This window comes from Vidua macroura, chromosome 2, assembly GCF_024509145.1.
Source record: "Vidua macroura isolate BioBank_ID:100142 chromosome 2, ASM2450914v1, whole genome shotgun sequence".
Classification (NCBI taxonomy): domain Eukaryota; kingdom Metazoa; phylum Chordata; class Aves; order Passeriformes; family Viduidae; genus Vidua; species Vidua macroura.
In genome coordinates, this window is record NC_071572.1 from 7262166 (window position 1) to 7507775 (window position 245610).

At 39.3% G+C, this 245610-nt stretch overlaps 4 protein-coding genes across 15 annotated transcripts; 1 reads left to right on the forward strand and 3 right to left on the reverse strand.

Annotated features, from left to right (window-relative positions):
- Nucleotides 1-33326: 33326 nt before the first annotated feature.
- CASK (calcium/calmodulin dependent serine protein kinase) lies at nt 33327-220367 on the forward strand. Of its 10 annotated transcripts, none has more exons than XM_053969729.1 (27): nt 33327-33576; nt 80302-80414; nt 110436-110541; nt 117061-117138; nt 118463-118535; nt 136440-136542; nt 146693-146868; nt 149003-149125; nt 151458-151541; nt 153085-153184; nt 158341-158358; nt 166130-166251; nt 181864-181941; nt 183259-183339; nt 186982-187170; nt 187671-187749; nt 189966-190051; nt 191088-191156; nt 196647-196715; nt 198105-198140; nt 200884-201080; nt 202330-202445; nt 207251-207316; nt 207413-207493; nt 208949-209151; nt 210999-211082; nt 216684-220367. In XM_053969729.1, exons 1-27 carry the CDS (start codon nt 33518-33520, stop codon nt 216858-216860), a joined length of 2766 nt encoding a protein of 921 aa, XP_053825704.1. In that variant the 5' UTR covers nt 33327-33517; the 3' UTR covers nt 216861-220367. The 10 variants fall into 10 exon arrangements, with proteins under 10 accessions (XP_053825704.1, XP_053825707.1, XP_053825709.1 ...); XM_053969728.1 differs by having other exon boundaries at nt 33328-33576; nt 207236-207316; XM_053969732.1 differs by lacking the exon at nt 198105-198140.
- On the reverse strand, nt 123851-127213 carry GPR82 (G protein-coupled receptor 82). The gene is made up of 2 exons (XM_053969740.1): nt 126172-127213; nt 123851-124991 (listed from the first exon to the last, which is right to left on the reverse strand). The coding sequence occupies exon 2, from the start codon at nt 124960-124962 to the stop codon at nt 123919-123921; it is 1044 nt and encodes a 347-aa protein (XP_053825715.1). The 5' UTR covers nt 124963-124991; nt 126172-127213; the 3' UTR covers nt 123851-123918.
- Nucleotides 130057-133052, reverse strand: GPR34 (G protein-coupled receptor 34). The gene has a single exon (XM_053969739.1). It carries the CDS (start codon nt 133050-133052, stop codon nt 131907-131909), a length of 1146 nt encoding a protein of 381 aa, XP_053825714.1. The 3' UTR covers nt 130057-131906.
- Nucleotides 220368-230753: 10386 nt separating the features above from the next.
- NYX (nyctalopin) lies at nt 230754-238788 on the reverse strand. 3 transcript variants are annotated; one of them, XM_053971091.1, is made up of 3 exons: nt 237268-238788; nt 236776-237125; nt 230754-233290 (listed from the first exon to the last, which is right to left on the reverse strand). In XM_053971091.1, the coding sequence occupies exons 2-3, from the start codon at nt 236795-236797 to the stop codon at nt 231891-231893; spliced, it is 1422 nt and encodes a 473-aa protein (XP_053827066.1). In that variant the 5' UTR covers nt 236798-237125; nt 237268-238788; the 3' UTR covers nt 230754-231890. The 3 variants fall into 3 exon arrangements, with proteins under 3 accessions (XP_053827066.1, XP_053827068.1, XP_053827067.1); XM_053971093.1 differs by lacking the exon at nt 237268-238788 and having other exon boundaries at nt 236776-236851; nt 237033-237234; XM_053971092.1 differs by lacking the exon at nt 237268-238788 and having other exon boundaries at nt 236776-236851; nt 236974-237234.
- Between the last annotated feature and the right edge of the window lie 6822 nt (nt 238789-245610).

Below are 245610 nucleotides of genomic sequence, written 5' to 3' on the forward strand. Positions count from 1 at the left end.
TCTGAGTCACTTCCACAGGGCCAGTTCCCCTTATCTTTTCCAAATAATCTGTTTTCAGCTTTCAAGAAGGGCTTGGCTGTGGAGACTGAAAAGTAGCATGGGCCACAGGGCAAAGAATGGTGCATGAATGTTTGTAAGTGTGCCTACTTAAAAGTAAAAATTCACTTTCATTGTATGTGCAGGTTCATTTCTCACTCCAGCTATGTGTGAAGAATAGATCATTAAGAGCACAGGCATGAGAGATGAAAATATTTGACTGTAACTAATAAGATGTTAAACTGAATGAGATGTGATAGGGAACACATCTCTGGGCATGGCATGGATTTCACCACTGCTCCATCTGGGTTGAAGGAAGCAAATACCAGCTTAAAATAAATTGTTTCAGTCCAGGAAAAAGGAAAAACTGCTGTGGCCTTATTCATTATGTTCAATTGTCCTTCTCTTCACAAATCACAGACAGCTCCTTCTCCATGAGCGGAGAGAAGAGCCAAATGCCCTCTGTCAATTGAATGATACTTGATTTTTACCAAATACAAGTTCCAATATGCTCTTCCAGACAATTCTGATGCAGAAATAGCTCTAAATATAATCCGCTTCTCTCAGCTCCCCTTTCCAAAGTCTTCCCACTAGCCCCATTAGCAATCAGTAAAACTAATATGAAACATTACCACATCCAAATTCATTCTGAGATTATATCCTGAGGGTCTGCTGCTACCCTAGATAGTTTCCCAGAGTTCTCATTTCCAAACCAAACCTTTATCATGTGCCTTGGATATGTGATACCTTCCAGGTGAATGGGATTAGGAACATTTACATTTTATTAATGGCAATGAAACAGCAGGAGTAGAAAAGGCTTAAGTTGTTCAAAAATGAAATATTTACTAAGAGTAAATAAAAAGAAAAAAGTGGGAAAAAAAACTCCTCACTATCACTTGATGAGGTGATACTGCTCTAATCAGCAAATTGCAATCTTGTTTCAGACTGAAGATTGTTTCCATGCAGAGCATAAGAACAAACTAAATCATCTAACACTTATTTAAAATGCTGCAACACCAGCAAGCTTATTGCAATATAATACAGTAGTAAAGCAATTACACACTGAGATTAATATTTATAGAACATAATCAGGTTTTCCTTATTTAAAATTTTATTCAATAATTTGTGCTCCTTAAAAGCATTTTCAAAGTCAAAGTGGGGTTTGAAATAAGTCTTTAAGGAAAGGTATCAAAACCCTGGCAGGAGTCTGGAACAATGTTCACTGCCCCTGGGAGGCCACGTGCAGTGTGGGCCCTGCAAGTCTTGCACTTCAGGACTGAGGATGTCCCTTTGTGACTTGAAGGAATAATCAGAAGAGAAATCAGGGGAAAGGGTTGGAAAATGGCATTAATTAGGTGATGTGAAAGGAATTTGCAACACAGGACAGTGGCCATTCCATGACAAGAAACACAAAAAACCCAACAGAAGTCAGATGCAGAACCTCACCAGGTGGAGGGAAAGAAGGATATCTTTTGAATCCAAAAGACTGTGACAGTGACACACCAGCCAGGGCCTTAGAAAATTAAGTGTGGACCTCCAGCATGACTGGCCAGTAACACAAGGACACAGTGACACAGTTCTCCAGCTTTCTTTCCTCCTGGCTGGTTCCTTTCTCGAGCAGGAGCTGTTGGTCACTGGGTACACAGTGCACAAAGCTGTGACTAGCCTGGGCAGAAGTCTCTGTGGGCTATTGCAACACAAACTTTGTGCAATAATGGCTATTATTTCTGGAATACAGTTAAAACTAACATCAGAGCACTAAAACTATTCACTTTCAGTGTGAGAAAGGTGTATGCTGTGATGTCCTCATCTGAGTCAGAGCAAGAACAGAGCCAAGATTAGAAAAAGGGAGATGGAGCTACCAGGTAGCAAATCCCTTACACCCACAGCACAGGGGATCAGGGTTTGCTTTCTGTCAGCAGGAACTGACAGTATTTTAAGGTTCTAATTGTCACTGCTGCCAATTCTGAGCTAAATGTCTTCTGCTGCAACAAGCCCTACTTCAAATTCCAAAATGCACATACACTTTATAACAGGGTGTGGGAGGGCTGTTAATTGCTTAACTGCACTCTTCATGAAAGCATTTCTTACAGTTGAGTGTGTATAAATCCTGTTCATTTTAATTTTTATCTTGTAATTCTCACTTCTTTTTACTGTATAGTAAATTCCCAAAGCACCTTATAAACTTGGTATGTAATGGAACTGATCAAGATACGATCTTGCTTTACAAGCATGTGGGAAGAGTCCTTCAGTTTCCTTGTCTTAAGGCAAGTCCTGCTACAGACAGGACAAAATATCACCTGGTTCTGGGGTGCTCAGCATCCAGTTCATCTGGTATTAATAGAGATTCCCAAATCCCACCCCTGGGACATCTCAGTCACACTCAGCACCCAAGTGCTGCTTGACACTGCCCAGTGAAACACGAGTTCAGCCCAGCACCCCCTCAGATGAGCCTGCTGAAAAGCCCCTCCTCTTGTCTCTGGAAATGTGGCAGCAGAGGAGCAGAAGACAGACAGAGGAGCAGAAAGTGCAACCAAGCATCTTCATTGGGTATAATGATAGGTCACAGCAGACACAGAAATTGAGAAAACAGAACACTTGAGATTAAATGAATTAACTTCATTGCTGACACAGCTTCTGGCTTCAGCAATCTTGTGTTTTCACATCTCACCAAACACACAGCTCCCGAGCCTCCCTTTCTTGTCTTCAGATTGTAAAAAGGCACAATTTCTTGTTTGTATTATCTGCTCAGCTTCCTGGCAGTGGCTGTCAGCAGTGGGCATCTCTTGACACCAAGTGACTAATGGAGACAACTTGCAAAGTATCAGTGCAATTCAGAGCAAAAGGAATAGAATGCAGCACCCACCACGTAATTCCCCTGTACAGTCCCTGTTAACTGCTCAGAGGTTCTCAGTACTTTGGAAACCATTGGAATGAAAGGGCATTTCCCTCCTGTGACTTGATCCAGACAGGCCCAGGCTGACTGGGGTTGTTGGTACAACTGAAAACAGTTTTGCCCTCTGTCTTTTTTAAAACAGCAGCCAACTCTCTCAGTCCAGCATTGTTTGTGACATGAGCAGAAGCTACAACCAAGCCACTTCTATTGTTTGGGGTTTTTTTAATTTCCCTCTATCAAAGAGTACTTTATTTCCTTTCACCTTCATATCTTGCCCAGCAATCCAGTGATTCACAAATGTATCTTTTTCATATCTTTATCAAAGACATTCTAGTAAAAATATTAGCTTAACTTGGGTGAACAATGCCAAAGTGTACTTCCAAGTGTTATGTCTGGATTGAAATTCAGGAATTTGCTTTGATATTGACAGCACCTTTTGCCCCTGTAAATATTCCTAAAAAGGTTTTATTTCAAAAAAGGCAAAGGCAACCAATATGTTTGCAAGTTCACATGAAGATATATAGTTATAAACAATAACTACAGAACAAAACTAATGGCAGAGGACTTAAGTGGCTATTCCAGCACTGGAAAGAGTAAGGTACAAATGGATGACAATATGAATATTAACACATGCAGGAGAATAAGGTTGTGACTTCTTCTCACCTCTGTCAATATATGAATACATATCTCACATATATGGGTGAAACTAGAGATGGAAACCAGACTCTGCTGGATCATTGATTCTGCACCAGAGCTCACATTTCATACAACCACAGAATATCTCAAGTTGGAGGAGGCCCATAAGAATCACCAAGCCATTCTCCCTGTTCCTTTCAGAACTGCCTAGAATTAAACTATATGGCTAAGGATGTCATCCAGATGCTCCTTGTACTCTGATACTCTGGTAGGCTTGGTGCTGTGATTATTTCCCTGGGAGCCTGCTTCTGTGACCAACCACCCTCTCCTAATGTCCAGTCTGAAGTTCCCTGACAATATTTAGTTCCAGGTGTCTGCAAGCTTTCTTTTTAACTTTTAATTTTAATTGTTTCTCCTTTTTCTCCTTCTTTTTTTTTTTTCTTTCCCTGTCTGAAATAATCACTTGTGTTTTGTGTGTGAACCTGGAGGGCTCACACACATATGCCAGAGCATATTTATTTAGCAGTTTGACTGGAAAAGTGCATTCCTGAACGTAGACTCATTCCAGAATGTCAACTCCTGGTGCCTTGTGGAAGGTAGGGAGAACACTTCATGGTTTGTGACTTGCATCCTGAAGGGAGAGCCTTCACAGCACCTGATGCTTGTGCACTCCCAAGAAAATCATACCAGGCTGCAGACCCAGCAAGGGGCTAAACTCGAGTTCTTCACTTGAGGGGCATGAAGCAGGCAAGCAGAACAAAGCTGCACATGGCAGTGCCACTGCAGCCTGCTCCCGGTGTCTGTCCCCTTTTCCTTCCCCCTTCCTTCCCACTGCTCAGTGATGAGCAGGCTGCTTCAACAGTGAGGATGATAGGACTGATTTGTGACATTTTTTTGCTGCCTATGAAATGCTTTCCATAAAGTCTTTTTGACAGGCAGAAACTCCTGTGAATCCAAAACGTTCTTTCCTGCTTTCTTTTTTTTTTTTTTTTTTTTTAGGAATTCTTGATTTTAACAGGAGGATATTGAATGTTGCAACCAGGAGAAAGGTTACATGGTGTCAATCTCAGATACGATGTAGAAGGAATTTGCACAGAAAAGGCTGAAGGCAAATTAATGCACGCTGTCAATCTAAACTCACTGTTGCCAGGCATTTATAGCCTGTATCTAAATTATATTAATTTTTGACTGTCCATACTGCGAGCTTGACAGACGACTGGTTCATGTAATTGTTGTGTTTTCTCCTCATTAAAAGATACTTGCAAAAGCACCTCTAAGCAAATACATAAGCAGCACAAGAAGAAAGCAATGTTTTTCCAGCAACCTTTGCACTGCACATTTCTGACAGTTTTTTTGCACCACATTCCACATCAATAATGCTACAGCAACCAAAAGGCCATGTAGGCATTTAATCTCTGAGTGCTGAGGGCACACAGTTACTGGCCCAATACTCTGCAAACATTCTTTAAAATGTGCTTCCGCTCCAGGGAGTTGCCATTGGAGACTCCTCAAAGTCTAAGTTAGACTCATTTTAAAATAAAGCGCTTTTTGACACTAAGTAAAACAAACTCCTAGCTTTATTGAATTACAGGCAGTGCTAGTGAAAGAAGAAGAAAAATTATACCTTTAAACCATATTCTTGTGTAATCTGAGAACAGCTACCAGAAGCAGAACTAAAACTTCCAAGTGATGGCAGGTAAAACACCCTTTGTCCAATTTATAATTTGTACATATCTAAATAAATGCAAATATCAACTTTCTCACTGCACCCAACAGAGCCACATAGCACAGGTCAGCAGGGGAGAACAAGAGACAGTGGAGAAAGGGAGCAGGGCTATGGAATGAAGAGAATAAGGGACAGATAGATCCTCTCTCATCTAAGGAGACTGAAGCAATATAAATTATTTTCTCCAATGGTGTCTCCCCAACACAGCTGAAGATGCTTTGTTTGACCTTGCCCTATGCTTTGAGATTGTTCATTTCATTAGACCAATACACAAATACAAAAAGCAATTATTTTTGTGAAACGTGCCTCAAAGAGTGAAATATTATTGACTATAGCTCGTATCCATTCTATACACATTGCCAAAGTGCAATTAATCATAGGCAGACATTGTAAACATTATAGTTGTCAACATTTGAAATATATATAAATGCTTTTCCAGGTAATTAATATAAGGAACGCATTCCCTCAGTTAAGGAAAGAAAATACCTAAGGAATAGTATGGTAATCTTATGTTCTCTCAAAGGCAAAATTGTAAAGATTTTAATGGTGACACTGTCTGAGTAATAAATGTAGGCTGCCTGAGCTGAACACAGGAGAATACATACATATACATATACAAACACACACACACACACACACATATATATATAATGTTATTATATATAATGTTATAAAGATATATATATATATAATGAAATTTTAAATAAAATTAGATTGTTGCCCTCAGAAAAATAAGGAGGTTTTCTGCTTTTTCTGTTTCTTTTGGTACTTTCTGACTCCTGAATACCATGAAGTTGAAAAAGCAATTAATAGTAAAAAATTGCTGTGATTACATAAGTGAATAATATAATATACAATGTCTCTGACACTAAATCTTAGATAAAAATCCAGTACACTCAGAGGCCCTCATTGGAAATGGTATTGTGCAACTGCAAAGAGGGACAAACAACCCTTGGTTTTTCTTTCCAGTCCCAGGAGCAGAAATAAAAATAGAAACTCCAGGGGGAACAGGGCCAAGACAGCTCAGAGGGCGAGGAACTGGGCAGCCTTCGCCTCTTCCCTCTCACAATGTCACAGTCTTCTGCTCCTGCTGTGATCCTAAGGATATTGCCACTGGAAGGTCCTTTAGAAAAAAACACTGTGGTTTACCAGAGGGAAAAGATACTGAGAGTAATGAAGTGAAAGGATGGTCCTTCCTTCCCATGTATACACTTACTATAATTTATGTGTGGTGTTTCTAGAACACCCAAGAACTCGGTCTTTGCACATTCTTTGAAAAGAGAAGTGCACATAAACATATGGCAAACGTGCTCCCAGAAAGAAAGGCAGCTGCTAATAAACAAGCACTGAATGAGGTGACAAATAAACGAATTAGGTGAATTTGTCACTGAATTAGGTGACAAGCCCGCTGCAGGGGGAAGCAGTGGAAAGATCAAGTTGCAGCCCCACTGCAGCCCTGGCTGAGGGGGCTGGAATTGCTCCTGGCAGCGCAGCAGTGCAGGACTGGCTCTGTGCTGGGGTGGCCTTGGCAGCCCCAGGTGTGCTCAGAGCTGGTGGCATCGAGCTGCAGCAGCAGCTGTGAGAGTTGGTTTGAAACTGACTTGAGCATCCTTCCAGCACAGTGCTGCAAGAGCACTGACTTCAGATACTATTAAAAGGTATAATAGCATTATACATAAAATAATGATTCATGTACAGCAGGTAGATGGATGTTCCTTAATTACTTTTTCACATAAGCCAGCACTAGGACAGTGTCAGTAAAATAGAAAACAAACATATTCAGACTCACACACGAGGCATAGTTATTGATAGAGTTCACATTGCTAGGCATAAAAAAAATGAAATCATTCAGAAAAGGGTAGAAGTTTGTATAAGTTGAAAGAATAGTGTGAGAGAGACAGATCACAAAGCATTGAAAAACACTAATGCAAAGCAAACAGCAAAAACTCCCTTTTAACTCTGAGGATTTAGGAAGACTACACATGATATATTTCATTGTTGTTTTCTACACCATTTCTTAAATTGTTTGGTGTGGACTGGTCTCAGAAACTGCCAGTGTACTGGAATAGGGGAGTTTCCACCAAGGGATTCCATGAAGGAAGTGCTAATGATGCTGGGAATGAACACAACAGTTGCTCAGTGAGAATTCCTGATGCAAAGCGAATCCACGGATGCTGCTGGTGAGCACAGTTCTCCTGCTGTGCACTGATACACTCAACAGCCCACTCTTTTCCTGTGCTGTTTTTATAGTCTTTAAAGGCCTGAATATGACTTTCCATCTTTCCAGCAGTGCTTTTTCTTTATTGCTTGCATGAGTTGTTCCATTTCATTATCCAGTGGCATAGTAGATCTTCCTTGTTTTGACAGGGACTGCTCTGTTACAATTACCTGCTGTCGTTGCGGTTCAAGTGAAGGTGCTGCCAGCTGGACAGAGCTGTAAAGCAACATGAGAGAATTTCCCAATGTTAAAGATTTTTTTTTTTTTTAAATCCAGGAAGCAATTAGCCACTGCTATATTTAGAAGCCTGCTTGCATTGTAACGAGATGCTGCCAGCCAGAGGTTGGGGGCAGACAGAGCCTTGATGCCTCCCAAACTTCAGAGATGCTTGACACTTACCTCACATTTAAAAACTCTTCCTCTCATCTGGAAAATGTTTAGCATGCAGGAACGTGTGACACTTTGCCACAAAACCATATGGGGATAAACTGCACCAAATCTTTCAAGAAGGATATTCCACACAAGTGGAAACAAGTCCATGGCAGGCAGCAGAACTGGCAGAAAGTTCATCTGAAGGGCTCAGCACCTCTTTTCTCAGCTAATCAGAGCAGGAACTGGCAGGGAACAGACTCTAGAAATTACCAGCATTACAGGTCTGCAGTGAAAAACATGGAAAGAAAAGGAAGAGGAGGTGGGATATGGCAATGTGGGCTCATACAGGTCACCTGCTCCTCTACCAGTGGAAATTCCTCATGGCCCAGTGCACTCTCCAGGAGGGACACTGCCTCAGGAGATACATGACCTCTATCATCTCTTTAAAGGTTTGTTCACACATTGGAATCATGAAAGAAAAAATTAATACAGCCTCATTTTAAGAAATGAACAAACACAGCACAATATTTCAAAGCTACTTTTCTAAAAGATGACTAGAAGATATTTGGAGGCCAGGACAGCCCCAAAGCCTTCTACCATTAAACCAAATGAATTTACAAACAAAACACACAGCTAAAGAATCTGCAAAAAGAATTTGCAACAAAAAGAATTTGCAACAAAACATGCAGCTTCAGCAATAGATGAGTACAGAAGGCTGAAGCCACACATGAGAGGCCATGTGGGAGAGCAGTCTTGAAGAAAAGGAGGAATTTCAGCTCTAATGTGGTAACTAAAGCTAATCAAAATCTGGTACAATTATCTCAGTACTTTTTGCCAAATGAACCTCAATTATATAAATTATCTTTATTTTCCTCAATAAGGCATAAGAATGTTTTTGACATTTTTGCAACTAGTTTCTATTGAGCTACTAAGTATAGAAAAAATCATTATTACCTGAAAAATGAAAATTAACCCAACTTACTAGTTCCCTCTAAAAGTTCATCTGTTAATCATAATTACAATATTTTCCTTTTGGCAGAATATACTAGGAAATGTTTTCCTTCTCCAAAGCAGCTTTGGTTTCATGGAAACCTAGAGAGATTTCTGTAATTTTCCAACTATTACAATCCCCAAACACTTTACTGTTGAACATGGTTATTAGATCCACCAGTTTTGTCTTTTATCGGTGTGTTCCTAACAGATGAGCTGGTTCTGTGCCCCATCATAAGCTTACAAATTAAACTCCTACATGCTCTCCTGCTTCCTAATTTGGTGCTTTGGGACAGCACTGCTGTTAGCTCTCTTAAGAACAAAACCATTATTCAGATGAGCTACAGCAACTCATCTTCAAACACTAAACTGCAACTTACAAAACAAAATTGGATTGCACTCAGTATTTAGCTTCAACATTCAGCACCACACAATACAAGGTTTAGAACATTCAATTTAACAATACATGGAAGAAATTCTTGCCAGAGAAGAAAAGTGAAATTTCCAGCACAAGTCTGGGGTAATCTTGTGTTAGTGAAAATGTTTTTGATGAGTCTTTTACATTCAGGTTCATCACTGGTGCTCCTTGCAGGCAAGTGAATATAGGCAACTGTTCTCAGGAGCAGCCTACAATTGCCACTTCATACAGCATAAATAATTGCTTAGGCAGCAATAAAAAATACAGCCAACTGTGTTTTCCCTAGACTTTAAACTGGACTATTAGTTTTTTCAACCTACAGAGACATACTGCAGACTCTCATTGGAGTGTGATGTAGTAATGAGGTATAAGGAGACAAGTTAATCCATAACTCCTAAAGGCAATTAGGGTACCTAAAAGTGCCAACTGCCAGGATGCTCCCAGTGGTGTGCCAGTGATGCTCAGTAAATAAAAAATTCCGGGATAGCAAGAGCTGTGTCTTCACAAGCTCCTGTATGCTCCAGGCCCAAAGGCACCAGCCGTTTTAGGGGAAAATACAGTGATATTGGTGTCCTTGGTTACATGAGAACAGGAGTGTGCAGGGTCAGGCTGAATCTTGCTCTTTCCCTCACCTTGCACTCTTGTTACCTGTGGTCAGTAACTGCTTGGAAATATTTGGCTCCATTTTCTAACACTTGCACAATTGCAAAAAGCAGTAATTATTGACACTGCAGCACCTGCTGTGCATCCAGGGGGGTTTGTGTGCCATGGAGAGGAAAGCTGTGCTGGAAAAGGTTTGGTCCCTCAATTTTCTTCCCAGAAATAAGACCAGGTATGCAACAGTCCAGCGTGGGTCTACAAACTCAGAGGCAGAAGTAAATTTGATCTCCTGCTGGTGAGGTTCAGAGATTAAACTAAGGACCCTGATACCAATGGCAGCCAGGATGGGAATGTGATGTTCCCTGAATAAAGCCTCCATTTCTTCAATTAAGAGTTGTCTTCCTTTCAGGAGAGACCTGGGATCCACAAACCTGAATACCCAAGCTCAGGTCCTGGCTGAGTGGAGAAGAACCTTCACCCTTCTGATGAACAAACGCATCTGTCCTGCGTCCTACCGGGATGGCTTCTGGGCAAATCCCAAGGCACAGGAGCCAGAACAGCACTAAGCTGCTGAAAAAAGTACAGTCATGAAGGAAATAAAAAAAAAAAAAAAAACAACAAAACAACCCACTAACAAACAGAAAAACACACCAAAAAAATCACCCAACCCTCCCACAAAAAAACCAAAACCAAACAAACAAAAAACCCCAAAAACCAAACACCGAAAACCAAACAACAACAACACCAACATGAAAACCAAAACAAAAAATTCAAAAACAAACTAACCCCCCCCCAAAAAAACAACCAAAAAAACCCCAAACAACAAACCTGGCATTTTTAAAAAACTCCAGGGGTAAAAAGTGGAACTTTGATTATAGAAAGTTAAAATCTTTCTGTTTCAAATTCTTCTTAGTAGGAGTATAGGGAACTACATGGAGGTTTTCGTAAACCAAACAGCGTTGCTTTTATGAGGGCTTATAATGCAGCAAAGCCATTTTAATAATAATAGTGATGATTATAATTTTGGTTTTGTAAAAATTATCTCTTAATATGATTTGTAACTCAGCAAAGAAGCCTCTTGTCTAGATTGCAATTTAATTTTTCACAATAAATTACCAACAGTGTTAGAATTTGAATCAGTTGCAATTAAAATACACACAGTGCTTTAAGCACATCATTTTTCACATGATTTAGTTTCATAGGTGTATATATATACCCTAGGGGAAAAAAATGTCAATTTTTTCTCTTTGGACTGGCAGGTGATGGGTATGGCTCTCTGCACCCTCATCCAGGCAATAAAATCACTGTACCACAGGGGGTCTGTGTAACTGGGTAGAGTGACCCTCCTGTCTCCCTGCTGTCCCCACTGTGTCTCCCCTTCCACCTCTCATCTCTGTGAATTATTTATTTAAGAATTATCATTAAAATCCACATTCATTGCACAACCTTCATGTATGTCAACAAACCCAACTAAGAAACCAACAAAAAAATTCCCCACACATAAAAACCAAAATAACATCAATGCAACAGAGAACAAAAGGGCAATTTACACAAAAACCACCCCTTGTCCTTTCAGAAGTTACAACAGAAGCTCCCTATGATCTTCCTACTCTCTAATATTGTTCAATCCATGTTTTGCCCATTATCTCTCCCAGTCACCATCCTTATTTCAAAATCCTCATGATCCTGGGTTTCAGCACCAAAAAGACTGTGGTGGCTTGACCCTGGCTGGATGCCAGACACCCACCAAAGCCACTCTGTCACTCCCCTCCTATACAGTGAATGGTTCATGAGTTAAGGACAGGGAGAAATCACTCACCAAAAACCATCACAGACAAAACAGACTCAACTTGGGGATATTAATTGAATTTATTAGTAATAAAATCAGAGCAGGATAATGAGAAGTAAATATAATTTGTAAAAACAACTTCCATCCCTCCCTCCTTCCCAGCTCTCCCTCCTCCCCCCAGTGGCACAGGGAGATGTGGATGGGGTTGTGGTCAGTTCATCACACGTTGCTCCTGCCACTGCTCAGGGAGAGGAGCCCTTCCCCTGCTCCAGTGTGGGACCTCTCCCACGGGAGACAGCTCTCCATGAGCTTCTGCAATGTGAGTCCCTCCCACAGGCAACAGTTCTCCATAAATTGCTCCAACATGGGCCACAGTTCCACAGGGTCAGTCCTTCAGGCACTGCCTGCTCCAATGTGGGTCCCCCACAGGGTCACAAGTCCTGCCAGGAAACCTGCTCCAGGGTGGGCTCCTCTCTTCCTGGGCTCCCATGGCTTCACAGCCTCCTCTCAGCATCCCCGTGCCCCATTTTGGGTCTCCTCCACGGGCTGCAGGTGATCTCTGCATCCCTGTGCCCTCCTGGGCTGCAGGGGCACAGCTGCCTCACCAGGGTCTCACCATGGGCTGCAGGGAATCCCAGCTCCAGCCCCTGGAGCAGCTCCTGCCCCTCCCTCTGCACTGCCCTTGGTGTCTGCAGGGCTCTTCCTCTCACACATTCTCACCCTGCTCTCCTCTGCCTGCAGTTACATCTGCACTATAACTTTTTTTCCTTCTTAGATTTGTTATCCCAGAGGTGTTACCACCTTTTCTAACCCGCCCAGCCCTGGCCAGCAGCAGGTCCCTCCCGGAGCTGTCAGGGATTGGATCTGCTGCACATGGGGGAAGCTTCCAGAAGCTTCTCAGAGAAGCCACCCCTGTAGCCCCCCTGCTTCCTAAAACTGGCCACACAAACCCAGTACAGTGCCCAACCAATGACATCTCACACCGATTCCAGGAAACACAGCACTGTGAATTCATTGTCCTGGAAGGCACAAGATATTTGGGAAAGAGCACTCACACAGTGACTGATGTCCATAGATGTACATCTCCTTGCCCTGGTTTAAACTCTACCACCCTTAGTTCCCACTTCTATCCATCCCTGAATTAACAAGTTGTTACATTTGATGCACCTTTCTTCCTCCCCACCTCTTTCTCTGTGTAGTTATCAGCTTCTATTTGCTGTAAACCCACTTCTTTTTTTCTGGGATGAGAATTGTGAGGTTAAAGCATTCTTTTTTTAATTTCAAGTCCTGGGAAGAGTAAACACTCCTAGACTGGATGAAGCCAGGCATATGGGTTTGAGGTTTTTTTTCTCACTCTGCTATTTTTCCTTAGGGAATAATATTTTCCCCATTGTTACATCTCCCATGTAATTTTCCTTTACTGCCCTCTTCTGATTTAGCACTTGGATATTAGGCAGGTTAATAGTGAATAGATAACCTGCAAGTTGTCCAATATTGTAAATATATTGTAAATATTACTGGCACTTGTCTCACTCTGCCCATTAGCAATGCTCACCCATTATATCTCCAATGATAGCATACACATAAAACACCACCAAGGCTTCTAGACAAAAAAAATCCCCAAGTAGAGTGGATAAATCAGAAAAATTCAAACAGTATAAACAGGAACTTCCATACCTTCTACGAAGTTCCATTACTGCCAGCAATACATTTTGAGATGATGTCATAACACATACATCACAAATACCCAGATAAGCAAGGCTTGTAGCAATCTTCCTCCCAAACAGCCAGCCAGCATGTATATTTGAATATCTTTTTGACAGTACTTAGGCTGGAGGAAAAAACAACATTTTTTCCAGCCTCATCAAAAAGCAATTGACTTTTAAGCACAGGGTTTCATCCATGGCTGTTTATTTAGGGGACTTTATTGGGTTTAGTGTTTTGCCATTTCACATTGATACAAACAACTTATTCTATGTATATTTCAATTTTTTTCTTTGCTCATTATGAAATTAAATAACCTGGTATGAAATTTGAAATTACATACTTTTATTTCTGTGTAAACAGCATCTCCCAATAAAATAACCTGTAATACAGTTATGGAAGGAAATTATTTTAGAAATTGCAATTCTCAGTTGAATTTATCTGCTTCCTTTATAGACTAAGTTACCAAATCTTTATAGACAAATGTTAGCCTTTACTACATTTTGCTTTTGGAGTACTGTGTACACTCCTGGAAGCCTAAACTGGGGTGTCTTTAGCTATTACTGGACTTCAGGAATCTCACTGAAAATCATTAACTGCGTTCCCAGTTCTGCTGGTCATGCTGCTGCTGGTCATTCACAAGCTATAGAGAAGCTCAGTCTTCACCTGCCAGATACATTTGCTGAGCTGCTGTCTCACAAACCAACACATCTGACACAGGAACAACAGGCAGGCTTCTGGAGCCCCCAGTTTTATAACCTTGTCTCAGTTTAGAGCTCCAGAGTCCTAACAGCACTTCTGGCCAGGAGCTTCTTGAGTGCACAGCACGCTGGAAGCATCCCTTGGTTTGGATGACAAGAGCCAGGCTGAACGAAGGCTAACCCACCCAGAAACAGGGAACTCAGGGCCTGACTGCTGGGAATTCTTATCAAACCAGCTGGATTTCTGGAAGGGGATTGTCTGAAGTCAGCCCAGACAGACAGACTGAAGATCCTTCCCCAGTCTGCCAGACAATCTTTAAAGCAGCTGCTTTAACCTTGCTGAACCAGATCTAATCAGAGCAGGTGAGACTCACCTTCCAATCACTCATTAAAAAAGCCTTTGTGGCACCATGTGAGAAACAATCTTGTGAACAGAGAGGAGAGGCAAGGGGGCACTGAACAGCACAGGCATGTGGACCTAAAGAAGCTGAAAGGCCCTTTCTACACCCTGGCATCAGGTGAGTGCCTCATCGTGGTGGGCTGTGACCTCCTGCTCGTGGCATTTGGCCCTGGCAGTGCCAGGCAGCTGCTCTGAGCCACAGCAAGGATCTAAGCCCAACCACAGGTAGGGATGTGACTGCACACACCCCGCTGCCACTCTGAAAAAACTCCTACACTGTGGGCTGGAGTGTTTCCAGGGCCCCAGGCAGTGTCTCACTGACAATACTTCTGGTGTTTGGAAACCACTCTCCCTTAAGAGCCAAGTTAAGATTCTGTGTATTATTCTTACAGCTTTCACTCTCTGACTTTTTAATGGCTCGGCTATTAAAACCAATGGAGTTTAAATGCAACAAAGGTAGAGCTTAAAAAAGAATCCCCAAAGCCCTACTATTGGTAGGTGGTAATGGCTGAGTTAAAAGGGGTGGTATTTCTCAGAAAAGACTGCTCAAAGGGAAATTAGGAAATTCTGGAAACCTGAACAGCCCATTAAAGAGAAGGTCCTGGCAATGGGAGTGAAGTGTGATAAGACAGATACTGGCTGAGTGAGTTTCATGCAGGCTGTGGGATAAATTGAACAGAGGGAGAAGGGATTGTAGGGAAATACGAGAAAAATGTAAGAAATTAGGTAAAAATCAGAATGAGGCACACAGACAAATATGGGAATATTCTCTAGAAAAGGTTTCAAAGTTGTACCTTTATCAGGATTGATATGGACAGAGTATCACAGACACCAGGATTAAGAGAAAAATGTTTTTATTTATAGGTAAGACTAAAGAACAAAGCTATGCATTTTTGGGCCAAAGCGAGGACAAAAGGAGCTTAGGAGTACTAAAAACCTGAAATTAACTCTGAAGTACTGTAAGTACTAGTTTTAAGTACAGAACTAAGAAAAGGCTGGGTATAACTATAAACCAAGCTCTCAGTGCAGAATCCCTTCAAATTTAAGGAGTTCAGCTGTGAACATCCCAAAATAAGGATTCACCAGTTTATGTCCAGTCAACTTCAGGTCTCTAGAGCAAGAGCTATAACATGCCATAGGGGATGAAGGTGTTTCTAAATAAGCTTTAACACCTGAGGAGGTGTGGAATGACACTTTTATGGCTCCAGGAATGCTGTTGAAATACAAACTGGTGTTTTGGCAGAGCTAGAGTGCATTCATGGAGTGCACTTCACACTGTAGAGCAGCAAATGGCTAAGCAGACACATGCCTATGTCTTCTCCTCTGCCTAACATCTCTTTCTTTCTCCATCCTGGTGGAGTCTGAGCAAACTCCACATGCACAGCAGTGGAGCATGATCAGCTCTGGCAGGAGAGCAAAGGGGTCCCAGTTCAGCTGCTGTGGTGAAGCTGTCAGCTGAGTGCTCCTGACTGGGAAGCTGTAACACTGGCACATCCTCAGCAGAAGTCCCTACTTACTGGATAATACAGCAGAAGATAGGAACCAGCTGCTTTTTAGGAGAAATTTAGAAAAAAAAAAAAAAAAAAAAAAAGGAAAAAGGATATAGGTATGGACTGAAGAGCTACAGCAAGCTACTTAAATGCAACTCTTTAAGTGCTAATTGAGCTATGTTTTAAAATCAAACTATTCCTCATTATGAGAAAAATGTAAACTCTTCAAGGTTCTGCTGAAACATAATTCATTCATGGGGGTAAGGTGACTATTTTTAATGAAGTGTTTAAGTAAGAGCAGAGTGGGGGAAAGGCTTCTGTAACACCTGGGTCAGGAAACTCTTGGTTATTTATACCCAGTTACACTCAGCCAGAGGCAGCCCCAGGCACATGGGGGTTCACAGCTTGGCAGCCAGGGCAGTCACTTCTGCCACTAACCCGAGGTGCTGCTGAGTTTTATGTCACCAGAAGAACTCAGGTCACCACATAGGTCCCCTTAGTTATGTATTCTGCCTGCCCAGCACCCATGACATGTGAATCTCTTTCTGAAGGCAATATAAGCTAAAAAATCACATCTGTGCTGCTTAGTTTTTGCCTCCATTCCAATTACATCAGAAAGTGAAAGCTGTCTTCCAGGAGATTTATGGCCTTTATTTCACATTGCATTGAGCCCATCAAAATTTAAGATCAATTGACAAGACGCAGCTCATGAGACTTCTTAGTTTGTGGACATCCACACTGTTAGGGAAATGGAAAAGACACAAACTCAGCAGTACAAAAGGGCAAGATAATGAGCTGGGACACACCTGAGGGACATTCTGCTCTCTTCTGCAGGATGGAAAACTCAGCCACTAAAACAGGAAGAAGACAAAGATGGAGACAGGAGTCTCTGTGGCTCTGTGGGATAACCTGCTATTCTGCAAATGATTGTTTATTTTAAATGGAAATATTTCTGACCTCTAGTTTGCTCAGATATCTACAGCGGTGGTCATGGTGCAACAGCAAAACCACTTTGTTTTGATCCTTGTTCTGCTGTTTATAAGACAGTTGAGGATCTCTGGTTATTAATAAATTGGCCTTAGCTGCATTTCCTTTCTTTTATGAAGTAGTTTAGTGAGGCAGATTTACCTTGGCGTAAGAGATGGGCAGATGGCAGGGCTATATAGGTCATGAGCTCCTCAACCTGATAAAGGAGCTGCTCTGTGCCTATACACTGACTGTCTCCTGCTGACTGAGACTGAAAATATCCATAAAAGCATTCCTTCTAAACAGAAATACCTGAATCTAAGTATAAACATACTGCCTAAACTAAATATTATGGTCAATTTTATGCACCCCTCATGAAAATAAACTCCCTGGTTAAAAAGAATGAAGCATCTGACTATCCCAAATATGAAAGTGGCTCAATCTGCTTTTTTTTTTTTTTTTCTATTGTTCATATTGATTCTTTTAATTAGCACCTTTGACTTCCAAATGGGTAGATTCAATGACACCAGCTCATCTAGGATCATGTCAGCAGCTGTTGACAGTCCCTGGTGCTTCAGATGAGGAAGACAAAATCCATTTTTTTTAATGCAAAGATGAAATAGCCACTCCATTTGCTTATTTTAAGGTTTGTTTTTACTATCCTTTCTCTTCAGTTCTATACATCGTTTAGTATGTTCTAATTGAGGACATAACTATCTTTTACATTCCTCCATCTGGTTCTACTCCTGACCTCAGAAGTATAGTACACTACTGCATCCATTGCTACCTATTACCCAATCTGTCTTCAGTTAAATATGTTGTTTTATCTTTTTTGTTTGATGTTTGGATTGTTTGAACATCTTTTTGCTCTTCTATCACAATTAAAAAATACAAGAACATGAAATATTGTCCTTTAACTTTTTAAATGTGCACTCTACAGCTACATATTCACTTCCTTTCTGCCACTCATTCTTTTCATGTGATATGTAGAATTTAAAGGTTCCAAATAAACATACCACAGATTTATTCCATATAAATCCATAAATTCTTCCATGCCATTCCTAGGTTTGCACCAACGTTTTCATTCAAATTTTTTTCTTTTTATTGGTTGCCATTAAGTTTGACCTCTGACAGCAGTTCAGGTAATTCTTCCAAACTGCAATACCCACATTAATTTTCATCTGATGCTCAGTGACCTAGCTTAGCTATCTCTGTAGTGCTCTTTGGTCTTCTCTTGTTTTAATTATCCCAGACAATTTTGTCATATTGCAAACGTTGCCACCTCACTGACCATTCTTTTACAGATTGCAAATTACATTAATCACCGAGTACTGGTACTCAGCCTCAGGCCATTCTGCCACTTCTTCTGACATTTCTGTATCTCATTGTTTCTATAACAACTTTCTCTTCCTCCACAACAACTAGCTTTTTTTCACAGGTTTCTATAAAGAATTTTTCACAAATTAAGTATTTTTATTATTATTAATTTCTGTAGAAAATCTTGCATCTTCCTTGATGGAAAAATGTTTGTTCCTACCACATTATATCCTCTTAGGTGCCTCGTACCTATTCATAATTGTTTAATCCAATTTACCCAGCAGTTAGCAAAGCTCACAAGGGCTGTAATCGCAAGATTGTCCAGAGCACTTACAATCTGTTCAGCTGTCTAATACCTTTGCAGTGTCTCTCATTTCCCATTTGAGCTGTAGCTCTCTGGAATAAAAGCCAGCCCAGTGATGCAGGCACAAGGCTCAGAGTCAACTCTGGATTCCTGCTCCGGCTTTGCCAGCTACTGGCAGTGTCACCTTCAGTAAGTTTCCTAACCTTTCCACATCTCTCTCCTTTCTCCAGTGCAGGTGGTGCTTAACAACGTCACAGATTTGCCAGGTCAGGATTTGCCAGGTCTCTGTTTGTCCCAGTGCTGATTCCTGGGGGTTTCTTCCATGCCTCCATCAGAGCATCACAAGCCAGGGAACGTGAGCACAGAGCAAGCAGCGTCTTGCTCCTCTGCACATCCCTGAATACTCTGACAGCTTTCCAAGGATTTCCTTTCTGGGTGGAACAGGCAGCACCAAGCAGAGGCACAGCTTCAAACCACCCACCTCCAAGAGCAGACACATCTGGAAAAGCTGCGCTTTAATTTTTTTATGAAGCCTGATTATTAATGTTTTGTAAAATGCTTGGAGGTCCTTGGTAGGAAAATTTTACCACCTGCTAAGTATTAGAATTCTGTAAATATTTCCAAGCAGGGCACAGTTGCCAAATGTCTTGGTTCAACTTTAACTCTTCTAATGCTGGGCTGGGGGGAAATTCTCATGAGAAACCAAATATTCTTGCTGAACAAATGTTTTACATCACTCATTTTTCTTGTTTCTGTCTCAATAGCCCCCACTGTTTCCTGTCCCTTAAGTTGTCCTTGTAATCATGTATTTAAACATTTTTTGTCAAATGTGTATCTTCCTTCTCAAATGCAGGATTTGATAGTATTAAAGCATTGATATGCTGCAGATATTAATTTCAAGGTCTTGACATATTTAACGTAATTAAAGAATCTGAACAGTTTGTTCCAGTATTGTCATTTTAGCACTGTATTGGTTTTTGACTACATGAAGTATTGCACAGTACTGTAACTGCAGAAGGTCTGAGATAAATTACACCATTTGAACTTTTAATATATTTACTCAGGCAGTAGCTTGAAGGAAAGTTCATAGAAGCAAATCTATTAGGTAAATTAGGGTTGTAACTTTTTGGCAGCTTCATTTAAAATATTAGTCAAAATTAGTGAAGCAATTTAGTCCTATTCAAAATTATGCAAGACCAATATGCAAATAGAAGAGAGAGAGCTTTAAAAATGTAGAACAATTACTATTTGAATACATAAGTATTTAAATAAATGCATCACAGAGAGACCAGCCAATGACAGCTGGTTATCCTACAGTGGAGGCTGGCTTTGATCTCTATGTTCCACGTATTACTTCCCTTATTTCAGCTGAACTTTTGATTTTCTCTCTGCCAAAGTATCTAAATGGCTGACTTCAGAGCAAACTTTTTCTTTTCTTTTCTTTTTCGCATGCTGATACTTGAATAAGAAAATATTATTCTGATTTTGTGTTATATTTGTGTAGGACATAATTCTTCCTTACCTCTGTATGCTGTGTTAAAAACAGATTAGTAAAATTGTTTGATCATTCATGCTGAGTTCCTGGCAACAGCCTGTCATACTGTAAAGATAACTTTTCACTGAGTATCTCTCCCAGAAGTCTTTTAGATGAACAGGAGAAAAAATTACATAGAATTGTGTTTGGGAGTAATAATTTCTTCATGTTTATGTCCAGTCTATGTGACCTGAAGGTCCACGCTAAAGGCTTGGTGTATTCAGCAGCAAGAAGAAGCAGCAAAGAAATTATCCAGGGCAGGCTATATACTGAATTTGGTGGGGGATTCCTCAGTTAATATTTCCCCTGCATTATCTCCCCCTTGCAGAAAGGTCTTTTTACTGTAGTGGTTGAAAATGAGGCAGGCATGCTTTCAGAGGGTACTTGAATTTAATTATCACCATCCAGAGGGCTGATTCAGGTAAACAGACAACACAAAGTTTTCAGATACTTAAACACACACTTAGCCCTACATATTAGAGGCCCCAAGTTTAAGGAGCAGATTACAAATGTGATCTTTCACTGTGCTACAGAATCGAACCCCAGGGGTTTGGAAGTGTGTGGGAACAAGCTTTCTCTGTGCTATTTCTCCTCAAAATGTTTTCCAGGACATTGTGCCTATCTGTCAAAGAATGACAAAGGTGCTTAAAATTGACCTTGAGTCAAACAAAGAAGAAAAAAAAAGATTTAATTTTTAGTCAAGAACCAAGTTTAATCAATTATTTTAATAAGATTAATCCAAGATAGTCTCATGAGCAATCTTCTGCTATATTTAGGGCTACCGTGTCATTTTTGTAACATGGAAAATCAAAGAATAAAGAGGAAAAGGTAAAATAAAAAGTCAGGCAAATGCATAATCTGGTATCTAAGAAATGGGGCAAACTATGTTACCAGCTTCCTCTTATTTGAAGTGAGAGGTTAAACTTACAAGAAAACAAAAATCAGAAGTTCTTTTGAAAACCTTAACTTTTTATTTCAAATGTAATTCCAATAAAAGCAGGCTATGCTGAGTAACAGCACAGTGGTCTGCTGAGGGTGACAGCTGCTGAGACCTGTGATGTTTTTGCATTGAAGGTGGAAATCCTCAAGTGTTGAAATGGAAAATGTCTAATTACTTCTAAATTGCCAGCAGTTTTTTTGCCTATCCACAGTAAATTACTTCTGCAAGCACTTTCAGCATTGGGGAGAACGTTTCAGAGATGAGTGATTAGTTATGAGTGACATCCAGAGACTTCAAAGTGCAAGACCTGAACATTTTCTGAGCCACAGCTACTATGGGCTGATAGTAGCAGCTGTGAAGCAGCCAGGGCAGGGAACCACAGCTTTCCAGAGCTCTGGAAAATGCCAAGAGCTGGTGCACAGAGCCAGGTTAAGCCAGGCAGTCAGAGAGATACCAGACAGGAATGAATCACTCAAACATCTTGGTTCTGTAGGCTTACAGAATAAAGCCCAGGACCAAAATAAAACTAAGGGTGTAACTTCACTGAAGACTGCACAGATACCTGAGGCAATTTGAAATCAGTGATCTTTCAGGGGAGCAAATTAACCCATGCACAGCTTTGTGCTTTCATATACAACTAGCTTAGCAAGTGAACACACTCTCAGAAATTTTGTCATAGCTGCTTTAGTTTGTGAGGTTTAAACTAAGGCATATAATCTTAAAACTGGGGTGTGCTGGATGCTTAGAGACTGATAGACATCCATTCTGGTTGTAGCAGTCATGGCAGAAGCTCCTGTGTTCAGTCAAAAAATGAGCCGAGTACCTTGAGCAATTTAAATAATAAGTCTTCATTAATCCATCTCATTTTCTAGAATGGTTTAGGAAATGATCACACGAGGGAGGTTGATGTTATCATTAGTATACCTAGCCTGACAGACAAGAAAGAGTTTAAAGATTCCTTGGAGAGACAAATGTTGCATGCAAATGTGTGCCTGACAGAGCTGCCAGAACCAGCTCCCTAAGCCTGGCACTCTGCAGAGCAGAGGACACAGCAAAGCACTCAAGAAACAAGTGCCACTGCCAGTGACAAAGCTCTTGAGGAGCTAAAGGAGTGAGAGTAAAAAGTAATCACAACATAAAGTTTTCTTCCACCCACTCCAAGAATGACAATGGTGCAAGTTCTCTTGCAGTGATGGTGCTGAGGCCCTGGCACAGGCTGCCCAGAGAGGCTGTGGCTGCTCATTCCACACCCACTCCATCAAGGCCAGATTGGATGGAGTTCTGACCAACCTGGCCTAGTGGAAGGCGTCCCTGCCCATGGCAGGGGAGTTGGAATGAGACGATCTTGAAGGTCCCTTCCAACCCAAGTCATTCTGTGACTCTGTGATTCTCTTTGAGTTGCATGTGGGTGTCAACAGTTGCCAGCACCACAACTAAAAAGGTTCATGCTCTCATTCCCCAGAGATAAGTTTTAGCTGAAATTGACTGTCTGCCACAGGGACCAGGGAAGTAGTACTTTGAAGAACAACATTCAGCTACAGAAACATGATTTGCAAGTTAAATGCAAACCTAGGAAAGTTTTGGTGGCTGCAGGCACACTCACCCACTTAAAAACTGGGCTGTGGTTCAAGGTCCAGAGTCAGATTTTACATGAAGCAAGCAGATAAAAAAAAAAAAACAACTAACAGTAAACACAGAATACAGACTTTGTTTGTCAAACCTGCTCTTACAAACAAGTTTTTTACAAAATGTAATTAAAACTATTTACATACTGTGCCTAGTATATTATTCTGTCTTTACTGATAATCTTTATCAAACTCAAATTAAGGAGTGCTCTAAATGTCAGATGGATGCTGAAAGAGACTGGAGTGGTCATTTTTAAGATGTCTTTGAAAAATTATAAAATGAGTGAAGGAAATTCATTTAGGGACTGAAAAAAAGTAAGAAAAGGGTATAGAGATTTGTCCTGATCCTAAACAAATGAATTCATCAAGGAAGTGGTAAGACTTGTCATATGATACAGCAAGTACTTGTTCCCAATGCAAAGGAGAAGCGAGCTTGCATGTCCTGGCTGGAAAGGAAAATCTGCAGTCAGCAGTCCCTTATCCTAGATGTGTATTGAGAGCATTCTCATTTTCCTGGGACAGTGCTGCTAGAAAAGATAACAGCTTAGGGACATCCCAAATTTGAACCTTTATGCTAGGCCTGGCATACCTGATACAGGAATGTCTGACATTTATCGGGGTCCTGTTTAACCATTCTGTTCTGAAATATAAGTTTAGTCATATAAACATAAACTCCATCATCTCCAGCTTCTACAGGCCAGCAGAAAATGTTAAAGAATACACAGGAATGGATGCCAATTCTGATCTGTACCTAGTGCTGTTAATAATGGAGTGGCACCATTGTAACATGACTTGTTACTTGCTTACATTTTATTCAACTGAAAACAAGAGTGCCTGCTCTTGAGCGCTTACCAGGAATTCATGTCAAAGTCACAGCAACCAACAGCTACAAGGGGTAAAAATATGAGGTGGGGAAAGGTAAAAGGGAAGCATAATGTGGGATACCAGGAGCTGTCACCATTTCATAAGAAACAACTGTGGGAATGAAGAGCAATGACTGCAAACAACAATGATGCTGTAAGAAATATCCTGTGGCCAGAGACAAACTTGACACACCAGGTGGACAGATGCAGAGGAATACATGACACTTTCTCCAAAGGAGAAGTCCCAGCACGGCCATTTCACCTGAGAAATTCTGACAGCCAAGAGCTGCAGCAGGCTGAGATGAATTTGTTTCAGGACGTGGCACAAGTGGAGCTAACAGCCTTGCTGCCATCTGACAGCAAGAGTATTGATACTCTGGGAGATATTTCCAACTCCATGAATCAGTGCAGAGCACCTCAGACTAATTGAACATGTGCTTGTTCATTAAGTTAGATTAAGTTAGCAACTGAACTTCCTTATTATGTTAATGTTTAATTTCAGGATGCAGAGGGAAGTTGCTGAGAACCTTGTCTTTAAGAGGTTCTGGCTTGAACCAGTTGTTAAATATGAGCTACAAATTGCATTGCTCTTGTTAGGAGCTCACATTCCAAGGCAGACAGATCCCTATCAAACTCTGTGGTGCCTGCTGGTTCCAGAACACGGAAATATTGAGGAGACATTTTTTCATTTCTGTGAAAGCCAGACAAGGAAAAAATACTTTTCTCATTACTTTTTAAAAAGCTAGTAATCTCGTTTTCTTTTAGGGCATCTATTACTATATTAACAGAAGACTCTAAAGCATCCCCCTTTGAAAGATCAAAGGAAAAAAAAAATCTCTATTTTTTGTAAGGGAAAATTGCTGGAGCTCCTTACTGCCTCCCCAGCAAATCCAGAGTGATTATGCCTCAGAAATGTCTCTATCTGCTTGCTGACTGTCTGTAAAGGAAGCCCAGACAATTAGCTCAGATGGAGACCATTGAGGTCTAAAATTAATGAGATGATTTGTATATGACTCTTTGTTAGAAACCTACAGGATGAGAAAACAGAATTGACCAGAGCTTGTCAAAATCTTGGTTTACCTGACCAGCTGGGCACTGGCTGTATCTGCACAGCAGAGGCAAACCAAGTGCCTTTCCCTGTACATAATTAATTCCTGGTCTTTGTGCCCTTCACATCCTTGAGCTGACATGCTTCTGGACAGGTACAGCTACTCTGGGCCACATCTGCTCTCTGATTATCTTCATACTTCCAACCAAAGGCACCAAAGGAGGACAACACAACCCCAATCAAGTCTCTCGGTACTATGAATCACAGCTTTTCCACTTATGGTGGGATTCACCCACTGATCTGGCAATTACTGTAAATAAGTACTTAGAAGGTTTTTAGACAACATCTCCTGTCTTCTGAAAGGAGAAAACACTTGGCCCTGTCCAACCCTTGTTTGAAATAAATCAATTATTATGACTGAACTCAAGCTTCCAGTCTAAGAGGTGCCCTTTATTGACATCTCTAATGACTGAGCTCAGGCACAGCCAAAGTCTGTGGGTGTGCAGCACAAAATGGACACCATGGCACAGAAAATCCTCAGAGAGAACTCAAACTGCAAGGGAGTCGGAGGGATCTGAATGGTGACAGCATGGGCAGGAGACCAGCGGGCATTTCTGATCTGGTTTGGCCTCAGAGATGTTTCTCTGTCCCTGTGCCTCTAACAGGACAGAGGTTTGGGTGGACTGTCAGCAATATGTGTTATGTCTGGCTATTTTCCTCACAGAAAAATTAATTATTCCTAGAGTTTTGTCCTTCTTAAGTTTTGGTAAAAATATAATCCTGACAACTTAGTTCTGCTAGATTCTTTTGTGTTCCTTGTGCTAAGGACATCACCAGCATCAGACAGAGCTTCTGATTAGGAGTCATCATGCATAAGATGAGGTTAGAGCAGGCATTTGCAGCTCTTTAGAAAGTGTTGACATATTTCCATGATCCTTGGTTTTCCTCTGCTTCTATGATAACATATTTTACATTGGTGAAGGAGCGGAGAGATGTGTTTGATGATGCTGTACACCCGGAGCTGAGAGAAAATGGAGGGCAAGTCTTGTCTCCAGATGAGCACTGATGGCCAAAAAAGCCTGAAGCTGAGCACATTGACCTGATGTAAAAACACCAGGCAAAGCATCACTGACGACCACACTTTACTACAGCATAAATAACAATTTGCTCACCTATGTGTCACTCTCCTGTCCTTAAATCAAGATTCTTCTCCCACTTCTTCTCACCTTCTGTTATATTCTCCACTGACATTCCAATAGTGAGAGCAAATAGGGCAGCAATCACAAAAATAGTTTCCTACTTAGCACACAAGTGCCTTTTCCCAAGGAAAAAAAAAATTGCCTTTGTGGAAGCAAAGGCCTTTTCCTTCCAAATGAAAAGGCCCCAAGCTACTCACAGAAGTCTCTGCTGAGATTTGGACCCTGTGCAGTGCACAGGTGGTCATCAAGGGAGAATGGCTGGAATTTCTTCAAAATAAGGGAGAGCCCATAAAGGGAGTGATCAGAGAGATGCTGTGTACTGGGTCTAGAGAGAGCTGTTATAAAGTGTGGCAGTCTTTTTCTCTCTCTGCTGTCTCCAAACTTCACTTTCACAACAGCTCTTCAGCTGCAGCCAGTGTCAGGCTCCCAGCACAACGTGAATGCTGTGGATGCTGCCAGGGATGAGGATGCCCATGGCCAGTCCCCTTGGATGGCTGTCAGAGTGCTGCTGCCAACGTAAGCCAGAGGAAAAAAGGACATTTTTCTCCCAGTTCTTCCCTCTGACAGACCTGAATAGAATTTCATGGGACATGGAAAACCTTACAACTTTGCCCTCCCAGGAGTTTTTCTTCTGCTAAATGTCAAAGATCTGTTGCAAACCATCTATGGCTTGGATTCCTGCAGGTAAAAAGTTTACAAGAATTTTCTCAGTGGTAACTTAGCCAGTCTGAATCAGGAAGTCAATACCAACTTTCCATTGCAGGTGGTTTTACTCATGAAGTATAAAACAACCTTGAAGTTTGGGTTTGAATAATCATGTAGTGCCAGCACAATACTCCAGAAAGGGAAAGCATAAGAGGGAGAAGGAAGTGGGAAGCAACTAAATGGTCAGGCAGAGGGTGTTGACTCTTCTGTGAAGAGACTCCACATCTGAAAAAAAAATAAAGGAGGCTGAGAAAACCGGGAGAAAAAGAAAAAAAGCTGGATGACAAAGAGGAAGATGAAATACTTAGTAAATAACTACTTACAGAATTAGTATTCTCTTCTAAAGTTATAAAATGTGGCAAGTTTAGCTTACCCTGAGGCTATAAGATAAGTGGTAAAGCCATAGCTGTGTCTTAGAAGCCTTCAACTGTAAACCTTGTCAGCTTTTGTATTGCATTACTGCACATAAATAGTGATCTGCGAAATGCAGTAAGGAAAATAGGTATTTTAAACCTCATAAAGAGGGTTTGGAAAATAAATTGGTGGCAGAATGGGGACAAAATAAAGGACAAAGTTTGGAATGAAAAATGAAACACAGAATAAAACTAAGAGGTTGAGAGCATAAGAAATGCCCTAATGGGTTCACCTAGCCCTCCTTACCTGAGAGGGAAGACTGAGATTGGTAACGTGGCCTTCCTGGGTAAGGAGATTATTTAAGCTCCAGGTGTGCTGACTCTGGGGATTCACCTGAATGTGGCGAAGCTGACTGTAAAATTTGTAGTGAAAACTGAATTTACACCTTTGAAAATTAAAAAAGAGCGGTGGCAGTAGGAGATAGCTTTGAAAGTGCATGAAAGCCTGGTCACAACCTGCAACCTTCCATCTCCCCAGCACCTACTGTTGTTGTACCAGGCCTGCTCCACAGCACACCCCTGCCTATCTACACAGGGCTTTTTTTATAATGATGTGTCATTCCTGAATGCTTTAATTCCTTTTTGAACCTCCTGATATTACTGGTGTCCACAGCTTCCTGTGGCAGCTAGTTCTCAAAAAGTTTGCTACCCAGTGTGTGTGTATAATATTTTTTTGAAAGTAGGTTCTGCCTTAAACTACCTTCCCACTTGCTTTATGGATCATCCCTTAGTTTCAGTAGTGCAGGGTTTGAAGAAAACTCAGTTTACACCTTCATGCTTTTGTAAACCTCAAGTATACCTTACCTCAGGTGTCTTCTCTGCAAATTGACAAGTCTAAGCCTTTTGCCCTCTCCTTGCAAGGCAGCTGGCTCATCCCTGGGTTGTTTTTGTTGCCATTCTCTCTCTGTTCCTTTGCCATCCTCCTGGAGATGGGAAAGCCTAAAACGTCCCAGCCCTCCAGCTGTGGGTGCACCAGAGTTTTACGTGGAGGCAAAATGACACTTTCTGCCTTGTTTTCATGCCTTTCCTGACACACCCAACACTGCCTTGGCTTTTTTTGACTGTCACTGCACCCTGCAGCAGTGGTTCCAGAAAACTGCCTGACTGAGTCTGAGGGATCTTTCCAGAGCTGCAACCACCAGTTCCAAGTTCAGCATCCAGCAGGGATGGTGTAGCTCAGGATTTCCTCTCAATGAAGTATTCCCTGCCATTTATCTACACTAAAGCTCCTCTGGGCATTTGCTCAGCTTTGTGGGGCCCTTCTGGAGTTTCTATTGGGCTGGCACACCTCTAGTCAAAAGAGCTTAATAATCTTGTGCAAAAGACAGGAGAGTGAGAAATGCAAGAAGGAAAGAAAGACATGAAAGGAAAATAAAAGGGTAATTAGTTTTTTCTTTTTTTTTCTTTTTTTTTTTTCTGTGGGTGTGCTAGTGCTTTGCATTTGGATGTTGTTTTTATAATGTGATTTTTAATTATTTTTCTCTATATAGTTGCATGAATGTAGCATATGGTTGCAATGATGAAAAGATAACTGGAATTTTCAGTTGGTTTTATTAACTGGTTTTAACCCCTGTAAGACATTTTTAATTTTAAAAAGTTTCAATAAAAGCATCCTGGAGAGATTTCCTCTACATTTATTATAATTTAATCCATACTCATCAATGAGGAAAAGCTGCAGCTGGGGAGAAATAAATAAACACCTCCAGTAATGCAATCAAGACACAGCTACATGGTACACAAGGAAGGGGAAAATCAGCAGAATGACAAGGAATAGCTAAAGAAACTCCATTAAATAAGGGTTTGTGTAATTTTCAAGTATTCCCCTCTCTTTTGATGTTGTCAGTTATTCTTACCTGGGAGTTTTTCACCTTTGGAAGTTGATTTTGAAAGGTGACTTGTGATACTTCTGACAGTATCAGATTGGGTCAGCTGTGGATTAGTTCAATGCCCATCTTCAGTAGCGTTACCATCATTTCTGTTTAATTATGTCGAATTCCAGATGAGGAAAGTGACTTTTTCCCTTGACCAGGACCTGTCTGGTTACTGGCCCTGGGTCAGTGTGAGCTGTGTCAGAGGAAGGGGATGTGGTCACCATGTCTCAAAGGCAGTGAAAGCAAATTCCTCATTCCAAAGAGACACCTCTCAGCCTGCTGCCCAAGGAAAAGAGGTTTTGCCATGTTCACACTACATGTAACTTTCCCAGGAACTTTTGAACCTAGCAGTCAATTCCAACAGAATTAATCGGGGGCAAGGTACAGATCGCTGAGATAAGCTCCAACTGCTTTTTGAAGAGAAGTGGCTGCAGAAGAGAGACCTGGTGGTGGCTTCAGTGAGGAAAGGTGGCAGTGAGAGTCTCCTTCTCACTGAGCAATGGAGAACTGACACTGTGAAGGAACTTAAAACCAACTCCACTGGGGGAAAAGAAATGCAGTTGGAGATTTATCTTCCCAGACAAACATCACTCACCTGTTAAGACAAGCATTTGTGGGAAACCTGGCCTCCATAATTACAGTGTGGCATAACTTGTGTGCTACACCTGAGCTCTGCAGCTGCAGCCTACCCTGCCACATGGCAGATTCTGAGCTGATTTAATTACAGACTTTTGCAAGAAGTCATCCAGACCTACTCCAGGTCAGCTGATGGCTTTTGAGGGTTCTTTTCACTAACAGTTTTTACAAGGACTGAAAATGTCTGTGCCTGTGATTAAAACACTTTTTCTTTTCAACCATTTCAACCAAAAACACATTTCTACTGCTCAAAGTATGAACAGTTTTCAGCTCATAGAACTTACCCACCTAAACAATATGGCAGCTTGTCAGAAACCTGGTAGGCCTGCAATATTCTCTCTTATAAAATACTAACAGCTCATACTCATCTTCAGTGTCATTCTCAAACTTTGTAAGAGGGAGGGAATTAATACATGGGTTACAGATCAAAGCACCCAGGACCCTGTTACAATTGGAATCTGAGAAACAGGATTTGGTGCTTCCTACATCTGTGGAATAACAGAACATTGTCAAACCACTGAAATTTCTTCTTCTTCTTCATCATATACCTTTTACACAAACTTTTAAATGAAAACACCATAAAGGCTCTTTGGATAACTGATAACTACTGCTCCAAAACCAACTTTTGAACAACTTACTTGCCCTGTGGTTCAGGTTGTGCAGACTGTATGTATAAACGCTGAGAAGACCCCAGGTGAATAAAACTTGAAAACCCCACAAAATTTTAAGAAATAAGTTTTCTAGTGCCCAAGCCCACACTCAGCTACTCCTTAGCATTTTTTGAATGCAAAACTGGTTAACCTAAACATACACAACCTTAACCAGCCTGTCCAGAATCTGGCAGACAGGCAGCTCAAACATGTGCAGTGCTTTGGGAAAGGCTACCAGGGGCTGTAGGGCATTTCCTCATGTGAACACTCAGTGTCCTTCTCTTGATCTTTCCTGATCAAAAAGTCCCTCTCCCAGCTCTGAAATAACTGATCTGTTTTCAGGCCATTACCTTGCCAGTAAATAATTTCAGGTCTCAAGTGCAAAGTCTCTTCTGCTTGTATGCCAAACATTATGGTTACACACTTTCCAACAAGATGTTAGATGTATGTATTTCAGAATTATTAATTTAATCCCACAATCTGTAAGGATCCACACTGGATAAATGGGTGAAAATCAAGAATGCTTGCTTATGAAAGGGAATAACTACTTTTGAACTTGTGGCTGGAATGTCTGATCACAAACACACCTGTAAATGCTCTGCTTGGATTATCATGCTACTGGGTCCTGGCTGCTGGCAGACCAATGCTCATATTTTCCTGAGCCCATTCAATCTGAAACAGAGTTACAGCACAGTTCCCAATTGTTCCAGTAACTGCTGATGCAGTGGTATCCCTGCTGCATTTGCTGGCTCACTATGTAACTTTTTATGATCCAGATCTACACCCAAATACTGCTTCAGACAGATTCTCCCCATGCAACTCAAAAGGGAGGCAGCACCCATGTTCACTCTCCCCCTGTACTGAGCAAGGACAACTGACAGGTTTGAGAGATCCACCTTGCTTCTTGAGAGCCTAGTGAATGCTAGGGCTGCTCTAACAAGGCCTTCTTTGCTCAATGATGGGGAAAACCAAACAAAAACAAACAAACAAACAAACAGAAGTAAGTTCAGTCCATCAGATAAAAAAAGCAGCTGCTACCCTCCTTCCTGGAAGGCAGCAGGACCCCTCCAGTAGGCCAGATGCCTACTGGCATTCCCTGCATCCCAGGGAATGGATCACCTCTCTTCAGCAAAAGCTCATTTTTGTCTGTGTCTTCCAATTTCCTTCCCAGGATCACAACTAACCCCCAACCTCTACCGCAGGATCTCGTCCTTTAGCAGAAAGCCACATTTATGTGCTGCCTATTCCCAAAAACAACACAATTGCCCAATGAAGTTCTTAAAGGGTTTGCTCTATGACAATATTTTGGCACAAAGGCCCCCATATATTATGTCTGGTAAACTTTTATTCAGTTTAAACTGTCAAACCTGGGCAATGTGGCCTGGTGTGACACCAAGCACTCGGCATCCAGAGTAAGGCAACACCTCAGGTGGTGCTGCTGGAGCAGCCAAAGCATTTGCCCCAGCTCAGGAAGAGATCCATCAACAGCAAATTTCTTCCTTGTGCCCCTTTTAATTGTTTTTTATGTTAACTTCTCACGACGGCTTTGCAGACAACGTCAGCTCAAAGCGTAAGTGAACACTCACCCATATTCTAAAAATTCTTACTGAGTGACCTGTGTGGGACTCAGCCTTGTGGGCCTGCAAAAGGAAAAAATGGGTGCCCACGTTTAGCTGTGTGAAATTTAGAGAACAGTCCAAATATATCAGCTTTTTGTTTGCAGTCCAAAGAGCAGATGGTGGTTTAAATATTTTTAAAAGGTTTGTATGGGATGGAGCACAGACCCACAGGAATGTCTCTTACCCTTAAGACAGCACTGTGCAGTGATGCAATTATTAGATATAATTAATTAGATGTAATTAATTAGATGTAATTATTTTCACTGTTTTTATTTTTTTCTTCCTTTTAAATTTTTCTGGATACAGGAACAAGGTAAAGTGTTGTCAGCTCTAGGTTTTAAAGCCAACCTTTAAACCATTTCATCAGATAATTCTGCTCTGACAGTTTTTTTTTCTCTGTCTGGGGAACAATTCCATAATTTACCTCTGTTAATGAGTTTTAAGAAGTTGCACGCGTGCTACTGTACCTTAACAGAAATAAATACCTTTTGTAAACTGCAAGAGTTCCCAACTAATTCCTTCAAGAGAGCTTTGCTTTCTTACACAAACCAGCCAAGTTTTCAAAAAACTTGGAAAAGCACACACGTGCAACATGTTAAAGACCATGGAACAATGAACCGGGTAAGCATTCGGGTGTTCTGAAATTCACCCGACGTCTCTCGCCCGTTGTTTTTACGCGGCTGCGGCGAGAAACGCCAGCCAGCGGTGACTCGCACAGCTGGAGGAGCGTCCGGAGGCGCACTCCCAAAAGGTGAATTCACCACTCTTAGGGATAAAGAGCGGCTTTCCCGACAACAAAGGCGGTTCAGTTCCTGCTGCAGAAAATACTCGCATCCCGCTGGAATACACAGAAGGAAAAATAAAGCACCGGGCAAAGCTGTACGAGCCCGGCTCGCACGGGGGTTCTCCGCTGCCACGGCCCGGTTCGTGCGAACGCGGGCGCGCGGCGGGACCGCCCCGTGCCGGCCGGGGGTGCTGCAGCCGCGGGGGCGATGGGGGCGACAATGGCGATAAGGGCGATAAGGGCCGTGGCGGCGATAAGAGCGAGCGGCACCCGCGCCCCGACCCCCTCCCCGCGCCATGACGTCACACACACCCCCCCCTCCCCGCGCCATGACGTCACCGCGCCTGCGCGAGCCCCCTCCCCTCGCGCCTCCCCGGACCCCCCGAGCGGGCGGTTGGGGGGCGTGGCCCGCCGCGCGCGTGCGCGCGCGCCCCCGGCGGCGCCCGCCCCCGTGACGGGTTTGCGTGACGGCGGCGGCACCGGGAGCGCTCGAGCGCGCGCGCGCCCGCCCGCCCGCCCTTCGGTACCGCGAGCGCCTATCGCGACCGCCCGTCGCGACCGCCGCCTCTCCGCCGCCGCCGCCTCCTCGCGCCCGGGAGCGGAATCAGCGCCCGCGCCTGGGCTCCCCCCGCCCTTCCCCCTCCCACTATTATCCTCCCTCCCGCCGCTCCCGTCCGCCCGGGAACGCGCGCCCCGCTCCCGCCCGGCGAGGGAGTGACCCGGCGCTGCCGCCCGCCCCGATCCCCTCCATGGCTCCCGCGCCGCCCCGCTGAGCCGGAGCCGCCCGCCGGGAGCCGCGGCTGAGCGCGGGAGGGAGGGGGCGGGAGGGGGGTGGGAGGCGGGGGCGCGGGGGGTGCGACACGCGCGGGGAGCGGCGGCGGCCGCGGCAGGAGGCGGAGGAGGAGCGGCAGGAGCGGGGAGTCCCGGCGCGGCCGCGGGAGCCCCGGGCGGGCGGGCGGCGCTGGGAGCGGCCGGGATTTACCGTGGTGGCGGTGGGCGCTGAGCGGCGGGGGAGCCGGGCGTCCCCGGGGCCGCCGCCTCTCGGGCTGAGCCCCCCCGCCCGGACCATGGCCGACGACGACGTGCTGTTCGAGGACGTGTACGAGCTCTGCGAGGTGATCGGCAAGTGAGTGCGGCGGGGAGCGGGCAGGGCAGGGCTGGGCGGGGGGAGCGCTGCCCCGCGCCCCCCGCCCGCACCGGGCACGGGGATGCTCCGCCCGGGACCCACCTGAGTCGCCGCCGGCGGGTCCGTGCGGGGTCCGGGTTCCCCCCGTGGCCGGTGCCCACCGTCCTCGTCACACGGGAGGCGGAAGGGGGAGAAGTGACCCCATGTTTCCTCAGCCACCATGATTAACCACCTCGCCATCGCTCAGCCTGGCTGCAGCAAGCGGCAACCACTTCCCACCCCTTTTCTTCTCCTCCCCCCCGATATCCCATTCCTGGCACACCCATCAAGGATTGCCTCTTGGGGAAGGGAAAGGGAAGACAGCTCTCTGTAGATCCACCTATTCACTGGGTGTCTGCATATTTGTGCGCCAGGTGTTGGGTTTTCCTCTTCTTTGCTGCATAATAACCAGCTTGGTAGTGGCGCTCGGGTAGCGCTCGGTTCTCGTGCAGATCCATCACTCTGGTTCGTGTGGAAATGGAGATGTACAAGGCAGGAGGAGTGCTTGGCCTTTTGAGTCTTATTATGCAACTGCTGTTAAACCGATGCTCGAGGCTTGTAAGAAACCTGGGAGTTGAGGCAGTGGCTGGCGTTCCCCAGCTGCTGTTTCTGGTTACCAGTGTTGGATGAAAATGACAATTCGAGTCACCAAGAAAATGCAGAGACTCTCCCAAATCAGATGGTGACAAAGATTTAAACCTGAAGCCCATTCTCCCCTCCCCCGTATTTCTGTGACTGCTCAATTTTAAAATGCATTCTTTATTTCTTCATCGTCTTTCATTTATTTTCTCTAGTTGTGTCTGTGTTGCAAAAAGGACAGGAAAGATACAGTGATACTGAGACTGCCTAATTTTCTGTGTGTCTGATTCTAAAGCTGAGATTGCTCTGCAAGCCTTAGTAGTGACACTGTTCAGTGTGCTTGGAGTTTTTTCTTCGTGACAATGGATTTTATGAGAATAATTGACCGTGTTTTGGTTATAAACAAAGAATGTTTCCTGCATGTATTCTCTTGCCCGCTCTCCGCCCTGATGCTTTTCAGTGTATATGGAGTGCTGTCTGCTTTCAAAGCCAGAGCTAAAAATATTCTAGAATTAATCTTTTCTCGGGATTATACTGAAATGCTGGTCTTGGACATAGCAGGTGGCTTTGTTGTCAGCAGAAGTTTCGGCACTCAGTTCTGTTGTTTCACAAGACACTACCACCTTGCTCCTACCACAACTTTTAAAAATATTAAGCTCCAAGGGCCTTGTTTGCCATCATAAATGGTATGTGATTGCTTTGACTTGATGCTGTTGAGGAGCTTCCGTAGGAGCAAAACTCTTGTTGTTAAAGTGTTTTGAATACAATTTTTGGCACGCTCCTTTCACAAGTGGTTTTATGCTAACCACTGCAGTTCACACTCGGTTTTGTTCCTGCCCGCTTGCCATTAGGAGGAAGGTGCAGTGCTTATGCATGACCGCACACCCTTTCAGAGGATGGATGATCGATTCACAGGGGGCCAGATGTTTGCACATCTCCACTGACTTTTTGTTCCGTGGCTGGAGAATTTCGAAGCCAGAGCTGAAAACCGGTGGATTAGGTGTTAGCTGCAGAAGTTCCAGACGCGATTTAGGTAGTGTAGAGTGTTGTGATGTAACTAGATCTAACAGATAAATATTGAATCACAGCAGCATGATGATGCCAAGAACACTGTAGCAAAAACAGGGTGTATCACTGAAAATAGCAGCAGTGGTGGTGTGAAGGGCTGATAGCTGGTTGTGATTACTCAGGTTTTTCCGCACAGATGTCAAGTCTGTCCTCTAAAAAACCCCAAACATTTAAAATATAAACACACAGCTTTCATGTACAATTTATGAATGGTATTCCTGTTTCTTTGCAATGCTACACAGGTAAATTCCAGGGGACCAGAGGTGTAGCATCTTTATTTAGCTTACAGATTCTCGGTACCACCTTGCCTGTCCATAAGATACTTCAGGAAAGCTGCTGTAAATCTGCTACATGAATTGCTACATATACATCTAACCAAACATCTTTCAGTGAAACATACACTAAACGTCTGCATGTCCCTGGGATTTGTTGTTGATTGGTACAGTGATTTAGTTCTTGCCACTAGCACATCTGGCTCTGATTTGCATTTCGGACACATGAAATACTAAAATGTGTAATTTTTCTTTCCTAAATAGGTAGTTACCACTGTCACTTAAGGTAGTAAAAGGTATTTTCATAAAGGGTGTGGGAAAGAGGTCTTTGCCTGTAAAATGTCTGAGTGTTTAGTCAAAGTTCCCATACAATTTGCTAGAGAAATCAGGAGATACTTTCTTCGCTGACAGTAGACAGTTTGTTGAGGCGTATTCTGATCTTTAGGATAAGCTTTAAACACTTCTAAATACAATAAACTGATAAGACTGACTTTGAGTAAATGCAGCAATAATAGCTTTTGGTGAGGAACAATTACAGGGTAATAGTATATGAATGAATTGATGGGAATGACAATGATAAACTGTTTATTATGTGACATTTAGAGTGTTTAAGTTCTGCAAGCATGCATTTTTCATTTTAAGGGGTGTGGGTGGAAAGAAAGGCCAGAAGGGATAGAGAGAGATTCTAGTTCATGTTTTTATTAGAAAAAAAATGTTAGGGGAAATCTTATTTTGCATATATTTCTAGTATACCTTTCCATTGCTGAAAGCTATATGAAAATACAAATTGGAATAACAATCCCAGTTTCTCATTGAACTTTTTAAAGTGGCATTTATGACACTAACATTAGTAATGTATTTTTACTTAACCAAATGTGTTATGTTTGAGGTTACTCTCTCTTCAACTTGGCTGACACAAACATTCTTCAACAAGAAATAAATTGGGGATTTCTTTATTAGCCTTCAAAAATGTGTTAACATACCTCAGGATAAGTGAGAGTGATGAAAAATACAAGTGTGCCATGTTTTTTCTAACTTGTTTCCAGGTGACTCTGAGGAGATTCTCCCTGTGTACTGGTGGAGAAGTACACAGTCTGAAATCTTTAAGGCTGTTCCTATGTGGATCAGATCATGTGTTTAATTGACAGCTCACAGATAGTAGTGCTAAGTGTACTTGTTTATGTTTATTTTTTATTAGAATTTTCATTCAAAATGCTTTGAGTAATTTATAAAACGTAATAGGTGTAAAATTGAAGCATCTTGGCTACTCATCCGAGGTGCAGACTGTTCTAGCTCCACATACACATAGCAGGAGTTTTCTTTATGCCAGAGAGAGAATGCCTGTCTTCAGTAGGTGTTGAATCTAGAAGAGTGAGGCAAGGGTTTTATGATAGAGCCTTGTTCTGCAAGGACTTTATTTTAAATTATCTAGTTTTACGTTTCTGTACCTCTTAAGATCCATATCAGTTTATGTTAGCATTAGAGGAGAACCATAAAGATTGTCTGACCTTTCTAACAGTAGGACTTGCTTAAAATTTCTCCAAATAAATGCAATGGGGTAAAGATGATAGACATTTATTTGTGTTTAAAAGGGCTTTGGTCACAATTCAAGTCATTAATCCTGGAGTGCATCCTGCCCCTCTGCTGAGCCCTGTGAGGATCACCTGGAGTGCTGTGCCCAGTTCTGGGCTCCTCAGGACAGCACAGACACGGAGCTGGAGTGGGTCCAGTGGAGGGTGACAAAGATGATGGAGGGACTGGAGCATCTCAGTGAGGAAAGGCTGAGGGAGCTGGGCCTGTCCAGCCTCGAGAAGAGAGGACAGAGAGGGGCCCTCATCCCTGTCTGCCAGTGTCTGCAGGGAGGGTCAGGGGATGGACCAGGCTCTGCTCCGTGGGGTCCAGCAATGGGACAGGAACTGATGGCCAGGAAGTTCCACCTGAACATGAGGAAGAATTGCTTTCCTGTGCAGTGACTGAGCACTGGAACTGATTGTCCAGAGAAGGCTTGGAGTCTCCCTCACTGGAGATATCCCAGAACCATATGGAGACAATCCTGGGCCATGTGCTGTGGGATGACCCTGCTTGAGCAGGGAGGTGGGACCAGATGACCCACAGTGGTCCCTTCCAGCCTTACCTGTTCTGTAATATTAATAGTCACTGAAATGGTACACTTCTGTATTTTTTTTTCTCCTGTTTGTGGGCCATATATGCCGTCATCAGTGTGTAGTGGTGCAGTTGTTGGCATTTCCAGTACCCAAGGATAGCATGATGTTTGGTGCTAATGCTGTCAGAGCTTCCAGGACGTTCTCTGCAAACTTGGTTAAGGCTAATCCTCTTCTGCACTGCATGTGAAAGGATTTTAGTTTGTTTTCATCCCTCTTTGCTCTGTGATGGGATGAATCTCTCTGCTTGGGCTCTTCCATCTAGTAAAGAGTAGTTAAAGGGCAAGAGCCAGCAGGCATTGCTCCCTTCTCCCTTCTCCTTTCCAGACTGCCAACACTGCTGGAACACCACTGAGCTGGGGATGCAAAGTCGTGGGACAGGGTTTGATTGGTTGTTTTTTTTTTTTCATTAAAATTTGAAGGCTTCTAGCCCACTGAAGTCAGACAATGGGTGGTAGTTGCAATTCCATCCTAAGCTCTTACCTGGAGTTACAGGTGTTTTAGATTTATGCCTCGATCTGGAGTGTTCAAGGAAGAGGATGACAGAGCTTGTGGATTCTTGACCAATAAATACTTAAAACTTTTAATAATTGTAATTATTGTGGTAACAAAACTATGTAGAGGTATTTGGATGGTTTCAGTGGTATTGTTTTTCTTTATTGCCTCCATCTTCACTCACAGGAGTTAGAATGCTGTTGACTCTCAAACATTCTTTTACTGTAGTACTGTTGAGATTTTGCATGTTCTGTAAAACCATTGCATATAACTGATGGGTGTAATTAATGACAAATCGAATGGAAATGTGAAACAACTGTTGTATGTACTCACTGTTTGTAAAGGCGGGGGAAGGGAAGGGAACTTCTTGGGAATATGGCAACTGATTTGTCAAGTTTAGCTTTTGAGGTTTTTAGTGCTGTTTGAAACTCTCTTCTAATAAGACATTCTTGGCTGTTGTCTCTGTTACAGTACCTAAGAGTAACAGGTTATGATAAATATTTGATTTAAGCATGAGGGCATAACGTGCATTTTTTCAGGAAAATAGTGGTTGATTATTTGTAAGTAAAATTGCTAGAGTATATCCTTAGCTAAATTATTCTACTATGGATTTTACCTGTAGCAGTGAACCGTTTCTACTTAAGAGACTCTTTGCCTAATTGAGAGAAGCAGCTGAACACAGAATAGAATGAACAGACCTGGTTGCAGAGTACAACATTCCAACCACTACTCTCTATTTGTATGGCTTTTTCTAATATTGATAACCAGCAGCATTCTTGTGTACATCCTTCTTGAGGAAGAATTCCTTCATGGAAAGGGTTGCTAAGCATTGGAATGACCTGCCCAGGGGGGTGGAGGAGTCACCATCCCTGGAGCTGCTCATGAGATGACTAGATGTGGCACTCAGTGCCATCCATGGTTGAGTTGACAGGGTGGTGAGAGGTTGGAGTCGATGATCTTGGGGGTGTTTTTCCAACATTAATGATTCTGTGATTCTTATGATGTGAACAAGACAGCTGTAGTGATCAGGAAGTTAAGGCTTGCTTAAGAGGGGAGTTTGAAGGAACTTGATCTGGGAAGATACAAACTGAGAAAGATTGTGCAGGGGCTTTTCAAATATGTTTATGTGTTTAAAAACCTGAGAGGAGGAAGCCTTGAAAATGAGCAAATCTGAGCAGACTAGTCCTGTGTAATTTCAGCCTGAAAGTTTGAAGATTTAGACCAGTTCACTACTGAGATTCTGGATCAGATGTCTGTGAGAAGTTGTGGGATGAAAAAACTGACCTTGACTTGAAGATTTGCTAAGTTAGGAATTTGATCTTTTTATTAAAATAGTATGAAGCTTCAGAAAAATAGGGGCCAGGCTTCAGGACTCAAGTGATTCCTGATTCAATCCTTTGAATTTCAATTCAAATACAATACTTAAGATAAAATGCTCCAGGATAAAGAAATATTAGGGTAAGAAGAGAGACACATTTTATGTCAACAACCACTCACCTACTTAACCCTCTGTCTGATACACTGTGCTTTTCTATAATCTTTTATACAGATGTCACTGCTATGAAAGGTAATCAAGCATTATTAACCTCAGTATGATGTTTCCAAAGATCACTTCTCAGAAACTTGTAGTCATATTAAATGTGTCATCTAAAGAAGGATGACTCCAGAAATGAGTGGTTGTTATAAGTAGGTATTTTGTGCCGAATTGTGGAGTTGATAAAAATAACTCTCATGAATGGAGTACTTTTTTTTTTAATATACAGTGTGACTATTGACATGGCCAGAACAATCATCCCTACCTGTTAAAAAAATTAGACTTGCCTCTTGAGATAGTGTAGTCATCAGCTATTCCCACCAAAAGAACCCCAAGAAACTTTTATTTTTCTTTGCCTACATCAGGTAAGTGTGTAAGAGGATACCTTGGTAATGCATCTAAAGCATGGGAAGAGAGTGCCTTAAGTTCAGCATAGCTGTAAACTGAACTGTGTTTTGTGTGCCACGTTAGTACCTTCTCTTCATAAACTTGTGCTGCATTCAGAATGGGTTACAGTGTTCCTTGGGAGGTGTCTGTTGGTCCAAGGAATGCTGCCCTTGTTGGAAACAGCAGTGCGCACCAAAACTGTGGCATTTCAGTTACCTTTGTGTTACTGGGTATTTAAGCTCCCTTTTACCAGTATCTTTTTTTGGAGGTGATAACAGTGAAATAAGGTTCAAATAATTTTTGGAGCTTGGCCATAAAAGACCTTTACATTGTAATAAGGGTTTATTTTTTCGCTTCAGATTATATGAGAAGCAAAGTCTTTCCAGAGATATTACTAAAAAACTTTTACAGGATAAATTTAGGACTAGAAGAACTGAGGGCTATTGCCTAATGTATTCTCACAGGACAGAATTGAATGTACCTTGGTTAACAAGTGCTTTGCTCTTTTACTTTCATCACTTTTTTCCTAGAATAGGATAAGAAGGGATAGCCAGAAATTTAGTCCATGCCTTCTGTATTTGGTTGCAGTGTTCGAGGTGCAGTGGGGCTGTGCTTTCCTTCCAGGCTTAGCATTTGTCAGAATTCTTGTGTTATCAATATTTTGCCAATTTCTGTATTGACTTAACTTTTTCAGAAGTCAGGAGTTAGAACATATTTTCAGCACCTGAAGACATTTGTAGTTGATGCATAGTTCTTACAAACTCAAAAAGTCCATTGTCTGTTTAAGAAATACTGAATATTTGCTTTCCACCAGGGATTCTAAGTAGCATTTGGTTTAATAGATTTTTACTTGGCTCCTTCACCTGTTTCTTTGGTTACCCAATGGGAGGTCACTGCTTGCAGCTACTCTGATTTCATTTTTAACTAACATCTCCATTTTCTTTTCTGGATTATGTGGACATAAGCAGTTATTCCTAGCTTTTAGTATTGAGTAAATTTCCTAGGATATGTGAACTAAGAAAGTTGTACAAAACTTTCCTCTGAACAGTTTTTTTAGAAGTAAAAGCTGGAGTGTGCAGGCATTTACAGTGGTTCAAAATGTGTTCTGTTCAGTTGTTTGGAAGCACTTTAAGGCAAGTTGCAAAACTAGTTTTATCTTATCAAAGTGTCAGTTCTGTTACAGCTGAGATTAAGAAACCCTTAGAATTTCAAAGTGTGCCTTTCCTAGGAACACATTATTCTAGGGTAACTCGTGACTTCATATAAATTCAGTTACCAGAGTTTGGAAGGTAGTTGACTTTTGGGAAAAGATCACTAGGAGTAAGGAAGGAAGTCTTAACTGTAGAGAGGTTGAGGCTTTTCAGGTCTTTCAGTCTTTAAGATACTATGAACTTCATGGAATCTTTTTCTAGGTGTCTTGTTATGTGGGTCTGTGAAGTAGATATAACAATATAACACCACCAAAAAAAAAGAAAGTTCAGCTTGTCCTGACCATCTCAGAATTTAGGTATGTTCCTCTATCTTCTTTTTTCTCCCACTTTCATTTTGGGGAGAGGGTCTACAAGTGAAACCTTTGGCTGTGTCCTTAATGTTCCAGCTTACAGAAGGCAGAGTGTGTTACTGTTTTACTTCCACCCTGCTCCAGGGAAATCCTGAGAGTCCAAATGGAGTTGTCAGCTGCCCACTTTCTCCTTTTTTTTTTTTTTTTTTGGCTCCAGATGTTGCTCCTGATACTGAACAGAGGGGAACAGTTCTGAACCGTGGGAAAGCACTCATTTACACTCAATTAGAGGGATCAATACACCTGTAAATGGAAGGGATGGTGAAGGAGCAAGCGAGGTAATCTTATCTCCCTTCTTCAAACCACTCCTCCACCCGCCTCCTTCTGGTTAGGAGAAGATGATAGAGGAGGTGAGAGTGAGGGTAGCCTGTGAAGATGACAAACAATTTAGGGAATTATGTATTAAGTGATAGGATCTTTTCTATGTCAATAGTGAGCCAATATAGTAATTTTTCCTAGAAAAGAGCTTTGTGGAGCTCTTTCTGTTTGTCATGGTTGAACTTGAGTGCAGCAGCAGCCGATAGGTTGGGTTTAGAGAAGAGACCTGTCTGCTCAGCACTTGTCTGGCTGCATGCAGAGCAGGAACCAGGGTGGGAATTGAGGTGAAATCCTGCACCTTTGTGATCCTGCAGCCTCAGTAAGTATATCATGATTGGTGAAGGAGAGCTGTGACAAGTTGTAGCTGTGCTGGAGGTTGTATAAACATGGCAGTAGTGGCCTTTCTCCTCTTTGTGCCCTGTGTGAGGAGTGTGTGAGGAGCTGAATTAAGTTTGCTGCTGCTGGAAGAAGGAGGCATTGCTCTCAGAGATCTTGCTCTCTTTAGTGCCCGAAGTGATCCACCCTTCCCCTGTGCCAACTCCATATTCACCTGACCTCTATGAGCCAGGTGCACTACAGAAATACTCACTTGCTGCAGTTTTTCTGCTGTTTTCACTGGCTTGACCAGACCTACAGTGCAGTCAGGGCTTGCTCAAGGTAGAAGACTCGGGGATGGAGAGAGATAAAGTGTGCAGGCATCTCTCCCTTCTTCTCACCTTTGGCAACAGTGAATTACTAAGATCATATCATAAAATGCTTTGTTCGGTTTTTTTTTAAAAGCATGTTTGGCTTTTTTTGTATAATCAGGAAGTTAGCTTCCAAACCCTTTTCTGCAGTAATCCAGACAATGGTAAGGAAAGGATAAGAAAAAAAGGAAACAGATTACTTTTTTGAGGGGAAAGGAAACATTCCAAATTAACATGCAATTATGAACACATACAAAAAAATGAGTTGTTTTTATGGCCTTAATTTGTTTTTTCCTTCTTCCTATACATATAGACGTTCCCTGTAATTAAAACCAAGCAGTAACTTTACATCAAGACCTCACTTCATTAAGGATTTTAATTGGTGACATAGCCAATTAAAATTAGGAAGGCAACTAAGTCTGGAATTTTTATTTGTTGAATATTTGAATTAATTCTTTGAAGAATATTAGCTTCTGACATGGTTAGATGTTCTTCAAATCTAAATGTGCATGTGCCTTGCTGGGTTCTTCAGAACTTAAAATGTTCACAGTTGAGTGTACTCTGAACAGCAAGTATGCTTTGATTTTTGGGAGTAATTCTAAGCTTTATAGAAACCAAATCTGTTACTTCTGGTTCTGGTGTGATTGTGTGCAAAAGCTCTGATAGCATATTTAGGAATGCTGAAGAAATTCAAACCCAAAGTTTTCCCAAACCACCTATTTTCAGATTTTGTTTTGCTCTAAACTTAAATGTAAAAGGTATTGCATTGACTTCTGTCTTTCTGTCTATTTGTTTTATTGGGGTTTTTTGTTTGGGGTTTTGTTTCAGGTCTTTTTAGGAAAAGTTCTGTGTTAGTGCATCAAGATCAAGTTTAGATTGAAAAGTACCAACTTTCATTTACAGAAAACTGTTTTCCTTTCTACAGCCCCACAAACTAGAAGTAACCTCTATCTTAGTGTGTTTGTGCAAGTATCTTAATTTCAGACTTTCAGCACTACAGATATGAAAGAAACAAAAGGGGCTTTCAAAACTGAAGGTCAGACAGAACTGTTTTGCTCAGTTAGAGCTATTAGATTAAGATTATTTTTCTTACTTTTTCCTTTCTGGAAAAAGCGGTTATCTGTTGGCCGAGTTTCTCGGATGTTCAGCCCTTAAGGTTCAATTATCTTTAAAAGCATAAAGTAAACAGGGTGCTTAAAATATCAGAAGTTCTTTCCCTAATCTTAGATTTCAAGTGTGTCAATTTTTTTATCAGCTGCAGGCACTTGTAATTGTAAAGTATTCAAAACCTCATAGCTGCCATTGAGAGACACTTTGAGGATACTTTCTCAGCTCTTGCAGATGAATCTTCTTACTTGGATTCTTAAAGTTGTCAAAAGTTCGAGTTGTCTGTTTGCTGTGTTGATAAGAGATGTTTTCAAATAGATTGCTGACTGTAGAGTTGTTTTGTGTTGTGTGTTTGAAATGCTTAAAACTTTATCAGAACAGAGATGGGAATCGGATTTTTGCTTTGTGAAGATGATCATCATGGATGCTTCGTTTCCCTTCCTTGTGGATCTGGTGGCTTTTAAATGATTCCATAAAACATCAGCTGAGAGTGTTAAGAGTACCTTTGATTCCCATATCTTCTAGCCTGGTGAGTGCTTTTGCAGGCACTGTGTGCTAGGGAAGGATTTTCAGTGACCTGACTTCAGGAGGATCGCTCCAAGCACTGATGAGTAGCAGCTGCCGCTGCAGTGACATGGGCTGACAAGTTCTGAGAACATGTCCCAGGGAGCAGCCAGGCAAAGTCCACAGCAGAACTGTTGGTTTGGGTATTCTCCATGCTGGTGAGTTAGAATGTCTCTTGAAATGGTGCTTTTCAATATCCAGGATCCTTTAGGTGTTGTGTTAAACAGCAAATTCAAAAGTATAACCTGAAATTATTCTCAGGGATGCAGTTAAAAGAAAGATGAGGTCACTCTGTGAAACTTCTGTGATTCTTTCCCTGAATATTGATTGCATTTCAGAATGGGACTTAGTTTCTCATATTGCTAACGTATTTTTTAAAAATTTAAAGTGTTCCAGAAAACTAATTTGGGAAATTCTCTTCTCAAAACCCACCCAGACTATGTCCAGCTTCTCAATATTTGTTAAAGTTGCAAAGACAAGGAAGAGTGTAAGAATAATACCTTCCTGAAATGTGATTTCAAATGTATGGCTGGAACATTCAGAAATCAGCGGTGACTCGTGAGAATATTGATGAATGTTAGAATTTAAACAAGTGTGAAAGCTGCTTTAAAATTCTTTTTCTCAGATGTGATAAAAATTGATCTGTGAAGTTTCTGCATTTAAAAATAGAGCCTTACAGTGGTTTGTAGCTGTTCTTACTGATAGGTTTTTCTTTTTTTGTCACTGTTTGAAAAAGGAAAAAAAAAAGAAAAAGCATCTTGAAATGTTTACAGCTTTGTTTGGACAAAGCTGTAAGAATTACTCAGAACTTTCCTTTTCATTTAACTTTTCCTCTTACACTCAGATGCTAGCTTGAGACACTGCTGCCATCTCTAGTTTCTTGATGAAATTTATCTTGAGCTGCTATTTGGTCCTGCATTTTCATCTGTATTCTTAAAAAGACAGATTTTGGCTGGATTTCATGACTGCTGTTAGAAGAATTTGTTTTCTAAAGCTTGTATCAGTGAGGAAAATAGCTGTCCCCTGTGTTTTTTTCCCCTGAGAATACATTAGGGAGTTTTTCTAAGGAGAAATATCTTGTATTCTTAATATCTTGTATTCTTCTTTGTTTCACCTTCAGATACAGCTGTAGTTAATAAGACAACCTCCTACATTTTTAGGTCTCATTTTGGCTGTTAAAATTTGTAAGTCATGCTTCTGTTACTGTCTTTACTGTACTAAAGACAGTCTATTCTGTTGGCTGGTTATTGAATATGGAACAGTTTTGGGTTTTGCTGGTCTCTTCAGTACCAGCATTTTACTTCCAGTTTGAGTGTCAATATACCTGAATGGTTCTTAAATGTTTCTTTGGCAGTTTTTATTCTTTTTGCATTTCTTTTGTAATGTGTCATTCCTCAGTAGCTCTGCCAAAGTTTCATTCCGGATTTTTTTTCCCTGCTTTGACTTACATTTCTTATCCTATCAACTAACAACTTTTCCTAACTTGTATATGAAGTTACACATGGTGTATTCTGGCTTAGACTGAGATCTCCTTCAGTGTTCTTCAGATTCACTGGGCTCTCAGCAGATTGTAGGATGGCTGTCAGTCAGAATTTTGCTCCCATGGAAACTGGCTTGCTGCAAAATCAAACTGCAGTTTCAGTGTCTGAAACCTGAGCTAACAAAAGGTTTCTCAGAGTTACAAGAACCTTTGAAAAAGTGTCATCATTTTACAGTTTTATCTTTGAATCTGCAGCCAGCTGAGACTGTAGTGTTGAGACCTGTGTTTGTTTTCTGTAGAGGGAGTGGTACAGGGTAACCTGTTCTGTTACTGTCTCAAAGTCCTGATGACAGTTCAGATATTTAATGTGACTTTTTTTTTTTCTCTTTTTTTTTTTTTTTTTTTTTGTTAGTTGGGTTGGGTTTTTTCCCCTGTAATAGCTGTAGAGGAAAGTGCTTTTCTTTTTGCAGGTTGACTTTGCCTCTGGAGCATGGAAAAAGTAAAGTTGTGTGGTTTCACTGCTTCTGCCTAGAATTCAAGGAAGAGAGGTGGTTCTCTGCAGTGGAATTGTGTTCCTGTGAGCATGTGTGGAAGAAGGAAGTTTATCTGATCTCTTCTCACCAGGGGGAAATAAGATCTTGGCCTACTTGTCTTAGCAACCATGCTTCTCTACCCAATCAGTTTCTGGGAAAATATGGGTTTTCAGCAACAACACTTATAAAACAAGTGTTTTATACTTAATAAGTACAAACCTGCTCCACTCTTTCCTGTATACTCTTAACTAGCAGAACGTGCTTTTTGTACTTTTCACATTTTCTACTTTATCTAATCTCTGTGATTTAGCAGGGAGTGGGGGGTGGTCCTCAAAAAATCATTAAAAATGCTGCTTTTTTAAATTTTTCCTTGCTGCTTTCTTTAGGCTGATGCTGTCTTACAGGATAACTCCTGAAATCTCAGGAAAAGTTACATACCTACTGCTTACATTAAAGAACTTCCAGAAATACAAATCTCCAAGAGGAAGGAGAAAATTGTATCTCCAAAGTCTGATGTCTTGTGCAGGAGTTCATGTTTTGTGGAAGATGTTACACCAATAGACTCATTTGAAGGGGTGTGTGATCCTGTCCTGTTAGTATGTCAGAGATTATATCAACACTGTATGTTGGGTTGGGCTTATTCAAATGTATCCACATGTAAATGGGCTGGTAAAATGCTTCAATTTTTTTTTTTGCCTATTCTCCTTCACTTCTAGCAAAAATAAATATGATCTTCTATCAGCTTAAATGCTCTTTGGAATTGTGTTGTTTATAAAGCTTCAGAAAATATGCTGTTCTTTAATGATGTGCAAAATCAGCATTCCTTCGAGTGGCTCAAATGCACAAAAGTGTGCTAAGTCCAAAATCACATTTGACTGAATGCTAGTTAAGTATTGCACTTGTTTCAAGTTAAGACCCTGCAAAACATGCAAAACCCATATTTTTTTTGTCTGCTTTAATGGATGGGAGCTGAGTTGTTATAGCCAGAATCAGGAGCAAATTGTTGATCCTGGCATACTTACTGCATGCAGTAGGAGTGAGAAGGAGGACAGTGTGGATTTGATGTGAAAGGAACCTCTCTTTTTGTGGTTGTTGTTTTGTTCCCCAAGTAGTTCCAGATGTTTTCACAGTCCTCCCTAGTCCCGTTTCTCAGTAGAACATGTTTTATGTTACTCCTCCTTTTTAGCAGGTAGGTTGGGAAGGGCTATTGTTCAGTGTTAGTGAGCTAGTAATCAACAAGGTAAATATGGTAGTATGGTTTGGAATGATCCAGTGTCCAAAATTCTCTGTGTGTTTATGAATGTTTGGTGATATTCAGAGTGGACTGAAAAAAGGGTTGTGTTCAGCTTCTCAGTATTATGTTGAAGGTGAGTTGCTAATTAAAAATTATTAGCATATGCTCTTTTACTGGTTAAAATGATTTCTTGATGTAAATTCTTGAGAAAAGGTGTCTAGTAGAAGGGATTCTAAGTATAGTGAGTTCCCATAAAAACAGTTTATTGAAATTGTAGTCCATGTTAGTTTATGTAAACAGTTGATAACGTTTATGCAGCATTATGAAAATCTTGCAGCTTTCTATAGGCAATTCTGTAAAATGGGAATTATCTCCTTGTGAGGATGCTGACAGCAAGTAGTACAAAATATTCACAGTATTAATGTCACAGCTCAAATTTATCTTCATCTTGTCTAGAAAGGAGTTTCTGTGCAAGTGTTAATTTTCAAAGCTTTTTATGTAGTAAAATGTATACAAAGAAGTTCTTAAAAAACCTGTAAAAATCTTATTGAACTGTGTTCCTTGAGATGTATTTCCCCCTACCTTATTTTTTCATATTTGTTCATGTTCTTGCTCTTTTGGGTGTCTAAACTAGACTGATAAAAAAAACAGATTAAAAAGTATCTCTCTCCCCTCACCCCTTTCATAAGTTTCCCACTTGGTCATTCTCTTCAGGGACTTTGGCCAGTTTTCTGGCTACAGTGCAATTACTCTTAAAACTTTAATCTTCACCTGGAGAGGAATTGGGGAGCAGTGGAAACCATGAAAACAGTTGAACCAGGACACCAGTTTATCAGAAAGAAGATTGCATGTCTGTATCTTTGGAAGGAGAGCACAGATTAGAATTTCTTTTTTTTTAATCTCCCAGAGAAATATTTTCTGCTTCTCAGTGGATTGATTACATGTGGTTGTCATGTGGTGGAAAACATTAGTGGGAGAAGGGGCCTTTCAGTGCTGCTTTAGTGGTACTTGGGATCTGGTTTGTCACAGAGGGGTATCACATAGTTAACACAATTGTCTATTCCTTGAGTGTCACATGTAGAAATTAATTTGTTGAGAACCAGACCAGCAGCTTTCATGAATGATCCAAAGGAAAAAAAAAAATACAGAGGAGGATCAGGAGTTGCAGTTGTGAATATACCTATTTTTTTAAAATGCTTTTAGTTTGGCATAGTATTCCTCCAGCTTGTATTTGAAGTCACATTTAGACTAAACCCTTGAAAATAAAGCAATTGTTTTAAAGCTTTGTTTAGGCAGATACCTGTAGGAAGGACAAGACTTGTAAAGATGGAATTTTCTAGCCATATAAAGGGAGTCCTTTCTCCTTAAGAGATTAAATGAGCAAACAGTTGGACATAGTGGATCTTGTAAGTGTGGCTCAAGCCAAGTGCTGCGGCCCTGGACATACAATTGAACTGTGACGTCTGTGAACTCTCTAAAATGATTTCTAGATACCTTATAGCACTCCTTCATGGATTGTTCTCATTCTGGTTTTGGCCATACGATCTGGTTTTGGCTATAGAAGTTGGTGTTGAGTAAGATTTCCGTAATAAATTGGGGGGTGGGAATCACCCTCTTGGTATTTGGAGAGAGCAGACCCAAGGTATACAGAAGGTTGTATTTATTTTACATTCCAAGTCTGTACCCATGGGGAAGGGAAGAAGCAAGATCTGAGTCTCAAGAGGTGTGCAGTATTGCTTTAGTCTTTTCAGTTGAACTTTAACCTAAAATGGGGAAAGGGGGCTTTCAGTCTGTAGTATGTGTTTGCATTGAGAATCAGGAATGGGATCTCCATTACTAGGGGTAGTTAAGAGGGCAGCTCTTGACCTACTCAGCTGCTTCTCACTTGAATGTGGAGAGAAAAAACAGGTAATTGTGACCATCATTCTTCCTGGTTCCAAGGTAGGATAGAATTGAAATGAATGCTTGAACAAACTGATGAAAGAAAACCTTGCTGAGCTGCTGCAAGTCCTTATTTTAATTAGTACATTCAGTTCTGAAATATGGCCTAAGCTTACCCAAGAGAGTTTTATAATAAGCTGATAAGTGTCTGTGGGGGCAAAAACAGGTTTGTTCATGTGCTTGTTTTAAAAGCACATGCCTAGCATAATTTTCAGTATATTGGGGGAAAAAAGCTGAGTTTTATACAAACTTCTTGGCCCTAAATCCTTCCTTTCAGCATTCAGCCTTACTCCAGCTGGGAAGGTTCATGTGGAACAGCCTTGAAACTTTTTGCTACTTGTTATTGCTGTACTGAAGCTGCATCTCTGCTGAAGGCTGTGTCAGATTTATCATCTCCTGCCATGTCTATAGAAGTCTTTCACCATGAGTCACAGTGTATATTTCAGTTGTCTTTTGCCAGTTTCTCATTGCCAAGACTGAGCCTTATCTGCACCCAAGTTTGAGGCAGGTAGATGCATTTACTGTAGTATCTGCAAGCCTCTTTTCTCCTGCCTTTTACTATTATTATTATTATTGTGGTAGCTGGATGTTATGTTTTGTGAGAATTTAAGTTTCTGGGACTTCTCCCCCCCTTGACTTGTTTTCAGGTCTGAAAAATGAACACTGTCAGATACTTTACATCAGAAACAGTGACATATCTACTCAGAGAAAACTACCTGCTGAAATACTTTCATGCTGCTCTGTTCAAGCTAAAGATGTCATTTTTTGCTTTTTTTGGACCTATCACTCATACTGAGCTGCCAGATTTTATCTTAATTACTATTTTGCCATTGCTGCTTTAAGATAAATAAAACTATTATGTTTTTCCAAATATCCCCAGTGCAGATGTTTTTGGAACATATTCACATCTCTTATGGGTTATTACACATAAAAGCAAATTAAAAGTTTGAGATTTTATATTGTGACAAGCTGAAGGGATACTTATCTATGGTTTAATGGCATTGAATTAGTCATAGGGCTTTTTGTCCTGGTAGCAGTAAATAGGCAGTTTCTAGGGATGAAGTTCTACATTAAAAAAAAAAAAAACAGCTTTATATGTCTAAAATGTCATTTCATTCTTTTTTCCCCTCAGAATTAGCTTTTGTCATATAATGTGCCTGCTAAAGTCATTGGTGAGTTCCAGCCACTGCTTTTGTCAAAGAAGAATCTACATCTGTGTATTAAATGGAATTGATTCAGGGCTATGTTTAGACCAAAGGTTTTGCCCAAATTCTCCTTTGAGAAGCCTGGCAGAGCCTTGGCTGCAGGCTGTGATTCACCTTGTAAGCATTCTGGTGTCATTATGTACTTACTTAAAGCTTCCTATTTACCTTAATTTCACATTGAGTTGGAAAGAATTGATAGTTACATTCTGGAGCAGTAAATCAGATGTGGAGCTATACAATCCTGTTGTTCTAGCAGGGTGATTCTGTACCCAAAAATACACAATTCACCAGGTGGTGGGGAATTTAGGTTGTAGTCTTGCCTGTGAAGGAAACTGCAGTGTACAGGTTGGAGCTTCTAACACTGTTCATTCATCTTGTTCCATGCTGCTGTAAGGAAGAGCACTTCAGTCCACTGAAGTGTGATGTGCTCCTTCTGGCTGTTTGTGTGCAGTTCATCTCAAGAATGCTGGTTTTTGGTTAGGTGTTTTGTGGTTTTAGATTTTTTTTTTTGCTTTGAAGAGTCAGTTTGTTTTATTAATTTTTCCAGGTGAACTATCTTTTGTGCAATAATAGAAAACACTGTTATAACTTGTATAAAAAAGATATAAGGTGTATCATAACAAAAGTAGTAGAGGTAAAAATTGAAGACTAATTGAGGATCATAAAGTGAGCTTTAACAAATCCAGAAAAAGGAAGAAGAATAGATGCCAATATTTAAGGAAAACTGACCTAGAGTTTTGTGAAATTGATTATAGTTGCATTTTAGATCCAACTTCAGTAAGGAGGATAAATACAAAGAAATGAAGACTGTAGAAAAGCTGAAGCAAAAATGTTCTAGAGCATAAAAATGTAAAAAGCCCTTTGTTTTCTCACTAAGAATTACTGTATTTTAATGATTTATGGAAAAGGTATGAAAAAACAGTCATTGGTACAGATAGTACGTTGGAAAAATAATAATTCTAAAAGTTCCTGCAGCAGTTTCTCCACTTTTTGAAATTCTTAGTATTTTGTTTTTCATTAACATTTCCATATGACACATGTAAGTCATTGGTTTAAAAAAAAAAACCCTGCTAGCATTGCAAACTGAAAAATTATCCAGGGCTACTTAGTAAGTGTGACTTTTAAAATTAGCAAGTGTGACACTTTCTTCATTTCCTGTGATGTGCAGTGTGAACACTGTAACCAGACTGGCTTTTTAAATCTAGTGTCTAGACTTGAATGAGTTGCACAGGAATCAGCATTGGGTGATTCCTTGTATCCTGATTTCCCGTATCCTCTCCTCACAGTGTTCCTGAGTAAGGGTGGGATTGTACAAGGTCAGCAACAGACAGAATTCGCCTTCAGCTGCTTTTGGCATCTTACAAAGAAAGAGAGTTGATTAAACGTTCTTGGAAGGATTTTGCCATGTAGAAATACTTATTTTACAAACACAAATCTGAAAATTACCTTTTGAAGCACTGCTTTTCTGTAAAAGAACCTTCTGTATAGACATAATAAAAAATAGCCCTCGCTCATATGGTATTTTTGTATAGTGGCTTACCAGAAATCAGGCATTGTAATTTTACATTTCCTTCTTAGAAATATGCCAGATACTGTGATGCCATTCAGCTTTCCATGTCTCTATAGAATTGTGTGATGCTCTTATCTGTTACTGAAAAAGAAGATTCCAGTGTATGGATGTAGTCAGAAGATGGGGTTTTGTGTCAATCAGACAGTTATTTATATTCAGTCAACAATAGAAAATGGTGCTCTGTCCCTCCTCCCTGCAGATTTTTTCTGTCTTTTATGCTGCTGGAAAGAAGCAGGTCATTGTCACCTCTGCCTCAGACTAATAAGGCTGGAGATGCTTAATGTATTGTATAGTAAAAAATGCAGTACAAACTCTCTCGCTGCTGGCCTCTTTCAGTGTCTGAAGATTTATGGGTGGGAAAAAGAAGAATATCCCTTTAAACCTTTTTTGCTGTTGCAGTTTTCTCTCCTGTATAGTGACCCATCATTCCAGAGGCAGTAGAGCGGATAAATAAGATTTGTGTTGCATTGTTGCTTGGGCAAAACAAACAAAAAAGCTTGAGGACTCAGATAAGTGAATGAAGTTTTGGAAATGAATGAGTTATGCCATGCATGATCACTGTGTGTGTGTTGTTGGACCAAAGCAAAGAGCTTGGCTGTATCTTCCTGATAACCTCTTAGCTGCTGAAAGACTAGTGCCAGCTAGTCATTTACACTTTCTCTTCTCTAGGCTACACAGGTTCGTTTTCCTCAGATTGTCCTCATGGAACAAATGTTTGAAATTTAATTGGATGGTTGATTTGTCAATTGTTTTCAAGGATCTTTGGTCCCTACTCACAGCTGGCACATCATTTTGGTTTTTTTTCCCTATGGAAAAAGAAGTTATGGTAAAGAGAGATAAAGAGAAAGCAAAGCATATTGTTTCTCTAGACTTCAGAAGGGTGTTTGAAAATGTGTCCCTTAAGATTCTTGGATAATAAAGGAGTAGGGGCTGGTTGAGCAAACAGTGAGGAGGATTGAAGAGGGTGCTTATCAGTGGCACAAAGTCCAGCTGGAGGCCAGAAGCCATCATTGTACCCTGGGGGTCAGTACTGGGTCCAGTGCTCCTCAGCACACTCGTGAATGGTCTGGGTGAGGGGACAGTCTGTCCCTCAGCAGCTCTGCTGATGACACCAAACTGGGACGAGTGGCTGGTACCTCTGAGGGTCGTGGTGCCACCCAGGGAGTCCCTGGCAGGCTGGAGCAATGGGCTGGCAGGAGCCTCATGCAGTTCCACCAGGGTAAGTGTGGAAGGTGCTGCACGTGGGGAGGAACAGCCCCAGGAACCAGAAGGGCTGCCTGGCTGCAGGGGGTGTCTGCAGGACAATCTGTGCTGGTGGCCACCAAGGTGAACACGAACCAGCCACGAGCCCTTTACCACGAGCTGGTAAAAAAGGGACAGTGGCATCCTGGGCTGCCTTAGGAGGAGTGTCACCAGGAGGTAGAGGGAGGTGAGAGGAGCAATGGGCACAAACTGAAACATGAGACTGACTGAAGGTGAGGAAACATTGGGGTTTTTACTGTGAGGATGACTGAGCACTGTCTCCTATTGCTCAGAGGGGTTGTTGAGTCTCCATCCCTGGAGATGGTTCAAAGTAGATGGTTCTTGGCAGCTCACTGTGTGTGGCCCTGCTTGATGAAGAGGGGTGGACGAGATGACCTCCAGTTTCCCTCCAACCTCAACCATTCTCTTACTCTGTGTATGATTTAGAGAAACATTGCTCAGGGTTTTTATAAGGTCTGGGACAAGTTTCTCAGCAGGAGGCTGAAGCATTGAGTTTTTAATTGGATGCAACCAAGGTTTGCATGTGGCAGCTGCTTTTGATGTTTCTGAGGTGGAATGGCCTCTGTACTTTATTCAATATCTCACAGTTTATAAAATCAATGGGAATGGGATGCACAATTCTGCATGCTCAGATTTGCTGAGATCAGAAATATGTTGAAAATCTGGCTGTAATTTTCCTTTGTCATCTTAAGTTGGATCTTTCATTTAGTACTGAAAGTTATTAGACAGCACTTCAGACCTCATATTCTTCTAAACCTGAGGGCCATACACAACTTCCAAAACATTTGGAAACATTTCTTATGATGTCTCAATCTTAATTGCTGCCTCATTCACTATGTGTATATGGCAATGCTTTCTCCCACAGTGTGGTGCTATTGTGTTTAACTCTGTAAAGCTGGTAACAACTGGAATAAATCATTCTTTAAAAGGGTACAAGGCAATAAAGCTACAGCTAACAAGGATCCTAATGTTTTCCTCCTTTTGAAAACCACATTCCAGTTAACTTTTCTTGTAGAAGCTGTGAGAATGGACAAAGTTTGCATGGAGTTATGTGCTAGTAAACCTAATTATTTTCAAAGTTCTAGTGACTTCTCAGCCTCCTCTAATTTTGCATTGTAAAGAGAAGCAAAAAATTGAATGTTTTTCAAAGCTTGTGTTTCACTGCATCCATCACAGAAACATGAATGAACCTGCATGTTCTTCTTGGTTTTCCATGTGGGCTTATCTCAGGAAGGGAGATAACAACAGTAGGTAAAACACCTGGTTACAAGGTAGCTTTTCCACTTAAACCTCTGCTAAAGTAATGTAGACATTTGACTAGGTCGTTGGACTAGCATTGCTAAACTAGAAGTAAATAGTCTTCTGCACAGGAGTGGAAAAAGATGAGCTTAACTTAAAACCATTATATAATTATGGAGTTGATTTCCCCTTTCTTCCCCTTCAAATGATAGTGAAATTTAAACTGAAATGTTAAACCAGGGGGATGTTATACAGAGATACACTTCACATTGAAAGTCAGGTGTAAAAAAAGGGTCATCATTAATTGTTTTATTTCCTGTAACAAAGTGTGCCCAGCTGCTTGCAGTTCATAGTTTGTTCTGCTTGTTCTTTTATTTTTTCTTTTTTTTTTTCTTTTCAGTTTTAATTGTGAATCAGGAATTTGTGTTTCCTAAGAGGAAGTTGTTTCTTATGACTGATTTACACTAATGCGTCCATGAATGATTCTTAGAGCTTTGTTTGCCTTTCTGGCATGCACTTCAAGTACCTTATTTTTCACTCCATTGCATAAAATGAGTTCAGATTCTTTTTATTTCTTTTTAAAAATCTGGTCATCACATTCTTCTTTTTCTGAGTTGCATCTTTCTACCTCCAGTGACATCTGTGCAGCAGTAATGTTTACTCCTCTCTGTTTTAGCCTCGTGGAGCTGTAATTTTAAGGCTCTCTCCTGTTACTGAGACCTAGTGCCAAAGACCAAAATTAGCTTATTTAAATCCAGTTAAAAAAAGGAATTAGTTCTTGAATTTGTCTTGCTGATTTAGTATGCACATATAGGCTTTTACTCGAAGGTGATGTAATGAAAGGCTTGTTTGCTGTGATTGTTCAGTTGGAGTTCAGGAGGTCCTTTAATGCAGCAATATTCTGCAGTTATTAAAGGTGTGAAAAGCTTTCAAGGGTAGTGCTGCTAACAACCTTAACAGGGTGTTGCTTCAGCTTTTAAATGTTTTGAAGAAACTGAAGCTTATGCAGTTATTTTTAAGTTATTGCATCTTAAATAAACAAATCTTCAAATAACTGTTAAATAGGCTAATGAGACTTATCTGGCCTTCACCATGTTTATGCTATAAATAGATCTAAAGCCAGTCCTTGGCAGCAGGCCCCTTAACAGGCTTGTGAGTGCTTTACAGCCTGACCTGTGTGTCTGGGGGACCCACCTGGTGAGTAAGATCACTTTTTTTCAGTGGTGAAAATAAATAAGAAAGGAAGTAAAATTTTTTAGTCATGGGAAAAGAGGGAGGGGATGGATCCATCTAGTGATTTTAGCTCTTAAAATCTTCAGGAGTTAGCAGCATGCCTCAGTAATTGGTTGGATAAATTCATTGTCAAATATTCAGGGAGCGTTCAGCTCTTCTCTGAGTATACCACACTTCACCCATCACAATTGATATCATTTATAATTTCCTCAGCAATTAAAAAAGATGTAAGTATAAACTGATATGTAATAGAGCACAAAGAATCACCTGTTCCCAACTTGCAGCTCTGGAACAGTAAATGTAAAATACCTTTTCCATAGTTAAATTATACTTAGAACTTGTGTGGTAATTGGAAGAAACGTCCTCAAAATTAGCTACACAAGAATGGGAGACTAGAGATCACCTGAACTGTTTATATATATAAATTAAATTTTTACAGAAATGTTAAGGTCATGGGGGGTTGTCAGAAATAATTTTCTCGCCAAGAGAAAGAATTTAAAAATCCTTTTCAGGAAAGCATAGTACTATTTCTCTAATTTAAATGACCTTGTAGGCATTTGATGGGTAATTAGGTCTTTGAAGAAGGACTATTTAGATTAATTTCTGAAGATGATTAAAGTGGTTAAGCACACATGTATACAAAGTGGCTGAAGTGGATCAGAATTTTTGTCTATTATGCCTTATCCATAAAAAAATACATTTGTGATGATGTGCTGTGCACCATAATTGTTTCACGCAAAGCAGCATGTCTTGGTTTCTGTACAGTACGGTGACACACAGAGGGAGGAATTTCATGATGGGCAGAGCAGTTTCTTCATTAACAGAGCCAAGATTTGTGTTTAGGTGCTAGTAGGACTGAAACCTGTAAGCTGGTTTTGCTTAATAGTGGAGTTAGTTGTGGTAGTCACTTGCTTGGAAGTCTTGAGCACATAGGAGATTAAGACACATTTCTGATTTGTAACCCAGTCACAGAGAAATTAATTTTAAAACTACTGAGACTAACAGCTGGGAAACTAATAATACCTCATTGTGTTTATGAGCTGAAAAATAGTATGGCAGCAAATTAAAATTTGGGAGAAGTTGGGGGTTTTTAATCTGTGCTCCTTTTTGCAGTGAGTATTATTAATGCGTGCTCGCGTTTCCCCCAAATGTAATTTGTTTGGGCTTTAAGTACATGGTTATAGCCTTAGTGCTAGCCATGCTATAGAAAATACTGTTATTCTGTAACAAAACTGTTTTGTAATGTAATTGTGGCAAATACTTTAAATATCAGTACGTAAGGACAATTAATTTCAGGAGCACATTCCCCCTGCCAATTCTGACAAACCCTGCTTTGGCAAGTATACAGAGAAATAAAGAAAATAATTTCACTAGTAATTGGAGAATGTATTATTTGGGCATTTTATTTAGAACTCTTAGTTTTTTTCTAGTGTAAGACAAGTGAGAAATAAAAAAAGATACCATTTTCTCAGGTCCACATTGACATCTCCAAGCATGGTATTCTAGAGCTGCGTTTGCCACGTGTACTGTATATGCAGATAAACATAATTTATAGGGTATCTAATCTGTCTCTTAGAAAAAAATATATAAATTTGTCAGAAGGTTCATCTTATAACATTATGGAGAAAAATTAACATTTGTCATTGCATTCTTACATGGTCTTGGGAGCTCTTTGTACCTCTGCATCTGAGAGATTCTTGACAAGGAGCATCACTAGCAGAGGCAAATGAGTGTTATAATTAATCAGATTCTGTTGTTTTGGAAATAGTGTAACGTATTAACATGGGTTTGTCCTGTGTGTGGTAATGCCTTACAGCATAGTCCTTGGACAGTAATTTTAGTGGTTTTATTTCTTGTGTTTAAGGTTCTCTAAACCCACAGTTGTGGCCTGAGCAGATACTACTTATGAATGGCAAGACCGTTTTCAATTAAGTGCAAACAGAAATGAAATATTTTCCAAATCAGCTACCAGTGAAAAGTGATTCTTTATTATAAACCAACACTGCTACTGTTTTTGATTGCAAGCACAATGGTGTAGACACAATGACAACTTTTGTAACAACTTCCTTAACTCTGAACTTTTCTTCTTTATAACTTTTCCTGTAACTGCTTTTCTTATATTGCTTACGGCTTTCTGTTCAAAACTGAAGAATAATTTGTGATACTGCATAAAACTAGATGCGAATATGTACCAAAGAGCTAATGATCATTAAAGTGCCTGTGGAATTCCTGTACAATTTCCAGGTAACTTTACTGCATGCCATAAACATTTCTGTACTATTACTGTTTATTAAAATAAACTGATCTCCATACATCATCTTCAATGGCTAAAATACATCTCAAAGTAATATTACAGTTTTTTTTTCTAAAAGCAAAAAGTTTGTCCTGTGCACAAACTGTGACCAAAAAAAAAAAAAGAATTTTAAAACATTACAAAACAAAAACACAACAAAAAGAATTTTAAAACACAACAAAACAAAAACACAACAAAAAGAATTTTAGAACACAACAAAAAACCCACAGCAAAACAAAACCTCACAAACACACAACATCCAACCCTCCCAAGTTAGTCTGCATTTCTTGTTGAAGAGGCACATTATGTGTTTACAGAAGCTCTGCAGTGATTCAAGTAATGAAATAACATTAAGTGAATTAGGTGACCATAAGGAATATGTGCAGAACTTAGTTCCATGTATTTAGTTTTCAGTGTGTCTCAAATTAAAATACATAGCTCTGCAAGGGGCTCTATTTTGTTGTGACTGTTGAGAGTAGCATCTTATTTTTTGTGTTAGATATGCAGATTCCTGTTCTCTAAACTCCTCTTTTGTGTGTGGCTTTTCTAGCGTGCCCATGCCACTGACAGATGGCTCAAACTGGACCAGAGGAGAGAGTGCCCCTCTTTGTGTCACTTAATGTAATTGTTCCTGTCTGTGAAATTTCATGAGTGAGAGCTACTTAATTTTGTTTCTGAGACAAAACTATTGGCATTTTTAATAGTTGGAACAAGGATTTTGGCCTTAGACTTTGTGTGTGTTTTGGGAATTGAGTATTTTTAGAATTACTGCTTGTTCATGATAAAATATTCTACCAGAATTGGAATGCAATCAGTAAAGTGTATGTTGTTATGGGATTAGAGTTACATTAAACTCTACTGTCAGAACTCATTCGAGGACGTATTGTCTACATAGTTTTTCAACCTGTATGAGTAAAACGTGCATAATTTCTTCCTGCAGACACTGTTCTTCCATAGCTATTATGGCATGGACATATTACAGTATTGCTAGAAGTATTTGTTTTATTTCTTTAATATTGGTTGCACTAAGTCTGTCATTCAACTAAGTAGTAGGACTGTAATTCAGGTATATGGACATTTCAGAGATTTCACCATTTCTGGACTATGGCTTGCTTTACACCTGCAGTTCACATTCTTTGGATAAATTGAGTTACGTCTTGCTCAAATAGAATTCTGTGTTGTCTCTTCTAAATACATAGAAGTAAATATCATCTGGCTCAAGGTTGTTTGAATATAACTTAGGGTTGACATTTTCATTATAAAAAATCCTTTCAATGAGTTGCATTGTTTTAAATAAAAATTGTGCCCTGGCAATACTAATAAATTGAGAAATGCTGTATCTAGCAAACTTGGCTTATTGATTTTACTAGCAAAACAGGTCTGTGTTTTGAATCTCTAACATCTAACATTATTCTGTTTCTCGTATTATCTGTGCATAGCTCTGCAGTTCAAAGCTGATCAAGCATTCAGTGCAATACCTTTTGTTCCAAGCACTGGTTACGACAGCTTGCTCTTTGCTTTTGAGTCTGACTCTTCAAACTGAAGAACAGAATGAACTGTGCACTGATTTTGTTGGTTTTGTGTCAGATACTGAAGTTGCTTTCTAGCTGAAGCATTTCTTGCTAGCAGATTCTTACATCCTGATGTTAACCGAGGGGGGAAAAAAGCACATCACGTCTGTAACTTGAGCAGCAGTGCCTGTGACCAAAACTTCTACAAACTTCTGTAGTGTACAGCTAAACAAATCCCACTTTCTAGAGTGTCATTTTTGGAAAACTTCTTTCTGCGTTGGTCACTGTCCTGCTTTCAGCTGGGATAATTTTCCTCCTAGTGCCCAGTACAGTACAGTGTTCTGGATTTGGGATATTGCTGTTAAGTTGTTGCTGAGCAGCACTTCCAGGGAGTGCTGGTGCTCAGCCCATCCCAGCAGGGAGAGGCTGGGGCTGCACAGGGGCTGGGAGGGGTCACAGCCAGGACAGCTGACCCAAGAGATATCCCAGACCATGTAGGGTGCTCAGTGTATAAACTAGAGGGAAGAAGGTGACCAGAGGCTGCTGCTCAGGCTGCTGGGCATCAGCCAGCAGGTGGGGAGCACTTGCATTGTGCATCACTTGTTTGGCTTGTAATAATAATAAAAAAATAATTATTATAATGTTATTATTAATAGTAATTTCCCCTTTTGCTTCTGTCCTATTCAGTTGTCTTTATCTCAACCCACAACTTTCCTTTTTACTCTCCCCCATCCCACTGGGGCTGGGGAGTGAGCAAGTGCCTGTGTTTGCTCCTTGCTGGGTTAACCCACAACAGTTACCAACATCGTGCCATTATTAACTAGTACTGAGAATATGAGCCAATGAAAGTAACTTTCTTAATATATCTGTATTTTAATACTCATGCAGTGAATGTGGCTAGTTTTCATAGAACTTGCATGCATCTTGATGCTCCAACTGTATATTACAATTTAAGGCATATACCTGTGATCCTAAAAAAAGCCTGGAAATAAGTTCAAATAATACTGGAAATGTGAAAAGGAGTGTAACTATTTCTGCCCATAGGGTACATGGTGTGTCTCCTAATAGTGTTTTTTAGGAGACTGCTGCCAAAGCATTGAAATGTTGAAGTTAATTTATCATTCAGTTTGTGAATTCAGGAAAAAAAAAGGAAAATCAAGAGATTAATTATGCAATGTAAATTTGAGAGCAAATTGAACTCTTCAGTCACTTCTTAATTTTAATTCTTCAAAGGGAAACAATTATATTTTTAATATGTTAAAATTTTTCATTTGTCTGATATTTTTTCTTTTTACTTACTGTATTTTCCAGATGATTGCCTAACAGTGGTATGACTTCATGTTTCCAAGTCACATCAGTATATACCATAGTTTAATTCTTAATGGTGTTTGAGAGGAAGATGGGTGTTAACATGGGGCTTTATCAGACCTGTGTAAACCATATGACTTCTTTAGCCTTTCTCAAAGCATTTTTAAACATTCCAAAATTTACCCATCTAGTACTTGAAAATAAGCCTATCCTTCCTCAAGAACAAATGTGCAAAAAAGAAGTAACAGTGTTAATCCCTTTCTGTTTGCAGTTTAGGTTGTTTTGAAGTACGTGATGTATTTTTCTCTATTACCAGTGAGATTTATATTTCTTTGTAACAGAGAAATATTGTTTAAAATCAATAGACCTGCAGTATGGGTGTGTCTCCATTGCTGTTTTTTTCTTTTTTCTCAGGTCACAAGTGCTCTTTTGAATTAAGTCTCTTGATCATCCAACCTTAATGTGTTTTTTGATTTGTGACAGCCTAGATGTTGGTTGTGGTGTGTGTCAAGACTCACACAAACCTGATGGAGTGACATCAGCACAGATGTGAAGAGACAATTTAATGCGTCATGTTAACAAAACATTGTGGTTTAATGTTCTGTGCATTATATTGTGTAGATATTGTGACATTACTGTAGAGCTGGGGCTGTTGAGCCTGGAGAAGGGGAGGCTCAGGAAGGGTCTCACTGCTGTACAAATACCTGAAGAGAGGGTTCAAAGGGGACAGAGCCAGGCTCTTCCCAGTGGTGCCCAGTGACAGGACCAGAGGCAGTGAGCACCAAGAAACACCTTTTAACTGTGAGGGCTCCCAAGCCCTGGCACATACTGCCAAGGGAGATTCTTGATTGTCGGAGATACTCAAAAGTCACCTGGACATGGTCCTGGGCTGTTGGCTCTAGGTGGCCCTGCTGGACCAGGGGCTTGGACCAAATGACCTCCAGAGGTCATTTCCCACCTGAGAAATGAACTTTACAGTTAAAAAACAAATGTGGAAAATGCAAGTGGTCTAAAATCTGTGGGAAATAACACTGGATTGCTTTAAATAGTTGGTTCTGTTCTAAAAGAAGGGGTTTGTGCACATAGTTTAGGAACTTGTTTATATGTACATATTGGAAAGCCTGCCAAATAATGATCACTTAAAATTATTTTCTATTTGGCTTGTGACTTGGGAGATTTTTTCAGATAGGTGTTATGCCTAAAATAACCTCTGAACCTGTATAATTATAGAAGTGCAGTGTGGGTTATCTAATTGACAGTGAAATACCTGTTTTGGAGAGCTGCTTTTTAGTGATCATCTGTGTACTAAAACATTAAAATTTTAGGATTTTTAATAGCTGTAGGAAGAGCAAAAAGGTTTTGTTGCAGCATTTTGTATCCTGTGATGCTCACCTAATTTAGATGTGTTTTTGAATAATAGGTTAGCTCTTTGAATCTAAAATGTAGGCAAAAGCAATCTAGCTTTTGATAGAAAAGTCATGGGATGTGAATTTTTCTTTCATAGGAGTAAAATCTTAGCTTTTTTCATAATTAAGATTCGGGCTGGAATAATCTTAGTGTAATTTGAATTAGTGTAAAACAGAAGAGTATCAGTTTAAAAGAGAAGCCTCTCTTCTCTATATTGTAAATAAATTTTTTCAAATTTATTTTTGTTTGTCTGTCTGATTCTGCTAACAATCTTTTGTCCTTTAACACTGGCAAGCATTCAAGTTATACTCTCCTTTTCTTGTTTCAAGCTGATTGCAGTAACATCTGTTTCTGAAGGAGGTGATCCCTTCCAGGGCCAGAAGAGGACTGAAAACCGACCCATGATAGCCCAGTTCTTTGTGATGGATTGTTTTTCACTGGGTCCATTTCTAGCCTGTCTCACCCCTGTGGCCACACCTTTGCCCAGGATAGGAGGAACCTGGCAGAAGTGGAAGGACAGGATTTCCTCCTTTCCTGATTACCTGTGTAATAGTTCTTCTCAAAGCACCCACCCAGCCATAGTCCAGGTGGCAGCTGGAGTCACTTTTGGCATTTCCCCAACTTTTCTGCTCTTGTAAAATGTCCAGAGGTGCAGCAGAGCACAGAAAAGAGTCATTGAAGTCTGGCCAAAATAATCTGCTTGCATGCAAAGGAGGTACATAAGAGTGGAAAGCTCTCTGCTTGTGCTGGAAATTCATGTTAAGTAGTAGGGGTTTTTATTGGTGGCATTTGGTTTTGACCCAAAACAGTGCCTAAATTGCATTTAAATTACTCTGAGGCATGTACGAAAATGTTTATACTTTTTTTTTAAAGTAAATTTGTGTTCTGTTTGTTATTTTAATGCATTGAGGACATCTGCTCCTACAGTCTGTCCAATGCACAACCTGCTCCTTGGGTGTTCCTGGGAAGGAAGGTTGCTAGGAAGGCAGCCAGCCTTGAAAGACTTCTGTTCAGAGGCAGTGTGAAAGTTTTTGTGCCTTTAGCTTTGTTTTCTGAATTTAACTTTGTCATTTAGCCTCATCCATAATGTTCAAGCACTTTGGTGTGGCCTGTGTTGATCTTCAGGTGCAAAGAAAGATGCTCGGTGCAGGGCAGAGGCAGCTTAAAATGGAAAGCAATGCATTTCCAGGAGCTGCAGTTGATAACCTGTGACTCATTCAGTTTTTTTAGTGTTTTAAGGATAACTTTTTAATTGTATTACAAATATGATGGAAAAACATATACTGAAACTGTAGCTCTTGCATATAGAAGTGCCTTCATTAGTAAGGCATCCTTAGTCATCTACTGAAGGAGCTTATCTCTAAAGATTTCAAGAAAATATGCTAGCTTTGAGTGCTGCAAGGGGGACAGCCAAAGAAGTGCCATGTTAAGCTTCATGAGCATGGAGAGAAGAAGAATTTTAAGAGCTTACTACAAAGTTCTAATATGAAAGAAGTCTGAGCAGGTTCTCATCTGTTGCTGTGTTGGCAGCTCTAGCTGTTTTCATAACTTTCAGCATAACTTTTTGCAAACAGCAGCAGACTAAAATGCTCTGAAAAAAGGAGCCTCATCCATTTGTGTTTTCTATGATGATAAATATGTGATATCTGTATTTCTTTGTAGTGTACACAAAAGCACAGAGGTAGCTTTCTCTCTGTTGGTATCACAGAACTGCTTGAATTCCAAATTAAAAACTTTATAAACTGCTTTTTTCTTCTCCCAAACTGGCCTTATTTGCTCTCAACAGAGCAGTTGGAAACTTTAATTTAGGCAGGACGTGATGTGGCTTTTAAGATCTTTGCAGTTTCTTAGGGAAATTTTTAAAAATTAGGGTAGGGGCTCTCATGTGTCATTTTGGTAGATGGCAAAGTCCTGTGGCTCTGCATTTCACCCACAGCTCCTGAAGAGCTGAGAGGTGAAGGAGGGATGTCCCCTGTAATTTCCTTCTGTAGCTGATACCAGGGGTTTAGCCAGGGAGAGGGACATGAATGCCAGATATCATTATATACCTGCAGTGAGCTCTTGTGAATATCTGTGCTTATCAGTGTGGACACACAACCAGTTTTTAAAGTCTTTAGCACGTCTTTTTTGTAAGAACTTTGGAAATGAGACTTTTTGTGATACTCAGATAACTTGTTTTTGTTTTTTGTTAAATTGTGCCTGTGGATTTAAGTAACTCAGCTGTTGCAAATAGTCAGCATTCTAAATGTGTCCTTCTGTTTCACTTCTATCTGTAGAGGAATTTTCTTTTAACTTAAATTCAGGGCCTGTTGTTCCTAGATAAAGATCTGATGCACAACATAAAAATATTGATTAAAATATTTGTGTAGGACTGTCTGCTGTTAGATTGTGATCTGAAGCTAAACCTTTGTCAATAGATGGAAAAGATTGATAGGCAAACAGAGAAGATGGGACATAACTATGCATTCTAACCAAAAATGCAACTCTGTGCTGGACTAAAGAAACTCTTTATTGTAGATCATGAATATAACCTTCACAAAACTGGAATGGGCTCCTTATGTTGCTCTTTAGCTTGCAGTTTGCAGTAGAGGAGCTTTCCATGTGCTGAAGATAGTGATTTCTGCAAATTACACATCAGTAATTGTCAGGAAGAACAGTGGATTTCAGCAGCGCACTGAGATTATGCTTTCATTGGGATTTGACTTTTTTAACTTTCCTGAAGAAACAATAAAAGTCTGTCCTTGTTTTCTATTTGCACTAATATGCAGATTTTAGCTAATGGGTGAAAAGAGTAGAGAACACAGAACTGTAATGAAAGAGCTTCTAGCAGCTGACAAGGGATATCAAAGTCAATCCTGCTGAATCCTGCTGTTCTGTGAAGTTAAATCTTGATATGCTTCTTGATAGAGAAGATGAGCACTTCTCTATCTTTTAGTCAGCTAAAGTCTGTGACTGCTGAATTTTGCTCAATTCTAATTTTTACAGGAAGGCTCAATTTATTGTCTGATCAGCACTACATTGTTGATAAAGGCTTCCAGACACTATCACATTTAATATAGCTTAAATTACTGGGGTTTTTTTCATTGTTGACCCATAGTGTGAGATGCTTCTGTGCTGGTGTGCTCTAATAATTAAAATATCTAAGGTAGGGGAAATTGATACCTCAGATGTGCATTTTATGCAAGAGTAAATGAAAGTGAAAACTTATTATGATTGTATTTTTTGTTTAGGCTTTTTTGTTTGATTTTTTTGTTCAGAAGGCAATAACTTGGTCTGGTATCTTGCATGCTTGGTCTTTGAAGAATAGGAACTTCAGTAAAATTAAAATATAGAAGAATGATCTGAGCTAGTTAATGATGGCCCAGTAATGTAGTCTCAGATGCATTTAATTTGCAGAAAAGAAAAGCAGATTTTAAAATGATTGCAAGAGATTTGGCAGGAACATATATTTGAATTGCTTTGCTGTATCACATTTTAATTATGTGTACATATATGAGGGAGGTTTGGGTTTGAATATATGCATCATATATATTATAAAAAATTCAACTCTTGGATAGGCTAAATCTGGCTTGGGTATCCCCTTGAAATTGCTGTTGTTTTGAATGAGTTTTGAATATTAGAGCAGTTTTACCAGGGAATTTAGTATAGGAATTTCTCGTGATTTGCAGGAACTACTGCTTTAAATATGTTGCCATGTGTTCATTTTAATTTGAAATTTACCATAGTACTATCAACCAATCAAGTTTCAACCTTCGGGGGATTGCTGAGGTTCCAGTGAAGCCATAACTTGCTGGAGGAGTTTATCAGAGTTTCACCTGCAGTGCTCTTCCAGCTCTGGGTCCCCAACGTGGGAAGGATGTGGGGCTGACACGAGGATACCCAGAGGGCTGGGTCACCTCTGCTGCCAAGAGAGCTGAGGTTGTTCATGCTGGAGAAGGCACCAGGGAGACCCTATTGTGGCCTTTCAGTACTTTAGAGGGGATTATAAAATGGAGAGAGGCTTTTTATAGGCCTATGGTGACAATAGTGTGTGCAGCAGTTGAAAACTGGAGTAGGTTAAAATTGGCCATGAGTTTGGACATTGTTTGCAGTGAGGGTGGTGAGACATTATGCTTTGGTCCTTATTTCCCTCTCAGTCCCAAAACATAGCCCCATATTAGCTACTATGAAGAAAATTAACTCTCCCTAGCCCACAACAGCACAGAAGTGTAAAGTGCTCCTTTTCCAGGGTGATAATGCTGTTGGCACAACTGCTTTGCCCTCATTTTGTGGAACCTGTCCCTTCCTAATAGGCCTTAGCTGTCAAAGTTGATCTTGTGCTCTTAAAAGCCAAATAAAGCCTTGCTGTCAACTTCAACTGCATAAACAGTTGCCCTGTTACTGACTAAAAAAGTGCTGGATGGGTGTTTGAAGGGACTAACAACCATCATAAGCTTTCTTAAAAGTTTTGGAGGTTGGTTGTGGTTGGGTTTTGGTTTTCACATGCATCACACAAAGTATTGGGTGTTGGGTATTTGTATTTTTACATCTTTACAAGCAGTGTTGTGTAGTTATTTGAAAAGCATGCCAGCAGGGAGTTGTGTTGTGTGGTTGAGCAATGCTGTGTATTCTCTGCAGTCTATAGCACTTGTCTTTCTCTTTTTTTCCCCTCTTCAAATTGTTTTGACTAGAGAAGCATAATGAAGAAAATATAGTATGATAATTTGATTTCTTCGTCCCATTTCCCTCTCCCCCGTCTTCAACTGACAGCGCATTTCTCCTCATTCACTTTTTCCTAAATGTTGCTTTTCTTAGCAGTTAACTTCTGGTTGTGTTTTGTGTAGCCTTCAATTCAACTAAAAATATGGTTAGACTTGAATTTTCAATGCAATTTCTAATATAAACCAGCAGGCTGCTATGGTAGGGTTCCATAGTGTAGGTATATACTGTTAGTCCAAACACAATTGGCGCTTCTAAATCCTGGTTTTGTTCACATTTGTAACCCTACTTTTTGATTACTTGGGATTCTTCATAGCTTCAAGAATGAGCTGTCATTCAAACCAGAGGAGTAGTTGAATTCTCTGTTTTTGCCTTTTTACTGCCAGGGAAGTTGGTGTGGATTTGTGCTTATTTTTCCATGTGTGTATAGCCTGGAACAAAGCTGGAAGCTGCATTTCTGCTGCTGGGCTCCTTTCCAGTGACAGCAGCACCACCAGCCAAGTGAGCAATGCTTGGGAATGTCTCAGATAGGCAGCAGCAAGTTTCTTAGTGAACAGTCTCCTAATTCTTCTTTAGGACTTCTACCAGTGTCTGTGGATATTTTTAATTTTGTTTTATTTTAAGAACATTGCTGCACAGGTGGTTTGGTGTAATTTAGAGAAGGAATTTGATTCTGTGGTCCAAATGAGGAACCACAGCATTTATCACTTCAGGTGAAATCACTTTTGGTTTAATTTGAGTTTGAAGTGACATGACTGAAAGAATACTTCGACTTTTTGCTTTTTGGTGTGAGAACATAAGGAAACAAACTGAGATCTGCTCATGGACCCAAGGTGTTGCTTGGCTGCCTCATTTCACTCTTCAGTCCTTGAACATAAATAAAGGGCAGCTGGAACCTGGTGAAAAGTCAGATGCTGTTCCTGACCTGGACCATGGATTCAGCTTCCTATTTTTGTCAGTGTCCCAAAGGTCAGATAATCACTTCCAGGAGTGTGGAATGTTTCAGCATGAGCACTTTATTTGGTTGTGCACTGATGGAGTCAATGCTCTGATTCCTGCCTTTTGTATTTCCAGGAGTAATTTGTTGTTTGGTCTTTTTTGAAAAGAGGTAGTAAAACCCTTGTCCTCTCCTGGCACCCTGTGCTTTCCTCACAGTGGTTCTGGCTCACACTTCAGTACAGCTGTGCTCAAAGCTCACTGGGAAATTCATCCAGACAGCTTTCCCTTTTTGTAATAGGGAAAAAAAAAAGAGAAATATTTTATGTGGCTTTAAAATAAAGGCTTTACTTAAACTAAATTAGTTTCAGTTAACAGTTCTGCTAAATGTTTAGCCATTAGAAAACATTGTGGGTTTTTTAATAAAGGAGTTGTGAAATGATCATGGAATGCATTGTGCTGCATGTGTACTAATAATTGTCATGTAGGTGGTTATAGTTCACACAGGAATCATTGTCCTGCAGCTAATATGAGAGATTCTCTATGGCTGAGTCTTCATGATGGCAAGATTTTACTAAGGAGAGACCTTAAACTTTGTACACAGAGAGAAGAGGTGAATTTAAAATTCATGAACACTTGTTTTACAGGAAGCTGGTATTTTATGTTTAAATACTTAGGGAGGGTGTTTGTTACCATCCAGATATTTAGTTAGGTAAATAGTTATTTTCGGTTTCAAAGCTTTTTCTAGTAGCTGCATTAGCTTTTCCCAAGAATTGTAGAACCATATAATAGTTTTAGTTTATTTTTTGAATTTAGTAAGAGAGATGAAATTTCCCAGAATCACAATATTCTGATTTGAAAGGGACCCATAGGGATCATTGAGTCCAACTCTAAATAAACTACTAAAAATTAACTTATTTTAATGCAGGAAAAGGCTGAACTAATACAGCTTGTGTACAGCCTAATATTTTTCTCATAGAGATTCCTAGACGGTTGAAATATAATCTATTCTTTAAAAAAATCTATAATCTGTAGTTAAAAATTAGAAAAAAACCACCCCAAACCAGAAAAAATACCATCACTTCAAACAGTGGTTTATATGCATTACATATGTAAAAGTACAAGAAACTTCTGTTCAGAAATCAGAGATCCAGATAGAGAAATTAAATTTTCCTCATCTGTGACAGGTTTTTCATTTCAGTAGACTGTTGAAAACTTCAGACCTTAAGAGGTCAGAATTCATTCATTTCTCCCGTGGAAAGAGAATTCAACAACCTTCTATAAATATCATAACCAGAAAGTTTTTTCCCAATATTCAGGTGAATGTTCTTAATAAATCCCATAATCCTTCCATAATTTAAAATGTTATGAATGACCCTAAAGGCTGATTATTTGAGTAGTAAATTCAATTTCTGAAATACTGGAAGTCTTCCAACTTTTTTTTAAAGAAAACCTCAAGTTTTTTAAAGGAAACCTCATGCTTTTCATCATTTCATACGTAATTTTGATGACAACTTATGAAATTTAATAGTTTTGAAACACACAAGACAGACTTTCTTTCCAGGATACTTTTCCTTTTCCTAGCACATGAATGTGTTTGGCAGTTCAGAGGCCACACTCCTGTACGAAGTACAGGAAATTCTGTCTGGATCAAGATGTTTCAGGTAATTTGACTTCACTGATCAGTGCTGCAATGGAGAACTTTCTTACTTAGAAACTTGGTTTCTCTTACTGGCCTCAATAATTTCTCTTTATTGCTTCCAAAGGGTCTTGTGAATTGGTATACACCTAGAAATATCCCTGAGCCTGGATTGTTAGTGACAGCCAGACTGAACTGAGTTGTTGGTTTTGGTTTGCTTTTGTGTGGTTTTTTTTTTTTTTTTTGTTTTGTTTTTTTGGTTTTTTTTGGTTTTTTTTTTGTTTTTTTTTTTTTTTTTTTTTTGGTTTTTTGGGGTTTTTTTTTTGTTTTTTGGGGTTTTTTTGTTTGGTTTTTTTTTGTTTTTTTTTAATAAGAATTAATACTGAGCTACACAGAAAGCAATTTTGATTGAACCGGCTATCAGAGTAAATTCTGTTTAGTTCTATGTGTGTGTTATGAAAATATTGTTTTGTTTGACCTTTGCTGTTTTTCAAGTTTTAGACTTTACTGTGTAGTGGTAGCAAAGGAGTTTTGTTGTTAGTCAAATACAGGGAGCAGAGAGGCCCTTAAAGAAATGCTGATTTTTTGCATATAATACAATATAAAGGTGATATATTTTCAATTTTGAGGAACTGTCATATGTTACCACAGACATAATAGCAATATTTAAATGAGGTTATTTCCATTAAAAATGTTGAGTTTCTCCTCCACTTCTGTAGTGGCCAATGCAAGTTAGATGTACCTTTGTCCCTTGTAACGAACCTGTAGGAAGCTTCTGATTTTGTACAGCAGTAGGGTTGGGGCAGCTGAATTAATGCTGGTGTATTTCAAGCAATGGAAAAAACCCTTATATGAATCAGATGTTCCAGTGCTTCTCTCTCACTTCCCTCTTGTACTTTGAGTTGCAGGCGTTTTTTAAAACAAGGATAGCAATATGATAAATCTAAATCATCTGTATTGGACTAAAGATGGAATTAACACAGGGCATTCAGAGAAGAAATAGTGTAAAAATGAAGGTTTGTCATTGGCCAGTTTTGGATTAGATGTCTGTTGGGTTATTTTAAAATTAAAAAGTGCTAAATTGAACTGTACTATTACATTAAAGTATCCTTGCAAGGCAACATTTGAGGATACTGCAGAGGAGGACCTGGACACCATCCAGGAAGGACTTTAGTAGTGGAAATCATGAACTTCTTGAGAATGGAAATAGTAGTAACAGCCTGTGGGGTGGGCTGAGGCTGGTTGAGTGTCAACAACTCAGCAGAAGAATGTATTTATACTAGATGGCTCAATAATCTGTGTGTCAACAAGGCAGGTATATGACTGTGTACCAGGCACAATATTTCCAGCAGAGAAGAAAATATTGTTAGCATTGTGCAGACTCTCGCTAAGACCTCTTCTGGAGTTCTACTCACAGTTCTGGTTACTTTTGTTAAGAAAAATTAGAAGTGGAACAGGTGCTAGGAGGAGGTTCTGAAATGAGAGAACCTGTCATTAGAAAAAAAGCATTTTGTTAGGCTTGCATAGATATGTATGAGAGAGAGAGTAGAGGAAATAGTATGTAAGCTCAGTTCTGTTAGCAGGACTAATAGATTTAAAGTGGACATTAAAAGTCATAAAGGGGAAGTCTAAAATATAACCAGAATGCAGGGGGAGAGATGGTGTAGAGAACAGTTAATGCATCTATATTCACCTGAGGGTGAAATTTCATGGAGGAGTTTTTGGCAGCAGTGGTGGCTGACATATTCCTGTTGTTATTACTCATCTTGCTGTGTGTGCTGCATGCAATCAAAACAGTTGTAGCTGCAGCGCAGATTACACAGGGAAGGCAGCTGTGTGTGGATTCACCCAAGGCTGTCTGATCAGTTCCTTTGCTTCCTTGCACGAGTGCAGGTGTGAAGGAGTGGTGCAGGTGCCACGGGGGGGCTGTAGGAGCCTCTGAAAGATCACTGGGGTCTGAAACAAGGCTTTAGCAGCAGCAGTGCTGCTGAAACACCTCCTGTGCCAGCTGTTCCTTCCTGGGTCTGACTATCTGGACAGAGCTCTTTGCACAGCAATGCTTTAAGCCAAACCAAGCATCTGCCCTGACTGAAAAACAACACAGTAAAAAAAGGGAGAATTGTTTTGTCTGGGGTCTTTTGAGTAGTTTTAGTTTCTCCTTTGATTTGGTTGAGGCTGTTCTGGGATGATGCAGTAGCCAGAGGGGCTGCTGGTTTGGCCAGTGCTCTGCTGAAGAAATACTGGTGAGGCCACAGCCTGGGATGGAACAAGGCTGCGGTACACATGAATGGGATAAAAAAGCTCTCTGAATGGAAAAAGAGAAGAATAGCAATCATCATCTCCATCTGATGAGCTGAGCCTGAAGGTGCTCTCCAACATCTCTTCTTTAGAAGGCAAAGCTGCTGTTTTTAACATACTCCCTTTTGTTCCTGTAATTGAAGTGCTGTTTCTGACACATTTGTTTGCTGCTTTTCTCCTCACTGTTGAATGATTTAATACCTAAAGTAGTTCTAAATTTTTTTTTCTCTGTTTTTGTTCACTTCCTCCTGATGTTCTGTTCTTTTCTCTGCAAGGAAAAGAAAGAGGCAAAACACTTGGTCAGGCATTAAAGGAGTCTGTTAGAACAACATCAGTTTTTCTGAACACTCTTGAACTGATGCTTTTGATTCAGCTGTTGACATCTTGTGTTTTTCTGTGAAGTGTTACAGGATGTTTGAGTGTAAAAGTAAAATTTTGAGGATTTTGATTCCATGCATTTATTCCAGTACTCCCAGTGGAAATTAATCAGTGGACAAAGCTCTCCTTATTTCTCCCCTCTCCTATTCAAGTACTAGAATCTGTGCTTTGATTACCAGTCTTCACTGGCCCAAAATCACTTCTTGTGTGAGCTATAGATTCTCATCTACCTCAAGGTGAACCAGAGATAAAGCTATATTTGTAATCAGTTTCTTGATTTCTTTATTGCTGAGGGAGCAGAATATTTCATTTCAGCTTAATGAACCAATTTTGATTCTTTCATACCAAGAGTTAAAAAAACTAGTAAAAAAAAAGTTATTGGAAAGTTCAATTTTCTGAGATCCTGATAATTATTTATTCCTCAGGGAAATGTCTCATCATTTACCTGTGTATGCTTAGTACATACATGCCTAAAAATCATTTTTGTGCCTTCTTCCATCCATCTGGTAATGAGAATCAGTCACTTCCTTGAAGATTAATTCTGGAATGATAGTTTTGGGCCTATGTGCTGTTGTAGGAAAGTGAGAAGAGTGTCCAGTGTGTAATCCTGCAGCAAATGCAAATTAGCAGTGAATCATTGGAAACATACTGTCAAGAAAGAAATTATATAAGAAAGGAATCTGGATCCAAGACCCTGAACTCCTTCTTAAGAAGTTCTACTTAGTAGTTACTTGAATTTGAGGTCTTGACCCTTTGCTAGGAAATGACCTTTAATGAGTTGGGGAGTAGGAAGGGAAGGTCTGAGGACAGGCTCCTGAAGGGCTGCTCTGTGTCAGCAGCTGTAGCTTCTGTTTGGAGCAGTCACCACACCTCAGTGCCAGCCAGACAGGACCTTGAGATGCTGTGCTGTCACCTCCTGTGTGTGCCATGTGGCCCCTGGGAAGCCACCCAGCAGCTCCTGTTGGACCTTTGTCCAAAAGGCCTTGACAAAGTGCATTTCCCAGTTCTGTACCTGCTACATCTGCAGTGTTCAGAGCAATTCTTCTAAGACCATGAAACCTCTTACTACAATATTTATTGAGAACAGATTTTGCTTGTCTGTGTGCTGAGGTAAATAATTATTTGCAAATGCTTGTTTTTGAAAAGGGAGATAGTTTGTTTTCTTTAAAAAAAACCCAAACAAACCATGGAAGTATCATTTTTGAGAGCACCAAGTACATGTTCTGATAAAATTTATTAAGCACATCCCTCCAACTTAAACCCTTTTGTGACTCTATGAATAGGATAGGAGAATTGACAGGGGTAAGGTCAATGTTAATAGGTAATTGTGGAATTCAGAGAATGAAGTATTTGTGAACAAAAAAATACTTCCTGAATCCTTTGTGTATGAAGAATGTTGTTGGTGCCTGGTATGGAAATATTTATTTCATGGTAATAGAATAGCAAATTTAGTGAGCATCTTATCTCAGTGTTCTTCCTTTTCCATCCCCTCAATATCCCAGCCAGACAGTGTAAAAGAAGAGTTGTTTCCAAACTGTAGATACATTAAAGATATTTTTACATACCAGCATTTGTTTATAACGTATGTATGCCTAAGAGATTTGGTAAATATATAGAGTGACTGATAAACTGTTTGATTTTTTTGCTTGATAAGAAGAAAAAACAGACTACAAACTTACTATTTTATTGGTGGAGGTGGCTGATCATTTAGGGATAGCTTATCCCCCTTTTTGCTTGGAGATATGAAAGACAGGACAGCAGAAGAAATCTCTTTTGGCCTGTATTTTGCTTTTATACTGACAAAACCATGGAAACACACTTCTGAACTAAATTCAGAAAATCTCTAAAATTGAGGGTAAATCTCTAAAATTGGGGGTAAATATTTTTTCTGCATTTGAATTTTTGCTGCATGAGTTCCAAGCATACCCTAAGGTTTTCTTGGGGAGTATTTTCCTTTCACAAGCACTGGAGTGCCGTTCCTTCTCTGATTTTCTTGCGGTTAAGATTTGGTGTTACGTATTCTTTTTTTTTCCCTCTTGGATTAATATTAGGAAGTATCTATGAATATGTATTCATATTGGGGTGAGATCCAGTGAATTGCTGTCTTTTGCTTTGTTCTTTGTAGGTTTCACCCTAAAGCTGAGTTCAAACCTAGGTTTGGTTTCAAAGATGTGACCTGTTGAAAAGTAGAAATAGATAGAATGGGATAGAAATATTGCTGTCTGGGAACTCAGTTGTGGCTTATACTGGGATATCTAATTTTCCAAAGTATCAGATCTTCAACCCAAATGTTCTTCTGTGCCATAGTCATCATAATACATTATTTTAAATTTTCCTTTGAGAATAAAACAAAAAGTGTCAACCCAGCATTGCCAGCGATGGCTTTCTAAATGTGGATGCCCTCTAATCTGAAGTGCTATTTCACAGAAAGGTTCAATCACTATTTTAAGCTGCAGTGCCATGTGTAAATGAGCTGATACAGTGACTAATTGGAGATTTAATTAATTTTGGGAATACTTAATTTTTGAAAGAGGTTCAATAGAAGGCAAAGGGAAAGTTGAAGAACAAATATATGTTATAAATTTTGTGGATGAGTAAAGAGGGAAAAAAGATCTGTCTCTTTGAATGTAGTAGCAAATTGTTTTCTTCCCAGTAATTGTCATCAATTTGAATACAATTGTTTTGAAAGTATTAGCCACATTAGTAGCTAATAAAGCAGTGTTTGCTGCTTAGGTAAGCAAATGTGTAGGCTTTAAATAGAAAAGAAAAAAAAAATCTGGGTATAAATATCTTTTTTATGTATATAGTGCTATGGTATCTTATTGCAACAAACTGTCAAAACCCTTTTTAGACAACACTGATCTTGATCTAAACACTTGATCTAAAATGTTGAATTAAGGTGACTTTAAGACCTGTGTTGCATGTCTCACATTCTTAACAATTAAATCTTGTTAAATAAGGAAGAGGAGTGACAGGCCTTTTACTTCTAAATGGAAGATCATTTTTAAAGGAGGAGATATTGCTCATTTTTTTTTTCTGTCAAAATCTTCAACTTGTGTTTCTTACTTTTTTTTTAACTTAATGAAAAAGAACTAGAGAGCCAAAACACCTTGTTTTATATTAAGTTCCTCAAAAAATTGGGCCTCACTTGGAAGAGATGTTGAGCAAGTTCGTGATGGTCTGATATGATCCAAAATCTCAAATTTTGAGGCTCTGAAGCAAAGGGGTTCAGGAAGTGTCTTTACAGGAATTCCATTCCCACAGGTCAGCTCAGTTCATTGAGGGACACGGGAAGGCAACAGGCTGTGGGATATTCCAACCACAACCAGTTCTCCTTCTTGCACACCACCAGGGATTGAAGGAAAGGAGACAGGAAGCAGAACAGACAGATAAACTGACAAGATTGTCGTAGAAAAAGGTTGTTTGCAATATATCGATTTATGATCGTTGTCCTTGAAGTCCCAATGACACACAAAGTAAAATAACTTAAAGTGAAGGAGATGATAAAAAAGGCTTTGATGTTATCAAAATTTTAGGGTTTTATTCTTATTCAGGTGTTGTACTCCTGAAGGAGAGAGTAATTAATAATTGATTTTCTTCAAGTTTGTGTCTAGCTGATGGAAAATGAGCTGCTCTGTGCTAGACAGTAAGTTACCATCAGAAAATAGTTTCAGTAGGGTTAAGATTACATCAGGCCTGCTCTGCTAATTTTAAATTTTGGACTAATGAAAAGACATGAGACAGCCTCTTTAACATTGCAGTCCACATTTCCTGGCCTATATGTACTCACTAACCTCCTCAGTAATGTGACATTTGGATTTCCATCTGCATACGACAGCAGAACCCATCATGCATCCCAGCTTCAGTTTAAGTTCATACATTTTGGATTTTGGCATATGTTGTAGGTAGGACTCCAAGTGTTCCAGGTGTTGGAGTGTGCTGCTACCAACCTTGATAAAATATCAGTGAAGGAATCATCTGTCCTTACTGCTTCTTTGCATGTTTTAAGGATCCTCATTTGAGCTGGTGTAGTCTCTGGTGTGCAAGCTGACTGCAGGGAAAGATTTTGCAAGCTTGGGTTATGTCTGTTAAAGGTAGCACAGAGAGAAATGAAATATACAGCACATGACATGATTACAGTTTGTATGACTTAGAAAATGAAGTCTTATACAACTCAACTCAGATAATCTTAATAAATAAGCACCCTTATCTATCTCTGACAGCTTTGATGATCTGTGTCTGGGGTTACAGTTGTTCCTTCCCCAGTCTCTGTCACCTCTGTACTTCTGTAAATTTTGAGCTGCAGGGTTGGCAAAACGAGCTTTAGAAATTGTCATTTAGCAAGGATGTGATGCACATTTCCCATCTGCAGGCACAACTGTTGAGCAGCTCCTCATCTCAGCTGAGAGATGAATTGCTGTGGTTCCTTTCCTCTCTGGGTGGTTTCAGTGCTGAGACTCAGGGTGGGCTGAAAGACTTTTGTTACTCAGCTTCTAAATAAGGCTTGAAGCTCTTGTGTTAGGAAATAGGGATTCTTGTTTTCTGACTCAGGTTATACAGCATCACCGTGGGCTATTAAGACTTAATTTGTAAACTTGTTGTGTGCCATTGCAGCTGGAGAGGACTAACTGCAACCATAATTTATTTAAAAGTTCCTTTGTGTTACTTGGCACATGGAAGTGACGGTGTCTGCTTAATTGATCAGGGCACGTCTCATGAGTGATTTAAAATTACCTAAAATTGGACTATACAAGCTTTTGTTGTGATGCTATTGTCATGGGATGCATTCATCTAATGTAGTGTTTTAACACTATTTTGAGGCTGTGTGTAGCTTGAGTATCAATAGAGGTTCAATAGAGAGAGTGTTTTTAAAAAGTTGGAAGTCTGAGGTTTGTAAATAGTTGAGTCTTTCTTCAGGTTGTGTTTTAAAGTATTTTTATTTCTGTATGAAATTGCTGTATTGTTTCAATAGAATGAGTTAATTGTAGGTGTTGCTTGAATTCACAGAATCATAAAATGGATTGGTTTGGAAGGGACTTTAGAGATCATTTGGTTCCAACCCCAGTTCTTGTATTCTGTGCTTTACAGCACATTTCATTTACTTAAGAGTCTTTGACATTCCTCAATCCAAGGAGAGAAGCCTCTGTCATAGTCACAGTGAAGTTTCAATATGGCCATAAATTCTGAGATGTAGGGGTGTCTCTGTACCTTTTCTGTTACAGAACTGAATAAAATGCTCTAAATTTTTTGTCCCAGATTTAATATGCAGGAAGGAAATTGCTCAAGTCAAGATTTTAAAATGTTAATGGACAATGGAAGGAGAAATCAGGGCATGGTTGTACAAGATAAAGGTGGGTTACACACAGATCTGATCCTCTCAGAACTGAAGTTTATAGGCTCCTTTTTGATTTATGATTCCTCCAACTCTCTTTGCCTGCTCAAAGCACATACACATACTGTGGTGGCTGGGAAAGCTCTCCTGCCCAGGCTTGGCAAAAACCAGGAGATCTAAAAGTAGCTCAGCCAATAGCCAGAAATATTGATATTCATAGAGTTTGGGTGAATTTACAGGATTTGGGGATCTGCCTGCAAGTAAAGGATATGGTCTTGTGAGGTGTCTGCACTCCAGTGATCTACACTTCTATATCAGAATATGTTAAAAGCATTATTTCATGTATCCAGAAAGGCTTTGGGGGGGGGGGGGGGGGGGGGGGACATGGTAGTGAAAAGAAAGAGGATTATTTGAATTAAATATGTTTCGTTTCTAGTGATTTATGACAATTAGGAGTGAAGGGAGGTGTTGCCAATGTTATTCCAAAGCTGCAGTTTAGGTTTTGAAATGTGTTTAGATTACTATAATCTAAATGTATTTATAGCGTTTTGAAGCAATTTTACTTTGAATGCTGAAAGAGGAAGCAGGAACTTGGAATAAGAGGGTGACACTGATTTGTATAAAGTGGATTTTTTTCATAGAAGATCACTTTTTGAAACGTGGAGGGAGGATCCTTAGTCAATAGCTGTATGATAAGTCAATAGCTTAGTCAATAGCTTCCAATGCCAGATGAAGTCAGTTGAATCTTTTTCATTTAATGATGAAAGTGCATTTATATCTATTAGAGGCTTAATTGATCATCTTTCTAAAAATATCTGTGGTCATTTTTGGTAAAAGACCAAGTACTGAATAACAGTGGGATGTGGATTCAGAAGAGAAAATAGCCATCAATATGGGGGATTTCATTGTGTGTTTGGAGCAAGGAAAGAAGAAAGAAAACAAACCTGTTCTGTCTGAGTACATCACGTGTCCATAGTTGTGCTAATAAATATCGTCCTTACTTGTGAATATTTAGACTGGGATTTGCTGACTACTTTTGGTATTAATGTTCTCTGTCAGAAATAATCCTATTTCAAGAAATCATTACAAGTATGTTATATGTTGAAAGAGTACAAAACCTGGAATTTAGCTATCTGAGTACGGGTTTGGCAGTGTGATGAATTACACACTTCAGATCATCTGGTGTGTAAAGGAATACCAAAAGCCAGTTATTAAGGTTTGTAAGTGCCCTCAGAGGGACATTTCTGCCTCCTCAGGGTACCTTTTATTTTGAGAATGGTGTTGCTTTGCAATCCCATTGCTCAGAAACATGTCAACAGACTTCCAGTTCATTGTTTGAATGGAAGAATTTTTCTTTCAAGCTATATTAAAGCATTTATTTCACTCAGCAGGTGAATGTTCACTCAATAGACAAACTTCTGAACAAAGGCTCTTTCCATCCTCAATTTTTCCCTCACATCTTTTTGAGAAGACTTCAGAATGGATTTCTTTAGAACTCACATGTCTGTGATTAAATAAGTAGCAGTAAAAAATGATTGATTTGCCAGAGCTAGTACACTCTTGAAACAATTCTATTCTGTTTTCATAACATACTAATATTTCATGTTTGAAAGCTTGACATACCATGTTTATCTGATTGTACTGGTTGTTATTAACTTTGGACAGAAGATTCCATATTAGAAGTTAAGGCACCAAAAACTTAAATCATCTCCTAAAAGGTGTTTCCAAAAATACATATTTGTGCTGGTGGTTTTTAAAAAGTTGTCATTGTTCTAAGTGATGTTTTGGCAAATGTAAATTCAATTTCGAAAAATAACTACTCTCTTTTATTTGAGTGCAATAGTGACATTTGTCTGAACTGATTATAATCTTTTCATCTGTAACTTCCAGGATTCTCTAAGTGTCATAGATGAGAGAAAAATCATGAGCTTTTGTGGAATTTCAAAGTATTGTAATGGAGGTTGGTTGTATCTAGTGATACCAAACTGGAAATAAACCTAGTTCGTGTAAAGCAAACTGGAACAGCTCACAATTCTGTTAGTCTTCGTGTTGTCTATTATCCTTTCAGATTAGGATGGAAAGAAGGAATGGCTTTCTCACCTCTTTCCCCCGCTATTTGGATTTTGCATCTAAATAAGGCCCACTTAAAATTTAATAATGATGATGTCAGTTCCATATTACATAAAGTTTCTAAGAGTATAGCCTTTCTAAAGGGGCAGGGTAAGAGAATATGTCTTTAATACAGGAAAATACAGAACTCGGTGATATTCTTCACACTAGTCTATACTCGGAATCATTAATTTTACATTTAATGGGCAGCAAGGACAAGAGGTGTATTCTGTGTAAATACTACACTCGAATGCATGAATCAAAACCTTGCTGAGAAGCAAGGGCATTGTGGCACAGTGAGGAGGAGGAGGAGGATGGTTGTTCATGGCTGGTTTCTCTCTTGCAGGGGTCCGTTCAGCGTCGTGCGGCGATGCATCAACAGGGAGACGGGGCAGCAGTTCGCTGTGAAGATCGTCGATGTAGCAAAATTCACTTCAAGTCCTGGATTAAGCACAGAAGGTAAGAATTAATAATTAAGCAAACTCCCATCAGACAGGTCTTTTTGATTTGTCAGCCTCTGTTTGCTCTCTTTACGATACTTTCTGGTTTATGTTTTCTAGAAGTTTTAAAGCAAGACTGTATATCTCAAAATTAGCTTACTGCTTGCATTACTAATCTTTAGTAGTTTCTAATACATATTTTCAGTGATGATCATAAATATTAGAAAGTTAGGTCTAAGCCATTTCTATTTCTGTTTGGATTTTTTTGTCTTAAGAATGTGAATTTTGCAAAGAAAAAAGTAGTTCTGAGTCAAAAAAGCATACACATGAATTAAACCAAGAACACATGGGTTTTGTTTTCACTAGTCTAGATTTAGCAAGTAATTTGCTATAGATAGGTGAAGACATGCTATTAAAGTGCAAAATTATATAAAAATATATTTTTCATGTAGTCAGGATTACAGGCAATGCTGCAGAACTGCTACAGCTTAAATACAAGGCTGTAACTCTCAAACGTTTCCTATTTTAGGGTAAAACAATCTATGTTCTACAAGTTGAATACACAACTTGTGTGTGCATGAAGTTTTTCTTTAACCCTACATGGAGAAGAGCGTTGGCAGTTCATTGACACTTGCTGTGTTCTCCGTGTCCTGTATATTTTTTCTGGAGATCATATTCTTTTGTACAGTAATGTGTTTGTGGGGTTCCACTGATGCCATTGAAGTCCTTGTGAACCCAGCTTCAGCAAAAAGGGTCCATGACTTCTGTTGGTATTTATAACAGTATCTTGAGCCTTAATGACTAGCTTGATTTATAAGGTAAATCACAGGCCTTGCAAGATATTTTCATTTAATAATGTCATTGCTGTTTCTTTTTTTGACCTCTATAACAAAATATAAGCCACATTTTCCACAATATTCAGCTTCTGATTAGCTCCATATGAACCATATATTCAGACACAACTTTTAAATAAGTTGTGTCCATAATCTTTTTTTTCTGAGCCTCATTTGAATTGCTGATGATAGGACACATTTCTGCCTTTGGTGGAATTACCTTCCTGGCTCCATGACAGTAAAATTCAACCTTTTGGGGCCATGAAGAATTTCTGAAAGGGAAAAGTCATAGGCAGAAGAGAAGGGACTCATCAGGAAGAAAAGAAAAGCCAACAGTAATAACTGAGAAAAGGATAAATGTGAATGGTTTGCAATTTCTGCCTGGGTCTAAAGAATAGGCTTGGGAGTGTATTAAGAAGGCTGGGGTTTTTCCAATTCCGCTTTTGTTGTATTGTTGTAATTTTAATTCAAGGTAGCAGATCATTGAGGTACAATCATAAACGTTTTGTGGGTTTAGTGGTGCTTTGTTTTGTTTTGTGGTTTTGGATTGTTGTATGAGTTTCTTTGTTGTTTTGGGGTTGGTTTTTTTAAAGATTCTGAATTGTTATACCTTAGATTTGTAGTATTAAGACACAAAGACACATAAATGTGTAAGTGAGCGTGGAACAAGTTCTTCAACATAAGAATGTGAATTTTTCACAAATCCTTTCCATCTTCTCTTTGCTTTCCCTCTGTTTTTCATTTGGCCTGGTTTTTTAGTTGGCTGGTTTTTTTGCACCGCTATCTAGGTTCTAGATCTAAAATCTAAAGATTTTTTTTTGTTTGTTTGCTTGTTTATTTCTGATGCGGCATTCCTTATGCACATTGGTGGGCAGCCACCATGGTGGTATTGGTATAAAGTACATATACCTGTGAGGAAGCTGTGTTTGTAAACTGTGTTGAAGTGTGAGCTTTAATGCAGTGATAAGATTAACCCTTGGAGATACTCTTTACCTTGAATTTTGACCTCTGCAAGTTCAATTTGCTCTTGAAGGTTATTTTTGCACTACTCTCCTCCTCCAGTCTTTCTTTGAGGCATAGGAGTGGGAGAACAGGACATTCTGCATGTGAGGGAGCTGATGCCAATTCCTTCCATTAATTCACATATATTTAGAGTGCTTACAGCTAGAGGTCCCAATATGCCTCCACACTTTCAGATAAAATCTAAAAAGTCTTTGTTCTTGAGTGCTTTTACATAAATATCCCTGTAGGGTGATGTGTTTATGGGTAAGAACTTCATTTTTGTTTGTCAGCAGTGTACTCTTGTGGTAAAGGCAGCCAACTGCAGAGCAGAGCATTGCAGAGGTGCAGCCAGCAAGGCAAAGCAAGTGATTGTTCCCTCTGTTATCCCTTGTGGGGCCACCCCTGGAGCACTGTGTGCAGTCTGGTTTCTCCAGTACAAGAAAAGCAATGGTGTGCTGGCAGGAGTCCAGCAGGGATGGACTGAGTTGGTCAAGCCTTAGTAAGAGAAGCTGAGATGAGATTTGGTGCTGTCTTCAATTACTTCATAAAAGGATATAGAGCAGATGGAGCCACACTCTTGATTTGGGCACACATTGAAATGACAAAAGGCCATGTGGACAAATTGCAACATGAAGAAATGCCAGTTAGAGACAAAGAAAAATCTGCAACTGATTGCACAGAGTGTTCGTGGAGAACATCCTCAGAGATGCTCAGAAGTGGATTGCACGAGGCTCCAAGCTGCCAGGTCTATTTTGACCTGCTTGGAGCAAGAGTTTGGACTAGATCACCTCCAGAGGGTCCTCCCAACCTAGATGGATCCTGTGATGTTTGTAACAACGTGTAATGTGTGGGCCAATATAGTTGCAATACTATATAGAGAGAAAATTTAGGCATAGCATTACTGTGCTAAAAAGGGATAATTTAAAACTAGTTTTGATACAGTTTTTAAAACCAGTTTTGATTGCTTTAACCTGTGAGACAGCTGGGCACTGAGTATGTTTTAAAGGGACTGTTTTCTGAACAATTCATTTAGAAAAATACATCCTGGTGTCTTACAATAATGGTATCTCCTTACCAGGGAAACAGAAACAAGCTTCTCTAGGCTGATGTGTTACCAGTTGGTGTTATTGTGAGCACTTGTGGCATATGATGGAGGAGCCACTAGCTCATAAGACAAACTTTTATCAGGTATGGTGTTCTTTCCATAAGGCTGCTCAATACTCACAGCATGTGTAGACACAGACATCTCAAGTGATTTTTGTGTCTCGCTGCATCTCTGCAGTGGTTTGATAATAGCAGGGAAAATTAATGCAATATAACGATGCCTGACAGCTAGCAAATCTAATCTAGGCTAAATTCTATTGGATTTATGTATTAGTATTCATGGTCTTGCATATTGTGTATCATCAATCTCTGTAGTGTTGTAATTCAGCCGTATTAATGAAGTATATTGACACCTTGTCACTGCTCAAGTGGCCGCGCGATCTGCTGGATTAATGTTGGATATTTTACATGTTGACATATTCTACAACACAGAATCATATCACAGAGATACAAAAAATCAAAAATAAGAAAATGTGAAGGCTGAATATTTTTAGACATAAGAGTCTCTTTTTTACTGTTCAGTTGAGAGAATCCATGTGGAAGAGTATCTGATGCTCTCAGAAGCCAGTAGTAGTAAACTCACTGAGTTCTAAAAAAATATATCAGTGTAAATAAACATTTTCAATTACAGCTCTTAGTTGCTATACTCAAAACTTCTGGTATAGAAAACTGTGAGGAGCATGTTCCTGTTTCTTATTTATGAGTTTGTTACAGCTCACATCTTAGTTTGACTGTCCATTTCCTCTGCTGCCCTCTTCACATCCCATGCATTTTCTCTTGTGTTTTTTCTCTGCACAGCTTGCATGTCTGATTTTTAGTTACCTGCTCTAACACCAAATATCTCTGAAGTGAAGCCACCATTTCTCAGGAACAGAATGGTGATCAGTCCTTACTACTTAGAAGCCAATGCACATTATTTATCTGCCTTTTCTTAAATCCAAATTACTTTCTTGTAACATGCTGAGTGTTTTTTAAAGCAATGTAAAGGGCAGTGTTTTGTGCTTACAGTGCATTGAAGTTTTTTTTTCAGAATTTAATTCAACATGTATTAGATTCTCTTACCTGTAGTTAATTTCTATAGAAATGTCCTTACAAAGAAAGTGGTTACCAGTTCTTCTCCAGCCTTCTAATAGTCTACACCTTATTTATTAGGTTGATGTGTGTGGTTGATATACAGGTTTGTGTGCATTCAAGCCACTGGGAAGCCGAATGAATAAGCTGATAAGGAAGGATTGAGGTTTCTTTCAGAATCCAAACTGGTTCTTCTGGAAGCAGGCTGTGAAGACAGTCTGCAAAATGCTTCTGTCTGTGACAAAGAGCAAACTTGTAGCCAAGAAAGCAGTGTTTTAAATACAGTTCTTGGACTACTAGCACAGAGAGGGGCAAGTTAATTGAATCGAAACTGTCCTTGCTATGGATCATCCACTTTTGGAGAAGAATTTCAAAATTATTTATTGGGGAATTGGAATGAAAACTGGGAAGGTTTTGTTGTATTTTAGTTCTTGTCTTGTGGGGCTTTTTTTCCCCACAAAGGGGCCCACATATCTTATCCCTGACTAACTTGCAGACTGTGCGAGATTTTCTTAAATTTGAGACCTTGTTCTTATTATTTCATTAAACAGCTTACCCTTGTCGGTTTTCTTATTTTTATTTATTTAATTTATTTAGGCTTTCATTTTTTAGAATCATTTTGTCAGGGCAGTGTTTTTAAGAGGCTTTATTTAATTCAGAATGAAGTTGCATGATGGTATCTTTAACTTTTGGTACTGGAAGGCTGTAGTGAATCATAAGTTATTTTTCACAAAAGTATCTGTATGATTCTGCACTTCCCTCCCTGTGTGGTTTCAAGGGTTTCATAGACCTGGCAGCTTGGAGCCTCGTGCAAAAAATGTACTGTCAGCATTAAGCTCATCTCTTTTGAGTAAAAAATACTACAAATCTGTATGTCATCATCTTTCATGATACTGTACCATATATAGACTGGATTTGAAGAAAGAACGAGTGACTCATTGCCTTTGATTTGGAAATACCAGCTAATCTGGAATTTCTGGTCGTTGTCGGTTCTATGTTGTACCATATTTCACAGATCAAGGGCAGTGCCTTCCTTCTGTGCGGCATTATTGGGCCCACACCTGAACTATTGTGCCCAGTTTGAGGCTTCATAATTTGAGCTGGAAAGGTCCCTGCAAAGGACAAGATAATCAGGACCCTGCAGGACATGATGGGCAAAGAGAGGTTGAAGAAGGGTTTGGGTTTGTTTGGTCTGGTTAAGAGGAGGCTGAGAGAGTGTTATAATGTGGTCTTCAACTACTTGAACAACTACAAAAATGTGAGAGCTGAGCTGTCCTTGAGTGGAAGCTGCTGGAACACAGGGAAATGTCCAGGAATTGTTGCCTGCAAGGCTCAGGTTCAGGTTGGACTTGGTTTTCAAGAGTTTGCTCAATGAAATCACAGCAATCCTGACCCAGTGTGTGCAGTAATCTCACGTTGAGTGGGGGTTGGACCCAATGTCCATGTCAGAGGTCATTTCCCACCAGCTTTTCTATGATTTAATGAAAGCAGGAGGAAGGCACTATTATAGGTTTCATTTCATTGAAGGCAGAAAATATGAGGATATTTCAGAGAGTGAAAAGCTCTGTACCAGCTTGACTTTGCTTTTGAATTACCTTTTTAACCCTATGAGAAGTCATAATCCAAGTATTTAGTGACTGTAGTGTTGCAGGTATAACTGTTGCACAGGAGTTTTCTTGAAGATTCATCTCCTGTGTGTGTCTCAGTGATGAAGAGTTTGAGGCATCTTTTTACAGACCACAAAAATCATATGGTATTAGTGACACCTCTGTTCATTAGATAATGCACAAATGTGGAATTTTGAAAAGAAACTCTCTAAAATCTTGCTGATTTAAAACTAGTCTGACTGTCACGGAGTTTATGTTGCTGGTACTTAAAATATCACTATAGTTTCTGTATGTGCTGTACAAACATAAAGCAAGTTGGGGTAAAGAAGTAGGAAGGATTTGAATTAACCATGTACCTGTGGTAATATAAAATCAAATATTAAAAATAATGCTTTTTAGGATTTTTTTTTTTTTTAAAGAATGTCTGGGTCATGATGGAAGGGACCTGTAGTAATTTATGCCTGTCAGGAGGACTTGAAGTCACTTTTGATGTTTGTAATTTCAAGAGTCTGCCTTTTTGGGGAATGCATTGTTCCTATCTCAGTTCTCCTTATTCCACGAAGGGGTAGAACTGGTCCTGTTTTGGTACACGGAATGTTACCTGAGCCTTGCTGAGGGGTTTGCTTCTTTTAACTAAATGAAGGATTTAAGGTTTCTTCTTTGTTTTTCTGGAGAAGCTGTCAGCTGGTTTGGTTATAAATATAGTTCTTTCTATGAGGAGTACAGATTTTATAAATATAATAGCTTTATTTATTATTTTATTATTTATTTATTTTCATAAATATAATAGTTTTAATAACTTCATTGTAACTTTCATAAAGCGTCATTTGAATTAAATACTTCTATGCAGAAATGTAACGTAAGAGATGGAAGCAGGCTTTTCCCCCAGCAGAGACTTCTGTAAGTTGGCAGCATGTTAACCATAGAACAGATCCATATAATGGCTCACAGGAATGCATGAACACTTAACAAGAGTTTCTTTCTAAGGACTCATTTTATCCTTGCTACTGGAAGTCAGTTCACTGCAGAAACGGTGCCCATGTTTTTTTGGTTGTAAATACAGAATTCAGTCTTGGGGCCACATTTCAATTTTTTTTAAGTGTAAAATAACAGCTTTTTTTTTTTTTTTTTTTTTTTTTTTTTAAGATTTCCTGGCTTGTGCCCAGATAAAGGCTTCCAGGAGTGATATACTAAGTTTCACTGACCAAATTATCATTGTTTTGACCTCGTTTGGAGTCACACAGGAAAATTTGATTCTTCCCAAGAAGCAAATATCATGTTCTGTAGGGAAATACGGCCTATTATCCAGGTCATAAGCCAAGAGTTATAGAGATCAACTGTATGGTATTACCTTACTTCAAGAACATAAAATTTCTGGACATACTTGATGCATATTAACAGCAGTGTTCATGAAACATTTTTCTTTTCCATCTTCAGCAGGGAATGCATAGCTTGGGAATTTATTACATCCACTTAAAGCATAAAAGCATATTTACCTAATTTTTTCATGCACGGTTGCTTGAGTTGAAGGAAAATAATAAAGTCTTTATGTGTTGCAAGCAATTAGTTCTTTCTTCCTTCTAATCAGTCTCCAGAAGAAGGACAGCTTTGTTTGCTGTGTGACTTCAGTGCCTTGCCTTTAACATGTATCTGATTTTCTGGTTTAGTACAGGACTGGACACACAATGGCTCTGCAGGAGTGCACCTCTTCCTCCCTCTCTTTCAATCTTTCCTCCTTGGCTGTGTGCTGGCGCTGACAGCTTTGTTCTTCTGCTCTTGGTGTCACTGTGGTGCCAACATTGTGAAAAATGACTGCTGTGTCCAGTGGCTGAAACCACTGGGGCCTTGTTGCCAGATGTTTACGTAACATTATCAGGAAGCTGCTTTTGAGAAAGGTGTCATGCAGCTGAGCAGCAAGTGCAGGCAACATTCCCCAGCTTTAGAAATAAAAATGGTACACTTTACAGGTTTCAAAATGCAATTACATCAAGTGTGTTTAACTGCCATTTCAATAAATATTCATTCTAAGAATAACTTATTAGAGTGCTAGTTTAAAAATTGCTGCATCTTGGAATTCTTAGAACATATATAATAATGGAAATGATTATATAATTAGCACTGAACAGAATTCATGCACCAGATAATAGATAATTTAACTGTTATTTTTGTTACATAACTGAGTATTCAGTTGGCCTAGTTTGGGTTTTTTTAAGTAATCATAATTGATTAAAAAGTGCTCCTATAGTAACATCTCTGTAATTTTTTTTCTCACTTTATATGAGAGGCACTAGAACAGGTTTCCAGGGAAATTTTGGATGCCTCATCCCTGCAAGTGTTCAAGGCCAGGTTTGATAGGGCTTTGAGCAACCTGGTCTAGTGGGAGGTGTCTCTGCCCATGGCAGGGGGTTTGGAACTACGTGGTCTTTAAGGTCCTTTCCAACCCAAACTATGCTATGGTTCTATATCACACTTCCATATATGTGAAATAAGAAAATATGTTCACATTCGTAAACAAGAAAATAAGACCACTGCCAAGAAATATTATTATGAAAACTTCCTTTAAAGTACATGTCATTTAACTCAGTGAAATAAGGTTTGCCACTTAAAGGTTAATTCTTCTTTTTACATATAATATAGGGCTTAGGACCATTTGATAAAAATCAGTACTGAAGTAACTAGTGAATCTATTCAGGTAGTGTATAATATTGAACCATTTTTCAAGGAAATAAACATAATTTATGCTCATTTTGGTCATTTCAAGTGTTACAGGGTATTTGCTAATTCAGAAAAACTTAAGTGAAAACATACATTACCTCACCTGGACAAAAACTGGTTGGTCCTTGAAACCTATTGTTTGAATCCCATCTGTTCCCAGAAGCTCACAACCATTTAGAATGCAGATTTCACTGAAAATTAAACTTAAAAATACTTTAAATTCGTAGTAGATTTGGCAGAAACATTTTCAGATAGTGCTTGTGATCCAGAGTGAATCACAGAAGTGAAAAGGTATGCTGCAGTTAATAGTACTTATTCCAAACAGGATGGTGCCTGTGGGTGTACTGAATAGCTTACAAGAGTCTTGGAGATAGCTGTCCTAGGTTTGTTCTGTGGGGGGTTTGCCAGTGGTGAGCCTGTCATTGAAATGCTCATCCCAGTCAGCTACAAGTGCATCCTCAGTCAGGCACTCTGAATGTGACTCTGCTTTGCAAATCATATCTCCCCAACCATAGTGTGAAAGATTGTGGCTGAGCAGGATTCTAAAGAGCCTAATCCTTGTTCTACCCAGAAATAAAATATCACAGGCACACTTCAGTGTCACTCAAAAAATACTTTAAAATCTCGTACTATTTCAGCCTTGTCTTCTCTTTACTGAATATTTAGTTGGATGCATAGGACAGTTTGAGAATATGATGACTTACGTATTTGCATTCGATATTTAAATAAGTGAAGTATGCAGCAAAAGTGATGTCTAAGAACTCAGTGTAGTGTCAGTCTGAAACAGGCCTGAAGCACCTGAGGATAATGAATTGTTAAAGTGTGTTTACACAGATGTGTACCCAGAAGTGCTGACAGAGCTTAGAGATATCACTGAGAGGACATTCAGGATAATCTTTGAGTAGACAAGGTGGCTGGGAGAGGTGCCCAAGGACTGGAGGAGAGCAGATGGACCCTCCTGTGCTGGTAAACAGGAGCCAGCCATGAGCCCCTGTGGTCAAGAGGAGCCAGTGGTATCCTGGGCTGCCTTAGACCAAGTATTGGCAGCAGGTGGGGAGAGGTGGTCCTGCCCCACCCCTGAGGCCACACCGGCACTGCTGGCTCCAGTGCTGGGATCATCCCCAGGATGGGAAGAACATGGAGGTACCAGAGAGCCCAGCAAAGGGCTGGCACTAAGATGAAGGGACTGGAACATCTCCTCTGTGAGGAAAAGCTGGGAGGGCTGTTTAAGCCTGGAGAAGGAAAGATTCAGGAGGGATTTGTTGATGGGTACAAAGAGGACAGAACCAGGCTCTTCTCAGTGGTGCCCAGTGACAGGACCAGAGGCAGTGGCACTAACAAACAGGAGGTTCTGCCTCAGCCAGGAAACACTTTTTAAGCTGTGAGAGTGACCAAACACTGGCACTGGTTGTCCAGGGGAGTTGTGGATTGTTGGAGATACTCAAAAGCTGCCTGGACACAGTCCTGGGCAATGGGGTCTTGGTGGCCCTGCTTGAGCAGAGGGGCTGAACCAGATGACTTCCACAGGTCCCTTCAGCCATTCTGTGATTCCACTTTGTAACTTTGCTGGGTTGGCTCTCCTGTGAGGACCTGGCAGCAGCTGAGCAGGGCAGTATTTGGGCTCATCCCTGCCCTACATGCCATTGTCTCTCTCTGCTCCTTTGTGGATGTGCAGATGAGGTTTTATCACATAACCTAATGTTTTCTTTTCTAAAACCCTGATTTAGTTACAGCGTCCTTAAGTGTTTGAGACAGAATTTGAGTAAAACAAATTTGTTTGAAAACGAAATTTAGGTTGGAGGGGTAAGGAAGGATATTCCTGCTCCAGCTATCCTAGAGCAGTAAACAATGCTTGGAGCTTTTACCAGTACAATAAGCCAAACGACAAAGGTGTGTTTCTTCACCTTCTTTGCAAAGCAAAGTCTTAATTAAATTTATTTTTAAAAATCTGGACGTACACTTTTAAAAATATTTATTTTATAAACACTCTCAAGACTTCATTCTTACACATTGTTGTCTTTAATTACTGCAGAATTCATGAGGTATATCCAACTCCTGTTCTGAAAAATTAAAATGCTTTTCAAAACACTTCTGCCTCTGTACACACTCTGTACTCGTCTAAGGAATCCTGATTCTTGCCAGTAGTCCAGAAATAGGCTCTAGCAGTGCTGCTGGAATTCAGGCTCATTACAAACACAGGGAAGGAAGATAATAAGAATCAGCTGTATTTTCAAATATTTTCTGTTTGGATATGCTAGCATGTATTCTGTTCTGGTTTGTGCAATCAACAAAATTCAAAATTCACTGCAGCTGAGCTGCAGTTTCTGTTAATTCATTGATCAAAAGAGAACCTTTTTTGACTCTTAAATGCTGGGGTTTGTTGTTTTGTGAATCTAAAAATATATGTCACTGTGGTATGATAAATAATGATCCTTGTGCAATAGCACTGTTAGAATGACAAACCTGTATCCTGTCATAGTAGTAGGACATGGGTAAAACCCCTGTCTTTTGGTTGTGTGGATTTTGGCTGGGACAGTTTCAATCCTTTGCAAATCTTGCCTAAAATATTTATTTTATTTATATATTTTATAAAAGCAAGATTCATGGTTTCTGATCCGTTTATAGTATCCAGAATTTTCTGCTAAGTTTGGTAGGTACATCACAATCTTGGGCAATTTTCCCTTTAGACAGCTACAAACGTTCCTCTTGGAGCTTTTCTACACTCACTAGTGTTTTAAAGGGATTGGAGATGAACGTGGTTTTGAGCTATAGGCAATGGAAATTTGCAAAAGTAAAGATGTGTTAGCAAATCTTAATGGACCCTCTAAATAATCAGTTGGGAGTAAGAATTACAGAGTTTAAAAGTGTGGGCATATTTCTGATCTGTAGTGTATATATGTCTGTCTGTTCATAATAAAATGAACACAAGTAGCTTAATCCTCCTATGATCCAGCTGTTCTTCCAGATGAAAAATTAAGCATGGAAAAAATGGTGAAGCTGAAGACCAGTGACAAAGTGCCACAATCTGTACTGCAGTTATGGAAACTGCACACTCATCTCCATGGAAATTTTCATTCTAGCATCTGCATCAGCAAATACTTATGAGTAATACATGAAATATGTAAAAGCTGAGAGATCTCCTTAGTGTGTCATTATGTGGGAGAGTGTTTAGTCCAGCTGTACACAGTGCCAAGCAATGGCTCTTTCCCAGGGTAAGAGTTGCTTCAGAAGGGGAAAAAAGAATAGATTTCTAATCATTTTGAGTAAAGACAATCTTTGGGAACAGACAAATATTAAGAGAAACAATTAGGTCTACTTGATAGGAAGGTGTATGGAAATAATTGTGTTTGGAAGCTATCTTGTAAAAGTATATCTTGGCTATCATGCACAGTAGAATACTGAAGCTTTTTAGCTGCTCAGTTGAGAAAAGCATGAACATTTAAATAAGTCTAAGACCTGAAAGTCCTGAGGAGATCTGTGAACTTGTTTCTTAAAGACTTTCTACATTTTATCTGATGTTTGAGTTCTACCATCCCCTACCATCAGTTTTCTTCCAGTATATTGCTTGTTTTAATGGAGTGAAAGAAGTCAGGTACAAGCAATAAATTATTGTCTATACAGTTAGGTTTTAGGTAAAAATCCAATTAATAAAACCTTGAATGAACACATTTTATATTAATTAAATTTTATCTTTAGTACTGCACTGAATTTTTTTCTGGTTCTGTGTTTTAAAACTACTGCATGTACAAGCAGTAACTTTGGGAGAGTGACCTGTGTTAACCAGCTCTGTGTGTTACAGCTCTGTGTGTTACTGTGCACTTTCTAGTATGGCATTTTCCAGCTATAAGCCATTTATTTTAATGATGACATTTACCAGGGACAGGCTCTCACACTGAATATATTGTATGTATTTGATTTCCTAATATGAATCCAACCAACAAATACACACAGTGACAGTGAGTAAATTGGCAATGCCAGTAAAATCACTGTGATCTATGGTTGGTTTACTTAAAATCTGTGACACAGATTTTCATGGGGTGTTGTTTTTTTAAGATCACTTTATATGAGTAAGATTTATGGTGTGTTTCTTGGTTGGGGGAGGGGGTTTGTTCTGTGTATTTCTTTTGCCTACACTATTCAGTGGTCAATTTTTTTTCTATTTTTTGAAGTTGCTGTAGAAGGAGAATCCCAGTTGCAAAAGAGGCTGGTGCTAAAAAGTCATGTTTTGTTGTTTCAGAGTGTCTTAGCATTTTTTAAGGCAGTTAAATGAGAACTTAATTTTTATACTTTAAATAACTAAAAAATTACTTTACAGATATAATCTAAGTTCCACTGAAAGCTCCTAGCAGTCAGCAGTCTAAACCCCAAGCTTCTTGATTTCCTCTAGAAGACTAACTAAATAAAGTTAGATTTTAAAAACATAGTTTTATCTACTTTGACAGAGCCAGTTACTGTAGATTTCTTAATGTCTGTCACTTTTAACGTTGCCTGTAATATAGTGACAATTTATAGTTACAGATCTTACTGAAAATATTGCCTTAGTTTATAGCATTATGAGTAGTGAAAATGACTTATGAAATACTACTTTGCCTGAGCAAAGTAGATTTTTTTTCCCTTTGCCAAATCAAATTAGGATTTGAATCCAAGTTGCTGCCACAAAAATGTTTGTTACAATATGTACATGTTACACATTTCTTTTCAGTTCTGTACAGGTTATCATTGCTGTATCCTCTTGTGTCCTCATCATTCTCTTTGAAAAGCTGTTCCAAACTGGAAGCCTGTGTTTCCAGCACAGGGCTGCACAAGTGGGGCTGACAGGTTTGCAAAGAAGCTTTTCAACTCTGATGTAGTTCTACAAGAGCCAATCTTGTGCTGCAGGCTGATAGGGCACCCACCATCTCCACCTCTTAATAGCTTCTCTGATAGAGGTGAAAGCCAGTGAAGGAACTAGGGTTCCCTGGAAATGTAGGATGGTAACATCTAGGACTGTTAGATGCCACTTACCATCTGTGCAGTGTGTGGGTGAGTATCAGTGCTTTGCATCCTCCCCTTCCCCCTCAGGAGGACTGAACAGATCCTGGCTGCTGAAGGGGAAGGCAAAGCCCTATTTCTTCATTCCACCTTCCTTACTCTGCACTCCTGTGGCTTTATTTGGGTTTGCTTTGGCACTTTTTTAACCTTGGGCTGATTTATTTTAATTCAAGGTGGGGGGAAAAGTGAATAGAGGACTTGCACCCTAAGTCTCCTAGTCTTTGCTGTCTTGCTGATTGGCTTGCTTCCTTTTTTAAATGCACCTTATTTAGAAACCTGTTAGGATTGAAGAGGAATTATCCTGTTAAAGGGAAAGCACAAGTTTGAGTTTATTCAGTTGAGAATTTTGATGTTCTCTTTAGGGGAAGATAATTCTGTGTGCTGTATGTTATTCTGAAATCTGAGATTAACTGGTGTGAGATGGTCTGAAAACAGAAGAGATTTTCACTGATTTTTCACCAGTTACTCTGTTGAAGACAGAAATGCAGTCTGGGGTTGGAGTAGGAACTCTAGGAGTATGTATTGTAAATAGCCATGGTTGATACCTCAGTTCTTTCCTAAATAGCTCACAGGCAAGTTCTGGGGGATTTTTTGCCTTAAACTACAAGCACCCTAGCTAGAGAAAGCGCATGCACAAGGTAACACAATGGAGGGAGAGGAGAAAGCCTCAAATCTTATCAAAGCTGCAATAAATAGTGGATTATCTGTGTTCCTGTCTACTTGGTAGGACTGGTCAGCAAAGAAATACCAATTAAAAATTTGAAAATATGCACCTCATTCTAGAAGTGGTCTGGGCTACCAGGCTTTTTGCCACCAATTTCCTTGTTCTGGTCATGTCCTGTTTAGTTGGTGTGGTCTGTCTGTGTGATTAATTCCTCTTACTCTGGATTACTGAAGGTACTCACTCAGCTCCTTTTGTGTCATCATCCTCTTTTCCCCCCATCACATACCCAAATGAAGAGTTTTGTAATTTGAATGAAATTCCAATCAATTTAATTAATGGTCAGTTAAAAGACTTTTAATTACTGATTCTGGTATTCAAACAAACACATTCAAGCTTAGGCAAAGCATCCCTCCCTCTCCCTGGTCTCCATCCCAGTGGCCACACGTTGGCTTTTTCACTCCTGTGTGAAGACTTGGTCATTTGCTGATGCAGGGCATTGTTTTGTTCATTGCTTATCTTTCTGTGTTTTATAACACAATCGAATCTTCAGCCTTGATCCGGTTGTTTTTAGTAACTACTGAGGAATTACAGGCTGTACAGTAACAATCAAAGCTATTCACAGCTTCAGGGCAGGTTAATCTGTGTTGCAAATGCTGGTCTGAGGACTGAGGGCACTTACATGTGTCAAGATCTTGGAAAGAAAATAATATTTTAAAATCTATTCTGGAAGGGTTTTTCTTTTTATAAAAATAATTTACATTTTGAAGTCCATTTCTGTCTTCCATATAGTAATAACTACTGCAAGAAAAATTGGTTTCTTTAATGTTATAAAGTCAGACGGGGAGAGAATGTCTCTTTATAAAATTGTGTCTCTTCTGTGTCAGCATTTAGACAATAAGTTGTAGAACAGAGCTTTAGAGCTGGTCATGCTGTGGTGGCAGTTTGTTTGCTGATAGGAAGGCAGGTTCATATCCTGAATGATACCAAATCTGTATCCTCATGTGGCATTGCAGTAACTTGATTCCCCCGTGCTCTCAGCACTACACTTGACTGTCATCTTTGCCTCTTGCAAACTGATGGCTGGATTTGCACAACATCCTCTGAAGAATGTTGTGTCAGGTGAAGAGGATTCTGCAGTCCTTTGTTTTGCTGAATTTGCAATTACTCTTCTGAGTAACAAGCCTTGGACTTTCAGTACCTCTGTATGCTTTGTTGCCTCCGATTGAATCTGTGTTTGTGATTGTCCTGGTTTGTCTGCTGGCCCAAAACAGAAATCAATTACAATTGGTCTGGTTCTGAGGTTGCTTGTAATGAGTAGGAACTGATAAATGTGGAGGCACTGGCTTTGCTGAGATAAGGCCAATTTCAGGATTTGCTTCGTATGTCTTTGAAGATTCTGACGTCCTGTATCAGTTGGTAGAGAGCTTTCTAAGTTATGCATCACCCCACCCTTGCTTCACTTACGTTTTGTAGGTGTATAGTTGTGCACTTGTGCATAGTTTTGTTTTGCCCTTCTTGTAATTAATGAGGAGAAGGTAAGAGTTCCTTACTCTCTGAGCAAAGGATTCTGGCTTTGTATCCCTGCAGATTGAACTTTCCACTGCAGTTCTCCGAGACTGTGAGAGCTTAAGGAATCCTGTTCCTTTCACAGTTGGATGGAGCCTGTCTGGCAGCAGACAGTCTTGCTGTGTTAGTAGTAAGTTAATTGATGTCACTTTGACATTTGCATATAGGAAAAGTCAAACCAAATGAAGAAGGGCCCAATTCCTGATGAGGTTTAGAGACTTTTAAGGACTACAGTGATGTAACCCTAATTTTCTTTGCAATGTGGTATCTGTTATTACTTGTTTGTGTAAATGGAGATCATGGTAGCTGTTGGTTTTCTGAAGCGCTCTGGGAAGGACAGAGGAGCAGTTTTGTTTGTGTTCCTAAATTACTGAGGTGTAAATTGTCATTTTCATCTGGTCTGGAGGCTTTTGCACAAAGGCTGACCCTGAAAAGTGTTCTGAGATCTGGTAGCTGGCTTTGGTGGCATCCTCTCCACCTGACCTGTTTCCAAGAAGGACTGTGTGTTTCAGGGATCAGGACTCAGGAAAGCTTGTTTAAACAAGCCAGCTCTGTCCTGGGCCTTGCCTGAGCCTCCTGTCTGGGCAGGGCTCTGGTGGATCCTGTTGCCACTCCATGGCCCCTTAGATCTTGAAAGATGATAGAAAGTCAATGGTTTTTACCCTTTAATGTGATCCTATCCTAATGAGTTATTTCAATGTCCAAGTCCATTCTTCACCAGATTTTACGCATTCAAAGAGTGATCAAACTTCAGCTCAAAGATCAGTTATTGCTGAAGGTTTTGTAACTTGTAATATCAGGTAAGTACAGTAAACATGTGTCATCATAGTGAGGAATATCTGTATACTAGAAAAAGAAGAAAATTATTTAACTTTTAAATTTAAAAAATTGAAGCTTTTGTAAATTTTCTTACAAGGTTGGAGTTTTTCGTGCTTGCTAATTATACTATATGTAAATAATAGATTTGTATCTCAAACTCCTTTTCCAAACTGGAGATGATGAATCAGATTTCATGACTACCAGCAGGCTACTGGTTTTGTGTAATTTTTATCATGTGAACCTTAGTAGTATTTTAAAGTTAAATTTGCAATTATAAAACAACAAAAGAAAGAAAATGTAGAAGAAACAGTTGCTACATTTGTGCAGTATTTATATTCTTACTTCCATTTTTACTTTCATTGACATCTGTTGTAGCTGTCCTCAAAGTTTTATTTGGTACGTGTATTTTTGCAAAAACTCTTAAAAATGGGTTATGGCAGATGTGTTGTTTGCTTTGATTCCAGTATTCATTGCTGACAGCACACAGCACTTTTGTGTCTATGATTGCTCTTAAGTTGGCACAAGTATCACTTGAATAATATTGCTTGTGGTAACAAAAGTCTTAAATGGATTCCAATTTCATGATTTGATGTGGCATTTGGGAAACAAAAAGGAGAGGAAAGCCAGTTAAATTTAATAATTTTTTAAGAATGCAGAGAAGTTCAAAGCTTTAGGCTCAAGTTCAATGCTGAAGGTTCAGTAATGTGTTGAGCTTTAATAATTATTTTTTCAGCTTAAGAATGTTATGATGCAATTAGGCTGTTTTTAAATCCTACTTACCTAGGAATTATGAATAGGCTAACCAAACTGACTGTAATATGTAGTATATATATGTATGTATATGTGTGTGTGTATATATATATATATATATATAATTTCTTTGTGCTCTGAGGCCATTTTATTTCCTTATTTAATTGTTCATGACTGAAGATTTATGGAGCAGGATGATTTAAGCAGCCAAGTCTTAATTCTCCATGGTAAATGGAGACTGAGGTGTACTGTAGCTAACAAGAAAAAATAAGTGTAATAATACAGCTATTGTTAGAAAGCATTTGGATGTGCAAAACATATGCAGTGTGTTTTTATTATCTGTTAAGATTTGTGAGCTCTACCATAGCACCAGTCCAGAACTGACCCTTTTGGAAAGTGTCAGCCCCATTTTCCTGGCACTCCATTTCAGGGGGTGTTCATTGGCATTTTCACAGCTTGTGTTTAGCTGGGCTAATAAATCCTCAAGAATCAGGGTTCCTGTGACTTTGAGGTGACCCTACATGGTGCTAACTCTAGTCCATCATGGTTTATTAATCCAGGCATTGACTGGCAGAGACTCTTCTGTATCATCGTGCCCTGAAGCAGCAGAACTGCTATGCATATACTGCATTTAAGCTCATAAATTCTGCTAGGACCTGAGCTGACTTTTAATTCTGTTGCAGATGCATATACAACCTGCATAAACAGCTCATGGGTTTGCAAATTTGAGGTTTGATGTCAAAGTAGCAGGTGCATAATTCATCTCCTTTCTGAGTGGAATGTTCTACCCCTCCCTGCCTTGGTTTCTTGTTTTCCTGCTGCAGAGTTCTGGAGAATGAGAACAGGTTGTGCAGCCTGAGACACACTGGACAGGTTGCTTCACCAAAAGAGATTTGTGAGGGGAGGGAAGTCAGGCTCTAAAATGTTTGCTTCTTCTTCAGGAAGGGGTGGGGAGAACACCTTGTGCAACTCCCTGTGCTTCAGATTATTTGCAGAATCCAGACAAGGCTGCGTTCAACCTGAGAGTTGTGTGTTGTCATGTTAAGAGATAGTTTTAATTTTTGTTGTGCAGACAGGAAAAGTGCTCTAAAAAGTCTGTGGAATGGGTCAGGGCCCTCTTTAACTCAGATGACTGATGTGTCACGTTTTACATTTCCATGTACCCTATCATGTCAGTGATATTCTTTATCCTTGACAGGCATCTAACTTGTGAGGAAAGGAAATGCGGGTTTATTTTAACAAAAGAACCCCGCTAACAGTTTCTTACAGTGCTCTTGTAAAGCTTGTATTTTGCAGAGAGGATACAGATTATTATCAGTTATTTTACTTCTGTGGACTTCTAAAATATAGTTGTGGATATATGTTTTGATAATTTTGTATATATGCAAGCTTATTGTTGCTCTTGCACCTTAGAGCAAGAAAAACAGACAAAATTTATAAAGGTTTGTTCTTAGTGTAATGGATCATCATTGGAGATTTGGACACCCATGAAAGAAATTTAAACAAATTTGAGTCAAACCTTTTAGCACCTGAGAAATGCTTATTCAATTTGAAAGAGTTTATATGCAAGTACTTAAACAATCTTTGCTCTATCTAGCAGGAGAAGCAATCCATTATTCCAAGCTGGCTACTACAAAGCTTTATATATCCATGTCAGTCCCTCAAAATACCCTGTGACAGTAAAGGAAATTGTCTATTTCAATGTGATTCTTGCTGTTGGCATCACATGAAAGTTCAGAGGCAGTGGGAAACTCTCTCAAAAGTTAGGTAAAAAGCCATGCAGGTGTACTGTTTGCAAGTCCCATCACCTACTCTGATACAGTTTCCAAGTTCACAGATTTTTTTAGCTGATCAAACTGTTTCTAACTCAACTTTTGCTACGTATGAACTTTAGATTTTTTTTTTGCTTATCACTAGATAATAAAGAAGGGATATGAAATATTATTTGCTTAATGGTTGGCTGAGATTAAAGAAGAAAAACTCTTCCTGACAGTATTGGTGAAGAGAAATTGTCCTTTAAATAACATGAGATGTGTGTGAATATAATGAAAGAAAATATTTATCTGATGACCTGTAATTGTGCTGGGACTCAATTAATAGGCAAAGTTGTCACTGGATTGGTTCTTTATAGGGGTAGGTTACCTCTGTCAGCTTAATCTGTTTTAGAAAGGAAAGCATAAGTTACAGTTTGTGAAGATTTGTGGTATTTTCAGCCTGTTGTAAAATCTGAGAAAAGTCAGCCAAGTTAAAACCTTATTCCTTGAGCTGTGACCTCAGTGTTGCTAGAAACAGATTTGAGCTCAGTTGCACTGCCTTCGTCATTAACATCTGATTTCTGTGGATTGAAAGGAGAGCGGTGTGTTTTAAGAGCATTGCTTTCAGAGGCCTGGAGGAGTATTGCAGCTGCCAAGCAGAAAAGGGACAATGTGCTTCTTAAAAGCATTACAAACTTGGTATGCAGAAGTACTTTATGGATATTTGGTAAGTAGCAGCAAGTCTAGTTAAACTATGTTGGTTTGTTGGTGTGGAATCCTGAAAGTGCTGCTAAAAAGTTCATTCTGTAGTGAATTTTTTTAATGACTGAACTAAGACATGCACACCAGTTTTACAAAACTTGCTTGATAACGTGTCAGTTAACAAAGAAAACAAAAAAAAATTCTATGACTTTGTTAATAATTGCAAAGAGAAGCATGTGCAGAAGTGGAACAAACCAAAATTAAGTTTTCTTATATCTGAGAAGAATTCTCTGGTTCCTGACATTGTTCTGTCACTGAACCAGAAAACAGGTTTTGCTAAGGTAGTTGTTCTCCAGCATTCAGATAGTATTCCACTACACAATTTCCAAGTAGAACAGAATTGGCATCATTCTTACATTTGCTAGGGAGTTGTCTATTAGTCAGGGTGCGCTGTAGGTGCTGTTTGTGCTGAGTTCATGTGCTGTGCAGGGACTTTCAGAATTCAGCTGTCCCTTACAGCAGCATTTACTGCAACTTGTACTATTTTGCCTGAGAAAAACTAAATTAACCTGAGCTGTTTGCCAGCTAAGACACTGTCAGTCACTGAGCTCTGTAGCACTGTGGAGTTGGGGTTATTTTTAGATGCTGGTGTTGCTTGGTTTGTCTACACTTGGGCAAAGAAGATGATTTCCTTTCTAGCATTAGTGTGCAACTGGCTTTGTTTTGTATTGGCTGTGCAGAGCCCAGCAGTTGAAGACCAAAGAAACTTTGATCAAAGCAAACCAGTAGATTTTGTCTGCATGAGAAGCATCTTAGGCAGTCAGTTCCCTATGCGAGTGCCTTTGGGCTGTTCCTGACTGCTAGTGTTCAGCAGCAGAAGCAGTGTAATGGATTATTTAACCCTTCCTCAAGTAGGAGTTACAGACAGTTTGTCTAGACTAGCTGAATATGTTATGAAGAGATTTCCTTTGTATCTTTACCAGAGTTTTTCCTGTAAAACTGAGATTCTTTCTTAATATCAAAAAGTAAATTTGCCTGTCATTACATTTAGGTAAAGGCTAAGTCACAGAAGAAAGGACATTTCAAACAAAGAAAACCCAAAAACCTTCAAACATTAGAATGATCAGCAAGAGAAATCACTTAATTTTTCAGGATCAGCTAACATCCTCTTCTTGAAAATGTTCCATTGCCTCCGAGGGCACTTACTTGATTTAATGTCATTACATTTTAGTACATGAGTACTAAAAACTCACTTAAAGGACTGCAGTGTCTGTAACCTTTAGTTAACCTGATCAGCCTAAGTGAATTCTGGCCAAAAGATGTCAATGTTTGGCACAAAAGTGTTGTGCCAATCTAAGCATAACATTGGTAATAATGCTTTTAGCACATTCTGAGATAAGACATTGCCTGTGTTGCCATGGCCAAAAGCTGGAGAGAAACCCTGAACACACACATACATAGACATACACACACCTGCAGCAAAAATAACCCTCCAGAAACAAACAAATATACAAAAAAATGAAACAAAGAACTCCACGCTGGGTGATTAACCTTTAAAAAAGGAGAAATTCCAGTGTTTTAAAATGAACTACTTGCAAGTTTTAGCTTATTAAAGCTTTTTGCTAGACTTTATAGCAATAAGCACACACTGTGTTATAGTTCATGGATTAAATGAAGAATTTCTGGTTTATGGAGCAAACTAAATGTATTCTAATTGTGTTATACATCTTTCAATGTGTGCAGTGCAGTAGGATACTGATGTGTGGCCATCAGCTTCAAAGGGCTCTGGTTGGAAGCAGAACAGAGACTGGTCTTGCACAGAATCTGGATAAAAACCTGCTTAGCACCGGATGTACCTTAAATATTTTTGAGTGGCATCTTTCCTCTGCTCTTAGGCCTGAGCTGTACTCGTCTTTAGTTGGATCAAGGGGTGCAGAGCTGGCCAAACTCAAAGCTGTCTGTGGCTGAATCGATGCAGGCTCCGTGTGTGATCAGCTGCCGGCTCCACGGATCAAAGCCGGAGCTGCGTTGCCACCTAGTGAGAAATCTGCAGGGACACGTGTCCACGTGGAACTGCACAAACAGGACACTACAGAGGGGGAAAAGAGATATCACCCGACTTAAAGTTCATGTCTCAAATTAATTTGAGGTGTAGTTAAACATATGAAAACATAAAGCTAAGGCAAGTTAGCATTTCCTGATGATATTGTGAAATCTGGTTTTCTGCTTCTTTACTCATTAGGAGAAGGACAGCAATGTACAAACTGTTGAGATTTGACGTATTGTCAAATGTGTTTTGCTGCTGTAATCTGGTTATTTGTTTCTATTGCCAGGCTATCAGTGCTGTTGTGCTCAAAGATGTTTATGCAGGTTCTCAGGACTAGCCAGAACCAGTCTGGTGGAAAAACAGCTCCACCAGGGAACCTCCACCAAGGGGAGAGGGAAAAGGATTGTTTGCAGTTGAGGTGTATCGTTCCTTGATTGTGTTAATAGTGCAGTTGCACAAGCATTCCACTAGTATGAAGGGAAAGATGGTGCAGGAGGGACATGCTCTTTTTGACAAAAGCGGGAACAATTGCTACATTTAATGGGGCTGCTACTTTTAAGTGTTAGTTTTCAGTACAAGAAAGCACAATCAGTGAAACTTTTATGAAATTACAGCCTTGCAATTATTTCAGTAAAGTCCACTCTGACCATAGGGGTGAGAATTTTGCCAGTTCAGTGCTCCAGCCAGCATGTAGAATTCTTTTATCAAATACACACCTTATGGCCAGTTGTTTCTCTGTTTTATTTTTGTTTGTTTTTAAAAGAAATTTCACAGCATGCTCTTGACAGATCTGCTGCTGCACTTCATTCTTTTAAGGAACTTGTATCACAAAGTGTTTAAAATTGTGGTTTGCAGTGTAAAAACTTGTGGTCTATGGTACTTGGAAAGGTGTTGGGTTTCAGGCTGTTACACAGTGCTGGGAAACAGGTGGGAACATGGGATTTAATAAATGTGGATATCAGTAGTGAACCCGTTTCCATAACTTTATTGATCACAACTTGAGAGTCAACGACTATTTGCAATTTCCTTTCATTAATTATTGAAAACAGTGCAACATTAGAAGTGTTTCAGATTTTACAGCACAGATTGCAAAATGTCTTCAGCAGCAATTTGGTTTCTGTTTGGAAGGCCAGCCTTGCAACAGAGAGAACCCTCCTTACTCCTTTTTAAATTAATTTATGGAGTTTGTAGCCCTGCTTCTGATTATTGTATTCTTTCTTGAGTTTGTGAAGTACTTCAGAAACTGCTTTACCATAGAGAAAAGACAGATTGTGCATATAATCAATAAAAAAGCAATAATAGTCCAGAAAGTAATTTTTTCCTTTCACATTCTTATGTTTCCTCTTTCCCTTTTCCCCCTACCTCTGAACCTGCTGTTGAGTATTAACCAACAGGACAAAGAATGTGGAAAGTCTTAGATGAGAGATATCTAATCTTTGTTCTTCCTTGAAAAATGTTAATTTTTTTTTCAATGTGGTGAGTGCTTTGTAAAAAGTTGCTAAGAATTAACATTTAATTAAATGAAATGGGCTTAGATTATCTTCAGTAGGCAGCTGTTAAATACTCTTTTGGGAATTCTTAAAACATTCTTATTAGTTCAAGTGGATTCATTTCTTAAAATTCACCATCTCATTTATGAAGCATTGCTTATTTTCATGTCAGTAAAAATGAGGAAGTGAATAAAAGGAGATAGAGTTGTTTTCATGGACACAATCATACAAACCCGCTTACACTGTCTGTTAGATTTTGGACAAGTCTGGTGGATGTATCAGAAGTTGAGAGAGAAGTGGGATTTTTTCACACCCAGTTTCATGTTCATCATAGCTGACAGAGTATAAATTGAGGAAAGGAAATTGTCTTTAAGTCTCCCAAGACACCCAGCTCCAGCTAAAAAGCCATTAACATGTTTATATTTGTGTCCAAACAATGAGAAAGAATAGAGTAGCAAGTGAAAGTTACTCAGAATTTAGCAAACATCTACAAAGTCTAATTCCCCAAAATGAAGATTTCTGTAGGTTTCTTCATGGAAGTCTCAGAAAGGGAAATATTAGCTGTAACTGCATTTTGCTGTTCTTGCTTCATGGCAGCATTTTGTTTGCAAACCCTACAGTAGCATGAGAACAAAAGATACTGATGGGAGGTGGATTCTCTCACATTGCCACTGTGCTTGTTGATTCCCATGGTGCTTTTATCAAGGGCCACTCACAGCCACATGCATTTGTTTATTTTTGGTGCATGTTTCGAGCGTGTTTGCTAAGGTACAGATGGATTATGCAATAAGGATTTGGTGACAGTGGAAACACTTTCAGGGAAAGGTGTTACTTGTGTTTTGTAACATCCTAAACAGCTTTAAAGGCTGCTTTTTCCAGCCTTTCTTTCTCCTTCTATCTTCCTTCTCTTTCTTTTAAGTTGAGTTCTGTAATTGAGATTGCTCATGAGCCATTTCCCGTGCTAAAACTGCAAACCAGTGAGCCAGTGGAGACAAAAATAAATTTATATTTTTCTTAACTGAGTTAGCACTGAAATGGATTTGGTGTGCGGTGTGACAAGCTGCAGGCTGCTGGAACAGAGGGCAGGAATGTGTGTGGGATGAAGGGGGAAAGAGCCAGCAGTTAAATCAGCTTGGCTACCCCGGAGCCTCAGCCACCCCAAGGTGTGTGGGAGGAGAGGCTGGAAAAGCTTTTAGTGCTTGTTGAGGCAGCGAGCCATTAACTGGTCGGGTGTATCTGTGTGATGATGCTCACATATCCCAGGAAGACAGGAAGTGCTGTTTTAATTAAGGGAAAGGGGAATACTCTCTCGTGGAATAAAAGAAAATACTTAAAAAGAACAAATCTTTGAGGCTGAAATGTTGCTGTGGCTCTGCAGCATAGGAGGTTCACTGCCAATGGCAATACAGGATGTTCCCACCTCCAGCTGCTCGTTCCTGTTGCGGTGTGTTGGCTGCACTGAGAGCTTTTATGACTTCCCTGATGTATTATTAGAATAATAGAGCCTAGAAGTAATTTTCACAGAGCGGCAAGAATGGGCGAAGAGAGAAGATAGGGAAATTTTTTCAGTCAGTATTTCCTTGGAAGTTCAGCTGGTTTTGGAAGTGTGACCTCAGGTACGGTGTGATTGGTTAAACTGGAATTTGGTGCTGTGCAGGATGTTCCATGGGGCTATTACATGAGGCAGAGGTGTGTAGTGTCTATAGCAGAAAGGGAATTAGGTCTGGATTACGTGTAAGTGGCAAGTTTTTGATAAAGGGAGGGTGCAGGGACAGCCTTTGTGGGAGGAGGTTCGGGGCTGTGGTTCCCAGTGAGCTCCAATGGGCCAGAGCTGAACCCATCAGCCTCATGTGTGGTGCTGCTGTGAAGATACATTTCAGGAGGGGTAGGAAACACTGGAGCAAGGTGCAGGGAGTGTGGAACAAGATGAAGGCATGGCAAGGTCAGGGAAGGAGGAGATTGAGGATGGCAGAGTAGATGGGGGACTCTTGCTGCAGTAGCAGAGAGGAGCTTGTGCAGTGCGCTGAGCATGGCCCTCACCCCTGCACCCCTCACAGCTGGGGCTGGAGGGGGTGAAGTGGAGGAGTGGAGGTAAGACCATGAAAGGGAGGAGGAAATTTCTTGGTTTCATGCTTATCTTCTTGATTCCCTCTACCCAAATCAATGAGCACATGTTTTACTTGACAAAAAATAAGTTAATTTTGTCAAGGCTGTTTGGCTGAAAATAGTAGCTGATAAACAATCTCCCTGTGTTTATCTCAACCCATGAGTTTTTTTGTTCTTGTTATTTGTATTTTCTTCCCCTACCCAGCTTAGCAGGAGCCTGAGTGGGAGTTTAACATCTAGCAAAGGCTAATAATCCACAGGACAAAACCCAGTGTGTGTGGGGTGAAACAGCTAGGGCTGAGATCTCAGTGTCTCCCCTGTCCATGCATCAGGCACATTTCAAGACACACAGCTCAGTTTAGCTGTTTCTGGAAGAATTCCATTTGGGTGGCCGGGAGCTTCTCCGTGATGCTCACCAAAGGATGGTTGGTGAGAATGACATAAGCAAGTGAACAAAGCATATTGATTTCCCTTTAAAATTTAGTACTACCACATCTATTTAAGTTATATATAATGGTATCTTGTTGTACAAAATATATAGAAGCATTTTAAGCAAGACGCTTGCTGTTGAAGATACTTCCTTTCAAAACACTGTCATGTCCAAGCTGTGGCTGGAAAACTAATCCTTTAAAGGACTGAACCTGGAAAATCAGAATGGTGTATGTATAAAAATGAATTGTGTATACATAAAAATGACATGTCTCTTCCATTTTGCTAAGAAACTTGGAGCTGTCTGTCCCAGAAAAAGATGGGGCTGCTACAGTCTGTGCACATCACTTTTAAAATAATGAAATGGTGCTATTATGTAGGCTGCTAGAGATCATCTAATGAACATACTTTGAAAATATGTTCAGTATATTTGAGATGTTTTAAAACCTTGGGTATCAGATTTTGAAAGGAAATTAGGTGTTTGCCAGAATTGTCAGAGATGTGTAGGATATTAGAGTTGTTAATTTCCATGGGAATTTTAAGTGATACTGATGTTTTATGTTTTTTATCAAAGACTGATATATCTTTCTGTGCAATTATATAGAGCAGCTATCTTTTTTAGTGCTTCCAGCAATTCATTTTCAGTGTTGCTACCCTCACATTCTCTGTGTGGTGATTATGGTTGGGAATTCCCTTTTCCATCTTCGAACTTTTCTTCTTTGTTACTGAAGTCTGAACTTTCCTGCTGTTTAAACAACTTCAGTGCCTCTCTAAATAAGTAACCAGGTCTAAAATGGAAACTTTAACATGTCTCCAGTTGCTAAAAAAATCCTCGAAGGTTTGTAAACAGACTGAAATTCTGGAACATTTATTGGTAACAGCTGTGTAAAAGGATAGCTTGTAAATGCTTTTTAAATTATGATGTAAAGTATGAGCCTGTGTGCTAAACAAGTTAAATGGAACACCAGGTCTTTTTCCCTGTTCCTGGTTGTGTGACAATACCTTTCATGCAGCTGGCAGAGAAACTTCTAAAACTTGTGTTTTTAAAACTTGCAGTTCTATTTATTATCGCTGTTGTCAATTATGTCTAAATTTGAAAAAGTGCTGACAGGGAAGGCTTAAAGAATGAACCAGAAAGTAATTTCTTCAGCCATATCAAGAAAGAAAAATGAATAGATGAAGAGTTCAGAAAGGATTTAAATGAAGTTAAATAGTCCAGCCAGTAAAAGATGACAGTTTAGTTTAGATTCCAAGACATGCAAGGTATGTTCTTTCAGCTAAATTTTGTTTACTAGTGGAGGAGACTGCTGTAAATATGAGACACATGACCACTACTAAATGACACATCACCTCTTGGTGCTTAAAGCCAACTTGATCCATTGGCAGATTCTAGAGTTGTCTTGAATCTTTTGTAGGTGTCTAGAATATGAAAGGCTAATTTGAATATGGGATGTGTGTCAGGACCCTTATTACTACACAGCATGGCTCAAATAGCAGAGGTTTAGGAAACCTAACAGGAGGTAGCAAATAGTTCATACAATGTGGTATTCAGAATAATGCCACAGATAATATTGTGGCTCACAAGATAATAAGGGGATTTTTCTAGGGACATCCTCAATCACCTGGTGCAAGCTAAGTTTTTGTTGGATTCAGAACATGTCTGTGGGTACTTGGGACTTTATTTACCTCTTTGACCTGCGAAGGTAAAATTTAATTCCGTCTAGGAAAAGCATTTGATAAATGATTGAGTAGATTGAGTCATTCTTTTAAGTGAAAACAATGAAACGTGTCGTCTCTGTGTTTTCTCCTCCTCCCTTTCCTTTTTACTGGTCTTAAACATGACTTATTTTGACCTTTGGGTCACAGTCCAAATGTGCTTCAGAATCCATCATCTCTTTCCTGCCCTGTGGCTTTGTTGAATCAGTGTGGTATGTGCTTGTCTGTCTCTTTATACCTCTTTTTCTTTTTCTTAATAGGCCTACTGTTGAACAAGTCCCTGCTGTGCTTAAAATAGGACTTTGTTCTGCTCTTAGCCCCAAGACCCCTTAGTCATATAAAGCCTTGTTCTGTAACTTCTATTCATTTTCCTGTTTGGAGATTTTATTTTCCACTTTGTTTCTCCTTCCTCGTGTGCTGGTGCTCAGTCTGAGCAATTGCTGCACTCATCCAATATTACACAGAGGAATGAGGGAAATGGCAGCATATACTTTCTTCCTTTCAGTTCTAATTCCTTTCAAATAAAGCCCACAAAATATTAATAAAGGGAGCAGCCAAAATAAACTATTTTGAACACAATTTTTGCCAGTATATAAAGCAGAACTTTCCTGCAATTTCATGTTGGTTATTTTCACTTGGCTTTCCATCTGAAGTAGATATCGGCTCCACGAGGAAGTGTGGTGGCATTAAAGTTGTTATAAAGTAAGAGACAAAATACAAGCAGCCTATTTTCTGAAGACCATAGTCATTCCCAGAATCACAGATTTTCATTCTCTTACACTGCTTCTCAGTGTGCTCATCTCTGATCCTGTTTAGAAAGGACTGGGTGTGTACTTGAGTGAATGTCTCTGCCTAGGAAAGGGGTGGGAACCATTTAGTGTCAAATCATTGCCTATTGTGATGGAAGGGAAGGTTACAGTGTGGCTTTAGTAGTTATTCTGCATTAAGGTGATGTAAGAACTGATAATGTGAGTATTTTCCATAGTGAAAGACATACTGCTGTTTCCTTAGGTTGTAGAATTTCACCTAAATAAATAGATGGACAACTAAAGGCCAAATTTTACATTGATTTCTTTATCAAAATTTCTTCTGTATCACTGAATGATACTTTGGTTTGCTGTTCTGCTTGCACCTCCTAAGGTGCCATCACATGATGGTTTCTAAAGGATTGCTCTGTCATTTTGCTTTTAGATTGTATGTGCAAGGTTGTGAGGGAGGGGACACATAATGCAGGTGTAATATGAAAGTTCTGGTAACAAAATCTGCACTTCGTGGATCTGAACATTTTTCTTGGATTGAAATTCAATAATTTCCAAACTCTCAGCTTTTCATTTGAATTTATAGATGGCTGAAAGATCCAGAGTCTAGCATAAATCTGAGTTACCCGTTAAATGCTTCACATAAAGGAATGTTCATCTTGCTTCTTGCATTTTTCAATATAATTGATTCGTATTAAGAATGTACGAGGGCACATGTGAAAATAGTGCATTGTAAATTTCTTTCTAGTGTAGCCCAATTATATGGTGAATATTCTCAAACCAAGAAATCATGTTTTTATTTCTCCATAAATGCATGTGTAGGTCATTCTTGAACAATGACCAATTGTATGGAAAGAGAATAGAAAAGTAAAATGTCTGCTTCAGAATTCAGACTGATATTTTCCTCACATATCAAATTATCATCAAAGCTATTCATTCAAGATTTTGCTATTCTTTCTAGAATATAAGTAGATAAGTTAAAAGTAAAAAAGTTTAAGGATGATTAAATAACAAAAATACTAAATTGTTTCAACAAAGAAGACAAAAATTAATTCAGTGTGGTTTGGTTTTTTGCATTTCTTTCTCTGCAGAAAGATTGATTTGTGATCAGAAAAAAATAAGAGTGTTATTTACAACAAAATCTTTCAAGCTTTGAGAGATTTCAGAGTGGTTTCTGCTCTTCTTTTAGCTGCAACTTTTCCTGCTTTGTTCGCTCTTCTCTAGAGCAGAGACGCAAACTAACATATGCTGATTAAAATTCGCAGTGTCATTTCATATAATGTGATTTTAAAATAAATACTATTGAAGAAGTAAACTGCAAGAAATTTAAACATAAGGAAAATACTTCTTTATTTCTGAGGATGACCAGGTACTGGTGTAGGTTTTCTGGGCAGGTTGTAGAGTTTCCACACCTGGACATGTTCAGAACCCAGCTGGGTGTGGCCCTGCACAATCTGCTCCAGTTACCTTGCTTTGAGCAGAGGATTTAGAGTAGAGACCTCCAGTTATTACTAGTTCTGTAGTGTGGTGAAAGTCTGTCTTCTGCATTTGGAGGTAATTCTGCAGTGTTGTTAAATATTTAGGATGAAAATCTCAGTGTAGTCTGCACCTGTACATTCAAGGAACATACTTCTGTAGAGTTCTTCAGATTATGACCAAGGAGATCTTCTATTAATATATGAATTCAAGAATCTGTTAAATTTTGAGAGATATGTGAGTATTTGAATTAAGCATAATTAAATATCATCTTGTCAGAGATCTTTTTAAAGATGAATGAATTTTTTAGAAATTTCAAATATGTACATCTTTCCAAACATTGTGTTCTAAACAGCTTGAATATATAGCTAACCTGTGACTACCTTCTTATCTTCCACAGATCTGAAGAGAGAAGCCAGTATTTGTCACATGCTGAAGCATCCTCACATTGTTGAACTGTTGGAGACATACAGCTCAGATGGAATGCTTTATATGGTCTTTGAGTTGTAAGTTTCTCACCTTGATTTTACCTTTCCATGTTGTCATTTGCTAAATAAAATCCTAAAAGTATGTCTGCTCATTCCTGTAGGTTTTATAGCTCAGAGGGCTTGAGTACTTTGAAAATCTTTATTTCTGGCAAGTCCAGGTTGTCCCAAATAATAAAAAAAAGTTGTACCACTGTCTAAGTGGTGAACACCGGGCCTTTCTAAAGAAAGGCATGATCTTTTTTTGATGGCTGTGGGGTAAGAAAACAAGTTGAAAATCTGCTGGTAGACATCATCTTTGGGTAACTGAGGGTTTTGTTCCAGATGTGAAATTTTATTTCTTTTTTTCCACACTGTTTCTTCTTTAGCACTGCTTTTCTATTATTAGATAAGAAAGTAAAGTTATTGGTGTTTTTAAGTGTTCTTATAAATCAATATACTTGTTCACAATATATGAAAAGAGGCTTTTTTTCTACAAGATCTGTTTTGGAAGTTTTAATTGTAAGAGTTTAGTTGTAAGAGGGAAGAAAATGTGACTTTTCAGCCATGGACAGGTATTTTTATTCAACATCAAGAAACAAAGAAGGGAGGCAGCCCCAAAATGACCACATTCTTTTCTTTGAGAGAAAAACCTTCCTGAGTTAGGTTTTATCTAAATGGGAAGGATACAACCAGACATGTGTAATGGTCTTTTGTGCATGTTCTGTATTTGATCTTCTTTCTCTCTGCCTACCAGCTCTTCTTTTTATGCTCTCTATATATTCATTCCTAGTCAGTCTGGGCACATATATTTTTACCTCCTAAATTTCTCTGATCTTCCTCCGTTACGTTTTCTGGTGGATTTGACCTGCTGATGTTGGAGTAACCACATCATACAGGTTTGTTAGGTAAAACTGGCTTGCCCACTAGAGCCAAGAATTTGATTTGAGATGTCCACATAAAAAATAATTCTCACATGTTTTACCACTGAGGTAGTAAAAAAGCCACAACAAAAACATTAGGTAAAGCAGAAAATTGTTGTTTGCAAGTCTTCGAGGTTTTTTAGATGAATTCTTAAAATTAACAATTTTGTGAAGTAATTGTTCTATGCTTTCCTCTCTGTACATTTTGATTCAATACTGACTTTGCATTTTATTTTGAAAATCCCAAAGCATTGACCAGGGACTTTAATTACCCTATTATGAAATAATTATGTACACCTTGGGTAGTCATACTCAGATAATTAACAAGATTTTGATACGGAAAAAAAAGGGGTTTCTTCTATTTTTAACATGCTGATAGCTCAGAAATAGGAGACAAAAGCAGTAATTATTTTTTAATGACAACCCTATTATAATTTATGTTTGTACACATAAAAAGCAAGTCAGAACAGTTAGAATTACTACACAAACACTGCACCTGACTTCAGGCCACGTGAAAGAAGGAATTACAAAGCTAAATTATTTGAGGGATGATGATTGTTTATCATATGTATGTCCTTGTCTCCTTTGTACACAAAAATCATCAGTCTTTCGTAGCAGTGATAGAAAACGAGGCAGTAGGAGCACCTGTGCTCGAGCTGTGGGAGGGAATGGAAGGGCTGTGGCAGGGTGTGGTGCTGTGCTGGAGGGGATGCTTTGGTAAAGGGATTCAGCAGCAGACTGGTGTTTGTGTGGAGTGAGACTGCATTGTCTGAGTCTGAGCAGGTAGGGGCACACTCTCTAGCTGTGACCAGAAAAACAAACTTGGAGTTAGCAGAAAAGCGCCTCTGTACATCTCTGTAAATTAATTATTTTTCCTCCATACTACTTTCTGTTCATTATACTGTTACTGTAACCAGCTCAACTGATTTGCAGCAAATTTCTGTCTACAGTAATAAAATATATTTCATTAGGGTCTAGTTACTCTGAAGGGACTGAAGAGGGGAAGACAACACAGATCTGCAGAGCTAAACCCAGCTGTGATGAGTGATTTGTGGGCTCACAGGTGCTTTGCATGAAAACTAAGACAGGCCCAGCACATAAAATGCCTGGAATAACCAAACCTAAAACTTGGTGCCATGACTTGCACGTAAATGATACATTGGTTCATTGCTGTTTCATAGGCTGTGAGCTGCATGGGGCAGCTGCTAGGAGGACCCTGAATATCTTGCCAAACCTACCGATACAGGAGAAGTACAAATGAAACAAGCAAATGTAGCATGTACCTGGGACCAGCTGATTGAACCACTCAGGAAAATGTACAATTTGTGCCCAGTTTTGAAAGCTTCTGTGAAAAGAAACATTTTAAAAATCAAACCGTAGTTCATAGAAACACTGATGAAGATGCACTGTAGCAGTGAGGTTTAACACCACAAAATGAGCTCTGTTTTGAACCCCTTATTCATACACAAGCTCAAGCACTCTTTAGAATGGCCCATATCTCAGATTACCAGTAGGCTGCATGGTGCTGCTGTAATAAATTGCAGTGAAGCAGATGGCCATAATAGATGAAGCGCATGTGTAGGGTAAGAAGCAGACCCTATCCCAGTAGGCCTTATTGCTAAGGTGAAAATACTATTTTAAAAGTATTTAGGTGTTACTGCATTACAAATGAGAGAGGATCTACCTGTGCAAAATTATTTCTCTTGGGCACATCCCAGCTGCCCCCCCAGAGGGACTCTGGAGACGCCTTACATCTGGGAAAGGCCAGTTCTACTCTCTATTATAGAGTTGCAATTGTCTTTCCCATTTTTGGTGTTATTTGCTGGCAGCTGTAGAGAATCATGGGGTCATTTAGGCTGGAAAAGACCTCTTAAGATGATCAAGTCCAAGCGTTAACCCAGCAGTGCCAAGTCCACCACTAAACCACGTCCCTAAACTCCCCATCTACACATCTTTTAAATAACACCAGGGATGGTGACTACACCATTAACCTGGGCATCCTGTTCTCATGCTTGACAACCCTCTCAGTGAAGAGATTTTTACTGCTATCCAGTGTAAACCTCCCCTAGCACAAATTGAGGTCATTTTGCCTTTTGTGATTGCTTTTGTTACCTGAGAGAAAAAAAAACAATCCTGACCTGGCTACAACCTCTTTCAGGCATTTGTAGAGACTGATGAGGTCCCCCATAAGTCTCCTGGTTTTATTTAGAATACAGTTTTCTCTGTGGTATACAAGTGTCACTTAATATTCTATTGCTTATTATATTTTTTCCTAATGATCATTGATTTTTATCAGTGAGAATACTTTGAGAAGGGTCAGAGCTACTTGCAGTATTTCTAAGAGAAATTAAATATTCATTTTGAAGGGTCTGAAAACTAGATTTTAGACTTATGAGTATATTATTTGCAGTTTATCCTCTATGTATGGACTGAGAGTATTTCCACGCTGAAGAGCTCAGATACAGGACTAGTTGAGGGCATTCCAAAATACCTTGGTATTTGGTAATTTGCAGAATATTGTCCTCACTATACTTAGGTGGGTTTGTTTTTCTTAGTGCATTCTAAGAGAGATATCTTGGGATGTTAGAAGAACTGATCTGTTAAGATTTAGCAGTTAGGATATATATATATATCTATATATATATAGATATATATATATAGTTGTATACATACAGCTTTGCCATTTAATGTAGCTAACATGTAAAAATGCTTCAGGTTTAAAATGTCAAATTCATAAAAGCAGTACTTAACAGGGTTGCAGTTGGCTTATTTGAGGTAAGTGAAGAAGGCAAGTCTATGAAAACTGTTCAGGTGAGGGGGAAAATGCCATTGTGCACAAGCCTTAAACATACATGGTACAAAACTCAGTAAACTCAGTAAGAGCAGTATGTCAACTCTGAATTCTTTTATCTTATTTTTATTAACTAATAATTCAGTTCCCCAAGTGAAGCAGTGCTTCTAAAGCTTTCTCATTCTTCATCAATAAATTAAATTGTAGACCACATCCTATTAGGTCTGCAAATTCAAAGCTATCATACTCCAATATGAAAACACAGATTTCTTACGGAGTATGCTGTCTGTTCTTCAGTCACTGCTGGTGTCAGAGCAGATATATAGATATAGATATATTTACTGATTGTGTATATTTATTTATTTATTTAAAACACATCGGTCCCAGTCAGTTCATGTCCCTTCCATGAGCTCCCTCTGCTGGTCTCAGGGAATTATCTCAGGTTACAACTGTGCTCTGATTTTTGCCAAATTTTTTGCCTCATCCACTTATGTCCTTAGCATGAATATATTTGTATGTTTACTTCAGTGGATTTTACCTTATCTTTTTTTGGTTTTCACATGCTTATGCTGATAGTTGCAAACCGTTGAGACTTCTTGAACTTTCATTCCATCGACATTCCAAAACTTCATTGCTCTTGTGTTATACAAGGCTTTCAATTTCTGCAAAGTCATCTTGTGGTTGAGCTATTGCTGAGTTTTAAGTCTGTTGGTTAACTGAATTTTCTGGGATTTCTTGTACCTGAGGTTGACTCTGGCTTTTTTTCAGCCTCAGCTAGACAAAAGTCTCATGATTTTTAGGTGAAATTCAATATCATGTATTGAATATATTGTATCACATGGAGTGATAAAAGCCCTCTTTACACATGAATCATAATCTTCTCTTTAAAAAAAAGGTTTTGTCTTGAAAAAATGGTCAATTGAAGTCAGAGATTAAAGTACACCTGACTCATATTTGTGCTTGGGAGGCCAACAGAGTACTCCATTTACTTAATGGAGTAAAACTTATGTGCCAAGAAGAAATTCAAACTGGCACTTACTGGTACAAAATGTCAATTAAAAATGCTGAAATCTGTAAGTGGGAGGTAGACATACATGTTAAAGACCATGCTGATTATAAACACCTTGTGTAATAGGAAAGTTAATGTAGAAACATTACACTCCTCCCTCCATGTTTCAGGAACTATTGATGCTGCTAAAAAGCTTGAGTGCCTCTGGATCTTTAATTTCTGACTTGAGAATCTTTCTGATCTTTAATAACTGACTTGTTATAAAATACAGATAATTAGTCTTCTAAAGGGTTCTGCTGCTTCATGAGAATGACATCTCCTTATTTTTGGTAGCTGATCATACATTTTGTATATTCTACATTTGAGAAAGAGTTGAGAGGTTGACATGAGGGATTTTTTCCAATGAGCCAGTAAATTCCAGATTTATGCTGCTCTCAGTGACCCTGCCCCATGGCTGCTGTATGGACTCTGTGATATCCTCTGGGTGATATTTAGCCCTGGATGGAGACCTGGTGTGAGGAGCTGTGCAAGACAGAAAAACTGCTGGGAAAAAAAAAAAACTACAGAGGAATGTTGATGCAGTGAAGAACAGACATGGTTTGGCAATATGGGGCTCTTTGCACTCTTCTAGGTGCTTTTCTTTTGGTCACCAGTCCCTCTTACAGTTGTCAGTGCTCTATCCATATGATAGTGTATTTTGCATGAAGGAGACCTTTGGGATTTATTTGGGAATTAAAGCTTCTGCACATGGCCTAAGCAGAAGTTTGGCATTTCAGGTATGTATCAAAGCAGAAGTGATGCTGATATTCTGAATAGCTTACTGAAACACCCTTGGGAATGTTGGCTGTCCAGATGACCTGGAAATTCTGCCTTTTGGGTTTTTTCCCCCCTTGATTCTTTGTGGAGAGTAAAAAGAAAAGGTGTGAAGGCTGAAGATGTCACGTTACATTCAATATTTTTGCAAGTGCCTTATTAAACATGAGTTATGTGATTTTTTTTTTTTGTTCTTGTTAACTCTCATTACTCTCTTCTTGCCCCATCAGGCTGTGAACATTTCTAGATACCAATGTTAGGTCCCTTTCAGGAGAGGGAAAAGAAGGGCAGCACCAGGCTGCTTTCATTTTAGAGAAATGGCAGCCTAATTTCAGACTAAGGTCTGTGAATATATCTGCATCCAAAGCGTAATGCTGCTCATTGTGGGAAGTTTGGTGATCAGAAAGATGAGGGAGAAGAGGAAAAAGGTATCAAATTTCAGAGCTGGGGGTACAGTATGTGTGGGTTGTCAGTATTCTCAGGTATCTATGAGCTGTAAAATCTCATCTTGGCTGCTTAATTATCCAGAGGAGAATGCCAACTGGCAAGACTGTACTGTATTTCTAGAGTATTTTTTAAAGTCTTCATTTAAAATTCAAATTGAGTAACATTTTTTTATTACTACAGTCGTTGGTATAGAGTTGCACTTGTAATGCTTACAAGAACACACTTAACCTAATATCAGGAGCTAATTGTTAAATTGCAGTGTTCTCTTTGCAGGGCATTGACTTTTCTTGCACACCTTGTTCAATGAGCAGTTTAAGCAATTAAGTAAATGTTTGGTATTGGTAACACTTTAAGAGAACTTACATGACTTCAGGGACATAAAATGGTTAACCTGTGGCAAGCTATTTTCTGTTAGATTACCCATTAAATGCCGTTTTAATTGAGTAATGCACTGTACTTGTATCTAGAGTACTTTATGTAAGATTTATGTAAGGGAAATAAATCCATTTTTTTAAGCATTTTTATGTAATTGATTGTAATGATCAGTTTTAAGCATTTTTGCCTCTTTTTACCTGCAGTATGGATGGAGCAGACCTGTGTTTTGAAATTGTGAAGAGAGCAGATGCTGGATTTGTCTACAGCGAGGCTGTAGCCAGGTATTTATTATAATTTTAATTAATCCCTCAGGATAAATTGAAAAGAATGGAATATAGTGTTGTACAATCTGTTAGCTAAAAGTTGAAAGTTGTACTATAAATAATCCTGTTTCCACACTCTAGATGTTTATTGCAATAATTAGCATAACCAAAGTAGAATTTTGGAGCATTTTGCCATTTACTAGTTACAGATTTGGACAAGATTATTGAGTAAAATTACTGTATTTAACGTCTGATACCTAATTGGCTGTGTTTGCCTTTATGGATCTCTCATATGATGGCATTAAATGGCTTGCCTGACAGGGTGAGAGTTTTACTGGTCTTGCTAGATGGAGTTGGTTTGATTTTTTCTTTCTAATGTATCACTGTATTTATGGTCACCTCACCTTTTCGCTTATGAGATTAATTAAGATGAAAGAGTCTATAAAATTGCAAAAGGGTAATGAAATCCACTGTCCTAATGGCCTGATAGTTGAGCTCAAAGCCCACAGCATTCTTTGTTTGCTTTTCTCAGCACTGTAGATTTTTTTAGCATGATAGGGACCAGGGTGGAGAAGAAATCAATGTCTGTATTTGAATCTCCTGCTCAGGGCAGGCTCAGCACAGCATTTGCATCGTGTTGCTCAAGGCTTTCTCCAGTGGGGTGTAGAATACCTCCAAGGAGGGAGATTCCACAGCCTCCCTGAGCAGCTTGATCCAGCATTGTGATGTTCCTACGGACAAAAACATTGCCTTTAACCAGCTGGAGCCTCCAGAGGACAAGGGTTGGCTCCCTTAGCCACAGTGATGCTCTGATGCAGCACAGGGTGCTGCTGCACGTGTTGGCCCTGCTGTGGGCAGTGATCTGTAAGCAGTGATCTCTTAGGGCATCCTTTGGACACAGTGGAGAACAAGGTTGCTCTCCAGTCTGTGCCAAGCAAGCCAAGACCTTGGTGCAGTCCTTTTCCAGATAAATCAGGCACTGATACTCACTTTTTCCTTTCGTTTTTCCTTTGTGTTTTGTTACTTAAAAAAAAAAAATGGAGGGCCCCTGACTTCCTTGTCATATCAAGCAGAATTATTGAACATTTGAAACCTTTACAAAAACCTGGAAAACACAGGTCTTTCTTTTCTAATTTCCCTCATCTTCAGTCAGAATAATTCTCCAGCTTTAGATTTTATTATTCACTACTATAAATCTAAACTCCATTCTACAAAACTCTGTATGTTTGAAGTTAAATTGGTTGACTAGTTTATACAGTTAGACTCTTAATACTTAGATTGTTAAATGTGTATAGTAATTTTTCCTGCAGGTTTATCATGCATAATGTGTTTGTTTTTTCAGTCATTACATGAGACAGATACTGGAAGCTCTACGTTACTGTCATGATAATAATATAATTCACAGAGATGTGAAGGTAAGGGGCTTAATTACTTTCTTTTTCTTCACCACAATAATGCAAAGTACTGATTTTCAATTTCTATAATTTAGAGAAGGGAGGAGCTGTAGGAAAGAAATCTCTATTTGCTGAGTGTGTCTTTACTCTTATTGTGTCATGTAAGATTAAAACCCACCCTAATTCCATCAATATAGAACATTTAGCAGGTCTGTATTCACAAATTACACATGCATTTGATTACAACATGCTTTGAAAGTCAGTTTAATTTCTGGTTTTTGAATATTCATATGGAATCTGCTTGCATTTTCTTCTTGTTAGGAAAATGTGTATATAAATTAATTGCATAAATTAAACTGGAATTGGTAGTTTATTGGCATCAATTTGACAGCATAATGACAGCACTCACTCACACTAAGATTTCATAGAGATGCAGAGACTTAAGTGCTACAATATTAGCAATATTACCTACTTCTTGGAGACAGTCCAATAAACATTTATTACTATGAAAACTTCTTTAATATAAATAAGTTTGGGAGGATAAATGCAGTGTTTAAGACTAGTGTATGTACATATTGGTTTTAATCTGGTGAACTTTGTACTGTTTCTATGGATATTTATGGAAGTAGTTTATCCTAAAGTACTTTAATGTAAGTAGCTGGGAGTTTTAACCCAAGTGGGCTTTACTCTCTTCAATTTGAATATGCATGTTCCTTGTTAATGTCATTGCCTAAAGTAGTTATTCCCACTTCTCCAAGAGTTTGGTCTCATCCAAAGTGAGTCAAGCACTGGAGGAATTAAGGAAAATACTAGCAAGCTCTGATGGTGCAGTTTGAGAAGTGACTCTTGGATTTTAGGGAATAGAGAGATGGAGAGAGGGTAAACTCTGCTTCAAACTTCTGCAGGTGACCTGTGAGGGGAGAGAGTACAGACACTGAACTGGTGGTTTTTATGAGAAGTCATTTGGTCTTCTGTACCCAGACATTTCAGACCATTCACAACCTCTTACTCCTTTCCTTTTAAAATCAAGAAGATTATTATGTAACAGGCTTTCTTTTTAAGTTTGTTGTTTTAATAGTAATTTTTTAAAACAGAGTCTAAAAATTAGACTTTTTGAATACCAGCTCTTAATTGCTGGTAGAATGTCTCATCTTGTTCTGTGTTGGGGGGTTCTAGGTACTTTTAATTGTTGATTTTGGCACCACATGAATTTCAGAATTAATGTCATCTTTATGTTGCTGTGTCTTCATGAAAGCTCCACTTGTGTTTTTTGGACCATATTCTTGAAAAAAACCCAAGTTTTAACTTCAATGGCCTCTCAGGGAGGCCGTTTCACTGAGGTTGAAGTGGGGATTTATTTTAGTGCTTATCCTGTCTCTTAGAAACTAAGACTCACAATTTTGTTTTGTTTTTTTAAATACCATCCTTAGAAATGAACCTGTTCACATTACATGGGTTGGGAAAAAATGTCTAAGGTATCAGTCTAAAACAGTGTAAACCCTCAATGCTTTGTTTTGGCAAAAGCAGTGCAGAGCTGTGGGGTTTGGGAGTTGGACACATTAAACTAACTGCAGTATCCAGGCTCTAGATGTCACTGTAGACATTGTTTTGAAAAGAAATAGACTAAATGACCACTTCAGAAATTACCTGAATGAGTGAAAGTGCTTTAATAAAATCTGTAAGGTTGATACAGTCAGGCTGCATTTTTCTCCCCTTTAGACTTTCTGTGAATGTTATTTTGAAATGTAAATTGCTTGGTCATTTTTTGCTGCACAGGAAAATCTGCACCGTATAGCCCATGTAAGATTTAGGTGTCTTTCAGGTGGTTTTGTGCTCCCTTAGTTCCTGGCTGATTAGGAAGTTAGACAGTTTAGAATAGATAAAATTAAAGTTTGCTGTTGTCTGGTGCCAGAAGCTTCACCTGACTTTTCCAAGTCAGCCTGGGACAAACTCCCTGTGCCCCACATCCACATCTGATGTCAGAATCAAAACGTGAAAGCTTTCACAGGATGGCCTGTAGTTGTCCTAATTGCTCTCACTGCTCTGTGAAAACAGATGTTTCTTGAGCCTGTGTACATCATTTAACCCCGTTCAGCATTGCTTAAAGGCTTTATAGTCAGTGAAAATTACAAATTTGCTTCGCCCTCAGTTAATGTGATCCTGCAGTGCTTGGAAGCTGGATCATATGGTAAGGAGAATAGAAGATGCAGGAAGATAGAAAACTCAAGACAGCTGTGCATCAGAAATGTGAATGTCAAGAACTTTTTCCCTTACCATGACATTTTTTCCTGTTCTGCCAACCCACTGATAGAGGACTCAGCAATTCCTTTTCTTCTGTCATAACCTTGCTGTGTCAGGAATACCCAGGAGGTGGCTATTGAAAGCAGCAGCATTGAAAGGAAGTCTTTTCCATTACCAAATGTTATTACAGAGCAGTTTGTGTACAGAGAAGTCTTTATATAAGAGAACAACAAAAATGAAAGGGGAGGGTTGTGGGTCTGAAATGAGATTCTTGTCTTTTCCTGTAAAACTCTTGCTGCAGTTTTAGTACCGTTTGTCACTGGCTTATTTTTGCAATAACTTTAACAGAATGGTTTTTATCAGCAAAACATCAAGAGGTTTTGCAATCTTTTGTGAGCCTTTATTGTTACATAGAATTTTCCATAGTTGCAAAAATCTTGTTATAAAAATACCTCTTAATGTAACTGAGGGGTATAAGAGTGAGAGTATATAAGGTGTAAGAGTAATTTAATCACGTCAAGAGCTGTAGTTGCTGGGGTTTTATCCTTAACTCATTCCAAGTACTCCAGCTTTGTTCCATGATTTCCATGTAGTTTGAGTACCTGTATATGTTACTGATTAGCAAAGTGGTGTGTAAGTGGGGTCAAGGTGAGCCTGTCAGCAAGATGCAGACATCCAAAATGTTCATTATGGCTTTATCTTGATAGGTGTGAATGCTTGTTTCCTACATGTGGTCATCTAAATAGATAAACCTGCTAAAGCAAAAATACACATATTCTGCCTTCTCTGTCATTAAGATTCAGTTCAATATTTCCGTGACTGGGAGTCAAAACCAGGGATTTTTTTCCAGGGAATAGGACCAAGCATTATGCTCTGCACTGCGTGTCATATCCACATCTGAGTTGGTCCAGGTGACCTGAGACTTGATCTGTGGATAGATTTGCATGGTGATTTTTGCACTATACAGAACTTAACCTGTGACATGAATTCTGAGAGCACATTCAGTTACCACTTCCGTCTTTCATTGCTTGAACTGCTTGTAGCTCAGCATTTCAGATTTTGCTGGTAGAGTTCAACATTCCTACCAATCTGCTTTTAGGCATATCTAAAAAATGAGTAAAAGTAGTATATATGTGTTTGTGTGTGTTTATCTAACTGTATATTAGACTGTTTAAAAAATTACCAAAATAGAATCTGTTCTTTAATACCATCTTCCCTTTTCCATCTTTGAATATCCAAACCAAGAAATCTGTTGCATGTTACTTTCCTTCCAGTCTTTTCACTTTGAAACTTATTTTATGCTTTCTGGGGACATTCAGTAATAATTGGTGTTTCTTCTGTATTTTCTAGAGCTTATTAGATCCTTGAGATCTAGTAGCAACTTCTTTGTGAGGATTTTGTTATATGTTAAGTTGTTAAAAAGTGATTAAGGCTGCAAAACTATCAGAGGTGCAATTGAAGTGTCCTGAGTGGCCACCTTTTTTTCTGAGGTACATTTTTTCATTCAATGTACAAGTCAGGAGACTCCAAAAACAAAACATTCAGTATTATTTCTCTGTGTTTCTTCAGGCAGTGCTCTTTTCCCCTTGTTTATTTTCATTCCTGTGCCCCTGCTTCCTATCTCAAGGTCCCCTTGCTTGTTTTGTCCAGCCCTTTTCCTGTTGACCTGTTAGTATGTTCAGAAGCAGTTTTGCTGAGAAAAGTATATTTATTCTGCTTGGCCTACCTGGAGTTGAACATTTACAAACTTTCTGGTCACTAAGTTTATATGTTTCAGTCATTTGCTGACACAATCAAAAAACTCATGTCTTCTGATCGATGAGCTGGCTTCCCATGCAGCACATTTGAATGGCTTAACCAAAAATTTGACAGACTCTTGTGGTCTCTAAACTGCTTTGCAAACCAGGTGCTGTGCCTGTTTTTCTTGTGATTTTGTGTTTGCTGTAATAGAAATGAATTGTTTATTATTTTTATTAAACAATTCACATGTCACCTGCTAACTTCTGATTTTGGCACCAGCATGTCTAAACAACGCAAGAAGTTTTCCACATGAGCTGTGTTTTGCTGTAATGTTTTTCTAACTCTCCCTCATCCCTCATGCCTTTAAGTTTTGGGGGATTTTCCTCCATGAATTCTTTGTCAAATGCTAGACCAATGCAGGACTCAATTTTTAGTTTCTCAAATTGCCTGTACTGCACAAAAGCTTTTCCACTATTTGAAGCAAGAAAAACTTCGATGCAGTTAAGAACTTTAAAGGACATCATCTTGGGCAGATTACAAAGGAAAAAAGCCAGGCATACGTAATTTTTTGGTGCTATGTAGAAGTGTCGGAGTGGGATCTTGCTAAGAGTCTGTCACAAAGTTATATTTGATTAGTAGTTCCCAAAGTTTCATTAATTTTCTTGCCTTTTTGATAAGCACTAGGAAACAAGTGGTTGTGACTAGAAAAATATAGGAAGAATGTCTTCAGCCTATGCTGCCTTCAAAAACTATGTTAAGAGAAACAAGCCCAGGCAGGCATTTTGCTCAGATAACTGCAGCTACATTCCCTATAAAGTGTATTTCAGGAAGGACAGAAGTGGTGGGGTTTGAGTTCGTGTCTGTGCAAATCAGAAGAGCACTTTGGTAGTGAACAGCTCTGCTCACCCAGACTTGCAGCTGATGATCTAAAACCAGTCCTGTCAGCAGCACTTTGCCATTTGGAAAGCTTTGACTGCTCAGTTCTGCCTTGCTGTAGTTACTTGGTCATTGGATGTGTAGCACAGTTGTGGTTCACCCATCCCAAGGAAAATGTCTGTGCTTTGTTCAACCTTATTGTAAAGGAAACCTGTGTCCAAAACTCTTGCTGATAACAACAGAGAGCTGGGTCCTCAACTTGAGCCTAGTTTTTGCCTTCTTCCTTGACTTTTTAGGTAAAAGGAACTGTCCACAGGTCAAATATGAAATGTCTTCTTTAGTATGTGGATGAATGGGTATTACACTGTTCACTCTACAAACTCCTGGGATTCATTTGGATATACACATTGGATTTATTATGGCTAATGCTGATGTAGCAAGCAAGATGATTTGAAAAGAAAATACAATATGTTGCCATTTTATTTAAATATTTGCCGTTTTATATCAAAGCCTGCCTAAAGGTAATTAAAAGTAGTTTATTTATAGTCTATGAAAATCTTTCCATATTCCTTCCCATTTCAGTGAAAATATCATCATTACGTTTTTGATGTTCTGGTGTGGATTTTGTAAACAGGTCATAAAGACTTTTCTTAAATGTTTTATCTAACAGAAGGGTTATAACTGGATCTAAACTGCTTTTAGTAGCAGCAAGACAAGTAAGGACATTTTTAATTTCCACTAGGTAGTTTAGCCTTGGACAGTCATTTTCTGTAAGCAGTACATAGAAAATTGGCCTAAAAATATGGTATGGAAGGAAACAGACAGTTAATATCATCTGGATGACAAGAATGTTTCTTTTCACTGTTCTGTAAATTAGATGTTTTTCTCCAATACAGGTGTTTTTTTGTATTCTGCTCAGATGTCTGGTCAGAGAATAGTACGACCACAAAACGGTCATAAAAGACAGAAAAAAGCACACAGTGGCAAGATAAGCTGCAATCATTGCAGGACGTTCACCAGCTTCTACCCTGATGTTGTAGCAGGTGGGGAACTCCCCTGAAACCTTCTCCTGGACGTTGTAGGCGATGGCTGTGACTGTTATGCAGAGCACAATCAGCCAGATACCGACGCACAAATATTTAGCGAACTTTGGCCGCCGGAACTTGTGCAGCAGGCGCCCCTGGAAGGTTCCTGGCAGAGCCGGGGAGTGTTGTGTGCCACAGTTCTTCTTCAGCGTGGCGTGCTGGCTGAGGGCGATGGAGCACAGGATGGTGATGGTCACGTACATGCTGACGTGCATCACCAGTGTCCCCAGGTGATGGGCGATCCTGCACGCCACCGACTCGTAGGGCCAGCGGTGCCCGTCCGCAAAGTAGGCGGCCAGGAAGGGCATGGTGCTGCAAACCAGCAGATTTGCAGTCACCAGGTTGGCCAGGTAAATGTACTGTGTCCTTCGGGTAGGCGCTTTCCGTGAAAATATCCAGGCACTCAGAATGTTCCCAAAGATTCCAGCGGGGAACAGGCAGGAATAGAGGATGGGGAGAGCTACGGTGGTAGCTGGCGATGGCTGAAGACATGATGAGCTGTTCATTTATGGCAGGATTTCTTGAGTGGTCAGAGCTGAAACACAGTTAAAATTTAATACTTCTGTAATGTGCATCTAACATCTCTTCTTTGCTCTTATCTCAGCTGTTTCTATCTCTCTGACTTTTCAGTGTTCCTTTGATGCTGCTACCTTAAGTTTGCATGAGGTTGCAGTTTGGGCATTCTCTTCCACTGAGATTTCATGAAGAAAAGTTAACCCTGAAGCTTTTATGTGCATAGAATGTAATAAAATAAATTAGGAAGCTGAAGGTTCAAGCTAGGGTCTGGCAGTAACTTCTGTGATCTTGGTTTATTTCTCAATCTTCTGGAATGTCTGTAACCTAATTTGGAAACTACTTACAGACCATTTAAAATTAAATTAGCAAATTAAGTGCAAAGAATTACTTTAATTCCAGAAATGCAGAAGAGTATCTGTACCTCCATTTAACTATAAATTAGTCTGTATGCTGCAAGAATCTCACAATATATATTTATTCTGTGCTCATGTCTGTCTGTAGTGTTACTTTATCAGAGCTCTAATGTCAGATGTACATTTAGCAACTCAGTCTAACTTTTAGCATATACAGTGGTTATTGAAAACTGCAGTATATTAATTTTTTCCAAGTTCATTTTTCAGTCTTTTCTCAATTTCCAAACTGAAAATAAGAAATGAAAGCTGTGTGCAATGACTGTGTGTAAAAACTGACATTTCAGCTTACAGCCCTGTAGTGGAGAGTTTTTACTGTTGTATGCATAGATATACATACATATTTTAGTGGAGTGTATCCTAGTTAGCTTTTTTTTTCCATATCAAGTCATATGGGAAAAAAATAACAGATTTCAGACTTACAGACTAATAATATTTTTTTAAACAGCTGTAAACAAATGGACTCAGATCCTAAAGAGAATTCTGAAGTGGCAATGATAAAAAGCCCAGACACCAGACAAGTATAAAAACTATGCTGTAGGCAGCGTTTGACAAATTTGCAAATTAAACTAACTTCTATAGCTCTTGCTTTTAGTGTACACTCAGTTCTATATGTATTGTTGAACCAAAATGTATTAACTTTTATTGTTTTTTATTTGCTTTTATTATAATGGGTTGAATTCACAAAGTAATTGTTGAATTTACTCATTTTAGAAGTCTAATGAAAATTTTTGTGCAACTGACCATATTTCATCAGGTAAAACAAAGAAGTAGTAATTTTAAGCTTACCTATACAAGCTGCAGGCACCTTCCTTTGCTGAGAGGAAATATTTCTGTCTGGTATCTGTTTAATCTCCACTGCTGCAGTGAAAATGATGGCACTGGAACCTGGAGAGTACAGTTAAAAATGTCTCTCTGACATAACTAGATTTTTAGAGTGTACACTTCCCTTTTATAATGTCAGGAGGCAGGCAGGCATTTACAGTTCAGAAAATATGATGTCTATACAAAAAAGGCTTTGAAATTAAGTCAGGATTAGCTCCATTAGGGAAAAAAAAACAAGATGGAGATAGCATTGAAGAGCAGCTGTAACAATCCTTTAGGTATGGCACAGAAACACCTTGCAATCCTTTATATACAGCTTTCCTCTTTTGTGGGGTGGAGGGGTTCTCTTTAGGACTGCCCACTTTCCTTCATGCTGCCAGTTTATGCATGAAAACTTGTCTTTTCAGTCATATTTAACAGTTCTTCAGCTCCAGAAGCTGTCACCAAGCTGTCTGTTCCCAAAGGCCACGTGCAGTAGTGCTGTGTCCATGTCTGTCCTCACATGAGTGACCAAATGGACGCATCTCGCCTGTCTGGTCAGGTGATGGATTGTGTGGAAGCAATTTACAGCTGATGCATCCAAGGGTTGTGGCAGGGAAAATGGACTCACTGTCCAAGAAATGCAGTGTTTCACACAAATCATCCAGAGGTGTACACAGGACAGTTTTCTTCCTCCACAGCATAGATGTGATCACAGAGCAAACTCTGTTTAGCTCTGTAGAAGTTGAGACTTTTGGGCTTTTTGCTTTCTGCTACATCTGTGGTTGTAAGATAACACACCACCTATAAATAAGTTCCTTTTCAACACCTAGAAATAAGTTCCTTTATGAGAACAGAAGTTAGGTAAGGTTCTTGTTTTCCTAGTTTGGCTTTATGTTTAAACATAAATTCACCTCATGATCTGTTATTATTGTTCAGTCTTAGTATTTCTTTTCTAAAATAATGTACATAAAAGCTGGCTTCCTATTCTGAAGTCATCTACATTTATTTTCTGTGGAGTATTAGTAATTGGGTTGTAAAGCTATAATTAGTTTGCATGTACTTTAATTTTTGTTCTTGTTAGATTTAATTATACCTTGTTTTCCACTTTTGAATATATATTATATTAAAAATCATTCTAAGAGAGAGAGTCTTCTATTTATTATGTGTTTAATAGTTCCCAAGTAGTGTTAGAAGTCCTTGTTGCTGTGGCATTCCACTGAGGTTTAGATACAAGAATGCATATTCTGAAAAGTTGCTGAGAGTGATGTGAACAATTCCAGTTAGCAGGTTTGGTTAAATTACTGTTATTATTATTTGGTTGGTTATTGACTGTTGCCTGTAGTATTTGTAATTTAATGATAATAACTCATGCTGTAAGAAGAGGTAATCACTACACTTTTTTTCTGAATTATTGTATGATAATAGATTATTGTAGTGAATTAAAGTCTATCAGACATTATTTTGGAATGGATTACTGAGAGCAAGTATTATAGCAAAGTAATGAGGTATTATAAGTTTTTTTTTTAAAATGCCACCTGTCCCAGGAATACAGTTGCAGTTTGTTCTAAGCTGTAGCAAACACCTTCCTTACTCTTTTAGTGGACTGTTTCCATTCACCTAACTTACAAATGGTGTGTTTTATCTAAAATGTATTTGAAGATACTCAAATGGAACACCTGCATTTTTATGCCATACACTCTTAAGTTCTTCATAATTATTTTTATGTTTATCATTCACCTCAATGATTTACATTTTCACTATTCTCAAACGATGATCACTCTTAATTTTTAACTGTTCTAGATTTTATATTGCCAATAGGCAGCATATGTTGCATCTCATCATTATATACAGACAACTTGTTTCCTGGCCCTAAAAAACACAAAACCCAGCAAGTTCCTAGTGATGAAATTCCTCAACTTCAGCAAGGCTTTGACACTGTCTCTCACAACCTTGTGTGCTGTCAGAGCATCAGACTAAAGCTTCCATACGTGAACCTCCCAGTTCTGGGAATAATGTGATTCTCAGTTGTTTTTCAGTGGTATAAGTTGCACTCCTGTTTTATAATTGCTGTTTGTTTGCCCTCAGAAACACCAGTTTGCAAGTTAAAAAAAAGCTGATGTTGTGGTTTAACCCTGGTAGGCAGGTGAGCCCTCACAGCTGCTCACTCACTCCCCCTCAGTGGGATGGGGAGGACAATCAAAAGGGTAAAAGTGAGAAAACTTGTTAATGATTTTTGCCTCTTTCCCCTCTTGTTCTTTTGGCTGCTGTGCTGCAGAGCAGACCTCCCCTTCTGGTGCTCCCTCCTGCTTAGTCTCACACACATTCACTTATTTTCTCTCCAGTGGGCTGGGAGGCAGAACCAGTAGGGTAAAAGTGGAAATTCATGGTTTGTGAGAAAGAGTTTAATAAGCTAAAAGAAAAAAAGAAACCGGCAGAAAAAAAAAAAAAAAAAAAAAAAAAAAAAAAAAAAAAAAAAAACAAGTGATAGAAAGCAACGCCATCTGATCAGTGCCCAGTGAGTTCCTAAAAATAGCAACACAGCCAAGCTTCCTTCTTGGCTTATATTGCTGAGCATGGCACCACGTATGTGCTCTGGGGCACCCATGGGGTCAGCTGTCCCTGCTGTGTCCCCTCCCATGTCCCTGTGCACCCCCAGCCTCTCGCTGCTGGGGCGTTCTCAGGGACAGTGAAGTCCTGCTCGTTGTGCAAGTGCTGCTTAGCAATGGCTGAAGCATCCCTGGGGTCAACACTGTTTAGATCACAAGCCCAAACCACAGCCCATATTGTGAAAAAGTCTATCCCAGCCAAAACCAGCATAACACTGCTACATTTTAGTACACCAGTCGAAATTCATGTGTTTATAGATTTGAGTAAAGAGGAAGACGAGGTTCATGTAGTTATATGGGGATGTGTGTTGAGTTAACCTTTAAATACAGAAAGCAAAATAAATAGAATTACCTTCATGTTAAGTTACCTTCATGTTAAAATTCACCTGAAGACTCAGGTAATCGGGAAGCATTGGGAAGAGGACAAGTAAGACACTATTTGAGTGACTGATTCTGTGGTCATTTGACACATCACACCATGTGACTTTCAGCAGATCCCCAAGATGTTTCTGGACTGTTTTGTTCTTTAGTAATATTTTCTTGTAAGGCCTGGCATTTTACCGTCAAATTTGGGAAAACTGATTGCAGAAAAAAAATACACAAGGGTTAAATATTTTTTCAAAAGAGTAAATATACCTGCTTTTGTTTCTTGGCCATTAGTAACTGCTTCCTACATGACAGTGCTGTCTAGTTTCAGATCCCTTTCTAAGCCAGTTGATACATCTGGCCTTCAACATCTTGAAGCACTGATTTATACAGTTGTAGAAATCCAAAAGTATTTTCTGATTGCTTTCTGTGGTTGTCTCTTTGTTCTGACTGCTGCTCCCTTAATGCTGCACTTTGTCAAGATCATGTGGTCATTCCTGTTCCACTCTTTTGTGCCATGCTTGCTCTTAGAGATTTTCTTATAGATCTCTTCCCTTTCAGATTTTCATTTCTGAGCTGGAGAGTTGATTAATTTAATGCAGTTTGGATTTTCAGTATTGAACCCTTGTACTACTACTTGATCTTCTGAAGAGATCTGAGTCTGTTTTGGTAATACTGCTGTGTCCATGAATTACAAACCTTGTAAATAAAAATTCTGGTCTAACCATTCAGAAGAATTTTAGAAATCACATTTTGTTCAAGCTGCTGTTGTGCATGCCTGTCCTCTCCTGAGCTGCCCAGCCCACACCCTCACCCCAACCTGCTGTTCAGTATCATCAACCCACTGCTCACAGAATAAGCATGGAAAAGAAAGAATGATGAGATAACATATATATCTTGTGAAATTATGGTTTATAAACTCTACTAGATGTACCAGAATTGATGTAATTATGTAGAACTACAGTATTGCATAATAAAATTGCACTGGACAAATACAAAACCAAGAGAAGCATTAATACAATAGGATGGCAAAATGATAGATAAAAGATCATGAACTGCAATTATTGTGAGAATCAGTCAGAACTTATTGTACAAACACCTCCGTTGTATGCTGAAATGTTTAAGAAAAAGTCAGTTACCATCATATCTTTATGAAATTACACGTTTGTGGGAGTCTTTCTTTTGAAGATAAGGAAACCTCCTAATTTTTTATTAAAAAAAAAAGGGAAACAAAATAGACTGGCTAGTCATTGTAATTTGTTTGATGTGTTTATATCCACTTCCATCAAATCTGAATGATGTAAATTCACATCAAAATTAAACTTAGTTTATATGTAGCTGAGGTGAAACCTTATGTTTACTTTGGTCAATCAGAGTATTATGAGTATCTTCTGTAAAATAAGAATAAGAATATTGTATGAAATTAGTAAAAATCCACACATTTTGGCACAGATTTGGCATTAACAGTCACATGATCTGTTACAGAAGTTACTGGTAGTCATATTAAAACCAACTTCTTTACACCTGCTTACTTGAGCAGTATTGTTTGTATGTGTCAAGATAATAAATCATTATTTTGCAGAGCTTGATGTCTGGCTTCTATTTCTTTCACTTTTCTGGTTTGTTATGCCAGACATTTAAATTGTTCATGGTTGTGCTGCTTTAGTCGTCTTTGTGCCAGACATTCACCACCTTCAGCTCTCTGGTTTTTGAGAAATGTTACACTTTGGAATTTGTTTGTGCCTAAATACATGGAGCTGTTTAGTATCTGAGAATGTAGCTGTAGCTATGAAACATTGCTGTTACATTGCTGTTCACATGGCATCAGCAATTATCAAGATTATTTTAATCACGTGGAAAGAAAAGTCTCCTGCCAGGGAGGAAGCATGCAACTGGAATGTGTGGCTTTGGAAATCAAGGAGTAGACCAGTGCCTGAGCCTGGCTGATCTTTTTGCTCCATTCTGTGAGTTGATGTTCCTTGCTGAACTGCTTTGTGCAGTCATGAAATTTGCCACATTGAAGGAAATCTTAGGAAATATCCACATCATCTCTCCTTCATTTATTTTGAATTTTCTGAAAGCATTGCTTGCTTTTCCTCAGGTGTTTGACCTTGACAGTCATTAAAATGTTGGTAAAACAAGGGTCTTAGTAGGATTGAGTATTTTAATTTTGCTGCTTAATAGAACTAAGACTGTCCCCTGTACTTAAAACTGAATTGATAGCTGTTATATTCTTCTCCTCATTTTTGACTCATGTTGCTAAATTCTCAAATATTTTCTTTTAAAATACATTTATAAATATAGTAAAAATACTGATCTCTTGGAAACCTATGAAAACAGAGAAAATGATAAAATACATAAAATCTGTACTGGTATCTAGATCTTTCAAATAGGACAGGATTTACTTTTTGCAAAATTAATCTATTATTTACATACCCAAGCTACTAATATTAATGTGTATATACAAGTTTACTTCTACACGTTCAAACCCCTTTGTGGAAATCTCCCTAAAGAGTTAGTGTTCTAGTTTAGTCCAACACAAAATGTGAGAACTTCCTAATTTGTGTTCTTGGATAAACAAGAGCAAAAAAATTCTTCTGAAAAGTAACTTCTCATTTTCACAAACAGAAGTAATACTTCTCGTTTTTCTTAACAGGAGGAAAGAGGCAGAGTTAGTAGCTGTGGAGTAGAGGATTTTGTGATCTGAAATTGGTGACCCGGAGTGACAGAGATCCATTTAAACATTCAAATCATGGACTTCCTCCTTGAGTAGCTGGAGTGAGGAGTGGTGCTAGATAATCGCTCTTGAGCGTACTGGCCAAGTTTTATGTCAGAAGTGCTCTCCAGGTTTAGGCTTGACTCTCCATGAAGTTTTCTGCAAATCAGTTGGAATACAGTCTTACGGACACTTCTGGACATTAGGAAATACATAACTGGGTCTAGGCAGCTGTTAAATGATGAAAATATGAGCATCACCTCATTGCAGGTGTGAATGATCTCCATCCAATAACAGGATGGGGTTTGTAACTGTGATGTGATGTAGACAACCCGGAACATGTGATAAGGCACAAAACAGACGGTGAAAATTATGAGAACAATGAAGGAATTTCTTGCTGTCTTGGTGTATTTTCCTGCATTTGGAAAATTTGCCCTTCTCCTCGAAATTTTCAGAAGGTTCTTGGCAATTTTAACATACGAAAGTATCAAAAGGAATAAAACTATCCAAAAAATCAGTACAGTGATATAATTTAAAATTGCTTCTGTCTTCTCTGCATTCTGTTTGGTTCGGTAATGAAAGCACTTGGTAGAGTTGCTGTCCTCAGTCTTAAAGAAAGATGGTGCAACTACCACTATAAATCCTGTCAGTGCAATCGCCCACACCGTGCAGCAGATCTGCACGCTCCGGGTAGTGGTTAACATCTTTGGACGCTTCACAGACTTCGTTATTTTTATATAACGATCCAGACTAATTAGTCCCAACAGTACTATGCTAATGTACATGTTCATGTAAAACAGAGTTCCCACAACCTTGCAAAAAATCCGCCCAAACATCCAGCGGTTGGTGGCATGGTAGAGTATCCGGAAGGGAAGACAGAAGATGAGCAGGAGGTCTGCAACAGCTACGTTTAGCAAGTAAACTTGGATAGAATTCCTCTTCTGATGAATGCACAGGAAAGCAAACAGGGCTACAATATTGCCAACCAATCCAACTACAAAAATAATGGAGTAAAAAACTATCAGAGCAAGTGACAGTGAGTTGTTGTCATCCAAGGAACAGCTGGCATCATTGTGACTTTCTGAGGCATTTATGGTCAGGTTGGTTTGGTTACTCCAGAATTCTTCCTTGTGTGGACCAATGGTCGGTAAATCAGCTGAAGTTGCAGCCATCATTTGCAAAGGGGTTTTAGCTGTTCTGCAAAAAGACAAAGAGAGATTTTAAGAATACAGTCTCCATTCAAGTGTCTTTTTGCTTTATAGCCTAACAGTCTAATGTGGTATAAACATAAAAGGCAGTAGCTAAAAGGAATAAATGCACCAAGTATTGGTGTAGCTGAATAGAAGGGGTTTCAGCCAGATATCATAAAATAATATAAGTCTAGGTAATCTGCAGGCAAGAAAGAACAGATAGTGTAGAGTACTCAAATATTTCCGTAATTACAGCCTTATTACTGTTTTGTGTTGTTTGAAAAGTCAACTATTACATTTTCCTGCAAACTGAAGAATTTTCTTTATCTATAAGAATAAATAAGTTTTTTAAGTTCACTTCTTAGGACCAGAATTTCTGGTCCTAAGGTGCAGGGACAGGTAAGCATAACTAAGTATTCTCAAGTGTTGACACAGAGTACATAGAAGTATATTAAAGGAAGTCTAAACTCATCTGGCTATGTACTGTGTTATTAGTAACCCTGTGAGACAGTATTATTGCAGTAGCTTGTCTATAATAATCTGTACCTTCACATAAATGTGTTTTTTTCCTTTTCTTGGCTATTCACAAATCAGTATTCCACAATCTACTATTAGCTGGAAATCACAATAATGCAGTAACAGGTTGTTTTCAAACCTTCCTTGTTTTCATGGTTTTCTTTGCTTTAATTGAATATTTTTTAATTTCACTAAGCTTATTGCTGACCAGGAAGGTACAATGTGAAAGTTAAAATCAGCCTTGACCAACAAAGGAAAACCAGAAGTGTGTGGTTTGGAGAGCAGTCGCATGAAGGTTATCGCTGATAAGTGATGATAAAACTTTAGTCTTCAACTTGTTTGTCATAGCAACAAGAAATGCCATAAAAAAGTTTATTTAGAATATTTTTGTTTTACAGACAAAAGAGGTTTTTTCCTGTAATCTCACAGAATTTTCAGAAGTGGTTTTGACACTGAACTTAGTTGACTGGCAACTGTTATAGAAAAAAAAGCAAACAAAAAACCACTGCTGTATATGTAATCTCAAAATAACTTTTATGTCTAGGCCATGCAATTTGCATTCTAGATCTTAAAAAATGCAAATTTATATTTAATTCTGTGCTGCAGCCACAGCAGTGAAAATGACAACACTTCAGGCAAAATTCTTAAGAAGACCTAATATACTTACAGAATCTGAATTCTTGAGAGGAGAGTCTAAAATATTTTAACATCCTATGTTGTCTGACCCTACAATTACATTAAACTGGTAGGGTACGTTCACAGTTTCAAAACCAGCTGTTCTCATACTTGCCACATGATATTGTCAGGGCAAGTAATTTCAAGAGATTGATTTCAAACTGCAATGTTGTCAAATACATCTTGAAACCCATCTACTGCAATGACTTCATGTTTAAGTTGCTTTTCTATGAAATTGTTTGATATGGAGACTTGCATAAGGAAGTTTAGATCAATGAGAGAGAAACTTGAGTTACGCTGCAAATGGATCAGGAACAAAACTTTTCACTGTCATAAGCTGTGTCACCTCTAAGCAAGCAGACATGCGTAAATCCAGGTATACTTAGAAAAGGATTTGGAGGTCAGTAACACCTCTGCAATTAAGAAAACTACAGCTTAAGTGTAAAAGAAGTCACTTACCATTTATGTGTTAAGAAGTTCTGCTGGTTCTCAAATCCACTGGTGAAGTCAGGGAGGAGAAACGTGCAGGTCCTTTTATTAGAAAGCTGCAGCAGCAGCTTCTCTCAGAAAGTGGTGAGCTCCAGCTGATTCGTACAATTGGCAACAGGGGGAAGTTTTAACTGGTGTTGCAACTGGTTTGCATTGTTTTTTTTTAAAGGCATTTTTAACTGGCTATACCCAGTTCATTTGGGCTCTACTGAGAGAGGTTCAGTTTTGCTCTGGATTGGAGATTTGAAGTTTTTTTCTCAAAGACTTTGTTTCTGGTGGGCAGTGCCAGTGACTTTTCGGGTGATAATGATGTTGGTACAGTTTATCATCTCTTTAATACTTCCTGGAAATAGTGTCACTTTTTTCAAGTAGAGGGTAAAGATAAATCAGCACCACTGTGGAATGGGACATTTTGTAAATGTCTATATAGTTCTCCTATCTGCCTTTCTCCTTGCCTGGGATTAGAATTGTTGTTTTTTCTCACTCCAGATGACAGTGATGAGAGGATGTGAAAGTGCCCAAAGTGTGCATCTTAACCATTTCACTAAGGCAGAAGTGAAATACAATATGCAGCAGCAATACCACCTGGTAATACTCTTCCAAGTGGGGCATAGGAATTGAAAATTACATTTATAAATTAGAAATTTAAGAGTGGATTCTAGAAAACCTGATATGACAAGGTCTAAATTTAATGAAGACCTCAAGAACATTGTTTTGAAGATCTTTGTTCTCATATAATGTAAACTTTTACAAAAATACGTGGGTGGTTAGAGATGATAACTTTACAAGTAGTCACTTTGAACTTCTGGTAGCTCCTGTGTAATCTTTTGAGATCTTAGTTTTGCAATTTAAGCAGTAATGTATTCTCAGGAAGTAGTATACAAATTTGAGGTTCTTCATTTTAAATAATACGGTGCTGAAAAGAGAGGCTTTGAGTAAATGCAGGAAGTTCTAAATTAAATGCAGTTGTTTGGGTATGTGTATTTAATACCAAATTGTGTTCTAATAGATTTTGTCTGTACGTTGCTTCCTCCTACAGCAGTCAGTGCCCATCTGAATTTTTGTGTAATATTATTTCATTTTTATACATTAGACCTCACTCTTATTTGTGGAAAATGAAGGGTATAGATGGCTATAGCTGGAATCCAGTTTAGACACCTCAAGAATATCCCTCACTGGAATGTCCCAGGGGTGTTCCTTTTCTTTCTTGCACTTGAGAAGTGCTGAGTGAATTCTGTGATTAAGGCTCAAAACAGAGTTTTATGTTCTCTGTGGGAAGGATAAGACCCCACAAAACATATAATAAGCAGGATATTTCAGCTGGGGAATTGAAACAGTGTAAGGGTTAATAGGATGAAAGACAAAAAGGAAAAGTAATACCAGGTAAGAAATTATAGACATGAGTCTTTTAGACATGAGTCTTTTAGACATGAGTTTTTTATCATGATTTTTCTTTGTTTTCCTTGCTAGTTCTGGTAAGTTCTGAAAGGATTTTGCTATGTCTGGGGCAATAGAAGGGAAGCCAGTGTAGAAAGAGGAGTCCATGCCAGAAAAGAAGATAACCGAAATCAAGAAATTATTTAAAAAAAACAAAATCTAACCTCTGCTCACAGATTTATGAAAGTAAGTTCTAAAATACAGATTGTTTTTCTTAAACAATGTCATAATTTGTCTGGATTTTTGTCTTTTCAGCCACACTGTGTACTGCTTGCCTCAAAAGAGAATTCAGCCCCCGTAAAGCTTGGTGGCTTTGGGGTAGCAATTCAGTTAGGAGAGTCTGGGCTAGTTGCTGGAGGTAAGAAATTTTCCTTCTAAATTATTTAGTATTGTGCATGTTGTACTGCAGAGTTCTGTTCTTCTGACACCGCCTGGCCTGCAAAACAAGAGCTCAAAAATAATCTTTCACTAAAGACTTATTTAACATGGTAAATGCACACAGCCAAGCTAAATTGGCAGTGGAAGGTAACCTGCATTCACACATTGAGCATTAAATCCCTGTAAATGTTACTCAACAGGAACTCATGCTGGTTTGATCAAAATAAAACTGGAAAAACCCAAAGAATTTTCCACTTTAATACAAGCTTTGGCTTAATTCTGCCATGCTTGGTAAAGCAAAGAAAATAAAAATGCAGTCATTGAAGCACTTAGTGCAGCATTGTCAGTGCTCCCGTTTGATAGGCAATTCCTGTCAGAATGCTGTGCTGTTTAATAGCAAAATCTTACTGGTTTTCACATGTGATTCTTTTCTGTGTTTTGAAATTTCATTGTAATTATTGCATAAGACATCAATATCTTGATACGTATGTATATTTTTTGACTGTGTTTTGTTTTCTGTGGATTTTATTTCCTCTAGCTGCCTTCCATATTGTTCCAGACAATAGGGTTATGCTTTAATCAGCCTGCACAGATGAAGACCCAATCAATTTTCTGATGCTTTCATTGCCAGAATAGGAGACCACAACAAAACATTTTGTTAGTTTTAATATTTTTTCTTCAGAATTAGTGACTTTCTTCAGTACCATGCATCTTCAAAATCTCAGATTTCCCAATTTAATCACTTAATGTTCTGTGTCAATTTGAGTTTTGTGCGTTTTTTTAAATAAAAAGCAAATCAAATATAAACATATCAACAGCTTCCATTCCCTTACAGATATTGTTGATACCCTGGAAATATCCAAATATCTTATTAACTAGAGGCATTTTTTCCGAGAAAATACCCATTCAGTTAAGCTGTAATAAAAAGGTCATTGCTTTCTTTAATTTTCTTATGTTACTCAAATTATCTATACCTCAGTCACTGCTTTTTTTAGTGGTAGTTTCTACACTTTTGTTTATAATTATCTCATTTTTCTTATTTATGTTCTGCTGAGCAACTTTACCCACTTCTTCTGTTTCAGCCACTCTTCTGGAGGTAGTCAGATGCAGTGTATTTCAGACTACCAATTGTCTAGCAAAAAACATTCAAGTTCAACTTTGAAAATAAAATTACTGCATTTTCCCCAAATTTTGCCATGGCCTTCCTTTTGTGTTAGTGTTCCCAGTGCTGTGATCCCACTCACTGTTCCTGTGCTCAACCTCCAGCAGTGATCAGTGCTGGGGATTCTCTTTGCAGCTCTTACAGAAGATGTCAAACCTCATCACTGTGATATTTATCAGTATATTTTGCTTCTTCCATCTCAACTTCTGCCATCTTGGTCTGCCTTCACACATTTTTCCCCCCTTTCTTTCTCAACTGGCATCTCCAATTTGCAGCCTTTTCATTGGCACTTGTTGCTTTCAGCTTCAAATTCCACTCATTTTCAGGGATACCCAGAGTAATTCCACTTCATTTATATACTGCGGAAAGTCTCCTTAACAGACTCTTCTCTTTCTTCTCATCTTTCATTCCAGTCTTTAAGCCCAAACTGCCTCTGTTATCTGGCACTTCTTTTCCCTGACAGAACCCTACCTGAAGGCAAATTACTAGACAGTTCCCTACACAGAACTGACAAGGTCTTATTTATTCAGTTTTACAGTATAACACATGTGTTATACGAAAGCTGTCAATATTGGCTGTTTGAACTGGACTATAAATTTTTTATAAATCAGTGTTTACCTACACATTTGTTTAAGGGTGTTATTCATATGGATAAGTTTTGTCATAATAGTAACAATAATTTATAGGCACTTCTTATTTCTCAATTGTCTCATAAAAAAGTAGAAACTCTCCAAATAGAGAAGTTGGAGCAGTGTCATAACCAACTTGTTCACTTTCACATTGCTTTTCTAACTTTTAGTGGAAAACATTGATTCTTTTGACATAGTGAATTATTTCCCTTTTAGCATGGCATAATTTCCCTTTTAGCATGGCAATACCTGCATTTGGTGATTAGTACATAAAAAAAGAAATTCTCTATTAAATAAAATCTATCAATCATAGCATTAAGATAATTTTACTGACCTGTGCTTTGTTTGTGCTATTTTTCCTACTTCTCTACACTTTGACACACCTGTGCCTGGCAATCCCAGATTCTGTGTAGCCCCAGGAAAACAAACTAAAGGGAATTTTCTCCCTCAGTGTGTTTGAAGCCAGCCTTCAAGCTTACAGCTTTTGCTTTGTTCAGGACCGTAACATTTTTTAACTTGACAAAGACATCTTTATCAGAGTGTGCATAAATTGCTGGGGAAGGATTTTTGTAGTGAAGTTAAATTAAACCCCAGGTATTAAAATCTTCTGATATAAGTTCAAAGACAGACTTGTGAAGTTTAGAAGGATTGTAACTACAGGGTTCTTTCTTTCAAGCAGGTAAATGGCTGTTTTACAGAAGTGTAAGAGAGAGCTCATTAGAACAAGCTATGACATCGTACTAGATGTCATTGATGAAAATGTGTATGGAGGAGATTTTAGCAGTGACTGTATTTTATCATCTAACAACTCAGTTGACATTATTTTTAAGAAAGTTCAATTATTAGTTATTATTTACTTTATGTAAGTAAAATAAAGTACCAAAAAAAAAGGACGTAGCCATAACTCATTTCTTCATAAGGCAAGAGGGGAAAATGTAAGGAAATATTCTGTTCCACTCCATTTGCCCGTAAGCTGCAATAAATGGCTAAGAATCATGTGTTGTCATCTGAGCTAGAGGAAATAGGTTTCATGAGCTACCAATCTCTGAAGGTCTCTTCTTGCTTCAGTTCTTATGATCAGAAGTGGAAAATTGTGCTACGGGCTTCACTTGAAGCCTTGAAGTAGGTACTTTATAAAGGAACTCTGGCAGTATTCATAGGAGTTAGAGATCATCATAACTTATAAGTGAATTCCTTTAAGGAACAGCACAGTCCCATAAGACAGTAAACAGTCTATGTTGCATTGTTATGATGCAGCTGGAGTAGTGGAACCTCTGGGAAGTCAGTGATTTAATTAGACTAATCTCACATTATGATCTCTGTCTCCTTCCTTGAAGAGTTTTTCTTGCAGACCATAGTATGAATTTTCACAGTATTTTCTTAAATGTGACATCAGATTTATCTGATATCAAATATCTTAGATGCTACATCTTGGGGGTTTTAGCTAGAATATGGTATAAAAGTCTGAAGGAACAAAAACCATTGAGTTCACACCTGATATTTCCTTCACTTAATCTACTTAATTTCTCCTGGTTTCAGCTAGTGCAAAGACAACTGTATAGACCTAAGGAGAATGAGATCCTTTATCTGGGGATAGTTAACTGCCTTTCACTTTTTACCTTCAGCAGCAAAATGTCACAGATAGCATAATGCTAATCCAGTCCAGTATTAATTTTCATATATTATTAGTTACATGTCCTAGGCTGCCTCAAAATCCTGTAGTATCCTAATGTAAATTATCATCTTACTGGAAAACATCTTATGTGTTCTTAGTAGCAGTACAGCACATAAATACCAAGTGGTTTTGGTTCCTTGTGAGCTGTGTTTTCAGACTTACACAAAAACAGCAAAGGAAGGCATTGCCATAAATTTCCCTCTAATTAAGACTATGAAATGGGAGGAAGAGGGGCAGAATTTTTTAAAGTTTTTTTTTTTTTTTTTGCTTTGTTCTCACCAATGTAAAAATGATCATAGAATGGTTGGGTTGAAAAGGGACCTTTAAAGCTCATCCAGTCCAACCCCTTTGCTAGGAGCAGGACACCTTCCTCTAGATGAGGTTGCTCAGAGAAACCTGATCTTGAATGTCTCCAGGGGTGGAGTATCTGCCACCTCTCTGGGCAACATCTTCAGTGCTTCACCAAACTGAATCTTGGTGGTTTTATAAACCCCAGGTTAGAAAACTTCTTTTTTGTTTGTTTTTAATGTTGGAGGGATTTTATACTGCGCAGACACTTTTTCCTTTTCATCATCAGTGTCTGATTGGTATTTCAAAGCTTTCATTTGTTTTCCAAAGAGAAGTAAAATTTTTTGAGCTGAGATCCCGCACTACTATTCTTCTTTCTCTTACAGGGTAGTGTTTTCACTTCTTTTCCTGAAAAATAAAAGTATGTGAGTCCCTTCATGGCTTTGCCTTGAAGAGATTTTATTTTATTTAAAAGATACAGCTGTGATTTACTGTCTCACAGAAATTCCACTTCACATCTGGGCTGATTTGAGAGTGTTTACAGGAGACTAATGTGTTGAGAAATGATATAGGGTTACTTCCTCCATTATAGATTTATGGCAGAAAAGGCCATTGAATAAATTATAATTTGTCTTGTTAACATGTGAGCTTTGCTTTGTTTGTTTTCTGGACACTCATATCCAGTGGTCCAGTTGTCTGCTGATGCATCTTTTAAACACATTTTCTTCAGACAATCTTCTGTGCTGAAGCTGAATTGCCCCTTTTTCTGCCCCCTTTTTTTCCTTTTTTTTTTTAATCTACTCATCTTCTCTGTAGACCTGCTTTAAACATCTCTATTGTCTGGAGTAATGTGGAAAGGAATTAATAGTAGTAAAGTACTGCTCTATCTGATCTGTTGTGTGTGATTCTTTGATTCCTTCCACATTATTCTGGACATCCCACTCTTTTAGAAACACCTTAATTTGTGATCATATTTCTTATTACACTATTGTGAGAGGTCAGATGGTGATGTTTATTAGTACCTCACATATTTTTTCCTAAAAATTATTTGTTCCAGTTGTTTCCTTATACATCGTTCAGATACTACTGCTGTTGAAAGACTCTCCTTCTGATATCTTGGTCATCAATCCCCTGCCTTAGGGATGACAAAATCTGATTGGGTCTCTGTATATACTCTTCTTCTTGTGGAAAGCATAGCCCTATTGTCTGGAATAATATGGAAAGAGTCATAGAAACTAAATTTCCAAAGGTAAGTCAAAATTTATCTTTAGTGCTTGTAAATGATGTCAGATTGACAGCACCTGAAGACTGAAGCTCTCTGTTTATCCACAGGAAAAATCAGCAAAATTAGCAACTTTTTAAATTTACAGGCAGCCAACATGCCTTAAAAACTGGCTGGTAAGAAAATTTACCTCTAGAAATAAGATTCCAGTCTTCCATATGATTTCTTCTCATATATGGATACAACTAAAAATCCTCTGTGTGTGCATGCATGCGATCTATATTCAGTTAAAATGTTTTTTCATGCATAGTCATTTGAATATATCCATGAGTGTGCTTATAATCTGAAGAATAAAAAGCCTGTGGAAGGCAGAAGTTACCTGTTTCAGAGAAAAGTACCTTTGCTTACTGTTCTTTTTCAAACTACCTCCAAAAAGGTGCAGACTTTCTCACAAAATACCAAAGAAAATTCGAAAATTTCTAAAATATTTTAAAACTGAGCTGTTGTGAAGAATTTTTATATTCTACACTGGACATGTTTAGAAGGCAGATTTTCTACTAAATAATTTTCAGCAGAAGTGATATTGTATCTAAAGGGCAGTGAATATCCAAGGTTTTAGACAACTTTGTTGTCTGTTGACTGTATTTATGCTGTTACTGATATTCCTTACAGTTCTTGTAGTTTCAACATAGGAAAATTCCCCATCTGTGTAAGTTCATGTGTGCACTTTGTTCATTTTCCTGAGCTAAATTCAGTTCAAAGGTGCATCTCAATAGTCCTTGCTCAGGTCAGTTTTAGAATAAATTCAAAATCATCATTTGCCTTTGATGAACCCAGTGGAGTGGTCACAAGGGTAACAGTTTGCCCACAAACTACTATAGCCTTTTTAAAATCCCAATACATATGTACACATATATATGCATTTTTTAATCTTGTTTGACTGGACAGTTCAGTCTCAATCAGTTAAGTTTCTGCTTCTTCTGGCTTTGCTTTTTCATGGACATAAAATTGTGATTTTCACCACCATAAATATCTATTGTAAATGTAGGCGAACCCAGTGGGAAGAAATGCTGATGTCCACCTCCAGTACAGAAGGCTGAATGATTTCTTTATTATAACTATGCTATAATACATTAATATACTATTTAAAGGAGATACTAAAACTACAAACCTACTTGTTCTAACTACCATATCTAACTAACTCATAACTCGTGACCCTCTCTGAGAGTCCAGACACAGGTGGATTGGATTGGCCACCAGGCTCAAACAATCCTCACCAGAATCCAATCAACCAATCAGCCCAGGTAAACAATTCTCCAAACACATTCCACATGAGAAAAACAAGGAGCAGAAATAGAAATTGTTTTCTCCTTCTTTCCTTTGTGTTCCTCTATGAAAAATCCTGAAAGAAAGAAGAATGTACCTACGACAAATATCCACCTCATCCCTCTCATCTAAAGTATTGGGATCTTGTAATCAGCATTAACAAAACCAAACCTGTCTCTGTTTCCACTAATTATAATCTAGCAGTGGTAAATGACAGGATTTCATTAACCTAGCCTAGTTTTCTTCTTCACTTCTTTTGTATTTATGGAGTTCTCATTTTAAATTTAAAAGTGAGTATTAGGGTTTAGTAGCACTGATTTTTCACTTTGCTTTTAAGTAACATCCATTTTTCATCTGGCAGCAGCCTGGTGGGGACTTAAACAGCTGTGTTGTGTTTCCTTTTACTAAACCACTCTATTCCTTCTGCTCCGCAACAAGCAGTTCATCAGAGTGGATTTTTATTCTGTCCTGGGTTTGGACCAGGCCAACAAAGATCAAGTTCTTCTTCTGATGGAAGAAACACCTCCTAACTTCCAGGGGACCGGAAAGTTGTGTGATGATCAGAGAGGGACTGGTTTTTGGCCATCACTTGTCTGTTTGTAAGAGCACTTGAGCACTAAGTGAAGGTTCAGCCTCACATTCTGATGTCACCAGATGAAGCAAAATACAAGCTTTGAAGTATCAAATAGATTTGGATAGTGGGAAGCAAAGGCAAAAATTAAACCACCTCCTCTCCTCACCTTCCCAGGTTCAGCTTCACCCCCTCACTTCTGACTCACCACCCAGCCCTAGGTAGTTCAGGGAGGATGGGAAATGGCAGTTCCCAAACTGCTCACTTGCTGGGCAGGTTTTTTTCCCTTTCTTACACACACTTTCCTTGCAACACCACTGTCCTGACTGCTGGGCTGAGCTGTGCCCTGCAGTGATCCCATTGGAACTGTCTGTGTCTGGCATGGGGCAGCTCCAGCCCCTCCTCACAGAGACCACCCCTGCAGCCCCAGTGCCAGCACCTTGACACCTAAATTCCTACACTCCATCATGCTATTGGATTGCTTTTATAGCATGTATTGCTGCTAAATACACTCTTTACACCAGGAGAAAATGTAATTGTTTGCAAGGATACAAGATGTTCTGTAGGTTACCCTCCACTGAAATGTCCAGCAGACTTAAGTGCATTGACAAAAAAAACCCAAAGCCAAAACCCAAACCTTTAAGCATTGTTCTCACAGCACACAGTCATTTTTGTACCATATTCGCCTCTGCATTTTTTTACTGAAACCACAGAAAGTTCCTGAGCTGAAAGGGGTGTACATAATTGTTGAAAATACACATTAACTCAACTTAGATATCATTTGATGTGTAAGGTTCATGGTTTCATTAGCTACTTTATCCAGACAATGGTACCTTAATGCCTCTTTTAAATCGCTTGTTACCCCATGTGATATTTTGTCTTCTGGTGATTTCTCCTGTTTGTCTTCGGAGTAATCCCTCTTTTCAACACTTGTCAGATCTGATAACAGCAATTACAAAGCATGGTGGGAAGGCAGAATTTTCAGAGAATATACAATTTTCTATTTGTATTGGTGAAAAATATTTAAGTGTGCTTTAGTGCCACAAAAGATTTTTTTTTCAACAAGCAAGAAAGGTTACCTCTGCTCCAAAATTGCAATGGGTTCCTTTGCACCCAAGTCTCAGGAAGTTCCCACTGACAACAGACAAGACTTGGGTGAGCCAGGCTGCTCTGTGGTCTCTGATGATCTCCTGAGTTAAAGGTTTCCAGTCTATGGTAGGTACACCACGAACATCACGTGAGCAGTCTGAGGGATAGAAAAATGCTCTTTGATCAGGCAGGTGTTGCTGCTTATGCACAGGCATAACCTGATGCAGAGCTGCAAATGTTGATGCTTTTCCTGTCACCAATGGTGGCATCCAAAGGGGAAAAAAAAGATGAAACCTTATAGATATAAATTTCTAGGCACATAAAAAAGGCAAAAAAAAAAAAAATTACAGTAAGTTATGCATACTGGATGTGTGTATATGATTTCCATTTTCTTTGTCTTCCCTGCCACCAGGCATCTAAAAGAGAGAGAGTCATCTAAGGAGATAATTCTGTACCTCAAATATGTGATCTTGGAGATTTGGCTTTGAGGTTTCTCAGGCTGAAACTATGCCATACATCTACAAAGTGTGTACAGCCCACAAGAAGAATGAGTCATCTTTCTCCATGTGCATCTCTTTCTCTGTCCAGACTAAATGTCCTTCCTCCTCCCTCCCCCTGTGATATGAAGGATGATGCTGGACTTGCAGCATCTTGGTGGTTTATTCTTTTTTAGCTCAGGAAGGAACTGCCCCTTTGCTATCAGGTCAGCGTGGGCTACAGGGACTTTTTAAATGCCAGCCTGGCCTAGTGATGAGGTAACATCTCTTTGTCACAGACAGATCCCTAACATTTGTTTGGCAGGGGAATTCCCTGATAAACTGGGATTGAAAAGGTTTAATAGAAAGCCATGTGAAGAAGTTTGACAATGGTGGTGTTTTTTCTTAAGAGTATGGTTGAAAAGCTGCTTTCTGACAATATTTTAATCCTTTAGATGCAAAAAAGGACTAATTAAAAGAATATGTCAGATCATATTCCTGGATTAGGTGGGATAACCAAGGGATGGTCTTTACTGAGGAAGCCACGTCCAAATAGTCCCCCAGGTGTTTATTCTGAGTGCTGTGACTTAGCTGACTCCTGTGCAGAGGGTGAGCAGGACAGGCTAATCAAGCAGGAGTCTCTTTACAAAGACAAGACTGAGTTAAATACGTGCCCTGCAAACACCTCAGATCCTCTGGGCTGCATTTTAGGCTCTCCTAACCAGCAGGTGCTGCAGGCCTGGAATGGAGCCTCTGAAATCCACTGTAATAAGCAACAATAATTTATGAAGGAGGTACTAGTGGTGAAAGTTTGCTACACTGATGTTCTTTTTCTTTTGGTACTTGGTGGAACCAGGGTAGTCCAGAGACTACAATGTTTGTAAGTGTCAGTGAGAACCTGAGCATTCCAAGCTTAATTTTTGCAATGGAAACAAAACTCTTTACAATGGGAAACATTTATAAGGAGAGGTAAAATGTTCATTGCTTTTATTTGCCTTAATGTGTTACATAGAAATTTAATTAAGTTATTCTAATCAGTTTTATCTGCTCAAAAGATCATTTGGTACTAAATAAATTCTGTTTTCATAGGAAAACATTAATTGCACTCAATGAAAGCACTTTATGAAACAAATTAGCATTATCTTTTCATCTGCAGTAAGATACTGCCCTCTTCAAATAAATGAATAACACATTTGCTGGCATTTTGCATTTTTGCTGGCAGTTTCAGTAGACCAGCCAAGGTATGGGCAGAGCATCAGACCAAATCCTGCTCTTGCCAATTTAGATGCAGCTTTTTCAAGTTATCAGTGTGGACTAGAACTCTACAGTATCTTTGTATTTGCTCTCTAAATAATTCCTCTTTCAAAGATTGTCCAAATTGATGGGTTTACTTTCATATGGCAAGTTTCACTGAAGAATCCCACTGCTCTTACAAGTCTTGTTCCACATTCTGCCAGCTCAGGTAGACTATTCCTCAATTTATAAAAGTAAAAATTAAGCAAAAGGGAAAATGCTGATTTATCTCACTACACATATATAAAAATATAAACATAACGTAAAAAGAATTGTGTTAAAAGCTTTAAACCATGAACAAAATGTATTAAAACTGGTTTTCTTCAATGCAGTGATATTCTTCATTTCCATGTTTGACACACATCACTTTGACACAATTTTCTTTTTATTTCCATTTAGGACGTGTAGGAACACCTCACTTTATGGCTCCAGAAGTGGTAAAAAGAGAACCATATGGGAAGCCTGTAGATGTTTGGGGTTGTGGTGTGATCCTGTTTATCCTGCTAAGTGGTTGTTTGCCTTTTTATGGAACCAAGGAAAGATTATTCGAAGGCATTATTAAAGGCAAATACAAGGTAAATGACAGCATACATGAATCCTTTTCCTGTGAGATGAGCTCTGTTGGTAACATTTCTGAAAGTTGATATTTATATTTAGCCTGATACAAATTTAAAACTTATGGATATCTGTCGCACAGGAAGAGAGATGATTTTCCCCTCACCAGTCTGTCTTGCACCTGATGTATTTTGTGTCATTGTTAGGAATTAGAATATGGAAATATTTGCTCAGATGAAATAATAAATGGGTGTTAAAACCAGCCCCTAGCTGTACATTGAGCCCAGCAGGAAGACAAGAGGTTTAGCTGTGAATTAGAACATACTGTAATCTCAGATTTATTAGCCATTTAAAATTTTTGATCAACTAACAGAGTGTCATAAATATTCATCATCATCATCATATTGCCTCAGTTTAAAACAAAATGTTATTTTACAATGCATGTTATTTTACAAATGCAGGCAGGCATTTTTCTTCTTAGTACAGTGTGCAGTAAAGTGCAGCTGATGATTCAACAGGAGCCACTCACAGCCAAGGGCAGGTCAGTGTGCACACAAGAGAAGCTGTCACAGCATCATCCCACAGACCATCGTGGAGACAAATTTAAAGCTGCAACTTCACTGTTTCAGTGGGTTTGCCTAAGATCAGCTTTGCTGTGCTTTGGAACCAAGGTTTTTGTGCATTAGCAAATTATGAATGGAAACTCCCAAAGCTGTCTGATAGTCTGATTTATTATATCACCTTAACAGTCTGCTAAAATGTAAGTGACAGCAGTGTTACTGTACTTGGTCAGGAGCACATACTTCATTTTTTAAATTATAATCCTAGAAACAGCAGTGTTTCTTCATGGCACTGGTTTTGGGATTGCACAGACCGACAGATATTTCATTTATGGAAGATTTCTTTATGGAATCTCTTAAGCAGTTAAAGCCTTCTGGAAGGATACAAGTTGACTTCCCTTTTAAAAAAAAAAAAAGTTACAGCTAGTACATTGTGTCCTCTTAGTTCCTTTTCTGTTCCTGTTTCCACAGTTATTTGTCTATTCAGGGAAAATCCTGTCAAATTTGCAATTATCTTAATTTCATTAGAGCTGAAAAAGAAATTAAGTCACAGCTGTAAATGTGCATTTCATAGCCAGATAACATTGCTGAGTGCCCCGATTCAAAGTGATCATTTTTTGTAAAGACTGATTTAAAATAAAATGGACCTCCTTAAATGACCAGATCGTAACACTGAAAAGAGTGTGGTTATAATTTTGAATTTGCATTTAGTATTTTGTAAAGTTAGCTGTCTATCATCTAAATAAAACTTAGCTTCTTCATAATTTAAAGAAATACTAGAAATGCCTTAAGGATATAATCCTTTATATCACATAAAGAATTTTCTTACTTTGGTATGGTTTTATCAGGTGTCCATCATTTTGACTGGGTGGGCACAAACCTGCATATATCCACAAAATGGAACTATAGTCTAAATCATCCTTCACATTGTATCTCCTAAAGTTCTACTCTGAAAGTGTTACAGTTGCTGGTGTTGCCTTGTCCTTTTATGCTTTCCTGTGGAAAGGAAGGAAAAGGAGATTTTCCTTTCCCTAGTGGGAAAGCTTTACCTGGTGTGAAGTTGAAAGGAATTTATTGGAAAGAGCCATTGTCCATAGCACCTTCAGCACCAGAGTAGTTCACAACAGGCATTCTCTACTCCCTTCTTACCCAGAATCACTGGCATGAAATTGTGGGTTGAAGCAGATAAATTATCTTGCCATATATTGATTGCAGGAGTAGATTTAATTTCTGAATTTATCATATGTGTCATTAGCAGTTAAAGAGAGCTTAATTATTTTTTGCTTTATCTAGTGAATGGTCAGTTTTATCTGAGCAAAATGTAGAGTAGGTAGAAATTACACTGTGATTATAACATAATACTAAGGACATGTCAGGGTTTATGTTTTCAATTTTTGTGACATTTCAGTAGCAACCAGTGTTCCATTTTTACAAGTTATTAAAACCCTTAGAAACTTCCTTTTACATTCATTACACGGAAATGTTTGCAAGCACCAACCACTGTTAAATCTCTGCAATTATTGTAGATAAACACTAGGTTCTTTTCTCCATTCTTATTACTACTAATTTAATTTTTTTTCTTGCTCATAATCAGATGAATCCTAGGCAATGGAGCCATATTTCTGAAAGTGCCAAAGATCTGGTGCGCCGCATGCTTATGCTGGATCCAGCAGAGAGGATAACAGTGTATGAAGCACTGAATCACCCCTGGTTAAAGGTAGTAAAAGCAGCTGTTTACACGCTACTTTCCTATTTAAGGGAGAAAAACATGGATTTCTTTGTTTTTATGAGCTTTTCAAAGTAGACATGAACTGTACAGAATGTGGGATAATGTGCTTTAAATGCTTTCTAGGACTAGAGCCTGAGATTTTGATAATTGCCCGGCTTAAACTCTTGCTTAAGAGCAAATTCAGCTGGACATCTTCAGCAGCACCAGAGTGCAGGGAGTAGGGCTTCATAGCATAAAGCTTAAAGAAGGTGTTAATGTGTCTTTCTGTGGCATTCAAACTCCAGAGAAGTAATTTCTGATCTCCTTTTTGTTCAGTCATATCTAAACCTCTTTTCCTGCTACTCATGTAGCCATGCACTCTACTGCTGTAGGTTATGCTACTGAACTGTGCTGCTTCCTTACATTAGATTCTTGAAAATATCCCACCAAAAGGGAAGGAAGTAGTGGAGTGTTGCTCCAGGGCCACTGTGACTGCATAAAATTATATGACATCTGGTAATCAAACTATTTTTCAGTGATGGCAGAATTTACAACACACTTTAATCCAGTGGAAGAATAGTTGCTGCACATTGAAGGTTTACAACAAAAGCAGGAGAAAATACACCTGTAGCTCCTCAGCAGTCCATCACTAGTATGTCCTAAACATTTGGGTCAGAGAATGATGGGTTGGGCTGCAGAATTAAAAGGTGAAAAGTGCTGGTTCAGAGCACTGTATTTTCTTGGAAGCTGATGAATTATCTATTTTCTTAGTTATCCTTTGCTTTTCTATAGTGAGTGTCCAGGGCAGAAAGAGTCATAAAATCATTAACTTAAACAGGGCATGCATTTTGAAAGGGGACTGATCTGGTGTCTGCTGCTGGACTCTCTTTATGCTCTACATGAGACAAAGAGAAACCCACAAAGAAAGAACCTGGGAAGAGCAGGATCATATGCTCTTCTCCCTCCAAGTAAAAATGGTGTAACCACCTGTGAATGGAGTCACTCTTCATTTCTCTGCTCTCTTTCTGCCTTTGACTCTTGTATTTCAAGCTGGAGAATGGCCTAGCTCATCAGAGGAGGTCAGGACTGTTCACCTCTCAGAAATGCCAGTGGTTAAGAAAGACAGTTATTCTGTGTGTTGGAAAACTTCAGGTTCAAACCATTCTACTAAAAAGAGCCAAAGTTGTGTCTGTTGGTCTGGGATATATGTAGTGTATCAAATATCAAACGGTATGGAAATGAACATCGTGTTTTGGAATCCCAGAATATCATACAAACACAGGTGATCTGGTTTTACCAGCTTGTAATTGGACTTTTTCTTCACTTTGAGAGCATGCCTACATTGAGATGCCAAAGCTAAAGCTTGGTTGAGGGTCATTTTGGCAGAAAACATGTAATTTTTTTATTGTTTGAGCAACTGAGCTAATTAGGTTTGTTAAAAGGACAATTCTGCAATGTGCATGTGCAAGCTCTGCCTGTGCAGCTTTGCACTTTTGGTGTCTGTGGTCTCTTTCTGATCATGTAGTTATTTGTTGGAAGTGACATGGTTTAGTTTATAACAACTTGTTTGCCAGGCATTCTACCAGTCAGTCCTCTCATTTTTGCCTACAATAAACTGCCTTCTCTGCTGACTCAGAGCTTTCTAAACCATTTATAGACAGGAGCAAATACAGCATGAGACAGAGACATCTTTAGTGCCATAGAGGGACTGCTGTGGTTTCACTCTGATTCAGGAGAAGAATGTGATAAACACATTAAATAAATGATTTTACATAGCTTCAGGGGGAAAAGGTAGATGGCTGCTGCAAGTTTTGTCCCTTCTGTCACTGCAATTGTTCATTGGCACATTTTTCATCTGCACCTACAATGGAGAATTCTTCCTGTACCATCTCCCGGCTTGCATTGGGTTGGCACTTCCTGCCCTGTTGGACATGTACCCCGCCTCCCAAACTCACCTGAAGTATCCAGCACCCTGTCAAAGAGTGCTTGAACATGTTCCTTCACTGAGGTTTGTGAATTCCAAAAAGCAGAACTACTTTATGCTTCAAAGTTCAGTGCTAGACACAGACTGACAGCACAACAGTAAAACAAAAGACTGGGGTCTTAGTACAAGGTGGGAAACAATTACAAAAAAAATATCCTTGGCCCAAGTTAAGAATTCTGTCAAAGTACTTTAATCCCTCTTAATTTCTGGAAGTTTTCCTTAAGTTGCAACAAATCCTCATTCTCCTTAGGATATTTATGAGTTGGTACTTTTCTTGTCTCATTTCTTAGTGTCAAGAGGATATTAAAAGCTTGTATTTAATGTTCTTTGGGTTTGTTTTTTGTGGGGTTTTTCAAGGAGAGAGATCGCTATGCATACAAGATTCATCTTCCAGAAACAGTAGAACAGTTGAGAAAATTCAATGCAAGACGAAAACTAAAGGTAAACTGAATGTAGTGTTAAAACAATATTATTACACAGCTTGAATTTTGTGTGATACTTGATTCATTTAAAAACTGCTAAGAGAAATCCCATGCTTTGCAGTTAGCAATAAAATAAAAAGTTGCAGCAGTCCTTCACAGATGTTTATTGAAATTATGTCTTAGGCTGTTTGTCCTTTCTTTCTTAGTGCATAGTTTTCAAATTTCAGTGCAAATTGTCTGGTATCAACCAAGGTGTATATGAGGTCTTCATCTTAATTCAGTAATTTTGTATAATACAAATTACTGGAGAGAATCATGCAATCACTTGTTATTATTGTATTATGTTTATAATAAAAGGAACTAATAATAGTAATTTTTGATGTCTTTGTTGAAGAAGAACAAATATGTATTCTTCAGTTTATCCTATTTATGTTTAACTACATACTAGTTTATTTCTTAGCCATATTGAAAAGAATGTTAACATTTTAGCCCAAAACAATATGGTTTTCCTTCTGTTCTTGTCATGGAACGTTTAACAGAACATTTCTGAATTCACTGAAAGGTTCAGAAAATTGTGACAGAAACATGGAGCATTACAGTCATAGGCTGTTTTACAATTTCTAATAAAACTCAGAATCGGGTATTCACACTGAGCTGCTGCTTTGCAAAAGTTTAATGTAGCTGAGGATGAGCAGATGACACAGTTCATGAGCAGCCTATTCTCTTAGAGGGTTTGTATGCCCAGGTAACATTTCCATTAAAATGCTATCGAGTACATTTTAGAATATGACCTGATTCCTGTTCTAGGTGCAATTTCAGATATTTCCTGGATTTCTTCCTGGGGAGGCCACTCTGTTTAGTTTCCTGAGCTTTTATACTTTTTTTTTTTATGCCATTTTATCCAAAGCACTGTTCTGCAGTATGTTTCATGAAATTCATCCATACTTCCATAACTGTGAGGCATTAAAACCTGAGTGGTTAAAGTGTAATTTACTTGAACAAGTAAAAATATGTCAGAGGAGGTAACCATTTTTCTATAAATTCCCCTGTAATGCTCATTTTAGGACTCTGTGATTCTGAATAACTGTTATTTTTATATTGATGCATTATGGGTGTCAAAGTATTGTAGTGCTGTCAGTGTCAAATTATGACAATTTCTAAAATAAAAACATAATGTTTTGCTTTAAATAGTGAATTTTTATTCTTGCTAATCCACTCAGTCTAGGTAAGAGGAAAAGATAAAGAGATCAGTTAGTTTACATTGTACTACAATGTGAATTTATGCCTCACAGTTATTATTTCAAAATGCATTCACATAAAGAACTGTTCTGATGAATCCCCTTGCAAATAATGTTTTTACTGTTTATTCGTGTATGACCAGCTTTTCTGATAGATATGGTCACTGATAAAAGGGAGGCAGAGCTGAAGACTAGAAAATATATTTGCTCTTCACTGAAAAAGTCAACACACAAGAGACCTCAGGAGACTGAGGGATCCAAGGGCTCTGGAAATGTTTCATTATCCTGCTTTGTGTAATTGAGACTGTGGGTGTTTTTATTCAGGGGGCAGTACTAGCAGCTGTGTCAAGCCACAAATTCAACTCCTTCTATGGTGACCCCCCTGAAGAGCTGCCAGACTTCTCTGAAGACCCCACCTCCTCAGGTATTTTAACAGAAAGTGTATTTACTGCAGTCAGCATGTCTTAAGTCCATACTGACCAGAGTACCAAGTATTTACTAATTTCTTGAGATTCCATAAAATTGAATATTAAGTTAACATTTATATGTGAAAGGATAAATAATTTTCAGTCACAATGGCATTCACAGCTGGCAAAAATGAAGAGAAAATCTCAGCACAGTTTTAAGCTTCTACTGAAATTCTGTCTGATTTTTTTATTTTTTAGTGTATGTACATTTAATTACAAATAATGTTATAATCTCTTTATAACATTTCTGTATACATTTCTTTTTATATTACTTGAGTATAAAAGCTTATTGAAATTTTGTCTTGAATTCTTAGGCAGGAGCAAAGCTCTAATACCTTACTAACAGTTATTTACAAAAAGAAGCCATTATGTACCAAAGTTTCCTGACCTCCTGTTTTAGAGAACAATATGATTAAGATGTGTCCTGTTTAAAGTACACTGGACAGTATTTCTGACCCCCAGATCTTCAGAGAGAGACAATACATGTACCCAGGGACATCCCAGCATACCTCAGAGGAGCAGATAATGCTTGTGCTGTGATCTAGGCCTTGGACAGGACAATGACCTTACCAAGCAATCCTTTTGTCCATAGCCCATATTCAGAAATTTAAATAACCTGTCAGTCCCTAAACTAACACAGCCCTGTCTTCATTATGTATCTTAATTTTGACATAACATTGCTCAAAATATTTGCAGTACAAAAGTCTGGGTTGGTTTGTCTGTCCTAAAATTAGGATTTAGGATCAATTTAAATGAACCTTTGAGAGAAATCTAAGACCAAAAGGACTGTCTTTAATTTTTCTAAACAATTTAGGAGGTACTGACAGAATATTTTAGCTATATACTGACTTTTCTAGAAGACATTTCAGGAACTTAATTGCGTGTGTTGATCTGCTGTGTGATAATTCTCTGTCCCAGTATTTTTATACGTGAGAAAATTATGTATTGACTGCATATATTATTTCTTTCCTTCTATTTCATATAAACAAGTAATTATAAATTATTTCAATGTCATTAATATAAGAATTATATGCCCCATAAGAATGAGGGCAACTTTTCTTGGTTGAAATTCTCCAATTTCACTTCTTGGAATCCAACTTCGAGTACTAAAATTAAAAGATTGCTTTGTCCTTAGACATGAGCACCATTCATAATTCCCATAGAAATTAATGAGAATCTCAGATCATTTATTGCAAATGGATAAACAAAGCCTCATGGCTTGAGTTCAGCCACACAGCTTTTGGATACTTGAACTTGCAGTTAAGGATCCACCTATTCTTTTAAAGAAAGAATAAGTCAGTTTTACTTCACCTAGAAGTCTTGCAGTGCCTTAATTTTTGTTTCCGTCTACTTCCCCCATTTCAGTGGTGAATGGCCACCAACATGACTGGCAGTGGCAACTTTCCTAATCTGGAAACAGCAGTTCTGCTTTCCAGTTTCAGTCTCACATCAACAGGACATGTGTCTTCCTCAGAATGATGTAATTGCAGATATCACTATACAGGAAAGTTCCAAGTTCTATTTTTTTCTGCTCGCAGAATACTTGAACCCAGTGCACATGTAAATTGTACAGAATATCTGTGTTGGATCCATTGTTAGTTTGTGTTCATCTCTGAAATAACTGAAACAAAAGCTTGGAATTCTCAGGACAGCAAAGTTATTCTCTAACCTGACATTGTTGATCAAACTGATGGGGGATCACAGTGATCAGGAAACCATGCTAAGTGGGTAGTTTTCATTATGTTTCTCTGACCCACTACTTTAGCTGTCAAAATACTTAATACTGAACACTAAGTCTTGCAAGAAAAGACTCTACAACTCTTTCAGCTTTCTCTTTCAGAGATTGTAACATTTCAGCTGAAATTCCTAGATATCAAAATCTATTTTGTTTCCTCTTCAGAAGTACTAATCGTATTTTCAAATACTTCTAGCTTGTAGGATGGGTCTTGGGATGATTCTAAACCAAACTAGTTTGGAGAAATTAAAACTCAAGTATTGCAGTAGAAACTTGATTATCTTAAGGTTATTTAAGTTTCCTTCCTAATACCTCATAATGTTATTCCAGATCATAAACTCTTAATGAAGAGCATTTAATATTTTAGATGTGGTTACCAATTATTCCTCCCATAAAATTTCATGAAGCCTATCACTCTAATTAAATGGTTTGTCAGAAGCAGGCAAATACAGAACTCCTACAGAGATAAATATACAGAAATATGGATGCTTATTAAGTTATGCAAATCACATTTCCTCTCTTCCAGGGCTTTCCAAACACAGAAACAGAAAATTTCAATTCTCTCTTTTTACCCAAATAGTCTAGAGGTGTTCTTCCTCAGAGTTCAGTATGGAAACCTGGGGTTGCTGGAACTTTGGAGCATCTTCCTGTGCTACCAGAGTATTATCCCGGGATAGGGAGGCACTGCAGGCAGCAAGTCAGATGACTTTTGTAGATGCAGAAGCACAGAGGATATTCTTGTTAGAGAGTTTTCCAATGGAAGTCAGAAAATTTCATAGCTAAATTAGATGGGAATGAACAGAGATAAATTTCATTTAAGGTCAACCAAGGTTTTTTTTCTGTACACATCTTCCTTTCCTTTGTACAGTGTTAACAGCTCTTGGTTCCAACCACTTGCTGACCACTGGGTGGTCTGTTCCCTCTTTTGTCAGCAACCATCCTCTGAAAAACTTGAATTAATCCTGCTATCATCCTGTTGGTAACATGGCAGAAACCAGTCTTGCTGAATTTTGAATGCAATAAAACCTTTTAAAATACTATTAAACTACAATGCTGCTTTATTGCTGACAGCCTGTGTTCAGTAACTTCTCCAGTAAAGCCACCAAGCAGCTCAGCTGACAAGCTTTCTGCAAATGGTCTTCTCTAGAATGTGAAACATTTGATTTTCAGGTTGCCTGTCTTCAAGACGTTGTAAAGTGTGTATTCCCCAAGGCAACAAATGTTTTGGATATTTTTAATATCCTGAAACAAACATAAATCAGAAGTTAGCAATCAGCAGCCCTGAAGGCTAAATCTGTCACAGGAGAAAAATGGTCCAGTAGGAAGTGTTTCAAGTGGACCATGAAATACATAAGGTGCCAGGGAAATTCACAGAGCTTGCTCTCTGCTGTCCTTCCCCATCTGCCTCCCTCCTTTCTCCTGCCCAGTGCCTGGCTCTCCTACCTCCTGATTGCACATTAGCTCTAGACAGGATTTCCTCTCCTTCTGTCATATGCTGGCCCCTTGTCCCCCAGGAGAATGTACAGACAAACAGTTATCAAGTGTTTTCATAACAGTGCCTCAGGCTGGGGAATGAACAGCACCAGTGGAAAGCTTTTAATTTTTCCTCCTTTTGCTTCTTGGGGTTTGACTTGAGAAGCTGAATTGAGGACAACTGTTTCATATGGGGTGTTAAGTAGATTCAAAATGGTTACGTTTTCAGGCCAACAGTTAGAAAAACTGATCAATTGAAGAGGTTTTTTATAAACTTTATGTTTCCAAAAGCTTTTTGTAACCACATTTTCAGAACCAAGTCAGTGCTGGAGTTAAGCTAGTGGATAGTCCATAGTCTTTGGAAAACTGCATAACTGACTTTTAATTGAAGCAACCCTTACCTTTTGGTTCAAGGCTGTTACTCTCTGATGTCTGCTGGAATTGCTTGGTCTGTGGCACACATTTCTGAACTGTGACTAAGAGGTTTCAGAGCAGCTTTTTGCCACAGACAGTTCTGGATTCCTGTAAGGGGATCCTCAAGCTGTGTTTTGGGGTAACCTCAGAGCAAGAGAAGAGCATGAGTGGCCAAATGTGCTCCTGCACCTGTGCTGAGCAGTGGCACTGCTGCAGTGCTTCCTGCCTTCATGTGAGTATTGGGCTCTGTGGCCACTCTGGAAGCAGATAAAAAGAAGCAGAGTTTTGCACCGCGCACAAAGCAGCCACACTGAACCTCCTGCAGTGCTTCTGCCTCATTTTCTCCACACACAGCATTTCTGCAAATGCTTTTTGGTATTTTGTCTCAGGATTGATGTGTGCAAATTGAAATTTTCATCCTCTTCTATTTTGTCACACTCTATGTTGTCATGTTAAACAAGAAGTTTTTAACAGCATGAGATTTTGATTTTCAAATTTGATAATAAAAATGGGAATAAAGCTAAATCTCTTAAGTCTTTCAGAGCAAGGTCAAACAGCATAGATACAGACAAGTTGTGAGCTCACTGTCTCCAACATACATGGAAGTAGCTGAACTCACAAGTTAGAATGATTAGTTGTTTTATGGGATTTAGAATTAATGAAATATTGTCAATGCAAGCCCATATCTTAAAACCCATCAGTTTCATCAACATAAGTAAGAAAAAAACCCCACTTATGTAATGCAAAAACTATCATCACTGATTTTGTAAATATTTGCAAAGGGTGTTGTGTAACATTTTAAAATATGAATGCTTGGGAAAAAAAAAATACATTCACCTTATAATTATTATTAATTTCTTCACTAGTATTACAAGCACAGCCATCAGTTTTGAGATCATGAGTTTGTGTGTTTCCAACATTCTATTATTAACTTTATGATTTTTCAGCTATTAATTCTTTGCTCTGATATGTTTAAATTAAAAAAATGGCATAAAGACACTGTTAATTAAAAGCAATAATGAAGTGATTGTATTTCTAAGTGGTTCACTTAACATTTCTCACTGAAACTTTTGATTTCAATATAACATTGCTAAATTTTGCTTACTAAGTATATTAATATGATGTTATGCATCATGTGCAGCATGTTGACTTATTTTATCATTTTGACTCTTATAATATTTTCACTTTTTGTCCATGAGTGTTTTAAAATAGTTTAACCAATATTGAGAAAAGTCTGGTATTAATAGATCTCTAACACTGCATCCATGTGCTGCCTTCCCAATGCCAAATGTTTGTTTTCCTCCCATCCCAGTCCGCCAGTGCCATTTGCTTCACACATAGAAAAACCATATTAAAAACTGGGGGGATCCTTGTCACTTTGTTGAGACTATTTTGTGGCTAAATTAGTCTGCTAGGTTGCAGCTTTATAAATGGCTTGTTCTGAAATCTTCATACTGTTTGTTGTTTGTCCAAACGCTGCCTTCCTTCTAGGACTTCTAGCAGCAGAAAGTAGGTATCCCTTTGTTTTCCTTTAAGGCATATCAGTCAGCTATGGTGTGTGTCTTTGCATGTTTAAAAATCTGCTTTCTTTTGCTTCTCTTTGCTCTTTTCAGTTTTAATACTGCCTGTTCAGATAAAATTATATGGTATTGACTAAATCTGTCGACAGTGTAATATATAATTAACAGTATAATTAAGCAGAAGGATGATTTCCAAGGAATTCTGAAGGTTCTAATTTAGAGGCAGTATTAAAATTACCTGAGTTTTGGGGTTTTTTCCCCAATATTTAATATTTGCAGCACAACTGAACTAAAATTTAATTTTCATTGAATTAATAAAGTATATTTTGGTTTTGCATTTTCATTCCGAAATTGTTTTCATAGACTGATGTGGTTTTTTTTCTTCCTACCACCAAACATATAATGTAATATTAGTCAAATATTATATTCTTGCTCTACGCTTGCATGAACTTTCTTGATCCTTCTGTGTTGATGTGGCACCTGATCTATGCATATGCACTGTGGATATGCATACACCTGATTCAATAACTATCCAAAATGTGTCTCCTCAATGAAGGAATGTTGTTGGCATGTAGGGAAGAGGTTCTGCTGCAAGGTAGCTGCACACTTCGTGAGAAACTGGGAGCACAAGCACTTCTAAAACCTGCAGGCAATACTAGGCAGAGGAGAAGCTGTGAAATTTTAGACCCTTTGATACAAACCACAACCACTGCAAAAACAACTAATTCTGCAAAACTAATTCTCCAAAAACAAGCTATAGAAAGTGGGGTTTTCCTGCCGCATTTTAAGACTTGTAGATTAACAGCTCTACTTCTGTCCTAGGTCAGGACATGTCAGCAGCACATGTGTCCCTGTCTCCAGTTCTGATCAGTCATGGATTTTGTTGTTGTTTGGTTCATTCTTTTGATTTTGCAGATTGTGGGGGAAGTTGTTCCTTTTCCTCCTATTTCTGCATCTCAGAATGCCTGTCCAGTAACATGAGAGTGAAATGGATTCCATGGATTTTTGTATAAAAGTTTTGTGATAGTATTATTTATAAGCAGTTGAAGGGGGGGAAGGAAGAAACAAAACTCATACAGAGCCTGTGACATGATTTTTGGGTTTTTGTTTGTGCATAGAGACTTTTCTTCCACAAACTGACTATAATGGGGTGCTGCTGTCATGCTGGTCAGAAGGGGGTTTTAAGACATTTTTGCTATGAGGAAGGACCTAAGGAAGGGGTGGTGAAGGGCATTCATCTATTAAAAGATTCATTTGTTTACTTGCATGTGAGTGCACTTACGTGTAAGCTACAGGTCTGGTCTGAAAAACAACACTTCTGCATGTTTCTGCAGCACCACACTAGACTGGCTTCTGTCATATCTGTGGCTGGATTTTCAGTGAGGGGTAGCTGGGAAAAAGAGTTAACAAACTCATTTGTGTGAAGGTGCCAAGTATGGGGACAGGAGAAAGTGGAGCCATGCCTATACTCAGTGCTCCTGTGTGTGCAGATGAAAAAAGTCTCTCTTCAAAATTAAGCATCAGTTTCTCACTGCCCTTTGTCCTCTCTCCCACCAATTCCTCTTCCCCCCCATCCTTTGTTGTTTTCCATATGTAGTACTCTCCTCTATATTCCTTCTGCTGTTTGGAAACACTTAATCTCTTTGTTTTCTTTTTTCTTTATTTTTCTTTTTTTCCTTTGTTTAGTCTCTTTCTTCCTGTTTTTCTCTCCTGCACCTATTTCCTTTAGTTTCTTTTCTGACTTCTACATGCCTTTCTCTCTTTTCTTGTATTCCTTAGATGTTCTTACCTTCTTTAATGTAGCTGTAAATCCCAATACCCTCCATTGCACCAGCAGTCTTCTTTCTGAATCATTTTTGTCATCTCCATAAACATCCATCTTTCTAGCTCTCTTACTACACTCTTCCTGATTGTTTTATATACATACAGTGTATGTATATACATATATTTGTATTAGCACTGCCTTATTTGCTTCCCAGTAGCATTCACAGAACTGTGTGCATGTAGGAGCTTATTTGTAAATTTATAGGGTGTCTAAACTTCACTGTTTGATTTCAGTCCAATAAGGAGGAAGTCATGGAAGGCAATAGAGCTCACATCTGAGCAGGACAGAGCCTTTACTTGCCTTACATTTTAATTATACTTCTGTGCATATGTAAAACATGTATCTGCCACTTTATTTTAACCTGTTACAGTCATGTACATGCATACACCTGCTCTGGCTGTCATCTGTTCCTGCAGTCAGTTGCTCTGGAATACAGTGAACAGCAAAGAGCCACAAATTACTGTGTGAGATCAGAGCCATCTCGACTCCAGTGATTTCTGCAGATGTTGCTGCTAGTGGTGAAGAGCAGCTGATGCTCAGCTGGCTTTCTCTAAATCTGAGATGTTACATCAGTTAAAGTAGTGGAAAGGTTTGCACTTTATTATAATGCCCATGCTTGGTGGGGGTTTTTTTTGTTTTTGTTTTTGTTTTCGTTTTTGTTTTGTTTTTGTTTTTTTGTTGTTGTTGTTTTTTGTTTGGGTTTTTTTTTGTGAGATTATATCCTGTGACTTTGTTTTGTGATTCTAATATTTGATCTCTAAAATTTGACAATTTCTGATGATTTTTTTGTCATTCCTTGCTGGATGGACTACCCTCAGACTTCTTCACAAACAAAGTAAAATGTAAATTCTGCCTTCTGAAATGCCTGTGCTTTAAGAGCCAGGATTGGCTCTTAAATTTTTTAATTTCATTTCCAGCAGCTGCCCATGAGAAGGCAGCCAAGAAATGAGGCTGAGAGAAATGAGTTTCTGTTTACTGTAGTTTGGGTGGCATAAGGACAGAACTGTGATATACAGAGAAATTGCAAATGACAGCAAAGCCTTGCTTAGTCATTTAAATACCACAGTTACTTAGCTATTTACACAACATAAATAACAATTGAAAAGCCAAACAAATAAAGGTAGTTTATAAGAATTAACAGGATACAAATGAGTGGCTGGTGTCATCAACTTAATTTTATGTGGTTCTTCAAATCTAAGAGATTTAAATTTTGCCAATGTCTCTTTCATAAAAACATGCTATTATTATAATGGTCATCATAAGTTTTTCTATAATAGTAATTGCAGGAGACTGGCAAAAAGGTGATTATAGTTTTGTGTTTAAACAATGTCAGGCATCCTGAGTTCTGGATTTTCATTACTCAGAAGTGGGTTTATGACTGACCCAAGACTTAAATGAGCATTTGTAATTTTCAGTGTTAAAAAATAAATCAAGGAGTTCTTTTGCCCTCTGTCAGAATGTGTTTGCAGTCAGGATGTAGTCTGTGCTTTGCAGCAATATCTGAGTGTCTTTACCTAAACACTTTTTTCAGTTGTACACTGTTGCAGATCACCTGCCACATGAAAAGAGGTTCCTATTTCTGTTTACTGCCTGTTACCTATCAAAGGGAGCCAGTTACACCTCCCTGGTGTGCTGAGAAATCTCAGAAAAGCAAATTTTGCGATGTTTTGTGCTGGGGGACACATGACTACTGCAGGATATGTAGGTAATTCTTGGAATAGTCCTTAAAATTCTCTTTTACTCTGTTCTGGGGAGAAGTAAGCAACTCCTCCCTACCTTTAAATTTCAGTTTCTCTCGTCAAACCACCTGTTCCAGACTAGAATAGCTGGATGTTGTAGTAACAACACTATTTTACCAAAGCTTTGCCTGCTTCCAGCCTGATGAACTAGTGTCCATAGCAACTTCAGGTGCACTGCATGAGAACTACAAAGACTCTAGAGACAGAATTCAGCTGTAAGAGAAAACTATTTCTGATTGGCTATCTCCAAAAATGAGATAGCAGAACCCACCCAGAATACTTGTGGTAACTTTGACTGTGCATTGTGTAAAGAGAAAATCCCAAGTTTCTGCCTCACAAGGCAAATACATGTCTCTGATAAATAACAGATCTGCCTCAGTAGGCAGAAGACTGCTCAGTTCATCTCTGTCTTCTCAGAAGTAATTGGGTGTCATCCTTAAGAAGTCATTCCACTAACTATAAAAGCATTTTATGTACTAGTGGTGACTGCAGGAGACTGTCATAAGCATTCTGATGTGGTTTTTCCTCTTTTTTATATGACAGCTCATAGTTTTCAACTTTCCACAGCTGGCAGTCCCCAGAAAACTCTGAGTAGCTGCAGCCATCCTTTCTTAGGTATTCTTATGGGAATACAGGGAAGACAAGGTTGTGTGCATGGCCCAGAGTGTCACTGCTCCTTTTGACACTGAGGTCATTTGCTGTGCATTTACTGGAGGATGCACAGTCTTCTCACAGAACCATGTTTGGTGTGGATTTTGTTACTGTTTCTGCAGAGAAGAGTCTTCTATTTATATCACTGGAATTGCAGCCTTTCCTGTGCAATTGGATCTGGTTTTATAGTAACTTAAGGTGTAGGGTGAGATTCATCTCACCCAGAAGTTGGGGCTACTTGAAAATTCTGGGGCAGTGATTAGTATTTTCTAGCAAAGTTTACTTTATGGAGTCTTAAAAAACAAATGAACACAGCCAGTCAAGTTGGTCAACTTCCTGATTTTTCCTGCCTTACTAATATTTATGCATCATTCTAATTTTCATGTTTCTAGATTCTGTCTGTAACTGTTACAGACCATGAGAAGTCTGAGGTTTTAGCTTACATGATTGTAATAATTCACTTAAATCTTTTATCATCTGTGAGGATATTTTAGCTGAGGCTAAAATGGGTGCACTTGCAATGTTGAAAAGAGGTTAAATCCTATTTCAAGAGGATATAAGCTTTAATTATAAATATTGAGTGCCTTTACACTTTTCCCAAAGGTTAGAAATTTAGCTTGAATATGAATCTTTTTAGAAAGAGGTGTGCTGTAAAGGTTGGTTAACTTTATTTTGTGTAGTATCTCTTCCCTGAATTTAAAACTCTTCTGAAAGGAACTTTTAGACATTTTAACAGATGTCTGTAACAAAGAGAGTTTAGGTATTCATGAAAATGGCTGTAAAATTGTTCTGTCACCTTTTTTTAAGCACTAACCTGCTGTCAGTATATTGCTGCTATGCCGTTTTCTCATGCAGGTGCACATTATTTGTAAATGAGTGAAGGGCATGGCAGTAAGTGAAGCATATGATTATAAGTAAAAAAAAAAAATAAGGTAAAAACTGTCATTTGGGAGATTAACAAAGTTGCTGTCAGAAAGTCCCATCAAATTTCTTAAGGATATTCTTGGAAACTTTATTTATAGCCTTCTATTCAATGTGACCAATGGACAGAAGAAAAAAGACACCTAATGATCAAACCCTAATTTTTTTTGAATTCCCAAATATTCAAGAGGTTGTTGAGATGCAAATATTGAAAAATCATAACTTTCATTTCCATTTCAAAGCCCTCAAAGTATTCCACAAAACAAAGTTTGCAGAGGAAATAATACTGTCAAATAAAAAATATGGTGGTCCAGAGCATTTGGTGTTTCACAATAACACAGCACTGCAGGCAACTTTGAACATGCTTCTTACTGCTTCCAAATTTGGCTCAGGTTTTGGGGATTATGGACAACACTGAGCAGTATTAGAGACTCTTAAGATCCCCAGGCCTCTGAAGTGAACCTTTTCTTGAGTTTTCCTTAAATACCCCAAATATACAGAAAGGGCTTTGAACCAAGAAAAAGAAGCTTTGCTTGAAAATAAAATAATTCAAACTCTGAGCCTGAAAAGAGCAGAAATAGAAGAGAATTTTAACAAATTTTCTTTTACCGACTGGATCCTGGAAAGTCAAGCACTTTCCTTCAGGCTTGGAGATCTCTAAGTCCATCAGCCTTTTAACTGATGTGCTGAACATGTGCACAGTCCTTTTGGGAAAACAGTGCAGTCCTTTTGGGGTCCCTGGGTAGGTTTTTTTTCTTGCCTTTGAGGCTTAGCTCTGATCTCTCCATCCTCTTACCAGCAGATCCCCAGCCCTTATATTTTCTCAGGTTTCCTGCTGTGTGTCTGGCAGAGGGATGTGGATGGTTCCTTTCAGCTGAGCAGCCTTGTTCATTATCAAAGAGGAAGCAAATTTTTCTCTTTTTCAGTGCATCCGACCTCGTGCACAGCAACTACTAAAAGTCAAGCCATTTGTTTTACTTGCTGACAGCCACAGATTTTTAAAAGAACATAAATTAGTGCATCAAATAGGTATAAGTAGTCAGACACACTTGATGGGAGAGAATTAAGAAGTTTTATTGCTCCTGAGACATGAGTTGTGAGTGAGGGGGGTATTGCGGTTCTCAAGCCTTGTACAGAGAGCTGTGAGGAGAATCCTAGGCTGAGGTTTCTACTGAATGTGATGCAAGAGTTTCTAGATTTGTAATTTATTTCTCTTTCTTGGCCATGAGGTTGCAAGTCTTGTATAGTAGTTTTTGTGTGTTTTGTTGTGTTTATTCCAGTTTTTCAGGATTTTCAGAGAAATAAGTTAACTTCTTTCCTTGTGTGGTTAAGAGCAGTTTGGTATATTGTTTTTATTACATTCTGAAAATGCAGTACAAAAGGTTTTGAGTTAAGGAGGGCTGGTAAGAATTGTTCATGCAATAGAAGATAGAATTTCAAGGAATGCAGCAATTTTTTAGATGTTACCTATCTTGTTAAAAATACACAGGCAAATGTATAAGTGAACAGAATAAGCATATTGATGAGAAATTAGTGAAATAGAGAATGTGTAGAATTCAGTATCCAGAATTAAGAATTTAATTATGAAAAAGCATTCAGTAGTTCACTGCCAGACCACCAGCATTGCTGCAGACTCTCACTGGATATGCTGCCTTCTTACCAGTTGTTTTTACCACAGTGAAGAAAGTGAAGACGTGATCCGTGGGCGTTGAGATAAGCAAAGTTGGCATTCTAGTAAAGCACACAGGTGGCAGCCACCACTGATACTCTGTTTTTAAACAAGTTGTTTCACACAGAACCACTGTGGGCTGGTTTACTGCAGGTTTGTGTTGTGTTCTTTGTCCTCTCCTGCTGAGAGTTCAGCTTTTCCTCCTGGACTTCCACTTTCCACACTCCCTCCCGTTTCTCCTTTTTGTCTCCATAGCTCTCGCTTCTCTCCCACCCCCATGCCATATAAAAACCATCCTCATCATCCTATGGCCCAAAGCAATGCCCTGGTGAAAAAGCAGCAAGTGTAATAGCTGGGCAGGAGATAACCAGGCAAGCAGAACAAACAGAACAAAAACACATGACAGCCTTTTTTGTCCCCCAGAGGATTCAGCAGTCAGGTGTTTCTCCCTCTCCCTTTCTTTATTCTGATGCCAATTTTTAAAATATTTGTGAAAGTATTGGTTCTTCCTGATTTTACCAGTGTTTCGGATTTGATTTCAAAATAATTCTTACTGATGTTTTACAATTTTACAGTATGTATTTGAAATTGTCTGGCAGTTCAAAAAGAGAAGTGGGGTGGAATGGTGAGGACAGGCCAATAATCCAAATAACTCCATAAGATATCGTTGGAAGCAAGGTTAAAATAGAACAAAGATGAGCTTAATAAAATTAGGCTTTAACCTCTCTCCCATTAAGCCATTTCTTATGTGTAATTACATTATCTGTGAGCACTTTTGATATATGAAAAATTTATTCAGTGAATTTTCCTGTTAAAACTCCAGCTTTTTTGAGCTCCTATTCTAGTTGTACCAGATGAATTGAAAGTTTCTTTTTCCAAAGTTCAGTTTACCATGAGCCTTTGCTTTATTGATTTTTTTTTTTTCTGTTTTTTTTTCCTGTCTGTTGCCCCATAGGAGCAGTCTCACAGGTGCTGGATAGCCTGGAAGAAATTCATGCACTTACAGACTGCAGTGAAAAAGACTTAGATTTCCTTCACAGTGTTTTCCAGGATCAGCATCTTCACACGTTACTAGATGTAAGTTTTCTGTGATAAAAATTTGAATTTGTTCCTGTATCTGTTGTTCATTGGATAATATTTTGTTTTATCCTGAGCATATTCCCTTTTCTTGTTTGATACCAAAATCAATTTCTTTAGTTGTAGAATGTAAGAATCATCCAGCACTTTATGCAAAAATAAATTTTTAGGACTGTAATATAGAATATATTAGAATATGTAAGTGATCAAGAGTTTGAGTTAATAGGTTTGCTTTAAAATAATTCATCAGAATAGATTTTTTTCTTTTAATATGGGCGAGATTTTAGGGTTTTTTTAAAAAAAAAAGTTTTTTAAAATTTTAAACATGAATTGCAACTTTATAACTGTACATATTCTATTATTATTAACATTAAATCTACTAATGTTAGGCCAGTTCTGGGGATATTCTTAGAAGTGTGAAATTTTTTTGTGTGATGCACCAAGGTATGTTCATTTCTCTTTCACACTTGGACATGGTATGTAATAGGCTCAGTCATCTAAAATCTGATTGCTCTGTGGTTCTGGAGAGCTGCTAGTCCATAAGGCAGCAGTGTCTTACTGGAGTGCCAAAACACTCCCTGAGTGACAAATTCAAAAGGACATCCTGCTGTCAGTGACTTTGTATGTGCACAGCACTGAGGTCTAAAATAAAAGTCAAAAAAAAGTAGCAGAAAAAATACTTTCCCTGGTGTTTTTTTTCTGGGATATGTGGATACTTAATGCTGAAGACAGAAGACTTGCTTTTCAGACAGACCAGCTTTTTCTAAAGCAATCTGCACCTTGCACTGAGAAAAAACTCCAGATGGAACCAAATGCACAGAGGCGCCTTGGCAGGTGCTGTGACACAGCAGTGGCAGATCTCTAGAACAAAGCAGCTGGCACTGAGGAGCCAGTGCTGACAATTCTGTGTGTTCTAAGGGCTTTTACTTTATGCCAGTTGTACTGCAGTCCTGTGGACTGAATAACCACTGGTATGTGAACAGTATCTTTTATTTTAATGTTATTTGAAAGTAAATATGCTCTGGTAACACTGTACGGTGAAAAATGAAGAATGGTAGGTGGGCATAATGAGATTAATTTTAAAAATGCACTCCTGGATCAAGCCATAGTGCTTGTGTGATCACATGGATGATGACCTTTTTAGTACAATGTGTTAAACTGAACAGCTCAGTGAATATCACAAATCTAACAAGATGTGTGTGCTTTTTACCCAGTGAAAGAGCCACAGGAGTAGGAGTCAGTCCAGCTGTCTGATCTGAGGTAGATTATTATGTTTGTAGAGACTTGAGAGAATTTCTGCAAAACTGTTGAATGCCCTGGTTCCTCTGTGCAGCTTTGCAGGAGCACGAGCTGAATGTCAACAACCACAGGTCCTTTGGTGTCCAAACTCTTAAAACGTAATGAATGATTTGTATTCTTGTTACAGTTTGAGCAGTCACTTGAATTCTGTGCATTCTTGAAGTTTAAGGGATTGCAGTCTGGACATGGCCCCAGCTGCTGGGTTCTGAGCTGGCCTGTGTGGGAACACAAAGCTGCTGGCAGAGCTTCCCCACAGCACAGCTGCCCCTGGGACTGCAGCATCCAGAGATAGGGAGTTGGCTGCAAAGTGATGATGGCATTGCCCTGGCACAGCACTGCAGTTTTAATCTTTGTACTCTGATAACTGTTTACTTTACATCAACAGTCATTGGATAAAATTACATGAAGCACACAGGAGGAAGGGACTAGGAGCTTATGACTTTCCTGAATAGCATCTCCCAACAACTCATCTCTGCAGTTTGCATTTTGCATGAAATTTTTTTCCCAATTTAAGTTCACCTAGCTTGTTTCCCAGATGCTTAAATTACTTTTTATATGGCATGCTGCAGTATAGGAAGGTGCTCAGTTAATATGAACAGTAAATAAAAAATCTGGAGAGGAGTAGAATGAGTGTAGTAAGAACCAAAATACTTGTGTCACTCATGCAGAAAGGTTTTAGATATTTATTTACCATTATTGTGTTATCATACAACTTCTTGGGCTTTGGTAAACCACACAGCCTTAGTTTCAGTCTTTTTCTGGATGACAGGTCTGCCAGACATTAACTCATACTTCTGCAAGGCTTTTGCTTTTTTCTGCTCTTGACAGTACCAGTCAGGTTCCTCGTACTTCATTCATGACCTGTTATTTTACTGCTGTAATGGTCTGTTGTAGCTTTTCAAATAAGAAAAACCAGCAGTGAATTCGTACAGTTTTCACATTCTTCATCACAGTCATCCTCATAAACAGAAAGGGATGCATTTAACTGCAGCTTATAAAGATATCTTATCTTTATAAGAACAAACTGCCATCAAAAAGCATTTTTATTTTGTTATGCTATGTGGAAGGGAGATGATAGAATCTTCCCAAGGACACTTTGGTTAGAAAAATACAAAATAAAATTCTGAAGGAGTGCAGTGTCTTGAAATACATATTTTAAAGCCTGAAGCAAGTTACAGACAGTATTATTTGAAAGGGAAGCTTTTCCATGTCAGTAACTTGAATGTGGGAGATTGATTACTGATTTTGTATCAGTACTATTCCAATTTCTTTCTCAGAAAAAATCACCAGTTGTACTTGGATGTAGTTCTGTCAGGGAAACTGTTTATTCCTCTTAGAGTATTTGGGGTTACTGAAGCCTCCAGACCAAGTAGCCTATAAACCATTATATCCCACTAAGTAGGAATTCTCTGTTCTGTTGTGAAGTTGTGGCTGTCACTTTGCATTAAATACTGTTCCTCTTCTGTGACCATTTTCCACAGTTAAATTTGTTCTCATGTTCCTACTCTTTCTCAAGAGTTATCCTTATTTTTAGATTAAGCACATGATGGTAGATCATGCCTGCTGCTGAAATATCTTATTTTTCCTCTGAAATAACTTTTTCTGAAGGCCAAAAAAAAAAAGAGCATTCATTTTGTTAAGGGTGCAAGTTACCCATGTGTTGGGGTTTTTTTCAGATTACAAAATAGAAATCTTTCTCAGTAATTCATTAAGTTGGGTGTTAAGAGGACAGGCACCTCTGAAGGCCACAGGAGGCACCATCCTATTGATTGTTTTTAATTGATTAATTTGTTTAGATAACTGTCTTAAGGCTCTCTTCCAATTGTCTTGGTAGCCAGAGGTGTTCAAAACAAGGGGAAAAAAGGTTCCAACTGCTTAGAAAGTAGTTAATCACTCTCAGCCAAATTCTGCAGTACAGAAGCATATCCTGATGTGGGTTTATTGAATAGTTTCATTGTGTATTTTTCCATCATTTTATAGAATCCTATTATTTGTGTTGAGTGGGCTTTTTCCTGCACAGAAGTTTCACATTTCATTATTAAAAACTTAATTGTTTACTGCAGAGAGTAAAGAAAAGGCCCTTCTAGAAACAACCATATAGAAATATTCACTGCCTAAAAAAAAATTATTGCTTAATAATTGATTTTTTTTTTTTTTAAGTAAAAGAGTAACTTCGGTTTGGACACATTTTTCTTTTTTCTTACTCTGTTAAATGTGTGATGATCAAAATTCTGGTGAATGCTGTAGGACATTTCTCTGTGTCACTTAGAAATGTCTGGGTTTGTGACTATATAAAGCTTTATAGACTGTTTCATTCCAGTATCCAATTTAGATGATAAAGAATGCAGTGCAGTATATAAATAACTTTATGGAAAAACAGAGTTAAATTTAAGTAGTGAAAGCAGTTTTTTATTACCACGGACAGATTTTAGAAGCCTTATCAAATGCTTGAATTAAATAATTTTTTATTAACTTTCAATGAATGACATCCTGGGGGACTCTGCTGTCCTGAGTCAGCAGTACTGATAAAGACGTTGGAAAGAATTGTGAAGAGGTTACTAATTTTGGAGGTCTTTTACTTCAATTATTGTTTGTTTTGCAAAGTCTAGTGCGCTTCAAGGCTGTGCTTAGAGGGGAAGAGTTTTACCCATGTTTCATCTCTATCAGTGCATCAAAGGAATTCTGCTCAGATGTAAACCCAGGAGCTGCTGCTTGGTGCAGCTGCGTGCTCTGGAGGAGATCAGGGAGATCATTCTCCTGTGGGGTGGGGTGCTTTGGTCACCTCTGCAGGGCCCTGCCTGGGCTGACTCTGAATGCAGATGTCCCTCCATTTACAAGTGAGATTTTCACCCAGCAGGAGAACAATATCAGCTTTTGTGTGACTGGGGCCTCTCTGCTGGCTTTGTCTGCATCTGGCCGTCCCAAGGCAGAGATAGTTCTCTAGGCTGATGTGTTTTGGCTGTTAATTTTAAAATTTTGTTACATTGTTTTCATAGATGGAATCGTTGAGGTAAGTGTTGTTATTTCTGTGATAGATATTTTACAAGCTTTCAGGAAAGTTTATTTTACTTTTTGCCGGCTTAACATGTTACACACGTATGATTTTAACTAAATGAGGTTCAATAAATTTTGCACTGGCCACTTTTATCATATCCATGTGTGCAGCCACTTCTTTCTTTTTCGAGTTTAATTTATATTCACCGTGCATATATTTAAGTCACGCTGATTTCTCAAGAGAATCCCACTTCTGTGTCTGTTATCCTTTGCTGCTCGTGGTAGTGTTTCACAGGAGCCTGCATCTGTGCACACTTCAGAGTTTCCTTAGGATTTCTTTTGAGCTCTGTCATCCAAACACATTTGGTCCTGAAGTCCAGACTTTTAAGGAAACATATTTTCTCTTTTGCTAAAATGAATGTTGTTGGAACCTCAGTTTAGCTTCTTACATGGCTGGCTAAAGCTTTCTGCTGGGTTTATTTTGGTTTGTTCTGTTTACCCTCCCAGTCTGGATGTTGGCACAGTAAATTTGACTGCCCTTTGTAGAAGTTGCAGTTATTCAGCAGTGTCCAGGCATGGCTGATACTATAGTCCTCTGTTTGACAATGTTTTAAACTCTCTATGCATTTATCCCTGATCTACTCTTTTTTTGAGCAAAGTGTATTATTTTAAAAATTTTAATGTATAATTTGGAATTTTTTAAAAAAAGGGGAGGGGGAAAGCAAAGAACATTTTGGTTTTTGTCTTCAGGATGCTTTAATTTTCTTTTTTCTTTTATTTTAAATCATGACTAGACTGGTGGAATATCTATCATATGATGTAGAAAATAAAACTAGCAGATGCGTATAAAAAGCGTAAATATTTTTCTAGATCATCCAGTTTTACTGTGTTTTGATTTGAATGAGAATGACTTTATATGTGAATCACATAGTGTGCTTCGAGTTTTTTTGGATGCATGTTGGTCCTTACCTTCTTGAATGCTGATTTTGTTAGCACTTATAGGGGGAACATGTTTTAGTGAGACCTGAATGCTTCTCTTTTGCAAAAACAGATCACAAAGTGTGTTATGGATGTCTTACTTAAAACCCCTCAGAAATGTTATGCTTAAGTGAAATAATACTTTATCATTTTTAAAACACATTGTTTTCATATTTTTAATTGTTCTTTATTTCATATCATTGTAAGACAAAAACACATGGAAAATATTTGTTAAAAAAAAAAAAAAAACAGAAGAAACTATGTTGGCAGGAAGGCACCTTGCTATTTGGGGAATCAAATCTGGCTTTTATCCCAGAGCAGAGGCAGCGTGCTCAGCCCCAGGGAGTGGGAGGGACTGTCCCACACTGCAGTGGGAGCTCCTTTCCCAAGCAGTGGAGACAGAACAATGGCCAAGCCTTAGGGAGAATTGTGGAGAATTCCTTCAGCAGGTGGGCTGGATCATCACCACCAGTGCAGTGCATTTGTTCTCCAACAGGTAACTTCTCTGGAAGCGCTGTCTGAAGGAACACAAAAAGCAGAGGCTATCCTGGAATTCCTTCTGCATTATTTCATAATCATTCTCTAAAATACTTTCCATTTTCATCTTCCATTGTACCTTTGCATTTCATTTTCTCTGCTGCTGGGATAGGTGGATCACTTTGCCACTCAGCATCATCTCATTGTTTTCTTGTTCTTCCTGTTCCTCTGCCTTACAAATTAAATGGGGGATTTATTTTATATTTAGTCTTCAGAGCAGAAATCATTGTTCCACATTTTTATAATATATAATAGTAATAAGTGAGTGGGTCTCTTAAAACCAAACTTAATACAAATATAAGCCAAGAGTTACTTTTATACTGAGAGCAGTTTTTGAGAAATTTATATATCCACCACTTCCCAACAATGCAAAATTCTGGCTCACTTTTCATGAGATTGTGAGAGTTACTTTGTTATGCTTAACCTGTTTTCTTTTAACTAATATTCTGTCATTTTGAGTATTTATAAGCTTGATACTGATGTGGTGAATCCTCAAGTGAAATTCAGCTTGATACTGTATTTTAAATGGGAATTTTAGTCCTGAGCCCATTCTTCTTGGCCTGATGTCATCTCCCCTGTGTAAAAGGTGTGTCATTGTGTCTGTGTGCACCAACATCTCTGACTCCAAAATCCAATTACTTCTTTTTTTTTTATATGGAACTAAAAATTCCCATTATTTCAGTCTGTTTTTAAGTTACTGGGCCCTGATATATCAAAGAACAGTAACACTGTATTCCTGACACTTCTGGAACATTTAATTAACTTCACTGATACTGTCTTGGGATAAAGAGGATCAGTTTCATATTTAACTTTCTACATTTTCTTCACTTCTTGCATTGTGTGGAGTTCAAGTTTCTTTTTACCCATAAGGGGTACCTGTTGTGTTTGGGCTTTTTTCCTTATAAACCTTCAGATTCTTAGATTTATTATTTCTCCTAGAGCTTGGGATCTGCTCTGAGAAATGACAAAAATAAAGAAATGCTGCAGCACCTGGGCCACAAATCTTTATTAATGCTTCAGCTTTCTTAGTGCTGGGAGCTTAACTTTGGAGTGATATTTCAGTCTGCACTTAGTTTACATTCAAAAAACCAAAGGCAATGTATAAACAGCCCAGTGAGCTCTGTTCTGTCTCTGAATTCAGTCAGTCCTCTCCGCCTCCTCTTCCAGTCCTTCAGGTAGTTGGCTGGGGCATGCTGACTGTTCTAGGTGCTAGTGATCTCATTGCAGAGATAATACTCATTATAGATAAATATAGATATAGATAATACTCATTCTGAGTATTTTTATTCTCAGAATATCCTTGCAGAAAATTTATGTGAATAGGGAGAAACAAAACTAGTTGTGAATTCCAACATTAGCAGCTCTGGTGCAAGGTGTGCTCTACGTCACAAAGCAGGAGAGGGGCTGTGTTGTTGTTAGTTATTGTGGATTTAACTGGTTTTGAGGGTTCTCTATCCCCCTGGAATGATGTTCATGGTCATTAGCATTTTCTCTTCAGGGTGATGATCCAACCCTGACAAGGTACTTGGGCCAACAGGTTTGGGAATTAAGCTCATTTAGGCCTAACCTGACTCTCTTAGTTCCTGTTCTTGGTTATTAGTCCATATTGAAAGGTGGGGGAAAGACAGGAGCAAAGCTTATTCTGTGGGGTGTAGCAAGGTGTTGTCCATGGAACAAACTCTTTGTAAAGCCCTTCTGTGTTGAGGGAGTTGTTTTCCCTGGTGCTTATTGAATCATTGAGGTTGGAAAAAATCTTTAAGCTCATCAAGTCCAGCTGTAAACCCAACACTGCCAAGTGCACCCTTCACCAGGCAGCCTGTTCCAGTGCTTGATAACCCTTGTGGTGAAAAATTGCCCTAATATCTAATCTAAAACCTTCCCTAGCACAGCTTAAGGCTATTTACTCTTGACCTATCTCTTGTTACTTGGGAGAGATCAACCCCCCAGCTTGCTACTCCTTTGAGTGAGTTTTAAAGAGTGATAAGGCCTCCTCTGAGCTTCCTTTTCTCCAGACTAAACACCCCAAGTTCTCCCCCTGTTTAGACTTCTGTTCCAGACCCTTTACCAATGCTTTTATCTAAACTCCCTCCAGCACCTCAATGTCTTTTACATTTACTTTTATTTGATCAGCTGCATGGTGTCATATCTAAAAAGTGCTTTGCCTTGGTTTTGTTAAGATCAGCTTCAATTATATCCAATGTAGTAAAAAAGAAAAAAAAAAGTGACTCTGTTACTGAAATAATGGGATTCTTGTGTCCTTGAAGTCAGTAATATGTTAGAGTACCTTGGGAAATACTGTTCTAAGCCCAGGTTTTCCCCAGCACTACTACTGCTACATTCCAGAGTGAGAGTGTTTCACTTTTTTTAAATGGGACCTTTGAATTTTATTGTATTGGTTTTCCAACTACTGTGCTGATTTTGTTGGTACTGCCATGTGCAAAGCAGTACCTTTATCTCATCCTAGTTTGGCATATTTCATCTTTGCAAAAGATGTTAAAACATTTGCAGTGTGAACAGAGTAAAGTCTGGTTATGTCCATGTACTGTCTGGCATGTCTTCAACATCTGCTGTCACTTGTGGAGAACTGCAGCTTCTGCAGTCAATAAAATTTTTATGATGAGTATTAATACGGGTTTTCCTTAAAATAGGAGACAAATTACTAGGTTAGAGTCCTACTTTGTAAGGAAATAAAATGCTGTCAGACACCAGAGTCTGGGTTCATCATACATGAATGAGACATTTAGGGACACCTGAAATTAAAAAGAAGGAAATAATGTCTGCTGTGATTTTGAGGAGTAACATAACCATTCATTATCAGTATTTCTGTGAGACAACTTGAAATAAATAAATAAATATATTTTTGTATCTGTGAAGCAAATCTAGAGGCACTATTCAAAAAGTCAGTTGTGGGGGAAGAAATGCACACACCCTGAAGTTTATTTTGTACAAATACAGTCCTCTCCTTGGCTCTTTTGTCTCTGAAGTGTTAAGGCTTTGATCTTACAAAGTGCATCACACTTGATAATCTCTGCTAAAAAGGAATATGTTCCACAGCAGAGCTAAAATTTGTTTGTAGCTCATGTACACTGAAGGTAGGAAACTTTGACCTTTGCAAAGAAATAGGATATGCAAGTCAGATATTACTGAATATCTGTGGGGTCTGAACCAACCTAAGCAGAAATGTGTCCTTGAATCTGTTTTTCACTGTATCAGTGTGTGGAGCTGCAGAGGTTTGTGTAGTCTTTGTTTCAGACTGAACTTTGTATGATTTCCCCACAGTTCATGACTGCCTGCAGTTTTGCTACAGCTTTATAACCTTTTGAGAGAATTTAAACTTGGATACATTTTCACTTTTTAAGGTTTTGATCAAAAGATATACAACAGATATGCTAACACTTAGCTACATAACAGGATGAAAAACCTTTTCAGTGTTCTTTACCTGAACCTTCTGGTTCCCTTAATGTCTCCAAGCATATAAAATATGTCAGTGGAAGATACCCTTGATAAAATATTGACTGGTAATGTCTAATGCCACAGGGCATCCTCTCCCTGCTGCTGACACAGGTGAAGGGGCTGTGTGCTTTCCTTACAGCCCTCGTGTCACCAGATTGCCACTGACAGACCCTGTGAAGGCATTGAACAGGATTTCTTTCTGGGATCCTTTTTACCCTTTGGATCACTACAAAGCCAATACATGCACAGTCTCTGGCTGTGGCTGGGGAATGTGTTCTCCTTCTCAAAGGAGCCTAAAATCATTTCAGGGTTCCACCTTGACTAAAGGGAACTGTGTCTCTCACCTGTCATTTATGTTTATCCTCAGTAACATAAACATCATTTGTGTTTTACGAAGATGCTGTTCTGGTAACTCTGTCTGCCTGTCTGACAGGCAGTTTGTTGTCTGTACAACACACTGATAGATAGAATTTTATTCTAGCAGTTCTTGAAGTAGATTAGTTCATGTATCTCCTTCTTCTCCCATAGTAAGGCACTGACCCCTAACAAACAGGTGTTATCTTCTGTGTGCCTCAGAAATGTGGTCATTAATGACCTGTTAATACATATTAAACATTCTCCAGTTGGCATTTAGCTTCACTGGTGTGTCAGGGTTTCAGGGTTTGTGCAGTGAAGTTTGTAATTCTCACTCTCTACAGCACACTTGTTTGCCAGTCACATGCAGTGGGAACTGAACTAATGCTCAGAGAAAAATGGTTTTGCCCAGCCGAGTTTCTCTCCTCTATTCTTACCTCCAAAAAGCTACATTTTGGTTTATAACAAAACAAGTGAAGAAGCCCAGATGAGGAATGATCAAAAAAAAAAAAAAAAAAAAAGGCAGCTTCTTCGAGTAAAAGCTGAAATTGCATAGGGCTGACTGAGTTTAGCTGGCATCATTTTCTCCTATGTGTAGTAGGTAAAGGTGTAAGAAAACCTGGTTTTATATTTGTTCTGATACAGGTAGCACCAAGTGTAATTCTTGTTCTAAAAGACACATTATGAAAAGAATATAGATGACTTCTAAAAACAAGGTACAGTTGGCCTGCTTTTTGCAGATAAAAATTCCTCTAAAAGTTTGAAGTGTATGTATTTCGGTTCTGTCATGTGAATGAGCAAACTTAAAATTGAAATTCAGGGTCCAATTGCTACTGCAACATTTTTTACAGGAAAGATTATTCATGTGTTGCTTGATTGTGAATATGCACAGAGGAATTGAGTATTTCAAATCTGCATAACCCTTGGCAGGGTTACTGAAAGTCTGAGTGCTTCCAGTAACAAGCTGCAGTGTTGGCAGCTGTCAGTTTTGGGCATGACAGAAACAAACACTTGTTTGTTCAGACAGAATTAATGTTCTGCTTCAGACTGTCTTCTGTGAACACTCTGTCAGGGAATCTTGATTTTAGCTGATAAACTGCTTCCTGAACCCTTTTGTTGAATTAGTTTTGTTTGCATTGCTCAGCATTTCACTGAGTGAGGAACTGGAATGCAGATGTTAATTATGCTCCTCTTCCACAGCGAGTGTATCACAGAAAAGGATTTGAAGCTGTGAAGGGCTGTAGCCTATAATGCTCTAGCAGGCACAGAGTCTGAAAGATGCTTTGGACTTTGATACAGGATGGAACTGTAAGATGTTCTGTAGAATTAGCCTGGGAAGCAAATGTTAGGTCTATGATGCTGAAATGGTAAAAATGAACTTCATGCACAGTCCTTAACAGTGGAGAACAGAGGGTTTGAAAGAGTAAACTGCCTTTAAACAAAGTTGAAGATAAGGCCTCTGCTGTGACCTTGCTACTCTGTGTTTTCCACAGGAGGTATTAGCTTCAGGGATGTGTTTCCTTGAGAGCTTAGAATCCCAGGAAAAGAGGCACCCATGGGAACATTATAATATTTTTCCTGGAAAAGGAGATGTGAAAGAGAATTCTTTCTTTCTTGGCGGAAGAAAGAATGAAGTGATCTAGCATTTATCTAATTGGCCCTTTAATTTTAGCCATTCTTTGATACTGCTACTTGTGAGTATTACTTGCTCAGTGGGCCATGAATTTCTTTCAGTCTCTGAGCATATAAAACCTCTGGGGTGGATGGAGAACCAGGATAGGGAGCTGTGGGAGGTAACAAAGCAAAAACCCTCTTTGTCAGTAAATGCTGCTGTGTAAGGGGCAGCACCTCCAGATGAGAATTTTTTAGATGGTCCAAAAACCTTAAAGTGGTGAAAAACAGCTCTCTAATATCACTGTGATGCCTGTGGTTAAACTGTTCAGAAAGTCAAATATATAAGGATAATATATAATGATTATTTTAGATGTTTCAATGTGGGGGTTTAATGTTTGAGGTTGGCAGCCAAGTATCTGCTCTGAATTGCAGCTGCATCCCCACAAAATGTGTATTTGTATTGAACGAGCAGGGGGCTTTGTGCTGCAGCAGTTCAGTAGCTCTTGTTTTAACAAGTTTCTCATTTGCCTCACATAAACTTTGAGGTATGGGTAGATAAAATATTTACTGATTTCACTGTGTGATCTGATCTTTATTACATTCAAGATCAGACCAGGTGGTGAGGCTGCATTTCTGCTACTTGTGACATACCTAAATTTTTCAATGTGACATTGAATGGGGGTTACATTGGGACAGTATTCTGACTCCTCTTACAGGAAATGGTTAAAAAGGAATTTCTGCACATCTGAAAAACTAGTCAGAAGAGAAGAGTTTGTTGTTTTGTCTCGACTGCCTGATTTTGGATTAGGCTTTGGGCTGTCTGCTTTAAATATCAGAAGAGACGAGCTCCCTTTATACAGGCAGAAGACAAAAAGTCTTGACACTGCAAGAGCTGTCAACTGATAGCAACTCAATTTGTGGGTATTCTCTTCATAGCTTTTGTGTTCTAGCATGCAAAATTTAAATCAAAACTTGTGGTTTTGATAAGCAGTACTATTCTGTTTATTAGCTATAATGTCCATGTATGTTTGTTATATCAAGTTCTGTTAATACATCTGTTGAGACTGTTAATCTTGTCAAGAGCAAGCTCTCAGTTTCAATTTTCTTTCTAGGAAATGCAGAATAACTGATGCTGAGGAGTGAGACTGACATACAAAGTATTTAAAAGTCTGGAAATGCTGAAAGTTATATATGCTGTGGCATTTTACTTTTTTTAATTATTATAAACTTTTAATTTATATTATTATGCTTATTGCTGAATGAAATTGTTGGAGGTTGGGTTCCTGGGCTGAGGGGGCAGAGTTACTTGCTGGAAAATAGAGACTCCCAGCAAAAAGAAAGCCATGATTAGGGCATACATTTTGTCCTGCTGTGAGTCTGTTGATATTGCATAGAGAAGCTTTCTGCAGAGGACAGTGGAGAATGAGCCAGTTCATTCTGCTCTACAAGAAACCACCTTTGGTACGGTCCCTGTAGGACTTAGGTTTGCAGGGCTGCTGAAAGGAGCCCTGTGAACAGGATGGGTTTCTGTGATTAAAATGTTGTAGCTAACTGCACAAAGTAATGTGTTCTCTACCACGGGGAGCACACAGAGCCTGGCTCTAAGTGTAATTAATGTTCACTTTAATCTATGATGTGTGCAAACAGGTTTTATTTAAGGTTTTCTTATACACTCCGTAAAACAGTCATGTAAAGGTGTGTTAGATTCTTACATCCAAGGGAGCAAATATTCTTTTTAATGTCTGAATGAAACCTCTACATTCAAATGCTTTCATTAATTAATTATGCAAGCTCTAAATTCCTTAATTCTAAATTGCTTTTGCTACAACTAGTATTTCAGTGCAAAAATACTGAAAAGTGTTGCAAAACCAGTCTTTTTTCAAAGATTGCAAAGGAGGTGGGACTGCTTCACCAGCTCTGATGCATTAATGTCCATTATAAGCTTTGCTTCTCTTGCCTCTTGTAAAAAAACTCCACAAACTAACTTCAGCTAGAGTATGCCATTTCAAAATGAAGAGACCTCCTCGTGCTAGTGAATCTACCAAATCCACATGCTTTCTCTGGGTGAGGCCATGTTCTAGCTCCACAATTAATAGATCCCTTGCCTTGGGTAATATATCATCCTTAAACATTAATGCAGATATGAAGGTTTTTCTTTTAAGTGTTGTCAGAATTCCTTCTAATAGTTTGGTTCCTTCAAAGCAAACCTCAGTAAGCAGAAATCCTAGAAGATGAAATTTAAGTGCCATGCCTCAGCATGAAGGCGCTGTGGAAAAATAAATGCACTCTTGTTTAGTCTGAACTTTGCCTTGATTTTTTTTCTAAACATTATTTGAGGAACTCTGCTCCCTAGTTTTCTTTTTGCCTCCTTCCTAATCTCAGAAGATAACTCTCCCATGTTAGTGGGGAAAAAATTGTTTCTGTAAACTGCTGGTTGTTTTGGGTCACAGGAACAAGGGAAATCTGCAACTTCAGCAATATAGCTTTTCAACCATTGCTAGAAATAACTAATAAGAATATTTTCAAGGTAATTTTTCTGTTAATTTCATTACTCATAAGAAGGAAAAAGACACATGAGAATACTCATGGTGGGTATTGTACATTTTCTGCTGCTCTTTGGTCAGTACACAGTGCTCAGTGCAGTCTCTTAACGGGCATAGAATGGTGGTACTTTGTAATTTGCAGTTGCTGGAGTTTGGGTAGAGTTTGTTAATTTATTTAAGAAAAGGTAAAACAAATAATTGTGTGCACAAATAAAACATCTCCTGAACTACAAGCCACCACAAAGCTTTTATCTCAAAGCTTTCAAGGCTGCTTAAACTGTGGAGTTTAGTGGTTTTGGCAGCACAAGCTGAAGTTGTTGCATTGGAAGAAACTGATTTAGCTTGACTTCTCTACTTTTCTTTCCCCAGGAGAGGGGTGTAACTGTCCTGCAGGGAATGGTCTTTGGAAGTGACACTGTTTACTGGTTTTGTGCTTATATATGTATGGGCTTGAAATGTTCAGCATGTTTGTTAAATTGTTAACCCAGGAAAGTGATGGTGATGTTGGATTGCATTTATGGCAGTTTATGTATCTAAAATTGAGTGGAATTTCTTGTTGTGTGAGAAAGAGAAGAGGGCAGTTCTGTGTCCTGGCAGGATTCCCTTTTTCAAACATCCAAGGCCATTCTAAGCCAAACAGCTTCCAGAGGAAGCTCCTGAGCACTCCTTTCTGAGCAGCCTAATTGGTGCTTTCTTATCACCTCATCCTTGGCAGTGTTAGGATTTGCTGAAGGTTTTAGAGTCACTCTTGTATTTTGAATGCTTTTTTATATCCAGTATTTTGAATTTCAATTAAATTTTTGAGTGTTTCCAAAGTTTAGAGATTCCCCAACTTCCCTGGGCAACTTGTTGCAGTGTTTCACCACCCTTGTTGTGATAAAAATGTCTCTAATTCCTTAAAAATTTTATTTGTGCTTTTTTCTGTCTTATAAATCAAAGAAATAGTCTAACATAATTAGAAAGTAATTACAGGCATGACCATCTTTATGTCACTTCAAATGTAAGCCAAAAGGTTTTAATTGAAAATACTGCTTATTACAGTACCTATTTATTCTTAAGTATACATTTTTTCCTTTAAAACAGGAACAGTCTGTTAGGTTTGTGTGAAAAAGAACCTGTAATGTCTTATCTCTAATTTGAAACCTAAAATAAGGATCTTTCTTCTGTCGTGCTTTGCATAGTTGAATGGTTTTTAAAAGGGCTTTTTAAAATGATAATTAACATGGAAGGTTTGCAGTAGCCTGTTTAAATACAATGGCATTCTTCTGTCTAACAGAAAATCCCAAGTAAAATAAGGTTACCCTTTTTTATGAATACTCATTATTGGAAAGTTTGTTTTTCTGTTCTCAGAGTATTTGGCTTTTGTAATGTTCTGTCTTCAAGAGTATTTTCCCTTATTCCAAGGTTTATTTAAATTACTGTTCAGATGTTTGATGGCTTGATTTATTGAGAAAAGTGAGATATGCAGGTTAACTTGATTTTATAGCGGAATGTTTGGTTTATAGCATTTATTCAAGATTCACACACTCACTTCTAGTAGAAGAATATAGTTTCTGGAAATCTGTGGCAGAAGCATGGGAGGTTTGCAGAAGCCCTTAACCTCTTGAACTTTCCCATGTCATCCTATGAACTCTAAATCTATGGCACCGTTCAAATCAGGAAATGTTTAAAAATGAAAAGCCAAAACCCTAGGCTGCTAGATTTTGTATACAGAACATCTGTGGGTTTTGCAGTTTAGCAATCATCCTAATCCTGGTAACATAAGCAGGCTATTGTAAACACTCATTAGTTTATATAAAGTAGCATATGATTTCAGTAGTTTGTTTTCTTGTTATTTCAGCTTTATGACAAAATAAACACAAAATCTTCACCACAAATCAGGAATCCTCCAAGTGATGCTGTACAGAGAGCCAAAGAGGTAATGGCTTTAAAGTATGGGGTTTTTACTTTGAAATGTTGATTGTATTTAAACTGTAACTTACTTTTCTTCATTAAGATGTGTATTCTGCCTCATTATCTGAATTATTTCTGGAATATTACCATTGCTTACCCAAGTTATGTAACAAGTTGCATAAACTTGCAGAATTCCATTATCTGTGTGAGGATTATGAATATTACTCAGTTTAATCATTTAACCTTTTCTTCAACAATAGTGTTCTTCAACAATAGAAAGAACACGCCTGCTAATTGAAGTATCTTTGCTGTTCAGGTTATTTATCTGCACCAGAAATCTGATGTTTATAAAATTTAGTCACCAAAAGCAGTATTTTTAAGTGTCAGCTTTTTAAATTGAAAAAAACCCAAGTTTATAATAGATAGGTTTAAGAAGAGCAGACTTGGAAATGCAATGAAGGTGGCCCACTAAGACCAAAGATAGACACAGATGTTCTTAATTCGTGTACTTTGCAAATCGTATGTTATTTGCTTATTTATGGCAAGTAGTAAAAAACTCAAACCCATATTGTATTATATATTATCAGTAAAAATTTGTGCAGTTTTTAGGGGTTACGTCATAGGAAAACTGTTTATTGTGCTATTAAAGGAGGAAGACTTTAAATCTCCACATAATAGCTGAAGTCACACTGATACATGCCCTCAAGTCCCATTCTGCAAAATTTGCTGTCAGTTAATCCTGGGGGATGCTTCCAGAAGCAAAATACTCTGCTTTCCTTGTCCAGCTAGCTGCATGTGAAAATTAAGGTGTAAGAATCAGGTTGCAAGCAAATGAGTTAAAGCTTCTTTACTCCTCCTTCCCCCGTGATAAAGTGGCTCAGATTTTATAAAATCTGGAGCTTGAAGGTGGGGTAGCAGATGGCCCAGCTAGATTTGGTGTCTTTAACAATAGATTTTATGAGTGTTTTTAATTCTGCTTTTACACCAATTGTTTTAATAAATTGAGACCATGTATGAAAGCAGCAACTGGCGGAGGTCTTGCATGTCACCTGTTAGTACTCCATTCCTGTCCCCATGTATTTAGCTCTTGGAGGAATGCTGTCAGTTGAAAAAAAAGAAAAATTACTTCAAATTTCTGCTTTAATCTCTTCCAGAGAGAACATTGGAACAAGGTATTTTGTTCTCTTGGGGCAGCTGGGTTGGGGCACATTCTCTTAAAACCTTTCCTGTGTCAGGAGGTGTGTATAATCATTTGGGGATATTCTGACTGAGCAGTGAAGGGTTTAGTTTCTTCAGTAGCTTTAAAAGTTACTATGGGACATTTCTCCTGCTTATTTTGCAGGTATTGGAAGAAATTTCATGTTACCCAGAGAACAATGATGCAAAGGAGCTAAAGCGTATTTTAACACAACCTCATTTCATGGTAAGATGATCTTACTCTTGTTTGGGGTTTTTTTCCTTTCCTTTCTATTTTTTTAATATATATTCTTTATGTTAGAAAACTTCAGTAAATTCTTAAAATCTGCAAGGGATGGAACTGCACCCAATACACCTATTAATAAGTATTTCTAACCTGCTGCTCTGGCAAAAGAATTAGTATTGGTCCTCTTTACTGTGCTGAAAACTGTCAGCAGTTTGGAGTAGTGTAATTATGGAGCAGTTTCACTGTGTTTTTGGAGGTCTGTGTTGCACATGGAAAGAGGAATTAATGCTTTTGGATGTCCATAGATAGAGCTGGGGTCCTCCTTTTTCTTTTTCCAAAGGTCTTCTTAGGATAAAGGTGTGTGAATTCATTGCAAAATAAGTGTGTATTTAATATTATTTTACAACAAATCAGTCATTTGTACAGTCTCTTGAGTTTGTGTTACATATCAGCACTTACTTTCCCAAATCTGATTTGAGGGCAATAATTGTCCTAAATTCAGGGATGTTACTGCTTTGTAACTTGGTTCAAGTTGCTGAAGTCTACTAATTTGAAGGATTTCTTTTGTTTATGCTGTAGGTGAAGTTCATAAATTGAGAAATAAACATGTTTGCTTAAATCTGCTGTACACTATTGTCAGCCTAAAATCAAGAATTTGACTTTCTCTACTCAGCTTCATTTGGAATCTGACAGGTTCATTTTATTTTCTTTTTTGTGTTTGTAATTACCCCACAGTATTGCTAAAACATGAAGCACTGTTGAGAAAGAGCATTTTTAAAGTATAAATTATTTTCAGGGTAGGCATCAATAAAAGTGATTGTGGTATATAGAAATTGCATGTATCAAATCAAGTGACAGGAAAATTGAGTTGAAAATCCTCCTTTTTTAGGTATCTCTGTTCCCTGATACACTCATAAATCTAAAACCATTTGTCAGAATTCTTTTGCTGCAAATCTTTGCAAAGTATTTTTTCATAAGGAATAAGCTACAATTCCATAACAAGTACTTCTGATGAGAAGTAATTTCAGCAAGTGAATCCGTGATATCCCAGGCTAACTTGCCAGTTGCTGAAGTCCCATTACCCCTTTTCCCCATCTTTCATCCTCTCCCTTGTAGTTCTGGCATTCACAAAAAGAATTGAGGGTAACAGGGATGCTGCCAGGGCCAGAATGAGCAGGGGAACAGAAACAGTTTGTGCTGGGGAGGAATGTGAAGCAGCAATTAAACCAGCATAAGTTGGTGTGGATCCACACCTGCAGATACCACAGTCTCCAGATGCCAAAGGGACAGCTCTGTCCTCTCCACCATTCCCACTCCTGCTCCCAGGTGCACCTTTATGGGTTGCAGACTTTAATAAACTTAATCTTACATTTGTTGCATTCTGCTTAACTTCCCTTCAGAGCAAAAGCTTTTATATTTTAAAGGAAACTATTAGGAAAAGGAATAATTGTATAAGCCAATATTGTTAACCCACACTCTGTGTGTTTGCCAGGTGTTGTACAGAGCAATATTCTGGTTATTAATGCACATTAATCCAGTAATCAATTAGGTGTAATACGTAGCAGTGTGCATTAACACCTATATGATAATGGACTATTTTAGTATTTTTTTTAATCTAATACGTATCCCTAATCAGAAGAAAAAAGAGTATAAACTGTCTTGTTTACTTAACCACAGTGTTAGTGGCTTAAACTGTGTGCAAGCCACAGAACCAAAGCCAATAAAACGTGTTTGTAACAGATCTTCAAGGTGTTCTGTTTTTCTAATTTTCTTTTGCCCTCTAATTTCTGTGCCTTGTGGCTACAGAAATAATCAGTTTATTCTGTGTATGTTTAACATTTTAATTTAAAGAAATGTATGTAAATTTTGCATGAAGGTCTTTCAGTAGATAATTAATTTAAGAATTCTAAAAGCATTGTCAAGTGTATCATTTGTTATGGATGCACACATTTCAAACAGTTTTTATTCCAGTACATGACTTTCAGTAGTTTTTCATATATGTCAGTTTCATGTGTTAAAGATTCTATTATATAAGTTTAGTATGTTGTAACAATTGAAATATTTGCTAGGAGACTTTGGCTTAATGACATATTGAAGTTTTATGCATCATCATATGCCTTCCTGTGCTGTTCTCTGCAGTGATCCTGCAGTACAGTAGAAAGCAGTTGTTCTCATTAAACTGATTTTTAACAGTATTATCATGTTCTGCAAAGGAAAAACAGGGAAAAAACACATTATCAAAATTAGCAGAAATGCCTGAAAACAGGCATCTTTAAGTAAGGTCCAATAGGAATCTTTTTAATAAATGTTTTCAATATTAAATTGAGCTTGCTTTACTTTAGTGTATTTCTAAAATAGTGTTCATTTTTGTGAACATATTCAGAAGTCATTTAGTATAATTACAGACCTTTAAAAATGCTGGAAGTACCATCTTTTAACCACCTACAAGGTGAATATTATGGCTAAAAATAATATAAGTCAGGGCAAATATTTGATGTGGTAAAAATGTAAGGACCTGGATTAAATAAGAAATGTAATATTGAGGCATGGAAAGTGTAACAGAAGCACCTCCAAGGTCATTGTGTCCAGCCATTAAACCTGCATCGGAGTACCCACACATAAATGGACACACAAATAAATTTTAATTAAATATTTTTAAGTGTTTTAACTTACTTATATGGTCCAGATCTCTAATATAAAATGTTGCTTCAGTAGAGCAGACTAATGCAGAGGAATTGTTGCAAGTTTGAACTTAGTGGTTGACAAAATAAGATGAAAAACAGGAAATGCAGATACAGGTTAGTATTTAACTAAAAATAGTATATATGTAAGTGGGCTTGAAACACTGGGAAAGTGGGAAGGAATATGGGCAAAGCATTGTTAGTTTAGGGAATTTGGTTCCATCATTATAGTGCTGACTTCTCAAATATAGTTTCAAATTGATTAGAGAAATGAGAACAGAAAGTGTTTAAGAAATTACCTTTTATAACACAGTACAATTTAGAAGTGCTACTGAAGTAGCTAATGAAAGCTAACGAAGCAGTATTTTAGCAGTTTGCTGGTTTGCACTCTTAATTTTTGTCAAGCATTTTGAACTCAGGATGGTGGTGCTGGGACCAAGTTCTAGGGGAAGAGGAGAGTATGGAAGCAATTATAATAGTAAACAACAAAAAGCAGTATTTTCTTCTTTGAGCTAGTATTGTTCCACAGTCTGCCTTTATTAGAGTGAGATACCATGGGGTCTGAGTAGCTTTCCATTGTACTGGAGTAATTATTATAGAATAGTTTGCACAGAAAGGTAGATTCCTGATTCTCTGTCTATGCACATGAAGATGGATTCGCTCTTGACACCCTGCAGGTGTCGAGAGGATGAGGGGAAGGGAGGCAGCATCATTCTCATTGAAGTGCCTGCAGTAAAAATCACATTAACTCAAGCAGGTTTTAGAGTCTCAGTGTGTGTGTGTGTGTGTGTTTGCAGTCTGAAAGTTTATGTTAGACTCCTTTAAGGGAAAAGTTCTCCAGTGGGAAATGACAAATATCTTGGATTTCCTTGAAAAGCTTAAAAAAACCCTTACAAGGAAACGAGCAAGGGACATGGGAGATGATGGAAATGTGACATTTTCTTGCTGTGCTGTCCTCCAGGCCTTACTTCAAACTCATGATGTAGTGGCACATGAAGTTTACAGTGACGAAGCGCTGAGGGTCACCCCTCCTCCCACCTCTCCCTACCTGAACGGGGATTCCCCGGAGAGCGCCAACGGCGACATGGACATGGAGAACGTAACGCGGGTCCGGCTGGTGCAGTTCCAGAAGAACACAGACGAGCCCATGGTATGGAGGGAAGCTCACTATTCCCTCTGTGCTGATAAAGACCAGTGTTGTAATGATTTTTGTGCCAGTTTCCTCACTTTGAGGTGGGGTTGTCAATTAACTGGAATAGTTCAGCAGCCACTTTGTCCTCCTTGAAATGCTTCGTGTGCGCTCACACTGCTGCTGTGCCACTAGGGCTGGGTTTGTTTAAAAGCAACCTTGTAGTACTTACAGCAAATTAGTCCTTAAACCCAACTGGAGCCTTTGCACTTCAGTATAAAATCACATTTTTAACAAACCAGATCCTTGTATACTCATATGTTGAAGTATTGCATCCTCACTTATAAATAGTATCTGGTTTTATTGCTCATCTTGAAGTGAGTGACAAAGATTTTATTTTAATCTTGAAATATATACCCTGTCTTCAAGCTTTCAGGAAATATGACTATTCTTAACCACTCAAGAATCACAGTGCTTAATATTTTATTTTAAAAGTATAAACATTTCTTTCTTTTTTCTAGGGAATCACTTTAAAAATGAATGAGCTGAACCATTGCATTGTGGCAAGAATTATGCACGGGGGAATGATTCACCGGCAAGGTAATCACATCTCATGAAGAGTTTTGTCCTCAAACACAGTTATTTGAGGTCCTTTTGTACAAACTGTGTACATTTTCCTGATTGTGACTGCTACTATTCCATAGCAGTGTCCCTCTGTGCCTGCATGGACTCCTGCTAACTGCTTTAGTTACCTTCCAGTTGTAGATTTCTGCCAGTTTTGAGGTGAGGGGCCACTGTGTTTCATTTAGGTCTTAATTATGATAATTGCTGTCTTACTAGTGAGTATAGCTCATCAAGAGATGGAAACACCAATAATTTCTGGAGCTGTGCTTATTTAATTCTCTGTTTAAAAATAAATCCTTACACAAGTAGCAGTACTTTCCCTTGCAAAAATGAAAGAGCTTTGTCCACACAATTCTTGAGGATCTTTATATTTTTGGTGTTGAGAATCACAAAAATAAGGTTTAAAATAAAAATATTATTTGTGCCTAGATTCTAAATCTTATTTTCAGTTTTCATTAACATAACAAATCCTGCAAACGTGCTTTTTTTTTTTTCTCATCCCCAGTCTTCTCCTTTTTGTCATTTTGTGCTCAGATCAGATGTCCAGAAGTAACTGGGTTTTGTCCTGCTTTAAACAAATTTTAAAAATTTTCTTAATTTCTCAGACCAGAGTTCTCTCTAGCCTTGTGTTCCATTTCAAAGGAAGCTAGGAACAGGTAATTTGGAAGACAAAACATATATTCACTTTGTCTGACTGATATGGTAAAGTCTGTCAGGAAGCAGGGAAAGACAAAAGTTTTAATACAAGCAAAGATGCAATTCAGAGAGAATTCTGTCTTTGGAGGACATTCTGAACTGAAATTTATTTGGCTTCTGAAAATGAGTTTTTAAAGGAGATTGCTCTAAGATTCACAGGAGCAAGGTTTTCTTCCAACTGTGCTTAGGTAGTGGTGATGTTCTGCAGAGTATTGCTTAACATTACTGTGTTCCATAATGGGGCTAATAAAACTTTTAAAAACTTGCTAAAACTGGGTAAAATATCCAACTGTGCCCATTACAACTCTTCTTTTTAATTATACAGTATCTTTTATTTCTAAAGATTTGGGAAATTTACCTTATTCTCCATGTGCTTCATCTAGCTAAGGTAGTGCTTCTGCACTTGAAAATGAGCTTTACTTCAGTGGTTCTGCAGTATAGTCATCTAGTTTTTTAATGCTTCTAATTCTCTTAGTGCTCTAGATACTTCTTAGCTTCACTGCTTCATTCAGCATACCTGTATTGAGAATATTTTTACTGAATAAAACAACACAAGTGTCATTTGACAGTGATCTCAAGCACCATCTTCGAATCCTATTGATAGGGCCTGTGCCTTGAATTGGTTTTGGGGAGTGTTAGGTCGTTTTCTCTGCTGTCTCTTTTTGCTGTATGGAAAACTGCCAGGCAATATCAGCAGTGTCTGGATAATAAATCTGCTGTGAGGGTTACAGGAACTGTATAATTTCAGGTCCAGCAATATTAAACACAAACTCTGCAATTCCCAGTCACAAAATTGTAGCTGCTGTGAAGCTGTCTCCTGTCTCTAGGCCAACTCTGTCTAGTCCTGGTGATTGAAATTGTTCTTATTCCTAAGGTGGCAGAGTTGAAATGGGAAGAAAGGCTTTTAAAGATTCCATCTACTCGCACCTTCCAGAGAATTCAGTAAAAATGAACCACCAGTGTCAGTCATTTAAAATTGTCTGTTTGTTGTTGACATGTCTGCCAAATGTCTATTCTTTATTCCCAGTTTTTATGTATACTTCTCCTTACAGTCATGAGCATAACAATATTCACTTCTGTCAGAGTGACAGAAATGGGAAATGATGCAGAAAAGGGGATTTTATTTGATACAGGGATGTTACTGAATCTGATTCTCAGTCTAATATGTAATTCCATCACTTTATGTTTTGAATAGTATCAGAGAATCTTTATAGTATTCCAGGCCATATGGTGGTTTTGATTTAATATTGTTGTTTAGTAATAAAAACATATTTTTCCTGTTCACTGATAAGATGCCTGGTCATCTCTTGCTGTGTATTCACTACACTCTGTAAGACAGATTTGTAACTCACACAAAGTCCTTTTCTGAATCTAGCAAAAAAATATTTTAATGTTGTTTTCTGTTCATGCCTTTCTATGAATATTAGTGCTGTGTTATAATTATTTCAATTTATAAAACATGTCCTGAGGTGATTGTGTGTTTGTTGACTCTGCAGGTACGCTACATGTAGGGGATGAAATCAGAGAAATAAACGGAATCAGTGTGGCAAATCAAACTGTAGAACAACTACAAAAAATGCTTGTAAGTGCCTGAAGTCTTCTCCATATCCTCTATAAAAGTGCCTGTCTTATTTAGTCAAAACTTTTGTGTAAATGTGTTCTAACTTCCCCTTTTTCTTGTGTTCTTGATAAACTACCTGTCTATGCAACAAAAAGTTCTTTCAGTTTATAACAGTTGGGCTCACAGTTACTGAAGCTAAAAATTTAAAAAACATTACTTAGTCTGTCTTTTTCCAGGAAAACTCCACCTTTGACCTTGCTGGTAGAGTCTGTTTGATATTTCCATAACACTTGTTAATTTTTCTGCATGCAACACTACCATCTTGGATGGTATCACTAATCCTAGACAAGCTTCAAGGGAAATAGAATTTTTTTGGAGTCACAGTAAGCCAGCCAAAGAGAGAAAGGAGAGAAACTCTGAGATCTCTTGAAGTGATCTGCTCACATTTCTGCCCAGATAGAGTCCTGCAGTTGTCAGCCACGTGGTATTCAAGAGTATTCAGATTGCCTTTTAAGAAAATATGTTGTCACAATCTGCTGCTGTTCTGGAGTTACTACTTGTTATAAATATTCTTATACAATAGTAAATGCAAAGTGGCAGACCCCATGTCCTGTTTTGATGAAAGACTGTTTTGGAAATTCCTACCTTCAGGACAGTAAAATGCAGCTTTCCAGAAACTGAATACAGTTTTGCTATTTAACATGTATGATGAAAGGGAAGAAAATGCCACTTTGGTAGAAAAGACTGTAGATGACAAGAATTATAGCTACAAAGAAAAGGTTGACATGGAAGAAACCTACACATCTCTGAATCTCTCACATAAAAATACAATTCTGGATTCTAGGCATTCAAAACCTGGTCAGGTGAACAAACAGGTAATGCATGTTCATCCTTTAGTTTAATGAGGACTATTTGAATGTTTGTTCATAGGTGATATGACAACTTACCCATGGCATTTTAGCTTTTCATACTTAGACTCTGATGTTTTCCTTTCTAACATTGACAATTTGGAGATTTTCTTTTCAGTGTTAGTCTCAAAGTGCTTCTTTTTTCACAGAGGGAAATGCGTGGAAGTATTACCTTCAAGATTGTGCCAAGTTATCGCACGCAATCCTCATCCTGTGAGGTAATGAATTTAATGAGCCATCCCCTTTCTTCCCCAGTCCTGTAACTAACTGCCTGCTGATGGCTGAATGTTCCTGCTTTCTGGGAAATTGTTTCTGCCTGTCCTGTTAGATCGCACACCAATTTTACAACAAAGATAACGGAACACGAGTAGGTCTCACCTACCTACTCAGCCCTGCCTTCATATTCATCTCATCAGCACCTTAACTAACTCTTTACAGCCTATTAAAGAAAAAAAATAGGAAAGGGGATCCTCAACTCATGCCTTTAAGAAGCCCCTTTAAAATATGACCATTTAAACTCATACTTCAGTAAGTCTATTGAGGTTCCCAAGCTGAGGAACAATCCTCCTCTTTTTTAGGCTTTAAACATTATATTGCTGCTTTGGGCTGTTAAGGGTTAATTGAAAAACCTGTTTCTGTATAACCCTGTTGAGGAAAATTTGTGATGGTCGTGTGTAACAGTTACATGTGGCTTAATACTATGTTTCCATGAAGAAATGGTCTTTGTCACTATGGAAGAAAAACAGATTTCGAGTTGTTGCTGAACTAGAAACTTGGTATTACAGCTTTTGCACAGCAACCTTTAATTCCCTTCTGCTCACAAAGTTGCATTCCAGATTGCAACTGAAGGGAATTAAATTGTCTTTAATGGCTACTTGAGAGCCCCTGTTCAGTGTGAGCTTACAGATGGCATTTGCAGCGTGTGGATGGTGCCAATCTCTCCAAGCCACACGCTTAACTGCGCAAACAGCTCCCGAATTAGAGCTCCCCGAGTGAAATCACAACCCCTGCTGAAGTCAAGCACCTTATCTTAATTAGAGCTGTGATTTCACCCTAATTGTTCCTATGGCTCAGCAGATGCGAGAATACACAGAAACTGCTATTGTGGTTGTCAGAACAATCTGTTTTGCAAGGGAAAAATTACTGCTTTTTGGTTGCCTTCGGTACTTCTAGTAGAATTCAACAAAAACTAAAAGGTTTTAGAGGTAGAAGGTTTGACAGATTTTGACCTATGAGGCCAATTTTCTTAAAATAAATATGAAACCAAAAGTTTTTCATGAAAGGCAGAGGCTGTTAAAAAAATTGCAGCATGCTGACAAATTCATGTATTGACTTCTGTGCTGCAAAGAGGAGTAATAATAAAAGATACCTCACTTCACAATATTGAAATACAGAAACTGATGAAACTGCAGACTTGCTGAGAAGACGATTATTTGAGAAATCTCAGCATTCAGCTTTAATTTAATACTATTAGTTATCATTTTAGTACTAGCAGGTAATCTCTTTTCTTTAGCTTTGTGTCCTTAGGCTTTTCATGACTATTTATTTCACAGAAGAATGGAAAATAGACTCTTACATTCCTTTGGAAAAAAAATGGCTAAACTAGAAATGTGTGATCAAAGAGAAAAAGAAATCCTGTCTAATTATCCCATTTTGTAGCATTTAGCATTCATTAAGTCAGAGATGAATGAGTCCTTTCCACCTGCTCTGCTACACTAAGGCTTTGGCTTGATTTTCATCAGTTACAGGTGTACACAAAAGCCCCAGTGTTCTTAAATCATCTTCTAAAGCATCACTAATCCTTTGGTACACAGAGAATTTTGTTCACAGAATTTTTCAGGAAGGTGATTCAGAAAATGAATCAAATCCTTAATCATTGATAAAAGGCTAAAAATCAATGTTGACTGTCATTACTAACACAGAAATCTTGCTTCTCATGACCTCCAACAGGATAAATAGAGTGATATTGGGACTTCACTAGTATAATCTTCCTAGTTAAGGTATTTTTTGCAACATTTCAGTCTGTGTTTGATTCCCCCCTCCTTCAGTCATGGACTGGTGCTCATGTAGTGCAGTTTTATGAGAAGAGGAATATAAAACAGAATTGAGGACTGGGAGCTTTGAGGCTCCTACCGGGATCACATCATTGGATTGCAAGACATCCTGTTAGTCTTGAATAAGAAAAAACTACATATTAGGAGAATCAGAGATGATGTGCCTTTTATTTACCATCCTAGGCCTTCACAAAGGTGAGGGGGGCATGGAATGTTTCTTTTTTATTAACTGGGATGTGAATTTCACTTGCCATATTTGTCTTCTATTACAGTCATTTAAAATAAGTGTTATTTTCTAAATATTGAGCCATTTCTGCATATATATATATATATAGGGAAGTCTTTTTCCTACACTATATGATTTAGGGTCACTAGGCCTTTTACAAAATCTCAGCTGAAAAATTTCAGGTTTTTTAGGCATTTGTGGCTTTTCCTGCACTCATGCCCTCCATTCAGTTACCAGACCTTCTATTTCATGGAGCAGACCTTGCTTTAAGACATAATACTTTTGAATTCCCTTGTGTAAAAATTGGATCAGCTGATCTGGTGTGAGGTGACCTGTTTAGTCACTGGCATGGCAAATGACCTGAGTTAACTCACATATTTAGATAACAGGGGGCCAGGGTGTTGTTCTCTTCATCAGATACCAGGAAAATTGCAGATTTACATAAACATGAACTTATGTAACTATTGCAACACATCCTTCTTATGGCTGATGGCTGTGGACACTGTCTGTGTGTTTCAGTTTTATCCCAGTGAGTAAGCATTTTGCTCTGGCTACATTTACATTCTTTCTTTGTACTGACACAACACTCAAAGTAACTTTTTATAGTGTCAGATATGTGAGAATGGTAAGAGAAGTACTTTTTTTCCTCTTCTTTTTTCTTTAAACAAAAAAAATCCTTATAAACATTCTTCATGTGTCATACTGCCTTTGTGAATCTCTTGTTTCATTAAGAAGAAAAGCCTTTATACATATGAGATTTTAGAAGCCTGGTGGTAATCACCACGGATTTTTTTCCTTTATCTTTCATGGTTTCCATTAGTGCTCAAACATCAGGAGTTTTTATTGTCTTAAACCTTTTTTAAATTTGTATTAAAAATACTGACAGACATGTTAAAGTATTTTCAGAATTTTGGAAAGTCTGTCTGGTTTTATTGGAGGTTTTGCTGGTTTTTTTGTTTGAGTTTTTTATATCTGGCAACAATGTCGTTGATCCACCTGTTTTGTCAGTATCTAATTTGATCAGGTCATATTTATTAGACATCATTTATTTCTTCTGTATAGGTTTGCATCTCAAATACATTAGTTTATCATTCATAAACCACACCTAAAAATAGGGAATCAACAGGAAGCTGACTTTGCCATCATTTGGAAATAATTGTGGTTGTTTCCTCTGAGGCTCTGGCTCTGTGGTTCTTCAGCTGAAGAGTGATGAACCCAAAGATTTTTGTGTTTTTTGTCTTGTTGCTGGAGAAGGCTGGGAAGTCCAGACAGTTGAGTTTACTAAAATGTAATTATAACAACCTTTCTACATTACTCAGAATCATTGGATCCTCCAAGTGTTTTTCTGCCCCTATTCCCAGGAAAAGGAGGGCTTGTGCGGATTTACTGGAGAAACAAACTCATAACCAAAACTGAATTCTTCCAGGCCAGTCCTAAGCAGCCCTGTTATTCTGCAAGGATGCAAGGATCTCTGTGCTCATTGATTTGTCTCATTAGATTGTTCATAATACAGTTTTTCTCCTAATTTTTGAGTCTGGTATTTTTTGAAAGACTTGTCCCTAGAAAATTAAGAGTCTAAATGCCTTTGAATTTCTGACAGAACAGCCTAATTATGTAAAACTCACACATAAAAAATGTCTCTTGACTTACATGTTAGATTATTTCTGACAGTACTGAAATCACCAATAGCACTGAAAATGTATATTTTCTTCAGTATGTTATGATGAACATTTGCTTTGAATAATATGCTGTCTTGTGTTGGGAACTGTTGGAGGAATACAAATCAAAACATTCTCAAACCAAGAAAATTTCCTTCAAAGGCAGAATCCTTCAAGACAGTCCAGAAATAGTGGCATTCTCTAAACTTGTTTTTCTCCAAATGATTTGGGTGCTTGCATCAGTTTCCAAAGCTTTCCCTTGCTCCCTTGCTAAACCATCACTGACAATAGATCATAACAAACCATATTAAAGAAAAAAAGTTTAAATTTCTTTTTCACTTCTTGAAAGTGAGAAAATAGCAGAGACGGAGTTGCAGAGCCAGCATAAAATCTCTTTATAAAGCAAGGAAGTTACTGCCTTTTTGAAAAAAGTTCTTCTGGTTACAAGTTGATAAAGGTGATGCTGATAATCCATACACAAAAGGGACAAAAAAGAATACTGAATCCTTTAGGCTTTTCAAATTTTTTTGTATTTTTAATTTTTTAAAATATTTTTTTCACTAATGAATGGTTTATTTGCTCTCATTTGAATATTTTAAACTTGTGTTGGAGTGATTTTGTAATTAGAATTTAGAGCTGATTTCCCCCAGTCCATTACACATTGCAAATACTTGTGGGAGGCAAGTTTTGTTCCTTGTATGTAGCATTAATCCCTGATTAGTGTTGCATGAACAGTTTAGCTCCAGGTTTTTCATTATTCACAAAAGATACTTATATTGATAAAATATGACAGGGTTAACTTTGTTTGCCTAGAAAACTGTTTTAGCCCTTTTTCTCTGCTGTCCTTGATGTTACACAAAATGACCAGAGATTCCTAAGCTGACCTTTGACATGGAATATTATATTCCAGAATTCCTGTGAGGGTAAAAGGGATTTTTTTTTTTTTTTTTTTTTACAGTGTATGAGTGGATTATTTTATTTTCAGAAGAGATGGCTCAATTATCTGACCTCACGGAATTAAGCACTATGCAGTCAAAATGGCATGTGAAAAAGATTGCTCTGAAAAACCCAACAGAAATTCCTGTTCTCCTTCCTGTAGAATTTCCCAGTGTGCTCCCTGTGTCTGCTCTCTCTGCACTGAAGTCTAGGGCCACACTGGTAGTGTGGGTCAAGGGAATTGGCTTTTTTTAAAGTGCTATATTTTGGCAAGGTTTGATACTTTCAAGCCCATTAAAATGTTGGAGGAAAACCCTCATTTGTGCTGTAAAATGGATGGGAGAAAATCCAGCTTTCTCCTCAGGTCCCAGCCTCAGTGTCTGTGAGGCACTGCAGGGAGATGCATCTTGCTGAATAGAGACTGACAACCACCAGAAAGCTGGAAAAATATTCAGAAACATCTTTAAAACAGGATATGGGCCTCATTCTGTTCCAAGTACTGTTCAGAGTGTAACTTCCAGGTACTTTAACCAAGACTGGTGTATGATGAGGGCTGGTAGCGTTGTCAGCCACGTGAGATCTCTGAAGTCCCAGTTATTAAAAAGCTGAAGGCAACATAAAAATAGTTATTACCTCAGATAAATCAAAATGTCAAACCTGAATCCCAAGCTGTGGAAAAGCTTTTCAGCTTTACAGAGTTTGTAGTGTGGAAACTTTCACAAATGAAGCAGCTTAGCAAATGGTTATAAGGCTGTGGATGTAACTGTTCTTTGAAATATTTCTGTGTTCCTGTGATAGTGTTGTGTTGTTAATGAACCTTGTGTCTTATTTCAGAGAGATTCCCCCTCTACATCCAGACAGTCCCCCGCTAATGGTCATAGCAGCACTAACAATTCTGTTTCGGTAAGATTTCCAGTTCCACACAGAGAAAGTGTGAAAGTTTTGTTGGTGCTCATCTGCCATTACTGTTATACTTATCGTGTGGTCAGTGGAAAATTTTGTCCTGCTGAGAGAACCCAGGTTATTGCATATGTAACTCCCCATTTTCTTTTCTTTTTTTTTTTTTTTTTTTTTAAAGGGCTTTTTCCAACATGTTCTTCTCATTAAAAGCCATACAGTGAATTAAATGTTAATAACTGTATTGTGACACTTCAGTCATCCTTAAACCATTGTCAGCACTTTCCTCAAAACTGAGCATAGGTTTAAGTGGAAGCTTTTATTTCCATCCTGAACTTCAGAAGCAGAGTTTGAAGGAAGAGAGTAACTGTGCAGTTGGTATCCCAAGACATTTTAGATTCTTTTTTTTTTTTAAGTTTTGTGTTTGAGAGCCCTCTGGAACGTGTACTGGTTTCCGCTATCTGAGTTAAGGAATTGGTGTGCTCTCTGCTGTCGTGGTACGTGCACATACTGTGTGAAACATGAGCCTTGCCTGGATATGGAAAGCAAAAGGAAGTGGCTTTAAGCTGCACTACAAACCAAGCTATTACCATCACATCTTTAACACAAAGTACTTCTGTTTTGTATGTGTTCAGGTAGAAAGGTGCTGTCGATCTCCTGTTCTTCCTAAAGCACATTGGTGTTAAAATTCGTGTTGTTTATCATTTGTTGTTGTTTGGACCAATGTAGTAACTACACACAAGTTTCTTCAATGAGTGCTGTCAATATCATGAGTTCATGGGACTAGCTAAAAACAAACAAAAAAAAACCAAAACCAAGTAACTATTTCTTTAACTATTGATAAAAATTGCAACTTAGACATTATTTGCCACAAGGTAAAGTGCTTATTAATTAGTAGAATGAAAAATAATTACATGAATGAAAAATTTAGGACATTTTTGTGAATTAAATTTATAACATGAAAGTTGTTATAATCTTAATTCTCAGATTCTCACAACTGATCACATTATACATTTTTAATCATAGGTTTTTTAACATTTATAATAGCCTCTCTCTTTTAAAAGCAAAACTTGATACTTAAATGGAAAAGGCATTCACATAATGAGCCTCTTTCACTTGGTGGTGCTTTTGTGTTGAAGATGCTGAATTATTTATTAAAAAGCACATTCTCTATCTGCTTAAACTTTTTACCTGCTTTCTTCAGCTTGCTGCTAAACAGCCTGGGTTTGATTTTTCTTTAAGAAAAAAGTTATTTCTAAACATGGGTCAATGCTTTATACTTTTGTCTAACTTACCATTTTACTGTAATGTAGTATGAATCACTAACAAACAGTGTTATGTACCCTTAAAAAGTAAAATGAAAATTTCTTCTCCTGGGTTGACTTTATTCTGCAGGACTTGCCATCGACAACACAACCAAAAGGACGACAGGTGAATAGATATCCTCCCTGGGAATTTTTGTAAACTTAGCTGCTAGCAAACATCCCTGCTTACCTTTTCCCCACTCATATTCTGTATGTGCTGGACTAAAGCATTTAAGCTTGAAAAATTTGTTCCATTTTTTTTCACTTTTCTTTTAACTCATTTGTTTGTAGCTAATTCAGTTTTTTTTTTTTCATATGTCCACATGTGTGAGAGTTACAAATTCACTGAGAATTTAACTGGAGATGTTGATTTAGTTCAGAATGCATTAATAGACTTCCTGTTGTGCAGTGACCTGTTCAGGTTTTAATCTTAGAGGAAAGCTCAAATTTCTATTTTAGCTGGAATGGAGACATGTAGGGCAGGTGTCTAAAACTCTAAAATATTTTGCCGACAAAGATCATAAAGCTTGAGTTTATCTGAAACTAGTTATTAACATTAACAAAGTTTTTCAAAGAAAAACATTAAGGATAGTTTCTGTTAAGGCTTGATGAATCTGGTGTCTTAAAATTTCAGTCCTTAGTCCCATTTTCAATAGCCTCCATTAAATTTGTTACCTTGACCTGGTGGTTGTGCACGTCAGCACAGACCAAAGAAAGATCTTCCCTCTCCAGAAAATTCCAAGAAAGCATGTGGGGCTTCTCAGAGGATTCCCTATCTTTCTTTTTGCAATTTTAAGAATTTTTGTTCTTTTTCAGCAGCCTCCAAGTGAGCACATACCATCAACTGATTTGTGATTCATCTCCAGTAACAGCTCCAGTTATTTATAATCTTTCCAGAATCTACCTCTGAATTTTTAACTGTGTACTCAGCCTCCTTCTCTGCCAGGAATTTTCATAATAGCTCTTGCAATTCCATTCAAGAAGTCAATCAGCAACATTAACTCTTATCTTTGAGAATCTTTTTATACTGCTGTCTGATGGAGTTGGCTGGAACTTCTGTTACAAGAATGGTTTGCTCTTACTTCACTTCCCATTTTTAAAGCTCTCTATGGTTCTTTCAGCTTTCCATTTTCTTCTGAAGCTGCCTGAATGTAAACCTGGAGAGGCTCCATGAAACACCTTCCAGACATTTATATTAGGTTTTCATTTGGCCCTCATGGGGTTTTTTCCCCAGAAGAAGAAACTTTGTTCAAGGCAATATCAAAATAATGGTGTTTCTCTTACTCACACCATTTATAATTACCTGGTTTTTCCCATTGAACCAGCATATTTTTCTTGTCATCCTTGAAAACAATGAGGGCTTGGTTAATAGATATATTTTTATGTGTCAGGAAGTCTGTAATGTTCCATGAGCTGCCAGTATATGGTGGGTAATGGCTCAAACTGCAGTAGGGGCTTGAAAAGCAGAGAAGTTTCTAATAGTAAAAATAGTGCTGATGTTTTTAGACCTATATGAATAAGCTTCAGGCAAAATAAGGGATTGGCTCAATATTGATTACTTCATGAAAAACAAATTACTAAGTAAACATAATTGGTTTCAAAATATCCTATTTCTCAAGTAATTAAAATAAGTTGGGTTGCTTTTTTAAACTCAGTGCACAGCAGAGCAAGGGTCAGATTTAATATATTAAAAGTTGACTTCCACATTGGTCTTGTCATCTGATGCTCTCACTGCAAACCAATAAAAATACATCAGATACAAGAGAAAAGTGATTAGCCATTTTAAGTTAATTTATTCATATGTCAAGGTGCAGATTGGATTACTTTTTTAAGTGCCATGAATAGTGCTAACACTGCATAGTTACAGCTATTACTGGAGCAGAATTTGAGCAGAGTTGAAAAATGATTGTTACAGTTTTTAAGAAGGATGATAGTTTGCAATGTAATTGTTGGGGATTTTTAAATCTAGTCTATTTTTAGTAAGAAAATCAGCAGTATGTGTATACAAGGCTGGCTGAGATGCTGCAGGGTGATGTTTGACATTCATGAACTGTAGAAATTATCCATCTAGGGCATGACACTTAATTTTGATTTTAAGATCCTTGGGTTCATCAGGGCTCCAATTAGCAGCCAAAACTGGGTATCACTTTTATTTTTATTTTCTAGGGTTGAGACCTCAGTAACACACAAGGAAAGTATTGGTATAATCTTTTAAATTGTGAAGTCAAGAGTCTGGATTCTTTCTGTTCATGTTCCTTAGAGAATAACTTGCTCAAATCATGAGTTTTATTTACACAGGAGCAGACTTTTACTGAAAAACCCATACAGAGAATTTCCACATTCCTCCTGAGTAACTCTGTGATAGGTACAATACAGGACTTCCTAAAAAAATATTTTTTTAATGTCTTAAATCTTAAAAATTCTCATTCTAAAGACCACTAATAAAGCCAAAGTCCTTTATAGTGTCCAATAAGGTTTCCTGTCACAGAAAGTTTTAAAACATACCATGGGACTTCAGTTGGATACATTACAGATTGAGTTGTAAGGTGCTGGCTTGTGTTCTGGAATGATTTGTGATAGTTAATAACTGTTTGAGCAACTCCGTGAGTTTATTACATTTTTGCTGTTCAGGTTCCATAGAATGTAGAAAACATGAGCTTTTGAAATAGCATCATATGTCTCTGTCATTTGCTGGAGGGGGCATTTTCATTTTCAACTATCACTTTTGCTTTGGCACCTTCCTTTTTTGTTTCTTTCTTTGCTTGTTGCAACCAATATGTGTAGCTGCATTCACAGATCAGATTTTCACCTGTTACTCTGAATAGCAGTGATGATACTGCAGTGTCTCTTATAAACTCTTTTTTTCCTAGATCTATGTAAGAGCACAATTTGAATATGATCCAGCAAAGGATGACCTCATTCCTTGCAAAGAAGCTGGCATCAGATTCCGAGTTGGTGATATTATCCAAATCATTAGCAAAGATGATCATAACTGGTGGCAGGGTAAACTTGAGAACTCCAAAAATGGTACTGCAGGTCTTATTCCTTCTCCTGAACTTCAGGAATGGTATGACTTAAGTTTTCTATAAAAATTAACTTAATTTTGATTTTATTTCTGTCTTTCATACTTTTCATTGTTGTATATCTAACCTTTGAATTCTTTTATCTTTTTCTTCCTTGTTTTTTTCCTAAGTCCATATATTGATTCAATTTGTGTGGTTTTGATTTTTTTCTCATGTATGCATAGCAGTAAGGGTTATATGCAATTTCATTTGTGTGATTACATTAAAAAAATTAATTCCTGTGTTAGTAAACATTGTGCTTTCTGGTATACTGTAGGAAAGTAGGATTGAAGATGGCTACATGCAAATTGGTTATATAAGAGGGTCAAATTAATTTCTCTTTCAGCTTCTAATCAGGGGTTTCATTAGTACTGTTTTCATGCAAGTGCTGCAGGAATAGGGTTTTAGCAAGTTGTCAAACAAAAAGGTCATTGAGGGACTTTTAGGGTTTTCTTTCCTTTTAATTTTTCATATGAATGTCAAAAAGCAGAACAAAATCACAGTGCCTATGGCAAGGTCAGTGAAGAGCAGTGGCCCTGAACAATGCAGAGTCTTTAAACAGCCTCTTGCAGGAGCTGTTTAGAAAACATTTAAAATGTGTCAGCACAAATTCTAGCAAGCGAGTCCTGGGTCTTGGAAGGTGTGGCCATAACTCAGTAAAATTTAGATAATCTAGTCCAAAACAACTTCATACAGGTTTTGCTGTGTAAAAGAGCTGGAGTTGTGCACTGCTCCTGTGTCTCCTGGGCTGGGTAAGGGAGATTTTGCCAGAAGAGAGACAGAAGCAGCCAAGACCTTTAGTTCCATCTCCTGAGCTGTGTGCAAGCCCTGATGTAAGGGAGCACAGGTGCACATTGCAGTAGGGTCCCTTGCAGTGCTTCACCCTAGGGATCAACTTCCAGAGTCCCCCAGCACAGCACCACTTGCTCTGGAGTGATTTAGACCATGGTGGTCTTTCCAGACCTTGTGCTCTGCCATTCTGATCTGCTGCAGAGTGGTCTGGATTCATTCCAGCAGCAGCTGCCTTTCCTCCCATGTTCACTTCATCTGGGAGCTTCCATCATCTACCTCTAAGAAAATATTCTTACATCAAAATATCCATGTATATCTGTTCTTTGAAGTCATAAAAAAGGTTTTTAAAAGTTTACTCTACTTGTTTTCTATAAAAAAGTCATGCTTTTCTAATTCATTCTGTGCAGCTTTTTAAAGATCCTTGATTGCAGCAGAAAATGTTTTTTCTCCTCCTTATGTCAGGCGAGTTGCTTGTATTGCCATGGAGAAGACCAAACAGGAGCAACAGGCCAGCTGTACTTGGTTTGGAAAGAAAAAAAAGCAGTACAAAGACAAATACTTGGCAAAGCACAATGCAGGTATGAACAAAAAAATGCAGGTATCTGTAACAGGTTACATTTTTTGCAGTTTAAGCCTTGGCATTAATTGTTTAGCTGGCACTATTGTATAAACCTAATGAGTTAATTAGGAAAATAAAAGTAAAATTCTAATTACACCAACATTATTCTGCTTGTTCTTTGCTATTTAAGCATGGAGCTTAGTCAGTGAGAGGCAAGCTGCCACAAAAACAGTGCATCATAGTATGTCCTCATAGAGGCTTAGATTGTTTGGGGATTTATGTTTAAAGCAGCATTAGAAACAAACAGGATATTATTTTTGCAACCTATATAACTGTAATGTGCTCTACAAAAGACTGTTCTGTGGCATCCTTGTTAATATGTATTTATAGTTACAGATTACATATGTGAAAATACCATGAAAGAGCATTTTTGTTGAAGTGCTACAGCTGGAAGTGGAATAAGAGCCATTGCATAGTCAGTGTGTTATTTCCAGTTACCAAATAGAACCAGCTGTGGAGGTTTATCCTCCTTGCAGTGATTTCTGCCTGAATCCTGAGTTTGGGGCTTCTGTTTAGACTGCTGAAAAAATGAATTGTTTTAGAAAATTTTAGAAGTGTAGAGTAAGAGATCCTTGTCAAGCAAAATTCATTCGTTTTAGTGGTAAAGAAGACAGACCCCATCATTTATGAGCTGAATTTGCTTCTTTTCTTCTTTTAATATAAAATACTTAATGTGCTGAAACTGCTTTTCAACACTTTTCTGTTGCTCCTGCTTTGGTAGCACATTCTGTAATGCTTATGTTGTTGTGATCTCCTGAGAGACTTGCAGAGGTTTTTATTAGAATCAGAATAGATACCTGTCCAAGCAGTGTAATGAAAGTATCCTATATTACATTAATTTCTGGGGGATTTTTTCAGTTGCATTCTTGAATGCACTAATTAAACATTGTAAATCCATGTTTTCATGTATTTCTCTTTACCTGCACAATGTGTGCAGTATCAGAGCTCATAATGTGTCACTATTACAGAATATGTGTTTCCTTAAAAGTAATTTGGCAGTAAATTCTAAGAAAGCCTAAATTCTAAGACAGTAATTGTTGTTTATACTCTTTAAATTCACTGTTGCATTTAAGATGTTCACAGGTGAATATAAAACTATTTGTTACCCTGAAAGCTCTCACAAGCAGAGACTGAAAGCTTTAAGTAGGTTCCTTCCTTTTGCTGCTGTAACACCCTGCTTGTTCTAACGTTTCCCCCTCAAGTAGCACTCAACCACATTTTAATAATTATAACAAAAGCTGTTGAGAGTAAACTGGATTTTATGAGCCAAAGCTTTTCACAGTACTGATATCAATTGCTCCCAGCACACATTCCCACAGCCTTGCTCCTCCCTTCACTTGTGGCCATGCTGTGAGCTGGATCAAGAACAACCCAAAAAAACATGGATATTTTTTTCTTTAGGGCAGATACATTTTTTAATGCATTTCTCGGTGCAAATACAGAACTAAAAATGTCCATGTGAGTAAGCAGGGCCTACCACAAGGGAGTGAGCTAAAGGAAAGACAGCCAGGGAAGGAGGAGGAGCAGGCAGTACTGTAGGAGCAGAGCTAGCTCAAAGATTTTCTATCATTTAAGTTCCTGAAAGGAATGTAGACTTTGCAGCATTAACATAGGGGGACATTTCAGAGTAGGTTGATGGCATTTTGCTTCACACAGTTCATCTGCCTTCACCAGCAGTGTTACATCTTTATTTGCTTTATATCAGAGCAGGTGTTTGTCAAGAATTAGAAATACCATTAGAAATAATTAAAAATTATTACAATGACCATAAAAGAAACTGTTCCCTTCAGAATACAGCTTCCCCTTTCCCCTAAGTCAAAAAGTTAATGTAAGCACAGATTGAAATGAAGACTTCTTGTAGAAATGTTACTGATCTTCAGTCCCTGAGGTACTGAAGGTAATGCCAGTAATATTCCAGGGAATGACACCAAATATAGGATATTCAATATATGAATATTATGAGTTGCTTTGGTGCTCATGTGAGTTCAGGTTTAACTGAGGTGGCACTGAATTCACATTCTCTGAAGTGCTCTGTCACATCCAGGATTGTTGGTCAGAAATATGGCAACACTGGCCCTTGCAACCTTTCAGTGCTTCTGTTTCAGAATAAAAACCAGATCTTTTCTTCTGCTGGATCCAAAACAAGTATAATCATGGTCAAAATGTTGCTCTTACAGGAAGGTAGAATTTATTTCTCTTGTATCCTAGTGTAAAATGAAATAAATTGATCAGCAGTGTATAATCTGTTTGGACTTGTGTGTTATTTTTCTCTTAGGGGTGAGACTGAGCTGGGGTGCTGAGAAATGACCCAGTAAAATAATTCTTAGTCAACTCAGATTTGTGTGGCCAGCTGATGATTTGAGAGCTGGTGTGGTATATTGGGATATTACTGGAAGTAGAAATGAGTTTATTCTGCAAATCAGATGTAGTTTATTAGGTAAACAGGAGATTATTTCAGTTACTTTTTAGAATTAGAAGCAAATACATTCTCCTTTGCAAGAAAAATGTAATCCTGTTGTTCTTTCCTCCATACTTCCTATTAGAGTATTAGGCAATTTCATTATCATATGTTTTATCAGTATAAAGTTAGTTTTAAACCAAAGCCCACAGAAAAAATGAAATATCTTTTCCATTATTAGATTCACTGACATTTTTATAAATGCTCTAGAGATGTGCTGCCGTGATATCCAGATACATCTTTCATTTATTTTGCTGAAAAGTTATTGCAGGGCTTCAGAAAAGAGCAGAACAGACCAGAACTATGCTCCATATTATGCATAATGTAGAAAATTGCCAAGCTTTTATAAAATACGTTTATCATTTCTTAATGTGATTTATTTGCCTTGTGTTTAGACTATTGCATGATAAAGTTTATTTTGTGCATATACTTTTTATTTTACTAATATATTACAAGCCATATCTCAATGACCCCTGTACATTTTTCATGCTGTCTTACTCCCAATGGCCTCTGTGCATGTAAGTAACCTGTCAAGTGACAATGCCTCTTTATTTGCTTCTTACTGTTTCCTTTCAAGAACTCCTTTTCTTTTATCAGCTAGTAACACAGAAGCATTGAAGTTCAGTCTTTTAAGTGTGCCCTGTATTCCTCCTATCTTTGTATATTAAGAAATGAATCATTTTTCTTTCGCATTTGAGAACCCCACAATCATTAGTTAAATCCATGTAGACTGAGACACATCTTCTCCATGTTACTACGTTGTGATGAAGGCATTAATATGTGTCATTTCTGGTGTTTGTTCCTGTTGTTTGTATCTAACATAACGTGGTTTTGTTCAAGAAGAAAATAAAGGATTGATTTCTTTTTTAATTATAATTTTTCAATGGAAAAAGACTCTTGCAGGCTTAGGTGGTTAGCATGGTGAAGCTTTTTAGTGTGTTGTAGATCATTATTATGAAATTAATTACTAATTTGTTTAAATACTGTGAAGTTGCAAAAAGGACAAGAGTAAGAGTTCTGCTGTGGAAAGAAAAATATGACTAAATTCTTGTTTGTAGTATTTGGGGAAAGGTTGAAAGAGATTCTTCTTTAGGATGAAATTCAAAATGCTTCAAATGGACTAGGAAGTTTTCATATCTGTATCTTTTCAATACCTTAAAGAGTTGGGTGTGTCAATTGGCTGATTTGTAGTTTCACCAAATCGAAGCCGTTGGACTTTCTCAGGTGAAAAGACTGCCACAAATTGAAAAACTGAGAGATGTCTACACTGATCCTAAAATATGGATTGGCTGTAGCTGAGGTGGATACACCACTTAACGCTTGGAAACACTCAGAGAGAGATTCCATAGTTTGGAGTTCCATAGGATGGAGTCTCTCCTGCCTCCTTTTCATAGCGTGCAAAAATACAGAACTGAAAACTCTTGTTCTTTGTTCTGCTCCACAATTGCTGGTTGCTGCAATCTTTACAAATATAAATAACTGCCTCCTGGCTGCTTCTGTCATTAGAATTCAGCAGGAGTTACCAGAGATGATGTGTTATTGAGCACAGGAGGAATAAGCTGTTATTAATGAACAAAACTTGATTTGCCAATCACTATATTCCCTGGCAATTGACGACAGATTGATGGGCATGATGGAATTCATCCAATTTCAACTGCAGTTGAAATGATATCTGAAATAATACTTTTACAATTTTTCCCTAAATATGGTGGAGGTTCTTTTCTGTAATGCCATCACTTTTCATCAGAATTCTTCATCTTGTCACAAGTTTTAAAAGCATGTCAGTTTAATTAGCACGTGTGTTTAAAGAGAACTCTAATTACAAGTAAATGGTGTGGTTTGAAAGAATAAATACCACAAAGTATTAACACTGTGCATTTCTCATAGATCTTGTTAAAACATTATTATGAAAGTATCCCTATCTTCAGTGTAAATAGATGTTCTCATATTGTATTCATGTCGGTCACTGTCCACAAATTTTTCTTTAGTACTGCTATTTCTTAGGAATGCAAATGTGAATGGCATGCTGTTCTAGCTGATTTTTGTGGTCTGCTGAACACTGCATGAAAGGACATGCAAACTTTGCTGAGCATCTCAGTAGCTTTGTTACTGCTCTTAACAGTTTTTTAAATGAACACTCTTGTTAAAATTGCATAAGGAATGAATGGTTTTATTTTCCATAACATGTTACTTTGTATTATAAATCTAAATCTTGATTATAGCAGAATTAGTTGTCACCCTTCATATTCCTTTTTTTTTCTTATCCTTTGGGCCTTTCTTTTGTGTTTTAGTGTTTGATCAATTAGATCTCGTCACATATGAAGAAGTAGTAAAGCTGCCAGCATTCAAAAGGAAAACGCTAGTCCTACTAGGTAATTTTCAGTTATTTTTCTGAACATAGTATCATAGCTTTGAAGCCTTTCTGGTGGTGGAATATTTCTAAATGATTTTTTTGTGTTGCGGTTCAGGTGCCCATGGTGTTGGAAGAAGACACATAAAAAACACACTCATCACAAAACACCCGGACAGATTTGCTTACCCCATTCCTCGTAAGTAGCAGGGTTCAATGTGCTGCAGAATTGTTTGTGCCCTCCTTGACAGCACCCCCCTTGTTCTACTGCCTGTGTTCAGCTCAGCTGAGACAAATCCTGCCTTGAAGCAGGGAGCTGTGTAGGGCTGGGTGTGGTTCTTTTGCTTTTTCAAAGGGCAGGGTGGAAAGTAACACCACTTTTGCATCAGATGTTCCTTATTATTCACAAAACTTCTTGTTAGACATACTTCTCTCTACCCCAAATGTTTGTTAATTTAAAATGAAAGATAAAAGATTTCTCATTTTTAAGTGTGTATAATTCTCATGAGAAGAAATATGAGCTGGATTTAGAAGGAACCTGTAGTGTTTTAATTAGTTCACACAGCCAAGTCGTAAGGACTGGTATTGTACTAAAATAGGTCCAAGTTTCCAGAGGTGACACTAAGTAAGAGAAAACACAATTAATTTCACTGCTTACCAGTGGGTTGTTACAAAGAGCACTGAGCTGTTTTCCCTTCATGACAATCTATCAATGCCCTGCAGGAACTGCAGATCCCATTACATGGTCTCTTGGAGATGCATCATTTTTCCTCAAGCTAAGCACACCAAAACAAGAGCATCCAGCACCTACCTGTCCACTCTATTTCAGACTGACCTCAGAAATGCCATACATGGCTCACAAGTGACACTTGTTTAATTTTCTTCACAGAAACTAGTGATTTTATTTGCAGACGCTTTTAAAATGGGCTCACCTATACCATGGTGAACATGCCTTAGGTTGCCTGCATTAGTTTCCTGCTCTGTGGTTCCTGCACTGAAATTGTTTCACTGATTCTATAACACTAAAATGCATTTTCTGCATCCCTTTACAAAACCACAGTGTAATAGGTAGCTTTTGAGACGGGCCTTAAATTGGATGAGGAGTTTGGAAGAATGCTTTATGAAGAAATTACCTGCGGACTGAAAACCAGATCAAAAATATCAGGTCACATACAATGGCAGTTAATTCTAAAGATTAGTAGGCCATACTTCTCTTACCACATTAGTCTGTAGAAGCAATATTCAAAAAGTATGTTATCCCTGAGTAGCTTTTACCTCTCTTGACCACAGGTAATCAGGTTTTTAAACTGCTTCTTAGTCTTATCCTTTTCACAGTCATAAAAACCTCATAAAAACTTATATTAAAAAAAAAAAAAAGGAAATGTTTTTAGGACAGAAGAGGATTTAGGAGAAATATGAGCATCTTAAGTTCAGTAGACCCTAGGGACTCTACTGCTGCTTTTCCCAACACATATCCCTCAAACTCCTGCTTTTCCCAGTGCCTGTCATTCTGACTGCCTCATACTTCATTGCTCTACATGTGATTTGACAGGTTCAGTTCAGTGAATAAGTACTGATAAACAAACAAACAAAAAAAAAGAAGCCATATATAACCTTAATATTGCTTCTGTACTAAAGTATTTTGTATTTTCAGACACAACCAGACCTCCAAAGAAAGATGAAGAAAATGGCAAAAATTACTACTTTGTATCACATGACCAAATGATGCAGGATATATCAAACAATGAATATTTGGAATATGGCAGCCATGAGGATGCAATGTATGGGACAAAACTGGAAACAATACGAAAGATCCATGAGCAGGGACTAATTGCAATACTTGATGTAGAACCTCAGGTAACTAATTAGAAGTGTATAAAAATGGGATTCATCACAAATCCTTCAACCTTGTTTCATTGAAATGTTTTTATTGATTGCACACTAGGTAAGTGCTGCTTAAAGTGATGTGAAACAAAAGTCCTTGAACCACCAGCATATCAATCTGTGGAATTCCAGTAATCATATGGTTAGAAGAACACAGAGGAGAAAGAAAAATCAGGCTCTCAAGAAACACTAATAGTTTATTTATTCATTGTAGAAAATCTGTGGAATATTCTGATACATTTCCTTTGAAACATCTGTGTAGTCATTACTTTCAATTCACAGGGATCTGTTTATACATTTTATATAAGTGAATATAAGTGAATATATATTTTTTATAAGTGAAACAACATGAATATAGACGATTGTCATGTTTATATTATTCTAGCAGAGGGAAGGAAATGGGAGGGAGGACAAAATTGTGACCAGTGTTATCTACTTAAATTTGCTGACTTGTTTCTTCTTTGTGAATGGATTCAGGAAGTTCAAATTTTTCTAAGAATTTCACAACAGAAATGAGATATCTGACTAAATTATTTAATACAATTAACAGTACAATGGTGTGGTGGTGTTCTTAAAAACAAAATCCCACATTTAACAGCATTCAGGGAGAGCAGCATTTATAATTAGTTCAAATGGAGCAGCTGTTAGCAGCAAACTCTCTTGATAAACTTTTTCAATATGCATAATTCAAGAGCTCAGAATTCTCAGAATAGATTCTCAGAAGAGATTTTAATCTTTGTTAGAATATATTTATATTTGGCAGCACCTGCCTTTGCCACATTTCCTCCAGCTTGTGTCCAGCAAGCCAATTTGCTAACCAGCATCCATCTCAGTTCATTGAGGCCAACCTGTTTGTGGATTTATTCCTGGCTGTCTTACACCACTTGCCTGTTCTCCCTCAGGCACTCTTATGGGTTTTCTTACATTTCAATTATGGGGTTTGTCTCTTGCTTGGAGCAGGTTGGCAGAGGTGATTCCTGTTGGTGGCAGCAGAGATGAAAACCTTTCAGCTCAAGGAAAGGGTGGATTATGGGGGCTTTGTTTTGTTGGTTTCTCTAAAAAGAAAAAACCTTGGAGAAGACAGTAAATCGAAAGAGCAAAACCAGAGTGACCTTTAGCAGCTTGACTTTATCTTGTCCATCCCTCTGAGTTCAGCTGAGGTGCTTAACCCACTGTCCTGCACTTCAGTCCAGCCCAGATCTGTGACAGAGTGTCACATATGGCAGCTCTGTGTCACTCAGTTCATTAAGGCAACTCTTTAATGAGAACTCTTTTCTTTTGCACAGATTCGGTTCAGGAGATTGGAGCTGTATTTACTGCATTTAGTGCTATGCTCAATTTTTAAACACTTCAAACATCACATCACAAAACCTCTCACATCACATTTTCATCTTTTTAAAAAATAATTTATAATAATAAAATTTATAGTCTAATCAATATTCTAAAACACAGTTGGCTCTTTTCCCTATTTATAGCATAACTGATTTTTTTTCCATGGCATTTCATCAGTCAGTTTAAATATAAACAATTTCACACTCTTTGAGACTGTATGGGGAGAGGTACTCTGAAAATGGTAAAGCTTTTACTGTCTCATAAACTCCCTTTAATTAAGGATAAATACATGTTTTGACCACCAAAAATATAAAATAATAGAAAAAGATAGGTGTCTGTATTACTAAGGTCTTGACTTCAATTCAGTTAAAAACAAATCCAGCATTGGTAGATCATGAATTTATGTCTTTTGCTTATGTGACTAAACTTACTTCACATTGATTGTTGGAGGTTTCCTCTAAAGTATCTGATTTTTTTTTTTCCCTTAGGCATTGAAGGTCCTGAGAACTGCAGAGTTTGCTCCTTTTGTTGTTTTTATTGCTGCACCTACGATTACCCCAGGCATTAATGAGGTATGGCACGTTGCAATCTGATGTCCTGGCAGAGACAGAATTAAGGATGAGATTGAAATGTGCAAATCAGACTCTTCAATTGTTTCCTTGTCTGTAAATGAAGAGGCAGAAAAATAATTGAATAACAGCTTTATTAAGTTGATTGGCATACATTTATTGTTTAAAATAAAACCAACAATTCAAAATGTGGGCTTCAAGAGGAAGGATCCATGTGCTGTATGATAAAAGTACATATTCTTATATTTCATTCCCTGCTCCAGCTCAGAAATCCATTTCCAAATCATTGGCACAAATTACTCAATTGTATATTGCAGTGCCAGCACTGATCCCACCTTTAGCTTTAGCATTTTCCCTGCACAGCAAATATGTATCAGAAGTTGGCTTGTTCATTTTGACAGCTGTCCTCTAAGAATTGGAATCTTTGACCCAAGGCATAATTGCTTGTGGAATGATGCTAAGTATTCATGGAGGTCCACAGCATACATTTCCTACTTAGTTTGTACAGGGTATCTGCTCTGCAGATTGCTGCTGATTTCAAGGATACCAAGCAATTCTGGATTTAGCTGACACTAACACAAACTCCATTTTCACAAACACTTAATTTGCTCAGTCTTCCTTAAACCATGATATTAAGGTATTTAATCTGTTGGATTTGATCATGAATCTGTTCCAAATATCCTAGATGTCTCTTTGATCATCAAAACACAAAGTCAGAAGCTGTGTCACTACAGCAGGTTTCTATAGAAATGTAATTACAATATTATAAGCATGAAGCTATGGCATCACTGCATAGGCTTGCAGGAAAGGAAGGAGCAAGACAAGCATATTTAAATGCAAATAACCTGAATGATTATTCAAATCAAAAGTGGAAAGTGAAGAATTTTGGCCTCAGGCTGGAATTTTACTGACAGCTGAGGCTTTCTGCTACTTCACTATGATGCTTTAGTGAGCTACTCCAGCTCTAAATTGGAGTTTTGTCAATTTTTAAGCACCAGTGCTAGAACAAGCAGTGAAAGAGGGACAGGAGGGGGAAGATGGCTCAAGAGTGTAAGAACCAAGATCCCTCAGCACAGCACAACTTGCCACTTAGTGAAGTGACACTTCATGTAACTGCTGGTGTGATGCTGTGAATCAGTACAGTCTGGATAAAATACTAGAATTTTGTCATCTACACTGAATTTTTCTTTGTGTAAACAAGTAGCATTGCATCAGGTACCCTGTAAAATTACACAAATGCTCAGGTTTGTTGCCTCCATACCTGCCTCAGCTCCCAAATAGTCTTTCCTTGGCCTCACTCATCTGCCAGTGGTACTTAAATTTTTATCTTCCAGCTGTAGGATGTAATACAGAGATACTTGGGACAGTTCATGTGAGGGAGAAAACATTTTCCCTCATACACTGGGAAGAGAACAGAAATGTGCCTTTTACAGTAGTGGTGGGGAAGTACTTCATGCCAAAGAATTAGTAGAAGTAAAATATTGTGTTTGTGCTGTAAAACCCATTTTAAGCTCCTGTGACAAAAATCTCTGTGCCTGCAGGGTTTCACCCAGGCACATGAAATGCTGAGCCAAGGCCACACTTACAAAACATGCTAATTTATTAATCAATCAAAGTTAAGGAAAGGGAGGGGCAGGCAATGGTAATAGCAACAGCCACACACAGAATAGCCAGCAGCCACACACAGAATCCTGTTTTCCAAGGTTTTCTGGGCAGATAAGCAAATTGTGTCTGTGTGTAGCAGCCTGCAGGGCAGCAAACAAGGGTGAGGAGTGTGTGTTTCCTATTTCCCATTCATGCTTCCTTTTTGAAAGGTTCATTTGCATAATGAGTGTCATTTTCTGTTGATCCTCTTGCCCTGCTTTGTTTTATTTTACTTGCACTTTTTGAGAACACTTCTGTAATGACTGTCCCTTTTTCCCTTCCCATGTTTTCTTAAAATTCATCTTTGCTTTTCTTTTCATTTTCCTGCATTCGTACTAATTGTACATAGCTGCCAAAATGGTGCAGAAAACTGCCTGTAAGTACCAGCTAGGGGCTCACAAGGTAGTCCTGGTTATTGCAGTAGTTCTAGAATGTAGTTATGCTTGTTCCCATTCAACATTACTTTTGCCATTGGAGTCAAAATTTAATATAATAATGACTTTTGATATCTGCACTAAAATTATCTGCTAGCGAAAAGAGAAGCTTTTGAGTAAAAATTCTGCTTTTACAGATGTATAGCTGAACTTTGTGGTAAAACCAGTGCAGAGGCCTGATCCTAACAGTGTCTCTTGAGACACTTTAGCCTGTCAGAGATCACACAAAATGTCTCAGTAATCGAGGCCCACACAGCAAGAATCAGGAGACAAAATGTTATCTTTTGCAGTGAATATAGGAATGCACCCTGAGCAGTCCTGCAAAGCACAAGACCAATGTAAATCATACAGGGAATCTCCCATAGTGCACCCACCTGTCTAATCACAGAGGAAGCTTAAATCTGATGGTTGTTTTGCTAAAACAGAGGAGAGAGTGCATCAGAAAACCTTGGGGTAGTTCCTCTTTCCTCCAGCTGTTCCTACCTTCTTTGCCTAGCCAGCAGCAAAGAGATCACAGGCTCCATTTTTTTGATGTAAACCTTATTGAGCCAAATTCTTCAGACTTTTAGCTGTGCTTCCTCCCTTCCTACAGCCAAATATTTTTTCTTAGGAAGTGTGGAGCTCACCAGCTGTTTAAATTGTGAACTTATTTCTGTTGAAACAAAACTGGCAAAGGCCTGATGGTGTTTACACATTGTCCACAGCCTTAGAAGGGAATATTAGTAATTTTTTGGGCTGGGCTTTGATTGCCACAAGTGGTAGCTGTTGTTATATGTACTTTCAGGCCAAAAAACCCAGCCCAGAGAGTGAAGATGCCACTGGTGGCCTTTATGTACGTGGGGTATTTCATGGACAAAGCCACCTTTCACCAAAGTGGATTGAATTAGGAAGAAAACGTCTGATCCAGTAATGGACACACTGCAACTAGACCCATATAAAATCCCTATTGCACAAAAGCTGAGGGAAGAAGGAAATGCAGATGTTGTGCTCCCAAATGTTAATTTCTGAAGTTGTGGCCATTCATTTGTCTGCAGTTCACTGAACATTTTGATAAATATCTTCTTTCTTGACACTATTGAGAGCACAACTGCTGAAGAATTTCCTTCTTGGAACATAAGCTGGGATGTTCAGTATGCAGAATTTAATGAAGACATTTTGGAGAAATTGAGAGGAACTTACTACAGGAAATACTTTGATTATAGCTAGCTTCAAAGATGAATTTTGGTATTTAAGTCTTGCAGACTCAGAGAAAACAGCCAAGTCTGACATGTACAACTAGATACTCTTATCACAAACACAGGTGAAAGTTAGTCCAGAATGAAATAAAAATCAAGAACTTTTATCTCTTCCTTTTGCTGAGCTTAGGGAAGTTTGAACCTATTTGAAACTTACTGCAATGGCCTATCCCAAACTTACTACTGCCCATAAAAGTATATGAAAGAAGTAATGATTTACATTTCCAGCAGGCTGGGAAATTTAGATATTCCAAAATAAAGACCTCTTTGATCCCAGTAAAGTTGGATCTAGGAGAAGCTATTCAGAAAAATACTGAAATTTAATGAAATTTTGAAACAATTCGTTTTGTGGAACCTTTGTGTGTGCAAGGTAAACTTTACCAGCTCACTTTTTTTAAGATGAGATAGCTGTGAGATTTTCAGATTTTCATTGTCAGTCACAGTAGAAGAGATGCTGTAGTGAGAAAAGTCCATATCTGCAGGTAAAAGTAACATTGATGGGAAATCTGAATAATTATTCAAAATCTGCATAAGGACTTAACAGTTCTAGGGCTTCTAGGGGCTTCTCAGGTACTGTTAGCCCTGTGTCATGAGATCAAAACTATTTTCAAGGTGCACTATGATTTGGACAAGACAGACTGTAAATACAAAATTAATCTTAGCTAGATACATTTAAAGCATTGCAAATAGTCTGCATGACAAGTTATTGACCTTCCTTTGTAGGTTAATTTAAGCAGGAAATGTTTGATGCTCAGCTGATACAAATTGATGTTTCTTCTGGAATCTCTGAGAAGTTGGAAGTTCACCTAAGTAGGGTTTTGACTTAAAGATACTGGGCCACATTAAATAATCTACAAAAATATTTAATACTAGTATTGATCCACATTGTTCTCTTTTGTAATAGCATAAATTAAATTTGCACACACTGGAATTTTCTACAGAAGTTCCAGGAGTTGCTGGTGGTGCATAATGGCCCATACAGGGAACATCCCTTGTACAGAAGTGAATGTGAGGAGTATTTGCCTTACTTGGAAGGGAGTTTGTAATAATTTTCAAGTGAAGACAACCACACCACACAGCCCCCTCCCCATTTGAGGCTGCAGCTTCAGGGGAGAAGCAGAACTGTAACTCTGGCAGAGAACTTCTCCTCCAGAAGTGGCTGGTTTCGTTGCTGCAGGGAAGGAGAACTGTCTCAGAGCAGGTTGTTTCCTTGAGGGGACCTGAAAGCTGTTGTTCCACAGCTACTTGTCACTGTAATTACAAGTACTTGGGAAGATGAAACAGAAAAAAAATAAAGGTGGAGGTCATCTTAACAGCCAGATAAAAATCTGTTTCCAGAAGAATTTCTAGTGACAAAGCTGTGGGCACTGTGTCTGTACTTTTGCAGCCTAAAACTCTAGAAAACTAGTGTGTCCCAGCTGATTGATCCAGTAGAGTCAGCCTATGGATACTGCAGAGCAGCAGGAATCATTTGGCACCAGATCCACCCCAAACCTGTGGGACAGGAAAGACTTGATTGCTTTCCTGTAGCTTTTTCAAGGTTCCTGAAAACCTTGAAATGGGTAAAAAGCAGCAAACCAGCAAATGGGTTTGTTGGTTTTTTTTTAACTCATAAGGAAATTTGCAGGAAGAGAATTCAAACTTAAAATTGCTGCAGAGCCCTGGGAAGAAGCCTTTTTCATCCAGCTGCCTCAGGCAGGCAGACCTCGCTAACAAAGGTCTGATGTCCAGGCTGCCTGGTTCATCTCCAGGATCTCCCACTGAGAGGAGCTGGAAATGCCCTGCTCTGAGATAGAAACCACAGAGGAGTGGAGTGAGAACTTCCTTATCAGTAAATTGTCATTAAAGGAAGCAGACCCAGAGGATTGGTGTGGAACAGAAAACATTACTAAAAGTGGGAACAGCTGATACCTGACAGCCTCTCCCCCTCCTCCCGTTTCTCATGTTCTCACTGGGACATGGGCCCAATAGCACCAGGTCTGATTTATTCACATGTGGTCTCCATTGCTGCTTTTCCAAGCTTCCATCCTCTACCTCGCTTTTTTAACTCTAGAGCTGTGTTTTGTCTCCAAGAACGTCAATAACCGAGTGGTGTTTGAGTGTCAGCTTCCAGAGGGAAACTGTGCCCTTTATCCCATGTGATTCCTATAGCTGTAGGTGGGAGAGCTAAAGCACCTTGGCTCCCTGAGACCTTTTTACCCATTTCCTTCTCAGTTGAGAAGCTGTTGTGGAAGAGCACGAAACAATCCAACTTTTCTTTTCTCCCGTTTTCTCTCCTGGCCGCTGCACAGGATGAATCCCTTCAGCGCCTGCAGAAGGAGTCCGAAATCTTACAGAGAACATATGCACACTACTTTGACCTAACAATTATCAACAATGAGATTGATGAAACCATCAGGCACCTGGAGGAAGCCATCGAGCTCGTGTGTACAGCCTCCCAGTGGGTCCCGGTCTCCTGGGTCTACTAGACCGGGAATGAGAGAATTAAGGAGAAAAAAAAAAATCTGTCATTACTGGGAACCACCTCATACATGGAAAACCTCTTCGTTATTGACCTTGTGTCAACAGGTCTTGGCCCCTAGAGACTACCTAGATGTAGTGTGACCTAAAATATAATTATTGTCATGTCCGAATAGATAGGAGGAGGGAAAAAACAGATGAAACACTAATTTAAAGAGACAGTATCTTTTTTTTAATAATTTCTCCTAAACTTTAATAAAATGTATCTTTAAATATATGTACTATTCAGTCTTTTGGAATGTTATATTTTTGGAAATCATAGCTTTTTATTTCGAGGGCCCCTAAAAACTGCACAAAATAGATGCTGCTTTCTATAATCTATTTTAATAGTAATAATAATATGATTCTGTTACCTTAACTTGGGGGTGGAACACTACATTCTTTTTAGAGTCTGATTTTATGGATTGGAATACTTTGCTTTCCTTTATTTATTTGAAGTAATTAGTCTAGTGGTTACAAAACAAATTCATAAATTTTAAAGGCCTTTTTTTTCGCGCTTTTTTTTTTTCTCCTAGGATAGTATTTTTAAGTATTTTTGTGTAACATCCAGATAATGTGATACTGTCTCTTTGAAGAACTCTGTAAAAGTTTTAGAAATTTGAAATTGGGTCTTGACTCTTAATGCATGTGGACAGTCGCAAGCGTTCATGCCGTTGGTGTATCTGTGTTGATAAAACCTGTAATCTACAGCAAAGTACATTCCGTTCATGGGAACACGTACCCAAGGGAATAAAGCAAAATATTATTCTGACTAAGTTGTAAACCTATGCACATCCCTTGCATTTTGGGCAACTTTCTAAAAAAAAAGAAAAAAAAAAAGAAAAACTGATTTTTATTAATAATAATCATGTAGTGAAATGTGTTTGTAATTTTGTCTCAATTTAATTTGTTGTAAGGTGGGAGGGGGCAATTACTGGTTTCACCATTTCAGATCTGTGTTGTCTGAGAGTATTAACGTTTTAATTAAGTTGAAGCAAAGAAATGCTGATTTTTAATATGTATGTAATTGTTTAAAGATGCACACATTTTAAAAGAAAATACTGTGCAATGAAGAAACCAGTTTAGACATTACGATAAACTGACTATTCCAAAAGACTCATCTACAACAGCCCTGTAAATTCCTTTAAAAATGGTAATTGACTCTACAGTCTGACCAATTTTTTTTATTTTAAATATACTTCCTTTTATGTGTTCAACAATTAAATGCTTTTGGGTGCTTCATTTCATCACAGGGAGTTTCAAGAGCAAATCAGTGGCTTGTGCAGTGAGGAAAAGTGTCTTAAAGTCCTTAAGGGAAGCCTTTGTAGGCACACAGCCTGCAGTCTGTCCCAGGGGCTCTGCTCCTCCTGGATCAGCACAGGATTCCTTCCATAAAGTTGGAATTAGGGCAGAGCCAACTAAGAAAGTGTAACCATGGGTGGACCTGGCACTTCATTTTCCTTCTTTGTGCTCTCACTGGCCCACATGATTTGCATTTTCTCTGAAAATGGTTAAAGGCAACAGGCATTGCCACCTCTTTTTAGGTGTCAGAAGCACACTGTTCTTTAAAATTACTTCTCTAAGTTTGATTGGCTGTGCTGTTGTACAGTGTGAATTTTAGTGTTTATATTAAAATGATACAGTGATACAGGATTTTTCCTCAAAGTGGAACTTGCAGCTGGAGTTGGTCTGTGGGCTGTTCCAGTTGTTTGGAACTATTGCACGTGCAAACAGAAAAGGGTTCTCAAGGTTGAATCTTTCCCACAAGGGTAATCTTTTTGCTAATTTTCTCCTGCCTACTACTTCTGCAGGTTGGGTGGTCAAATATGTTTACAATTCTTGAAAATCCTCAGCTGAAATCTCAGTCTGGCCGGGCCTCCTCCCACCCAGCCAGGGCAGGCAAAGGTGTTCCTTTCCTGCAGCATTCACAGCCCGGCTTGCAGCCCACGGAAGGGAAATTCGTCCATCACTTTACCCCACCTGCTGAATGCCCTTAGTGCCACAGCTGGAATCACAGTTCTGTGGCTGCATCTCAAAACAAGAGCTGTACCTGAGTCCCTTGAGTTTGTAGTTTTGTGGGAAGTAATGGATGAGAGAGTCAGCGTGGGCCTCACGTGGAGGGAAGCGAGGGAGCTGTCAGAAGAGGTGTAGGTGCTCATCTGTTCTGGGTTTAGCCCCACAAGAAGGGGATGGTGCAAACTGTGAACTATTTAGTGAGTAAGAGGTAATTTTTCAAGTGGTTGTGTTTAGTCCTGGGTGAACCGTAGCTGGTGTGCTGTTGCAGTGGTGAGTCCACACTGGCTGAGCTCATGGAAGTGACAGGTTCATTCACTCTCAGAACTACCTCTTTTCCCAGCAAAGCACAAAGATGGGAAGACCTACTGAAAATCAAGCAGTGGAGTGTTTCTGATGTTAGAAATACAAACTTCTCTGGTGAGCATTGGTGTCTGACTTCAGTGAAACGTTTTTCATCTCAAATGTTTATGGCATTAAACAGGTAAAGTAATTTTGATAATTCGAGTATAGTCTACCATAAATGTTTTAACTACACTTTTGACTCTGTTAATGTGAATTTCTTGGAGTTCTGTGTATCCAGCTCATAAGGAAAGAAATCTCACAAGGCCCATGAGGGTGCTTCTGCCTTATGTAGATGACAATAAGTAGTGATTTGATGTAACTAATACCTTTTCTTCTCTTAAGTGGAGCTACCATTCAGTTAATGCTACACAGTAGAAAGATTGACCTGGAGAGCTTTGTTTCTTTTATTCTCACTGTATAACCTTTTATCGAGACAAAAACTGTAAAGCACACAGTTAGCATCCTGTCTTGCCTCCTCTTTACCACAGTCTGTTTTCCTTGTAGGAACCTTCAGTAGCAAAAGATTAAATTGGAAACCCTGCCTAGGCTTTAAGTTCAGCAGATCCACAGCACACAGTGAGCTCCATGAGCAGAGTTCTGCACAGTCCCAGACAGAGCAAGCCCAGGACTCCTCAGTCTGTCCAGTCCTCCCACCCTGCTCAGACCCTTCTGAAGCATCTCTGTTGTTTGTGTGGTACATAGAGGGCAAAAGGCTGCAGAAATTGAGCTGGAAGCTTCACCTGCATTGGGAAGGCTTGTGCAGGTGCAAAGCTGGTGTTACAGTTTGTTGGTTTTTTCAGTCTCCAAGTGGAGAGGGTCCTCCTGGTACTGTAAATATCACTGCATAATTTGGAGCGCCACATGGACTTCTCTAAATTTATGCTGAATGTGACCTCAGAAGCAGCCCTGGGATTGGGAAGAAACAAATGTTTCTGTTTGCCCCTTTTATACTTTATTTTTGTACAGGGGCTCATAGATTTGTAAAAAAAAACTTGATCTTATCAGTATGCTGCCTCTCAGTCTGACTGATGCCTGTGATTTCAAGGTGTTAAGTTGGTCCAATAAATGTTCATTAACCTCTGCTTCCATTTACCTAATAAAAGTACACTCACTAGGTTGCTCAGTGTCTCAGAGTGGTAAGATTATTGCATGGAAATGGTAGCCTAGTTTAGGTTCCTGGCCACTGCCAGATGGACATTCTTAAAAACCACTAAAGCCAAATTCTTCCATGTGTTTTAGCAGTGGATTTCTTTTTATATGGTTTGGTCAAGAACAATGCTGTGCCACTCACCTCTAAAAGAAAAAACCCTACCTGCCTCAGAAACTTCATGAGGGTTACTCAGGTGATGTCATGGTTTGACACACAAGTGAATTTTTTCAGGAAGTCAAACCAATCAGTGGTCAGGTTTGGATATTGGCACCTGGAGTGACCACTGAAGGTATGGACATGCCTCTGAGAACACAGGGGGTTAAAAGCAAGAATTCACAGGGGAACTGTCTGTCTTTGGTTCTGGTCAGAGTGCAGTGCAGACTCTCCCCTGCCCAGCCTCAGGCTGGGTGCAGGAGGGGAAGCCATGTGGCCTGGTCGAGGTAGGCCCAGGGTGTGGAGGGACTGGAACCGGGCCAGCCCCTGCCCACGGAAGGGTGGAGAGAAGTGGAGATGCCTTTGTTCCCCCCCAAAGGGAAAGAGACAGAGAACCTGACGGCACCTGGAGATTTGCCGGCAGAGGAGAAGGAGAAGGCAGGGGGAAGGTGCCCATTGTGGGAGTTGGAGTTCTGGGCAGAGATTTCAGCCGGCCAGGGAGTCTGAACTTTCAACCCTTTCCTGGGAAATGAGGGCTTTGTAAAATATTTCTCCTCAATTTATAGTGGAAGAGAAACAGTCTGGGACCTGAGATGTTAGAAGAAGAAATTTTTAGGTGGGAGGAGATGATGGAGTGGCTTGTGGCTAGAGTTTTCTTGTCTTGATAGTCATAGACTGAACCAATTTCTCCTGCAACAGAGACTGCATTTTTAGGGGGATGCAATGGTGAGCCAAGAGACCTGCTTCAGCAACTACCAACACAGGAGTGGAGTGAACAGAGAAGAGTTGAGGAGGGTGTGGTGATGCCCTCTGTCTCCAGGAAGAAGAAGATCTCTGTTCTTGAGACCCTCGGCCCCAGGGGAGGAAGAAAATGGGGGGGACTGTTGTCCCAAAATGAGAAGCAGAACTGTTATTTCTTTTGGTCCGTGGCAAAGCATCCTTAAAGGAGCCCTATGGGCAGTCTGTCCATGCATGGTGGTGAGAGCACTGTGACATGGAAAGGAGAGTGTCACACTGGCAGATTTTCTCCGGGTGGTTGGTTGCCATGTGTGACAGGGAAACACAGAAGGGTGGCAACTGTGTTTCCTGGGGTGTCTATGGTGCAAGAGAGACTCATCTCTCCCTTAATGGACTGAGTATTGATTATCTGAAGGGTGATGACTTGATTGAGGGTCCAAGTTGTGTCTCACTGTGGTTTGCTGGAGTTTGGGTGGGGGGAGGAGGAGTGTTCTGGAGGGTTTTCATTCTGGATGTAGTGTGTGCCTTTTATCATGGTAGTAGCTTAATAAAGTTCTTTCTCCTTTGTTTTTAAGCTTGGGCCTACTCTGCTCTGTTCCTGATTGCATCTCACAGCATTTATTTGGGAGGTGAAATTTCATGGGGGCGTGAAACTGTGATAGTTGACTTTGAAATCACAACAAAGAAGAGGTGTTCAACCTGAGCAGCATTGGGCTGGTGTGTATACTCCAAAAACTGGGTACTAGAGCCACTAAGACAAGGTGAAGCACAGACTAACCAGTATTTGTTCAATTTTTATTCTTTTCTATGAGGAAATTATTTCAGAGTGCTGTTACTTAAAGAAATACTTGGAAATGCCAACAGAGCTCACAGGAGTGCTTTGCAAATCTGCATTGAAATCCTAAATGCAAACAGTTCTGGACCCATTCTCTTTCACTGCAGATAGTATTCAACAACTTTAGTGAAGGCTGTTAGAATTCAATACAGGCTTTAAAAAACTTGGTAGAAAAGGATTTTTGAAAACTACAGGAAAAAAAATATATATTTCCTGACTATTAGAGTAAAGAGTTATCTTTTTATAAGCTAAATTGACAGAGGATGAGCTAAAGCAGGCACCATAAAAAATCTGCTTTTTTTACGTGAAGCATATTCATTTCCTTAATAAACCTGTCTCTCAGACTAATTTCTTCTCTACCTTTAATGAGCTCAGAGACAGTCATAACTCTTGACAAGGAAACTGCTGCACATTATGTCAAATAGTCACATATAAATCAAAATATCTGCACAACAGGAAGCACGTCATTGACCAACAGAACAGAAGTAAATTCTGAATAATTGTGCCTCATGTCTACACCATGGGGATGAGTGCACAAGCTTAGGATAGGGGAGACTATTTTTATTGATGCTACACAATAAAATACAAAGCCACTTCCCACATTTAAGTGTTTGCAGTGTTTTGGGTGTTTTTTGCTTGCTGATATAGTAAGTGCACCTATAGTAATTTTGACTTTCTTCCCCTTAAGTGATTTTTAACAGTCTTCTGCTCTAATCCTGTGAAAGCTGGACTGAAGCAAGTACAAAAAACCTCTTGACTCCTTACAATTTAGCCTCAGAGTTAAGCCTGTTTCTCAGACCTGTACATGAATAAATAATTAATTCTTACCTCAGAAATACATTTCTCAGTTAAGATTTTGGGCAGAAAGCTGATGGTTTCTCATGTAATCTTAAACTTTCTAAGCAAAAATAGCAGATTATAACCTGACATGACAATAGCTCCAGGTGTTTCCTTGAAAAGTTGCAGCTACACATTACAGCAATTCAGAGCTACCAGCCTAAACATTCCACAGTTTTCACTGGGAGGCAAGGCAACCCATGATGAGCTTGTTTAGGGAAATTCTTCTCTGGAAAGACCAAGGGTCTGCAGCATTTGCATAAAACCTTTAGAAGGTTTTCCTAAATTCATTTAAAAAAACACTTCAGAGAAAAGTTCTGAAGACACTTAATTCAAGTGCGCACAGTTCTGAAGACCCTGCTGCAGCTACCATTGCTTGATCCAAGGGGGTTGTACTAGATGATATTAAGAGCTGATTTCCAACCTAAATGACTCTGTAATCAAAACTGGAATTATCAATTGGAAGTATTTTAATTGGAATTAAAATTTATTTAAAAGTGAGCAAAATATGCTCCTTTTTGTCAAGGAGGAATGAGAGTCATTTGTGGAAGTGGGCTAATCCACTACATGAAAATCAAGATGGCTTCAACACAATTGTCTGCTTTGCCTCTGTACAACCAACGGTTTCCTGAGATGAGTTCAGAGCAAGGGGATGAAATTACAGAAGCACTCCTCTCTTAACTAACATAACTGTGGAGTGAGAGATGCATGAATTGTTGTCTGGAGTATTTCATTAATAATCAATGAATATTACAGGTTGCAGCAATGTTACAGCACATACTACTGAATGCTGAAGAATCCACCCCAGGCTTATGCAGAAATAAAGTTTTTTAAACTCAGTCATTTTTCACTAAATTCAACAATTTCTGTGTCTAAACATCTCCTTACTCTGCCTTACAGCCATTTTTGTTTACTAGGATGGATGTAACAAAAGCAACAAATCTGTGTCAAAACCACAACCCAGTAAAGATTATTGGATTATAAATCAGTAAAGATTTATAGTTACCCCATAGGTGAAAGAAGATAGATCCTACAAGGTTGTTTTCTGTTTATTATGAAAACTTTCCAAACTTTTTTTTTTTTTCATTTATTGTTAGGGAAAAAAATGCAGACAAGTAAACTTTATAATGGATAAAAAAGATTAATCTCTGAAATATACAAGTTACTGATCATGACAACTCTCCTAAAGTAAAATATTCTGGTTCTCTATTCATCAAAATAAGCATCTCAGTAAAGGCTTTAGGGTATTTCCCAAGTGTTAGGAAAGGAAGAGGAGAGAGATCCTGCTTCCAGGAAAATGCCTTGTTGATCTGAGCAGCTGCCCCTGCCTGGAGGAGCCTCCAAGGAATTTCAGTGCCAGCCATTTGAGGGTTCCACTCTGCCAACATCATCAATTTGTGATTTTAAATTAGCAATATTTCAGGTAGAAAATAAAATGTTTCAACTGTCTTGCGGGCTGCTGGGCTCAGTGTTATCCATTTGGATGTAATTTGTGGATACTAAGTCTCTGAGGGCAATGGAAAGACTCAAAATAATTCTAGAATCTTTGATCTTCTGTCTTGACATGTACTTTTATTAATATGTTTTTAATATATTTTTCTGGTTTGATCATTAAAACAGCTAAAGAATGAGAGATCATTGGGGGGGTGTCACTATCTACTTCTCCATTCTTCCCTGTTGTCCCAGCTGTGCTGCAGCTGGGTTGTTCTGTAGGCTCTGGGGCTGGCTGGGGTTCACATGCCCCAGTCTCACACTAAAAAGGACCTTTTAGGATCCACAGAGTGATGAAATCCTCCCTGCCTGGGTCTCACAAACTCAGTCCTGGCTGTGTGCAGTAATGAGGTTTGAGGGAAGGGTGACACTGCTGCTCAATCTAAGCTGATAGTTCAGCTATCAGGTTTTTTATCTCTTGCACTTGAACATTCCTGAACTTCACCTGAGTAATCCACTCCACTTCAGGAGTTCATACCCAACCCAATTTGGATTTTTAAGGTACCTGTCAATAGAAATGACAGTAAGATTGAATGAACAAGTAGAAAGGTAAGTTGTCTACTCAGAAAATAAAAAGGCAAAGGCTCAGAAAGAGAGCAGCAGATTTGGAACCTGAGAGCTGTGCAGGAGCCATCTGCTGTGCAGGACAGGGTAAAGTCCCTTCACCTCTTCCTGCACTTCCCTCCTGCATTCTCACCTGTGATCAGGATGTATTAGGGACGTGACACCACATGTTATAGGGTCAAGCCAAGGTAAGGCTGCAGGGTGTCAGCAATTCCAGTGGTGAGGCTGAACAGTCCCCAGCCCCTGAGTGGCCTTTGCAGGCAGGGTCCATTGAGGTAACTTGGTGTTTCATCAGAGATTTTACCCCATCACAGTAACTTTGGTATTCAAATCTGGATTTCAGTGGGTGGTGCAGATGCAGGTGTGGAATCCACTGCCCCAAAACAGGCAGGTTTACTGAAACACTAACTAGCACTTTTAGTACTGAGCTGCACAGGCAGCATCCTGAGGAAGATCTTCCACTGGGGTCCCTTCCAACTAAGACTATTCTGGGATTCTGTGGCTCCAGTGGCCAAAGACTGAGAGATGAGAAATTCCCATGGCTGGAAGATGGGAGCATAGATGCTCACCAGGAGCATTTCGCTGAGCCAAGGAAGCTGCCCACAGACCTTAAAATCCACATCCTTGCAGTCTGTGGGATGGATGTAGGGATGTAGGTCCTTTTTTTTTTTTTTCCTAAACTGTGTTCTCCAGTGTGACACCAGTTGCAACTCTCCTTCTCCTGCTGGCCTGCATCTGCCTCCTTTCTGGTTTGTCTCTTGTTTTCCAAGCTCTTTCTGACAAGACACTTTTTTTTAAGGTGAGACCTCACCATAGCCTTCCAGTATGTAAATGGGACCTACAAGAAAGATGGGGAGTTTTTACAAGAGAATGTGGTGATAGGACAAGGGGGGGGATGGCTTTAAACTGAATGAGGGAAGGTTTAGATTAGGTATAAGGAAGGAATTCTTTACTGTGAGAGTGGTGAGGCACTGGCACAGGTTGCTCAAGGAAGTTGTGAATGCCCCATTCCTGGAAATGTTCAGGGCCAGATTGGTTGGGACTTTGAACAACCTGACCTAGTGGAAGGTGTCCCTGCCCATGGCAGGAACTAGGTGATTTCTAAGATCCTTTCCAATCCAAACCATTCTATGATTCAGTGATTCATCCTGTTTTAGCAATTTAATGACAAAATTTTCCTCTCAAAAAGGTAGGTTCTGTATCCTTGAGGGCTACATGGTGATTTTTATTGCCTTGTGTTGGCATAAATGCCTCCTGTGCTCTGTTAACATTAGGCCAAGGGGTGTCCTGAGCTAGCCCTCAAGTGTCACAGATCCACAGTTGAGATTTAGTCATAAAGCTTGGCAGCATCACTGGAGGAGCCACCGCAGACAGACAAGGTCTGAGCCAAGAACACAGAAACCCAACCCTACTCTTAGGAAATAGAAAAGGTCTGTGAATCAAAATCAACTTCGCATCCTCAGGGGATCCTCTGGTGAAGGTCATTGTACCCTGTGGCACAGAGCAGAAATGTCTCACCCATCCCTAGAATTTGTGGTCATTTGTGTCCCACATTGCCCATGATCCATGCAGCACTGGGTATCTGGCTTGCTCACAAATGCTTTCAACAGAGACAAAAGTATATTTGTAGAACCAGCTTTGTCTGATTGCAAGTTTATCATTTATTTCTGTGCTTTGCCCTCTGGCTCTTTACCAGTCTCATACATCAGGGAAGTGCCTGTCCACTTAGAGTCTGATGTATTTCTTATTGTCACAGCACATTGAGACACAATCATTCAGCACTGTGAGGAATTGCTGCTGCCAATTTCATTCCAATTTACGTGGGCACAGCTGGTTGTCCTTTGTTACTGATTTATCACATTTGCCCACCCTGGCACTGTGCACTCAGCCTTGTTCTCATCATCAAAAGCCCAGAAGTAAAACCACTTATATTTTTACACATATTTTTACATCTGGCTGCCTGGCATAGTTTGTTGTGAGTCTGGCACATCCTCATCTCAACCAGTGCTTCCTTGCTTGTCCCCTGATCTGCCCCCACAAAGCCCAAGAACTCCCTGGGCATCTTCCCAATATCCTTGGGCTCTGCCCTCAGTTTAAGGAAACTGAGCAGCAATTGAGCACAATCTTTCCCATTTAGCTTGTCCCCCTTTCAGATACAACAATAGCATTTTATTCCAATTATCCCAGTTTAAGCCACTTATGGCCCAACCTGACTTACAAAATACTAGGGGAAATAATAGGGAACCTAAACATCAAAAAAAAAAAAAGAGGGAAGGAATGAATGTTGGTTTTACCAGGGCCATTGCAGTGATCCAGTTTCAGTCACAGCTGGCCCTGCTGGAGCAGCACAGTGAGGGCACAGGCAAGTCCTGGCTTGGAGCAGAAACAAGCAGGTGAGGAGAGGAGGAGTGGAAAGGAGGGTGTGGAATACAAGGCGAGGCAGAACAAGGATGCCTGAAGCCTCACTGCAAACCTCCAGCCATGTCAAGAAGCTCCTGAGACAGGACAAAACCCACTGAACAAGAACAAAGTGAAATCAGCTGTTAATCCAAATGGCAAATACATAGAATATGCATGAAGAGTAAACCATCAGGTGTGGACAGAAAAAGTAAAGGTGGTTTTAGGTCTTTTTGAAATGCCTTGGTATTTTTCATTGAGAATATAAGATTTATGATGTGCAAGTTAAGAACTAACTCTAAAACAGTCCTTTAAAAGACAGATGAAGAAGGAAGTACAACAAAAATCAAAGGATGTGGTGAAGGTCAAAGTTGAGAAGAACTGCAGAAGAAATGAACTTCTCCCATTCAAGGCTAAAACTGACCACAGAGTACAAGATCAGACTGCTTCAAGTAACCACAGGGTAAACAAAATCAGGCTTTGGGTGAGAAGCATAGATAATTCTCTGTCCAGAAATATCTATTTTCTGTATTCATCTTCATGTTGGAGTTTAAAATACCAGCCTTGCCCCATGAGGAATGGATCTTTGGTGCCAATCTTGCACATATTTAGGCTTATGTTTTAAATATTAGCTATATGTTTTTCTCTGAAGTAATACCTTTTTTTAAAAATATATTTTCTGGTCTTTATTCCATTGTTAGCATTTTTTTTAAGCTCTTTTAAAACTGCTTTCAAGGTTATTGCAGCAGATCCTTCAAACTCCACCGATCTCTATCAGATTTGGGTGGGGGAAGAGGAAAGATCAGTATTTTTAGTGATTCTGCAACAATCCCATACCTTAATTCTGCAAAAGCAGGCATTTACAAGCACTGTTTTCTCACCCAAACTAGTCTTGTCTTCTGAACATGAGTGAACATGACAGGCTATTTTCTTGCAAGGCTTAATATTCTCCAGAGCAGGCACACCAGTTTTCTGGAATTTTACTCCATTGATTTGGTTCCTCCTGAATTTGTGACCACAAAAATTATCAAAGGAAAACCCAACAAGTTAAAATTCATTTTTTTTAAAAGCTATCAGCCAGATGTTGTGAAGACAAGAATTAGCCAAAATACAACACCCTTGAAAACTGGCCATGAAGTTCCTGAGCTTTGGCTGGCCAGCAGCTGTCAGTCTCAGACAGCAGCTGCTGCCTCTCTAGCAAAGGACAATGATTCCTCAAGTCCTGCACATCATGTTTCTTTCCAAAGCAGAAAAATATGATAATCCACAAGAGAAACAAAACAGCCAATAGGTTCATTTCACAGGGGGTTGCTGGCAATAGCTGCAAATTTAAAGAAAATAGAGGGGACATGAAGGTGTTCATATTAAAACACTGAGTATGATCCTAGGGGGGCAACATAGCAACAGAATTCTGAGACTCAGAAGTTATATCCAAAAATCAGATTGTTTCTTTCCTCTATTTACATTGACAACTTCTCCCCTCTGCTCCAACAGTAGCTCTTGTACAGCATGAAAACCAGTTGCACCAGAGAAGAGCAGTGCAGTGTCACCAGGTGCCACACATTAAATTTGCCTTCTCCCAACCAGGTACCACACATTAAATTTGCCTTCTCCCAGGACCTCAGGTGCCTGGGAGCACCAGCTCTCTGAATAAACTTCAGTCAGAAGGTGTATCCTAACTCCAGGCAGCTCATGACCATCCTTTCCCACTGCTTCAAACAAAACCTCAGCACTTCATGCTGAGGGCAGGGCTGGGAGCACTACTTTACTGAAAAATATTTGCAGTTATTCCAAACAGACAAAGGTTTGGCATCTTTCGAGGTGTCTCATTCCAGAGACAGATTTTGAAAATAGCATTGATTTGTGAAGGGACTCTGAGCCATGGATTTGCAACCAACAACTGGTTCAGGTTTACCAGCTGAAGCACAATTTTGCAGCAAGAATGTGGTCTAAGAAAAAAAAGAAAAAAAACCAAATTATTTATTAAAAAATTGTAATTATGGGTTGTCACCTGCCTGTGCAATCAGAGAAACAAGCCATTTGCTAAGAGTTTAGAAACAAGAATCATGAAAGAATGAAGCAGGCAGTTCTGGTGTCTCCACAAGGAATGAGCAAGATAGAGAAGAGGAGAAAAGCAATCGCGGGCTCACAGACCTTTCCCAATCCACTCGGAGTGCCGTGTGCCAGCTGCTCTGTACTGCTGGAAACACACATTGCTGATCTCTCAGCTCAGAGGGAAGAGCAGGATTTCAGAGCAGGAGAGCACAGAGTCTGTCCCGGTTCCTGCAGGGAAGATGAAGACTTTACACCCAGCACGGTGTCGGCCACGTGCTCTCCAGGCAGCCACGGCTGTGTCCGAGCAGCACAGGGAAACTCTGGGCCAGGCAGGTGTCTGAGCACAAGAGACACTTAAACCATCGACCCCAAGGTCAGTGTCCCTGCTGTCACACAGCTGAGTACAATGCACAGCCCTCTTGCCCATCACCTGACAGCACAATCTCTGCTAAAACCAACATTTTAGGACGCTTCACGATCAGATCTGCATCTTGCAGATAAAGCAGGAGCATCTTTGAAGCACTGATTGACTTGAAAGCCACTCAGCAATTGCACAGTAAGGCGATCTTCAGCTTTAATGTGCCCCAGCATGGAAAATGAATATGTGGGTTATAAAAACAATTCACTCATGAGGCATGAAGTGAAATACAACCATTTGTGTCCTACCATCTGTGCCAGGCCTATTGATAAACCTCCCCTGACAGGATGAAACAGTGCTCCTGTAAAGGCATCCTTAACCTAATATGTCTCTGCAGCACCGGGCTGGACTAGGTTTGAAAAACAGCCTCTTTTAATACTCAGATGAATTTAGCACTTAAGAAGATTAATGGATTCATAAATAGCCTGGAAATCCAAACTCATTGAATTTAGTTCACGGAACAGGTCAAATAGGCATTTATCAAACCATCTGGCATTTTGATTCCCTGGGGAAACTGTGGTCGAGCTACAGATAACTGAGAAGCCATTGCAGCAGGGAAGGCTTGGTTTTCCCTGTACTCAGCTTTCCTCTGGAAATCTCTGGTACTAATTAGAAAGCAGTAGATCTTTTTGGACAGAAGTGTATCTCTATATAGTCACTTATATTGTCAAGTGTTGCTGCTTAACACAAACATAAGCACTGTCAGGTTCTAAGTGAAAGTACTTATGTTGCAATAAATAGCTTGCCATTTGCTCTAGGCCGTGAAAGGACACTCATGTGCACCCTTTGAGTAGCCTACAAAAAAAAAATCACCAGAGTTGTTCAAGGATATCCAGAAAAAAAACCAAAACCTAGGTTTGAGCAGTTAATTTATTTTTGTGAGTAAAGTATCAAATTATTTTATTAATATGCTTTGATACATAAAACATAATTTTTTCTGGTCATATTAGCAGCTTTTATTGATGAGTTCAAAGATAAAACACTTAAGATGCCGTATAAAAAAAAATTATCAATATGGCATAATATGACACACTACATGGTACATATTAATGGTGGAAATACAAAATATTTCATGGGGCCTGGTTGCATTTGTACTCACCATGCTCTGCCCCTGCTGCCATGCCATGAAACAATCTACAAATAAAAAAATGTATTCCTTGAAACAATATATTCACTGAAAAATTAAACACATTGAAATTATGGGAATCAGTAGGTTAAGTTTAAGTAGCTTTGTCTCAGAGAAGAATGTTGGGACAAACACGGATGCAAACATCTGGTGCTCCTCACCAGTACCAGGATAATGGCGGGGGGAGAGAGGATCAAAATCCTGCCTGTGGTCACAGCCAAAATACTGCGCCCATCCCAGATCTGCCTGGGGCAGGTGCTCCCCCCAGGCACTTTCCTCATTTCCATGAGGCCTATACATGTTTCCTGGATCTTTTCATTGAGGCCTATACATGTTTCCTGCTACATCCCTGGATGTTGCCCAGAACTGCCCTGCTCCCTCCTGCACCCACTGAGGAAATGAGGAATAGTTTCCCATTGTTTGGCAGCATCTGCCGTGGGTGTGGGTGTCTGTCAGGACACGAAGAGGGGCCCAGTTTTGCAGCCTCATCTTGCTCTCATGAAGCTGAGTCACCATGGAACATCTTCCTCTCTCAAGTTGGCCCGATGGAGCAAACACCCCACAGACAGACACCTCTTCCCTCCTTTCCCAGCAGAACATCACACATCTCTAGGCAAAATTCAATCTTAGTGCTGCTCATCTCCCTGTGAGTATCCAGGAGGCTCTGGGACACCCACAGGGCAGGTTTGCCACCCATAGCAGGACCCAGATCTCACCAGCTCCCAGGGGAATCTGGAGCCAGATCCAACAAACCCAGCCTGGAAGAGGTTAGAGCCCGTTACGTATCAGAGGCCCACAGTAAAACTTTTCTCTGATGACTAAGTAGGTGCAGGGTCTAAACCCTTAAGTAGAACCCCTGCTCCATCCAGCCCTTGGACTATTTGCACAGCAGAACAATCACTGTCAAAAGTGCTGGGAGGTACAAGGAAGAGGAGTCAGCCTCGGTTCTGTCTCCCCTCATGCCGGAAGAAACCCCTTCAGTCTGTCCGTCCGGTTGTGTGCTGTTACTGTACACTTCAGTGGCATTTGCCACCTCTTCAGGAAGGCCCATCTGGAGCAAGAGTTTGGAGATAAGGCTGTTGAACTTGCTCTCTGTGGTGGACCAAGGCTCCTCGCTTGGGGTCGGCAGCTCAGACGTGATGTTCAGCTCCTCCGGGTCGAGACAGTAACCTTCGGGAGACCTCTCGAAGAGCACGTCCATCAGATCAATCCCAGCCACTGAGGAGGGGGAGGCACACGGAATATCCCTGACCAGCCTGTAGTTCTCCATCCACTCCTTGAGCCACTCGATGCGGCAGTTGCACTCCCAGGGGTTGCGGAAGAGGTACAGGCGCCCCAGGAAGTACACGGGCTCGAACACGGAGAAGGGCAGCGTCGTCAGGTTGTTGCTGTTCAAGTGCAGCGCCACCAGGCTGGTGAGGTTCTCAAAAGCCCCCTCCTCAATGTAGCTGATCCTGTTGCGGTCCAGGTAGAGGAACTCCAGCTCCCCCAGGTCCCGGAACCAGGTGTTGGAAATGTTCCTGAGAAAATTCCCCCCCAGGTTGAGCATCTTCAGGCGCCTCAGGCCATCAAAGGAGTTTTCTGGAAGCTCACTGATCAAGTTGTCATTCAGGTACAGGTACTCCATCCTCTGACAGCCCTGAAAAGCTCGTTCATGGATGACATTTATCTTGTTGTCCTGCAGATTCAGGTATTTCAGCTTGGTCAGGCCCTGCAGGGAGTTATAGGCCACCGCTTCGATCCTATTTCTCTCCAGGTACACATGGGTCAAGTTCTCCATGCCCCTGATGGCGCCTGGGATCCTTCGGAAGTTGTTCTGGAAGCAGAACAGCTCTTGCAGAGCAGGCAGCTCGATGAAGATCCTGTCTGGGATGTTGAAGAGGTTGCAGTCGGCCAGGTCCAGCCTCACGAGGCGCCGGAGCGCAGTGAAGGTCCGAGTGTGGAGATAGCGAATGTACTCATTGTGAGCCATCTTCAGCTCCGTCAGGCTGGGCAGCCCCTTGAACGCCCCTGGCGTGATGAAGGAGATGTTGTTGTGGTTGAGTGACAGGGACTTGAGGGAAGGCAGCGTCCCAAAGGCCCTCTCAGACAGGAACTTGATGCTGTTTTTATCCAGGTTGATGGAAGAGGCTTCACAGGGGAACTCGCTGGGGATCTGCCCCAGCCCGGCACGGTCACAGAGCACGGAGCAGCTCCTCTCCGGGGTGCACACGCAGCTGGGAGGGCAGGAGCGCACGCAGGCCCACACCCCATGGACCTGTGGGACCCAAAGGATCACTGCCATCCCCACAGAGGTGAAGCAGAAGAGAAAAGAATGCATCATTAGCAAATTAATTAGTCAGAGCAGTAAAAAGAAATTACACTTTTTCCTCCCCTCTAGCCAAGTTAATTGGCACCTCAGTGCTGACTGAGGAGCTCTTGTGTAAAATTCCTAAAAATCTTCTGGACTTTCTAAACCTACTGAGAATATATGTCACCTAGAAGACAATCTCTGATTAATTCCTCTCCCCAAGTGGGGGTTCACCTAGAATTCAGTATTTCTCAAGTGTCTCTGCTGGGGTCTCTCTGCTGCCCGATGGGGACATGGTTTGGCCAGTAAGCAGGCAGAAATGCATTGAGGGCCAGCAGCTGTGGGTGGGTTACAGCATCCCTGGGTGTGGAAAAGGGGATGGCAGTATATTCTGAGTCTGGCAATAGGCAGGGCAGATCAATTAATTGCCCAAAGTGTGTCAAATTCATACTTTTTGCTTCTTTCTTTCTTTTATTCTTTCAACCTAATGTTTCTCCACCAGAGCCATGAGCTGGTGCAGCACTGGAAGGGGAAGTCTCAGCTCTCAAGGAGATGTAATGCAGTGTTTGAAAACACATTCCCACTGTGTACTGCTATGACAGCATGAGTAAAAACAAACTAAGAGATGTTCTTCAACTGCTGGCTTCATGATCTCATAATAGATGAGAAACTCTGCATCTCCAGCACAGTTTTTGCTACTTTGGCAGTTCTCAAGACGGTCACCATAGTGCCTTATGTTTGATGGGAGCTGCCACTTCGTCCTTTCTCAGCATGATGTGGGAGGTGCACGGCTGTTGTTTCCTCCCAGGTTAGTCCCACACAGGTGGGTGAACAAGGAAGAGAAGAAGGCTCTTGGGAGAAATGAGAGAACAAAAAAGAGCAAAAGGACTGGGAGACATCAGCCTCCACAGACAGGTTTTCTGTGGGAAAAAAATCCAGTAAAAAAAAAATCTGAAAAGTTTGGGTTTGTTTTTTTTTTTTTAATGCAAAATGCTTTTCTCCCCTGAAAGAGAGGAAATTTAGGTTAGATATATGGAAGAAATTCTTTGCTGTGAGGATGGTGAGGCACTGGCACAGGGTACCCAGAGAAGCTGTGGATGCCCCAATCCTGCCAGTGTTCAAGGCCAGGATGGATGAAGCTCTGAGAAACCTGGTCTAGTGGAAGGTGTCCCTGCTCGTGGCAGGGGGCTTGGAATGAGATGGTCTTTTAAATACTTTCCAGCACAACTCTTTCTCTAATTCCATGAAAATAAACTCATTAGAGGGGAAGAACGGAAGGCAGTTTTCCTCATTGCTCTCCCAGACACATTCTACCTTCCCCTCCACAAAATGAGCAGCCACACCAGCAATCTCCGTGTAGTCACAAGCATGAAATGGTGCAATTGCTGCTGACTGGTTTTGTGCTGCAGTTTATTAGCTCCCATACAAACATAATCCTTTTCTTTGTTTTTTTCAGCAAAACATGAGATGCCAACAACTTTACCAACAGCCACCTCTATTACCATCTCCTGGGATCAGGGGGGTTTCCTCCATACTCCTGCTGAGTGTCCAGAGGGGGAAGCTCCCAGCAGCTGGGCTGCCTCTCCCTGTGGTTTGCAGCACAGGGATTGCCCACTACAGCTGTATTCCCATGGGCATTTTTAATAAGACAGACTTGTGAGGTGATATGCCCAGAAGCATCACCTTCAGCAAGCATCAAGTTTTATTTTTGCAGTCCTTAAGGCTTTAATGTACAGGAGAAACAACAGTTGGGGCTACAATTGCTCTGCCTTTCCTCTATCCTTTCTAAAGACAACATGCATGGGGCAGTATTTAGGAGTTTACACTGCCTGTGTAAAAGAGACTTGCAAAACCAGTTGTTGGGCAAGTCCCTGCTGAAGGGCATCAACCCAAGAACTGCCCTGGAGCCTGGGTCTGTTCAAACCATTCTGGTTACTGCATATAGGAGAGGTATTCAAATACACAGAGAGCATCACAAAAGGATGAGCTGTGGCCTCTTCATCAAAATTCAAGTCTCATCATGCCTGGGCACACTATTGTGACTGGAGAATTAGCAAAACAACATCATTTCAAGTATAAATGATAGTGAAGGACTCTGGGAGGTGGAAAGGATTTTAGAAAGGTTGTCATTTTGTTTGTCTGCTCTTCCCCTTTTTCCCATGCCCTTATCTAGCAGCCACAGCTAAAGGAAAGTCTCCTTCAATCCCCCTGGAAACAGCTGGAGTATAAGGACAAGAAGGGGAACAATATGCTGGTCTCAGATTGCTCTTTCTTTGTGCAGCCTGCCCAGGGGCTGCCTCATTTGCTCCCTCTGCACCAGTCCACCCTCTGTGTGCCAACAGGGGCATATGTTGTTTTTGTTAGGCAGTTACATAAACTGAGGGCCAGACAGATTAAGGATTTGCCCGTTCCCAAATGTCTGACTGCAGGTGGTTGTCTGGAAAATGATGGATGCAAGGATTGCCGCTGGTAGGGAGCCTTGTGTGGGTTCAGGGTGACATCCAGAGGGGCATTTGTGCATAGGCTGTCCTACAGGTGAGGCTGTCCTGAGCAAGCTCCATGTTTATTTCCAGCTGCCCAAGCTCAGTCACATCCCTGGCCTTCAGAGCAGACCTCCATGCACTGCTGTGCACATGGTGGACAGTGTGGGAATGAGCCTGCTGATCCCCTCCTTCCCCTCCCTGCTTCTCCTCTAATCAATCAATAGAGGAAATATCTGCCCCCAAGCCATATCCAGCCTGCTTTCATTACACAAAAGTGCCAAATCTGGGTCTTCTGCTAGTGGCATTTCATAGCAGACTTCTAAGATCTCTATTTACAAGTGCATCTTTGCAATCTTCAGGACATGTAAAGCAAGAGTGAGAGGACCACTCAATGAGAAAATATCCCCCCAGCAACAGGAGTTCAGAGAAACCCCTCAGCAATGCAGCCTTTGTGGACAATTTCCCCTCTTTCAAGGAAGTTGGAAAAAATCCTCCACATGAACCGTACCAAACCCTTGGGAGAGCTGTTGCTCAGGGCAAAAGAGATTGATTCTTCCCCGTTGGTGAGATCTCATCTGATCAACACAGCCTGGAAGATTCCCATCTTTCCCACCTCACTCCTTCCCCTTCCCTAAAAAAGGGCAGCAGCTGGAAGCTTTCAGCCAGTCAGTGACACATTTGAGCACTCAAATGAGATGTGTGTTTGAGCAAAAGGGTGAAAGAGAGCAGTTAGGTCAAAAACGTTTGTGACATTAAAGAATAAAAAAATTTCCTCCCATGGATGATATCTTTCGCTCTTTTAAATACTACAGTAACTCAGTATTTGGAAGAAAGAGTAGGAGACCAAAGGAAAAGAAACAAAAAAAGAAAAGTTGCAGAGTCTTAAGAAGGGTAAAGAGACAATAATTGCAAATAATTATTTAACTGCCACCTTTCCAAATGATCTGTCTAATCCACTACTGGATAATGCAGAAGAAGAGTATACTCACCATTTAGAACGATGGCAAACATTACCTTGATTATTCTCTAGTGGCATTTCAGGTCTGGCAAGCAAACTTAAGGGATCTAAAAGCACACAGGAAGAATAGAGATGGGTTTCATCCTCTGTCATTTCCCTGCATCATTTTTCCACAAAAAGGTCTATGTTTAGAAAGGAAGATGAAGGAAAAGGCTCTTCTCTCACACACTTTCAAACTGAAGAAGTCCCCAGCACCTTCCTGGTGAGTATCTTTCTTCCACCACTGACCTTCTCAGGGAATCCTGCAGCTTTGTGCCACTGCTTTTCAGGAGCTCATCTGCATCCTTCCCACAAGCCATGCCAAAGGCAGATTCCTCTCATCTGAGGTGGGAAAGGATCACCAACAGTAAGGGACTGGCTCTATCCCCAGGAAATAGGTGCTGGTACAGAGAAGTGTAACCAGCTTAGCATCAAATAGTGCAAACCAAAATTCCCAACAAAAATCATCCGATGCCTTGCTTACCTGGCCAGGCAGTGGCTGTGTCCTCCCTCCTGCTCATGAGGCTGCCCTTAGCCATACAAGTCAGTCTCTGAAAAGTTGGCATTTTTTTCTCACAAGCTATCATTTAATGGCAGGAAAATCCTCTGTATCAGAGGAGGATTAGCAGAGATGGAGGAATGTGTCTGTCCTCTAAAGCTCCCAAAGCAAAACAGGGATTGCAGATGAACCAAACGGATGCTTTCTCCCCTCTGCCAACCTGCTCTCCCCCCACCATTAAAAAAAAAAAAAAAATACAGTCCAGAATTGGACTGCTGCCACTCAAACAGTATTGCTCAAAGTCATTACTCTGCTCCATTATGTAATGGCAGAAGAGGTGGGAGAGTGCTGCCTAAATGGAATTAAATTCAGGGGCAATCACAGGCTTATGGCTTGCCTGCACTGAGCTCTCCAAACAGACATGGCTCGAGACTCTCAACCCGCATGCACGTTTTCCCAGCCCCAGCATGGCTCACACACTACTAACAGGCTGCCAGTGGGCTTTGCTTCACTAGGAATTGCTCCTGATGGACAAGGAGACACCAAGAGCATCAGGAAAAGGGTCAGCAAACACAGGGAGCTTGCACTGTGTATATGGCCTTGGCAATAATAAACTCTGGCCTGTCTATGAGTGTGTTTTCCTTGTGATGCAGCAGCTGGTGCATGGAAATCATAAGGACAGTTTCTGTATGCGGTGATGTTTTAGCATTCAGGATGTGAATTGGAGTTTAAAGCCTTTTCTGACAGAATGATGATGGTTTCTTTGGAGAGTGGGGGCTGAATCAGTGAGTTATCTCAGCCTCCCATGCCTTAGGTAATTGCATTCACCATGTCAGAGGGAAAAATAACTCCACTCTTTATTTCCAAGTAAATTATTCTGCTTTATTTTTTTCCCCAGGAAATGGAATACCTGATGAATTTATGCTTGATACAGCAAGAAATATTCAGCTGGGTACCAGCCTGCTGCTGCACAGCTCTTCCTGCAAATTAAAGCACCCAGCTACATCAGGTTTATTTTGTTTGGCTTTCCCTCAGTCTTAAGGCACCTGGCTGGCGCCTCAGGAAATTTGTCTGTCCCGACAGTCTGTAAGCAGGCTGTGCTGGGGGCAGGCTGGAGGGCAGGGGGTGACCCACAGAGCACAGATTTTAGCTGAATTTTAGATTTTAAGCCTTTCCCCACTACCTGCTGTAATGAACCCTCCACCTTTGCACTTCAGTGCTTTGCACCACGCTGTTCTGCAGAGAAGGAAAGAGATTTGCAAAGCCACAGACAGGCACACTGCAGCCCCCACCGCAGAGCTGAAGCTGCTGGAGACCTTGTGGGACAGAAACAGCACCAGCTGGGTCCTCACCAGTGCTGAGGCAGCTGAAGTTTGCCCTGGAAGGCCTGGTTCCCATGGGAATACCAGGAAGCCACAACCACCCTGATCACAGCAAGGAGATCACTGACTTTTCAGCCATGAAGAAACTGAGAGGGGAGGAGGAGGAAGTGCTATTCCCACTTCTTTCTTCCCCAGTATCTGCAAGAGCCTTATCAGGGTGTGAAAAAATGCATATTATATGGCTCTATACAGATAGTTAATATATGTATTATGTTATATTGATTAGCTGTGCTGTATTAACATTTTAATAGTATGGTAAATGTAGTTTTGTAGTTAAAACGAAGCTCTAGTAGTTGAAATAGAAACTATGTATGTGGGGTTTTTTTAAGGAATGAGATACTCACTTCGAGGTAACCATCACAGAACACCTAAATCTTCCAGAGAAGAGGAATGTATGGTTTTCTTATCAGAAGAAGCTAATTTCTTCAGGCCTTGCTCAGACTCAAAGATGCCGTGGGGATTAAAGGAAACAGTTGACATATACCAGACAGAGTTTCTTGTTTTAAATAGAATGTATGCATAACCATGAAGTATATATGAATCTGCAAAAGTGTATTGTTTTAAGGGTGATTCCTTTGTTCACAAGGCATGCTTGTCGTGGCTCAAGTGCCCGAGAGCATCCGGACATCTGTAATTCTTTGCTTTTTATTGTCTTGTAATTGTCCTAACTCTAAATTTTTATTACTCTAATTGTATTACTATTTTTATAACTATTTTATTATTATTAAACTTTTAAAATTTTAAAAACCAAGTGATTGGCGTTTTTCACAAGGGGTACCAGGAATCATTCTCTCCCCAGGTGCACACGTGCTGTCGGCAAGGGGGAAGGCAGAGAGGGAGGAGGGCGTGTGGGATCTGGGGACAAACTGGTGTCTGAGCAGCTGGCAGCTCCCCAGGGATTAGACCTGCAGCTCGGTTTACACGGCAGCACTAAACCTGCTCACGGGGAATGAGGAGGGGCTGGTCTGCACCACAAAACATCACATTTCTGTGAGATTTTGAGGCTCCCGCGTGCCTCGCTGCTTTTTCCATGTGCACATGTAAGGGCTGGAGGGATGGGACATGAAGGACCGCTGAGCCCCGGGAAGTGCTCTTGTCATCAACAGAACCACCTCCCTCAGAGGAGCAGCTTGCAGGACCGACACAAGACATTCCCAGTGAAGGGCACTGGGAACCTCTGCTATGCACAGCAGGTGGGTGGGGGCTGGTGGGTTGGGGATTGGTGGGTTTGATAAACTGTGAGCACCTCAGCAGCCCCTTTTGGGGGCGGGGGGCAGTAGGTGCCTACTGAGGAATCAGCAGCCGCGGTGCTGATGAGGCGATGCTGCCGAAGCTGGCTGCAGCAGCAGCTGGAGGAACACAGGCAGGCAGGGAACACCTCTCAGAGAGCTGCTGCAGCAGGCAGCCTCACCGGAGACATGCACAGACAGCATTTGCTCCTGCAGGAGCTTCTGACAGCAGCTGTGCCATCAGCATGCACCCCCCACACACAGTGCAGTGACTGCAGCCAGCCCAGCCCCACTCTGCATTTCCTACAGGCTGGAGGTAAAACAGCTGGGAGAGCCCATGTCCTGCCCCATCATGAGCCCTCCCACCCCAGCCTCACCAGCCACACCGTGCTGGCACACCCAGAGCTCCTGCCTGCCCGGCAGCAGCAGCTCCACAGCTCACAGCACTGTATTTCTGTGCACCATCCACGGGCAGGAGCCTTGCACACCTCCAGCCCCTGGCACAGAGAAGACATTAACATCTCAGCATTAACATCTTAGCATCTCTGTGCTGGGGAGAAACTGGGGAGCTGGGACTGGGAGGCAACTGAGGTCCCAATTCCTAGGAAAGTCAGGGAGCATTGCCCTGTGAGTGGCTTCAGCAGAGCACTGCAGGTGCACCAAGCAGGCACCTTGTGCCCTCATGAACTTCTGGTGACTCCTGACTCATTTCCTGATAACCCTTGGCCCTGAAAGGGCATGACAATGTGAGAAGGAGGCCTGAAAAGGAGAAGTTTCTTGTCATCTTAGGTAGGAAAACTTAAATACCAGAGTGTACATAAAGGAGACCAGCATGTATTCTCTAAAGAAACAAATTCGGGCTCTAAACCACATCTCGGCATTATTTAGAGCATGACTCATGGCTGGTTAATGCTGAGGTTTGAGCACACTAGAGATTCTCAGTGTTGGGAAGCTGCTGTGGCTGCCAGGCTGGAAGTAGAGTCAGAAGCTACAGACTGTGCTACTGCAGCTCTGTGCTGTTACATTTTTTTGCCACCAAGAGTTCCTCCTCATGATCTATCCTGCTCTTTTTAATCTCTGGGAAGTCGGAGAAGCCAGTGGTCAACACAGCAGTAGAGCAAGACCAGAAAGCTGCAGAGATATGCTGCCACTGAAAAAAGAGAACAATGGCTTTTTTTATGTGATCTTCCACCAAAAGAATTTTGAGAATAGAGTCTTGATTGAAGGAACCTTCTCTGCTGCAGAGGTGTGTGCTGTGGGGACATAAACCTTCACCAGCTGCCAGTGAGGACATCTGCCTTGCAGGGCAATCCTGTGTAGAGTTGGCACAAAGATTGCTTCTAAAAGCCCCTTTTTTCATGGTCAGGGGCATTTAATATGATGGTGACTTAAGGATCTGTAGGTAGCTCCTATCTCTAATATACATTGATATGATTTTAAATTATCTCTGGGGACTGCTTCTTGCACATTAAAATATTCCTGTTATTTTCCAAGTTTGCCCAAGAACAGCTGGTGGGACTCATTTTACCTAACTGGAGGTGACAGGTCTCATCTCACCCACTTTAGCTGCTTACCTGTGGGCACCACTGTGGCCCTCAGCAGGGCTCACTTTCTCTGACAGGATGGCAAGACAGCCAAGGACGTGCAGCTTTGATGACACCGGTGCTGGATTAGCTGGAACCCAAGCACTGCACATCCAGACCCTTCCAGCCAAGTGTTGCCTTCCTCAGGGCAGTGAAGGAGCAGAGCTGCTGCTGACTGGTGGCTGAACATCTTCACTCCCCTGGTTTTTATCTCTATCAGCTGCTTGCATTCATGGGACCAGTGCTGGGGGTGAGGTCCTCATGCCACACAGCACCAGAGCCCCTCTGCCTTCAACAGGCTTTAGTTTCCTGAGCTCCTGTAACAGCAGTCACAGCTCGGTGCTCACTTCCCCTCATCTCACAGCCACAGCTGTGTCACACATCCGAGCCTTTCCTGTGCTGGTAATCAGCAGGGTGACCTTTGAAGGAGCTGCCTCAGCGTTTCTTGGCAGAGCTCCTGGTGTCAGCACTGCCCGTGGGACCAGGTTGCACACAGGGTGGTCACACTAAGCCCTGGCTGGGTGAGTTTGGGGCAGGGAGGACGTGCTGTGGTAGCATCACAGAGCTGTGAGCAGACAGGATGGACCAGTGTGGCCGTGCTGGGGTTTGCAGCTGCAGCACAGCCTGCACCGCCACCAGAAATAGCACTTGGTACACGCGTGATGTGGCTGCTCACAGGAGACTCAGAAGCAGCTGAGCAGCCAACCAGGACTTTGAGAGCAAGGAGCTGAAGAGCTTTCCCTTGCTCAGAAGAGAGGACAAATCTCCATCTGCAGGCAGGGGTTTCATTTTTGTGTAGACTGAGGCCACCAAACTTTGCTTAGGCATTAAGTTCCAGAGCTCCCTCACAGCAGGCTCAGCCCCCTCAGGGTGTCCTTGCGAGCCTGCCTTCTCCTGGTCCCACCCCTGCAGAAGACCAACACCACTTCAAGACACCCCTTGGACAGAACAGCTGCTGTGGTTCCCCCCACAAAGTCCTCCTTGTGCATCCTCAGCAAGGAGGGCCTCAAGCTGACAGCACCATCTCACCAGAGCCATGTCCCCACCGCACACAAACACACACACACATGGGCTGCCATCACAGAGTGGTCTGAGCGGGGACAGGTTCCTGACTGTGGACTGAGAGCATGTTATGATGCCCAAACCCAGCCCAAGGGCACAGCAGCTGGCAGCTGCCTCACAGCAGCCTGCCTGCAGGAGCAATCCTGCAGGAGGAATCTTCACCACCTGGTCTGTGGATGAGACAAGGCAGCCAGCAGCAACACTTGGCAAGAAATAGCCACCAAAAAGCCACTTACCCATGCAGACAGTGATGAATTAAAGCCAATAAAACAGCAGGAAGAAGAGAGGGTCAAGCTGGGCGCCAGATCTCAGCCCCAGCCCAGGTGCTGCCTGATGACCAAGCCGTGCTGCAGGAGCGGCCCCAGGAGCCTGCAGCTGCAGCAGGAGCGTTTCTGAAAGGGAACAGCACACTCTAGGGTAGGCAGCCTGAAGCAGATGCAGTGCACAGCAAGCCACGGGCCAGTGCATTCATCTGTCAGCCCAAACCTCTGCCAGCACCCAAACCTCTGTGTGAGACACCACACAGACCCCACACAAAGAGGACAAGGAGCCCTGGGCATGGCGTGTAGCTCCATCAAGGTCAAATCCTCCCCCTGCTTGGTCAGAGCAGGACAGAGATCCTTTCCAAGTCTGTCCAGGCCACTGGATTTTACATCAATCAGCTCACAAGGTCTCTCCCAGCTCATCCTGCAGATGTGGTTTCACGACTCTCCCATGCCAATCAAACAGTAACATTTCCAGCAAGAAAGGAGCAGCAAGGCTGCTCTGCAGTGAGGGGCTGGGCATTTGCCATGGAAGCAAGTTCCTGCTTCCCACTGCAGTACATGTGTATGGATGCAGTGCTGGAAAACATCATTTGGGCTGCTGGGTAACTCTCCACAATACCCAGAGCAGACGTGGGGAGGGGGAGGGAAGCTGGGCTCAGATCTGTATTAATTAAAACTGAAGAGGGACTTGGATCCATGTTTCCCACATCCACTCTGTGACCTTGGCCTTGACTAAAACTGGCCAGCTGTGCTCAGAGTTCTCTGTTCAGGGAAAGCCTGAACAGGGCTGCATCATCTTCCTCTGCAGGGTGAGGGGAGCCCTGCCCTCCCTCCTGCCTTTGAGCAGCCCTCATGTGCAGCAGGGCATCACTGGTGTCCAGAGTGCGTCCAAGGAGCAGCTGCTGCTCCCCTGTCACACAGCAGATGGGGACATCCAAGACTGGCAGCACCTGAACCTTCAGCCTGCCCTCCCTGCTGAAGGTGGCACCTGAGGGTGCCAGTGATGTGGGCATGCACAGCCAGGGAGCCCTAGGAGCGTGTGGGCTCATGGTGCATTTTCCAGCAGCTGGGGAGCTGCTCTGCTCTGCTCCAGCCCATCTGTGGGGTCATTTCTATCCTGTGTAATTGTGGCAGGATGTTTTCACCCCATAGCCCCTCATGCTTTGACCTGGAATGTGGTCAAGAACTCAGTGTCCCATTTGCAAATCTATCAGGGTGGATTGAGAGGGGACCTGTGTGTTGTTTTGGTGTTGAATTATGCTGAAACTCAGTCTGGCACACCAAGCCCAAATCGACATCCTGACAGTAAGGCAAAGCTTTGGCAGATAAGCTGCTAAACTGGCCTGCAGGCATATGACTGATAGTCAGCCCCTTTACACTCTAAAAATCCAGTCCACTTTCCATACAGTAGGTTCTTCTGACTTCTTGGATTGTGTGTGGAGATTCTCCCTTGAATGGGGGTGGCCCTCAGAGTTGTTCCTCAATGTTAAGAGAAAGAGACCATCCACTGTGAGTGTTGGTATGGTGAATTACATCAATATCTACTTAGTAACTGTTTCTTTTTGCTACCTTTAATACAATTCCTTTAATTTAGTGCACTATGTTATACTATATAACTATTAGTAGTTTCAGCTTTTATTCTGTGTAGTTAGTAATTCTGATTAAGATATTTTGTATAATCATTTGTCATAGTAAATAATTTATTTTATATAAACACATCTGATTTTCCATCTTTAAATCCTGCAGGTCAAAGTTACTTGAATTGTTGACAGTCTGAGGCTAAGATTGTACCCAGACACCTTCAGGCTCCTCCCTGAGAAGTTTAAAAAGCAAGGGGGTCCTCTCTGCACCTTGTGACTCAGCAGCAGGGTTCCTCTAGTAAATTTTGTCTGAAGCTCCCACTCCCACCCAGGGAGCTGCTCATGTCCTCCTGAAGTCCTCGTGCCATGCTTCCCACAGGCTGCTGCCCAAGGCAGTGGCTCCTGCAGTTCCTTGTGATCTCAGGGGAAGCCTGCACAGTGCACACAGGAAGGCAAGGACATGGCAGCAAGTTCTGCTTAATTCCCCTTTAGTGCTCATGGGTCCATTCATCCTGATAAAGCTCCTCAGCCACATACAGGCAATGCACAATGAACTTAAACACAGCTCTGCAAACACCTTTTGAAACAGCCTTTCTGCAGTAAAGGCACAACAGGCCATACATTATCCAAGCCAACAGCCCTCCCTGGACTCACCAGACACTTTATTTACCTCCTGGTAATTCATCTCTCCCACCTCCAGGACAGGATCAGTGCCACCTTCTCCCCACTGTATAGAGTCAATATTTGGGCCAGGTTCATCACTTTACCTGTCTCTGCTTACCTCAGGCATTTATGTCAGGATCCTGTTCTGTAGCCAGGTCAAATACTTGGGAGAATGAGCCAGAAGCCCTGGGACTCTTGGAGGAAGGGACCTGGGGGGGGCTACAGCTGGGCTGCAATGTGATTTTTACTCCACCTGTCATGGCACTTTCCCCTGCCTGACTAACACTTCTGAATGCAAAGTAACAAGGAGCACTGCAACATGCCAAGCAAACATAATTACCTGGTATAGATCTAAAATAGAATTCTGCTGTCTGTCAAAGATGCTGGCAGGCAGGAAAGGAGGAAAGCATCAGATCAGGAATAAACTTCAATACCACAATAACCAGCACGTTAAACAGGAGGTTAGAGCAGTGTTCACTCACAGATGATGTGGAAGGTTTGTTTAATGAACTTATCATGCCTTACTGAATATGCAGTGGCCATGCAGTCTCTGAAAATATCAA

Excerpts from the sequence above, each read along its gene's own strand:
- CASK (XM_053969728.1), top strand. The coding sequence starts at position 33,518 with ATGGCCGACGACGACGTGCTGTTCGAGGACGTGTACGAGCTCTGCGAG. Across the intron at positions 146,869-149,002 it reads TTATTAAAGGCAAATACAAG|ATGAATCCTAGGCAATGGAG; the intron begins GTAAATGACAGC and ends GCTCATAATCAG. Across the intron at positions 198,141-200,883 it reads CACAACCAAAAGGACGACAG|ATCTATGTAAGAGCACAATT; the intron begins GTGAATAGATAT and ends TTTTTTTCCTAG.
- GPR82 (XM_053969740.1), bottom strand. The coding sequence starts at position 124,962 with ATGAACAGCTCATCATGTCTTCAGCCATCGCCAGCTACCACCGTAGCT.
- GPR34 (XM_053969739.1), bottom strand. The coding sequence starts at position 133,052 with ATGATGGCTGCAACTTCAGCTGATTTACCGACCATTGGTCCACACAAG.
- NYX (XM_053971091.1), bottom strand. The coding sequence starts at position 236,797 with ATGTTTGCCATCGTTCTAAATG. Across the intron at positions 233,291-236,775 it reads GTTTGCCATCGTTCTAAATG|TGATCCTTTGGGTCCCACAG; the intron begins GTGAGTATACTC and ends TGGGGATGGCAG.